Source organism: Dipodomys merriami, unplaced genomic scaffold (assembly GCF_024711535.1).
Source record: "Dipodomys merriami isolate MVZ:Mamm:240054 unplaced genomic scaffold, mDipMer1.0.p SCAF_15, whole genome shotgun sequence".
Taxonomy (NCBI): domain Eukaryota; kingdom Metazoa; phylum Chordata; class Mammalia; order Rodentia; family Heteromyidae; genus Dipodomys; species Dipodomys merriami.
In genome coordinates, this window is record NW_027202826.1 from 12,327,408 (window position 1) to 12,559,813 (window position 232,406).

At 42.5% G+C, this 232,406-nt stretch overlaps 2 protein-coding genes across 7 annotated transcripts; one reads left to right on the top strand and one right to left on the bottom strand.

The window, feature by feature from the left end:
- Positions 1-6,441: 6,441 nt before the first annotated feature.
- Positions 6,442-197,604, bottom strand: Fam13a (family with sequence similarity 13 member A). 5 transcript variants are annotated; one of them, XM_070022269.1, is made up of 23 exons: positions 197,518-197,604; positions 195,423-195,477; positions 182,142-182,357; positions 167,931-168,108; positions 144,272-144,428; positions 128,602-128,676; positions 107,754-107,917; positions 63,134-63,175; positions 60,771-60,950; positions 56,659-56,845; positions 48,633-48,709; positions 47,670-47,712; positions 37,994-38,147; positions 28,847-29,060; positions 27,421-27,559; positions 26,274-26,355; positions 25,261-25,481; positions 24,607-24,690; positions 18,102-18,197; positions 16,457-16,540; positions 11,179-11,375; positions 10,622-10,723; positions 6,442-9,121 (listed from the first exon to the last, which is right to left on the bottom strand). In XM_070022269.1, exons 1-23 carry the CDS (start codon positions 197,587-197,589, stop codon positions 8,995-8,997), a joined length of 2,946 nt encoding a protein of 981 aa, XP_069878370.1. In that variant the 5' UTR covers positions 197,590-197,604; the 3' UTR covers positions 6,442-8,994. The 5 variants fall into 5 exon arrangements, with proteins under 5 accessions (XP_069878370.1, XP_069878372.1, XP_069878371.1 ...); XM_070022271.1 differs by lacking the exons at positions 195,423-195,477; positions 197,518-197,604 and adding an exon at positions 187,675-187,742; XM_070022270.1 differs by lacking the exons at positions 195,423-195,477; positions 197,518-197,604 and adding an exon at positions 186,914-187,068.
- An 8,388-nt stretch (positions 197,605-205,992) lies between these two features.
- Tigd2 (tigger transposable element derived 2) lies at positions 205,993-209,396 on the top strand. 2 transcript variants are annotated; one of them, XM_070022274.1, is made up of 2 exons: positions 205,993-206,070; positions 206,448-209,396. In XM_070022274.1, exon 2 carries the CDS (start codon positions 207,485-207,487, stop codon positions 209,060-209,062), a length of 1,578 nt encoding a protein of 525 aa, XP_069878375.1. In that variant the 5' UTR covers positions 205,993-206,070; positions 206,448-207,484; the 3' UTR covers positions 209,063-209,396. The 2 variants fall into 2 exon arrangements, with proteins under 2 accessions (XP_069878375.1, XP_069878376.1); XM_070022275.1 differs by lacking the exon at positions 205,993-206,070 and adding an exon at positions 206,214-206,305.
- The last annotated feature ends 23,010 nt before the right edge of the window (positions 209,397-232,406 follow it).

Below are 232,406 nucleotides of genomic sequence, written 5' to 3' on the forward strand. Positions count from 1 at the left end.
GACCCGGCAGCGTTGTCTCCTGAGGACTTATTCTGTGGTCACTGAATAGTCATCCAAGTGAATTTTTATAATAACCTAACTACTTAGTTACTGTGATTATTCCCTTTTTTCCCCACATAAATAGCAGCCAGCTGCAGTGGTTCACTCCTATAATTCTAACTTGGGAGATGGAGATCAGAAGGATTGGGGTTTAGGGTCTCAAGACCTCATCTCAACCAAAAAAAGCTGGATATGGTGGTGCACACCTGTGATTCCAGGTACATGGGGATCATGAATAGGAGAATTACCATCATGGGCAGCCCAGGCATAAATACGAGAGTCTGTTTTTTAAACAATAACTAAAAAAGCCTAGTGCTGATGGCTCACACCTGTAATCCTAGCTACTCAGGAGGCTGAGGCCTGAGGATGGCAGTTCAAAGCCAGCCCAGGCAGAAAAGTCTGTGAGACTTATCTCCAATAAACCACTCAGAAAACTGGAAGTAGCACTGTGGCTCAAGGGGTAGAGCACGTGCCTTGAGCTGAAGAGCTAAAGGACAGCACCTAGGCCCAGAGTTCAAGCCTGCAACCGACAAAAAAGAAAAAGAAAAAAAGGACTGAGGATGTGGCTGAAATAGCAGAGTGCCTACCTAGTAAGTGAAAGGCTCTGAGTTCAAATTCTAGTATTGCCTAGTATTGCTGGGTAGAGGTAGGCCACGTGTGCAGTGTGGCCGTCACCCATCAAGAAGCTCCCAGCCTGTGGGTGGCTCGTGTGCTGGTTAATATAAGGTGTTGGATTGATCAGGGGAAGTAGTCATTTCCTCCCCCAGGATGGGATGTAGTCTGGCCCCTTGTTAAGGTGAGGTTTTCGGTCAAGCATCATGGCCACCTGTACCCCAGCACCCAGATATTCATATCATATCCTGCTCACAGCTCTCCAAGACCCTCCCTGGTTCCCTTCCCTCCCCAGTGATTTGTTGTTGTTTTTAATGCCACTAGTAGGGTTAAACTCAGGACCTGGATGCTGTCCCCGATTATTTTTGCTCAAAGCCAGCACTCTACCACTTGAGCCACAGCTCCACTGCTGGGCTTTTGCTGGACTAATTGGAGATAAGAGTCGCACAGATACTTCTGCCTGGGCTGGCTTTGAACCACAAACCTCAGATCTCAGCCTCCTGCCTGTAGCTAGGATTATATATGTGAGCCACCGGGGCCTGGCTTCCTTGGATTAATCTTGTACAGTAATTTGAAGTTCTTTGGCAGTCACAGTTATAGAGGAATCACAAGGTCCCAAAATACACTGAGAAATTAACTTCAAACCTCTGAAAGAGGATGAGCTCAGAATGCATCAAACGTATACTCCATGCACAGAGGCCTCACCGGGGCCGGTGTGGTCTGAGGCTTGGTTCTCGCGGGTTTTCACTGGGCTGTGTTCCCTGGACAGCTGCAGTGCAGTGGGAGCCACCCTGTGGTATGACAGAGCCTTGTTGCTGGGAAGGACAGCGAGCCAAGCTGTCAACAACCCTACCTCCCGCCAAACCACGCGGCTGCCTGCCAGCCAGGACGCTGAAAGTGCATTTGGGAATTGTGACTGGGCCCTTCCTGACTCGCAGTCTACTGCGTGTAGTAGTCGTGTGGAGCTAACTCAGCGCACGGAGAGCTCCCCTGCATTCCTTTTTGTTTTTGTTTTTGTTTTGTTTGTCAGTCCAAGGGCTTGAATTCAGGGCCTGGGTGCTGTCCCTGAACTGCTTTTGCTCGAGGCTAGCACTCTACCACTTGAGCCACAGCCCCACTTCCGGCCTTTTCTGTGTATGTGGTGCTGAGGAATCGAACCCAGGGCTTCATGCATGCTAGGTGAGCACTCTACCACTGAGCCACCTTCCCAGCCTGTGTTTTGTTTTTCATGTTTTCAGGACTGGGGATTGAGCGCTGGTCCTCGAGCATGCTGGGCAAATGTGCTGCCACTTAAGCCACACTCACAGCTTTTCTCTTTCTTTGTCTTTTTTCTTGTTGCTTGTGGGTTTGAACTCAGGGCCTGGGTACTGTCCCTGAGCTTTCATGCTCCAGGGCTAGTGCTCTACCTCTTTATACCACAGTGCTACTTTGGGTTTTCTGGTGATTAATTGGAGATTAGAGTCTCTCAAACTTTCCTGTCTGGGCTGACTTCCAACCAGGATCTTCAGGTCTCAGCCTCCTGAGTGGCGAGGATTACAGGCAAGAGCCAGAGGATCCCAGCTTTTTGTTTGTATTTGATAGGATTTTCTGCTTTGCCTGTGTTACCTTGAACTAGTATACTCTTCTCTGTCTCTTGAGTATCTTGAACTACAGGTGTGACCCTCCATGCCTGGCCCTTAATTCAATTTTGCATTTCTAGAAGAAGTAATGATCTGGCCACTGTAAGAGAAACAGACTGGCAAGGGTAGTACCATGTTGGAGTCTGATCAGACTGGCACCAGGCCATAGAACCCAAGGTGGGGAAGAGGGGGCACTTGGTCCTGTATAAATTTCTGGTCCCTTAAAGAGACAGTATTGCTGGGCATGAGTGGCTCATTTCTCTCTTTCTTTTTTTTTGTTTGGTCAGTTGTGGGTCTTGAACTCTGGGCCTGGGTGCTGTCCCTGAGCTCTTCAGCTCAAGGCGAGTGCTCTACCACTTGAGCCACTGTGCCACTTCTGGTTTTCTGGTGGTTAATTGGAGATAGGAGTCTTATGAACTTTCCTAACTGGCTCTGAACCATGATCCTCAGATCTCAGCCTCCTGAGTAGCTAGGATTACAGGTGTGAGCCTTTGGCACCTGGCCAAATGGCTCATGTCTGTAATCCTTAGGAGGCTGAGATCTGAGGATCATGGTTCAAAGCCAGGCAGGTAAGTCTGTGATACCCTTATTCCCAATGAACAACCAAAATGCCAGAAATGGAGCTATAGTAAAGTGCTAGCCTTGACCAAATAAGTGTAGGGACAGTACCCAGACCCTGAGTTCAAGTCCCAGGACAGGGACACATAGAAAAAAAAGACATCAAAATGTTGGAGGCTGGAGAAAGGTTATTAAATAAAGCTTGTCCCTTCTGCCAAATTGATTATACTGGGGATCAAGTGACACAAAGCTTCAGTAGTAGGATTGTGGCATTAACTAGCATCTATGTTAGCTGTGCTGTGTCTTTGCAGTGTGAAGTCAGACTGGCTTTGGTGTGAATCCTGGTTTTACCACTACAGCAAAGTCATTACTCTGAGCCTTTACGTTTTTCCCAGTCACTTGGAGTGTGTGTAGAACAAGCAGGTTGAAGGACTGATTTTCGCCTCATCATTGTGCACTGTGTCCCCCAGTCAGCGGGCTCTGAGCTGCTGAGGCCTTTCCAGGAAGCCTGGGCACCTGGCAGGTCCTTAGCTCTGCACCTGGTCTATGACAGGCAAACACCCAGGGCCAGGGGCTCACGTCAACAACTGACCTGTGCCTCCTCCAGCCTGTTTTCTGGTGGCTTCACTAGTTTCAGAACTGCAAATGCCTCATGTATTTATCTAGAGCACTTTTTTTTTTTCATTTACACATTTTTGTTTTTGGTGCAGGTACTGGGACTTGAACGCCAGGCCCTTGAGCTCTTGCTAGGCATGATCACTCAAGGCTGGCACTCTACCACCTGAGCCACACCTCCACCATTGGCATTTTGCTAGTGTATGTCTTCCCCAGGGTTGGATTTGAACCTCAATACTCAGATCTCAGCCTCCTGAGTAACTAGGATTACAGGTGTGAGTCATGGAGCCTAGCTCTCACAGATGTGATGAGTACTTTTTTTTCAAAGCATCAATGTCTTTGTCTCTGGACCCCTTCAGCCCTTCTAGCCCTTTTGTGAATTAAAAGCAGCTAAACCTGACCTGTTTTGCTACAACATGGTCCTGTTTGCTTCAACTTCCCAAACTGGAGACTGAAGAAATTGATCCTCATGCTTCCTTTGAGCTGCTGCCGGAAGCTAGCATGGGATTCCTTAAAGAAGAGAGAGGCGAGACCCACAGGCAGTTTATTCCATAGTGACACAGTTTGTACAACTTCATTACAAATATTTTATTTATACAAAATACCGTCATGTACAAAAAATGTGGATAATATACTTCATCCTAATTACGTTTTTTTTTTTTTTAAAAAAGGACATGGGTAATTTCGCATGCTTTCTGCTTTCATGTCATGTAAACATTGTTCTGGGTTCTACATTACTCGGGGGCATTTTATCCATTCTCATCCATTTTCGTGACTTTCTGTGGACGCACTTTCTGATGCAGAAGGCGCGCTGTCACCAAACTGAATTGTTTTCTGTCAGAACAAAAAAGAACTCTGCACCTCTCTTTGATGGGATTTCTCTTCACTCATGGCTGGAACTCTACCACTCAACCCACACCCCCACTTCCAGCTTTCTGCTGGTTACCTGAACAGGTGAGTCTCGTAGACCTGTCTGCCTGCATTGGCTTCAAACCATGATCCTCAGATTTCAGCTCGTATTATAGGCATGAACCACCAGCGTTAGCCCAAAATGATTTCTTGAGCTGTAGCCAGGACAGTGCAAAATACGATTCTCTGAAGACACAACTGCTACTCCCTAATAAGATGAAGTCGTAAATGACATACTTTCATACTGCATACACCTCTGTGCACTCCTGTGGTTTTGAGCTCAGTGAATTCCTACAGCTGCCGAGGAGGATCATGGCGGAGGTGTGCAGATGCCCAAGAGGGCACAATCTCTAGCCAGGAAGTGGCAATGACACAGGCAATGCCCAATGTGAATTTACAGCTCCTGGCTGGATTACGCCAGGCTGGTTTCCATTTATACCGGCTCTATGTGCACAAAGTAAATACACAGCAACCGGAAAATAGGTTGACCAGTTTTGTTTTGTTTTGACAAAATGTTCTCTTTAGTATATTTTGAGGCTCAGGTGGGGGGAAATTGAAAAGAGAATGAAGGAAAGACCATTCTGCTTCTCTCTCTCTGTCTCTCTCTCTCTGTCTCTGTCTCTCTGTCTCTCTCTCTCACACACACACACACCCACACACACCTCAGAAGAGACCTGTTCAAATTTTAGGATGCAGTTTTGTCCCTCCCGGCTGCTCTGAGCAGGTGTGTCCTGGAAAACGATGTCACCAGGGTGTTGACTGCCTCCATTTGCCTCCATTTGAGAAAAAGAACCCAGGAAGGGTCAGGAAGAATCATCTGGAAAGCAAAACAATTTAGACTACAAGCAGCTTTCCACGGAGCAGTTAGCAGTTTATGGTGTTCAACTCTAACTACGCCATCGACGGAACAGAGGGCATCTTCATCTCTGATTTCATCTCTGATGTCTTGAAAATGAAGAAACTTAAGCAAATGCTTTGTCTTTGAAAAATCTGTGACCAATTCTGGCTTGCTAGGCCCAATTCTGTCTTCAACAGTAGGCTGCACCCCTTTCCCCCCCTGTACGGAGCCAAACTCATTGGTGTCATGGTTATTCCTTTATTTTGATCATCAAGCTCGGCCCATGTGCCACCCCTCAGCCAGCTCTGAGGGATCCCAGACTGCAGGCCTCAGGACAGCTTTGGGCAGCATTTATGACAGAAGCACAGTCGGGCTATTGAGTGGTGTCACACCTGGGCACAGACACATCCTGCGAGAGTTCCTTCCCCGCCACGCAAGCGTTGCATCAGAATGAGACAAGGCGAAAACTACATAGCTGCTTCACAGACAGACACATCGCTGATCCCTGCATGGGCAATAAATAATCATCTTTGGACTTCAAACCAAGGGGAAGAAATCTAACAACTTATAATGCAGCCAGCTTAGCAATTTAGGAAAGGAATGAATCCTCCAGTTTGAAATCTGCTTTGGTCTTTCAGTGGACATTCTCCCTGATTTGGGAGATCACTGATGATGCTAGTTTTTCTAGCAGCAAAGAATAAACTTCTACTGTCTTTAAAATAGCTCTGAATCAGTCCGTTATCCTAAATATTTTACCTCCACGACGTAGGATGTGAAACTCCAAACCAAAGAAATGCAGTAGGATGTCATCCTTAGCAGAAACATCTCGTTCAACAGACCCAATACAATCAAAGCAAGTGCTTGTGAAAATTATAGGCCTTTGCCATCACTAATTCTTATGAGCATATAATCAAGTTTATTTTTTACTTATCAATGTTATTAAATAGTCCTTGACATTTATTTTCTTGGCAGATGCTCATAAACACACACATTCCCAAGACTGCAAAGGAAAAACACCAGCCCAGAGCTTTCTGGCTGTGTGAAGCCAATTAAGGCACTGTCTCTAGTGCCTGGAGATGCCAGGCTGCAGCAACGGTTGCCATGGAAACCAATTTGCCTGGGCATTTCTGGGCAGAGCCAGAAACCACTGACTAACAGGCCTTCCGCAAGGATCTGGCGTAAACATCGCTCCCCTACTTCACTGGGGTCCAAACGATGAGGAATATAGATTAGAAATTACAAAGGAAAATGTGACATTTCATACACGATTTATTTTACTATTACTTGGTGTTTTCTTTTATTGAATCATACAAATTTGAATGAGGATTCCTCAAGAAATCTTTTAGCTAATTCACCTTTGGCAGAAACAACAGATTTTTCAAAACAGCTAGTAGCTTATATGTAGCTTAAAAAAACCAGCTCTATAGCATATGTTCTTCAAAACAATACTCTTAAAACAGATGTGCTTTCAAAGTTAACTGGTAATGATTCCATTTATAGCATAGCTTATTTAAGAGAACAATTACTGTAAAAGGACAGACATGTGTTTCTTTTAAAAATACAATTTTTGGTCATGTGAATGATTCATGTTCCGATTTCAAAAATAGAAAATGTCCTAAAGTGCATCGTTTTATTTACAATATAACTCCATGAAATTATAGTGATCTGCAATGTAAACAGTAGAGCAAAACTATACCTTCACATACATTTTAAATTTATAGGATTAGGTACCGTCTTGAAGTGTGTGGATTAAAACCAGAGTACTTCCAACATGTAGCTCAGGCTCATATACAAGTAATTCAGACAGCGAACTGGAAAGGTGCTCTTGCCTGCAACCCTGGCTGAGTTTTCAGCTGACACCGGAGAGACACCTCAGACCCGTTTTTAACACTACAACTGCTCAGTCAGTACAGCCTGCCTGCCTTTCTTTCTTTCCTTCCTTCTTTCATTCCTTCCTTCCTTCCCTTCTTTCTTCCTTCCTTTCTTTTTTTCTTTCCTTTTCTTTCTCTTCCTTTTTTCTTTAATTTCTCCTGCTTTCTTATGCTTTTTTTCCCTTCCTCCTATCTTTCTTTTCCTTTTTTCTTTTTGTATGAGTACTGGGGCTTGAACTCAGGGTCTAGGCACTATTCCTTGGCTTTTTCTGCTCAAGGCTGGCATTTTGTTATGTGAACCATGCCCCTACTTCAGGCTTTTTGCTGGCTAATTGGAAGTAAGAGTCTCACAGCCTTGGCTGGCTTTGAATGAAGATCATCAGATTTTAACCTCCTGAGTAGCTCGGGTTACAGAAAGGAGTCACTGATGCCTGGCTAAGAACTTACTTTTTTTTTTTTTTTTCTTGGTGTCAGTATTGGGGTTTAACTCAGGGCCTTGGGCTCTTGACTTTTTCCCCTCAGGTCTGGCACTCTACCACTTGAACCATGCCTCCACTTCCTCTTTTTCTTTTTGTATTAAAACAAAACTGTCCTCTTTTGGAAGGCAACTATCTGGCTAGCTGGCCTGCCTGATATACTGTCTTCCGTCTTCTAGAGACAGAGCTTGCTGACACACGGCTGGTGCAGGCCAGGTGGACAGACATCTGTGCTCTGAGACAGGACACCTAAAGGCGGACCCTGAACCCCCAGGGGCAAATCACAAGGTGACTTCAAACACATGGAAGAGATGAAATGATCTGATGTCTTAAAAGTCCCTCCAAATGTCTAATATAGACAGCTTTGTGACACAGTCTTTAAAAAAATACAATCAAAATTGGCCACACAGAGAAGTGTTTGTTTTTTTCCATTCTTGCTATACAGGAACTTGAAAATAGGGTCATTTAGCTCCTGCCTGGAGCTGAGCTCTAAGGGCTACATTTACCCGTCTGGTTGGGGACTTTAGTGCAGATTTACTTTTATTCTTTTTAGAAAAATTCAACTCTGCTAAGAAGCTGAAAACAGAGTCTCCTCCTCTCTCATAATCCTCTACATTGCGGCTAATAAGTGAGCAAGATCCGTTAGGTTTGGTGGTACCACACAGGTTTCAGAGGCATGCTGGCCTTGCCCACTCAGGGTGTGAGGTTAGCATGGGAGCAAGGAAGAGCAGGAAACAGGCTCAGGATCTTGGCCTGTCCCCTGGTTTTAAAAACAGCATCCATCAGGGACTACAAGCCCTCACTTGTCTACAGTCATTAAGATCTAGTGAGGGGTTGAAATGCTTTGTTGGCCGAGGGAAGCGTGGACAGCCAGCTGTGGGCAGATGCGGCCTGCAGCTACCTGAGAGCCCTGGCGGAAGTCAGTTCACATGAGTGGGACAGGGGCAGCTCTGGGGAGACGTCACCAGAATGGCCAAGGCAGCAAATAGGGCTCCAATATACGGTCATGGAACTGGGTCCTGGGAGAACACGGCCTCCGCAGCGAGTTTGCTCTAGAGAGTCGAGTCCTGAGCTTGTTTGGATCACAGTTAAGATAGCGCACAGCCCCGCGTTTCTCAGTCAGCCTGGAAAGAACAGCGTCTGCTCTCCGTCCATGGGTGTGTCTGGTGTGAGGGTCCCGTGACAACGTGTGCAAGCACGCCTTGCGACAGGCATGTTTATGTGGAGGAACCTTGGTTTGAACCTTACAGAACGTCTTCGGTCGGCCACACGGTCTTCTTCCATCCACGTGGGTTTTCTAAGGCAGGCAATGGAAATGGAGCGGATGCCGGTGACCTGGAGGCAGAAGGGGCTGCATGCAGGTCCCGCTCTAGGGCTGTCATCCACAGCTGCTCTTCACGGGAGCAGAACACGGAGTGTCCTGCTCCCCAGCCCCCCGGGCCGGCCTGCGCTGGCGCTTACATGGCCTTGGAGTCTGTGTCTCTCTTGCTGATGAGCACCTCCAACAGCCTGAGCTTCGCCTTGATATGCTTGTATTCGGTATAGTCTTCGGCCATTGGAGTGCGGTCTTCCTTCTGGACGTTTCTAAAGGAAGCAAGGGAGAAGGAGGCTGAGGTTTCGTTTCCCATTCGCTCACCAGGCAAACTGCCATACGGCGCCTGCAGTGAGTCAATCCATGCACAGAGGGGCGGCCGGTGGGTTTAGACAAGCTGGGAAAGGCAGGTTTTTCCCAAGGCACCAGGCCTCCCCTGTCTCTTGTTAATCTGGCATCTTGGATTATGCTGGGAAGGATTAAGTGATGCTCAAATTCTCTCTCCTGGATGCTAAGTAGAAGTTTCCATAAGCGGAAATCCTCCATTCGTAATGAACGTATTTCTTTCATCTAGTGATCTATCAAATTTCTACTCAGCAATGGATACACCTGCCATTTATAGCTTTTCCCCACACTAGATAGTTAATACTTCCACTTAGAAAATCGCTTTGGAATTCAACAGTTGAACCTTACATACTAGTAAGTATTCATTTTAACTTTCTTGCTGCTTAATTAAGCCTCACAGACTTTTCTGCCTGGTCTGGCTTTGAACTGCAATCTTCAGATGTTAGTTTTTTTTTTGTTGTTGTTGGTCATGAGGCTTGAACTCTGGGCCTGGGTGCTGTCCCTGTGCTCTTCAGCTCAAGGCGAGCGCTCTATCGCTTGAGCCACAGCACCACTTCTGGTTTTCTAGTGGTTTATTGGAGTCTCACAGGCTTTCCTGCCCAGGCTGGCTTTGAACCGAGAGCCTCAGATCTCAGCCTCCTGAGTAGCTAGGATTACAGGTGTGAGCCGCTGGTGCCCAGTACCTTTTTCTTTTCTTTTTTTCTTTGGTGCCAGTCCTGGGGCTTGAACTCAAGTCCTGAGCATTTTTTTCCTCAAGGCTAGCACTCTACCACTTGAGCCACTGCTCCACTAGTAGCTTTTGGAAGTTTATTGGAGATAAGAGTCTCACAAACCTCCCTGCCTGGGCTGGTTTCAAACTGAGATCCTCAGATCACAGCCTCCTGAGTATCTAGGATTGCAGGTGCGAGCCAGTGGTGCCTGGCTCAGCTTTTTTATTTCAACTCAGAAACTATCATCTTTGGGGTTTTTGTTTCGTTTATTTTGTTAGTAATGCTAAGCACTCAACTCTGTGCTATAGGGAACCCCAGCCCAGTATTTGCTTTGAAAATGAACATAAAAAAAATCAGATAATATTTGGAGCCCCCTGACCCTTTCTTCTCCCTCTAGTTTCTTAAGGGGGAAAAAAAAACCCTAGTGTTATCATCTTGAAATTCCGTTCCCAACTCCATTCCCAATGCTATTGGGAATGACAGGCTAGTTTCAGGCATGGTATATGGCTCTATACCCGTGGTGGATAATACCCAAGGAACGGGTTCCTCGGAGGTACACAGAAGCCTTGACAGCTCCTCACTGCCGATCTCTCCCTGGGGCCCAGCCCCCAAAAGCAACCTGGGAGGGATTCTACCACTCTGTCAGAAACAAAGCATGCTGGGAAGCGTGCGGTGAAGGGGGGCGGGAGGAGGCCAGGAGGGGAGGCATAGACATACCTCCCGTTTTGTCTGAAAAAATTGTCTTCAAAATCACGAAGTTTCTTTCGAATCTTTTTCTTCTCTTCTCTCATTTCCTGAAGGTGTTCCAGGAGCTCAGAGCTAAGGGAGTGAGTGGGACATTTCAAGAGCATTAACATGAAATGCAAATAGCAACCAGTGGGCAACTCCACAGAGTTTGTGGAGAAAGAGAAAAGGCAGTCGGTGCACAAGCCATGGTTGCTGCCGAGAGGCATCCGACATGAACGCTTTCTCTCTCAAATGCCCAAACCCGGCCACACAGCACCCTGCCGCCTGTGGTCGGTGTGTGCACCGTGTTGTACAAAGCCACAGAATGACATGGACTGAGACCTTCTGATTGTTTAAGCCAGATCTCAAATAATATGGGATGAAGCATAAAAAGATATTGAGCCAGAATTTAAAAAAAAAATACATGGTTTTCTCCACAGAGATACAGCCTGGCTAAGTTCCTTGTGTTCTATTAGGCAAAGGATTTAAATACAAAGGCTGAGATAGTATTTGTGGAAGTTATTTGCTCCTCATTTTAAATGACATACATGGAAGCCGCATGGAGATTGGAGAGCCCCGTGTCCTGGCTGCCTCTGGATGGTATTTTGTCATCCATTGGGGAAATGAACCCATCAGGATCATCTTCAAACGGATCCAGAAAACAAGGTGCACTGAACTCTGTCTTCAGGGTGACTGTGAAGTCTGGCTTCATATTGCTGTCCTCTTCTGACCCCTCATCTTCTTCCTGGAGATACATGACAACCTCAATTAAAAAAAAAATCTGGTCATGTTTGGGGATGCACTTTTACTATAAGCATCACTGTAAACATCATTCAAAATCATGGAAGTATCCAGATTCCATGTTTTCTCTATTTCTCCATTTCTTCTCTAGTGATTTTTCTTTCTCCCCTGATACTATAACTTGAACTCAGGGCCTTGGCTCATTTGCTCACAGCTAATGCTATACCAATGGAGCCACACCTTCAAGTGTTTTTGTTGTTGTTGTTGGGTAACTGGAGATCAGGTCTATCTGGATTCAAGCTATGATCCTCAGCTCTGAGCCTCCTGAGTAGCTAGGATTACAAAGTGGGCCACCGGTGCTCAGTTCTACTGATTTAACTGAGGAGGACAAAAACCAGGTGAAAGTTCTGGATTATCTCAGCTGTACCTTTGGGGGTTGGGGGTGGGGTGGGCCTGGCCTTTCAATTTCTTCATGTGGTCCACAGAAGTAAATGTCTCAAAAATACATTTTCTTTTATTTTCTTTTTTCTTTTTTTTCTTTTTTTTTTTTTTGCCAGTTCTGGGCTTGAACTCAGGGCCTGGGTGGCATTCCTGATAGCCTGGAGCCTTCCCAATTGCAGGCTCCTCCATTTCTGGGATGATAGACGTGTACCACCATACCTAGCTATTGGTCGAAAAGGGATCTCATGTCTATGCCCAGCTTGGTCTGGAACCATGATCCTCCTGTCTTCAGCCACCCAAAGTAGCTACAATTGCAGGTGTGAGCCACTGGTACTGGGCTTAATTCTGGTGTTTTCTTTTAGATGAACCTAACACAACTACTCCTAGTTCTTGTGGGAAAGAAGTTCTTATGGGAAAGAAGGCACAGCAAAAATAGAAGTTGAGGTGAGACAGTAGTCTCACAATCTATTGAGCAGATTCTGGAAGGAATGAATACACAATAAGATCAGCTCATGCCACTTGCTCCTTAAGAGCAAATCGTGATAATGTATCATTTTTCTTTCTTTCTTTCTTTCTTTTTTTTGCTGGTGCAGGCGCTTGCACTCAGGGCTTGGCACTGTCCCTGAGCCTCTTTGTGCACAAGGCTAGCACTCTACTACTTGAGCTACAGCACCACTTCCAGCTGTTTTTGAGTCATTTATTGGAGATAAGAGTCTCAGAGACTGTCCTGCTTGGGCTGGCTGGCTTCAAACCTCAGATCTCAGCCTCCTAACATTTTTCCCTTTTAGACAGGACTGGTGTAATATCTGGATTCCAGTAAAGAATCAAGTGGCAGACCCTCCAACAGGAAAGCTGGTTGCCCAGATATCAGCAATGGTAATGCACTAGCAATATGGATGGGAAGGGCAAGGTCTGTGGAGCTCCTAACCTGACGCTGCCTTACTCAACGTTTATCAGTCACCTGGACAAAGACATAAAAGGCTTGTTTCCCAAATGCATTGGCCACTCAAAGGAGCCAGGGATATCTGGCACGTTGACATACAGACTCTATATTTAATCTGACTCCTAAGGTTGGAATATTAGTATACAAAGAATCTGGACAAGTTCAAGGTCCTATAATTAAGTAGGTTAGGAAAGAGCCAAGCTGGATACACAGTGGCTAAGCCATCCAGACAAAGGATCTGCGATTGCGCAAGTGTGTCCTTAGTCCAATGTGTGTCAACAGCAAGGCAGGGCCATGAGCACTGAGGCTCAACAGTGACTTTGTTCCTCAGGCGACATCTGGCAGTATCTGCAGATACGTGTAGTAGGGGGCAGGGTGGGGTGATATCTAGTGGGGGGGGGCCAGGGACACTGGCTAAGCACTTTATAGCTGAGTTATCTCATCTTGATGTCAATGTCCTGGGAAAGACAGAAAGGAATGCTCACCTGGTTGGCAGACAAGCTAACAAGGGCTTGGGGAACCGAAAGGCCACAGTCAGGTTCTTGGTGCACTGGCCGGGTGAAACCATAGTTTGGATGTGTTTAGTTCTGGGCATCAGTTAAAGAGGGCCATGGAGAGCGTGGTGTGTGAAGCAGAGCCAAGAGGCTGGGCTTCCTCTGGGATCCATATTGCAGGAGGAGTAAGAGCTAGGAGGAGAGATTTCCTGAGGGTTTGGGGTGCGTGGGAGCAGGCGATGGTGAATGTGAGAAAGGTTCTCTGGGAAGAAGCTCTTGTACAGGGGCACAGAAATGGAGGGACGCAGGGTGAACAAATGTACTCACTAGGCACTATGTGGAAAATGAACTATACAATTTGTAGATGAGGACGGGAGGGAAACACTGGGAAAGAATGAGAGAAGGGGTGACATTATCTAAAAAGAAATATACTTATTACCTGACCTATGTATTTATAATCCCTCTAGACATCACCTTTATAATAATAAAAAATTAAAATTTAAAAAAGAAGCTCTTGTGTAAATTCTCTACTGCTCCAGAGGGTAAAGCCATGCCTACCAGACAGAGCATCATGATTTATTCTAACTAGGCATACGATCGTTTTCAATGACTTCATTGTGACATTCAGCATTCATCAAACTTATAAAATATAATGACAGGTGGGCACTGGTGGCTCATGCTTGTAATCCCAGTGACCCATGAAGCTGAGATTTCAGAATCATGGTTTGAAGCCAGGCAGAGCATGAAAGTCTGTGAGACTCCTACTCCAATTACCCACTAAAAAGACAGAAGTAGAGCTGTGGCTCAAGTGGTAGAATGACAGTCTTGAGTGTAAAAGCTAAGGGACAGTGCCCAGGGCCTGAGTTCAAGACCCAGTACTGCCACTAATAATTTTAGAATGTATAATTTAATTATAAAACATGTTTGTAGAGATTATTGATTGTTATGTATCCTCCCCACAGCCCTAAGAGTTGGGAGTCTGATGATGGAATTTCCTTCCAGGGAAGCATCTCTGAGCATCTATGGGCTTTTTGTCTGCTTGTTTGTTTGTTTTTGTGCCAGTACTGGGGCTTGAACTCAAGGACTACGCACTGTCCCTTAGCTTCTTTTTTTTTTAACTCAAGGATGGTGCTCTATACTTGAGCCATGGCTCTACTTCTGGCTTTTTGGTGGCTAACTGGAGATAAGAGTCTTATGGACTTGGTTGCCAGGCTGGCTTTGAAGCTCTATCTTCAGATCTCAGCCTCCTGAATAGTTAGGATGGCAGGCATGGGCCACCAGCGCCCAGCAGCTGTCTAAGAGGTTTTAGGAGGGATTCCCATTGTGGATGGAAGGATTGACCAGGTGTCTTGGTGGATTGGGACATCTTCAGAAGCTTCAGAATTTGGGCTGGCTCTGTTTCACACACAAGCCAATTCCATCCATAAGCAATGAAAACCCAGGATGGGTTTTTCAAGAAACCACTTAAGGCACAATCTCCTATGTGCACACATGCCCAATGTTCAATTGTATCACAAGTGCCAAGAAATTAGCACAGTTCAAATAAATGTTAATAAGCCTGGCCAACTGAAACAAGATGAACCCAAAGACAGCACTATTTACACAAGTAATGAAGTCACTAGCTAGCTAAAGTTTTGACCCTCATGTGGGCCAGTCGGCAATACGCCACAGGCAAAAATATTCTTGTGGAAAAATAATTTTTTTTTAAAAAAGGATAAGAATGGGAAGAATGTTCTCTCTTGAAAAAAAAATACAGTCCCAGCAACACTAGGGTAACTTCCATTCATCTAATGAGGCAGTTATTAAATGCCATATTTTGGATGTATTCAAGAACATGTTTTTATCTTGTAACAGCCTTTATTATGTGCTGCTATGAAGGACATACTAATTTTCATATATACAATTGGCCCAATTTTTTCAATTACAGTGGTTTCATTCTTGTTCAAAACTACCAGCTAGACAAAATTTGTGGTCTTTCATCAACATCAGGGCTTATTGTAAGAAAATAGCTCTAATTTTTAAGACATAATATAGCAGGCTGGCCCAGAGTTCGCAGTGCCATGTTTAAAGCATTTTCTGAACACAAGTTCGATTTGATAATATAAATAGTGAACATGGTAATTACCTGTAATAAGTTAAAGTTAGGCATATGGACAATTTAAGAACTTTACAAGGTGAGAAAAAGAATATGACAAATAAAACTGAAGACTGTAGTTTATGGTACCTTATCTCAAACAAGAAAATGAAGTTGCCGATTTGTGTTCTCTATAGGAAAGATTATTCTGAAATAATAATGTCTAACTACAGTAAATATGATCACTCCAACTTGGAGTATCCTGGAAATATGACAGATGAAACTTTTCTAACTCATGTCTGCTTTGAGCTTAATTTTCTCTTTGGATCTAAACAACTACTAAAAAAAATCATGATGTCAAAAAATTGCCTTTGGTTCTTATCTCTAGAGTCCTATGTAAGGCAGCGCAATCTATCCAGTTGTCTAGAAACAAAAGCATAAAGAGTCTGATCCTAACACAGGCCAATTAAGGTCCCATGGGGACCCACTGACACCTGGGCAGAAATTATACCTTCCCTTCTAGAGAAGACAGCCAGGGCTGACAAAGACCAGCCACACAAAACCCACAACTGTTCTTACAGGAAAATCCAAAACACTGCTGGTCCTTTGCCACAGATGAAGATCAGATCATAAAGATGTTGCAACTTTATAATAATAAATGGGCCAAGGAAAGGAATCATGGGCAAAATTACACTAGCAAACTTGTCAAAATCAACTCTAACACTTGCCTATAAAATGATCATCTTCATTATATGTGGTCTCTATTGCCTTCGTTCATTTTGATTTTCTCCACATTCAGTATATAAAAGTTAAAAAAAAAAGGTGGTACCATAAACTAGTTTAAGATTTTGGTATGCAAAAAAAAAGTCCATTTTCCCATGGGGAAAACAAAGTAAAACAACAAACAAAAGAATTCTCCAAAGCAAGGTAAAAACAAAACCAATGAAGCAACAAATGGGAAGGAAAGAAAATGAAAAGCAGCCAAGGAAATTGGATAAGCTATGATATACATAAAAGGAGAGTTTGAGGGGGGTTATGTGCAGTTACTGATTGGTGAGGAGCATGACAAAAGCCACCACCCAAGGGACAATCACCCCCCCTTGCCCGAGGGATCAGGGGAATGACGTCTTCACCTTTGTCTCCTTGAAGAAGGAAGCAGTTTCACCTTCGATTATGGGCTGCAGTAAAGGGCTTCTCCTCTTGCTGGAGGGGGACCCCTGAGACAGGAGTTAACAAGCAGGTTACATTAAGAACCTTTTGCTTTCCCGTCCGGCTCTCAGCCTTCTCTGACCATACTGGCATTTATTACTGTCTTTTAGTCATATTTCTTAAGCCCCTTCCCACCGAGTCTTCCCATCACTTCCCTTCAGAGTTCACACATATCAACTGGAGAGGACTAGGCGAGGACACAGGACTGATATCCAAACAAAACACTCAGGGAAATTCTAAACACTCCCCCCCCCCACCCCCTTGTTCCTTCCCAACTCTAGTAACGACCAGAACACCTCATGGCAATTAGCTAAGGAGAGTAAGGCAAACTCAAAAAGCAACACAAAGGTTATCTGAGCTTTGGTGTACCTTCACCCTATTTCAGGGACTTTAAGGGCTCTCCTAACTAGAGGAGAAAAACGCTTTTTTTTTTTTTTTTTCAGATATCATCCTTTTATTTATGACTTTATTCTGCAGGATGTTTCTAGAAGAGTAGCCTGCTTGAGGTCTCTGGGTGTTCCCTCATTGATTTAAAAAAAAAAAAAAAGGTGCCTGGAGCCGGTGGCTCATGTCTGTAATCCTAGCTACTCAGGAGGCTGAGATCTGAGGATCACGGTTCAAAGCCAGCCCGGGCAGGAAAGTCCGTGAAACTCTTATCTCCAATAAACATTCAGAAAACCGGAAGTGGTGCTGTAGATCAAGTGGTAGAACGCTCACCTTGAGCTTAAGAGCTGAGGGACAGCGCCCAGGCCCAGAGTTCAAGACCCACAACCAACAAAAAAAAAAGGCACACTGTTCAAAGAAATTTAGAATACATCTCAGGTCAAGCAATGAACATGGAGATTTCAGGAAGGGCTAGGTAAGAGCTGCAGCTAAAATGAGTAAGGATGTCAGCAGGGACATCAAAGCAAGGTTGTGAAGCAAGACTCAGTGTGTTGGGAGTTGGGAGGCTGGCTTAGGGAGGGGGAAAATGGGCCAAAGTGAAGAGGCTTCCCATAGCTGGGGGCAAACTGCTACTCTGTACCCTTGACAAGATCAAATCCAGGGATGACAGGCCATGAAGTAAATCCCAGGATGGTGGCCAGGGAGGAGGGTTCAGAACTGTTATCCTCTCTTCCTTTCCTTCTACTGTCCACAGCCTTCACTGGGGGATTATCACTGGATTACCTTAGAGGAGTCTCCTTAGATCTGACTTCCAACATCTCTCCTAGATAGGGAAAGACTGTCAAGAGAAGGACTTTGGGACCAAAAAGATACTCTGTGAAGACTTTGGAGAAGGTACAGTGCCTTAGTCTCTTGTGCTAATAAAGGGGTCGGGGAGTTGGCCTAGAGTACACAGAAGGAGATGTATGGCCAAAGCAAGTTCTGTTTTTGGCGCAAGTAGCTTCAGAAGTCTTTGATAATGTCTTCACTTCCTCATGCTTTGTAGACTGTGGATACCAATGGCTTGTTGGACTATCGAAGTCTGCTCATTAATGGGAAAGCAAGTTGGGACCCTATTAATACAGCCAAGGCTCATTCAACCAGAAAGTGAGTGAAACAATGAGAGGAAGGCAATATACTACTCACAATGATGGGGATGGAGTTGGCCCGGGACAGGATCTGTTTGACCAGTCGGTACCTGTCGTAGAGTGGCTTCATAACCTGACGCTCATTCTTTGTCACCTGAAAAGCAAGAACAAGGTTAATGAGAGGCCAGTTCCAGGAGATCAAACCACCAGCTGTCCAGCACACTTGAGGCTCTCGTGACTCAAGAGAAAATACATATGATGCAATTCGAGTCTCTAACCATTCCCATAACATTTACTTAAACTGATGTATTGAATCAATACGTATTTAAAATACTTACACTAGCTACAGATCAGTGGAAATGACTCCATTAGTACTACTTTTCTTTTTCTAAAGCTATTATAATTTAAAAAATAGTACTGGGGATTGAACCCAGGGTCTCACATCAGCTATGCAAGCCCTTCACCCCTGCATCTACCTGCAGCCCTTCTGGATCATTCTTAGATCACTGTATCTCAAGGTGCAAAGTTCCAGATGATTTCTTATTTGGGGGGAGGGAGTGTCCAGAGAAGAAAATAGCATGCATTTCTATTACAATGTTTATCAGGTTGGTTCATAATCAATTTATTTCCCTGCCTTTCACCCCTAAGATATTATCTTGTTTTTCAAAACAGCATTTGGGCAAGCAGTAGTTATTCAAGGAACATTTGCTGGCAGAATAGGTGGATGAGTCATCCTGTTTCCCTAAAATCTGGCACAGGGCTCAAAGATGTTTAAAGAACAGAATCTCTGTGTACAGGTCCAACTCCCGGGTAGAATCTTCTCAATCCCTGCTGCTTCTCCTTTCCCCATCCTACCTCCACAGCTCCAGAAATAAACGAGGTCAACTTAGACCTCCTGGTCTATTTCCCTCTGCTCTGAAATGGCTTCCTCCCTGCTCCTGTTTGGCAAGTTCCCCACCAGGAGCTAGGTCTGTGCAGCTCTCTTCTACCTTCCCCTGCCTACCTCACCATTCTGGGAGACACAGTGTCTTCCACATCATCACCCTATCCCGTGCATACTTTGTTTGTGCACAGACACTGATACACAGTTCCTATCACAATTCCTCACACAGGGGTCTCCTCCTTCGGACTGTAGCCTCTTGAGAATGGTTGTTGATGTTTTTGTATCCCTAGTAACTATTTCAGTTCCTGACTTACTGGAAATACTGTATAAACATTTGCAAAATAGGTGAGTGAATAATTTAAATCTAAACAGCTATATACCAATCCAGAGGTATACCTGTATCTCCTTTGATTACTTCCATGGTTAATGAGATGAAATGTCTTTGTTTTAAGTCAGCTGTTTGGCTTTTGTATTCCATTAATGAGGCAAGTATGTTAGAAGTAGGGAAGGACAACTAATATTCACTTTATTTTTTCTTTCTAAATAAAAATATATTTATTTATCTATTTGGTGCTGGGATGGAATCCAGGGTCTTGCGTATGCTAGGGAAGTGCTCTGCCAATGAGCTGTCTCACTAGTCCTGGTTTTGGCTTGGATCATTTTTCTCTTATGGGTCTTTGTTTTGTTTGTTTGTTTGTTTTGTCTGAGATTAGGACTTGAATGCCACATCTGACACTTGGTTTCCCTCACTGGCGGATGCTCTGTAACCTGAGCCACATCTCTAATCACTCTCTTATGGATATTTTTGGGTGGTCAACTTCAGTGATAACTCTGTATTATGCATCAAGGATTAGCCTTTATTGCCTTCTGTATTTGCCTTTCTCTATGTGATCAATAGTAAGCGCACCTTGAATAAACTTTAGAAGCCATTATAAGATAGTCCCATCATGAGAAAAGCTTGTGGATTTTCTATCATTACCAATAATCATAATAACCCGCTCTGATTATAGTATAGGATAATTAGCATCTTCATGCTTCTACGATCTAGCATCTGAAATGAACTTTGAATTGCTTATTTCATTGAGAATCAAGATCCTGTGAGGGAATGAAGAAGTTATTTTATACGAAAACGACAAGAAGTAAAACACAAATATTCTGGCCAGATGCCAATCATAACGACTTCCATGAAAAGACAGCATCAAGTGAGGGTGAGCAGGCTGAAGAGCTGGCACTCTCCTGGAATGCAGGTAAGGGCACAGCATTCTGGACAATTATTTGTCAGTATCTCCAAGGGCTGGCTATAGGTCTGATCAGTTCTAGTCTGGAGCGAATGCCAAATGAATGTGGCATTCATTCACTGAGGTACCCTGCACCTCATTTTCCTGACTTCAACATTCAGATGAAAAAAGCTTTGATGATGCACAATTGTTTGAAAATAACTTTAAAGCCAAAGCTTCAAAATCCTTTCATTCCTCTTTCAAACTTTAGTTGGTTTTCATTTAAGAGGTAGTGCTGAATGGTTTTCTGATGTGTGAAAACTGAGTTATTAAACAACTAAACAACACAAAAAGACAGGAAGATCTAGGGGGAGAAGGCAGCGCTTCCACTCTGTCTTTGCTTAGGATTCAAAGACTTTTCTTCTCACTGACTACTCTGGTTTTGGTTAATCTGTAAGAATGAGATAATAATTAAAAACACCAAAGGGATCATGAGTCAATAATGACCCACATTTATGAGTGTCTAGTCTTAAATAGAGATCATAATGCTCTGATAAACAAATAGCTGCATTTGCTTGCTTTATCTTTTGTGGTGGTTTTCCTTAGCGTCAAATACCATCATCATGGTGGAAGTTACCTGGAGAAGTCCGTAGAAGTGAATGGGAACATATTTACTTGACTGACAACATGGAATCTTAGATGCTAAAACTGGAGATGATAGTGAGATTGCCCCCTGCCCCCATAAGACAACAGAGCTGGGGCAAGACCTCACTCTACTGACACTTAATTCAGTTTTCTTTTCACAACTAAGTCAGATATGAGTGAACCAGGGTCTTAACAGCATGATGATGTAGCATTACTCTACCAAAGGGTTTGAGCAAGCTCTTCTCTTAATAAAAATTTACCTTCTAAACTGAGAGCTCTGTGTATGTTGAATTTACCAAGGTTTCTGCTTATGAATAGTGGCATACAAGTGGAACTAGGTGAGGAATTATTTAAAGATAGACAAGAAACTACACTGTCTCAAAGTCATTTGAGTGTTTTGTGTGTGTGTATGTGTGTGTGTGTGTGTGTGTGTACATGTGCACGCATATATCTCTGAGTCATAAAGCTCCTAAGAGACAAGATGAGGTAAGTTCTTATAACTGTTAAACTTTTGGCCCATTAGTTTGGGTAAACCCTCTCTTCTTTATGATAGAGTAATAATAGTAGGTCATCTCTGTAAAGCTCAGGAAAATCCAAACCACATCTAACCAAATGATAGTATTTACATACAGCTCTATTTAAATGCAAAGCTGGATCTGTTCATTGTTGGGTCAGTCCCCATGGTTTTGAAACACAGAATTATATTATGCTAATGAGGAAAAGACTCAAAAAGAACCCAGCAGTTCTAGTCAACTGACCTGTTCTCTCTTCCTCCACGCTTACTATCAAAATGTAATGTACACTGAAATAACATGCTGAGCTATAGTTATTAGTTGTATTTCTCTGTAACATAGTCTTTTGGTGACACCCTTAAGTGTTGAAAAGTACACTTTAATAATAACCGGTAAGGAATGATATGCATGTATTTCACATGTGTCCATCTACAGTGCATGAACAGCACATAATGTTTTGGCCTGTAATTCTGATGGCTAATACCTTTTAAACCAGAATCTGTAGATTGGCACAATCCATGAGGGACTTGTATGTGCATATATTTTTATCTACAAAGAGTATTATCCAAATGATATTTATAGTCTAGGGTTTACAGCAATACCACAGATCTAAGAATGAAAGGCTCCCTTTGCTTTGCAGCCTGGCCAGGGATCAAGTGAACTCTGCTTTTCCCAAGGTGGTTACAGAATCATGGTTCAGACACAGGCAGAGTCTGGCCTGGGCGCAGCAATGAATGTTCAGCTCTCTTATTTCCTCAAGCATCTGTTCCCTGCCCTGTGAGATGTTACAATCACCAGGCTCAGCTCAAAGGGTACAAGGCAGGAAGAAGAATGAACATCTCATAGTCCCAAGGATAAGAGAGTAAAAGGGCACAGTTTTGGTCCCAATGTAGTAATTTAATCAGAACGAGGCTGCAGAGAGTAAAACTTATAATTGCAACAGAAGTCAAAACTATCAATTACTGTGCAAGCCTCAAAGCCACGTGGCCCCACTTCTGCAGTACCAGACATCCTACAGGTAAACATACAAGTGAATGTCTGTGTGTGTGTGTCTGTAATATCTTAATTTCCATGACAACTCACAACAGCCATCTACTCTATAAACAAAGCCCCTGAGGGTCCTAGAGGTTCCAAGAACTCTAAAGCCACAAAGCTGGCCCCATTCTAGGCCTGTGACTCCAAGGCTCAGTGTCTGCACGTGGCCTTGGTCCAAGTGGAAGGAGAGAATCTGTCCAGCCTGGAGTAACTACTACAACAGAATACAAGCTGAGCTCAAATCAATCCAGAAGGCAGCTGGGGAGCCCTTGGAAGCTGTAGGCAGGAAGCTCTTCAAAGAGTATATCAATGTCATAGCTGGGATCCACGCAGAGAAAAGAAGAACATACAAGGAGGAAAATACCAGGTGTCAGGGTGACTCATGACTGTCATCCTAGTTACTCAGGGAGGTTGAGATCTAAGGATCATGGTTCGAAGCTAGCCTGGGCAGGAAAGTTTGTGAGACTCTTATCTCCCCAATTAACTGAGCTGTGGTTCAACTGGTTGAGCGCCAGCTGTGAGTGAAAAAGCTAAATGATGGCACCCAGGCCCTGAGTTCAAGCCCCAGTACTGGCAAAAACAAAACAAAACAACAAAAACTAAGGTATCACTGAACTCTGCCTTATGGCTACAAGCTCCATACTTAGCATCCTGAGCCTGCGGTGGCAAACGAGTTCCCCTGTGTTTACGGAGTTCAGTTCTACTGGAGTTCAGTTCTGCTGCAGTATTCTCTGAATGTTCCCTGAATACTCGAGCAGAGAAGGATCAGATTTCACCACGTATCTGAGCTCTCCATCATCTAACTATTTGCTTCAATGCCTTTCAAAAATCCGAAACAAAATTTGGCTGAAACATGACCATTATCCCAGAGAGCCAGTATTTTTCCACTGCAAGGACAGGCCCGCAAAATCAATCATCGTCAGTTCCAGCATTTTCTAAAAAAAAGAAAACAGTTTAAACCTGATGTATTCAGCAGCGAAGTGCAGTGGCGGATCCGGTCTGCAGATAGTCGCTGCATCTGGGCTGCGTGACAGGGCTTGCCCTAGATATGACGATTAGATTCACCTTTAGGTGGACAATACCCAGAATCCATTGCCTTCACAGGCCTTCATCCTAGCACCTGGGGGTGGAGCTCAGTGGTGGCATACTGGCCTAGCAGTTAAAGTGCGAGGTTCAGCTGGGTATAAGTGGATCACACTTGTAATGCTAGCGACTCAAGAGGCTGAGATCTGAGGATCACAGTTTGAAACCAGGCTAAGTAGGGAAGTCTGTGAGATTCTTATCTCCAGTTAACCACTAAACAACCAGAAGTGGAACTGTGGATCAAATGATAGAACTGTAGCCTTGAACAAAATAGCTCAGGGACAGCATCCAGGCCCTGAGGATTCACACCCACACACCCACACACAAAGACCCTGGGTGAAATCCTCAGTCCTAGTAAATCATTCTGGAGGTTTTTTTTTTTTTATACAAAAGAGTATATTTTAGATTAAAAAGTCTACATCTACTTCAGAGTTTTGAGGCTGGAGAAGAATACTGTGCTTTTTTTGGTTCTATTAAAATCTTATCTGTGAATCTGTGAACTTGAACGTCCTTGCTGCTTCGAAGGGCTGTGCTTTGTTGTGCTCTTGACAACATTCTGAAGGGAGGGCTGCGGAGAGTAACCCGCAGGAAGAATGCAAGAATGTCTGGTCAGAGGTCCTCAAAGAAGACAGTGGAGGCCTATCTCGTTCCCCTGTCCCTGGGAGCTTACACCAAATGCTTACAGAGTAACAAACCCCCTCACATGCTCACTGCCTTATTGAAAAGGCAGAGCCATGTTGTGGACACTTCACACTGTTCATTCTGAGCGCACCTGAAAACCTTTCATAAACAAACAGGGCCTGCACCTGCCTTTCAAAGAGACTGAGTTCATTGGCCAACATGAGCCATCCACAACTTTTGGGGCAGACCTGGGACAGGGAAGTCTTCCTACTGTGCATTCTATACTCTCCCCTTCACTTCTTCTGGTCCCCTCAATAAGATACCAGTGACTTAATTTTAGGTAAAATTTCCACTAATTTAATTGCAGTTTAGTGTCTACTAGCTAACAGAACCCTCTCATGGTTGAAGCCTTCCAAAAGTGTAGATAGAGTGTAAATACAAACTAAGCCTTCTTTATTTTACATACAAAGAAAGCAAACACTAGGGAGTCCCATCTACTGGATACTGAATGTCGCAAATCCATTTCTAAATCTGTTTCCCAATCAGAAAATCCAGGGCATCACGTACCGGCCGTCCATGGATGCTTTCGTAATACAGCAGCGCTTTCTGCAGAGCCACTTTCTCATTAGCAATCTGGTCTTTGGTCATATCCTGTATAAACATGAGGATGAGTCGTGAAAGACGTGTGAAACATTTGTGAACATTCCGACTTATTTTTGCGTTAAACAACCCCACTAAGCCGATGTTGAAAAGCGTCTGAGCTCTCCCTGGCTCTTTCGAAAGCTCACTTAGGAGTGAGCACCTCCTGACCTCCTGCTAGTACATGGCCAATGCAGCAGTCAGAACCACACGCCTGCAACTCCCCTGTGGTAGCCAAGGCCAAGGCATGCTGCAAAGACTCAGGAAATCAGGCTTTCAAGATACAAGGGGCAGCGCTGAACAGCCCCAGAAATGGCTAGAGTTAGAACTTCCAGGGCCCTGCAGCAGATTTGTCTCTAACCTTCGCCAGGTTAACACCATCTATGATTAACCTCAGGGAGTTCATTGTGCAGTTTGTCCCCTAGAACTGTCTGCTTTCCATCTGTAGACAACAACAGAACACCTCTAGATGAGCGGGAGGTTTAAGAAAGCATCATGTATCCAGGGGGATTTGTGTGGCACCCCTGTCCTGTGTTTCTAGGACCAGGAGGTCTCCAGGGACCTTCAAGAGAATCCTCACACCTTAATGTCCTCAGGACGGCTGCTTTCTGCTCGCTTTTCCTGTAGCTTCCGCTGAATACACTCTAGCGTGACTTCCACACTGGGTTTGAGGGCTTTATCCACCAGCTCCTGCTTCTTCTCGTCTTCTTTTTCCAGTTGGGAGCCGAAACTCTTGGGGAGCGTGTTGCTTCGTTGCCGCATCTTGGGGGTGAGGTCCTCCTCCGAGATCTTTAGTTTTGAATCTAGGGGAGGTGATTTGGGGGGGGTAGAGAGATATGAGAACTGATTCCTGATGAGCCCAAATTGCTTTTCTGTGATGCCAATAACTGCTTAGCCATATCTTTTTTTTCTTCTTCAGAGAGTATCTAATTATAATATCAGTGGAAATCCTTGAGTCATTATGTAAAACCCAAAATAATGGTAATGTTTTCCTGGATGATCTGGACCGTTTCCCAAACCCTAATTCCTGAGAAAGCGTTAGCTCCTTCACACCTGTGCTGTGGCTCCCTCAGCCTTGGATGATGTTCTCCGCCTGGGTAGATTCTTTCCCATCGCTTACTTCCTTACGCACGGAGGTATGTGATGAGCTCATCTATAACTGGGCGAGTTTTCCTGGATGACGCACATCATTTTGAAATGTTTTCACTTTATATACTATCTAGTTGTTGGTAAGATTCTCTTTTACATGACACAAGCTATTTGAGGGACAGAGGTCAAACTTTTCACAGATTTGTCTCTGGGTCTACATGTCTGCTGAGGACACAGCTTTAGAATAAACAGGTGCTTCAGGAATGATGACCTGAGCCACCAGCCTCTTCCTGAGCGGAGGGGATGGAGGAATGCTGTGGAATTGGGATCACAGCAGATTCAGCTGTCCTGTGACCCAGACACTAAGGAGGTCCAGGAGGAGGTCCTGATGAAAGGGGTCCCTGCAAGACCCCATCAGTGGTACTCAGTGAGACCCGAGGCTGCGGGTCGAGCGCCCGGCTGGCTGCGCGGAGGCTACGTCACAGAGCTGGAGCGTGGGTGCTTACCTTTGAGTTGTTTCCGGAATTTGGCAAGGTCATTCGTCCACTTGAGAACCTCGGGATTGGCTGCTTTGTCACTGTGGGAAGGCTGAAAAGGGAGAGTCAATGCTTTCAGAGGAAGGTAGGGTGATGATCTGGTTTTTGTTTCTTTGCTTTTTTTAATTAATCAGGAAGTCAAAGTGGAGTCCATTCAGACTAAGAAATTCATCAAGATTCAGCAGAGTAAACTTTGTTTTTCGTCATTCTTCATTATGGCGCATTATAGTTGATGAATTGGAAGGATTCCTTAGAGGAAAAATACTGGATCTTTCTGAGTATGGATGGACATCTATGAAGAACATAATCCTCTTTCCATCTGTTTGTTTGGTGCTGGTCCCAGGGCTTGAACTCAGGGCCTCGGTGCTGTCTCTGAGCGTTTTTGCTCAAGTCTAGTGCTCTACCATTTAAGCCAACTTTTTTTTTTTTTTGGTGGTTAATTGGAGATAAGAGTCTCACTGACTTAAATGGTTCAAAGGCTGGCTTTGAACCATGATCCTTCTGATCTCAGTCTCCTGAGTAGCTAGTATTATAAGCATGAACCACCAGTACCCAGCTCTTGCTATTTTTTTTCTTTTTCTTTTTTTTTTTTTTGGTGGGAAATCTACAAAAGCCTGTCTGGCTAATGTAGCAGAAAATACTGAAACCATGAAACATGACTTCTAGCCCCCCTAGTGGAAAGCGCTAGAATAGAGCTGAAAGTACAATGAGATCAGCACTAAGGAAAGTTTAGAAGATGATCTTGAACTAAATTTGAGCCAAAACAAAGATTTCATCCACTGCTTTTTCCCATTCCTGCTCACATTTACAACACGCAGGTGCCACTTAGGTGTGAACTCAAGGCTGCTGCTATACACTTGAGCCATACCTCTATTTCCAGCTTTTTGCTGGTTAATTCAGAATAAGTCTCACGGGCCTTCCTGCCTGGGCTGGCTTCTTTGAACCTTGATCCTTAGATCTCAGCCTCCTGAGAAGCTAGGATTACATTAGTGTCTGGGTTGTCTTTTGTTTTGAGATTCCCTCAAAGTGTCCCTTAACTCTGGTCACTTCTCTGAGTCACTGACATGCTGGCATGCCAGGAGCCAGGAGGAACAGGGGGTTCAGTGGGGACACTTACTCTGTATTTCCTCTCTTCTTCAAATCGGTCCTCAAACTTGCGGATCTTCTTTTTTAGGCTCTGAATCCTTCGGGTGAGCTGGGCGGGTGTCAGGTCTTCCTGCTCATCATCGTAGGACCCCAGGGAGGAGCTTCTTCGCCTGTGAGGGGCACAACCTAGGTCAGCTCCTCCCATAAACAATCCCTGGTGTCTGGGAGACGCTTTGGGGAGTGGACGCAGGATGTGATGCGCGACCAGGGGAAGAGCATCAACATGGCTCCCGACCATCCTCCCAAAGAAAAGGAGCGACTTTGAGCTCTGTCTGTCCCACCTGCAAAGTGCCCCTAGCCTTTCTGTACTCACATTTACAATTAACAAAGACAGGCCTAATGTAAAAGATCTAAGGAACTCAGGAAAGCAATGGGAATGGGAATCTGAGCACAGTGTTGCAGTTGGGCTGTGGTTCACCTGGAAAGCCACAAAAAGAGCCTACTAGGACGGAAAATTTCAGCGGTGTTCCTGCATAGACTCCAATTTAAATGTTGGGTTTTTTTTTTTTGAATGACATTTTTTTTTATTGTGAAAATACTGTACAGAGGGGTTACAATTACATGGGCAAGATAATGAGCATATTTCTTATCAAACATTGTAGCCTCTCCTTTGTTTCCCCTTCCCATCCCTTCCCATCCTCCCCCCACCTCCCCACCCAATCCTCCCTGCCCCCTCTTCCCCCGCCCCAAAGTTGTAAAATTCGTTTTCGACATAACGACTTGTACATCTCATTGTTGCAATGGGCCCACCTGTATCCCTATTTAAATGATTTGTTTTTCTCCTTCCCCTCCACAAATTATACCAATATCAAATACAGTGAAAGCAGGGGTTATACTGTGGGGGAGGGACATACAAAGCAACAAAGAAATAATCTTATAAATGTCTTAGAAACAATCACATGAAAGAAAAAAAAACATTTGAATACATATCTTAGGGTTCATTTCCCTAACATCAACTTATCTGACCTTTTCTGCTTGACTCAGACATATACTAGATATTGCAAATAAGGGAAACCATGGGACCTATGTTTCTTTGGGCCTGGCTTACTTCACTTAAAATAATTTTTTCCAAGCCTTTCCATTTCCTAACAAATAGGCAATGTCATTCATTCTGATGGAGGCATAGAATTCCATTGTGTATATATACCACATTTTCTTGATCCATTCATCTACTGAGGGCATCTGGGTTGGTTCCATATCTTAGCTATGGTAAATAATGCTGCAATAAACATAGTTGTGCTGGTAGCTTTGGTGTGGTCTTGTTTGTAAACATTTGGGTAAATGTTGTTTTTTTTTGTTTTGTTTTTACAAAGTCCCCAGCTATCAGCACCATCTCTATTTTCTCCTCAGTTCGTGGGCATGACTCATTTGCTTACTAACAGCCCATATCCACCTACCTCATGAAAGAGTGGGAATTGGGGGGAGATGGAGGCACTTCTGTGTCATCCAGGTATTGCCTGCTCTGCCCATAGGCGTAGAAGCGAGGGGAGAGCATGGGGTCACTGTCTTCGTCTAGAAGTTGGTGAATCAGGCGTCCAGCCTGGGGGGAGAGGCGGGCTTCGTCAGAGTCCACGTGCTCCCGCTGCCACGAGGAAAAGGTAGGGACAGGCTCTGGGAAAAAAATGGCAAAAAGAGATCAACATTGTTCACATTGTTATTATCTTTTTGTGTTTGCGTGTGTAGGTCCTGGGGCTTCAGCTCAGGGCCTGGGTGATGTCCCTGAGCTGGCACTCTACCTCTTGAGACACAGCTCTACTTCCAGCTTTTTGGTGGATAATCATAGATAAAGTCTCACAGGCTTTCCTGCCCCAGTTGGCTTTAAGCTCCTTAGCTCTCAGCCTCTTGAGTAGCTAGGATTACAGGTGTGAGGCACTGGTGTCTGGCTTTATTATTATCTTTAAGTACAAAGGGGTTTTAATTCAACAAATCAATTGATAAGTAAAACATATCTCAATCAGTGGCAACACCGGTTTGGGAATTACTGTTCCCGAATGCTTTTAGAAGTTGTATACCGAATGGATCTGCATTTTAGATACCAGGGACAGATTAAAATGATCACATTGTATACATTCTCTACATTTTATCTCTATTCTTACTTGCTCTCAAAAAAGAATTTGCTATGAGCTGGGCGCTGGTGGCTCATGCCTGTAATCCCAGCTATCCAGATATGAGGATCATGACTCAAAGCCAGGAAAGTCTGTGAGAATCCTATTTCCAATTAGCCACCAGAAAAACCGGAAGTGGTGCTGTGGCTCAAGCGGTAGAGCGCTAGCCTTGAGCTGAAGAGCTGAGGGACAGCGCCCAGGCCCAGAGTTCAAGCCCCACGACAGACAAAACAAAAACAAAACCAAAAAAAATTGCTATGAATGCTCTGATGAATGGGTTGGAAGGAGCAGGGCCAGCAGGTCAGTGATGAAAACTTTTACACATTAGCTATTGCTGAAAAGAAAAGAGAGGCATTTGGTACCATGGCTGGCATTAAAATGACTTAGCCATCACATTTGCTTTGTGAGAGCCAATTGAGGGTTCACAACTTGCACTTCAGTCCTTCACTAAGCTGTTTCCTGTGCTTGTGCTTAGTGATTGGGATTAGCCCTGGTTCTGATTCATTGTTTTGCACTTGGAATTGCAGCAGTGCCTTAGGAATACAGTTAGGGAGAGAACATAGTAAGTCCAAAGAGAAGGGGAACAAAAAACAACATGCTCCAGAGGCCCAGGCTGGATAAGAGATTTTCAACAGGGCTGGGAAGGTGGCTCAGGGGTAGAGCGCTTGCCTTGCATGCCTGAGGCCCTGGGTTCAATTCCTCAGCACCACATAAGCATAAAGGAAAAAAGCCGGAAGTGGCGCTGTGGCTCACGTGGTAGAGCGCTAGCCTTGAGCTGAAGAGCTGAGGGACAGGGCCCAGGCCCAGAGTTCAAGGCCCCACGACCGGACACCTCCCCGCCAAAAAAAAAGAGATTTTCAACAATCCCGACCTGTCATTTGGGAGGGAGAAGGGTAATGTTCATTCAATTAACTGTCAGGCCCTCCTTGATATTTATTTCTAAGTCCCTCCACCTTATTAAAAAAATCACTGAAAAGAATTTAAAGGTAAGTCTCAAGGATGTACAGTATTCTATTTAGAATACTCTGCATTGAAAAAAAGTTAAGCTTTAAATGTACTTGTGGGTTAGTCAGTTACATAAGGCTGAAATTTGCCTATTGTTTTTCAATTCTGGGATTTTAATATTCTGAATCATGAAACTGTCAGCTGCTCCTTCAGCCATGAAACTATAAAATGTATAAACTTACCTTAAATGAGTTTATTATTTCTTACATAGGCTTTTTATCTAGGAAGACCTGGTTCTCTTTTTATCTAGAGATCTGGCTCTTTTTTAAAAATCTAGAGCTAGGAGTAGCCTCATTCATAATCCACGATTTCTCTCATTATAGTCTCACAGGGAAACACCCATACTCAGCTCTACTCCACCCAGGTGAGCAGGATGTTTAGTGAAGGTCCGGCTGTGCCTGGCTGACAGACACAGAGACACACAACCCCACACGTAAAAGCTTTCCAGGTGATCTGGAGTGTAGGTGGGCCTGAGAACCAGGGGATCCCCTAGCAGATGACAGCAAAAGTTAATCCATAGCAAGTGCTAGCTCTGAAACGTGGTCCCTTGCCTCCAGATCAGTGCTTCCATTTTGCAAGTGCTGGGTCTTTCATGAAAACTGTGAAGAAACCACAGCAAAATAGAGAAGAGAGGCACATTAAAAAAAATTGCTTCATGTGAAAGGAGGTTCAGTATGTAAAAGAACCCAAGTTATCTGGGAACACAGATAACTTTTCAATACTTTGAAAAGTGCAAGTGTGTTCCAGACATGATTCGTGTGTGTTGAAGCTCAGGAAGTTGAGGAGAGGACGTGAGGAGAATCATGTGACATCTCAGCGCTTGCACCAAATGCCATCCATCTTCTGCTAAGTGGGAGGGCTTAGATCTGAACAGCTCAGCTTTGCCAACATAAAAAGAGGGAGAAATGGACTGAGAGGTTAGGAGAGGGTGAGTGGAAAGTAATCCCTGAACAAAAGTAAAAATACAGTTGCCAAAAATGGAAGTGCTGAGCTGATCAGATTTCATCTTCCATTTCTTAAGACAGCAGTCGCTTTCTGTAAGGACAAAACTCAGCCTGGACAGAAGAGGAGACAGAGGAAGGCTCCGGCTGGGTCCAACAGCCATGCAGCCAGTAATAACCTTACAGCAAAACAACTAGGGGGAAGGGCAAGAAATTTTATGGGGACAGAGGGCTTTGGCAAAACAAAGTCTCATGTTGATATTGGCATGAGGGTGTCCTGGCTAGTTTGACATTTCTACTCATTAAGAAAAGAAACGATCTGAGAACCTTAAATCCTCAGCCCTTTGGTGTATCTGAATCTAGCAGAATATCTCCTTCACAATGTTATCATTAATCTTTACCATTTTTAAGCATGTGGCCAAGAGAGGGATGTCACCAATCAACTGTGAGTTTGAGTTCATTATAAAATGCCAATCACGGAACTCAGTTATGATTGGACCTTGGTGGCCATCTATCAATTTTCTTGTTTGTTAACACAGCTCCATTCTGTAGCTTCCTTTTGGACCCAACACCTCAAGGACACGAGGAACAAATACACTCTTTTCCCAGTGTCACCACCAGAGGCATACAGTGCCTAGGTGCAAAAATCCCAGCCCCAGAAGTGACATTTTCCTAATTAAATCATCAAGGTGGGCAAAAGAATTTTCTTTTCTTCTTCTTCCTCCTCCTATTCCCCCTCTTTCCTCCTCCCCCTCCTTCCTCCTCCTGCTTCTCCTTGTCCTCCTCCTTCTCCTCTTCATCTTCCTCTTCTTCCTCCTTCTCCTCTTCCTTTTTTTTTTGGTGCTGATACTGGGATTTGAACTCAAGGTCCTGTGCTCTTGCCTGACTTCAAAGCTCAAGGCTGGTGCTGCTCTACCACTTGAGCCACAGCTCCACTCCTAGCTTTTTGTTGTTAATTGAAAATAAAAGTCTCATAGATTTGTCAGATCTCTGCTTCCAAAGTAGCTTGGATTACAGGCATGAGACTCCCAGCAAGACTTCATTTTCATATTCATTTTATGTGGTATGTAAAACCACTATGAGTTGCAACTTTGAAGACAATAAGAAAGAATATTTCATTATTAGTCATCAGGACGAACAGGAGTAAAATAGTTCGTGCTTCTGCAATATGAAATACTTATGATTTCTCTCCTCCCTGTTACTTTCCTGTTACTCTCTTATAATTTAAAAATCCTATTCAACAAAGTTATAGAGACAGAACTTCATTCAATATAACTAAAGAACCATTACCTCTACATTTTAGTTTGAAATGATCTAAGAATATAAGGTTAGCTTATATATGAATAGTTGATTCACACCTAAAAAATTGAGTAAGATTTGCATAGGGCAACGTGGTAAATAATGTCCAATTGTTTGACATCTTAATCAGTAACTCTAGGGCAATAAAACAAAGATATTACAAGAAAATTACTTAAAGCAAAAACAAAAAATATCTGAGGTTTCAAATGGATTGCTCTGCTGAAGTTCCATTTAAGTGTACTTTCCTATTGAGACCAGAGTTCCTTGGGTCAGTGATTTTGCTTTTTGTCAACTCTAGACTAGAATTCCTTGGTAGTGGCATGCCTTGTCATGATGAACTACAAACATAATTATGACATATTTCTCGATTAAAAATTAATCTATCCAGGCAGGTCAGCTGACATCACAGCAGGTCAGAAATAACACAGATAAAAGCTATATTCCTGCTATCTAAGTGATAAAAAAATAGGTCCTGGGGGAGTTCTTATATAGATACTTTAGTACCCAGGGAAACAAAGGAAACGCACTGTAGCAAGAGGAACCACATCTCTCAGTAATGGCAGTGTAGTCATTGAGATATGGACACAGTGCTTAGAGGAAATGCTGGAACCATGTACCATAGAAAAGAAGACTGTGATTGAGCTGACTTATTTCTAAGAACTCTGCATGGAATTAAGGGAGCTGAGGTTTTCCATGCTGCACTTCTGCTATGTTATTTGCACCCATAACTGCCTGGCAAGATGCCTGTCCATCTCCCTTCCCAGAGACTCTGTTGAGGTCTGGCTCCTTTCTTAGAGGAATTTTTTTTTTGGTCTTTTCTTTTTTGGTACTTGGGATCGAACCCAGGACATTTTGCCACTGAGCTACATCCCAGCCCTTGTAGGATCTCCTATAATTTTATTTATTTATTTAATTTTTATTTTCTAGTGTTCCAAAGTTGAACCTTAGAACAACAGTAGTGCTATTTAAGTTGTTCAAACAGTCTTGGAAAGTTACCAGATTTAGAATGAACTCTAGTAGCCAGCTTTATCAGACCTAAATATAATCCTTGCTTCATCTATTGGCTTTGCCCAATCTGCAAATTTAGTAGCAGATTCTGGAGAGCTTGACTGAAATCACTGGCAAGTGTGTGTAAGTGAACAGGGCTGAGGACTTTAACCAATGAGAGAACATCTCCACCAGAGCTGACCTTGATCCATGAATGTGCACATTTTGAGGTAGTTGCTTAATTCGTTACTAATTCACTACCTTACCTGTCTTCTAGCCCTTGTATATTTAGGACAAAGGTATGAAGAAGGCCTGACCCAGGCCCAGCATTCTCAGCCCTGAGTCTAACACACCGTCAGAGTCAGGGGGGTAGTGTGGGTGGTATACCCTAGGAATAGCCATGGAGGGCTGGGTCGTTACTAAGTCATCTTCGGTGTTTGGACCATCCATGGTCATTACACAGAATGGGCTCAAGTTCAAGAGAAGCTGATTTTTCCTCAAACTCTAGGTATTTGTGGAAGGCAATGACAATCATAGAAGTGCTTACCATGCAGCCACACTGTGTGCAACAGTTGGCACATTTTAACATTGAATTCCCACAAGTATTCCTTAGCAAGCAAGCTAGTACCATGATCTACCTGTTCTTGTTATACTTCCTTAAAGGTGCAGAAGACTGGTGAAGTGGCAAGGCAAGCACTGGAACCCAGGAGTCTGGCTCTGAACCACTTGGATCTACCGCTGCCTGGATGCCTAAACCTCATTACTCTGGAGCTTCATTCAGCTAGAAATCAGGAAACTCTACTTTAAATCCTCATTTTACCTCCATGAGGCTCATATTTGACAGAAGAGTTCAACCGAAGGAACTTGTGCAATCCTTTTCTTCTTATGGTTTGTTAGAAGAATTTCTTTTCCAAAGTAATTATCTAGATACAGCCAATGATGACTGAGATGTTAAGTATTTTTATGACTTTTAACTGGGCATCGTGATGTATATTTATAATCCCAGTACCTGGGAGACTGAAGCAGGAGGATCAAGAGTTTGAGGTCAGACTGGGCTACAAGGCAAGACCTCCTCTTAGATAAATAAATAAATGAATCGATAATAAATAGCATTTAAAACTTTCACAAAGAAAGAAGAGGTGAATGTTTATTAACTCCAGTACTTTCAGAAATAACACCTCCCCCAAATCAATACAAATTGGCTTCTTCATTGGGCTGGGAATGTGGCTTAGTGACAGAATGCTTGCCTAGCATGCACGAAGCCCTGGGTGGTTTGATTCCTCAGCACCACATAAACAGAAAAATCCAGAAGTGGTGCTGTGGCTCAAGTGGTAGAATGTTAGCATTGAGCAAAAGCTCAGGAACAGTGTCTATGTCCTGAGTTCAAGCCCCAGGACTGGCAAAAAAAAAAAAAGGCTTCTTGAGGTTATTCTCATTCTGCAACTACACAGAACTTCCCACCACAGAGTTGCACATGTGATTTGTATATTCATTTAGCTTTGCAAAGTGAAAATCCTAGGAATAACAATGACAGTCATGTCCTGTAGACATAACATACCCTAAAAAATAGCTACAGATTATGAACTATTACAGAAAGCATACATTCAGTATATGATTTATATGTTAAATTATATGTTAAATATATCATGTATTAGATGCATATGCATGCACACAACACACACACACACACACACACACACACACACACACACACACACACGTTTTCTTGACATTGACCCCAGAAGGCAGACAGCATGGTTTCCATCCTCTGGGATCTCACCCCCAGGCAGCTCACCACATTCTAACTCAGTTGATAGATAATCTGTGATTCCACATCACTGCAAGTCTGAGCCATGATATGGGGACAGGGAAGAGCAGGGGGCAGGGAACAGAGGGCTTCCTCAAACAGTGGCTTCCAGCAGGTCATTGGTTTATAAGGTTTGGGTAATTATTACCTTCATTTATATGTTTTGTTGCCCTGGCTTCACATGCACAGCTTAAATTAGGGCCACATTTATTTCTTATTGGAGAGCCATCATTTTGTTTGTTACTAAGCTGTAAAAGGAACAATCTTTTAGTGACCAAACACTGCTTTCATTTTCAGAAATTCCTTTTATGTAGAACATACCTACAGATATACTGCTGCCATATTGCCATTTGAAAGGTTAAAAAAGAAAGCAAATGGTTAAGATGGCCTTGAAATCCATGCAGATTTTTAAGATAGACACGTTTAACAACGAATTCAGTTAACTGACAATAAAAAGTCAGAGAATTCATAAATTATATGGATAACAAAATTCATATTCCCACAGTCTATTTAGAATGGAACATATTTTGCCACTAATAATGTTTCTGAAAACATTCTATCTGGATTTCCAAAATAACAGGCCAGCTTGTTTACCTTATTATTATTTATCTGGGAGAGAAAGTTATAAAATTGTGTTTAGAAAACTAAAAATTGGCTTTTAGCCATGCTGGAGAGAATTTTCAGCTTTCTATTTGCTTCTCTGAATGTGCTGGGAAACACTGTAAATTCATAATTAAGTGACATAACAATGACCAAACAGTCTATGTGTGTGGGGGGGAGGGGGGCAGGAGGCAAATGTGCTTGCTTTGATTTCAGACTCCAAATCTTAATTTTTATCTCAAGCTTTCTTGCACACTTGCAGACCCTATCACTAAAACTCAAATACAGCATTAATTTCCATTACTGTTCTTTTTTTAATTATTATTTTTCCTTCTTAACTTTCATCTGGGCAGCAGTGATTACATGAAACACTTTCTTTTGGCCCCTTACCAAGCAGGATACTTTTAAGATATGGATTAAAAACACATATGATTATTTTAAAGTATGCAAAGATGAAAAAAAGAACCAAGCCATTCCCAGAAATATATCAAGAACCAAACAATTCCCAATAATATATTAGTTAAATTAACAAAAAAAGCAAGGTATGTTGAGTTGAGACCCCTTTTACATGTATTTAAAGACAATAAATGTATATATATATAAACAAAACAAAAAAGCAAGACAAACATGTTTCCCCCTACTTCAATACATGCACTGTGAGCTGGATTAATCTGATAAAAACAAATCTCAGAACCACTGTCTAATTATATGAAAAGAACCAGAACAGGTTCCTTAGAGGAGAAAGAGCTGGAATAAAACCAGTCTGTTCTCACTAAGGATCTGTATGCCCAAGAGTTTAACAGGGTTACTTCTTCATCTGAAGGACTTTGCAGGCACCTTTGGATCCTTCATCTAAGTTAGTATAAAGAGTACAACTCCCGTTAAAATAGAAAAGAAAAAAAAAGAGGAGAAGGGAGGGACGGAAGACAGTGAAAACAACTGAGATTTTCAGAGTTGTGGTACTCTGCTAAGTCATTGTGCAAAGTCGCCCTATTATACTAAAATCAGAAATCCAGCTTCTCTGTGGTTGGCACCCCCTGGGTTTATTGTTTTATTCACCCGCACAGGTTCAGAGTCTTGGTGCCCCCACACAGAGGTGAGGTAATGAAAGAGAGCAAGTATTGATCAAACTCTTGCCCCATTCCCCTGAGACCACGGGGCCCAGGCACCCTCTTCTTCCTCAAAGTCTCCAGGGAAAACAACAACGAACCAATGCCCAGCCTTGAGTGACAGGTTTTGGGTAGAAAGCCTTGATATTCAATATTTGCTAAGCAGACCCCTCAAGTTTGTTACCTTGAGTTCTAAACGCGAAAGGGTTCCATAGGAAGAATCCCACAGACAAAGCCGACCCCAAACCTCTTTATGGGGGGGGGGGGAGCGAAACAAAATCAGAAGGTTGAATGACGGTGGTGGGTGGCAGGCTTTGAAGAGCCTTGGGCAGAGGAGGAGGCCCAGGGGCAAAGAGGAAGAGCCTCTCTGCCCCTTGCCCCCTGTCCTATGCTGAGCTCCAGGTGAGTCACAGAACACAAAAAGACTGCGAGGTAACACAGGACACACACGTTTTTTTCCTGTCCCCAACTACCCCTCACTCCCAGCAGCATTTAAAGTGACACATTCCTGTATTCCTGTGCCAGGTGGAGGGATGGGGGGGGGTCCCCCCCGGAAAGCAGTTACTTCTGCATGCATGGATCTCACTCGCAGCCCCACGGGCACACAATTCCACGCTCCATCTGTGCTTCCTTCCATCTGCCTTCTCCCCCACCCCACTCCATGGTGGTGGCGGCGGCGGCGATCGCCTACCTTCCCAGCTCTTCTGGTCACACAGCGCGGGCAGGTCCAGCGGGGGAACCTCGGAGACAAAGCTCTCCTGCGGGGGGCCGTCGGCGTCGGTGGCCGTCCTCGGCTGCTTCGAGTCCGGGATACTGGGATGCTCCTGGATCTTCATGCTGGCGCTCTGCAGGAAGAGACACAAGGTTCCCCCAACAGCAAAACGTTCACCACAGCCCCAGCAGGACGGCAGCGCCTCCGCGCCTTCTGCAGGAGGAAACCTTCCCGGCCACGGCCGCCTCTGCCCCCGGCTCAGTCACAACCCCGGCTCCATGCCCTGGGGACACGGATACTAGCTGGCCGCTCTGCTGCGAAAGGCCACTGTCCATCTGCGTGCCTTTAACTGAGAGAGAGAGAGAGAGAGAGAGAGAGAGAGAGAGAGAGAGAGAGAGAGAGAGAGAGAGAGAGAGAGAGAGAGAGAGAGAGAGAGAGAGAGAGAGGATTTCTTGGGCTGTTCCTGAGAGCTGCAGGCAGCTGTCTGTCCCCTTGATTACTGACTGGGCCCAGGAAGGAGGGAGAGGAGTTTGTGTTCCCTTAAAGGAGCATAGCTCCTTAGACTGTAAACAACAACAAAACCCGGGCTGCCTCTGTTGCTAGGGCTGGGGCCAGCAGCCTGGTGTCTTTTCCCTGCAGGCTTCTGTGCCCCTTAGGTAAACAGTCCTGCAAGGCAGGGAGGGACAGAGGCCACCTGGAGGACATTTCCCGCCCCCCCCATAGATCAATTAAGAAGGGGTCTACCTGCACATTCCCCGATTTCCTGTGGCTATTTTCTCTATTTTTGGAGAAGCTGGGAGGAGGTGTGTGTATTAAAGCAGTGTTGTTGTGCAAATTCAAACAGCACGGGTGTATGTGTGTGTGTGTGTGGGGGGGTTGGCATCTCAGCCAGAAGTAAGTAACATACATTCTGGGAATGAGGCAAAATTACACAGAGAGTGAAGGTTTTTTTTTCTTTTTTTCTTTTTTCTTTCTTTCTTTCTTTCTTTCTTTCTTTCTTTCTTTCTTTCTTTCTTTCTTTCTTTCTTTCTTTCTCTCTCTTCTCTTTCTTTCTTTCTTTTTCTTTCTTTCTTTTTTTTGAGTAAAAAACCAAGAGCTGGCAAGTCAGTGATACATAATTTATTATATCCTACAAATACACAACTGTCACTTATTTCCACCCCCCTCCCTCTTCATTCTACTCTGAATACTAAATACTCAGCTACATTTGTTTTTGCTCACTAGTGGCACCTACATTTGACAAAGGGAGAGCTCTCCCCAAAGGCTAATATTCTAGCTGTGTGTGCAAGTGTGTGCGCATGTGTGTGTGTGCACGCACGTGTGTGCGGAAACAGCACTGATATTCAGATTTTGGCACAGAAATTGTCTTTTTACTGTCCCACTCTTGTAAACTATGCTATTGACACTCTTCTTGCTCTTATAAAATTACAAGCAAATGTCTTTCTTAAAAAAGTGTTTATTCACAAATGTATTTCTCAAGTGGCACAGATCTGGATGTGAGATTTTCTTTGCAAGCAAATAGAAATTTATTTTTAGCAAATGTACTCTCATTAATTATAAAAGAAACGAAGAACATCTGGAAGTTATAAGTGAATTTGTAAATGCAGAAGCAATGTTCTGATGCTTAAAATAAAGTGCTATTTAAGACTTCCAGCTACTTTGAATAGCTATCCAACCCACTTTGAAATCACCAGGGAATAGACAGCGCTTTTACTATTATATTTCCCTGAAATGATCCTACAGAACTGGTTTCTTTCTTTCTTTTTTTTTTCTACACTGGGGACCAAAAGGAAGCATCAATCAGGCCATGATGATGTACAAAACTGTGAAGTAAATCTGGGGTTTTAAGACACTCTAAAAATGAGGTCTATTTAAGAAAATCATCATCATCATCATCATCATCAACAACAACAACAACAACAACAACAACAACAACACACACACACACACACACACACACACACACACAATGCATTTATGTCACAAAGAAGCACTTGCCCCTTAAACTGAATCCAAAGTGTACATGGGCTAAATGCCCAAATCTGATATTTAGCTTTTTAAAAGTTACAGGGTCAACCAGTCACCAATGTGTGTGTGTGTGTGTGTGTGTGTGAGAGAGAGAGAGAGAGAGAGAGACAGACAGACAGACAGACAGACAGACAGACAGACAGACAAGGTCAGAGACAGAGACAGAGAAAAGGAAAAGAAAAAGAGGAAGAGGAGAAGCAGGGGAAAGAGGGAGGAAGGGAGAAGGGAGGAAGAAAGGAGAGAGGAGGGGAGTAAATAAATAGTTCGCAACAAAAGTTTATTAAGTCTTATTACATTCAGAAACATCAAAATAGGGAAGAATAGAAACCGTGTGATTTTTTGTTTGTTTGTTTGTTTTTTGGGTCTGGTCGTGGGGCCTGAACTCTGGGCCTGGGCACTGTTCCTCAGCTCTTCAGCTCAAGGCGAGTGCTCTACCACTTGAGCCACAGCACCACTTCCGGCTTTTTTCTTTTCGCTTATGTGGTGCTGAGGAATCGAACCCAGGACCTCAGGCATGCAAGGCGAGCACTCTACCACTGAGCCACCTTCCCAGCCCCAGAACCCGTGTGATTTTATTTTTAAACTCGGGTATTTTCTGCACGAGTTGCATCAATACCAGGTCACTGTAACTGCGATGCCTTGGGAAGGACCTGGGGATGCGGGTGCTGTTGACAGGCAGACGGGCTTGAAGATTGCCCGAGCTGTTTCCCTTCCCGGAAGCTCTATCAACTCATCTCTCAAATGTCATGGGGTGATAGCAATCTTGGAAAGGTTCTTGTGGAGATACGAGAAGGGGAGCAAAGCCTCTGGCCTGGTGCCTGGAGCACAGGACACAAACGGAAGCCATGGGTCTCTCTGCTGTGAGGTGACACCACATGAAGATGAATGAGCAAGCCACTGCCAGGCTTCAAACCTGCCAGCCCGAGGAGCGCGAGATAGGAAGGCTGGCTGGAATTACAGGTAGAAGGAGCTAAAGAACCACAGCGTGGCTCAGAGTTTTAGATACATCATGGAAACCTATCAACAAACAGAGACATGCAAAGGAATCTGCAATAAGGAGAGCCTGTAATTGATCAGTAGGAGCAATTTTGACTTGAGGGCAGCCGGCATGGGTGGGAAGAGCTATGGATGAGAAGGAAGCGGAGAGGCAAAGGTGAGGATAGGCAGGGGGGCCTGACACCTATCCTGACTATAGAGAGAGAAGGGTTTAGTGTGGCTATGCCCTTAAGATGAGAAGGGAAGATGGCAGATGAAGGTGACAAGGATGTCAGAGAGCAGATCCACGGCTCTGACAGCTCTCATACTGGGCTAAGAATTCTGTATTCTTTACTATATCAATCTGCTATATGGAATAGTGCTGCTCCTGGGTACCGGTGGCTCACATCTGTAATCCTAGCTTCCCAGGAGTCCGAGATTCACAGATCCTGGTTTGAAACCAGCCCAAGCAGGCAAACCCAATACTCATCTGTACCTAACAAGCAAAAAAAACTGGAAGTAGAGCTGTGGCTCAAGTGGTAGAGCACCAGCTTTAAGTGAAAAAGCCAAGTGTGAGTGGGAGGTCCCAAGTTCAAGCCCCAGTATCAGTGTGTGTGCATGCGTGCGTATGTCACACACACACACACACACACACACACACACACACACACACAGTGCACTGCCTCTTATATGTCAGAGACTAGAGACACAAAGACAAAATGTACCCATTAATTCAAAGGATTTTTCTTTTTTAGTAACTAACACATGCCTGAAAGTTTTTTTTTTTTTTTTTTTTTTGTTAAGACCCTGGGGGAATTTCAGTGGATAAAATAATAATGTGCCCCAATGAGTCATACACGAACAGGACAGTTAATAAAGAAATATGGAGAAGCATAGAATAAGGGAAGGTGGATGTGGGTGCCTGGGGTCCTGGTGTCTTGGTTTACACTGAGTGGCCAGGGCAGATCTTCCTGATAAAGTGAAGTAAGTGAGAAAGGAAGCCCTTGGCAGGAGGAACACGCAGAACACAGCAGCCTTATTCAACGACGGAGGGTTTCAGAACTGCAACTGTCCAGTCAAGGCTAAGCCACTGTAAGCAGGTGGTGGTGGTGGTGCACCATACCGGACCTCGCGAGGATCCGTTTTCATGTGGACCTAAGTTGACTTGCAGCTGTGCCTGTAGGCACACTGGGTCCTGACTAGTTGGCCCTGACAAGCAACCCTGAGGTTGCTTGAAAACGTGCTGTTTCTAGAATCTAGAGACCCAAGTTCTAGCCTGCTTGGTCATGCCATCATTTCTTGGCTGGGGTTACAGGAGGGTCATGTGGGCTCAGGTGTGGGGTCACAAGCCAAAACCTTGTCAAGAATGGTAACCCTCAAAACTAGGAGAAAGCAATGGAAGGGGTGACATTGTCTAAAAAGAAATGTACTCATTACCTGACTTAGGAAATGGTAAGCCCTCTGTACACTACCTTTATAGTAACAATTTTTAGTATTTAATTAAAAAAGAATAGCACCCATATATAGATACACTAAATGTTGGTGTGTTGAAATATACCTTTTGGCTTTTAGAGAGATCATCATAATGGTAGGCAGGGAAGGAGGGATTTGGAAGGTAGAGATGAATTAATCCCAGCTTTCCAAGCTCCAGGACTTCTAGTCTTGCTTTGAGTATAGAAACAAGTCTTGGTTTGTGAGGCTCAAATTGGGGGGGGGGAAGAGAAATGAAGCCCCCAAACATATAGCCTTGAGTAATAACAAAAGAAATGCTATATATATTTCTACTTTTCCTCATTTTTCTGTTCACATATTTATTTGACAAATGCTCATTGGATATTCACTAAGTTCTAGGTGCCAGAATTCAGAATCAACCAAGATACGGGGTTCAGTGTGGAATTCAGACATTGAACATATGGGTGCCAGCATGGCGTGAGTTAGAAGAACAACACGGACAGCTCAGCTAATCCAGAGCTCAGGCCAGATTCCACCTGCAGGTCAAGAAGCCCTCAGCTGGTCGTCGCTCAGTATGTTCTCTGCCAAGACGAGTCCCTGTCCAGCTGTCCTATCATGAGACTTTGTTCATCTAGCCCTTTCCCTGACTTCAGGGAGTTGGTGAATATTTGTTCCATTCCCTTTTCTCACTTTCTGAACAGGATATATGGACGAGTGGCTTGCATGTTTTTTAGAGCCAGAGAGGCAAGAAGAAGACTATTCCAGAAAATACAGTTTGTACAGAGGAAAGTCACTGCTAACTGAAGAACCTTCATGGAACCATAAACATTTGCTGTTTGGCCTGACAATAAAGGAAAATGGACAGAACAAGTTTCCAAAAGCCATGTGAACTACAAAGCCCTCTGGTGTTTTGGTGATTATTGATGGCACTGTTTCAGAAATCTCAGAGCAAATAAAAGCTTGCAGTTGAGTCTTGTCATAGCTAATTTAATTCTCAGTCTTGATTGAAAGGTGCTGCTTTTTAGAGCAGAATAAGAAAAGGGAAATGGTCTTCTGCTTATGATGAATGTCTTGTTTGTTATCAAAGGTATGCTTCTAAGCTTCTAAGCAGTGGGCTTAGAAAGCATGAAGAACGTAAAAATATCCTCAAAGAATTTAACACTTCATTGACCTTATAATTCGGACATAAAAAATGATCTCTCAGATAATGTTATATCCGCCCATGTTGCTGTATTTGCTTTGCTTCCTTGACAAAGAGATTCATTGTAAGGCTGTTGTTGGAGAACTTTGGATTTTATATGAGGCATAAAGCATTTCCACAATAGAAAATTACTTATCAGAAGGAATTAAATTGGGAGCAGGAGACATAAATCTTGTTGGAAGCAGAACAAGATGTATTTTCAATGGTATCTTTTAGAATGCACAGTATGTCATGTGTGGTAGCACATGATCCCAGCTTGAGACAAAGTCAAAACTAGCCTGGGCTATGTAGTAAGACCTTATCTTTGGGGGGGGGAGGAAGAGAGAGAGAGAGAGACAGAGACAGAGAGTCAGAGAGAATGTATATTGATGTATATTGTTGGTTGTAGGGTTGACTGTTCTTTTGGATACATGAAGTCATTAAGAATTTAAAAATGAAAGCACAGCCATTCGATGGGGTTCACGCCTGTCATCCTACATCAGGAAGATTTTTGTTCAGAGGCAGCTTGGGCAAAAAAAATTAGCAGGAACCTGTTTCAACAAACAAATCATGCAGAGTGGTGAATGGTGGTGAATGCTTGTCATCCCAACCAAGTGGGAAATATAAACAGGAGGAAAGCTGCCGGGCGCTGGTGGCTCATACCTGTAATCCTAGCTTTCTTTCTTTTTTTGGGGGGGGGAACCTCCTGTCGTGGGTCTGAACTCTGGGCCTGGGCGCTGTCCCTCAGCTCTTCAGCTCAAGGCTAGCGCTCTACCACTTGAGCCACAGCGCCACTTCTGGCTTTTTTCTTTTTGCTTATGTGGTGCTGGGGAATCGAACCCAGGGCCTCAGGCATGCAAGGCAAGTGCTCTACCACTGAGCCACCTTCCCAGCCCCATCATACCTGTAATCCTAGCTACTCAAGAGATCTGCTGAGATCTGAAGATCATGGTTCAAGGCCAACTCAGGCAGGAAAAGTCTGTGAAATTCTTGATCTCTAATTAACCATCAGAAAACTGGAAGTGAAGCCGTGGCTCAAAGAGGTAGGGTGCTAGCCTTAAGTGAAAACGCTCAGGGACAGTGCCCAGCCCCTGAGTTCAAGTTCAATGGCTGATTCTTTTTTTTTTTTTTTAAAGGATAGCAGCTTAGAGTAGCTGGGCATAATCATGAGACCTTAACCCCCAAATAACTCAAAGACAAAAAAGTTCCAGTGTAAGCCCCTGAATTAAACCCCCAGTACTGTAAAGAAAACAAAAATCAAACAACAACAATAACAAAATCTGAGAGCACAACAGCAGTCTAAGAATGCCCAAGTCTGCATGCACAGGAAACGTGCGCTGGGCAATTCCTTATTTTACCTCATTTCCTACAACCCAGATGGAACAGCTCACCACAATATCCATCCTTCCAAAACCCATCCAAAGACTCCGGGCTTTCCTTTGTGCTATTGTGAAGTGACTGTTAACTTGTTTTTTATTTGTTGTGGTTTGGCCCTGAACATATTTTAATTAGAACCATACAATAAAGAGGAATGGGTGGGTGGGGATGCGCAAGGCCGCGAAGGATTCCACAGGCTGTGGATGAGATTAGTTACATAGCTAAACAGCCAGGAGAGAAGGTCATAGTCTATTTCCACACATGTCTTCAGACAAAATACAAAATACATAGATTGTTTAACAAATAAAGTCAGTGTTGTGCCTGCCTTTGCCTCCCAACTCTACTCAACCCAACCTTCTGCCTTTCTGCCCATGTGAGGGAGCAGACCTCTAAGAGGACTTGCAGGGAGAAAGCAGACACCGGGCTTTCTCTGTGGTTGCCATTTGCTGTCATCTTAGGAGTCTGAAAGTTTACAAGAGGAAAAAACAAAACACAAAAACTTGAAGGACAATGTTAGTGAGAATAAAATTTCTCTCAGTTATAAAATGAAATCAGAGAAATTATTTTAGCTGGTCACAGTGGACATGGCAATTCTGCCATCTGAACCTAATGCGGTAAGAAACTCGAAAACGAAGCAAGTGTTAGCTAAAACCAATTCCTGAATTCTACAGTGCAGCATATTTTTTTCTTGTTTAATCTCCGAAATTTTGAGATCATTTCTGCATTACTGGGAAGCGAGATTTCAATGTGGGTGGTGCACAGAGGTTTAGAAAGTGCTACCGATATGGAAAGGTACGACACAGAGAAACAGTAAGATTAAAAAGAAAAAGTAAGAAATGAAGATACCCGGAAACAACGCAAAGAACTTTAAAAACAACATACAGATCTTTCACGGATAACAGTCACATATATTTAGTGAAACAAACACATGTCTTCACCTTGGAAATAATTCCAATCTCGTGAAGTGATATCTTTTTTTCCTCTCCTCAGGGCTTAGTCTACATTGACCTCACCTCTAATTTTATCCTCTGATGGACACGATCGTGACTATGAATAGTGGACACTCCAGGAGGGCCAGCTGTGGGCTGGGCAGGGACTGGTGTCTGTATTTGGATTGGACATTGGAGAATTGGACGTTACACGTGGGAGAAGGATGTAAGATTCCTTCCCAGCGATTCACCCACTGCTACAGAACCTGTCCACCAGAGAGTTAGGCAAGCTGAGCCCAGCATGAATGTAGCTCGGATGCCACTGGAAATTCTGAGTTACTATCATGACGTTCTCCCACAAAGGTCTTTCTATTTCCTTGGATGGCATAAGAGATAACAAGCATCAAAGGAGCTAACTGAGGAGAGCGCTCCAGGAGGCTGGCAAAGTGGCCTTCCTTAAAATAATGTCCAGTGGCATGAGGAGGAGGTGCTTGCTGTGAGCAGAGGAAGTCGAGGAGAAGATGAAGCCAGAAAAAATAACAGTGATCACGAGGAAACGCAATCTTGTTAAAAGGTTCCCAGCTGGGTGCGGTGCTCATGCCTGTAATCCTAGCTACTCAGGAGGCTGAGATCTGAGGACTGCAGTTTTGCACCAGCGCAGGCAGAAAAGTCCATGAGACCCTTGTCTCCAATTAGCTAACAAACAGCTGGAACTGGAGGTGTGGCTCAAATGGTTAGAGCAACCAGCCTTGAGTAGAAAAAGCTAAGCGAGAGTACCCATTCAGGAAAGCTTATCAGCTTGTTCCTGGGTCCCAGAAAAGGAAAGAAGGAAATAAACAAGAATAGGAAATAAGATGTGGAAGAATTGACTCAGAGACTGTGAAGTCAAAAAGAGGAAGCCCTCTCCCCTTCTCTCAGCTCTGTTGTGGTTAATAGAATACACAGGACAAGGCCTGAACACGTTCTTCTTTGAGAGTCCTGGAGATTGAAGCCAGGGCCTCACTTGTGAGCCAAGTGAGTGCTGCACAAACAAAAGTACCCCCCTAACCGCAGCTCACACATTCTCTTTTGAACTCTTAGGCTTGAACTCAAGGCCTGGGCGTTGTCCCTCAGCTATTTCTCTCAAACTTGGAGCTCTACCACTTGAGCCACAGCTCCACCTCTAGCTTTTTTGCTGGTTAACTGGAGATAAGTCTCTTCAGATTTGTCTGCCTCAGCTGGCTTCAAACCTCACTCTTCACAATCTCAGCTTCCTGGGGAACTGGAATTTCAGCAGTGAGCCACTGGCACCAGCCACATTTTTCTTGATTGTTTACAAAATGCAGAAAATAAGTTGGATTAAGGAACCCCAACTGAATATATGTTAATTGGAAAATTATTTAAAATCCACACGTGGTATATCCGTCAGTTAAAAAAATACATTAAACTATGGGAGAATCAAATCAGGAGCTTTGCCTTTTTATATTATTTTATGGAAAAATCTAAAGGGAAATCCCCATGCTCCTAAAAGTTTACCTTTACAACAACCAAATAAAGTAATTTAAAAAGCAAATTTCTAAACGAATCTTCAAGTTTTGGTGTTTACCTTTTTTATCTGACTATATTCCTATCACTAATCTGCTTGCTTCTTTTTGACAGGCTAGTAACATTCCACATTCACACACAACAATGTAGGAGCAGTCCCATCCCTGGAATAGTTTTGTGAGCTACTTACCACACCATGCTGGGTATCTTTGCCATCTTTCTCATTGTCTTTGCTGTAAACAACAACAACAACAATAAAAAGCCATAAGTGTCCATTTGTTTTATATTAATTCATATTATGATTTCATTTATTTTGAAAGTGGGTTGACTAGCTCTACCTAAACCAAAAATTCTTACAGATTGAAACAAAAAACAAACTAGAAAATAAAAATTAACAACCCCCCCCAAAAAAAAACCCAAACCAAAACAAAACAAACTAGAGGTTGAAACAAGCACATAAGTAAGTTTTCTGTGTGTGTATGCTGGTCCTAGGACTTGAACTCAGGGCCTGGGTGCTGTTCCTGACCTTCTTTGGCTCAAGGATAGTTTCTACCACTTGAGCCACAGTGCCACTTCCAGCTTTTTTTTTTTTTTGAATGGTTTAGGGAGATAAAAGAGTCTTATAGACTTTCCTGCCCAGGCTGGCTTCAAACCTCAATTCTCAGATCTCAGCCTCCTGAGTAGCTAGAATAACAGGTGTGAGACTCTGGTGACCAGTTCAGGCCTGTGTTTTTAATGGTACTAGTCCTTCCCCTCCCTTTCCAACCCTTCTTTTTACTTTTTTTTTTGGATAGTACTCAGGGCCTTACATTCTCTCAAGGCTGGCTCTAACCACGTAAGCCATACCTCTATACCCCCCTGACTGCCCCCCCCACCACGCCCCACTATTTATTCAGAGACAAGTGTCTCAGATTTGCCTGCTCTGTCTGGCTCTGAACCAGATCTCAGCCTCCTGTGTAGCTCAGATTACAGGCATGAGCCACTGGTGTCCAGCTACAGTAGATTTTTCTATTCAAGAAGTTTCCCTGTAATAAAATATTGTTGGTTCACATATTGATCCTTTGCTTCTGTTCTTCTACCTCACATTGCACTGAATGGGAAACAATCTTATCATACCCTCAAAAACAATGAAAGAAGAAGATTCTAACGTTACCTTTTGTTGGCCATGAGTTCAGGACCATCAGACCCAGGGGGCTCAGGTGATCGAGGGGAAGCCACGTTTTCCATCTCCTGCAAGAGAACCAACGTAGTTTGTCAATAACAATGGTAAGAAATATGCCACAGCAGACTCCCTATGCTTTGATGAAGATGGAAAAAAACAAAACAAAACATCAGACAGTTATGTAGATGTAAACTAATTCTAATCTTCCCACTTCAACTTTGCTAACATGAATGAAGTTATGAAAGTTTCTGTTTGCACAAGATTGTACATAGGGTTTTATTGTGCCTGTGACAGTGTCATGGAACTGTTACTACCTTTTAGGTAGCAATCTACATTGTTTGTGTGTGAGCCAGTACCAGGGCTTGAACTCAAGGTCTTGCGTCCTTGCTCAGCTTTCTTGCTCACTGCTGGCACTCACCACTTGGACACTCTAACCAGCACTTTGCTGGTTTAGAGATGGAGTCTTGCAGACTCTTCTGCTCTAGCTGGCTTTAAATGCAGAGGCTCTTGACTTCAGGTTCTCAAGTAGCTAGGATTCTAGGCATGCATCACCGGTGCCTAGCCTTATCTACTTTTTATTGCCAGAAAATCAGGGTGGCTTAGAACTCAAGATCTAAGAATTCCAGGAGCTAATCTTGAACCTAATCATAAGTTAATCACTGTTTGTTGATTATTTTTGTGTAATATATTATTAATATAATCTGGGCTTATATGTATCTTATATCCAGATTCCTAAACATCTATGAAAGGAAATAGAGTCGATGTAAAACCCTTTTTTCTTTTAATATTTAATGTTACCCTTGCTTAGCTAAGGTAAACAAATATATAAATAGAAAACTCAATTTTGAATGGTACATATTTCAGGTTGACTAAGGGGGTCTTATGTTTATCAGGAGGTATATTTGTAATATATATTATTCATTACTGCATTTATAAATATGGTCCATGCTTGTTTTCTATTATTTCTTTGTATTTTTGGAGCCAAGGTTGATTTTAAATCTGCACCCTTCCTGCTCTCAAGTGCTTGGCTAACAACTATGTACTGCCACACCTGGTGATACAGTTAGTGCTTTTTTTAAAGTAGAGTATAAAATAAGTTATCTCCATGAAGGAAGAGTAAATGTGTGCTCTTATTTGCTTGTTTGTAAATTCAGTAGCCTCAAAGAACAGCTGCCTAAGAAATTTGGACCTGAATTTTATTTTTGAACTCAGGAATTCACATCTGTATCAAAAGGATATTAGGCAAAGTTCATTTATTTTGTAACGTGAAAAGAAATAAAAAGCATGAATTAAAACAGCCTGTGTTTAGCTACGTACTAATAAACCTACCATGACAAAAAAAGCCCCTTAAAGTGGAAAGTAAATCTGATTTGAGGTTCACAGCAATCCCCCCAAATCATATAAAGAGCCAAGTGCAGGGGGCTCACATCTGTAATCCCAGCTACTAAGGAGCCTGAGATCTGAAGATTGTGGTTCCAAGCCAACCTAGACTGGAAAGTCTGTGAGACTTTTATTTCCAGTATACTACTCAGGAAAAGCTGGAAGTGGTGCTGTGGCTTAAGTTGTAAAGAGCTAACCTTGGACAAAAGAAGCTCAAGGCTAGCGCCCAGGCCCTGAGTTCAAGCTCCGGGATCGGGACGTGTACATACATACACACATACACACATATACATACATACACACACACACATACACACAAATTGTATAAAGATCTCCATAAACTAAACGTAGAAAAGGATGATTCTTTTCCATTTACACTGGCTTAGCCAATTTGTGTAGAATTCTCAGTTTGGGCTCACTAAAGGACAGGCACAGAGGAGATGGCACGTGTCAGTTTGGGTGGTAGCTCATCAACTGTCACTACAGGACTGTACCCAAGCCTTCAGTTCCTTGTCTGGAACAGATAGATACAGAATGCCATGAGAACACATGAGCCTTCATGATAATTTAACAGAACAACACACCTAAAGCACTATGGTAACACCTGCAGTCGTTAGTGAATATTAGCTATTATTATTTCCAAAGCTATGTAATCTCCAAAGACTGGTGCCCCAGGAACATACAGCATTTGTGTCAGCCGTGAGAACATTAAGAATCAATGTATTGGCTTAGATAATTTACAGCTGGAGAATTTTAGAATGGATCTGAGAAATTCTGAAAAACTGTAGCAGTGTTTCATTCTATGTATATCTTAGAGGTCTGTGTTAGAGAAGAACTCTACAAAATGCTTTCATTACCTCTGTGTGACCTTTCTGATAGCGAGGAATAGATCTGTGACAAAGCCTCTTTGTTCTCCTTGGTAATCTCCCATGGATTAGCGAAATCTTTAATGTAAGATCTAGTGTAATAGTATTAGGTTTTCCTACAGCTCTGAAACATGAATTCCTCGGGAAAGCAGTCCTCAATCTCTGTCTCTCACTGAGGGCCAATAAAAGAATCCACTTAACATTAGATGCAAAAGAGTATTTCAAAAGAAATAAATGCCTTCAGATGAAATATTCAGGAAAGAGAGACTAAGGAATATTCAGGGAGGAGAAAGGACAGTAACCAAACCATAAATGCATTGTAAAAATTTAGACATATACAAGATTCAGGAAAAAAAAGTGTGTGTGTGTGTGTTTACAATGCTAGGGGATTGAACCTAGGGCCTTGCTAGGCAAGTGATCTACCACTGAGCTACCTCTCCAGTCTTTAGAAAACTTGTCTTTTTTTCCCCCTAAACATAAAGAATCATAATACAATTGATGTACATTTTAAGCATTATCACAAGCAGTTAGGTTCAATAATAGCTTTGCAGAAAACAGTTTTAAGATGTGAGGAAGTTTAGCCAATCTCTTAATTTCTTTAATTTTCTCCCTTCCACTTTTGATGCTTAATAGCTCCCCCCTGTTCCTCCCCTTTTATCCTCCCTCTCCCAGTCCCTGTCTTTCTGTCTCTCTACCTCTCCATGTTACTATGTTGGATTTTGTACACATCTGAGGCTGTTGAATATTCATGAGCTAGCATCACCACAACAATATACAAGTTACATAATGTTCCCATATGATAGTGGTTGGATTTGCACCTATACCTTCTGGGAACAAAGACCATTGAAAGAATAGGTTAAAGGTAGTAAGTTGCTTTTAAAAAATAGCAAAGAATATATCAGACTTTAAGTGTAAGTTATTACAAAAAAAAAGGCTTGAGGTTCTTTTGGCATTGGTCATTCTTTTTCTTAACCAGCTGGAGCCTAATTTATCATCTATCAAATTCTGACTCATGTAAGTCCAGATCCACTATGACATAATTCATTTAGATAATTTTTTAGGTGTCAGAAGGAAATGAATTTTAAAAACCACCCTCCTCATTTATGAATACAACCTTTAAATCTAAAAGAACCAAGGTTTGGCTAAAGCTAGTTTCAGACTGTGGGATTTATTTCCCATTTTTTCCCCCTCCTCTCTCTCTGGCTCTCTCTGAGAGCCAGACTCAGAAACCTGTTTGACCACTGACTGAAGCCCTTAAAAACACTTGGGGCCAAAACAAATTTGTCTTCTAAACCTGCAGAATGCTGACAAAGCCTTTGTAGAGGTCATGAAAAAAACTGCTTTCTCTCCATAGACAAATATGTCACATGAAGGTCATGGTAGTGTAGCTAGTCAAAACAGGCTCATTAGTCTAACCTTGAGCCGGAAGGCAAGGTAAGTTAACAGAGTCTCATTAATAAGGGACCAATGGCAGATTTTAATTCCTTTTTAGGCCCGCTTGTCCATTTGAGGTTTCCTTGATTGAAACTCTTGCAGCAAATCCATTTCAAAAAGAATCCTGGCATCTCCAGGAGGTGCTGGCCGAGGTGGCCAGATGTCCTTCTAAACGCATCTACTTTGCTTCAGTTATGGCGCAGCCCAGTGCTCAGCACCAGGCAGGTCCTGGCCCCTCTTCTTACTAGATGACTTCTCTCTGGTGACATGTGAGAGGTGTGACTTCCAGACCTGGCAGCAGGGACATCCTTGGCTGCACGGAATCCCCTCTCTTTCTGAGAGCTGCAATATGGATAGAAACTACCAGAACATTCTGGAAGCTTCTTGCTGAAGATGGCAGACTTACAGCTGGCCTGGGTCCCTTGAAATACTGCAAGGAACATGCCCCTGCCCTGAAGGCCTGCTGTCACGTGAGATAGAACTTGTACTGTCTTTGGGACATTGAGTTTGTGGTCCTTCTGTGCTGTATGTTATCCCAGACAACATGGAACCGTTCAGACCCTTATAAGGTTTTTTTCCTAGCACATACTCACTGAGTGCTGAAGCATGCTGGGCACTGGGGGGTCGTGATGAATAGTGAACCAGACAGATGTCTGGTCATACCATCCTCACTTCTGCTCCAACTACAGAGTGTGACACTTCACATTAAGTTTCATTTCTCTCATGATTCTGTGTGAATGGGAAGGCTTGCCATGAACCACCAAAATATAGAATTCAGAAGCCAAAGAGGCCAACATATTCTAAGTATCACTATACCCTTGAGAGGCAAAAGAACCAAGTATATGGGGACCCCCTCTCCCCACTCCTGCAGTCTCCAATGGGGCGGAGATACTAAGTCTGTAAGATGCTTGTTGAGGTCTATGTGACCTCTTGTTTGGCCCGAAGGTCACTGTGAAGTTATTGCTCACAGCTTCTCCCATTTTCTCTTAAGAATGGCTTTTGCTCTCATCTCTCTACCAGCATTAGTGATCACTAGAGAGCTCTACTTTGAGAATTCCAGCGGTCAAACTCAGGGTGAGCTACTGGCCCCATCCTGTCTGCTGGCCTCCCTTTCCCTTTGAGATACCTGGCGACTTGTCTTCTAAAACACCATCATTACTCATTTGCTTCTACTTTCTAGCTGTTCTTCTTCAATCTTCCCCTGTTGGTTTGTCATCTCTCCAGCCTCTACATGTTGCTATTGCCTTTTCTACCCATGCCCACCTCGATGGTTATCTCTTTCAATATTCTGGCATTCGGTAAACATCTATGATGATGATCGTAATGATGATGACAGTGATGATGATCATGATGATGGTGGCCACATCTGCATCTCTAGGTAAGACACCAGCCCATTCATTTACCCCTTAGATATTTCCTCTAGATATCTAACAGGGACGCTCAATCTTGACATGTCTAAAACCAAACCTATGATATTATTTCTATGCCTTCCATGCGGCCAGTCTCATCAACTGGCCACACCAATCTTCTGTAAAGCCACTGAGAGGGCTGCCCCCTCTGCCTATAGCTCAAACCATCAACCCTAAACTAATTACTGCAAGACATTCCTATCAGGTTTCTCTGCTTCTGCCACTCCCTCTTACTGACACATTTAACTACAGTCTCCCTAGAACATTCCCCGGCTTCTCACGTCACCCAGAGTGCAGGAGGAGTCCTTCCACTGACTGAGAGGACCCATTTGATCTGTCGCCTTTCCTCCATCACTCTTTCACTCTGCCCTCTCGTCCCACTACAACTGTGTCCATGGCTCCTTAGAAATTCCAGATAATTTTGGGAAGGTGGCTCATGGTAGAGCGCTTGCCTTGCACGCATGAGGCCCTGGGTTCGATTCCTCAGCACCACATAAGCAGAAAAAGCCGGAAATGGCGCTGTGGCTCAAGTGGTAGAGCACTAGCCTTGAGCTGAGGAACCGAGGGACAGTGCCCATGCCCAGAGTGCAGGCCTCACAACCGGCAAAAAAAAAAAGAAAAGAAAAGAAAAAAAGAAATTCCAGATAAGTAATTGTGTGTGTGTGTGTGTGTGTGTGTGTGTGTGTGTGTATGTGTGTGTGTGAGATTGGGGGGAGGGTCCTTTGGACCTATAGTCCCATCTATAGTGCTGCTTTTTATACTCAAGTGTCAAATTTTGGGGGTGATCTTCTTTAACCCTTCGATTATAACAGCATCCCCTGGCCCTCACAACTCCTATCTCTATGTTACTTGTCTTCACACCAGTAGTAATCAGTTTCCCATATACTTTATATGCTTGTCTTGGTTCTCTTGATGATTGTTTCTCTGAGTAGCATGGATGTGCCAAGAAAGCAGACATCTTCACTTACTTTTCTCACTATTTGTTTCCCTAGAATCTAAAATACCTTCTGGCACAAAACAGGCATCTAATTATATGCAATTTCTTTTCTCTCTTTCTTTTTTTTTTTTCTTTTTTTTTTGGGGGGGTCCAGTCATGGGGCCTGAACTCTGGGTCTGGGCACTGTCCCTCAGCTCTTCAGCTCAAGGCTAGCGCTCTACCACTTGAGCCACAGTGCCACTTCCGGCTTTTTTCTTTTTGCTTATGTAGTGCTGAGGAATCGAACCCAGGGCCTCATGAATGCAAGGCAAGCGCTCTACCACTGAGCCACCTTCTCTCTTTCTTTATCCTTTTACTTTTCTTTTTTTCTGGCTACAGGCACAAATGTTTGGTTCTAGTGTGCTGGTGTTGAAATGGAATGGGGAAAGGTTTTGGAGGACAGCCGTGGAAAGTAGAATTAGAAGGTCAAAAATAAGTAAGAAGTTGAGGTGTCCAACTTTCAGAATGTTGCCTAATACCAGTCATTGTTATGTTCCTTTGCTTTCTTTGCCTTGTGGTGAGCTACGAAGACTAGATTTGGAAACACATGGAATTGGAGAATTAGGAAAGAGGTTATGAGAATATCCTCAATTTACTGAGCAGGAAGTTTTCCTGCTAAGTTGTGTTGGCATGGTTGAAGTTTATTCACTCTAACAAAGACAAGGCCCACTGAGCTCACCAATGTCCACACGTGACAAGCACAATCCTGGAATGCGGAAATTATTGGAGGGCCATACAGATCCTTTCACAGCAAACTGAAGCAGATCTCTCATCCAAACACTTTTAAACAAAGTTCAGGCACACATTCTAACGAATAAATGTACTTGATTCCTAGTGGAAAAAGTTATTAATGGGTTAAGCTTATTAAGGGATTGAAACTAAGATGTACATTATTTTCAAACCATAAAACCAAGCTTCAGACTTTTGCCACATAAATCTCTTTGGCAAATAAACACATCATAGGCCAAATAAGGAATTAATGAGATGGGTATCTGTGGCTCATGCCATAATCCCAGTTACTCAGGAGGCTGAGATCTGAGGATCATGATTCAAAGCCAGCCTGGGCAGAACAATCTGTGAGACAATTATCTACAATTAGCTACTAAAATGTTGGAAGTAGAGCCATAACCCAAGTGGCTGAGCGTCAACCTTGAACAAAATAGTTAAGGACAGCATCCAGGCCCTGAGTTCAAGCTCTAGTAACTGACATACACAGACACACATACACACACACATGTGTACATACAAACACAGAATACATGAAGAACAGATACTATTAACATTTATTCTTTTGAATATTTATTCTCTGGGATAAAGGTGAAGTTCAGGGGCAGCACAAACGCTTAGCACAAGTTTGATTCCCCAGCACCACAAAACAATTACTTTTCCTCTCAAAAGAGGAATTAAATAATCAGTTTTCAAGTAAGTATAATGACTCTAATGCTTACATTTGAGACTTGTATTAGACCTACTTCTGAGAAAAGTATTTGTGTCCATCTGTTCAAGACCAGTTTATTTCTAGAAATTAATGTCAAAACATTTTTTTGGAGGTAACCTAAATAGATTTTCTCCTAGACTAGTATTTATGTATATTTTACATAGTGAAAAATTGAGAATCTTTCCAGAGCACAGAGGAGCTGACAGAGGCTGCGAGGTGGGCGAATGAATGGGAAATGACATTGAACTTCCTGTCGCCGCAGCTAAAGTAGACCAGAGACTGCGCACCAAGCATGAGAATGGAGAGTTCCTTCGTAATTATATGCCAAATTCTAGTTCTGTTCTGTTAGCGAGTATCTCACCATTGTGAATTTTATTTTAAATCTAAAAGGAGTTAGAAGAGAGATTTTTGATTCTAATTTTCAGAGAAAGTGGAGCATAAATGAAGGAAATGAGTATTATTAAAAAGTTGTGCTAACTACAAGTAAAATAAAATTATCAATGTATGTTTTTACCTTGAGACCATCTTGATTTTCATTGAGCTCTGAAAGTTTGGAACTGGATTTCTGACGTTTAGGTCTGCTTCTTTCTCCAATACAATCAGAAGGATATTCATGCAACTTTTCTGCCTCTTGAGTGTTCAAGATACACTCGTCAAAGCTGTTGAAGGCGGAAGGGATATTTTCTTTGTTGATGAGGCCCCTTGAATTGAAAGGGGGAAAAAGAGCTTAGTTTTATTTCAAAGGGTGAAAGGGATGTTTGTTAATACTGCTGCTGTACCTTAGAGGACACATCTGAAGAAAGACCCAGAAATTCCAGTTTGCTTCTTAGATGAGAATCTCAGTAGAGTATCCTTGTTGAGGCTGCCTGGGACCAAATGAATCCCTTAAAAAGGCAAATTGTTCTTAGTGGCAAATTGTCAGGGGCCATGTTTCTACCAGGGAGCAGCTTTTGTCATTTTCCAAAAGTAATTCATATTCAGATTGGGAGAAAGGTATACATGCATAATGAAATTGCCCACTGTGCATGGGAAAATATATATGCTGCAGTGCTGGGGATGGTTACGTTAGACCACTGAGCGACATCCACAGGCTCATCGTCAAATGTAACTTTCAGTTTCATAAATTCATACAGTTTATAAAGAAAAAAAGCCTCATCAGAAAAAGGTATCTTTTCTAGAATGTGAATATTGATTTTCCCCCATGATAAAGGGATTTTAGTAGAGGAAAAATGCATTCATATTTTAAAAATCTCACGGAGGTAGATAATCTTGGTTAATGAAATCTACAGAATACCAAACAACTGAACTGAAATATGGATTTGTTAGGGGGTTTTATCATGTAAGCCTATGAGAAACAGAAATGTCATAATTATGGTATTTAATCTATTGAATTAAGACAACACTATGTATTTTAAATATTCCTGCAAGAGGTTTGAACAAATTTATATTGCTTACAAACTTTTTTTTTCTAAGCGTATCATGGAGCAAATTAAATTGTCAGCATAGCAACATAGCTTGGTGAGACGGAAATGACGGGGTTTTGGGGTTTCTCCCTGTGCATTAAAGCCCCTCCCGAACCCCTAAGGCTGTGTCTTGAAATAAATGACTTTGAAAAAGTAAAAATAGATACCATATTTTACTGTCAGTTCAACCATCTCCCCAAATGAGATAGCATTAAATATTAATTCTGCAATCTAAATTCCTATCTTTAGGCTAGAATGGAGACAAAAATTATACATTAAACACTATCATAATATTTTCCGAGTGATATTACATTTGGTCATTTTTTAAAAAAAATATAGCTCTGCTCTTATTTTCTACAACTTTGAATGTGGAAAGTATCTAGTGTGAATTAAACATATAAAAGGCTTCATGCACATGTATAAGGAATACCCGGAATACAGCTTAACTGCAGACGGAAGAGAAAGCGACCCCCCCCTCCCACAGCCCCCCACTCTGTCCCTCACAGCCACAAATCCCACACAGGCAGACACCTCTCCTCCACACCCCCAGAGCCACCTTCCAAGGATGGCCGAGGGACCTTGCCTTAAGCTCAAAATTCCCTGTTTTACTAATTCAGTTCAGTCTTCTTGTCAGTCTAGGTATTTTTCCTGCCTACTGGAGTATGTGTCCAATTACGATTTGTAATTGAGGGCCTCTTAGGCATGAAAGCTATTATGGGCCGTGTCTCCGCACAGTTTCTGTGTTGAAGCACGAACACCCAAAGTGACTGTGTTGAGAGACAAGAGATTTCAGAAGGTGACTAAGGTTAAGCAAGCTCATTACGCTGTATCTCATCCACCCCGAGAGCCATCCTTAAGACAGAGAAGGCAAAAAAGCCTGAACACAGAAGAAAGGCTATCACCAAAGCCAAGGAGAGAGGTCTGGCTAGAAACCAGGCCTGTGGCAGCTTAGCCTTGAACTTCCAGCCCCTGACTGTGAGAAAATGAGCTTCTGTCTTTTGAGCAACCCAGTTGACATATTTTGTTGTAGGAGCCCAAGTACACTAATACAAAAGCTAAAGTCTGTTGTTAAATATCAAGAGGAAAACTGAGCATGCTGGTACATCCTGTAATCCCAGCTAACACAGGAAATGGAAGAGGGAGGCTCGAAAGGCCAGTGTGGGCAAGGTTAGTGACTAGACCCTAATCTCAAAAGAAACAATAACAACAAACACAAAAGGGTTGGAGGCACAATTCAAGAGGTAGAGGGCCTGCCTGGCATGGCTGAGGGCCTGGTTCGATCTACTTCACAACGTTTTGGAATCGTGAATGAATGCTACAATAAACCTTAGCAAAATGAATACCACGGAACTGTGTCTGTGTGGAAGGAAAAGCTGCTTCCTGTTTGCATTCGTGGACCTCAGCCACGGTGTGTGTATCACTTGTGGAACAAATGTCAGCTATTCTTCCTCTAATATTGTCAGGATTCAATCATACTTGTTGTAATTTAATTCGCCTTGAACTTAGACCTCTCGGCCTCTCCTTGTTAATTACCAAGATCTTTTTTGTTTTTCAATTCCCCTTTCCTTTTTTTTCTTTTGCAGAACTGATATTTGAACTCAGGGCCTGATGCTTGCTACGGAGATGCTTTGCCACTCAAGCCCTAATCCTAACCCTTTTTGCTTTGGTTATTTCTTTTCAGATAGGGTCTGATGATTTTAGCTGTGCAAACCTGAGAAAACAGTGCTCAAAATCTCTGACTCTTGAGTAGCTGGGATTATAGGTGTGTGCCACAAACCCACACCCATTACCAGGAACTTATTTTCATGGGATTTTTTCCCTCCTTAAGGCTACCACCTCACTCCTACATATATCTACATTTAATATCCTAATAATAAGAACTTTATTATCCTTCCAATGTAACCTGCTTTCTCTTTCAATTTGCAGTAGGAATTTAATATAATATTTATATAACAAAGAAACATTTGGGTCAACGATCTAGTTCATTTTGTTTTAGAAAATTCAAACCACCTTGACTTAAAAAATATTATTAAACCTGATGTGTTCATGTCTTCGCTACTTGGGAGGTTGAGATCGGGAAGGATCTCAGTTGAAGGCTAGTCTGGCAAAGAAAAACAACAACAACAAAAAACAAAAAATGAACAAGATTCCCTCTCTCAACCAATAAGAAGCTGGGTTTATCCTAGCTACATATGAAGCATAAATAGGCTTGAGCAAACAGTGAGACTCTATACTAAAGAAAATTAACAACCAAAAAACCAGGCACTCGTGGCTCATGCTTGTAATCTTAGCTACTCTGGAGGCTGAGATCTGAGGATCATGGTTTGAAGCCAGCCCTGGAAGGAAACTGTGAGATTCTTATCTTCAATAAACTATTCAAAAAAGTCCAAAGTGGGGCAGTGGCTCAAGTGGTAGAGCACTCACCTTGAACAAAAGAAGCTCAGGGACAATGCCCAGGTCCAGAGTTCAAGCCCCAGAACTGGCAAAGAAAACACACACACACACACACACACACACACACACGAGAGAGAGAGAGAGAGAGAGAGAGAGAGAGAGAGAGACAGAGACAGAGACAGAGACAGAGACAGAGACAGAGACAGAGACATAGAGACAGAGATAGAGAGACAGAGACAGAGACAGAGACAGAGACAGAGAACAATGGAGCTGGGGACATGGCTCAGGTTCATAGAAAGGGGAAATCTGCTGGTTAAAAAAAACTATTTTAGGGCTGGGAAGGTGGCTCAGTGGTAGAGCGCTAGCCTTGAGCTGAAGAGCTGAGGGACAGCGCCCAGGCCCAGAGCTCAGGCCCATGACTAGACCCAATAAAACCCAAAAACTATTCTACTAGTCAATTGCCTCTAAACAGACACATGTCAATCTCCTCTTGCCATGCTTAAGCTCTCTCTACAAAGATTCAGAAGGAAGCCTGAGCTACATCCAGTCAGTAGTGGCTTCTTACAACACAGCAGACAACCAAATGACATGGAGGCATTCTTTTAATCACCTCTGGCTCTCCAATGTGAGCTAAACGTTTGGAATGGTCAACATGAAACACTGAAAGGGACAAGAGAGGCGGGACTATAACACAGTGACTGCCTTAAGTGTGTATTTTAAATGAAAAAGAGAAAAACTCAAGCAAGAAGGAGAGAGGATGATGACTTACTTTTCTCTACCATGTCGAACTTCATCCGGCTCCTTTGGCTGGCGTCTCCATTGTCTGGAGGATGTGGAGGAAGGTACTGATGATATTCCAGACTCTGAGTCCTCTGAACTTTGACCTCCAGAGCTATTCACATCAAAAAGATGCTGCTCTACGGCGGACCGGATGGTTCTTTCCAAAAGTCTGGTTTAAAAAAATAATAACCAAGAGTCTATTCAAGCCATCAGATTTATCAAAGATTTACATTAGAAGCAAATAATGCTTATGATTTTGGAAATACTTCTATTTCCAATGGAAAACCATTTGTGTTTCAGGAGTAAAGACAGAATAGCGACACATTTATCTAACCTTTTGGTATCATGAATTAAAGAAAAACAACCAATAGCACCCACCAATTTGTCAGCTGTGTTTCTCGCCTTTTTGAGTCTAGAATTGCTGAAATGCTCCCAGAAGTCCAGCCACTACTAGGAAGCATTCAGGAAGTAAGGGCCATTTCATTTAAGCAGAATGAGAAAAGACATTTTTCTTCGCAGAATGATACCATACTTACTTTAGAAAGCTAAGGTTTCTTCCAGATTTTGTACTAGCTCTGCAGCTCCACAGCATGATTTACAAAGCAAATTGGCAGAAGGATCTTAGGATTCCTACTATACATTTAGAATCCCTTTAAGATAAAATATATAGGAAATACTACATTGAAAAAAATGCAGCTCATCAGAACAATTAAATAGCATAATAGCATTGTATGATCTTTTCCAGCTTCTAGTCCATTAAACTGTGAATGTGGAAGACGAAAGTTGGATTCATGTAAACATCCAAAATGTATTTTTCAAGTTGTTCAGGTAAGTACATAGGCTGGAGAGGATGTACAGTAAGATAAAACAGGTGTTTTTAGATCTCTAGAACCTATTGGCGCATCTAGACCTTTTCTTTTTATCGCCACACTATTTAATTCTAAGTATGTTGTCATGGCAACTCTTTCATTTATATTGATCAAAGCATGCTTTTCTTCATTTGAAAAGGAATAACATGTTTTCTAAATGCTTAGACAGACAAGTACCATTCTCTTAAATAACATGGGTTTTGAGAACTTAAAAACAAGTCAAGATTTCCCAAATGGAGTTTTAGAGGAAACTCTTCATTCAAGTTGTATTGAAAATACTTTTAAGACAATGAACATAATGAGAGAGGTGGATATGATGGAGAAATGCATACAGCAGGAATGATTCATCAGTCATTTGAAAAATACTTGGCTGGGGCCTAACACATGGCAGCTACCGCTCTTGGTGCTGGGAGACAGCACTAAGCATGGCAGACCAGGACCTGTGTTTAAGGAGCTGGCATTCTCTGGGGGCAAGGCGGAATGCACATGTCCAGTAATGTACCAGACAGTGGGACATCCTCTGAACCATCTGGCAAAGGCCGGAGCGTGAGTACGGTCATGGTTAGGGACTGATTCTCAGAAGGGATCAGATCTGAACAAGAAGCAAATGATGAGAGAGTCCCGGTCATGCTGAAGAAGAGCCTCGGCCAGCACATAGTATAATGAGCAATGTGGCTAAAGAGGCAGCGAAGGGCAAAACCTGGAGTTTGGATTTCATCTAAGTGGAAGCCTGAAGGAGGAGCGACAAGTGTCAGGCCTAATCAACAGGGCACCCTCACTGCCCCGAGGGGAAAGGACTTGCTGCCATTGCTGATTTGCTTTCTCTTCTGCAGCCAAGACTGGAAACCCTGAAGGACAGAGCTGAAAGCTCATTTGCTATTCCTCATCAGATTTCCATGCTTGGCACGTTATAGGCAGTCAGAAAGTATAGGGTCAACCAAATGGACTAAGTAGGGAGAAAAGACATGGTCAGTACTTTAACCTTTAATTCCATGCCCAGTACAAGATTTCTCCCAGAGTTCATTGACTATTAATACAATGGATATTATTAATTCACATCATTAATAACAGACATAATGATATCTTTTTGTAATGAAGAAAAAAAAATCCTGACCATGACAGGCATGGTGGTACATGTGTGTAATCTTAGCACATAGGAGGCTAAGGCAGGAGGATTGTAAATTCAAGGCCTGGACTATAAAGTGAGTTTAAGGCCAGCCTGGGCTACATAGTAAAACCTTGTCTTCAAGCAAGACAGAATAAAGCAAAGCTGCTAGTTTCAAATAGTGGGGGTGTCTGTAGTCCTATGCAAGCAGGAATATTTTCTTGTTCTCCCCTGTATATACAAGTAGCCTGAAAAAAAATCACTCATCATCTTGATCTTTTAAGACTATAAACCATTAGATTGCTTCGACTCTGTTTAACAAGTGGGAAAAGGCATTAAAAACTCTCCAAGCCCCCAAATGCAATTGAAATAACTTACTCTCCAGTGGTGGAAATATTGCTGACCTGGGAAACATGAGCACTGTGAAAAAGAAACAAAGAGAAAGAATGTGGGGTTAGATGAAGGACCCGAGATGGAGGAAGCCAGTGCCTCACGGGGCCCCAGGCTGGAAGAACTAGCCAGGGCCTCAGTGACCCTCCCATGCTCCTTAGCCAGCCACTGCGGGATGCTCTGCGCCTCTCATTTCAGGAAACAGAGGCAGCCCAGTTGCTTCTTCCTGCACAGTGGCCACAGAAAATCATCTTTCAGCTCTCACCCATATCCTACAAGTGCTGCGGCCTGCCTTCCTGCCATCTATTTGGATTTTCCCATTCTCCCCTGCCCAAATCCATCACCCCCTCTACTTTCACCCAACAGGCCAACAGAAGTATATTTCTAGAATCCTGTCCTAACGTGAAGGACAGGAGCCACAAAGGGTAATAATTTCCATCATGGAAATCTTCTCAAGCTCCATAATGGTATCCTTTCTGCTGCTGAGACATACACACTTCATTTAATTTCCCTTAGAGATACAGCTCTGTCATGACCAGACAGGAAAGACACACAAAATCATGCTATTGTGTAAAGGGAAACTCATTTGAAAGATCAATAAACCAGTGAATGAGTAGACATCCTGCCTGGGGTAGACTTTCTATAGATTTTCTCACTGTTCACTCTGGCCCTGGGAGGTGAGCACTACTGTTTTCAGATGGAGGTGAGAGCCGGAGTGACATGTTTTCAGCCAGCGAGCTAAGGCAGAGAAGAGCTGGGATCTGAACCAAGAGAGACTTTGCTCTAATCTTGAGCTGTTTATTTTTAACTTGTCAGTTCTGGTACTTGAACTCAGGGCCTGAGCATTGCCCCCTGAGCTTCTTTTGCTCCAGGTTAGTGCTCTACCACCTGAGCCATAGTTTGGGCTTTTTTAGTAGTTTAGAGATAAGAATCTCATGGACTTTCTTGCCCTGACTGGCCTTGAACTGCGATCCTTAGACCTCAGCCTCCTGAATAGCTAGAATTACAGGAAAAGCCACTGGTGCCCAACTCAATCCTGAGTTCTTAATAGCCACATGGTACTGTCCCTCAACCCCTCCCTCCCTGGATGCATCTCTGTAGACAGACACCTGGGTTTAGTACTTTACTCTGCTTTTAATTACAATCCCTTCCCCTCTACTTCAGGATGCCTGTTATTTACCATGGTCCCCAGCCATAATTCCTCCACTATTCCTTGTCCTTAATGGGAACAGGCAGTCCCTGCTTCTGATGCCTTGTGGCTCACCCTTCCTCTCTGTAAATCCAACACTGTGTAATTAACTCCTATACTCCACTTCTCAACTCCATTATGCAATCTTAGTTTGGGAAACAAGGGACCGATGGGGATAATGGCTGGGGGGGGGGGGAACCAAGAATGGGGACAGGGAACAGATCTGCAGCTGCTGAGAAACACTCAAAGTGAAATCCGGAGCCAGTCAATCCCCAGGCGAAGACATATAATTCTTCTCCCCCTTTAAATACTTTTCATCTATTTTTCTTTGTGCCTATTAAAGCAGAATGATATATTTGTTTGTTTGTTTGTTTTTCTAGAACAAATGGCCTCCATGTACTGAGAAAGTTCCCTACCACTGAGCCGCAGCCCAAGCCCTAGTCTGACATTTTTATGTCTTTTTTTTCCCTTCTTTTTTTTTAAAATCTCCTGTGTGGGAAGAGGCAAAGGAAAGGAAGGAAGAGACAAGAAATGGCAATAAACAACCAGGACTTCAGATTTTCTATCAAAGTGCTTTTCAAACCTCAGCGTGCAAGAAATCACCTAGAAACTTGGTGATAGTCATTCAGAAGGCACAGAAAAAGATTCCCCTCTTTTTCTTTTCTTTCAGTGCTGGGGATTAGACCCAGGGCCTCATAAATGCAAATCAGGTACCTTACTATAATGAGTTATAGGCTCAGAAGGAATCATATATAGTAATATATTATTATATTATTATATACTATATAATATTATATTGTTATATACATTAGTATTTAGAGCTTTGTACTTGCTAGGCAGGAATTCTGTGAGCCATACTTTCCTCTCTTTTTGCTTATTTCAGATAGGTTGTTGTAGTTTTGTCTGGAACTCAGACTACAATTCTTCTACCTATTCCCCTATGTCCCTCCTAGTTGGAATTTTTTGTTAAGAAGGCTGGGAAGGTGGCTCAGTGGTAGAGTGCTTGCCTTGCATGCATGAGGCCCTGAGTTTGATTCCTCAGCATCAAATAGCAGAAAAAGCCGGAAGTGGCACTGTGGCTCAAGTGTAGACTACTAGCCTTGAGCTGAAGCACTGAGGGACAGCACCCAAGCCCAGAGTTCAGGCCCATGACTGACCAAAAAAAAAAAAAGATGGGGGGAGCTTTATAAATTTTGCCTCAGGCCATCCTTGAACTATAATTCTTCCAATCTCTACCTTCCAAGTAGCTGGTATTATAGCTACCATGCCGGGATTCTACATTTTTAATAAATTCAATTGCTCTGGTAATCTTGTTGGTTTAAAGAATTTACTTTGAGTAACAAGTCTCTTTCCTAATACTTAGAACTAAAATTCTTTAAAACTTCTATAACTTAGATATCCCAATAGTTACCTAAACATATCCTCAATAATGACAGTATAATATGAAAAATTTCATGCTAACTTTACTGAATATAAGTCAGTACATTAAATTTTGTTTCACTGCTTAAAAGAAAACTGTCTGGAGCCATCTATAGCAGCCAAAAATCCTTCCTTAGAATGTAAAAGTATATCATCTGTGTGCTGGTGGCTCACTCCTATAATCCTAGCTACTGAGAAAGCTGAGATCTGAGGATTACAGTTCAAAGTCAGGCCAAGTATAAAATCTCAGGAGACTCTTATGTCCAGTTAACCAGCAAAAATAGCTAGGTGGAAGTGTAGCTCAAGTGGTAGAGTGCCAGCCATGAACAGAAAAGCTAAGCAAGAGCAAAATCCTCTAAATTCAAGCTCTAGTACCAGTACACACACAGATATATACACATTATTAAAAAATTGATAATAAAATCAAATGGACTATATCCATTCTTGCTAGTATACTGGTTTCAGTTCAGATTTAAGATAAATTCATATTTTCATGTTTTTACTAGTACTGCGGAATGTGTAGCTTATGTAACTTCTCCATAATTTCATGGTTTCTGCTTAAAAACAAAACAAAACTATTTTTCATTGGGAATCAGAAAAGAGGCGGTTCTGGCCACAGGCAGGTTGCTGGCTTGCTTAGGCTGCTCAGGGTTAGTTTCTTCCTACAGAAAATGAAAGGCTTAGCTAGGGATCTCTGTGGTTTTCATTTAGCTTTAAAAGTTTATGACACTCAGACCCAAATTTATTGCCCGAAAGTTTAAATCATTACAAAAGGCTATAACTGCTTCTTTACTTTTATGATATTAGATCAGTCAAACTCATGGTTCATTAGACACCCAAATGGTTTTGGTTAGGTGAACAAATCTTCTCCATGATTTTGTGGGATGTGTTCAACAATTCACCAATAAGAAGAAAATTTCCTACAGTACTAAAGACTACGGTTCTCACAGTTCTCATGGCTACAAGTCTCTGACTCAGAGAGAAAATTCTAAGACACTGAAACAATGATAGTCTTCTTCATCTATGTATAGTTTGTTTCTTTATCTTTGATGATACATTTTTGTCAGAGCCTTTTGATTGACTAGCTAAGAAAATGCTTATGAATTATACACAAACATGAGGGGGAATCTCTTTCTAATGCTGATACAGCAAGTACTGAAACCAAGTGACTTCAGTTTCTGGGCTAACCCCAGTGTTATGGTCAATACCATCTCTCCAACCTACTGTTCAGCCATCTTTAGTTTGTCTTTATATCCATTAGCAAAACCTGAACTACATTTCCTTAAGCCAATTATGCTCAGCAGTATTAGTCTGTAAAATTTGCATGTGATAAGATGCACAGATGCCTGTTGACAAGTGATTCTTTAATTAGATCTCTTGATTTGAACTAAAGCATACATCTGAAAAGAAAGAGAAGTTTCAAGCCTATTTAAAAAAAAAAAGACATCTTGCAAAAGCATGCATTCTGGGTTCTCTTATTTCAGTACATTTTCTGTGGCTTGTCTATTCCTGCCTGTAAAATATTACTGTGTTAATCAAAACCATGAGGCCTAACAGATTACCAGTTCTCTCCAGTATATAACATTTACATATGCTTATTTATTTTTCTTAATAATGATTAAGGATTGAAAGGACAATTATATGGTGTTTGTTTAAGCCTAAGGATGAAGATCACAAAACTAATAATCAAAAAAGCATTTAACATTCCCTAGTGTTTTTGTGTCTCATCGTAATACCGAGAGTTGATAGGTAGTGTCAACCATGGAGGAAGGTGACCGAAGCATTATTAACTTGCAACTGTATCATAGCTCTCTGAAAGCTTAATATTTTAGTTCACTTTTTCAGAGTGTCATACACTAAAACGAATTCACCCACTCTTCAATATTCCTTTTGACTTAACTTGTAGTTTTGCTTATCTTAAGCAGGGGGTTAATGGAGCACTTCTAGGTATTTAAACTTGTGGTTGGTATTAGAAATTTTTTGGATCTATTTTGGCTTCAATATACTAGAATATAAATTAAAAATAATATAAACACTCTATGGATATTACTAAGCAAGAGGAAAATAATCTACTTTCTCTAAATTCACGTCTTGTTCTTTTACATATTAGGCCTGATGTGAAAGAGAAAAATTACTCTTTATGGATATGATCTTAATATTAAATTTTAATATTAAAAATGTTCTTCCAGGGCTGGGAATGTGGCATAGTGGTAGAGTGTTTGCCTAGCATGCATGAAGCCATGGGTTTGATTTCTCAGTGCCATATAAAAAGCCAGAAGTAGTGCTGTGGCTCAAGTGGTAAAGTGCTAGCCTTGAACAAACAAAGCTCAGGGACAGTGCCCAGAGTTCAAGCCTCAGGACTAGCAAAAAAAATGTTCTTTTAATAAATAAAAGACAGCCCAGTATAACATAAGCATACTCATCCCTCATACTACTTCTTTTACAACTTTATTACAGTTTTGAGTTTTACATATTTAGCATGTACTTTTGCATAAAAAGGAATTTAGAGAGTTTTTTGTTTTAATAGTAGGTTTATTAAGCAAAATTATGAAAAATAATGGATACTTCTTAAGGACACTGTACCCATTTTACAGATAGGAATTTGTGGTTCAGAGTTCAATAGCCCACTTGAGTATACAAATGACTGCTTCTATGTAGTCCCTCAGTTCCTGGTTGGCCACAGAATGAGCAATAGAACAATCTATAAAGGTGCACTTGTTTGGTTCAATGTATTGACTAAGCTGGAGATCAGAGGGAAAAAACACAACAATTGTAGTTGTTTTTGAACACTTGAAAGCACACATTAAATCCAATAATCTCCCTGTTTTTTTGGCTCTTTCTCCAATGTTTTTGTTAGATGATCCCAAAAAGGATCCTCTCTCCCCACCATTCTTCCGCATTCTAGTCCTCAGGATAATGAAATAAGGAAGCTGATGGGGGCAGAGAGGTGAAAAGATCCACAGCTCAGCTCTGGATGGTTCAGATCAGATTCTATTCAGCTTCAGGAATTTCACTTGCTCCTCCTGGTCGGTTAGTGCAGGAGACAAAGGAAAGAATGAAAAGTTGTTTATTTTTCCCCTCTCTTTCCCTTTGGGATCCTCATTGGCACCCATTTATATTGCTTCGACGGTAAAACATGAAATCAGCAAGGTAGAAATACATTTCTCAATGTGGAGCCTTAGATATGACTTTCTTTCTTATTGCTGTAGAGCTGGTCCTAGGTGATTTATTTATTATTGGGGTTTGAACTCAGGGCTCCGTACTAGCTAGGCTAATGAGATCCACAAAGCCATCCCTTCATTGCTGGGATCACAAGCAAATGCCACTGTATCCAGCTACGTTCTTTCTTTCTTTCTTTTGCAAATGCCACCATATGCAGCTACTTCCTTCCTTCCTTCCTTCCTTCCTTCCTTCCTTCCTTCCTTCCTTCCTTCCTTCCCTCCTTCATTCCTTCCTTCCTTCCTTCCTTCTTTCCTTCCTTCCTTCCTTCCTTCCTTCTTTCCTTCCTTCCTTCCTTCCTTCCTTCCTTCTTTCCTTCTTTCCTTCCTTTCTCTCTGTCTCTCTCTGTCTCTCTCTCTGTCTCTGTCTCTCTCTTTCTTTTTTCTTTTTGCCAAGACTGGCCTGGCATCCTGATCCTCCATTTTCAGCCTCCTACATCCTTTGTGTGATAGGTACACAATGCTGTGCCCAGCTCTGGGCCAGAAAGGGGGTTTCCTGAACTTTTCTGTGTGGGCTTGTCTCAAACAATAATCCTTCCATTTCAGCCTCCCATGTAGCTAGGATTTCAAGCACAAGCTAGCTTTTTGGCTTTTATAGCACTGTTGCAATTTCAATGGGAATCTGAGAGTAATTTTACTAGGCAAAGGTGACATGAAATCTCTAAGAATGTCCACATACCTAGTTGTTTCTTTATCATGGTGAAAAATCAAGTAGCTACTTAATAAATTGCCTGCTTGTTTGTTCTACTCATTAGCAGCCTTGCATACTAAACTCCCATATTTTTTCCTACTACATAATAATGAGTAGCTTTTACTTCAAGAAGTTGTTTTGGAAAACAGACCTTTTTAAAGGACAAACCCAACTTATTTCAAATTAATATTAATGAAATCATGATATAATTGTAAACATAAACCTTGGCATAAGTTGTGTGGAAACATACTTTCCCTCACAAAGCTATCAAATGATGCTTTCAAAAGTTTTCTACATATCAAGACAAGAGTGGTATGATATAGTTTTCAGTTCTCCATTTAGCATTAGGGGTGTGTGTGTGTGCGTGCATGTGTGTGCGTGTGCATGCGTGTGCATGCGTGTGCGTGTGCGTGTGTGTGTGTGGTATGGTTCTCAGGATTGTACTCAGGGCCAGTGCAACCTAGGCAAATATTGTATCATAGCTCTTTACCAAGAGCCACAGGTAGCTGTTTAATTTGAATTCATCTAAAGCTAAAACTTGAACTCAACATAAACTCTATAGTTAAGAGACTTTTGTAAGGCTGATGAATCCTGTGTGCTAGCAATTACAAATGGACAAAATCCTAAGGAATGATTTGGTATATCAAAAAGCTAACTTGGAAATGAGTCGGGAATATTATTAGAAAGCAGATGAAATATTGAACCTGACCCTAAGTAATTCCAGATCAGCTAGAGTAGTAATTTAGTTTTATTTGTGCCATATTTAAACTTGGGGAAAGTTTAAAGTAGACTGTCAACTCCAGGGCTGTGTTGGAGCATCAGGTGAGAACACAGACTCAAGGAAGTCCAGTGTCCTTGTCAGAGGACCTATCATGAACGAGCCCGTGAGAGCCACATGAGTAAGACTGGTTGCCTGTATATAGCCCTTGATGAACATCTTTAGGCTCTTGATAGCACAGGCAGACATAGCTAGATGAGCTAGAGGTACAACCCAGGGATATGTAGAGAGGGAGTTCAAGGGTTGAAAGGGGGACAGGATAAGACAGGGCAGGCTCTAGCTTTTGCCACAGCAGCTTGAAGATTAGTATAGGTGAGAAAGACAGGAGTAGGCAGAGATGAGATAAACAGACAGTGGAGATGAAGCATCCCTGAAACCCAGGCCCAGGTTTGTAGACACTGAAGACTCAGACACATGGAAGTAGAGCCAGCAACAGAACCCAGACAGACCTGTCCAGATGCCAGACAGCAACAGGCCAAGTGTGCCTGGAAGAGCACCCAGAGCAAGATGCTTTGATGCTGACTGGAGCCACTGGGGTGGGGTCTCCTGTTCCTGGCTTCCAGCCTAGAACATGAAAGAGCCCAGGATATAGACATCACTGCCAAGAACGCCCTTCACCTGAAGTGTGCAGGTGCAGGTATGTTTTTGCTCCAGTATCACCAAAGAGTTGACCCAAGCAAGTCCCTTTCCCTTCATTTCCCCAGCGATTTCCACAGGACTGGCCAAGCCCTTCCCAACAATGTGGAAAATAATGACACCTACTGTTTGAGTTACGGTACCTGTGGCTGTGACACACTTGACAGGCTGTTGGCACGTGTTAATGAGCAGTTACTATTTCCTTCCTATTCACAGAAAGACAAACGGCTCTCTGTTGAGTTAGGTTAGATTAGAGAAGCATGCAATTAGAAATGACAGACTTGTTATCACAGAAGATCGTTGATTTAGAGTAAAAATGTAGGTAGGTCCTGATCTACAAAACTCTAGCTTGTTCCAGGACTGAAGGCCACTTAGATACACAGGAGATAAACCTGTCATTGAGACATGACTGTTATGAGAATATCAAGCTCCAGAAATGGAAATTCTACCAAAAATGGAGATAGCTGGACAGATAGATTAGATAGATAGATAGATAATTTGTGCTGGTCATCGGGCTTGAACTCAAGGTCTGAGCACTATCCCTGAGCTTTGTTTTACTCAAGACTGGCCCCTTTCTGCTTGAGCTTTTTAATGGTTAGTTGGAAATAAGTATCTCACAGACTTTCTTGCCCTAGCTGGCTTTGTACTGAGATCCTCAGATCTCAGCCTCCTGAGCAGCTAAGAGTACAGGTATGAGCCACGGCTGGAAATTCTATTTTATTGTAATGGTTAAGAGAACATCGAGTTACAGATAGGAAAATTCTATCTAAACCCTGTAAGAGGAACAAACGTAAGGAATGGAGTAGCCTCTTTTGGTCCCTGCTCCTGTGTGTCTACCTAACTAGTCACAACAAAGACCCCGGACCTTCACTGGAGTGAAGCCTCTTCACAGCCTACCTGGCATGGTAACTCTCCTGACTCTCCTTCCATGGCTCATCTCGGGCAGGTTTACTTTTGTGGACCACTTACTCTCCTTCCTGGGGACTGGAGGCTGCTTTGTTCTATCTTCTTTCATCTGTTCTGATCTTGTTTCCCTAAGTACTGACCACTTACTGGCCTGTAGCCACCAAACCAAACCCCCCAACTACTGACCAGCATTTATGCGTGGCCCGCTGCCCATCCGCTCTGTACAGCTGCCTAGGTGTGGACCTACTTCTGGTGAACGCCCAGCTTAGCAGATGTGTCTCATGTCTCGACTAAAAACTGACCAATCGACACTTTCCAAATACAACAGATAATAGTCTACATCCAGGATTCCTAGTCAGCAGAGAACAGCTTTCAATGGGCCATTTCTTTTCGCTCTCAAAAATATATTAGTAATATCTGGAGTTTAAAAGGGCCAGTGTAATGTTCTTTATCATGTTAATAAATCACTAAGGAATGCATGGGGTATGTAATAGCCCCCTTTCTGAGCACTTGCATTAATGAAAAAGTACCCCTTAGTTCAAATATCCAGCATCTGAAAAGAATACCTCCTGGCAAATTCGCCTTGCCCTATTGTAAATGTGGGCTAGAATTCAAATTCATTCTTTTTTTTTCTCTTAATTTCATAACATTTTAGTTTTTATGACTCAACACTGAAAAGGTCAAATAGCTTCTATTGAAGCTTCAGTAAATATTAATTTTGTTTCACTCTTTATTTTGCTTTCATTCTACAAGTACAGAATTTCTTTCCTAAAGACTACATTATTAGTTAAGTGTTACAGTTTAGATAACCCCAAAAACTTTTGCACTATAAAACACCATGATGTGACTCTGAAGACAAACGGACTTTTCCCCAGCCACCTTAAAGGTGATGAAAGGATGTAAAACACAGATAGATGCTACTGCCTAAAGGAAATCGGCAAGTCAGAGAAAGGGCCCTGATTGCCACAATTCAGGACTAATAGTTTCCTGTGCTGTTAAAACTTAATTTCTACCATTAAGCTATAAGCATGGGTGTGGTAGTTACGTAGTGAATGCCAGAGTCACTGTGGGTCAACACAACAGCTCCATGTGTTCACTGTAATTGCAGAGCTGATATAGCCTAGGAACCAGAATATGCTGACTTGGTTGGCAGGATATCAGAACTTAAGAAAAACAGACCACCATGTTGTCTCAAACTGAAACCTCAAATGTTCTCGTTCTTCCCACAAAATGATTATGCAACAGGCATTGTCGCCAAAGGGCACAGCATACTGAAAATCCCTTCCTCGGCTCAGCCTGGCACCCTACGACACATCTCTGAGCTATTGTGATGGGATTGCAGTTGAAATCAAACTTGAGGACTACTGTAACAAATCAGATGCAAAGTGAGTAAATAAACAAAGTATGTATCACACACACCCTGACATTTCCTTTAAAAAAAAGCAGACCTCAAAATGGGAGGACACAGAAGAGAAATGTCAACATCTTTAACTTACATGGTTGTATGACTTTCCCATATGTTTTCTGAGGCTTTGAAGGGGATAGGGAGTTCGGGAATAAATGCATCAGGGAAAACTGAGTTCTAAGTTTGCTCTCAATCAGACAGTTCATAGAATAGAATGACATTAGTATTGTACTCATTTGGTCATTGGAGAGAAGTGATCTTTAACATCTGCTTCTGTTAGCTTGTCTGTTTTAATAGCTGTTATTCTGATCTCATACACTTTAGAAAATAATCCTGAAACTCCATAAACTTGCTGAATACTTTGTTCATTATTTAGCTACTATATGGAAAATAAGCTAACATAACCACAGTCTTCTTCAAATTATTGGTTCTTGAGTTTATACTGCTCTTTCTCCATATATATATATATTCATATATGTATATAGAGAGTAGATTGTGGGTGTATGTGTGTGTATTTACACATGTACAGGGCCTTGGGCATGCTATGCTAATGCTCTATCACCACCTCTAGCCAGACTTTTAAATTTAGGTTTAATTTAATTCAAGTTTTTAATCAGTTTTTAAAATTAAAATGTACACCTTGACATTTCTGAACTGAAAACAAAGCATCTAGTTCATTTTTTAAAACTATAGTAAACATCACACATGGTTTCTCAAATCAAATGGGGTAAATAATGGTAAGTATTCCAACAAGCCTTCTCTGGCTACACATAGAACATCCTATAGAACAGTATTGAAACAGGCAAGAAAAAAAAAGAATCCCAAAGATGCCTCAGTCTTCCTCCTACCTGCAGTAAGCCATCAAAAATGCAAATAAATACCTCAAATAGAAAAGTGAGAAAAGACTTCCATCTTCCTGTGAACTAAAAAGAAAATAAATTTTGGATTAATATAATTTCTGTTAATAGACCGTGCTAATTGCAGTAAACTTCTGTCACAAGTTTACAAATTTTGCTGATTCATCCTCATCCTATTAGCTCATGATGGATTCAAGTTAACAAAACACTGCGTGTGTGTGTGTGTGTGTGTGTGTGTGTGTGTGTGTGTGTGTGTGTGTGTGTGTGTGTGTGTGTGTGTGTGTGTGTGTGTGTGTGTGTGTGTGTGTGTGTGTGTGTGTGTGTGTGTGTGTGTGTGTGTGTATGCAGGTCCTGAGGCTTGAACTCAGGCCTGGGCACTGTCCCTGAGCATAGATCTAGGCTAGCACTCTACTACTTGAACCACAAACCACAGCTCCACATCCGTTTTTATTTGTTTTTATTTTTTTGGTGGTTAGTGGGAGGTCTGAGTCTCAGGGACTTTCCCATGGGGCCAGCTCCAAACTGTGATGCTCAGGTCTCAGCTTCCTGAGATTACAGGCATAAGCCACAGGCACCACCTGGCTAAAAAACTATTTCTTTAAGGAGACCATCAACGGAGGTTTTCTGTATTTTTTTTTGCAAATGAGCCTGACAAGTCAGTCAGCAGAGGAAGGTGTTTCTTACCTTAATCTACAAGCCCAATTCAAGCACTCATTTATTATACGTAAACTCTTAAAATGATTACTGCCACAATTATCCCAACCAAGTTAATTGCAGCTCATTTACATGCTGATGAAATATTTCTGTTAAGTGCGAACCACTTCAGAATCTTTCCCCAGCAATGGAGACAAGCACATCAGTAAAAGAACATTCTTGCCTTTCCTTCTTCTGTAGCTACTCTACTATGTATTTTCTAGTGTGAATAACATGAAAGAACAAAAAATTACAAATATAATTTAAGTTCCTCAAACAATACAGAAACAATAGAAAGCTAAATATAAAGATATTTGTTTTTTTAAATGTAGAATGAATGCTGTAATTATTTTCTTTTCTTCTTTTTTGGGGACTGACAGTACTTAGATTTGAGGTTTGAATTCAGGGCCTTGAGCTTGCTTGGCTGATGCTCTTACTGCTGAACCATACTCTGATCCAGTTTTTTGCTGGTTATTTTTAAGATAGCATCTCATTTCTGTCCAGATGCAGGTCTGGGTATGATCTGTCTATGTTAGGCATTAAGATATCAGGTATTAGGGGCTGGGAAGGTGGCTTAGTGGTAGAGTGCTTGCCTCGCATGCATGAGGCCCTGGGTTTGATTGCTTAGCACCACATAAACAGAAAAAGCTGGACGTGGTGCTGTGGCTCAAGTGGTAGACTGCTAGTCTTGAGCTGAAGAGATCAGCGACAGTGCCCAGGCCCAGAATTCAAGCCCCACAACCAACCAAACAAACAAACAAAAAAAGATATCTAGTATTGCTGGGCATGGTTGGCTACAATCCTAGCTACTTAGGTGGCTGAGAGCTGAGGACTGCTTTGAAGCCAGCCAGAGCAGGAAAGTCGGTGAGATTCTTATCTCCAATTAACCACCAGGAAACAGGAAGTGGATCTGTGGTTCAAGTGGTAGAGCACTAGCCTTGAGTGAAAAAGCTCAGGGATAGCATCCAGGCCCTGAGTTCCATCCCTATGACCAAAGGAGGAAAAAAGACTCTATTAGGTAGGGCCAGTGTGTTCAGCCCTCTGTTAAGAAGATGGTCTTAAAAACTTATCTGTCCAGGCTGGCCTCAAACCTCAATCCTCCCAAATTTAGTCTCTTAAGTAGCTAGTATTACAAGGCACAAGCCACCAGTACTTGGCTTATTTTTCTTTTCTATGACATAAGTTTTGTTTCTTCTAATAAAAGACCTCAAAGCAAAGACTGAGTCAGTCTCCTGCATATTTATTTTCTTATGTATTACTGATTGAACGACAAATGCTTGCTTCAGCTGGCAATATTAAGCTGGCAGGCAACAAAATCATACTCCAAAGTTAGAGTGTAATACATAAATGTGCATGCATGCACACACACGTGCGCACACACACACGTATGCACACATACACACACACACATGGACACACACACACACACATTTGCCCCAGGAGTGGAAAAGATTTAACACTCTAGCTTGGAATATGGCACATAAAATCTGGCATATTATTTTTCATTGTCCCATGATCTGAGTTTACAATCTCAGTCTTGCTCAACTCTTCCAACACCCATCTTGCCATAGATATTATTGCTAATAATGCACGAGAGGGTAAGGGATGGGCAGCCTTGGTATGGGCTCATAATGTAGGGGCTGAGGGCAGAGTTTGAACTGAGAGGTTGTGGAGATTCAGCATGGGAGGTAGCTACATTTGGGGAATGTCCTGGTGTCCTGAGATGAAGCCAGAGAGGCTGCAGTATTTACCGGAAGTGATGACACCAACCTGCCACAGCCGCTCACAGCAGCTTGAAGTTAACTTCAAGACCATTTCCTGAAGACAATTTTACAAGTCTAATTATCAAAATATCTTGTGACGTGTGTTTCCCAAACACAAAAAAACTACATTAAAAAGCACTCAGCATGGCCAACACACTATGCCAAAAAGCTACCATGAAAAAAACTCATCATGATTTTATGTCACTATAGGAAAAGAATGTCTCCAGGTATATTACTTTCTTTGCTCAGAACAGAATATCAATGCTCACAGATTAAAAAATTTAGCATGAAAAATGAGCGTCCTTACAATAGCACACTTGGTTGCACATTCAATTAGTAATATTTGTATTTTGCTAAGAATGCCCCTGGGAGATGATTTTAGACAGCATGTGGCTCTGCGTATGTTCTTTAGTTGATTTGTTTGTATATGTGGCACGTGTGAGCGTGAGCAGGTGTGTTCCATCCTTACCCCCTCTATACGGTCACTCACACGGTATTCATTAGGATTGAGGGCCAGATAGCCACATTAATCACTACATTTAGACCTTCTGGAAATACAGATTTACTTCCTTGTGCTTCCTCCCTCATTCCTTTTATTCAACTGATGAACAAGAAAGTTCATCCAGGTGATATAGCTAGGGATATATCAATGTTTATAGAGCATCGTGGCCAGTCTGCATGCCACTAGCCCTTAACAAGATCACGTGGATTTCATAAGCAACTCGTACCTCCTTCAGCACTCAAAGTCCATTATCAATGCATTATGCCTGATAACATGCTAAGGTGATTATTAAAATGAATGAGCAGGATGTCAGGAATGCTTCTGGATAGAAACTCAGCTTGCTTGCTCAACTGGCACTCTACTGCTTGAGCCACACCTCCAGCCCTACTTTTGGCTGGTTAATTGGCGATGGAGTCTAACCAACTTTTCTGTCCCAGTTGGTTTCAAAATGAAATCCTCTGGATTTCAGCCTTCTGAGTAACTAGGATTGCAGGTGTGAAGCACTGGATCACTGCCAATGCATTTGTTTTAAATGGAATAACTCTTAATTTTTAAATCAATTTACTGGATTATAACTGAAGGCAATTTTAAGGCGAAATGATCAATGATAATTCTGCTCAACAGGACAAAATAAACTTTTGCACAAAATTTATAAATCAGAATGCAAAACAGATACTATGCTTTTATTACAACCCTCAAGCATCTGCTTACATAAGTTTATATCTGTTCCCAGTTTTCTGTCAAACTCAGTCATCATGATGTCATAAATGCTTTTTGTATCCAAATTCTAAATTGAGCACAACTTGTCATCTTTTAAATTTTAAATTTAGAATGCAGACTGACTTTTAATTCTTAAAAATAAGCCCACGTATTAGGAAAATAAAATGGGAATGTGTTATGAAACTGCACCAATGACAAACTGTAACAATTTGGAATTCATTCCATTTTCTTCTTGGTTGCCTGTATCAACCCCATGTTTCAATTTTTTTTTTCCTATTTGCTGACTCCAAATAACAGCTAATTAATTTGCCTTAAAAAAAGTCAAATACAACCCTGAGACATTTGGACCATCATTTCACTCACATTATCTAGTCCAGGGCTTGTTATCTTCAGCTATGTGGAATCTGGTTCTACTAGAACTGCCTGCCTGCAGGAGGAATATTTATCAATGAGATCCTACAACAGTGTACACTAAGATACTACAGCTGAAAGTGATCTAGATCAGACTGAGAATAAGATTCCTATGTAAGTAGAAACCTACGTAACTTTTTATACTTCTCAAACCTGGTAAATGCATATAAATAAATGATGCCCAGTCTAATTTCTAAACCGATGCCACAGAATGCTATGCTTATCATTTTAATTAGACAGCAAGCTAACTGAAGAATCTTGAAAAGCACAGTGTTTTACATGTCTAAGAAAAACCAAATACTGTTGGGATAATTCCCAGAGTGAGGTATTCAGAATGGATTTTCCATTATTAGATCAAATCACCACTCTATTCAATTTCCTTTGCAATTGTCTGCATAATTGGTCCAATTAGTTCAACTTTCTAATTGGTCAAAATGGCTGTGTACCAAAAAAATTAACATAATTTGCATACTTAGCTACACTCTTTAAATACATTTCCACTGATTCTGAGGTAGAACATTTACCTATTTTTTTCCTACACTCTTCAATATTTTTGTGTGTGTGTGTCCTATATTGAAAAGTATAGGATACACATACACACAAATGCTAAGGATTGAGTTTCGTGCACTGAAGAAAGCAGGAAAGCATTGGATGGAGACTTGAATGACAAGAAGTAAGAAGAGAGAGGAAGTAAGGGACCATGAAAGAACAGAGTTAAGCAAACTTCATTTTCTGGCTCTCAGCATTTTCCTGTGGGCTACACAATGTGCTAAGGAGAGGAATTTTCTTAGAAGACCGTGAGGAAAGTGAAGTTCACACATTTTCCTTCCTTCCTTCCTTCCGTCCTTTCTCTCCAAACATAAAGTACTACACGAGATGGAGTCTTTCCAGTTTGGCTACAGTCTGGAGTATCTAGCATGTTCCATGCCAGCTGGGCACTGAGATTTCTTTCTGTTGCCTAGGATTCAGTGTGCCCCCTCACAAAAAAATTCCAGTGAAAAACACCACCATAAAACACCACACACAACCCCTGCTCTTTTTGGAAAGCAAATGTTAAAGTTTCAGATCAACTCAATGCTAAATGTTTGAGGCTGAATTTGGGGGGGGGAGGGTGGGTGGGTGATATTTTACAATTCCTTTGTCTAAGCCCAGGCAGTTTTATTTTCATGCTTTGTTACTGAGAAAGGAACCCAAACAAAATGAGTACCTTTGCAAGAAGAAATAGATTTTCCTGACTGAAGGATAAACACAAAGAATGTCAGCTGTTAATATTCACAGGAAGTTGTTGTTTTTTCCTCCCAGGACTGGAATTGAACTCATGGATTTACATCATGTGAAGAAGGCAACTGCTCTCTGGAACCAGCAGTCTTCAATTCCTTGTCCCCAGGTCCAAAATCCACATCTTTCTTTTGCATGTGACCTTTCCATGACATTGGGTTTAGAGAGGGTAAACGCAAACCTGCACCTCTTTTAGGATCTAGGCCTTCCCCCTGTCCTGGGAGAAAACTTCAGTGGTAACGCCGGGTTCCTGGTGCTCAACCTCGGGGCACTGTGCCTCTGTCCACCTTCACTGCACTGCCGGAACCTGCCTCTGCCAATACCTTGCTCCTGGTATTGTCCATGCTTCCTCCACTGCTCTGCCTAGGGAATTCTGCACCTTTCATCTCAAGGGCCATCTCATCTGGAAAGCCACGACGAGCATGCTGGAGAGAGCTTCTTTGTGCTGCGGGCTGCAGGCTCACAGCTATGTAGGCACAGGAGGGTGGAATTCACCGATGGTGGAATTCACCGATGGTGGAATTCACCAGTGCAGATCTGCTTTTCTCTGCACTGCCAGCACCTGGCTAGGGACCTGTATCACTAAACAGAATCAGCATCATCAAGACTTTTCTGAGTGTTTACAGTACTGGATTAAATATTTGGAAAACACACACTGTTGGTAATTTTCAAAACTAATTATGACAATTAGAAGCACTCCTGGGTATGTATTTTGATGATTTAAAATGATCTCATTTTTTTTCTTAAGAACTTAGCAGGACTGCACCTGGGTTGTGGATTTCCCCTACCCCTTTCTTCTCTCCCTCTCTCCCTCTTCCCTCCCTCTTTTCCTTCCTCTTTCTTCCTCCCCCACCTCTCTGTCTTTCTTTCTCTTTCTGCCAGTAGCAAGCTTGAACCCAAAGCCTCTTGCTCTTGCTTGGCTCTTTTGCTCAAGGCTAGCATTCTATGACTTAAGCCCTACCTCCACTTCTGGCTCTTTGTTGGTTAATGGGAGACAAGAGTCTCAAGGACTTTAGTGCCCGGGCTGGCTTTGAACTGTGATTCTCAGATCTCAGCCTCCTAAGTAACGAGGATTACAGGCGTGAGCCTGTTGCTTGTCTTCCATCTTTTCTTAAGGAAAGAAAAATAATGTCTTTGTTTCAATGACACAGTTAGAAGCAGGAGTCCTGTCATTATGCCCGTAACATAAACACTGCGAGCAGTGTGGAGCAGGAAAGGATACGTTCAGGCAAGGGAATATTTGAACACAGTCTTGCCACACTCTATATTTGTTTGTTCTGGCTTCTGAGCAGGGAAAGAAAATTATTTCACTCCACTGCAAACTCAAAGGTTGTTTGGAGCTGGGAAAAAAACAAAACAATGTTTGGTTTTGTCTCAAAATTATTTTCACAGACAGCTGGAAGCTTTCGTTTGTCTTTGAGCTCTTGTTCAGAAAGGCGATGGTTATCATTAATTTAGAGGAGAGTGCTTTAGGGGAGGTAGTTATTTAGAGTATAAAATATAGTAGCAACTTTCTTTTGGGGAGGGTATAACTGAGTAGATAAGAAAATACATTTAGACCATTAGTAAATAAGTGAATGCGTTTCCAACTCCAGTCACTGAAACATCAAAATAATACATAGATACCTGCAGAAGGGGCGACAGAAACAGTATTTTTGCTAATGTCTTTCAACATTTGCTGTTATTACAAATTTCTTTCACTTCTTTTGGTGGCATTTGGGTTCAATTTGGGTTCAATCTCAGAGCATCAAGCTAGGGTGGTGCTTTACCACTTAAACAAAACCTACAGCCTAGATTTTTACCAGTTACATTTAAGATAGGGTCTTAATTCCCATCTGCTTCAAGCTGGGACCACAAGAGAATCCCACGGCATCCAGCTCCCTTGCATGGAAATGAAGTCTCAGAACTTCTCTGCCTGGGATGGCCTAGAACCACAGTCCTCTGAGTTTCAACCTCCCATGTGACTCGGGGTGACAGCTGTGTTACTGTCTAGTTATCTCAAGAACTTTGTCTGCCCAGGCTAAACTTGAACTATTATCTCAGCCTCCCAAGTAGCTAGGATTACAGGCATAAGCCAACATGCTCACCTCTGCAGTTTTGTTAAGCATCTATTTGTTATTAGAACCATGGACAGGTACTGTAGATACACACACACCAGCCAAGAAGATACAGTCCTAAGCCTCACAGAATCCCCAGGAGAGCTGAGAACTGAAACCACAAGTGTGAGGATTCTTAGAGAAGAAGAGACAGACAGCTTCTACTGACTGAGATCTTACTCTAATCAGCCTGGCTTTTAAGATGCTGTTCATTTGTAGTCATCGTCCCAGCAGGTGGCTCTTTCCTGCAATTGTAGCTACTCAAGAGGTTGAGATCTGAGGATCTTGGTTCAAAGCCAGACCAGGCAGGAAAGCCAATGAGACTCTTATATCCAATGCACTACCAAAAAAATCTGGAAGTAGATCTGTGGCTCAAGTGGTAGAGTGCTAGCTTTGAGCACAAAAGCTCAGGGATTGTGCCCAGGCCCAGAATTCAAGACCCAGAACCAATACAGAAAACAACAACAACAACAAAACCCACACAAAATCTCATTGTCCCATTCAATCCTCAAAGACAGCCTAAGAGGAAGGTATTACTAACTCGATTTTTAGATAATTGAGGAAGGAAGTTGAACTGTAGAAGGCCCCAGAGGCTGACAGGGCTGAGATTTCAGTCCAGTCTCTCTGAAGCCAGCAGCCCACCGCTTCATCTGGAGCATAATGCAGTCTGGCAGGTTAGGTGAGGCTGCACAGGACCAAGGCCTAGAGGGAGGGAACTTCAAGGGTCATGTAGGCATGTAGGGAGAAAGATAACGGACAGCAAGAGAACACACAGAGACAAGAGAATGTGCCTCAAAGGTATTGGAGATGAGCACGTCACCTGTCACACAGGGCCAATGGACGCCACTGGAGATAAAGGGGGGAGGGGTGGTCCTGAGGGTTGGTTAGGTCCAGGAGTTGAAAGAGAAGGCAAGTCACATATAAGAATACCACCCATATCTGGGTGCTGGTAGCTCACGCCTATAGTTCTAGCCACCCAGGAGGCCAAGATCTGAGGACCACAGTTGGAAGTCAGCCCAAGCCAGAAAGCCTGTGAGACTTGTCTTGTTTATTAGAACTCCATGCTTTTGGATAACAACAGACTCTTCTTTAGTAAGCTTATACTAGGAGGAAATTGCTTTGCTTCCCAAATACATACCAGAATGGACTTCACACACCAGTGGTTATTGTTTAGACATCCCCCTCGAGTGTTTCCCACTGTTTCTTTGCACATGACTGAGAGTGATTTGGTTCTGGGGGTTGAGCTTAACTATCTGGAAAATGGAGATGGTTTTTGATGATCTCCAAGGATCCATTTGGCTCTTAAGTGGAGTCTATTTTTTTATAACCCCCCAAAGCTATTTACCCATCTATTTATGGCAGCATTACTCACAATGGTCAGCAGTTGGGAACAGCACAAATGTCCAACTGAGGAAATGTGGAGCAACATTTGATCTATTTGTAGATCAGAATATTAGTCACTCATAAAAAAGGGATTAAGTACTGATACCTGTTACAACACAGATGAACTTTGAAACACATCATACTAAGGGAAAGTACTTCACAAAACCTCACAGATAATAGCCGCCATGAAAAACCCAGAGTAGGCAAATCTATAGAAACAAAACAGACTAGGGGCAGCCTGCTGAGATGAGGGTTGATAGCTCAACAATAATTTCTTTATAGATGATGAAAATGGTCTAAAAACAGTGCTGTGTGCTGGTGGCTCACACCTGTAATCCTAGCTACTCAGGAGGCTGTGATTTGAAGATTGAGGTTCAAACCCAGCCAGGGTAAGAAAGTCCGTAAGACTCATCTCCAATTAACCACCAGAAAACCGGAAGTGGAGCTATGGCTCAAAGTGGTAGAGAGAAAGAACTCAGGGACAGTGCCCTGGCCTTGTGTTCAAAAAAGACTGCTGCACAACTCTGTATATATATTAAAAGCTATTCAATCAGACACGTTAAATAAATATATAGTATACTAATGATAGATTAAAAAAACTGTCTAAAGTTATTTTTATGTCTTAAGGGAAGGATCAATAAAAGTGCATTAAGAAGCTTTCATAGAGTACAAACTATTTCTGTGACAACTGATTCTGAGTAGCACATACAGAAAAAGCAGCGTGAACAGCTTTGAGAGTTTTAAGACATCTAAATTTGCTCCTGTTTTCAGTGGCTTTTCCCAGAAACCACTATGGGGAGCACTTCCTAATCAGACAATGCAGAGACAGAGGGCCGCCAGGTTCTGTTATCAACACTCATATTCGTGGAGAATAGTAAGACTGAAAAACCCAAAGAAAGGTAAATAAAGAATGAAAAAGAAAGGAAAAGGAGCCAGTAGAGAGATTTGAACTCAGGGCCTCATGCTGGCTGGGCAGTATACTCTACTGCTTAAGCTGCTCACTCAACCTTTTTTTGTGTGTGTGTGAGAATACTATACAGAGGGGTTACAATTACATGGGCAAGATAATGAGTACATTTCTTATCAAGCATTGTAGCCTCCTCCTTTGTTTCCCCTTCCCATCCCTTCCCATCCTCCCCCCAACCCCCACCACTGAATCCAACCCCCCCCCCAATTGTAAAGTTCGTTTTTCGACATAACAATTTGTACATCTCATTGTTGCAATGGGTCCACCTGTATCCCTATTTAAACAATTTGTTTTTTCCCTTCCCCTCCACAAATTATACCAATATCAAATACAGTGAAAGCAGGTCACCCAACTTTTTGGCTTTAGTTTTTGTAATTGTTGTTTTGTTTTTTAGATAAAGTATTTTATTTTTGCCCAAGGCCAGACTCAGACTGTAATTTTCCTACCCATATCTCCCACTACATAGCTGGGATTTCTGAGCTGAACTATTATGCCTGGCTTGTGTATGGAGATGAGTTTCCCTATCTTTTTGCCTGGGCTGGCCTCAGATCATGATCCTCTCAGTCTCTGCCTCCTGAGCGGGTAGGATGACAGGTATGAGCCATTACATCTTGCTAGCACATTATTCTTCTGATCTGGTAGTTTTATTATCTACAAAACAAACAAAAAACCCCTCTCATACCCAGTAACTGTCAGAACCTCCCCCATAAAATAAGTTCCCCGATGGTATTGCTTTATTGTCTAGATTACGAACATGACCAGTAAGTGGTCAGGGTCTGGATGCACGTGCACTTCCTTTCCTTCCATTTGTCCCACTGCACACGCTGAACGCCTAACACGGCCACTTTCCAATGCAACAGGCAGAGTGATCTTACAACTTGAAAACATCCCCTCTGCACTCCAGATTATCATTTTTATTTGGTGCAATTGGCAAATATTTGGGCTGCACAGATAATGGCACCACCATGCTGGGACACTGGGCTGCACAGATAATGGGGCCACTATGCTGGACCAGGGCCTGCCAAGAACTTGTGTGTTCCCAATGACTTTGTGTTTCTACCAAATATAGGTCGTTTGGGTGATGAAGGGCAAATTCAGATACCCAACCTCACCCAGGGTTTATCCAGATGAGCTGTGACTTACTACCCTGGGTACTGATGGGGAAGAAGGACTCCCAGGGAGGTGAGGAAGGAGGTTGAAGGTAACTTTGCCATAAGCACCAAAATCTCTCTCTTGACCACCACACAGAAGTCTCACATACCAGACCCTCCTTCCCTGGCCGGTTCCAGGTGAACTCCTGTATCATTTCCACATAGTCAAAAGAATCCTCTACAACAGCCATGCTTAGAAAGACCCGATAAATTCCACCGGCAAGAAGCTGCAGTGAAATCTTTGAATATTGGTTAGCTAATACATGCTAATTTGTCTGTAAGTCTTCTTTGAAGAGCCACTACAAGTTGGAATTATACAGCATAGTTTTCCAGATGAAGTAAAAACACAAAACAGGCAATGTCCTTGACATGACCAATTTCAGCTATTGACTTGGGTGCACAGATCTAGGACTGAGCTAGATGTTTTCACAAAGATGTCGAAGCACTGAAACCGAAGGCAGTGAAGTTGGTGATTAGTGCTCAAAGCTTCATCTTTTACTGTTCTCCTCTGTGGGTATGGATTAAGTGAGGGGCTATTGGAAAGTTAATAGAGCCAATCAGAATGCTGCTATGAAAACTGAGTTTTGTCATGGACTTAAGACTTAGAGGTGAGCCTCTGCTTCTTAGCCTGGTCAAGTCTTCCTATGTGCTACCGGATGCAGATCCTCATCTACACATCCACTCTGCAGAGGAAAAGCCACAATGGGTTGTGACTCATGCAAAGAACCTCAGGTCTAAGCTAACCTAGGTTCTGATAAAATGGACTATCTCATTAGGGACCCGAGCTTAGCTGAGTCACCTCAGCCAAGTTTTATTTCAATTCTTAACTGTTTCTCTCCCTTTAGTTTGGTTATTATTTTACTTCTTTAAAGGACTTAACTTTTTCCCAGAAGAGGAGAATATTTATGTAAGGTTATGCTGTGTGCTGAATCTTATCATTAGTTATAAGAAGTAGCATGTAAATATTTTAGGATTTAGAGTGGTAAAATTTATGTCAGATCTTTAGTAAAATCCTACCTTTATGTTATTTGCAGTGAACTGTAAGAAATGGGTGCTTTTACACAGAGAGAATTTTCACTATTTCGCTTTGACAGAAAATCATGAGTTTCTAAATAGTCAAGTCCATCCTGGAAACTCTGCAAATCACATTACACAGTTAGCATGAATCATGACGGGAGCAAAGGGCTTTATTTCACTCTCTTTATTAAGCCCCTTTGTTATTCTTATCTTAGTTATACATTAGCAGCAACAAAACCTTTACATGCTTTTATAGTATGTGAAGAAAGACCATTTATGGACATTAGAAGCTAAGGAGACATGACAGAGAAAACGTGCCTTTGAATATGATCAAACCCTCCTATGAGGTTAAATAAAATACAGGGTAACATTGCCCATTGGGACACACCTCTATTATTACACTAATTATATCACGTATTACCGTAGTTACCACATGATATTGCAATTGACTGGTAATGTGTGTACAACCCTTGGTAGTCAGCAGCAAGGCTTAACTTGTGACTACATGACCTTAGGATGGAGCACTGTTGCCTGAGAGAAATTATTTAACAGTATGGAGAGAGAATGTGTAACAATATTCTAAGTTATTTATTTATTTTTTGTCAGGTGGTGGGGCTTGAACTCTGGGCTTGGGCACTGTGCCTGAGCCCTTCAGCTCAAGGTGAGCACTCTACCACTTGAGCCACAGCGCCCCTTCCTGTTTTCTGGTGGTTAATTGGAGATAAGATTCTCATGAACTTTCCTGCCCCGGCTAGCTTTGAACTGTGAACCTCAGGTCTCAGTCTCCTGAGTAGCCAAGATTACAGGTGTGAGCCACCAGCATCTGGCATACTCTAAGTTTTAACACGCAGAACTGATGATCTAGTAAAGAAAACACCAGTTATGAAAAGAACTCACATAAGGTCACATGAAATCCGCCTCTTGGAGATGCTGAGTGAGATGGAGTTAGATTCCACCACAGACCAGCTGTCAATGGCTTTGTACAAACTCTAATCATTAACCAGGACTCCCAGCTGGGTTTCTCTTAAGGGTGGAAGATCTGTAGGAGAGCAGGTTTAGGGGGGCTTGTGAAGACAGACTTTCCTTGCCTGTCCCTAGATTGGGATTCTCTCAATATAGGAAAGGCTGGGTACAGGAAAGGATTGCTTTTAAAAGCAAAATTGCCAGGTAACTCTTAGGTACCCAGAGTAGGAGAAACAGATCTCTCTGCTTCAGTAGAGGGAGCATACATTGCTTTACTTGTGTTCAAAGCTCTTCTTTTATACTTGTACTTCTAATTCAGTTTGGTGCACAGGAGCAGAATGATTCAGCAGACATACTGTCCTAGCTTGGCAAGCGTCCTTGAAGCAGGTGGGCTGGGAGGGTGGGGGTGGGGGTGGGCATGGGCAGTCAGTGACCCTTATGCCCATGACAAGCATAGGGGACCAGCAAACAGCAAAGACTAAAGGAACTGAGATCCGAAGATGCAATTCTATAGGGGCAGGAATGTATTTTGCATAAATGCTTAAATGTACAAGGGATCCTTCATGAAGAGACATAGACACACACACTTGGTCCTTGCATTCAGCAAGTTTATGATCAAAGGTGGCAAAGCCAGACATCCAGAACTTGGGAACAGTGTTTCCCCTTGACCTGGACAGGAACCGGGGATGTGCAAAGAAACAAAAGTGATGATGCAGCATTCTTGAATGCCAATTCAAATCCTTGCTAGATTTATTTCTACTCTGGTTACTGATAATGATTAGCCATGCAAACTAATTTTCAGAAATTATACTGGCTTTCTCGTTAGCTGTCATCAACCTAATTGTGTAAACAATATTTTGGCAGTGGAATGACTCGTTTTTTAAAGAGTTATTACATTATCAAGTAGCCATGGCTGACTTTAATAATAGCCAATACTCCTATCTAGAATACAGCCTACTAAAGACTCTTAAGATCCCACATTATTTTGAAGGGGGAAAAAAGACCCCAACGACCAGCTGGAAATCAATTCAAGACTCCAGAAATTATACCTGAATTTGCTTCCTTATGTCTAGACTGTAACACCTAATTAATTAGAAACATTTAAAGCACTTTCTCCTGCCTTAAATCATGAAAAGAGATTCTCTGAACACCACATCAGATTCCCATCCCCATGAATCCATCTGTCCGTGTACAAAAAGCAGGTTTACCTCAGACTCAGTGTATCTGCGGGAACCATCTCGCAAATTAAAAAAAGGTACTTCGAGATCTTATTTGTATTATTAAGACATAAATGGTAAGGGAAATCTGTACAGCATAGTTTTTGTTTTTGTCTAACATTTTGTTGAGACATCGTATTTCCTGTTTTGTCCTTTATCATCTCCCAAATCCAAGCCTGCACAGGAAGCATGCGGAGGGAATGAACACCACTACACGCCAGCCACATGATGATCGGACTGGTAAAAGCAGATCTTCAAATCACAAGATTCCACCCTGGACTTCTCAGAGACTGTGAACATGCCTCCGTTTTCTGATTGTGAAACTGGAAGGCTGGCTGGATGCAGTCATCCCCGAGGTGGCTTCCAGCTCCCCATCCCGGACACATTATTTACTTATCCTTTGCTATCTTCTAACCAGCACCTTCCTCTCCTTTACCTGTCTCTGCTTTAGTCTCCCTCCTGGACCCCAGCTCCCACCTTCTGTCCATCCCAGTTATTATAAGCATGAATAAGCCAAACTGGAATCCTCTGCCCTGCTATTCTTCACATTGGCAGTTTTAAGACAAGTGCCTGCCATGTAAGCAATACATCTCCTACAATTATTGAAGGGGAAATAGTATCCTTAACATCTGTCTTCACTGATTGTAAGGCACGTATAGGTAGCCGATCCTCGCCTACAAATGGGCCCATCCTGAGACCTTTCCGCCTTCTGACATCTCTCAATCTGGAGTTGCCCTGGACCTGCTCAATAGATCCCTGGGTCTGTGTTCCCCCAGGCTGCAGAGATCCTAGCTCCAGAACTGCTTCCATTCACCCAGGGATCTAATCAATAATCAATACAGCAGCCCAGCGAGACAGAGCAGAAACTTGGGGTTCAAGAAAGAAAATTCGGTGAAAGAACAGCCTCACACTGAAGTGTTTCTGGTTCCAGGCGCAGGGGCTTCAACTCCACACTTGTAGTGCCTTCCTGCAAGACGCCAAGTCTGACCAAGTTAAACGGCTTTGCCCGGCTCGGAGCACAGCTCGCCGAGCGGGGAACTTCCTTTTTCTTTCCTTTTCCTTTTTTAAAAGCAAGCAGAGGAGGGCAAGGGCACTACCTTTGCAGAGGCATGATTTCACACGCCATCCTCGCGGGGACCCTTGCGAGGGGGAGTCCCCGGGGCTGTCGGGTCTGGTCTGGCGGTCCGGACGGTGCCCGTCCCCTCCCGGGGTGGAGCTGGCCGGCGTGCGCCCCGCGCGCCCCGTGCGTCCCCGCGCGTCCCCGCGCGCTCAGCCTCCGAGCTGCGGGCTCCGGGCTCGGGGCTGCGGGGCGGGCGCTGCTATTTATCCGCCGCCTCCCTGCGTGTGCACCGCAGTCCACTTTGACCTTTTGTTCCAGGGAAGCAGCTGGAGCCCCAGCCAATCAGCGGAGCGGCTGCCGCGGTGCGGAGGGGCGGCCGCTGCTCCCTGCCCCTCCTCCCTCCCCCTCCCTCCTCCTCCCTCCCCCTCCCTCCCGCTCCCTCCCGCTCCCTCCTTTCCTCCTCCTCCTCCTCCTCCTCCTCCTCCTCCTCCTCCTCCTCCTCCTCCTCCTCCTCCTCCTCCTCCTCCTCCTCCTCCTCCTCCCCCCCCCTCCCTCCCTCCCTCCCCTGGTAACTTGAAACTTTGAGCCTTTCCACAGGCTTGTCAAGTCCTGGGAAGGCAACCAATAAACTACAGCAAGAAGGAGGAGGAGGAGGAGGAAGAGGAGGAAGGGGAGGGGGCGCCGCGCCGCGCTCCAGCCCCGGCAGGACCTGCACCTCCCCGGGAGACACCGACACCTGTGGGCCAGGACGCTGCACGCTTCGCTTTCTTGACATTAAGAAAATAAAAGTCGGCCAACTTGGGCGAGCGGGAGCCCGGCGCCCCCACCCCCGCCCTCCCCACGCTGGCGTCCCGCTGGTGCGCCCCCCCCCGCCCCCCTGCCCTCCCCACGCTGGCGTCCCGCTGGTGCGCCCCCCCGCCCCCCCTGCCCTCCCCACGCTGGCGTCCCGCTGGTGCGCCCCCACCCCTGCCCTCCCCACGCTGGCGTCCCGCTGGTGCGCCCCCCCCGCCCCCCCTGCCCTCCCCACGCTGGAGTGCGCCCGGCGGTGCTGGCGGGCCCGAGGACTGCGCCCCGCGAGGCGGGGAGGCCCACTTCAGAAAACTCTAGTTACATTCTTATCTGAAGAGTATCAATAATCACATCCCTCCTCCCCCCTCCTCCCCCTCCCCCTCCTACTCCCCCCTCCTACTCCTCCCCTCCTCCCCCTCCTCCTTCCCCTCCTCCCCCTCCTCATTTAGAACATGTTACTACGAATATAGTTGCTAATCCACAGGTACAAGCATGGCAAAGAATACTACTAGAAAGACGCTTCGGTGATATTTAATTCTTTCATATTACCAAACTTGAAAGCATTACAAGACAGCTCAGACCACTTCCACTAGTTAAAATATATATATATATATATATATAGAGAGAGAGAGAGAGAGAGAGAGAGAGAGAGAGAGAGAGAGCGCCAGTGACTCACACCTGTAACTACTTACTCAGGAGGCTGAGATCTGAATAGTTCAAAGCCAGCCAGGGCAGAAAAATCCTTGAGACTCTTCTTTATCTCCAATTAACCAGCAAAAAGCCATAAGTGGAGGTTTGACTTAAGTGGTAGAGAGCTATCCTTGAGTGAAAAAGTCAAACAAGGTCACTTGGCCCTCACACACATACACAAAAGATAAAATACATCAGAATAATGTTGGAAAGGTTATAAATGCTCAATAATGATTAGTGTAGCATCCCAGTCAACAATGTAAAAAACTCCTATTATCTGATTTCCATCTTCTCCTCTTGGCGACCTTTCTTAGTAGTCTCTCTATGAATCAGACTCCAACCATGAGTCATCTCTACTCCCCTTAGCCAAATCTATTGATTGCAAAGCCTTCCCTGTCTGATCAGTCTGCCTAGGCCAACTGTAGTAGTAGGATAATCTCCCTGACTTCATTTACCATGTCCCCAGTGCTGTCCCCAGAGCTCACATTTCACGATCACAGTGAATTTCCCACTCTGGTTCAAACCTGCTCAGTCAGCCTTTCTGCCCCACACTTGAATAGCTCCCAGTGGTCACCACCCTTTTAATGAGAAATTTAGGACTCTCCCTGGTTAAATTGTTTCTCTCTCCAGTTTGGCTTCTCAAACAAATGAAGGATTTATTCCAGATATACTTGGATCACTAATATCAAATCTGCTCTGAACTTTTCTTTTCTTTTTTGGGGGGGTCCGGTCATGGTGCCTGAACTCTGGGCCTGGGCGCTGTCCCTCAGCTCTTCAGCTCAAGGCTAGCGCTCTACCACTTGAGCCACAGTGCCACTTCTGGCTTTTTTCTTTTTGCTTATGTGGTGCTGAGGAATGGAACCCAGAGCCTCCTGCACGCAAGGCAAGTGCTCTACTACTGAGCCACCTTCACAGCCCTCTCTGAACTTTTCTGTTGAGACATTTTCTCATGCTATCCCCTAGGAGTGGAATATTTTCCCATTTTTGTTCCCTCTGGGCAAATTTCTGTTCATACTTCAACCCTATTCAAGTTGGAATAAATCTCTTAACCTGTTTGAACTCACATAGGACTTGGCATCCATTATGATATTTATAATTCCTCTCCAACAGCTTTATTATTCCTTGAATCAATCTATCTACCTATCTATCTATCTATTAATTTCTTTTTGGGGGTTCATTGCTAGAGAAAGAACTATGCCTTTTCTGTAATCCTTATCCAGAGAAAACACTCAATAAATGATGAATAAATTAATGGGCAAATAACTCTTGAGGTTCTAATGCCTAGCTCCTTTGTTTACATTTAAGTTGATCAATATTTCCAGCAATATTTCCCACTGCAGGGTTCCAGTTAAGAAAAGCTAAATGCCTTAAGATAATAGCAATCAAAATTGACTTAAGAAATAAACCAGCTGGGCTATACATTAAGTATGATTACAGAAACATCTTTAAGCTTTCTCCATTACTCAATCTCTCCTCAATCTATTTGCTTTTTCACACTATGGTTTGCAGATTTCTGATTTTCTTACATAATTCTTCAGCACATTCCAAGGGTTTGGTAATATCTGTGTTTGCCCTTGTGTTATCAAGAGCTATCATTGCTCCAACAACAATGTGGCTATATTTGCTTTAATTTCAACACCAATGAAAAACAACCAAGGAATCAAGAACATTTCTTGACCAAGTTCACTTGTTTTCAGATACCCTTTTAGAATCAGATTTGTTTTTAAAGACATTGGCTTCCTAAGACCTAATGGCATATGAAAATAGATTCTTTCTTGGAAGTTTGGTAACAAGGTGCTTCTTGGGAAATTAGTTTCCCCTCAAATGTACTTTGTAAACTAGCCTTTGAACAATGCAGCATAAGCAATGCTTCACAAGACACTCACATATATATGCAAATTGAAAGGCCTAAATCTGATATGAGTTTGTTCTGATTATCATAATCATGAAGCCAAGATTTTTTTGGTTGTGGGGCTTGAACTCTGGGCCTGGGCGCTATCCCTTGGCTCTTCAGCTCAAGGCGAGCGCTCTACAACTTGAGCCACAGCGCTACTTCCAGTTTTCTGAGTGGTTTATTGGAGATATGAATCTCTTGGAGTTTCCTGCCAGGGCTGGCTTTGAACTGAAATCCTCAGCTCTCACCCTCCTGAGTAGCTAGGATTACAGGCTTGAGCCACCAATGGCAGTTGAAGCCAAGATTTTTAAGACACACAAAATTTAGATACTCCAGCATTGCTGTACCGAACTCTTAAAACTAGTTCTCTAACAGTCTGAATTAGAGCAATAGTGAATTTCTTGGCTTAATATAGGCCAATATCGTTGTCAACATTATCACATCCACAAAATGTCAAAAAAAGTGGATGAGTATATACCATGCTCAATGCAATAGGTATGGAAATGAAGAAGGTAATATGAGCTATCACTCATCAACTGAAGCCAATAACAAATACCAGTGTCCACAGCTCTTCACCATTCAACAATTCAATAGCCCTTCAACATAGTAAAGTATTAAACTTACACACACATACATACACATAGATGTCCTTTCCTCTTACATATATAAAATACAGAACATATTATCTTATAATAGCTACCCTAACACCATGGCTCTATAGGGACTGTAAAATCTCTTACAGTTAGTGAGTCAACATTGTGTTTGTGTGTGTGTTTGTGTGTGTATCCGGGTGTTAGTTTACAAGCCAGTTATGTTTGCAATGAGAGGAGTAAGAGGAGAGAGAAGAGTCTTAGGGGAAAGAGGAAGATAGGAAAAAGTGGAAAATCAAGTATTAAATTTTATTCTTTGTGTATTTCTTTTATAAACAATTAATACTTGGAAGTAGACTACAAGTCCTTTTACATAAAGAAACTGGAGTATTTCTTTTTCTCCCTTTTCCATGTGGAAGTAGGGTTCGAATGAGGATCTTGTACTTGGTACGTGGGTGCTCCAGCTCTGAACTCTAGCTCCAGCTGCTTCAATTTGGGATATTTCTAAAACTATTTATAAAATCTTATAAAAAATCTTTAGAAAGCCAAACAATGACACTAAGCTCATGCTAACAGGAATAAGGAACGTCTAGTTAGGTAAATTATGTTCTTCAGTAACAACAAAATAAATATGCCTATTTTACTCAATGTCAAACTATTAAAATAGTAATCAACCTAATTAAAATGTATTTTCTCATTTATTAATTAGACTTATCTCTTCTATTAGGAGTTTGCTTTTAAAAAAATTCCCACAGTGGGCTGGGAAGGTGGCTTAGTGATAGAGTGCTTGCCTTGCAGGCAGGAGGCCCTGGGTTTGATTCCTCAGCACCACATAAGCAGAAAAAGCCGGAAGTGGTGCTGTGGCTCAAGTGGTAGGGTGCTAGCCTTGAGCTGAAGAGCTGAGAAACAGTACCTAGGCCCAGAGATCAGGCCCCATGGCTAAAAAAAAAAAAAGGAAAAAAAATCCCACAGGGATAGAAATTATGGACTTGTTTTTCCAAAGACTTACCCTTGAATTCTAATGGTGTATCTTGCTTTGGAGATGGTGTATGGGTGATGACGCTACCATGTGTTTTAGGCTTGCTGGACTCTTAAGTGGCCCACAAGGCTCGTTTCTGAGACTCTAAAGTCCTCAGGAGCTGCAGGGTGGGGACTGGGGCTAGGAAGAGGAGAAATGATTGACAGAGAGACCAGCTTTAGAAGCCTGGACAACTGGGGGGTGCTGGCTCAGAGCTCTCTGCTTTGCCAGGTTAATGGGCCCCATTATTTTCAGGATAGAAATCAAGCCCCAGTGAAGCCATTGATGGAAAGCCAAGGACACACGGTGATCACTCATGGTACATAAAGTAGTAGTTACACAGAAATTCACACTGAAGCTTTTCCTATGAAAAAGAAGTGAAGCCTGCACATCTCTAACTACTCAGGAGGCTGAGATCTGAGGATCAAGATTCGAAGCCAGCCAACACGGACAAATCGGAGAGCCTCTCTTATTATTATTATTATTATTACCAAATTAAACAAGGGGGGGTTTCAATTCAACATGTCACTTTCTGAGTACAATGCATCTAGAACAATGTCCATGCAGTCATCATGTTTAATGTACCTATGTGAAAATGGAACCAGGTGACTTGTACAGATAGGAGTTGGCAGGGGGGGGGGGTGGTGGTGGTGAGTTGGTAATAGGGCGACATTGATCAGAGAGACTCTTATTATCTTTAGTTAATTATCTCCAGAAAGCCAGAGCTATCGCATGGCTCAGGTGGTAGAACACCAGCCATGAGTGGGAAAAGCTAAATGTGAATGTGAGGCTCTGAGTTCAAGTCCCAGTATATACAGACACAGACACATACACACAGATACACACACACACACACACACACACACACACACACACACACACACACACACACACACACATTAATATAAGAACTTAGGGACTGCAGCTTCTGCATTTAAAAAAAAGTGGATAAAAATAAATTTTTTGAGATGACTTACATAATTGTTCCCCAGCTCCTCTGAGGACAGGGAAAACTCCACAGTTTTGCCAGATGGAATCTCAGTGAGTGGTCATTGCCAATAAATAAGTGCTCTGAGCACATTTTCCTGGAATGAGATTCCCCGGGCCTGGCTTTCTCCAGGCTTCCACTGGGAGTCCAGATAATACTGTTTCTGTTCTCACAAAATAAGTTATGTCCCACACCACAGCTGCTGCTACACCTGAGATCAGCTGCCTCAAATTACCCCAGTGACTTGTCACCCTGCGAAAGGATATTTCCTGACAGAGAAGCAAAGCAGTACGGCTTCCGTAGAGACATGTCAAAACTGCTCAGCATGATATGGTAATTGACTGGCTGAGCCTATCCATACAGCATCAGATAAATCCTTCCTATTTCTAAGACATGAATTATTGAGCAGAAGCATAAAAATCTCTGAATCTCAATGCACTGGCTGGGTCACATTGATTTACTTATTAACCTAATGTAGGATGCTTTGCTATGAGCCATCCCAACAAATGAATAAGCAGAAATAGGATTTAAAAGAAAAAAATAAGAGGAAGTGGTGATTGTTCGCTATTCTTAGTAAAGAATCTATCACATTGAGGGAAAAATGAAAAGTCATGGTATCAGTCTTAAAGTGTCAGTCTATGGTGCATTTGAAATAATTTCATGTTTAAACATCTTTTTTAAAGTAAGCTGGTTTGAAAATTAGACAAGGCCCTGAGTTCAAGTTCAAGTACTGCCCTCCCCAGAGGTGTTTGATTTTGACCCTGACCTTCTAACTAAAATACAGTCAGATAGTTTCTAGTAATCTATATGCCAGAAAGAATCAGAAAGTATAAGAATAGATTTGCCATGCATACTGCAAACAGAATTAGAAAAAATATTATTTAAACTTAAATTTAAAGCCCAGAGAAACGTCAAGGTTTGAATCATTAGAGTAATTGTGTCAAGGGGCAGATTTGGACACATACTGACTGAAATATCAGAGACCTTCATTTTAAACAGAAATTGCAGTAGATACTTGGTTCCTATGGAATAGTTTAGAAACTTGGGCTAGCCATGTCATAGAAGCAGATACCGTTAGTATTTTCCCATCAAGTCCACGAACTCTTTTCAAACCTACTTTGCATACTTTGGTTAAGCAGGTCCAAGGGTGAGCATAGCTCAGAAAATGGTGGCTGGACCTCACCGCCTGCAATTCCCGCTTAGTCAGAACAACAACCAGGACACCTGACCACTTTTCAAATTGTATTCTACAGGATAGTCTTTGGAACCTCAGAGCTAAGAGTCCTAATTTCATCTTGGCTTCCCTAGACAGTGCACAAATATCAAAAACTTGGCTCCAAGCAGCAGACAGTGAAACACAGTAGGAAACAAACACAAGCTCAGGAAGTAATTAGAGTGCCTGGATGAAGTACAAACACGGAGTGGTTATGGTAGGACTTCAGAAATGAAGGGAGCCCTGGTCAATAGCAGGAGCGAACAGATTAGATAACTTGAAGGGCAAAGGGTACAGTTAATGTTGACTATTAATTGATTATGAAGCCTGTCAGGATCACAATTTGTATGAAGTGCAAGGCTGTAATATTTTACTATACCATGAAGTAGCCTTTGCCTGGGAAATGTCACAAATTTTTTTGCCACAAGTACAGAGAATTACAAAGAGGAAAAACGCACAGATTCCTCCTATTAAATAAGCAGCAGGTGATGGGTGAAAATACAATGGAATAACACAGATTTACAGGGAGAAAGCACAGTTGTTTAAACTCTCTCTCTCTCTCTCTCTCTTTTGGTGAAAGGTCTATACTGGGGCTTGAACTCAAAGCTCTGTTCTTTTTTTTTCTACTAGAGGTTGGTGCTCTACCACTTGAGCCACCTCTACGTCTTGACATTTTTTTTTCTGGTTAGTTGAAGATAAGAGTTACATGGATTTTCCTCCCCAGTTTGGTTTTGAACACTGTTCACCAGATCTCAACTTCCTGAGTAGCTAGGATACAGGTGTGAGCCACCAGCTCCCAGCTCTATATCTTCAAAGGAGCTGAGAACACAAGATTTCCATGGGTTAGTACTTTCTAACAACTACAAGAGAGACAACTGACATGTAGCTTTCTATTATTGGAATTTTTACTAAGAGCTAGAGACAAATGTGAGAATGATTTGAGTGGAGGAGATAAATCTTCAGGGTAGGTGAAGTTCTACTATTGGAGTTCCTACAGCCAGAGCTTTGGATTCAGAGGACTTAGAACATACAGGCCCTCTCCTTCAGAAACTCACAATCATGGTGGAGAAAAAGTATAAACACACAAAAGGTTCAAGTAACCTGAGAGAAGATTGGCAGGGAAAAACTGTAAAATAATCAGAAGACCTGTATTTAATCTCAGCCTGTCAATTAAGTACAGGCATCCTAAATAACTCACCTAATTCAAAAAACACTCTGAAATGTGGTTTCCTCATCCAAGGTCACCCTTTAGACATGATTTTATTTTTTTTTCAAATGAAGCTACTTGATAAATTAGTGGTAAAGCCAGGAAAAAGTAATGGTAATTTTTATGGTAAAAATTTATGGTAATTTTTGGAGCAAATATCAAGATAAAATCTGACACATGATTTGATCTGGAAGAAAATATGTGGAACAAACATAGTCCTAGAATGTATGGGTTATGGGATGGCTGCAGGTATGAAAGGAAGTCAAGCATCATGCTAGAGATTGATTGACTCTTGAATGTCCCCTAAAGGATGATGCATTCAAGGCCTGGGCATAAATCAGTGACAGTACTGAAAAATGGTGGGACTGTTCATATTTGTGTGCTAGTGAAGGGAAGTTAGGTCACTGGGGATGTCTTCTTCATTTTTGCCAGTTCTAGGACTTGAACTCAGGGCCTGGGTGCTGTCCCTGAGACTCTGTGTGCTCAAGGCTCAAGCTCTCTATCACTTGAACTATAGCACCACTTCCAGCTTTTTCTGAGTAGTTTATTGGTGATAAGAGCTTCACGGACTTTCCTGCCTGGGCTGGCTTAGCGATCCTCAGATCTCAGCCTACTGAGTAGCAAGAGATCGTGAGCCACCAGCGCCCAGCTGGGAATGTCTTCTTGAAGGAGATGTTGGGTCTTGGCACCTCCACTCCCTTTTGATTCCCAAATACCATGAATGAAGCAGGCTTCATCTGGCACATTCTCTCCACCATAATATACCGTGTTACCACAGGCCCAAACCATAGCACATAACAAGACCGTGAGTCAAAGTGAACGTTTTCTGCCTTTAAGTTGGTGATCTCCAGTGTTTTGTCACAGCAATAGAAAACTGACACCCTAATGGAAGAAAAGAAGGCTGGAAAGGAAGGTGAAACAAGGATTTTCTGGTAGATCATCACCAAACAAGCCACAAAACAGTTCTGAGCAGGAGTGAGACATGTCTAAACTTCAGTATCTGCCCAGGTGGAGAGGGGAGGGGGTGTTGGTAAAGTAGGGATGCTGGATCTGGCCGGTGCCATCGTGGCCACTGGTGGTGGATGACAGGATCTTGGGTTTAACTGGTGCTGTCTTGTCTTAATGGTGGAGGGCAAGGAAGTCCCACCTCCCAGGTGATAGGTGTGCCTAAATTGCAAAGGCAGAGGTGGGGACTTGGACAATAGATTACTGGACCTGCCAGTCTTGGGTAGAGAACACTCAAAGTCCTTGTGTTCCCTGACCTGACCTTAGTTAGGACCGGACCAGCTCAGATGCTGTTACTGCTATGCCATGCCTCCTGTTGCCATGTTCATGTCTCCTTGTCTCCTGGCACTCCTCCCAGTCAACATGGCTTCCACTTCAGCTCCCCATTGGGGCTGATCTGGCATGCTGGTATTGTCTTTCTGCTCTTTCTTTCCTCTCTGGCTCTCATGGCTCAGTTTTCTAACAGTGTTAAGTATATTCGCTGGGCTGCAGATCTTTGTGCAGATCTGCAGACCACCGGCACTTCAACAGAGGCTCCAAATTCAACCTCTCAAAATGCAGCTTCTCTGTTTTCTCATGGTACAACAAAATGGGACCAAATAAAGAGTATGAGATTGTCAGAGAGCATTCTGGTATTGGCTGGCTTACAGATAGTGGTGGGGTGAGGGAGGTGGGTTATTTGAAGGACTTACTGGTCAGAGTACAGCTCAGGAGAGAAGCCTGGCAGGAAACAGAGCCAGGTGCCATTATTTATAGTTAGGAACTAGAGACAGAGATAGAAAAATAATTTGAGTGGAGATAAGTCTTTCAGGCAGGTGGAGAAAAGACTGAAGTGATCTAACTGCAGAGCGGTGGAGGCCTCAGGGTAGAACTCATGGGAAATTGAGGAAAGGGAGGTTGGAGACACCGAAGAGAAATTTTACTAACAGGATTTGCTGACTGATCACAGAGTCTGGTATCTGGGAGAATGAAATACATGGCCAATTTGAAAAGGAAAAATGAGGACCTGAGTTCCATTGGGGCACAGTTCGATGCCAACCTGGTCAAACACATCTGAGAGTCTTAACTCCAATCAACCAGCAAAAAGCCAGAAGTGGTGATGTGGCTCAAGTGGTAGAGCACCAACCTTGAGTGGAAAACTAAAGTGAGGGCTAGAGGCCTGGTCAGGACCAGCACAAAAAAAATTTAAAGAAACAGTGAGCCATTACCATATATCCAGTATGATGAAATATGCTTCTTTTAAAGAGAAAAAGAATGAAATGCATTCTTATATAAATACACAGAAACAAAAGTAGGAAGACATACAGCTAAACCTATCATCGCCACAGCCCTGGGGAAGAGGCTAGAGAAGGATTGTGGAGGGCAAGAGTCATTGGGAATTTCAATCCTATTAGTGATGTTTCAAAATGTTCTAAAAGGAATGTAGGGGCAAATGCAGTCAAGAATCGCATGTCTATCCTACAACAGTAAGAAGAGTAAGGGAAGGGGTAGGAAGGGGAGAGGTGGGTGAGAATGTTAAAAGGGTGACATGGATCAAGATATATTGTATTCATAAACTGCTTTGTTAAATGGAAATTCCTTTGTACAACCACTTAAAGAAAGTAACAAAAAGAAAAAACCCTTCTGAACTCTGAAGAAGTAGTACTTAAAAATAATTTAAAAAATTATAAAAGCTAATATATATTCTAAGTAGCTAATTTGTATTGAGAAAAAGGGATAAATAGGGGCTGGGAAGGTATCTTAGTGGTAGAGTGCTTGTCTTGCATGAATGAGGCCCTGGGTTCAATTCCTCAGCACCACATAAACAGAAAAGGCCCGAAGTGGCACTATGGCTCAAGTGGTAGAGCGCTAGCCTTGAACTGAAGAGCTCAGGGACAGCACCCAGGCCTAGAGTTCAAGCCCCATGACCACCACCACCACCAACAAAAAGGAATAAATAAGTCATAAAGTGTGTTTATACTAGAACATACTGTCCCAGGGAAAGCTTTGTTTGGGACACACACACTGAAAAGGGCAATTTAGCATCATCTCCCTTATAACTATCAAATTAAAAGCACATCTACCAAGACAAGTGAGAATATTTTTCTTCAACTATGTTCCTCAGCATATTTATATAAATATTTGTCATCGATGGCTAGGGATGTAGCTCAGAGGTAGGTTCTGTGTCTGGTTTACAGAGCCCTGGGTTCAATCCCCACTAACAACTGGCATTGTGATGGCTGTTTATTTATTCCCATTACAGAAAACGTAAGCATGTTAATCATTCTTTATCACATAATACTTTTCTTTAAGAGCCAGGCACAAAACTTCCATTAATTGTCCAAATGTCTCTAGGCATCTGACCTTGAATGAAGACCTTGAGTTTGTGTTGACATCAAACCTAAAGACACTTTTGCTAAGTCTCAAACTTACCTTAATCCTGATGGTACACCAGCCAAATCTTCTGCTTGTGACTAATAGGCCTAGGAGGGAGTGTGTGTGTGTGTGTGTGTGTGTGTGTGTGTGTGTGTGTGTGTGTGTGTGTGTGTGTGTGTGACTGTGTTGTAGCTTTTAATCTTTCTGTTTTTTTTCTGTCTCCTTAGAACACCAAACACTTGAATAACTTTTGATTAGGGTCCAGGAAACTACAGCCAAAATCCTTCCAGGATGAGCAAACAAATAGTGCTTCCTTTCCCTCTCTCTCCTCCTCATCACCTTGCAAAAGGTCTTGACTTTTGATTTTGCAACTGAGCTCTGCTGTCTTAGAACAAAAGTATGAAGGAAAAGAGAAGAAACTCTTATGAAAATGCAGCTAACACAACTCAGGACAATGTTATATTTAGCAGTGTGCAGCCAAGTAACTTTCTTGTTATACCACATTCAGTTTTCTCGGTCTTGGTTTGGCTTTGGCGCGAGGGCTTGCACCAGGGCCCTGACATTTCTTTGTACTCTACCAGTGAGCCTTACCCAAGCCCAACCCGGGCCTATGCTTGCCTATTTCAAACAGTGTTACAGAGTTACGCTTTATACAAGTCTTACCTGTTTCAGATGTGTACAACTCAATGATCTTTAGTAAACTTGACAAACTACAAATTACTTTCAGTGCATTTCCCTCCCTCCCTCCCTTTCTTTCTCCCTCCCTTCCCCTTTTGTTTCTCTCTTTTCCAGGTCTTCCATCATTTCTTTCATTGACATTTTCTACTTATATAGTCTAGACGGTCCCTCCTGCTTCTGCCTCCTGAATGCTGAGATTAGACACATGCATGACTATGCCTGGCTCCAGAATTTTTTTTCCAGAGTCTCTTTCCTAACATACTACTTGTCAACTGCAGTTGGCTTATTTAATTATGTGCTAGTACTCAGGGCCTGGGTGCTGTTCTATGTGTTTTCCTTTCCTTTCCTTTCCTTTCCTTCCTTCCTTCCTTCCTTCCTTCCTTCCTTCCTTCCTTCCTTCCTTCCTTCCTTCCTTCCTTCCTTCCTTCCTTCCTTCCTTCTTTCCTTCCTTCCTTCCTTCCTTCCTTCCTTCCTTCCTTCTTTTCTTTTTGTTCAAGACTAGCACTGTACCACTTGAGCCATAGCTTCACTTCCAGCTTTTTGGAGATTAAAGAGTCTCATGAACTTTTCTGTTCTGGTTGGCTATGAACCATGAGCCTCAGATCTCAGTTCCCTGAATATGTAGGATTACAGGTGTGAGTCACCAGCACCTGGCTACAATTTGGTTATTGTGATAATTCTCCCAATGGAGGATTTTTTCAAGGAATAAGAGTATCTTGGTTAGGGAAGGATGAAGGAGACACAGCTACCTTCCGTTCTCCAGTTGTCCTGTACTTCTGACCTCATTTGGCTGTCCATAGAGCTAGGGAAGATCAGGCACACGCATCTTCAGAACAAGTGTATTGCGTTAGAGTGACACTGTCCCGTCTTCTGTGAATTACAGTAGCATGCACACCTACTTCTATTATATTAAAAAAATCCTTCACTGTATTTTAGGAATCACTGCTGTTAGCTTTAGTGATTTCATTAGATTTAGCTGGCGTTTTTATTGAATAAAATGAACATTCCCCTAAACACTTTTGTCTGTGGCTATGAATTCAGAACAAATGATACCATTTAGTGATGTCTAACATAATGAAAAACTATTTCTGCCTAAGTTTTTTTCTTCAAATCACTCTCATTGCCAGGGAAAAACTCCAAGAGGACTTGGAATCTTCATTGTTCATACAACTATATCTCTGAATAGCTAATTTGAAGCATTTAAAGAAGCATAGAAAAATGTCATTCACCACATCATGTTCTAAGACAGAAAGTAGCTACAAAAATAATCAGTGTTATCCTAGTCTTCTTTGGACACTCAAAATGTTACATTTTAAAATGTCTTAACTCCTTTTGCGCCTTTACTTTTGACAGTCACCAAATGTAGAGCAGAAAAATAAGAAACATTCATATTTTCATTCTGTCAAGAACAAATGAGGTTTAAATCTATCTGGACCAAAAGGATAACTCAATGAGCCACTCTGACACAGTCAAAATGAATATAAATACAGTCTAGATCAACAACAAACAACTAGGGATCAATGGACTATGAAAATCAAACAAGGAACAGAGGACCAGAAATTAAGAGGTGTAAGAAAAATTAGGAGAGGGCTGGGAAGGTGGCTCAGTGGTAGAGCACTTGCCTTGCATGCATGAAGCTCTGGGTTCGATTCCTCAGCACCACATAAGCAAAAAAAAAAAAAAGCCGGAAGTGGCACTGTGGTTCAAGTGATAGAGTGCTAGCCTTGAGCTGAAGAGCTGAGGGATAGCGCCCAGGCCCAGAGTTCAGGCCCCACGACCGGACCCCCCCCCCCAAAAAAAAAAGAAAGAAAAAGAAAAATTAGGAGAAATAAGATTAGAAGAATGTAGGGGGAAAAAAGGAAGAAAAGGAAGATAACTGAGACTTAAATTCAGAGATAAGAAAAAGAAAATAAAAGAAAAAATATGTATAAAAATAAAGATATAAGTGAAAAAGAAATGAACTGTACAACCTGGGGGGATTGGGGGAGGGAAAGTGGGAGAAAAATGAGGGAAGGGGTAACAAGTTCCACAAAAATGTACTCACTGCCTTATGCATGTAACTGTAACTCCTCTGCACACCACCTTGACAATAAAATTAAATTTTAAAAGAAGAACAAATGAGACTATGTATAAGATTTGAAACAAAGAAGAAAAAGAAGCTGAGCACCAATGGCTCACACCTGTAATCCTAGCTCAGGAGGCTGAGAGCTGAGGAGTCTGGTTTAAACCAACTTGGACAAGAAATCCTGTGAGACTCTTACCTCCAATTAACTATGAAAAAACCAGAAGTGGTGCTGTGGCTCAAAGTGGTAGAATGCTAGCCTTGAGCAAAATTGCTCAGGATAGTGTCCAGACCCCCAAGGACTGACAAGAAAGAAAGAAAGAAAGAGAAAAAGAGACAAAGAAAGAAAGGAAGAAAGGAAGAAAAAAAGAAAGAAAGAAAGAAAGAAAGAAAGAAAGAAAGAAAGAAAGAAAGAAAGAAAGAGAAAGAAAGAAAGAAAGAAAGAGAAAGAAAGAAAAAAGAAATAAACTATGTCAATCTGGACCAAAGAGAAATTCCTACAACAAAGTTTCATATATTTCAAAGTTATCCAAAGTAGTCTATTAACTAAAATATCACTCCTTAAACATCCTGGAAATCATCCTTTACTCATTGTTGAACAATCACAGACCGTAATAATTGTAAAATACATCAGATTTGCTACATATATACTTCATAAGAACAGATATCACTGATTTTTTTAATTTAGGGTAATATACCCATATTGTTTTTATTGCTAAATGGTATTCCATTGTATGGAACATCATTTTTGCCCCCTCAAAGAGCAGCTTAAGAACTCAATATTAGGAATATAGGAATACTTCTTTGAAAATTCCTTGAAAAAGAGTTGGTAAGCCAAAACCCCACCCAGTGTACTCCTAACACACTACCAACTTCAGGACCAGCCCAATTAACAGACTATTGCAGAGAAAGGTAGAGGGATTTAGAGGAACCCCTGATGCAGATGAATTTTCATACACACAAAATCACTTTTATCATTTTTTTAAAATATAAAAGATATGGACTAGTCAATAACTTGTTTTGGCAACTAATAACTACAAATGGAACAAAATGAGCGCTCACAGCTTGGGCACTGTCCTTGAGCTTTTATGGGCAAGGCTAGTACTCTTTCACATGACCCATAGGTCCACTTCTGGCTTTACTGAGGGTACTTAATTGGAGATAAGAGTTTCAAAGACTTCCTGCCTGGGCTGGCTTTGAACCACAGTCCTCAGATCTTAGTCTTCTGAATAGCTGGGATTAAAGGTCTGAGCCATCAGTGCCCAACTTTGTAAATTTATTTTTTGAGAAATAAAAATTGGCATACCCATTTCCTTACTGTCAAGCTGTATCAATAATTTAAATTTAACTTTAGTTAAATTGGTTTTAATGATCCTCAACTGTCTTTTGATAGTGGCTGTAACAATTTACCCCAGGAACAAGTAAATAAAAACTAAAACTCTGCTGAAAGTGGAAGGTTTATGCCTATAATCCCAGCTATTCAAGATCCTGAGATCAGAAGAATAGTTTCAAGCAAGCTCAGGCAGAAAAATCCTTGAGATTTTTAGCTCCAATTAATCAGCAAAAATACAGACCAGAGCCATGGCTCAAGTGGTAAAGCACTAGTTGTAAACAAAAAAGCTGAGCAAGGTTATGAGGCCCTGTGTTCAAGCCCCAGTACTGACAGAAAAATAAACAACAAAACAAAAAGCTAAAAGTCTACCTGTAGATACAATAGCTCTATTGGACAGACAGAAGTTGGATGAATTTCTGCATGATAGGTTATAATATACAGACAATGTGGTTCTAAGTAAGATTGCCTGGCTGCACTTAGAGAAGTTGGAAGGTGTATAAGAACTTCCTAAATACAAATAAGGCATTTGTTTTAACCCAGTAAGCAGAGGACTAGGCCTGGGCTAAGGCAATGATTAGTTGGCTTTCCTTCTATAATCTCATTTCTTGGTTTGTTTATTAGAAATATAAATTCATTCTCTAAAGTTTGTACTTGCTGTATTTAAAGTAGAAATCTCTATTTTTCATTTATGATCAGATGAATATAAATGGTATATACAAAAAAATTTTATTTTCACGGTTTCACATACCTCAACAGGCTTTGTGTTCTCCAGATGATGAAGCTGATCTCTCCTGCCTCTCTTCTCTTGCATTTGCAGAAGCTCTTTCTTTCATCTCTCCGTCTGTCTGTCTGTCTGTCTGTCTACCTATCTGTCTGTCTGTCTGTCTGTCTACCATCTATATTTCTTTCTTTCTCTTTCTTTCTTTCTTTCTTTCTTTCTTTCTCTTTCTTTCTTTCTTTCTTTCTTTCTTTCTTTCTTTCTTTCTTTCTTTCTTTCTTTCTTTCTTTCTTTTCCCTCCCTCCCTCCCTCCCTCCCTCCCTCCCTCCCTTCCTTCCTTCCTTCCTTCCTTCCTTCCTTCCTTCCTTCCTTCCTTCCTTCCTTCCTTCCTTCCCCCCTTCCTTCCTTTTCTTTTCTCTCCTCCTCTTTCTTCTTCTCTTCCATTTCCTTTTCCTCCTCCTCCCCTTCTCTCCCTCCTCCTCCTCCTCCTCATTATCATTGTCTTCTTAGCCCAGGCCTTCTCTGACTTTGATTCAGACTATTATATTATCCTGTGGTAGCCTCTTAATACTCTTAGAGCTAAAATCCTCTTCCTCTTGGGCCTTTTCATACTGTATATCTTTATTGCCTTCCTCATTAGATGTTGGGCTTATAAACATGGCGCTTGACTGGCTTTGTTTTGTGAGGTAGCTCCTGTTTAACACAATTCCTGGACCCAGAGGTGACTGCCCAGTATCATCAGTTCAATGAAAGATGGGGTGCGCAAATCCTACAGCCTGCAATCAGGTCCTCAGGCCTCCCTCCACCTTCCCAGCTTTGTCTCCAGTGGACTGCTTTTTAACAACCAACCTCATTATGATTCCTGATTGGGTCTAGCTATATTCTCTGGTCTTCTTCTTCTCCTACCCAAATTATCATCATTTTCTAAGATCCATCTCAAATTCCATCTCTTTTATAATGTAAAGATAGCAAGCTTTGTAAGAGTTCATATAGAATAGTTTAAAATTCCCTTGAGTCTCTCTAATATTTAAACATTTTAGAAATAGGTTATAAGCTATCATATTTGCTATGAGAAAATAAAACTCAGGCTCCAGTTTACATCTTCTTTACTGTGGAGCATATCACAGAAGTTTGCTTTCAGGTATTAGTAGGCAACATCAAAATTAGTTTGTAGGATCTGATTCTAGCAACAGCTGTGATTTCTACCTAAACTTACAGATCACATTTTCCTCTGAACATTCAATGAAGATAGCTAAAAAGTACATCTTCCACTTGAACTGGGATTTCAGCTTACTCCTATTAGTTAAGTCATGTGTTTGAATCCAGAGAAAAAAAGAGACATTTCTCATCTCCTCTGTGATAAGAATTAGTCTGGATCCTAGCTATTCAGGAAGATCCGATCTGAGGATCATGGTTCAATGCCAGCCTAGGCAGGAAAGTCTGTGAGACTTATCCCTAATTAACCATCAAAAAGCTGGGGCTCAAGTGTAGAGTGTTAGCCTTGAGCAATAAAATTCAGGGATAGCACCTAGGACCTGAGTTCAAGCCCCAGAGCTTGGCACGTACACATAACAAAAAGAACAGTCAGAAAATTCTAACGCCTTAGAATGGATCTAAATATTTGCTGATCTAGGTCAGTCCCTGGTGGTCCCTGTAGGAGATACAGGCAGATGCATCTCCGTATGTGGGACCGTAGGTCAGGGCAGGTGATGTCATTTGTGTCAGGAAGATAAAGGAAACTTGCCAACCTGTGTACCCACTTGATACCATCAGCATCTTCTGCTGAATTCTCGCCATCCAAGCTGGGCTTTCTACCACTGAGTGGCAGGCTGATCTGAGGAACGCCATCAGACAGCTCTGGGCGTGGTATCCTGTGGCCCTCAATACATCCTGCACTCCTGGACTTTGGTATCTAAAAGATTAAAAAAAAAAAAAGAGTAAGGGGAAGTAGAAAAAGAGAAATAAAAAGCTTTAAAAATTATAAGTGGGATTTTGGAGACTCATGCTTATAAACTAGCTACTGAGGAGGCTGAGTTCTAGAGGACTGAAGCCAGCCAACAAAGAACAATTTGTTCCATCCTCAAAATAACCAGCCAAAAATCTGGGCTAGAGGTATGGCTTAAGTGATAGAATGCCAGTTGAGTAAGTACAAGGCCCTTTGTTCTAATCTCCATACTGGCCCCCTCAGTTAAGTTATTAAAGATAGATCATGCATTGTAATTTATTGGTAAAGCTATTGAGATAGGTATAGAATTTGAAATACTTACAAGGTAATTCCCTAGCAAAGGGTATAAGAAGGGGAGATAACCAAGGGGTAATTTCAAGCCACACATGGCCCATATTACTTTCTGTGATTTTGACACAAATCCTCTCCTTCTAGCCTTCTTTAGGATAATCACATTATATAAAGAGAGGTGGCAGTGTGTTTTCCAGAGTGGAGGGAAGAAGAAAGAGTTGGAAAGCAGTGGTGTGTGGGGGGGGTTGTCTATGGTTTGGATTTGGGGTATCTCTGGTGGTGCATGTCCTCTCTCTTTTTGCTTCCAGTCACAAGTGAACACGCACGCCACCAAGACATTCTCACTGAAGTCTGCAAAGCAATGGACCACTTGACCATAGATTGAACGCTCCAGCCAAAGAAAACTTCTCGTCTCTTTGAAGTTGATTATCTCAGGCATTTTGTTATAGTGAACACTGATGGACATAGGCCAGGAACCATTGGAACAAAGGAAGTCAGTTTAGAAAAGTGTCTGGAAACATGCACTGGGAAAAATGTGCAGGAGTTTACTGATAGTTTCTATTGCATCTTTTTTCTTTTTATTTGAGACAAGGGCTTGTGATGTTTCCTGAACTGGCCTCAAAGTCCCAGGTTCGAGGAATTCTTCTAGGTTGGGCTCCTGCTTATCTGAGGCGACAAGTGCCCAGTGCCCACCCTGTAATCCTCTCCTGTGTGGCAAACATGATGTAACAGACATGGAAGTGAATAACTGAGCAAACCACAGCCTTTTAGTTCTCTCCTGTCTGTAAAACAGAGCAGTGTGGGGCTCACACCAGTCAGATTGACTTTTAGACTACCTAAAGTTTGTGTTACCTGCAACTCAGAAACACCCTCCTGCTCTCCAAATGAAAATATGCAAGATATATGTGTACAACCCAAATTCTTTTCCCCAACTGTGTGAAAAGCACATCACATATTACCCTCTCACTTTAGTCTCTTCCTTATTTTTCTCTCTTTAAGTCATTCAGCAACTTATGAATGTGCAGGCCAAAGTTATATAATCCTGTAAGTCACTTATGAAAACAAAATCCTTTGCTCATAGGGATTCAGCCATTGGCTGTAGGAGGCGGCCTCTAGGTGTGTGCTGTGTGATTTACAGCTACAACTCAGACACCAGCCATTCCAGGAATTTATAAAAGGAGGACATTCCACGCATGTCTTTGCAGGTACAGGAACTCTAATTGTAGCAATTCTGAGTTTACTTTAGAATTTAAGGTGCACACCGGAACAAACAGAGATGTCCTTCCTTCAAGAGTATAAAATGAGAAGCCATTCTGCTCAATGCTTGTGTCACTGTTATTGCAAATGAGCATGGAGGCTGTGCCAAGTGCAAGAATTCTCCATACTTGCCCACTTCTTTCTTACACCTGCTCAAGGAGGCAGGAATTATGATCACCACTTCCAAGCTCTCCGGGGTGATCATTGCCTGGATCCCCAAGAAGTCCTGAAGTCCTTCGGAGGGTAGAACAGGACAGGACACTACCTCCCAGAGTCAAATTAGACAGAAGGGAGGAGTCCAGGTGAATTGTCACGTTGACACCTGGATAAGTTTTCCCTGGACGTCCTCCTCATCCTCTTCATCAACCTATTCAGCCCCTGCAACTCCTATGCAGGAGAGCAAGATCAGTGCTCCCTTCCCCGTGACCACTACTCAGCTCCAGGGAGAAGTTGAAAAGCACTGGGAAAGAGATGCAGATTCTTCTCTTTTGGCAGATTACTTTTTGTGGGGGGAAATTATTAACATGTACTAGGGAGAATTTGGTACATGCAGGGTACCAGGACAGACTTCTTAAGCATGTCTTCTTTCCCACCCTCCTTCCCTTCTTCCTTCCTTCCCTCTTTCCCTCCCTCCCTCTCTTCCTTCCTTCCTTCCTTCCTTTCCTTCTTTCTCTCTTTCTTTTTTATACTAAAATGGGTCAATGTTTTAAAAAGTCATAAATAATTTAAAAATCATCTTGATCTAATTTTAGGACAACTCTGTACTTAAAATCTATAATAATAATAATAATAATAGAACATAAGCTCAATTTCACTTCATTTGTCAGAAAAAATGACTCCTGTGAAATGACAGTTTGTGATTCTTGTTAGCAGAGCTTGTCTTGACATGCAAACCTCATGAATTATAGCTTCACAGTGTGGCCCAAGCAAGCAGCAACCACTCAGGGAGACAACTTGGCTTTCTCCGACCTGTCCCTTTCTCCCCCATTCCCCCCGTCTCCCCCATCCTCCCCCCATTCTTCTTTGCAAAACAGAACATCCTAGTAGAAAATTTTGTTTTGTTAACTGCTGCAGCCCAGCCCAGCCTTTTAGAACAGCACCAAGCAAACAGCAGTGGCCATTAAATATTTGTCTGGGATGACAAATGAGATGAATGAGTGAATCACCTGAGAAATCAGGTGATTTCTCCTCCCCTCTCCCTTCCTCCCAGAGGACTGACTAGTTCACAGGCCAATCCTGCCTCAAAGCATACACTCTGCTGTCAAATAAACTTTACTTTCATCTTAGAAGTTTTGCTTATACTCAGCTCGAAATCTGTTAAAGAATTAGCGATTGGTAGGCAGGTGGGATGCAGGTGAATTTCTAGCGCGTGAGGTTTATTACTGCAGGCCGGGGAAAGGAAAGCTGAGTACTATATCTACTGGCTCAGCTGCGGGGGACTTGGGGTTCTGGCGTCTATACTGTTCTCAGGGCTGCATAGGTAAATCTGCACCTGCACCACCCATCAATACAGACACAGGCTTATTTGCAATTGTATCAAGTTTTTTGTTTTTGTCTTTTTTGTCAGTCACGGAGCTTGAACTCTGGGCCTGGGAGCTGTCCCTGAGCTCTTCAGCTCAAGATGAGCACTCTACCACTTGAGCCACAGTGCCACTTCCGGTTTTCTAGTGGTTTATTGGAGATAAGAGTCTCACAGACTTTCCTGACCGGGCTGGCTTTGAACTGCGATCCTCAGCTCTCAGCCTCCTGAGTAGCTAGGATTACAGGGATGAGCCACTGGTGCCTGGCTTATTGAGTTTTTTTTTTTTTTAAGACTTCGGATCTTTTATCAGGGAAACAAAGCAACTGTTTGAGCAGTTTAAGAGTTCAGAGAGAAGAGTTTCATTCTGTTAGGAATACAAAATTTTCCCTTATAACTTTTCATCTTTTTTTTTCCTTTCATATTTTGGAGTCATTCTTGAACTCAGAGGGGCTTGAGCTCAGAGTCTGGGTGCTGTCCCTGAGCATTTTTACTCAAGTTGGTGCTCTACTACTTGAGTCACAGCTCTTTTCACAGCTCTTTGATATTTTATTAGCTAAGAATCCCCACAGACTTGTGGGCCCAGGTTGGCTTTGAACTAGCTAGGATTACAGGCATGAGCCATGACCTGACATATAAGTTTGTATCATCTAAATCTGTCATCTCATCTTATTCCTTTAGCCTCAAATTCTCACCAGTTTCGAGGATAGCATTAGGCAGGAAGATGAAACCTTAAAACAAAATATTCTCTGGAAGCTTGTGAAAGTGAAGCCACTGAAGTAGCCTTACTAAACAGTCAGTGATTTGTTACTGTAAGTGTACATCACACCATACCTTAAGAGGTTTAAAAATTCCCCTGGCCTAAAACCATTCACTATTTTATTTCTCTGTCTCAGGTAATAGATCTGAGAAGTAAACAAACAAACAAACAAACTTACAATAGTGTCCCTCTAGTTCAAAGTGTTAAAACATGTCAGAGAGAAAGCATTTTTTTTCCTTTGAAGTTTCTAAAAGTGTTAAGACCAAAAAACAAAGTTAACATCAAATAACCAAGTTGCTTGAGAGGGAAGGGAGAGAGAGGAGAAGGGAGGAGGGGGAGGGAGGAGGGGGTGGCATGCGGGGGAGGTCAGGGGGGACTGGATCTCTCCTGTGGAGAGGTCATTAGAAGGAAGGGCAGGGTGTAGAGCAGCCTGGGGGGCATTGTGAGGGCTACAGCCAGTGCAAACTTCTCTCCTGATGTTGTCAGAGAAGCCAAAAGCTAGGTCATCCTCTGAGCATGGAGGTGTGAAGGAGGAGACCATAGGGACAAGGAGATGGTATAGTAGAGCTGTTCACAAATGAAGAATGAGGGGCTGGAGAAGCAGGGGCCTCCTGTGGCCTGAGGCTGTCAACCAGCCCAGTGGGACTTCAGCTTAGTGATGTGGGTCTCCCAGCTGTGCTCAGCTGCTAGGGCAGGCCAGCTGCAGGAGGGCTGGCTTTAGATGGTGGTGGAATCTCAAGGCAAAGAGATATTAGCTTCTTTATTCTCAAACTATCAAATGACGTCTTTACATATTGTTTTGTATCTCCGTCTCTCTCTCTCTCTCCAGTACTGGGGTTTGAACTTAAGGCTTGCTAACCAGGTGCTCTAGTACTTGAGCCACAACCTAAGGTGTTCTGGGATCCCTCACTTTTTCCCCAGGCCAGGTAGAACTACAATCCTCCTACTTGTACCTCCTGCTGTGTCTGGGATGACAGGTGTGCGTCACCATGCCCTGAGATCTTGTCCTTGTTAGAATGAGTGGTCTCCTGGTGAATCTTTCTCATCATTATCTCTCCCACCTTTAAGGCTCTGACCTACAGAGGCCATTAATGAATATTCAATATATTTTTCTTACAAAAATGTATTAATTTCTTTGTTGGTTATTCTTTCCCCCCACTGCGTTAAATGTATAGCTGATGACTCAGACCAGTCTGCTTACAAATTATATGTTATAAAACCATAATCATTTCTTCCTTTAATAGACACAAAATAATATGGCCAAAAAGTAATTACATTCCCTTTTCTTGAGCGTTCATTAAAGGAGTTCACCACAGTACCAATCAAACATGAAAACATCTTTTGCTAATGTCACCTAGGTGTTTAAAAAATATTATCTCATTCTTCTTGGTGTCAATATGGGAGGAAAATAGATTAACTTTTTCCGGGAGATGAAATGACTTCCCAAAGCAAGCTAGGGAGGCTGAGGGCTCTGTGTATCACAGCCTCTCACTCCGCTTAGCTGTAGCTGAGCTGCTTCCTCTGAGAAGCTTCAAGAAATGACTAGAAATCACTTTTTTTTTCCATCTATGATCATATAGAGTAACTGCTATCATTATCTGGTCGTCTTATAATCTGTCTGCATTTCTAGGATCAACCCACAAGGGAAGGTATTTAGGGGGGCATAGGCCCCGCACATTCTACTAATAACCAGAAAGTGATACTGCACCTGAAGCACAATCTTTTCTTTGTTGTTGTTGTTATTATTTTTGTCCTAGGATTTGAACTCAGAGCCTCAACTCTTGCTTAGCTTTTTCACTCCAGGTCGATATTCTATCACTTGAACGACTCCTCCATTTCTGGCTTTTTGCTGGCTAATTGGAGATAAGAGTCTCACAAACTTTTCTGCCTGGACTGGCTTTGAATAGCGATTCTCAGATCTTGGCCTCCTGAGTAGCTCAGATGCCAGGCGTGAACCACTGTGCCCGACTTGTAGCACAGTGGAGGAGCAGGATGCTGTGTACTGAGCAGGATGGCCAACAAGAGATAGAAGAGGTAAAACATAGCCCTTAAGAATCCACACTTAGAATCCACACTTCCTTATATATAAGTTTAACTGTAAACAGGGAGAATGCATGGAATATCTTGTAGTCCTTTTGCAAGACACTGACGCTAATGAACGCCGCGTACAGAGCACACTGGACATGGTAGGCCGGGAGTCAGGAGATCTCCAAGGTGGCAGCCTCCACAGGGTGCTGCTGTATGTGAGGAAGCAGTGATTCGGGACTTCATCACTGATTTTGTACAATGCACATTCCCAGTGGCTGAGAAGGCGTTTCTGTTGTCATAAAGATGAGAATGCTTTCTTTGACGATGTACTCATTTACAGGGAAGAAACTGGCTTTGACTCCCTTGCTCCCTCGTGCTAGCTCCATGGCTTGGGGAAGTCTTTTAACTTCTCTGAGGCTCATGTGCTGTGCCTGTATCATTAAAAACCAAATCCATACAGGTTGTTATGAAAATTAATGAGCTCATTCATGGATCCTAAGAGCCTGTCACTGGGTACATAATAAATGACAGAAGTGAGAGCTATTAATTTCAATAATTAACAAAAAAAAGAATAAGGGGCTGCCATGTCAAGATGATCTAAGTATCCTGAGGATGGTTTCATCTTAAATGGAATTCCTTGGCTTTGAAAGTAGTTTCATAAGTTATACTAAATCAGTATAATAGGCTGGGCTTTGGGCTAAGCTTGATCTCACAAATAGGGAGGTAGCTGGTGGGTTAAGGACACAAACTTATGGACTTCTGACTGTAAGAGTAAACATTCTTATAGTAATAGCTAACTGCAGAGTGCTCACTATACAGTAGATTTAATAAACACTACACACACACACACACACACACACACACACATACACACACACACACACACATGCACACACATATATTCTCATTGTCAATTCAAAACAGTCCTATGAAATAGGTACTGTTATATACAAGAGCACATAGATGAAGGGAATTTGAGGGGCATATACAAGCTCCTCCAGAACAGGATGTGGGTTGTGGCCTTCTCATTTTAGAGGCCATACTCTTAACCACTACGCCATACAGCTTCCTAGGTTTTTAAAAACATCCAAAAGCAGCAGGTAGTTACCAAGCACTTCCCAGCTATGAGTCACTAAGCATACAACAGGAGAATAAATGAGACCTGATTTCTGCTTTCTGGGGCTCGTAATCTAGAAGGGAAGAGCAATGTTAATCACATAATTACAGAACATAAACCTACGAGCTATGATCAGTGGTAGGGAAAAAAATTACAGGTGTTCAGTAAGGAATGTATAACGTATACAACGTTATTTGAGAACATACACGAGGCACAGCAATAATTCTGCCTTAGGTAGATGGAAATGAGGTTTGGAGAAAGCATGTCTGCACGCGGGAACAGGGGAAGAGGAAGAGAAGGTACAGAACAAACAAGCTGCAGGGACAGGGTGGGAATGGAGAGCCGTTGGTAGCAGCTTTGGCCTGCAGGCTGGGTTGGAGTCAGATTGTTAATGACTATGTACACTGTGATAAACTTTTGATCTTTTGGGCAACGAAACATTTTATAATAGTTCTGCGATGGTGTGAAAGAAACACAAGTGTGAATGTCCTACATTTTTCTGATGGAAAGAATTCCAAACATCTTTGTTGACAACAGAACAATCCTTTTCTTTAAAAACCTTCCACCTTTGATACTCAGTAAGTGGGAACTTTTCTCTTGCTTTTTTTCCGACAATGGGGGGCAGTTATGATTGCTTTCCTTCCCATTGCCCATTGCCCTCCTTTTCTCCCCTGATGCCGTGAATTTGCAGTTTCATGAAGTTTCCAAGAATATGACTCCTTTGGTAGACCTAGAGGTGAATTGAGTGGCCTACATCAACCCAGAAAGCATACTGTCTCTGAGCCATAGTAATTTGTTCAGGAAAATGCATCTCAGGATTGCTCCTGGGAATGCTAAGCAAGAGGTTCTATCTTATTCATTTCATTTGTGACATTAGCTAGTGCTTGATGAGCAGATGTGGGCAGTGGAGGTTCAAATATATTCCCTTTATTCCTTATCTAACATGCCTTTCCTTGGGATTTGTTAAGTCATGATAATAATAAATATTTCCTTGCCTTTCTGATGTTCTAGCAAGCAATTATCCATATTTATGTGGTGATTGATTTCCTTTATAAGAACATGTGCTATTTTTAATGTGCTTTTCTTGAAAAGAAAAAAAATAACAGATGAAATGCTGTTTTCTCCATCTTACATAGCTCTCAAGTAAGCAAATGGAAAGCAAGTGGAAAGACTAGTATACTATAATTTGGCAAGACTATAAACAAAAAACCCTAAAAGAACATCAACACCCAAATTCCTATCTATGTGAGAATAAGTAGTATATTTCTCCAAATGTCTCTATTTAATAACTCAAAAATACCATAAAATACTTCAAAAACAGAGCCAATTTTTTTTTTTTGATAAAGAAGCTGGGTGCTGGTGGCTCATGTCTGTTATCTTAGCTACTCAGGAGGCTGAGATCTGAAGATCACAGTTTGAAGCTCAAGTGGTAGAGGTTCAGTCTTGGGCAAAAAAGCTCATGGACAGCTCCCAGGTCCTGAGTTCAAGCCCTAGGACTGGCACTAACACTAACACATACACGCACACACACACACGCACACACACACACGCACACACACACACACACACACACACACACACACATTTTTATAAAGAATGTGAGCATATTTATGAACAGAAAATAGAAGATAACTTAAGAGAACATAAAATATCTATAGAAAAAAATAATCTTAGATTAGACAAATATAAGACAAAAACAACAATAGAGAAGGGATACTCATCAAAATACAGTAATTTTTGAAAGTGTACTTTCCCTAACCACATGTGTCTTATTATTTGTTTTAGCCTGCTTCTCAGTCGAAGCTTTTCCTGAGAAACACCTCACTGAAAGTGACTGATCGCTTTCACACCGGAGGGCCCGGTGTGAGTCATTAATTACAGGAGTAGTGCTGTTCTGCTAGGAAAACTATAAGAAAAGAAAAAAAAATCCTAAACAAGGAATAATATGATTGTCAAGCAAAAATAATGAACTCATCCGTCTGCTTGGAGCTAGTAAGTGATTTATACCTTGCATCATTAGCTCATTATGTAAGTTTTACAGTGGAAATAGTTAGGCCCAATGGAATGTAAAACAAAAAAAATTCAGCCATACACATTCAGAGTTTCACTATCTGCTATGATAACAACAAATGAAGCAGGGTAGGAAGGACAATCTAGGCGTTCATATTATCTATGGAAATTACGAACCTACATTAGGAGCTGGGGAACTTTTTCTGTAAGGAGCCAGCTAATGAACACATAGACTCTATGAGATATATGATCTTTTCTGTAACTATTCAGCCCAGACACTGTGGTGTAAAAGTAGCCACACATAATATAGAAACAAACGACCACAGCCGTGTTCCAATTAAATCAGCTTACCAAAACACATGCCAGACTGGATTTGGTCCATGCACCATAATGTACTAACTCATGTCCTACATCATTCCTTCCTTTTTCCCTTTTCCTTTGTCCCCCTTTTTAGTATCTACATAGTGATCAAAGGGCCTACTTGATGCATAACGTTTGATATTGAATTATTCAGTATTATCTTGTTTAATTTGACACATTTTTATGTTATTAATCTTTAAAACATAATTCTGACTAAATTCATAATGTGTCTGGGATATAGGAACACCTCTCCATTCCCACCAGAAAACAGGACAATAGCCTTCTGCATCTAATTACAAAAATACCAATTCTGATCTACAATCCCGCTCAACACTTTAGCCTGACACTTCCCTGTGTTGATAAAGCAAGTAGAACTCCCACATCCTATTGCTGAAGCTCCAATTAGCAGAACTAGTTTTCAAAGCAATGTGGCAACAACTAATCTTATACAAACGTGTAGACACCTTAACTAATATTTCAGTCCTATCTATATGTCCTGATAGAATATATTAATATAACAATGTTATAACATTGTTATAATTAGTAGGACTATTCTAGAAAGCAATATGGCAACAACGAATGGAGATGTGTAGGCACCTTAATTAATATTTCAGTCCTATCTACATACCCCGATAGAATATATTAATATAAGAAGGCTATAGCATTTTCATAACTAAAAAGTTAAAAGTGAAAGCCTAAATATGGACAAAGGATGAATACCATGCAATAGCCATACAACATAATGCCAAAGAGCAGCAAAATAGATATGTCATTATTCGTGGTAGATATGTTCTATAATGTTGCCATGGATACTGAAGTAGTGAGGACTGAGACACTCCTCCCAGAGGAACTGCAGGGCAAGGTCCTATGACTCTCTGCTCACGTTTTGCCTGGTCATCAGTATATAACTTTGTCTTCTGTCTGTTTCTACTTCAAGGCACCTTGTCTGACACATACACACACACACAAATGCTTCTTGTACTTAGGGACTTAGAGAAATTAGATACCCAGTATTATAATGAGGGTTATCTTAAACAGTGACAGTATATATACACAAAGCACAGAAGGGGAAAGCTCATGCTACCTAGCCCACAAAATGCTGTTATTTCCAGGATAAAAGCAGAGCTGGAAGGCAGGCCATCTCCTTGCTTGACAGCAGGAGTGAAGACACACCTAAGAGACTCATGCACTCATCTGTGCATGCTCACAGACGACTGCAAAAACATCCCGAGTGTTGACTGATCCTATAAACCAAGGCTTTTCCAAGTCTGTAAACAGTACATTCTGTCCCTGGCCGCCCTCCCTTGTACACATTGTTCCATCTGCCATATAGCCTTTTACAACACCTCGATTCCATGTTGGCTGAGTGTGAGGGCAGGTTCACAACTACAGAATCCATAAACAGCCGGGACCAGGGGTCTATACTGACATACCTCAATCTACATCTATCTGAAAAAAAAAACGGGGAAGAAGCAATTTGGAAAGGGATATGTACACTATAAATGCTTTAAATATATTTATCCATAATTTTAGGGATATATGTCTATGTTATAAATGTATAAATGCATTCAATGGAATGATATAGACCAAGTTTAGCAAAAGCTACCAACAGTATCAGTTCATGGAAAAGAAAGCTAATGGCTCACAGGGCAACATAGAATGGAGAGTTTCTTGAATGCTGTACTTGTCTTTCAGAACTTCAAGGAATGTAATTATATTCTATTGCATCCAAAACCAGGTGTACAGTTTGCAAACACACAAAGTAAGATTAATTTTTACCAAGAATCCTCAAATTACTGGTACAAAACTGGTTAGTCTCTCTGTCTCTGTCTGTCTGTCTGTCTGTCTGTCTGTCTGTCTGTCTGTCTGTCCTGTCTGTCTGTCATGACAGTCATGGGTCTGGAATTTAGGACCTCACACTCTCCTTTGGCTTTTTTGTTCAAATTCATTGCTCTGCCACTTGAGCCACAGCTTCACTTCCAGCTTTTTGGTGATTAATTGGAGATAAGAGTTTCATGGACTTTTCCTGGCTGGGCTGGCTTCAAACTGCAATCCTCATATCTCAGCTTCCTGAGTACCTAGGATGACAGGCGTGAGCCACCAGCATTTGGCTTTTGTCTTTGTTTCCTGCTGTTGAAACTAGAATGATGCATGTCAGCCTTTCATTTTGCTCATGTTTAATGAATAAACATGTTGCTGTGCTTTTTATCATCTTTTCAATATCTGAAATGAACGCTTCATCAGAAGATTTTTTTAACTTGGTCTTAGCATCTGCGAGTAATACTTCTACATTGTCTTGAGAGTATCCCAGACTCATGCCCCAAGCAAAGTCAATCTCTTTCAGTCCTCCAATATGTGACTTCTGTCCTAGTTCTTTTCCTTGATCAAAGCAAGAACCATCTACCCACCTAACTCCATGTTTTCTTGCCATTTACTAAGTCCTAAGGCCTTTCTTCCTTCCTTCCTTCCTTCCTTCCTTCCTTCCTTCCTTCCTTCCTTCCATCCTTTCTTTCTTCCTTCCTTCCTTCCTTCCTTCCTTCCTTCCATCCTTTCTTTCTTTCTTTCTTTCTTTCTTTCTTTCTTTCTTTCTTTCTTTCTTTCTTTCTTTCTTTCTTTCTTTCTTTCTTTCTTTCTTTCTTTCTTTCTTTCCCTTCCCTATGTGTCACTTTATTTAGGTTTCCCCCTTTTCACCCATTCTCTGTTGGTCTGGTCTGATCCTATCCCCTGATTCAAACTGCTCACTAGTCTTCATTTCCTATGGCCTATAGTCCAAAATAGTTGGAAATGAATAAAGGCAACAGAAAATTCCTCCAGGCTCTCTGCCTGCCATTTCCCCAGGCACACTCTGAGCCCTATTGTCTAGACCAAGTCTACCAATGGCGCATTCTCTCCTTGCCTGACTCTTCTCCCCTTTGCAGGTCCTATTATCATATACCCTTTTAAGACACCTAGATTCCATCTGGACTGCTCAGAACTTACGTAACTTCTCATGACTTCAACCCCGGCAGAGCAGTAATTACCTGTTTTCTTCTTTGTGTGCTCATAATACAGAGGCAATTATGACGCTTCATTTATGCACTAAATTCCATTGACAGCTAGAATGTCCCTGACCCAAAGTGCTTGGAGCCATGAGTGTTTCCAATTTTGGATTCTTTCAGATTTCTTGCAATACTCCTTACATATGGTGAGATGCCTGAAGGAAAGGGTTCAAGTCTAAACATTATGTTCATTCATGTCTCATAATAGACACAGAGACTGAAGGTGATTTATACAATCATTTCCATGTACCTACATTTGTTCACATGATGGAATTTTCCACATGTACTGTCACATTAACACTTAGAAAATTTCAGATTTTTCAGATCAAGGATAATCAACCTATACATATTAGTGATTTTTTTCTCTTTTGTTACTATCTTCAAATACTTATATAAGGGGATTTCAATTTTACATGTCCATTTCAATCAAAGTCTCCCCTTCCATCAAACCTTTGTACCTATTCTGTCCCCACCCATCTCCTCCAGTTTCCTACTTTACCAATGGTTCTTTCTTTCTTCCTTTCTTCCTTCCTTCCTTCCTTCCTTCCTTCCTTCCTTCCTTCCTTCCTTCCTTCCTTCCTTCCTTCCTGCCTTCCTTCCTTCCTTCCTTCCTTTCTTTCTTTCTTTCTTTATTTCTGGGCGCTGTCCTTCAGTTCTTCAGCTCAAAGCTAGCACTCTACCACTTGAGCCATAGCTCCACTTCCAGCTTTTTCTGCTTAAGTGGTGCTGAGGAATCGAACCCAGGACCTCATGCATGAAAGGCAAGCACTCTACCACTGAGCCACCTTCCCAGCCCCCAATGGTTCTTAAATTTATGTGCTGCCTTTCAGACCTATATGTAACCATACTGAAGAGCATGGTTAGATATATGTTTGGAATCTAAAGCACAGAGAAGGTACGAGAGTTCAGCAAGGGTAGGACTCAAATCTTCAGACCTATCCAACCACCTAGTTCCATCACTAGGAAGCTGAGAAGTTTCTTCACCTAAAACAAGTCTATCTCTCTCAATCTCTTCCTTCTTTCCTTCATCTCTCCCTCTATCCCTCCTTGCTTGCTTTCCTCTTTGTTTCTCTTCCTTCTCAGTCTTTTTCTTCTTTTTACAGATCTAGGGTTTGAACTTGGGGCCTTGTGATTGCTATGTAGGTGTTCTACCACCACTTGAGCCCTTTTGTTATCCTAGCCCTTTTGTTTTAGTTGCTTTTCAGATAAGGTCTCCCTTTTCTTTCTTGGGCTGGCCTGGACTGTGATCCTTATATTTCTGTTTCCTATGTAGCTGGGCCTACAGGCCTGCTCAATTATGCTCACCTATAGGCTTTCTTAAATTATTGCCTAAAGAGCTGCTATCACTTTCTAATGGTTTTTCCTACTTCTTTGCCTTTTTCCCCATGTATATCACCATATGTGAGCTAGAGATATATAGTTTATAAACATCAATTTAACTATAGTTGTCCTTATTTAAAATTTATCAGGGATTACTTGTTTCATTTGGAAGAAATCGCCCCCCCCCTTTTTTGTGACACTGGGTTTGAACTCAAGCCCTCACACTTGCCAGGAAAGCCTGCTGTGAGCCATACCCTCAGCCTTTTTAGCTTCAGTTATTTTTCAGATAGTGTCTTGTACTTTTTGCCCAAGCCAGCCTTGAATTCTGATCCTCCTCCTATTGATTCTTCCTGCATAGCTAGGATTGCAGGTGTGCACCACCCTACCTCGATATTTTTAATAGTTTACCTGGCCCTTCACAGGTGTTGTGAGATACACTCTCTGGGCTGCAACCTCAAGGTGAAGTTATTTAGTCCTGGAGTTGAAATACTTCTCCTGTTCCTCTTCTTTGGTGTCAAAAGAAATTCATTTTCAGCTTCAGTGAGGAACATGGCCAACCCTGTATACGCACTCCACGCAGCGCAGAGTTCAGTGTGAGTCTACCTTCCCGACTAGTCAGAAACTGTCACATTTCCATGTATTGAACAAAGGCATCCCACAATTTCTGCAGGGATTGTGGTATAAAACAAGTCTATAAAAGTAGTCCTAAGTGAAGGTAATGATTTAGGATTGCCATAATTCAGGCAACTTTAAGTGACTGGGTTTAAGAGTAAGATAAGAATCTTATCTAGCATTTACATAGGCTACTTTATGCCTATAAATTCAGAGAACTAGAACCTTCAGTGGATTTTCGCCTCTGCACTTCAAAGTATAGGGCATTGAATATGCATTTGTTACCACTATGAGAAAAAAAAAGCCTATTTAGGGAGCCTCATGGTATGAAACCTAATATGTGATTTCCACAAGAATAACCACACTGCAGGTACCATGTTAGAGTCTAGGCTACACCACTAAGATCTATTGAGCTACTACATTGTGAGTTTTATAGGCTGGCCCGATGAAGTCCTGTATTCTCAGTAGCACAGATGACATGTGACATGGTTCATTACTGGGAGTGTGGGAAGTAATTACTGGGACTGTGAGGTTGTGCTCAGATGCCTTTGCATACAACATCTGTGTCATGCTGGTCCCACTACCAAGAGCTGGGGTCCTGGTAGGGAAAAGCAGAGTCACCACAGAACTGGGTTAGGGAATTTGCACTTAAGAAAGGTCCTGCGTCATTTACTTGAAGCAAAATAAGACAGAGAGAAAAAGATAACTTTTATTAAGTACCATAGGCTTGCTTACTATTTCCCAGGCAGTACATCAGTTATTAAAATTTTATATTTAACATTTAAATGTGGTGGCTCATGTCCGTAATTAGCTACTTAGAAGATAGAAATTGAGAGGCTCAAAGTTTGCGACTGGATCAGACAAAAAGTGAGCTAGATCCTAATTAATAAACAAGTTGGACATGGTAGTGCATACCTGTCATCCTAGCTCCCTAGGAGGTATGGGTACGAGACTCATATCCAGAGGCCAGATTCAGTTTAAAAACAAAAACAAGCATGAGACTCTGCCTGAAAAATAACCTAAAGCAAAAAGGGCTGTAGGCTTGGTTCAAGTGGTAGAGTGAAACACCAGTACTATATGCACACACGTACACACACACACACACACACACACACACACACACACACACACACACACACACACACACACACACACTGTCTACAACTTTGCAAAGCTATGGTTAGGAGAAGTAATATGAGTGTAAAATCTCTAGCTTTTGGATCATATATATATGATATTCATTTATTAATAATATAACCATGGAGAAATTCATGTCTGCTTACTTATAAACAAAAAAGGGAATGTCACTCTTTTTATAACCAAATCTTCCTCCAAGCACATACTGGGCTTTGCTTACTGCTCCATGGTGACTGGATGGCGGACCATTTTCATTGGTTCTGGATGTTGAGCTCTGAACAGAATGGATAGAGTTACTTTGGAGCCACAACGTTTAATTGTCAGTCCAACATCCCATACAACTTCCTTTATCTATCCCCTGATTCAGTACCTGCTCATAGTTGCTGGGGATGGCGCTGTCAGCTTGGATCCCTGGGTGACAAGTAAAAGCAGAGAAGCCCCTCCCCCAGTCAGTCCAAACCAGCTGTACAGCATGAGCAAGAAATAGGCTGTCTTAAGCTATTAAGATACTGGGAATGAGGATTACTGACATATAATCAAAGCTATACAGTCTGACCGAGGACACTTCTGTAGGTGTGAGGATTTAATGGATGATTTGAGGGTTTTTTTTCAGTGTCTAGTGTACAGAAAGTATTTAGTAATGTCTCCTGCCTACATTATTGTAATAAATGATTACCTTCTTGAGTAAATTAGCATACTGAGATAAAAAAAAAAAACTACTGGATCCACAGACACATTGCTAGTAGCTGATACCTTTGCTTCTGTCTGGCTCCAAGGCCAAACATTTTTTCATAAATGCCTCTCTAGTCATCTGACTCAGAAAACAAAACCAAATCTAATAGTTATTATCCTTTTGTTCACATTGTGCCTTAACATTTGTCAGTCTTTATGGAAGATTTAACCACCAGACCCTGTATAATTTGGCCGTGGCCTATCGTTCAGAATATAGCTCCTCATACCATTCGTCCTAAGTTTTCTGTCAATGCTAGTCTGGTCCAAAAATGGATCCAAAAAAATCCCCACACATTAGTCCAACCAAGATCCTTCTTCTATCCTGTTTCTAGTTCTTCTTCTTTCATTTGAGACAGGATCTCACTATACGGCCAGGGCTGTTTTTAAACTCACAATCCTCTTCATCTTTGCCTCCTGAAAAGCCAGGATTACAGGCAGGTACTACCATATACACCTTTCAAATTTTCTGATTAAAAATCTAAACTAAGTAGCCAGGTGAAGTGGCCTACACTTGAAATCCCAGTTACTCAAGAACCTAAAGAAAGGAGGATTGAGTTTCGAGAACAACCAGCACAGCCACCTCAGCAGAAAAAGATAGGCGTGGCAACACACACTTGTTAACCAAGCCTCAAAGGAAGAGTAAATAGGAGAATCTTGGTCTAAGACATGCCCAGGCAAAAAGTAAGACTCTGTCTAAAGAATAACAGAAGCAAAAAGGGTATAAATTCATATGGTTCTGTGTCGTAGCTTTGTATCACAGAACACAATGCTTGGAAACTGAATTTTCCTGAATCCCCTGCAAAAATGGGTATGATTCATTTCTCCCTGTGAGAGAATTCTCGAGCGCCCACAAGGCAGAGGGCAAGAGCGCCGCCTTGGTTATCACAGCTGGCACTCGGAGGGCCTGAAAGCAGGGATTAGAGGTGGATTATGTTTTTACGTCTTTGAGGGAATCTACCAGCAACCTCCCTCAAAACCACAAACCAACCAATCAACCACCCAACCAACCCCCACACTACCACTGGCAAAAAACAATAGCCCAGGCTAAACAAGCCTTTGCTCTGCAAGACTTAAAACAATCCCTGACTCACCCAACTTTCAGGAGCAGGAAGCAGTCAACAGGGCAGAACGAAGACCTACGCATCCTCTGCCCACTTCCCAGAAGGACAAGACTCAGAGGGTGAGGGAAGTGGCCATAGAAAGAGGCAACATTCCTCGCAGAAAGGAGAATCTAGGTCTAATTTAAGTCTCCATGTGCTGTGTGTGTGTGTGTGTGTGTGTGTGTGTGTGTGTGTGTGTGTGTGCGCGCGCGTGTGTGTGTGTGTGTGTGTGTGTGTGTATGTGTGTGTGTTGGAGTGTGAATGGATTGTTTAGTGTGGTTCCATGGTCCCTTTATGGAAGAAGTGGTAGTAAGTGGAAGTAGGAATAGACAATTTGGTGTGTCTGTGGGGGACGGGGTGGGTGTGTTTGTGCGTGTGCGCATGCAGTCATACATCAGTACTGGGGCTTGAACTTGGGACCTCATGCTCTCCTTTAGCTTTTTTGTTCAAGGCTGGTGCTTTACCTCCTGAGTCCCAGCTCATCTTCTACCTTTTTGCTGGTTAATTAATCAGAAATAAGATTTTCATAGACTTGTCTGCCTGGGCTGACTTTGAACCAACATACTCAGATCTCAGCTCTCCTGAGTAGCTAGGATTACAGGCATGAGCCACCAGCGCCTGGCCAGTCCACCTATTTGTGTGCATACATGGTGAACACAGTATTGGGCACCACACAGTATCGGAGCGTGCCCTTCAGCTTGTGGCTCTGAGGGTCAATACGCATCCAGGAAGTGTCCTGGTACTTTTTTTTTTTTTTTCTCATCTTGGTATCAAGTGAAGAAATGGCTTCCCTCCCTAAGGAAGAGAAATATAATCCTTCCTGTTGCCCAAGAGCAAAGATAGAAGCTGGCAGAAGGAAGAAGCACGGGCAGATGGCTCGGAATGCAGAGGCATGCCTAGAGCAAGTGGACATTGGCCACTGCCGGATTACTGCTCTGTATCCCTAGCCCACATGGGGGTCAGGAATCCTGAGGCAGTACAGGCAAACAGAGCTATAACTAGAGGTGTCTGAGACAAACAGGGGCATATTAACACCAGCAATCAACATCTTTCTCCTCACTCAGAAAGTCACTCAAGGGAGACGACACTACCCAGATTTGGAAGTGTTCTCAGCTTTTCCTTTCAAAGATCAACGCGAGGCAAATCCTGGCGACAGAACTACTGCCCGAATAGTCTCTTGTCGCTCAGTCATTCAGGCTCATTTCTGGGATTGGAAATGACAAGGACTGTAGTCTAAGTGGGGATTCATTTGCTCATGTAACTAAAACTTGCTCATGGAAGGTCACGAAGAAACTCGAGTCACAAACCTTTGGAGTCATTTCTCTATTGAATTAGTTGAGTCAGAAGTCAGAAACCACGGCAGACAGAAAGGATTAAGAAGTGCACAGTGATTACTGATTCTGTACGTGCTTACAACGTTACAAATGGGATTAATTTCCTGAGAGCAATAGAATCGCATCACAGAGTGTTTATGAGCAATTTCAAGAACATCTTTCATTCTGGATCACCTAAGATTTCATTACATCAAAGTAATTATACCAAAATAAATGGAGTTTAATAAGCAAATGTTACCTAAAAGTGTCTCTTGAGCCTCACATTATTTTTTTTTCAGTGAATTCATTTATTTGCTTGCATGCATTTTTGGAGACTCAGTTCTCGTTAATTGAAAAATAATATTTCTACTGGATGTGTGAATTCATTGTATGTTAGTTTATACACACAAATATTTCAGTGGGAATGCACAAGAGGTAGCTTGCATCTAGAAAGGAAAGCATTATAGATAATTGAAATTGTTTTCCAGAAAAAAATCATCGACATGGATTAAGATTTATAGGGACTGAATATTTGTTTCTTTTAAAAATAAGCCATGAGGGCTGAGAAGTTGGCTCAGTGGTAGAGTGTTTGCCTTGCATGCATGAAGCCCTGGCTTCGATTCCTCAGCACCATATAAGCAGAAAAAACCAGAAGTGGTGCTGTGGTTCAAGTGGTAGAGCTCTAGCCTTGAGCTGAAGAGCTGAGGGACAGCTCCTAAGCCCAGAGTTCAGGCACCATGATCAAAAAAAAAAAAAAAAAAGGCATGAACTCTTACCATAAATAAAACACTAAACAATAGCTCCCTATTTTGCTTGGCTTCCACTTGAAAAATCAAGCCACAATTACTTTTATATCAATATGTGATTAACATGAAGAAAAAGAATTCTTTTTGATTTTGCCTATAATAGACTCAAGCAAGTTTGGAGAACATTCTGTCTACAAATGTCACAGTGGTTAGTTAGGAATGTCACATGTACTCAATAGGTAGAACTTCAAGTCATAAGAAAAGCATAAAGATTTATAGGCCCTTATTTAGGGATCCATAAAATTAAATATAATCACAGTTCTAGGTACATAAACAGATGGTCAGATTCCCATGATATATTTTTGGGTTAAAGGATGTTTTTTCTGTATTGGCAGAGCAATATTTTGTATTTCTCTTAATTTTTATGTAAACACACTTTGTTCACATAATCTTTGTTCGGTCATGTATATGATAGTTCATATTTTTCTTGTTAAAATTAAAATATTTCCTTTATGTTACATTTATGGCTATGAAATATCAATAAGGATATTTCTATTTTTGAAAGGAAAACTTACAGTTAGGCATTTTACTTTCCATCAAGGAGGAAAAAATACATCTCATATATTCATATCATGCTTAGCAGCACCCAGGAAAAGGTCTCTGTACTGGTCTTTGACCATTTCCTATATTGGGGGCTGGAAATGACTTTGAACAGAAGTTAAAATCATCCATTAAACTTACAAATATCCATTAAATAATAGTATCATCCTAAATATTTTGGATGAATAGAATATTAATTAAATAAAGTGTTGTGGGGGGGGTTGGTGTATGTGTCTGTGTACATGTGTGAATACTGGTATCAGGGCTTGAATGGGGGGTTCCTTAGCTTTTTTACTCAAGGCTAGCACTCTATCACTAGCACACTTCCACTTCTGACTTTTTACTGGTTAATTGGAGATAGGAATCTCATGGATTTTCTTGCTCAGGATAACTTTGAACTGTGATCTTCAGTGCTCAGCCTTCTGAGTAGCTGGGATGATAGTCATGAGCCACCAGTAAAAGGTGTTTTTTGTGTTCTGTTTTATTTTTTAAAAAACATGACCAGGTTTCTATACACCTCTACATCTACTCAATCACCTTCCAGAACATGCACACACACACACACACACACACACACACACACACACACACACACACACACACTCAGAAGTTTTAAAGATGAACAAACACTAGAGAGCAGAGACAAGAAAGCAAGGACAGCCATGCTGAAGGCATGTCAGGATGGCTGGCTGAAGAGTAGCAGTCACTCACCTTGGCTTTGGGAGATGGCTTTGGCATTTCTAAGTCTTGGGTGAAAAAGGGTTGAGTATCCTGATAACTGGCCTCCTATGAAAGAAGTATAAAAGATATATTAGAAGCCAGGTGCTGATGGCTCACGTTTGTAATCCTAACTACTCAGGAGGCTGAGATCGATCTGAGGATCACCATTCAAAGCCAGCCCCAGCAGAAAAGTCAGACTCTTATCTCTAACCAGAAAAGGCTGGAAGTGGAGACTGTGGCTCAACTGGTGGGGTATCAACCTTGAATGCAAAAGTCAAGTAAGAGAACAAGGTCCTGAGTTCAAGCCCTAGTATTGGCTAAATAAATAAATACTGGTACTTAAGGTGTATCAGGAACTATGCTAAAGGCATATTGCATTCGTCATCGCCTTTCCAACAGCTCTGTCAGGAGCTTCTCCTCTTATCAGACCCTTTTTAAGGGAAACACAATGAAGGCTTGCCAAATTAAATAAACTTGCAGTAAACTTTGTAACACAAGACCCAAGGGAGGTTCTGCATTAACTTTAAGGCCCGAATTCTTAAACTTTTACATATTACTTACTACTCCAGAATCTTGGACCACTAAGTTGTGAAGCCATAGCATCTTAATGCTAAGAATTTCTCTCTCTCTTTCTCTCTCTCTCTCTGGGCTAGTCTTGGGGCTTAAACTCCACTTCTGGCTTTTTGATGGCTAACTGGCGTTGAGAGTCTCACAGACTTTGCTGCCCAGGATGGGTTGGAACTGCAGTCCTCAGCTCTCGGCCTGCTGGATGACTAAGATTATAGGCATGAGCCACCAGTGCCCAGCTGAGAGCTTCTTTTAAAAATCAACTAGTCTACTCCTCTAATTTTAGAGATGAAGGACTTGATCACGAGCTGATACACCCAGGATCACATAGAAAGACAGGTGCCTGGCCCACAGGGCTGCACCCTGGCACCTGTTCTTGTGTTTGTGCTAGGGAGCAACATTCTCAGACTCAGAGAGGATTAGATGTTGGGGATGCCGCCAACTCTCACAGTTGCCTGTGGCTACATGCACAGCCTATGCCAGGCCCGAGGACACATTTCTGAAATGTACATTCTGGTCCTGCCTGTTCCTACCAGTCCCAGCACCTGCTGGTGGTTAAGACGCTTACTGGAAATAGGGAATGAGCCCATTCCCACTCCTGACTCACTGTGAGTGGACAGACTATAGCCAGCACTGCCATCGGGAGGGCCATGGGACTCTAACTGCACAATCCATTGCGTACCTGGATTATACTTGATACAATTATTGTAATGAATCCTCTTACCACTCTTTTAAGATGACGATATATAAATGCCAGACTATGAAGAGAAGGACCAAGGCTAACCATTAAAGGAAGTTATTAGGAGTGGTTATCCTTTGTTGACGACTCTTTCAATATTTACAAATGCCTATGAGTCCAGAAATGACAGCACTTCTTTATGAATCCTACTTTCCTTTCCTGAGTCTGTGAATTAAAGAACACGAGGCTCACAGTCACCGTAAGACGAAGCTTGTGGAAGCATTTTCTCTAAGCTGCATCTGAAAACATTACCTACATGATTTTTTTAAATCTTGTTTTTGTTGTTGTTGTTGTTGTTGTTGTTGTTTTGGTCAGTCTTGGGTCTTGAACTCAAGGGCCTGGGAACTGTCCCTGAGCTCTTTTGCTCAAGGCTAACACTCTACCAGTTTGAGCCACAGCACCACTTCCAGCTTTCTGATGGTTAATTGGAGATGAGTTTTATGACCTTTCTTTCCCCAGGCTGGTCTCAGACCATGATCCTCAGATCTCAGCCCCATGATGTTCTTTGTTTTATAATATTAAATGTGAACTTCGGGAGATGAGCACTGAAGTAGGAATACAGAGATCTTGCTTCTTACTCCAGTTCTCTCTGTAATCCTCTGTAGTTGCTTGGGCAACCATTTCAACTACAGACCTCCTTTACCTTAGTAAAGACCTATGGAATAAAGAGGTTGGAGTACATGAGCTCCCAGAATCCTTATAGTTCCAACTCTCAAGATTTTATGATTCTTCTAGGAAAAAAAAATTTCAGGGCAAAAAGACAAGCTATTTGCAATTGTATTCTCCACACAGAATCTCCCCTTATGTCATGCAACCAAGCTGATAAAGAGCCACAAGACATAGGAGTGGGGGTAAGGGGAAAGGGGACAGCAGGTTCCTGAAAGACCCATGTTACTTACTCATATTTCTGGAGAAAAGTGAAATCACTCAACTAGCTTAATGCATTCATTTAAAACATATCATAAAGTGTGAAATATTTTCAAGATACAATGCTTTCGAAATCGGACCTTTTACCTAGGCCATTTACATGCCTAGGTATTTATTTAAGTGAATTAGAAAACTGAAGTTCATACCAAAAAAATGTGTCCCAATGCACACAGTTGTATTCATTATTTATAAAAGCCTAAAAAATGGAAACCATCTAAATGTCCATGAATAATAAAATGTGCCACAGATACTCCATGGAATCGTCTTCAGTTCTAAAAAAGGAACTGAATTCAGGTATCTCCTGTCACATGGACGAATCCTGAAAACATTACACTAAGTGAAAAAGCCAGACATGAAAGGACACACATGGAGAGATCTCTTACAAGAATGGCCAAATACATAGTGACAAGAACAGATTAGAGGGGCCACCAGTAAGTCTGCCCTGTGTGAGTTTTCTTTCTGGGATGATAAAAGTATTCTGGAATTGGATAATGGTGATGGTTGCTCAATTCATGTTTTACTTTTTTGCTGGTCCTGGGGCTTGAACTCAGGGCTTGGGTGCTGTCCTTGAGCCTCTTTGTGCTGAAGGCTAGTTCTCTACCACTTGAGCCATAGTACTACTTCTGGATTTTTCAGAGTAGTTTTTTGAGGGTAAGAGTCTCATAGGGACTTTCCTGCCCTGGTTGGTTTTGAATTGCGATCCTCAGCCTCATGAGTAGCTAGGACTAGAGGCTTGGGCCACTGGCACCCGGCTATGGTCGCTCAATTCTGAACATTCTAAAGCCATTGGGCTTTATATACTTTACAAGGTGAATTTGTTGTGTGTGAATTACATCTAGGTAATATAGGTATGTGTGTGTGAGTGTGTATGTTTAACAAATTGATTTAAAGTAAGCCCGTACATTCCTAGAGTAAAATGAAGAGAATCTCGATCTTGAGTATGTGCTCCAATTCTTCCCTTGAAAGACTTCTTTGGGAAGGTTTGAAAGGAGATAATTTGTATATTTGATCACGGAACTCTACATGGGCATAAAAATTCACTCCACACACACAAACATTCACTCCACAGTGAATGAGGCCTGGAGAATACAGTGACAAATTGAATGTGAGCCTGTGGTATGGGGTGCATTTATAGTTATTGAAACAAATGGTCTACTTCAATGAGGCTTCTGACTGAACTCCCTTCCACTCTAATGATGTTTGTGCAACTGCTGGCTTCAGTCCACTCTGTCACAGTCCCAGGTAAACACCATTGAAAAACACAATGGGGAGAAGAAAAATACGCCTTGTTTATCATGACTTGGTTGGCCTCACTGCAACCCCACAGCACTGAAAAACAACTGCACCCACTATTCCCAGCACCCACGTCACCTCACAGCTCATCCTCGATTGCTCCCTCCCTCCCTCCAGGCTCCATTCAGTGTTACTGGGGAGATGGGGGGTGGTCTCTGCCCAGGATCACTGGGCATACATCAGACCACTGTCTGAGGACCACTGCTCTGTGTCACCATTTCTACCCCTTCCCTCTGTTCCTTGACCCTATCTGCCTTCAAAGTCCCCTTACTGGTTTTAATTCTGTATTGTCTACCTCAGCTTAATCTGGTCCATGATCCACAGGACCTAGAAGAAGGTTTGGCTTTGTGGTTGATTAAATGAATAAATGGAATGAATCAATAAAATCACTTTTCTATCATTCACATCTAATCTCTGTATTCCTCCAGCTTTTAATCCTCCCTCACCCTTAATTAACTTACATTTAATGTTCTTTCCCATACAATTGTTTGTGTGTGTGTGTGTGTGTGTGTGTGTGTGTGTGTGTGTGTGTGTGTGTGTGTGCTTGAACTGGAGCTTGAACTCTGGATGGTGTGCTCACTTCTTGACTTTTTTAGTCATGACTGATGTTCTACCATTTGAACCACTTGCAGTTCTGGTTTTTTGTTAACTAGAGGCTCAAAAAGACCTTTCTGCCTGAACTGATTTTGAAGTACAATCCTCTGGATCTCAGCCTCTTGCACAGCTAGGAAAACAGGTATGAACCACCAGCACCTAGCATTAAAATCCTTAAATGTTCACTTGTTCCCTAGTCTTTAAGAAGTTCCAATAGCCTGGAGTTCCACATCTTTCTTGTACAAACCACAACCATCCCACACCTCATTTCTATAGAGTGAAAGCACACGCCCTCTAATCACCCTGGAGTCTTTCTAAAGGTCTCAGTTGAGATTTTGAGGGAGAGAAAGGCTTTGTGAATCCTGTATCATTTCCTGATGTTTTCCTTTTGGGTGTCAGGAGGTTCCGGGCTCACTTCCGGTTAATTTGGCATCACATGAATGGATTTGCTCAGTGTAATGTGTACAGAATTGTCATAAACCACTTACAAGATTGGACATAGAAACAGTTCACAGGACTCTCATTTCCCTCGCTCTCTGTGCGGTGAAGCAATCTTGGAGAAAGGCTGATACAAGATGGGGGTACCCTGCTCAGCCCGCCAGACTGCTAAGAGAGGGTGAAGTAAACTCTAAGTGTGTTACACACCAGGATGCCAGTCTGTTACAGAAGCCTGCATTTGTTACTCTGCCCTTTCTTTTCTCTAAATTGTTTTTGTTATCATGAAGGTGATATATGGAGGGGTGATAGCTACATAAGTCAGGCAAAGAATCCATTTCTTGTTTGGACAATGCCATCCTACACTGCCTTTTCTTAGAAATAGGAATATTTCTGTGTTCACATTGCAGTTGTGGAGCTAAATTGTGTGAATATCATAAAAAGAAAGTCTCTGGCACAAAAAGAAACTATGCTGGTTGGGTATCCCATAAAAACTGATAAGGAGTAGGTGGGTAAGGGAGGAGCCTGGTAGTCACAAGCATGCAGAGTTCCCATAGACACGTACATCTTACAATGTGTCTGTTCTGTGGCTAGAACAGAGGCTGGGTAATTGATAAATGACAGAATTTTCCTTGTCTTGTGGTTCTGCATGGTTCTGAAAACCACAAGAACATGGTACCAGCGTTGGGTGATGACCTTCATCTTGGATCACTGCAATGCAGCGGCCACAACAGAGAGTCTGGAAATCAGGCTGACCCTCCACCTGTCACCAGGAACCCACTCCCGTGATCGTTCACTCCTGAGATGAGGGCCATCTGGACAGGTAGAGGAATCTGTCACAAAGGTAGACATCTTACAACCTGATCGCTGCTCAAGAGTCTCCCTCCCCCTCCATCACCATGATGTGAGTTTTCAAGGAGAATTCAAACAGTGAAAGGGAATCTGGCAAGTCACGTAGAGATTGGCTAAGCAAACTCGACTCCACATGCCAGAAATGCACAAGCTCAGTGTGGTCTCTGTGACTTTCCTGAAGGGAACTGGGTTGGTTTTCATGTAGCCAATGATGGCACAATTTACTGGACATTTTGGGTAAGCATAAAGAACTAGAATATGTCTTTTAGAGCATACAGAGTGTATGAGTTGCTCCACGACTTTTAGAGAGAAGTCATGGGTTAAATATGAGCTCTTCTGCTTGCCCTTAAACTTACGATGCAATGTAAGAGAACAGAGCAACTCGCCTAAGCCTGAATATGAGACTTGTTGTAAGAGAAGCGGAGAGAAAATCCCATAAGACAATGAAGGAGGTTGGGGTGGTAGTGCTATGGCTCATGCCTGTAATCCTAGCTACTCAGAAGCCATAGAGATGATTGCACTTTGTAGCCAGCCTAACCTAGATGTTAGTGAGACTCTCATCTCAACCAACAAGCCAAGTGTGGTGGTACACAATGCTGATCTCAGCTACTCAGGAGGCAGATGTAAGAGGATCCAAGTACAAGGCCGGCCCTAGGCAAAAATGTACTGAAAATTAACACAAGCAAGAAAAAGGGTCAGGGCGTGGCTCGAGTAGTAGAGCAGCTGCCTAGCAAGCTTGAGGCCCTGAGTTCAGATCCCAGTACTGCTGAACTACAAGAGAAATGACAACAAAGGAGAAGGAACGAGAGAAATTCACTGAGGGAACAGAAATCTCCATATCTTAGTTGGATCACAATGGTTATGGCCGGAAGCAGGTCTCATCCCAAAGATGAGATGGCAAAAACATTGATTTAGGAGGTTCAAGCAGAGGATTGGGGTGATATTAGGAAGAAACAGGGAGTCAGAAAGACTATCAGTATTAAGCTCTTTAAGAGTTCTAAAGCTTCAGTTTAGGGAAAAGCTGTGGGACACACACACACACACACACACACACACACACACACACACACACACACACACACACACACACACACACACACACACACACTACAGTGAGACTCAAATCCAGGAGTGCAGAAGCTGAGACTTCCTCATGCTCTTCAGCCACTCTTAAGGGCGGACCTGGGGGGCATTGTTTCTATGCACTCCAGACCCACAAAAATAAGACGTCTATCACTTGGAGGTCAAGTGAAGAAAGTATCAGAAATTGAGTTCTACCAGGAATTAAACCTCATAGAGGTTCCCTGTCTACGGAGTGTCTGTTTCCCAAATATAGGTGGCTTCTGAAAGGTCAGTTCTGGGTTGCACTTTCTCACTGTGAAGCGTGTAGGGTTATGCTGTATAATGGTGCAGTTTCGCCCATGTTCTATTCAATACTCCTCAGAACAGGTCAGCTAAGTCCAATCTATTCCAACAATCCCTCAGCAGACACCATTTATCTGTAATCACTATGTACAGCAAAATATCTGGAGAGATGAAATTGATGGCAATGAAAATATGTAACTGTGATCTAAAACTTAGACCTGTGAAAGCACTCCAAGCCAAGCAATAACTTAATTCCATGCTTATTAATGTTTTACTCCTTGTTGGGCTACTTGTTTTCCGATACTAGAAACTTCCCATTTGAGTTATGCAAGCAAAAGACATTCAATCATGTTATTTTATCATTGTTTTCCCTAAACATTATTTCATATTTTTTGACCTTTAAACTCAGAATCTATGTTAAACTTTGAGCTCAGTATCCAAAGAGGAAGAAATGAATGAAGGATTGCAATTTAGTCTGATCTTTGAGTTCCCAGGTGCTCAAAAATGATAACGTACAGCTTTTGTTGGTACAAGTTAGTCATTCTTTATTTTTGTGTCAGTAGTGGGGCTTGAACTCAGGACCTTGAGCTCTTGCTTGGCTTTGCACTCAGGGCTGGCACTCTATAACTTGAGCCATATCTCTATCTCTGACTTTTTGATTGTTAATTGGAGATAAGTCCCATATATTTTTTCTGCCTGGGCTGGCTTTGAACTGAGATTCTCAGAGCTCAGCCTCCTACGTAGCTAGGATTCTTACTATGTAGCTACAATCTTATTACGTACAAAAGGAAAAGACAATGCAAACAAACCATAAACAACAATAACAAAACCCTCCAAAAACTTTTCATTTCCTATTGATTCTTCCACAGCCTCTAAGTTTGGAGTATTATTTGGGGGTTTCAGAGGGGGCTAGGGTGTAGCAAGGGCATATAGAAACTACAGTCAAAGCAATTTCTAGAAATAAGTTGCTAAAATGCATAAAATGAATAAATGTTTAAATGCTCATAACACTGTGGTCCCAGTGAAAACTCATTTTGGCTGAGTGTGGGATCGAACACCAGCAACCACAGTTTGCTCAGGAGGCAGACACAGGAGACCTGGGCCTAAAAGACCAAAACTCTCAAAAATAATCTAAAAGCTGGGCTGGGAAGGTGGCTCAGTGATAGAGTGCTTGCTTGCACACATGAGGCTGGGTTCAATTCCTCAGCACCACATAAGCAGAAAAAGCCAGAAGTGGTGCTGTGGCTTAAGTGGTAAGAGTTGAGGGACAGCACCCAGGCCCAGAGTTCAAGCCCCATGACCGGCATAAAAAAAAAAATCTAAAAGCCAAAAGGGCTAGAGATGTAGGATAAGTTGGACAGCACTTGGTAAATCTTGAGTTCAAACTCCACTACCATGAAAGAGGGAAAGAAGGAAGGAAAGAAGGAAGGAAGGAAAGCAAAAGACATTAAAAAAATCAACTCAAAGATTTTCATTATTTCTTTTCTTGGCCTCTAATCAGCACTTTCCTGTTTTCCAAAGTCATACTCAGTCATATGTTTTGTGTGGAGTAGTTTTACATTAAACAAGGAAAACAATTGATTGTGCTCAGCCTCTGACCTTAAACAAAGATGGAGACACATGCAATGATTTTGAGTATGAGAAAAACATGGGCAATGGGTTAGGATATTTACATGATATGTAGCTTATGGGGTGGAGTGACATGAATAAAACTGAACTCTGCAATCAGTGTTGTCATAGCCTGAATGAATAAGTGAGCACTTCCTTCAAATGAACCAATACAGAAGACCATTCTGGTGCTGTACTGCAAGCTGAACCTCAAGTGTTTTCTGCACTGGTTATCTTGAGATAGACTCACACTTTTTCCTCCAGGCTGATGACTTTACTGCAATTTACCTATCATAGCTGTGATGACAGGCACAGGCCACCATGCCCAGCTACTGGTTGAGATGAGTCTTTTATATAAATCCTGACTAGCCTCAAATTATAATCCTCCCAATCTCTGTCTCCTTGAGTAGCTAGGATTACAGGTGTGAGCCACTGACACGTGGCTTGCTCAGGGCATTTTAAAATGACTGAGAGTTGTTGTACGAGTCACATAAGAAAATCTGTGTAATTATTTTATAGTCAGACATCAATTTTAGATCCCAAAGTTAATATTTAATCACCACTCCCCAAACCTAGTGATCTGCTGTAGCTCAAAATGATTATTGCCTATTTTTCAGGACCAAATAAGGCAATCTACAAGAGTACAAGTATTCTTTTTCCAGTCGCAGACATAAAAGCAAATATATAAATTACACATGTTCTGAAGACAATTTCAAAACTCCCAAAGATACAGTGAGCAATAGGACACTGTCCAATAAAAATAATTCCCCCTTGGGCTGGGAAGGTGGCTCAGTGGTAGAGTGCTTACCTCGTATGCATGAGGCCCTGGGTTCGATTCCTCAGCACCACATAAGCAGAAAAAGCCGAAAGTGGCGCTGAGACTCAAGTGGTAGAGCGCTAGCCTTGAGCTAAAGAGCTGACGGACAGCGCCTAGGCCCAGAGTTCAGGCCCCACAACCACCACCACCACCAACAACAAAATAATAATAATTCCCCAGATGTTTATTTGAAATAGCATTTTATTCCTCTAGGCATTTCTAGAGAGGTATTTAGTAGCCTCTTACCTTATGTAATTATATAATATATGAATATAAGATTTCACATGAATTATAGTCATACACATATCATTCAGGCTTAACATAGCCTGCAGACAAGCTTGTAGCTTTCCAGTCCAACTAGGTATGTGCTATCCTCCTAGATAAATTCAGGATTATTTGATATCTATATCTTTCTTCATGTCTCATCCATCTCATTTCCTAATTGTCTCCTCTCCTCCACGTTAGTCATTTATCTCATATACACTATCTCATACACACAATCTCTCCAGACACCTCTAGCTCCATAATCACTAATGCCAGCATGCAATTGCCTGCTCGCTGTCCACAGCTCCTAATGTTTTTGTTTCACTTTGTTTTTTGCTGGTACCGGAGTTTCAACTCAGTTTGCTTGTGCTTGCTCAGCTTGCTTGGCTGGAGTTCGTCCAGGTGGACAAGCCATGCTCCCAGCCCTGTTTCTTGTTGGTTATTTGGATATTGAGTCTCACAGACGTTTCTGCTCACAGTCTCCATGTTTCCTAGCTTGCTTGTCTCCTAAAACCAAGACATTGTTCTGCCTACTCTCACCAGGCTGCTTTTCTGTGTCCTCATCACTCCCCACTTTTCCCACCATCTCAAGCCCATCATTCTGGCTCAAGCCACTGCCATTTCCTCTTGGAATCCTGTGAAACATTTCCCAGGGGTCTCTCCACTTTTGCCCATCTACTTCAGCAGCCCAGCAGTGAGAGCGACATCATTAATACATGAGTCAGATCACAGTGCCCTGTAGTCCAGACTGTCTGTCGGCTAACCTCACACTCAAAATTCAAAGTCCTTGCCATGATCCGTAAGCACGGGTCCCTGCTGCCATGGGGGCTTTATTTCCTTCACCTCCCCTTTCACTTCCTTCAAGACTCAGCTCTGAGCTTTCCCATCAATGTGGCATTTGGAGCCCCTTGTTTAAATGTGCAAATAGGGCTCCCCTCCCTGACAGGTGCTGGTGCTGACTGCTACTCTGTTTTTCTCCACAGACTTCTCAGTAGTGGACACACTGCATATCCTCTTTTTATTTTATTTTTTCCTTTTATTATCCTTAAGTAATTGTACCAAGGGGTTTCAGTCCAACATGTCATCTGTGAGTACGATGTATCTTGACTGATGTCACCCCTGGCAGCCTTCTCCCCCATCTTTCCCAATCCTATCCATCCCTCAATTTATCTAGCTCTACCTTCACATGTATAGATGGAATACATTGCATGAGTCCCCATTTCCTCTCTCCATTTGTCTGCCCCTCTCCCCTTGTCCTCACCCCTTTTGACAATACATGTGCCAGCTTCTTCATATTCAATTTGTTAAAACTTAAATTATTCAAGAGAATTATATTACTGGAGTCCTCCCTTGCATAGACCACTCTTTAGATGACATGCTTGTGTATATTTGCATATGACCCTGTATCAGATAGATGTAGTTGCTGTATCTTTATTTGCAAGGAGCAAATATATGTTCACGGCTATCTTCCCTGTGCCTACAGCAATGATTTGTTCATAAGGACGCAGAATATTTACTTGGATTTGATTGATTCAGCTGAGGATCTATAATGCATTATCTCTACTCTGCTTTTGCTGCTCAGTTCTGTGGGCTTCAGCACATCTGGGAGATAAAGTTAATTCTTGAGTGGACAAGAAGAAAAACTACTATGTCAGTCTGGATTTACATCATCTTCTAAAGAGAAATATCTAGACTTAGCTAGAGAAATCAAATGATAGCTACTTGAAAGATGTATTTCTCCTAACACAGTTATTCGGAAAGACAGCCACAACTCTCCAGCTTGGTGAAACAAAAATTTCTACCTATACTCATTCCTTGAAACTTAAAACAACCTGAAAAAAATAATAGCAGGAAGAAAAGAACGTTCCATCTTAACTGAAACAGCGGTAGACCACCAAGTATGACGCCAGTTGCCAAGTTCTGCAAAATGTTGACCCAAGAGCTAGCACCATTTCCCAGACCTCCTCTGCACACCACAGATCTCTCCCAGTGCAACAACAGCACTACAAGATCTGCCCCAGACTGCTTTAATTGGCATAATCAGATTCAATGGAAGAAACCACTGGAATCTGGAAAACCATGGTATGGACTAAGACACATTTCCAAAGAATGGCAGGGAAATGGAGTTGAAGGTGTACTGGAGATAAGGTTTTCTTTGCTCTTGTTCTGGTCTCTTGGAAGAGGAATCTTGTCTGGAGGAAAGGCTGATGGATGTGCTGTGGAAGCCATGATGAGTTTTGTAGGTACTGACAAGACACAGACAACCAGAACTCAACATCAGGGGATCCCTAGACATCAAGGGACCTCCTAGACATCAGAGCACCCCACTGGCAGCGTGTGACCAAAACTCTTCCACTGAAAATCACATCAACCTCCTGCTTGTACCCAAAGGGTAGCCTCTAAAACCCAATCCCAGTTCATCTATCCTGTGCTTTATTACTCTAGCCATTGACTTGTTCCTGTTCTATTTCTTGCATTTGTCCTGCCTTGTATTGTGGTTAGAACAATCAACAGGAGCTCTGCCCTCGTACATTTTACAAAGAACAATGTCATATTGTGAACTGCAGGCAGGGTGGTGGAACCGATCTCTAGAACGTATTTATCTGGCTTGGCTAAAAGTGTGCACTTACTGACTAGCAATTCTCCACCTCCTGCCTCCCATTCTCTGGCACCAGTCTTATACTCTCCACTTACATCAGTTTGACTATGTTAGATTCCTCCTGGGGGTTTCCTGTGAATTAACACGTGTTTTATCCTCCTTATCTGACTTAGTTCATTCAGTATATTTCTCTCCAGGGTTCATACTGGTTTCTGTTGTTAACAATATGGATTTAAGATATTTCCTTGAGTCGTCATAGCTTGCAAGCTTGTTTAGGGTTTTTATCACTACTATTCCATTGGCTAGATATACCATTATTTGTGTATTCACTCATCCATTGAAGCACATCCCGGTTAATTCCAGTTTAGGACAATTATGAGTAAGGCTTCTAGGAAAGAAAAGGAGGAGACATGGGTTCTCTTCTCTCTCTTTCTCTCTCTCATAGAAGTATCTATGATCATTTGAACTAAAACACAATCTGACTCTTAAGCATTGTTCAGGTTTACACATCTAACAGTGGTCTGCATGCTCTCCTCTTACTCTTTATAAACTCTAAAATAACATTAGCATACCCTTTAAAATGTTTCCATGATTTCTATTTTATCTTTATTGGTTATAAATAAATGCAGACTCAGTGGTGAATGAGTGAGCTGAATGGCTCACACCTATAATCCCAGCTACTCAGGAGACTGAGATCTGGGAATCTGAGATTCAAAGCAGCCCCAGCAGACCAATCCAAAGGATTCTTATCTCCAATTAATCACCAAAACGCCAGAAGTGGGGATGTGGTTCAAGTGACAGGGCACCAACCTTGAGTGCAAAGCTAAACAGGAAAGCTAGGCCCTGAGTTCAATCCCCATTCCCTTATTCCATTCACTACCAGAGAAACTACCATACCAGAGAGATCTGCTTAAAAAAAAAAAAAGTACACGTGCCAGGTGTTGGTGGTTTACGCCTGTAATCCTAGCTACTCAGGAGGCTGAGATCTGAGGATCACGGTTCACAGCCAGCCCAGGCAGGAAAGTCTGTGAGACTCTTATCTCCAATAAACCACTAGAAAACCAGAAGTGGTGCTGTGGCTCAAGTGGTAGAGTGCTGGCCTTGAGCTGAAGAGCTTGAGGGACAGTACTCAGACCCACGACCAAAAACAACAACAACAAAAAGTACATGTGAAAATTCTGCTGTAGTGGAGGGGGTACAGACAGAGAGTTTCTAAGTATATTTCCCTGCTCTAGGCCAGATCTGAAAGTTCTGTTAGGAGAGCAATCAAGGCCTTCATCACTCTGAGATGCCTATGTTTGGTTTCCAGGACACTATCTGTTTATGTGGCTTACTTATACTCTCGTCCTGTGATCTCCACCAGGCTGGAACTCACCCACTGCAGGGCATCCTGGAAGGGTACTCTTCCTCGCAGCTCAGTGTCCACTGCCATATTCCAGTGCTAAACTGTATTTAAAATCATATTTGTCTATTTAAGTTAGACGTCGGTAAACCTAAAGCCTTATCATCTTATGGGCCCCAATAAAGAATGCTGAGCAGATTTAGCTGAAACAAAGTCAATCACCTTGAAATGCTTAAAACGAGATTCATGTCGGGTACCAGCGGCTCATGCCTATAATCCTAGCTACTCAGGAGGCTGAGATCTGAAGATTGTGGTTCGAAGCCAGCTGGGGCAGGAAAGACCGGGAGACTCTTATCTCCAATAAACTACTCAGAAAAAGCTGCAAATGGTGCTGTAGCTCAAGTGGAAGAATGCTGGCCTGGAGGAAATGAAACTCAAGAACTGAGTTCAGGTCCCAGGACTAGTGCGACACCCACACCCACACACACACACACACACACACACACACACACAAGATTCCTTGCAAAGTGCTATAAGCACCAGATGGGCAAATTTAAAAGTTGACATTTAAAAAATAACAATTTATTGCCAGGCACTGGTGGCTCACACCTGTAATCCTAGCTTAGGACGCTGAGATCTGAGGATTGCAGTTTGAAGCCAGTTGCAACAAAAAGTCTGTAAGACTCTCATCTTCAATTAACAATCAACATGTTGGAAGTGGCTCTGTAGTTCAAGTGGAAGAGCACTAGCTTTGTGCAAAAAAAAAGCTCAAGGACCATGCCCATGTCCTGAGTTCAAGCCCCAAGACAGGCACAGAAGAATTTTTTTTTTTAAACAAAACAAAACAAATATTTCCCTGATTTTCCCCTGTGAGTCAATGGCACAGCTCTTTCAGCTACTGTTTTAGTTGTAACTTAGGTTATACCAGTGATCTTATTCAGTATTTTACCTGAGCATTATTCTTTCCACACCTCAAGTATTAGTTTTAAGTTCTCCCTTTCAAGTTGGCAAAACGCCTGCTGAGTGCATGGCTCTCAGTCCTCAGATGTTCTCTCTACCTCCTGGTGAGTGTGCTGTGTTAACAGTGTAAACTCAAGAGTTATGAACCTAGCTTAGTCCTTCTCCCCTTACCCTCTCATTGGTAGGTTGCTAATTGATACACGTTACTTTTTCCCCCTATTTCAAAGTCATGGCCTCAATTTTAAGTAGAGATTAAAATACCCCTTGAAAAGCCTAGAGCAAATGGCTCTGGTTTTCTCATTCATTGCATAGGAACCACCAGGGTACAGTGTAATCTGTAAAATCTGAGAGGTCTCAGGAGCTTTCTTGAGAACACGCCTCTTCAAGATTCACCTCAACATAAATGAGCAAGAAAGAAACAAGATGTTTTCCTTCCTTTCCCATTGCAGAAAGATTTGGATGTTCACCTCTGATGTTCAAAGGTAGGTTTTTAGAGATTGACCTGTATATACACAATGTGTAAAAGATAGATTAGAAATCAGCAGTCATGGGCTGGCAGTCATGGTGGCTCAGTGGTAGAATGCAAGCATGAGGCCCTGGGTTCAATTCCTCAGCACCACATAAGCAGAAAAAGCCGGAAATGGTGCTATGGCTCAAGTGGTAAAGCACTAGCCTTGAGCTGAAGAGCTGAGGGACAGTGCCCAGGCCCAGAGTTCAGGCCCCATGACCAACTAACTAACTAAATAAATAAATAAGAAATTAGCAGTCATTATATCACAACGATAGATAGCATTGTGAAGGATTTCTTCATAGGTCTTGGAAATATCGTCTTTTGCTGATAATAGTTACCATGGACTAATCTAGGGTCTTAGCTTAAAATCTAAGGTTGAGTTTGAAAGTGTGACAGACACAAGAGACACAATAAAATTGAGTAATTTGTCCTCAGGAATTTGGAACCTGGAGCCAAGCTAGCACGTCCGTGCACAGCCTTATGCATGCTGCCCATTGTAGCATTGGACAGGGCAGCGTGACCAACCGACCACAGAGCACTTGCTTCTAAACGTGTTTTTGAGATGGATTGATAGCTACGTGCCTGGGCATACACATAACCATCATCAGTCTTGATCTTAGGAGAATATATACCAGCTTAATTAACATTTGAGTTGATGTTTAAGAGAAGCGCTGAACAACGATAACAAGGAACTCAACACACATAGGAATTATAGCCCAAACAATTTAAGTAAAAATGCTCTATCAAAATTGTAGCAATGCTGAAAATTAAATACCAGACTTACTTACTTTTACTAAGATATGCCTAGCCAGGTTTTCACAGTGCTGACTAGCATCATTTTCTGTATACTCTACTTCAAACAGGGTCTGATAATTTTCTAGGATTTCAGCCATTATTTTGTTGCAAAGGTCTTGTTCTTTCATGCCTTCAGTCCCAATTGGCACTCTAGAAATAATAATAATAAAAAAAGGTGAGAGGGATTACTTAGTGAAAACAACACTGACAGTGTATCTGACTCAGACTCTTATTTTGACATCTTCTGAATGAATAACCTTACAAGGATACATAGGCTTTTCCAACAAGCTCTATGGTAACATGCATATGTTGTTGGGACAACTGGTTCCCAAGATTGGAATCAATAGCTTATGCTGACTAGGGAAAAACCTGGCTCCAAGAGAGAATAACACTAATGCTGCAGATGCTCTGAATACATGAAACATGGTTACACAAAGGATAATATTTACATCAAAGAATGAATGTTATTCTGGAAGAAATCTCCAGCACACAAATAATCTCAATGCACTCTTTACTGAAGGATTTCTAGATCATGCATAAAAATACAAACCTTAAGGGAAGACGTGACTACTTCAGGGGGAAAAAGGAATCTCAGTCATTGTTGGAGCTGAGCAGCAATACATAGAAGATATGCTATGCTATTTATTCTTTCTCCATTTGTGTGTGTTAAACAATTTCCATAATAAAAAGAAATTTAATACAAGTTTGAATGTAGAAGACATCAACCAGGTAAAAAGATAAGGCACAGATTGAAAAGAATAAGGGTTTTCTTCAGGAACATGTACATCTGATAGAGAATTTGTTCTTAGGCTACATAAAGAGAATTTACTAATCTAAGTAAGGGAATACGTTCAAAGGAATAAAAGACAAAAGGCATGAGTTAGAAAAAAAATGGCAGGAAAAACCACTCGAATTGTGAGTAAGAATATGAAAGAATTCTTTGTCTCAATGAGTAACCAGTGAAAGGCATGTAAAAAGTAACACTAAGAACAAGGAAGTTCCCTTCTGTGTAACTATAAACTAAGTGTTTTCAAGAAAACACTTAGGCATCATTTAGTAATGTCTCTGTTAGCTTCTTGTAGAGGTTGTAAAGTAAGAGAGAAAAGTAGTCTGCCTGCTCTAAAGGTCCAAAGAGCAAAATCAGTATCATTAGGCCAAAACCAAGACATCAGCTGGGTGATCCCTTCTCCTGTCATTTTGGTTGGTATCTCATTGATCAAGGCCAAGGCTCTCAAACCCTTTTCTTTCTTTCTTTTTTTCTTTCTTTCTTTCTTTTTTTTTTTTGGTCAGTCGTGGGGCTTGAACTCTGGGCCTGGGCCCTGTCCCTCAGCTCTTCAGCTCAAGGTGAGCACTCTACTACTTGAGCCACAGAGCCACTTCCTGTTTTCTAGTGGTTTATTGGAGATAAGAATCTCTTGGTCTTTCCTGCCTGGGCTGGCTTTGAACTGAAATCCTCAGATCTCAGCCTCCTGAGTAGCTAGGATTACAGGTGTAAGCCACCTTCGCTGGGCTCCTCAAACTCTTTTCTATGCTGCTGTCATTACGTGGCCTTCCCTGTCTCTGTCTCTTTGATATATGAGATATAGGTGATTACACTTTAGTGCTTACTCAGATAATCCAGGATAATCCTCTTATCTCAAATCCCTATCTTAATCACCTCTGCAAAGACTCTTTTCCAAATATGGAAACATTCACAAATTCCATCACTAAGAGTGAGATGTGTATGACATTCCTTTGGTGTTAAAATTTAATGGGAATGGAGGATGAGTAGAAAAAAGAAAGTCCAAAAGGATATTCAGGAAAAAAAATATGGAAGCTGGAGACAAGTTGAAAACGGAGAGTGTTCTACTTCTAAGTCATTAATAATAATGCATAATAAATAGATTAAAAAGTGATGAGATACTTTATTTGTACCTCCTTTTCAAGGTGTCATCATTTTATTATATTATGAGAATATAATTAATTGCCCAGGTGTGAATGCACCTAACCACCTTATTATCTGATGAAAGTGCCTAGTCTTGACACATGATCTCCATACAGATATTCTGTTCTCAATGCTTGGCGATTAAAAAATGCTGACATGTTGAGATATTTCTCTCTATGTGGCTCCTTGCTAAAAAGAAAGATTTGTTTTTTTGGTTCAGTCCTAGGGCTTGAACTCAGGACGCTGTCTCTGAGCTCTTTTGCTTGAGACTAGGGCTATACCACTTGAGCCACAGTGCCACTTGCAGTTTTCTGGTGGTTAAATGTAGATAAGAATCTCACAGACTTTCCTGCCCAGGCTGGCTTTGAACTTCGATCCTCATATCAAAGCCTCCTTAATAGCTAGAATTACAGGTGTGAGTCACCAGAGAATGAGCACCAGGCTAAGATTAAAATCACTTGGAAAGGTACAAAAGGTTGGAAATGTGCACTGCCCTGTCTCGGAATCTACCGTGGCTGGCCTATATCCATTTGTATGTTATAGATGAAAAGCTAGACAATTTGTTTATGGATGGAAACATTCATCATGTTTCTTAGTATTTAGGTGAGGCTATAGAAACTAAAGTTTTCAGAATTGTTTTTGTATCTGGCCACACCCTTGGCAATGTTCACTTGGTTAAGAAATACTAGTGTTGTTCCTAGGAGCTTGATTTATAGGTTGCATATATCTAATATGAGAATTTTGTAAACTACTTATTCATCCAAGTTACCAGTCTTTCTTTCTTAAGGCAGTAACAGCACACATATCTTCATAAATGAAAGTTCTAGACTACCAATTACACAATCATGTCTGAATAATAATAATCTTACATAAATTAGGGAAAAATTGTAATTCTTAGGTACTTTGAAATTTCTAGATATTTGACAGTAAAAAAAACCACAATCACTTCAATGTTAAATCGTATTTTAAGATAAATTTCTAGTTAACTGAGTGTGTCTCAATGTATTTGACGCTCATAGGTTCAACCACAACACTGAAAAGAGGTCGTAGCTGATAATTATTGAGGATAATTATGATTCAACAATAAAATCATAGGCAATTTAACTGATATGTAAAAGAACACAAAAATTGGGATATCATTATTTCATTTTCAAGATTTCTTGAATTCTTATAACAATGCCAGATGAGATGACAATAAAATGTCTCCTGTGTCCTATAGGAAAGCTGTCGACTGACATATGATGGAGGTGAGGAGACCAGGGAGGTAAGAAGTAGGTGGGTTTTAAGAAACCACATGCAGAATTAGTGGCAGAGACAGGCTGTGGAAGATGTAGACTGCTGCTGATCTGAAGGGGTCTCTAACAAGCTGCTGTTAGATCAGCAGATTGAGGGAGAAAAAAACCGAGTGCGCCATCAGCTCCTGTTAAATCACAAGCCCTAGAAGCAATAGGGGTCATGTGCAGTTTGAAGCACATTGCTTTCAAGGACAGCTAGCACAGGACAAAGAAAACCTCATACGGAACACCAGGCTCTGGTGTGAGGGGGTGAGGCCCTTTCCTTTGCTCTGCTGTAGACTGGGAGGAACAACAGGCACAGAGCCAGAGCACTCGCTCCTGGGCTGCATCTTCTCTATCTCACTAGGCTCCTTACCTGCCTGTGAAGGTCATGTCCTTGTGACTGGACAGCCTGTATTTTTAAGGCTGAAAAACAATGCATTGCACATATGTATCATTTTGTTTAGCAATCTATCATACACTGATGAGCATTCTTTCACTTCCACCTCTTAGTTTTGTGCCTCGTCTTTTCTTATATTGACGTGTTAAATAGCAATCAAGTATTTGGATACCAGGAAGAGAAAGAATGGAATAAGGACACAGCATAACATTTACAGCCAGCCTTGACTCCAGCTAAAAGAGCCAAAATGCTTGGCAATGAAAGAGAAACATTTAGTGAGATTGTTCCCTTCTTTAAAATAAAAAAAGTATAAAATGCTAGACTCCCTGAAGTCTGAGTTCAGCTAAATCAAAATAGTCCTGAGAGAATTTAAAATCAGACAATTCAGTTTGGAAACATATAGTATCACCGTAGGAGCTATATATTGTCGAGTTTTTAAGCCAAAGAACATTGTGTCCATTTCACACATGGCTGTGTGACCGCCAACACACTCTGTTCTTTAGAGCAGTCCAAATATATATAGAACAAAGCTCCCAAAGACGAACGGGGAAACTTCCTAAGAACTAGTCTTAGAAAGTCTTCTAAGGGTGTGTATGTAGCTCAGTAGTAGATGCTTACCTACCATGTTCTAGGCCCTACGTTCAATCACTTATGCTGCAAACAAATATATACTAAGCCATCATCTGTCTACCCATTCATCCATCCAACCATTCACGAAGCAACCAAACTGCTGGGGGCCAGGAAAGTTCCTGTCACTTCTGAAGTGCATAGATCAGATTCTTGCATGAGGAAAAACATGTTCAAAATTCTATAAAAAGCTGAAAGAACAGTGATTGTTATATAAACCTCCAACTCCTGAGCCTCCACGCCCTCCCCCTACCCTGTCCTCCAACCACATACAAAACACCCATGTTTCCCTCTTCCTTAACTCTCATCTTTCTAATCCATCAGAAGATCACTCTATTAGGTCAAACAAGGGCAAAATATGCCACAGAGCGACATTAGCGATTCGCAATTGTATGACACTCATAAGGATCTTTCTGAAGAATAAGGTGCCCAGAAGAGCTTGAATTAATTACATGACACTTTAAATATATTTTCTTACAATTAGAATCCTATGTTTGCAGTGCAGAATTAGATATGAGAATACATAGAACTAACTAGCTTTCCATTTCTCTTCAGGTTTGTTGACAGTAGATCATCTGGAGAAGATCCCGTTTCACTCCAAAGGAAATTCAGAACACAAATACAATCTGCCTGAATTCAGGGAGCCCCAAGGCATGAAGGAGAATATAGGCTCCAAACGTTTACACTGTATGGTAGTCATCTGGGATACAGAACACACTCTCTTATGGGAAAGAAAATATAGTGTTAATGTCAACCCTCTCCAATCTATTCAAATTACAGTTCAGTACATTGATATTATAGCACCAACCACAATAATGGCGTATTATATTGTGAGTTAAAATGTTTTCACTGGTCAGAGGGGAGCCTTGCTAACATTTTATGTATGTGTATGTGAACTGGTGGTACTAACTCTAGGCCTTTGGGCGTGCCAGACAAGTTTTCTACCACTGAATTACACCCTTAATCCTCAGAACTCCTACACACTGTTTATGGCTAAAGAAACGATGGAGAACTGTATGGAGGTTCCTCAAACAATTAGAAATAAATCAACTATATGACCTAGACATCTGACTTGTAGGTGTCTATGCAAACAAAATGAAGTCAGCATATGAAAGAGATATGTAGACACCCACGTTTGACTGTGGCACTATTCCCAACAGGTAAGATATAGACTGAGCCTGCATGCCCATCCACAGGCGAATGGATGAAGAAAGTGCAGCACAAGTACACAGTGGGATCTTCTTCCACCATGAGGAATGAGCTTCTGTTATTTGCAGTAATGTGGATAGACCTGGAGGATATAGTGCTAAGTAAGGTGAACCGGACAGGACATAAAAAGACAAATACTTCATGTTCTCATCTGAAATTCAACTTGGGATCATGAGGCATTTGGAGGTGGGAGGGAAGAAAAAAGGGTCTGGATTTGATCAGGGTGCACTCTATGTAAGGAAAACATCAAACTGAATGCTATGAGTATGTACCATTAATACACGTTAACTTAATAATGGAAAAATAAATAGAAGAACAGGCTAGATATTTCATGGCTTCTTACTTATATGTTGAAGTGATCAGTCTATTTCTTCACGCTAAAAAATAATACAGCCAGATGCCTATATCATTTGCCACAATATACTGTATCACATTAGAAGTGTTTCAAGCTGGGTAGGTGATACATGTCTGTAATCTCAGCATTAGGGAGGGGGAGGAGGGAGAATTCAAAACTGGTTTTGGCTATGTAGATAGACCATTGATGGAGAGATGGTTAGTGAAACCCTGTCTCAAAAAACTAAAAACCAAAAAACAACCCCCAAACCAAAAAGCAACCACAAGGGGAAAATATGTCTTTGAAGCTAGCAGCTTTGCACTTTTCCTAACAGGTGCAAGGGGAAAGGAGTCATTGATGGGTGTGGCCCCAAGACAGGAAGCCTCAGGGTGAAGTGTCACCTGCACAGCACGCTCTGGGGCAGGTCCTAGTGAACAATAGGGCCACTGGAAATGAGAAGCCATACACAACTGCCCGAGGGCCAAAAAACTCACCAAGTCTGACTTCCACTCAACACAAACAAAAACTTCCTCAACAGTCAACAAAATGAATGGAAGTACTTGCAGCCAGGCTGGTTATGTTAGGCAACAGGCATGAGGGACGCTCAGGGAGAATAGACTTGTACATCTACACGAGATGGCTGACAACCACTAAAGCAGCTCACTGTATGGAAATGCAAACAGTGGGCTCAGTTCAATCCAGCAAATATTTATCAGATACCCACTGCCAATGCCAAGGAAAGGACAGGTGGGCAGGGGGTGGAAGAGAAGGAAGACAAGGACAACTCGCCCCTCCTCCCCTGTAGATGATGTCACTTGATCTTACTGGGAGTTTGTTCTACCTATTCCCCCAGCCCCTCCTGGAATCACCTCTCTAAGAAGCTCTGAGTGGAAGGATGGACTGAGGGACTGAGGCCCTGGAGGTATGTTTATTTTCTCTAATCACAGTCCACTGTCAAACTTACTTTCTTTCCTGTTTGTTCCCTGCCATGATGGCCAGGATCCAGCCAGGCTTATCAACTTATCAAAGTTCTGTTGACTGAAGGTGGACACCTCGGAAAAGCCTACAGGTCCAGTGACCAGGAAGAGAAGATAATGAAAAAAAAAAGACTATTTGTATTATCTCTGACACACAGCACCAGCATGAGGGCCTCAAATACTTCAGTTATTAAAACTGCTTTCAGTCAGCGCCACCTCTGCCTCTTGCAAACAAAGGTCATTGTGTGGTTAAGACATTCCTTTTCTCATGTTGGCTCACACAGAATACCTTTCTAAAGGTTCATCTTTGCCACACATTCTGAACAACTGAGAGGATGTATAGAGACAGGAATAGGAGTCAGGCATGGGTAGGGTTAGGACAGCCACTGTTTCCCAATGTAGCACATATAAAAACAGAGATCGGTGCCAGGTCAAATTGCAGCTAGCTTTGAAATGATCTTGGCCCTGACCTAGACTCAAGCTGAGATGGAGGGAGGGAGAACAGAATAATTACTTCCTCCATTTTGAACCTCTTGTTTTGCTAGTAGTTCTTTCTTTCTGCCCTTGGAGCTTGTTCTTACTTAATGTTGGAAAGGGCACATCCAAGAGGGAATTCTAGTGCACTGTTGGGAAGAATGTAAGCTTGTTAAACCACCCTAAAAGGCAGCATGGAGTTTCCTTAAAAACCTAAACATAAAAGTACCCTATGACCTAGCAATCCCACCCATGGGCGTTTACCCAATAGAACACAAATAAGGTGACAGTAAAGCCATCAACACAACCATGCTCACTGCAGCACTATTCACCATAGCCAAGCTATGGAATCAGCCCAGATGCCACTCAATGGATGAATGGATCAAGAGAATGTGATATATATATATATATATATATATATATATATATATATATATATACATATATATATATAATACACACAAACACACACACACACACACACACACACACACACACACACACACACACAATGGAATAATATTGTACCATCCATGAGGACATGGAAAGACTTGGAAAAAATTAAGTAAAGTAAGCCAGACCCAGAGAAACAAAGGTTACATGGTTTCCCTCATTTGTGGTAGCTAGAATGTGCCTAAATCTGTAAGTAAACACACTGGGTAGGATGCAAGTGGTTACACATGAATTAAGTGAATTACAATAGACTCTAAGGAAGGCTCAAATAGCATAATCTTTTTAGCAAGACTAAATCCAAGCCCAACAAAATAAACACCAGAAAATGGGTACATCCAAGATGTGGGTGAGGCCCAAAGGGAGAGAAGCAGATGAGTGAAGGGGGAAAGAGGAGGAGAATGCAGTCAAGAGTTCATTGTACATAGCATAAAATTAAGAAAAGTAAAGACAAGGGTAGGTTGAAGAGGGAGTGAGAATGTTGAAGGAGTGACACTGATCAAGCTGCATTATATTCATAAACTGCTTTGTTATATGGCACCTCCTTTGTACAATTATGTAAGGATAATTTAAAAAATAAATAAGATATTGAAAAAGCAGCTGAGTCAGCAACTGACGCTAAGCACATACAGATCTCATAAAGAAGGCCTGAGACATAATAAAGCTTGCTATTCCCACATAGAAGCCACAACTGATGAGCTAAAAGTACAGTGTAATAGATAGCAATGTGTGAAGTGTTCTCTTGAGATGAAACATGATCTCCAGAAAGACACACCAGAGTAGAATTTAGAAAGTATTCTACTTGTAGATTTATAGGCACATTCTACTTACCATACCCAAGCAACCTTTATGTCTTTAGGTCTGAGTTACTTTGCTTAATGTCATTTTTTTCCAAGTCTTTTCTTTCCTTATGAACCATACAGTGGCACATAAATTATACAGGTCTCTAGGCATTCACCCAGAGTGAGCCTAAAGAAGGATATTCTTAGGAGAGGATCACATAGGCACAATAACTATGTGCATCTGAACATATAAAATAATATAGTATTTATCAAAATGAACTACGGGAGGTGGAAACGAGGTGTTTTTCTTTGTCGCTGTATTTGTTTTCATTTCCTTTTGTCTTGCTTATTTATCTGTCTTTGAGAGGGTTAGGGGGGCACAGAAATGGTGGGACATAGGATGGATAAATGTAGGAGTGATACTTACTAGACACTGTTGAAAATAAATTATACAACTTGTGGGTGGGAATGGGAGGAAAAAACTGGGAGAAAGCAAGGGAAGGGGGTGATATTGTCCAAAAAGAAATGCCCTCTTTATCTGACTTATGTAACCATAACCCCTCTGTACATCATCTTTAACAATAAATAAATGAACGAACAAAATTAAAAAGAAAGCATTCTATGGCTTCCTTCCTGCCAACCAGAGAGGCCCCTTCCATAACTCATCACCAGTTGATGTACATTTCCCATCCCTCTCCTGGGAACAGCTTGGTTTAGCAATACAACATCCTATAGAAGATCTGTTCTTCACCCTCCTTGTGTGGCTAACATGTAGAACTTTGAAAGCATGTTTGAAGGGAAACATGTAATTTCATTAGAAAAAAAAAAGCATTAGTAGAGCAGGGCTGATATATTTTGGTTGAGTAACTCTTTAACAGATAGCTGACTTAAAGGGTCTTGAATTTATGCTGGAGTATTTATTTCTCCAAATGATCGCCAACTGCCAAACAGACGCTGTTGCCTAATCGTGCATTCCCACAGAGACTGAAGGATTCAAGGATAAAAGGATAAGAAACTTTTGACTCTGGATCCAGTCAGCAGGGTTAGACTGTTAAGCCTGGTTATTCTCTAAACAGGTATACTCCTGAATAGGGGTCCCATACATTCCTACATCAACAGATGGGGCAAAATACCTGCAAAATATCTATTTCACCTTCTCTCCCACCAGGACAGACAACAAATTTACTGAGCTAACATTACTGGGGGTGGGAAGTAGAGGAAATATCAGGGGTGAACAATCACAGCTTCTGCCAGTATAACACTGTAAACTCTTTCATGTAAGAAAAATTGAAATTACAATGTATATTTTTGATACAACTTGGTTGCTACCTCTTTAGACAAAATTTTCCTTTATCTAGTCTTCCTTTCCACAATTTCAGCTACCTATGCCTAAATGTAGTTCAGAGATACTAAATGGAAAATTCTAGCCATCATCAATTCATAAGTTTATTGCACATCATTCTGAGAAGCCCTAGGAATTTCACATTGTGCTCCATCCTGCCCAGGATGTGAATCACTCCTTTGCCCAGTGTATTTATGCTATATATGCTACCCACCCCGCTAGACATCTTAGATTGACAGTCAAGCTTATGTTCAAGTAACCCTTGCTTTTCTTAGTAAAGATCTTGATAAGTGCAGATTTCATTATAGTATATTGCTGTAGGCGTTCTATTTTATTACTAGTTTCTGTTCTTAATCTCTCAATGATTGTTAAATTTATAAACTTGATCATAGTTGTGTGTGTATAGGAAAAAGTTTAATGTGTGTAGGGTAGTTTAATCTGTCAGTTGGGGAGTATTGTCCAAGAACTGAAGACTACAGAAGCCATTGATTTGTTAACCAACCATCTTGGTTGTGTAAGGGGCCCATTTTAGCATTGGGTTCCTCTTGAGTAAGCCCATGGTTAAAAGGTGTCTTTCAGATCACTGCTGTTTTAAAAAGATACCTTAAAGCAAGTTTACCCTTCACACAGAGTTTTGTGGAGAAAGACTGTGTAGCATCCATACAAAATTGTGAATCTCATAGTCCTAAGGGGGGAAAAAATGGATGCTTCACAGATAATCTGTGGAATCATATTTGCTAAAGACATTTAATTTCTTATGTGATACAAATTCATATTCTTAGTTAAACTAAAGAATGGTAGGATTGAACTTAGAATAGGCCAGTTTATTTGAAATTACAATACTTGGTCATTTTAAACTAGAAAAATGGTAGTTTTGTACGGTTCAACTTTCATCCAATTCACTAAGGAACAATGAAAATATGGGAATATTTCTACACAATTTTTCTCTAAAACAAAAATCAACAAAATTTTCTCTTGCTTGGTCCTAAATTTCAACTGGAACAGGCTAAAACCAATTATATAAATGCTATTCTGACTCTGTGATCCTAACATATAACAGTAGGCACTTCAGTTTTATAATCTATCAAGGCCTTTACCACAATTATGCCTATCGATTCATTATGAAGGCTAGATGAGTGAAATCTAGTTTGTGAACGCTAATGTTTTGGTAAACCCTTTGTACAACTACTTCAAGATAAACTAAGAGAAAAAAGTTCTGGTTGCAAGCAAGAATAATGTAACCTATAATCTGTAAGTAATATGGGAAACCCTTATAATTTAATGATTTATAAAATCCTACTTTTTTGTGGTATGGGGAAGGTATGAATACTTTGGACCTTGTGCCCCCATTCATTTTGTTTTAAAACAGGGTCTTAGATTCTTCCCAGGGCTAGCTTGAAATATGATCCTCCTACCTAAGACCTCTCCACACAGCTGGGTCGACAGGCATATGAAACCACTCCCAGTTCATTGACATAGTATCTTGCTAACGTTGTACCTGCGCTGTTCCCCAAATGTCTCCACCTGTCATGTAACTGAGATTACAGGATTGAGTCCAGCCAAGATCATTTAAAAGATATACATATTTGAGCTCCATGTCAGAATTAAATGGAGTAACACTTTAGTTATAACTAAGTAATAAGATTTGTATGCTTTTTTTTTTTTTGGACAGTAAACCCTTATTATTAATGGTTTTAAGGCTCCAAGGAGCTTACTATGGAGGAAACACTGCGCATGCTCAGGATGCCGTGTCCTCAGGACTGAGCATGCGTGACTCACCCACTTCCTCCCCCCCCCCCCACTATCCCCACAACACACCCAGCTCCCATTATAGACATACTATCTCTCAATTAATCTAAAACTTTCACATAATCACCTCAGTCACACACACTAACATTTACCTCGCTTTGGGGGTACCATTTGCTTTTCAAAAAAGCGTAGTTTTACAAAACAATGGACAGAGAAACTGCAGATCAGCAGGGAAACTGCAGATCACACAATGATTTAAACACACATTGACAATAACGAAGGTTTGACAGGATTTCTCTGGGCTGCATAGTGTGCATGCAGGAACTTAACACTATTTTTGAAATTTCTTTTTAATTTTCTTAAATTTTATTTTATGGTAAAGATTTTATTTTATTGTAAAGAGGGGTTACAGTGACATGAGTAAGGCAATGAGTACATTTCTTGTGGAGCATTGTTACCCCTTCCCTTGTTGTTTTCCCACTATCCCTTCCCTCTCAATTTATTTATTTTTACTGCACTTAGTTAAAGCTATGTGCTATAAATCTGTGAATAAATCTGTGGTTTTTACTGTTACACCACACTTTTATGTGTTCTTTTTCTGAGACAGAGTACATGCTAATGTTTAAAGCAACAAAAATTTGTAAATAAAACTAATACACCTAATGGGGGGATGTCATTTTATTAGGTGAAAGATTCAGATATTGAAGATTTGTAATCGTAATGAAAGCCAAACTTCCACAAGACTAATAAAATCTAGAGGATGTCTGTGTTCTTCTGAAAGAAGGTATGCACATAATTATGCAAGAAAACTCTGAGCCATGAAGAATAAAGATGAACATATCCTGATGTCCTGCATGAAGAAAAAAAATGTACCTAAGAACTTAATATAATGATAAAAGTGACATTTGAATCATTTGATAAAAGTATGAATTAATGTTTAGATGTTGTTTAGTTAGCAAGCTAATAATTATTGGACAAACTAAATCATTCATTCATTTCCTCTAGATTTCTCCAAAAGAAATATCACTAGAATTAAGGATCTAAACACTTCAAAAATTCCAAGAAATACAAGTGAATATGTTTAATAACTTTTAGATTTCTAAAACATAACCTCCAAAAAAAGAATTTCTGCATCTGTTCAAGATTTTAAAATTAAAAAATTAAACCACATAGAAGAAGGTATAAATGAGTATCTCATATTGGAATATGAGATTAAGAAATGTTCAAAGCTTCCTCATGGCCCAAAGAAATAATACTAATGTACAAACATACATTATCAACGGGTAGAAACATTTCTAATCTTCATGAGATCGACAGTTCAATTGCAAAAGGGCCTCAGCACTCAGCAACGAAGCTGAGCACTAGCTCAGGAAAACAAAAAGAGAAAATGAGAAGACATTTTACAAATGAAGAATTCAATGGGAAAACAAGACTTTTTTAAACTAGCCAGTCCCAAAAGAATAAATTGAGAAAAAAAAGTTTCCTTTCCTGAACACCAGATTGCATCACATGCATCTTCTCTGACCAGGCCAATCTTGTAAGATGACAGTCAAAGAAAATGATTGGTTCAGTGTGAAAAGAAAATGTTCTCTCAGGAACAGTCCTGCCATGCTGTGGATGGGGATAGAGGAAAGCATCGATTAAGAGCTTGGGCATGAGCTGCCGAGCTGTCTGGATTCAGAATCCTAACTCTCACCTCTTGTCAGACACATGACTTAGGCAAGTTCAACTTTCTGAGGTGCAGAGCCCTCTTGTGCAAGGTACAGGTAAATAATAGCACCTGCCTCATGGGGTCTGAGGGCTAAAGTAAGCAAACATTTACAGAAATACTTAACAGACTGCCAGGAACTTAGTCACTCTTCAGTAACTCTGAAACAAATATTTATTTATTGTTACGGCTCTCCAGAAATCTTAAGATGGCATTTATAAAATGGATGACAGAATATTGATCAAGAGATTCTAATGCTATACTGTTATTAAAAATGATGATGTACAGTTATATTTATAAGCATGGAAGATTGCCAGGACAGGTGATGCTAAAATTTTTCCTGGTTATGCCAGGTGCACATGCACGCCTCTGGTGGCTCATGTTTCTGATCCTAGCGACTGAGGACGTGGAGCTATAAGGATGGTGGTTCAAAGCTAGACCTGACAGGATAGTCCGTGACAACTTTCCTTCCCAATTAACCAGCAAAAAGCCAGAATGGAGCTGTGGCTCAAGTTGTAGCATGCCAGTCTTGAGTGAAAAAGCTAAGGGACAGTGGCCAGGCCTTGAGTTCAAGTCCTAGTCACTGACACAAAGTCACAAAAATAGTATGGGTTATAAAGCAGTCAAATAGGAGTAGATATGTAAGCCTACAGAGAAAAAACTATGAAAGTGTATCATCAAACACGAACAGTGACTTGGTGTCTGCTTAGAATTAAGGACAATTGTTTATCTTTAGGCCATGGAATCTTTTTGGTCTAAAAAGCATTTATTTACCAGGACCATGTTTTTTTTTATAGTAAAAAGGTAAGTTTATATCTACTTTTTTTTTAAGGGGAGGACACAAATAGACATCAATTTATCACAATGCAGGGAGGAGAGTGACAGGCAATGAAGTTAATTGCTGGACAGAAACAGAAAACAAAATCACCTTTTCAGGATTTCAAGACATGTTTCTGGGGGATGGAAGTGCAGATGCTAAAGATTAAGTGGATAATTTTGTATTTTATAACTAGGATAATAGGTTATAAATATAGGAGACCAGAGCTTAGGCTGTATTTAAATATTTTTCAGCTATTTTTACTTTCAAATCCAAATAACCAATATCTGAAAAGTAACATTTGGATGACAAAACAAATAAAGCTGCCTAGCAGGGTCCAGCAGCCATGGAGACAGGAGCATGAGAGGCTTATCTGAATACACATCCGGTTTATGTATGTAAATTTTGTCCAAATACCTAATTACACGTAAGCAGAGCGTGCGACTACTGGTTATGAGTTCGTGATTTGGTTTTACTAACACAGGGTGGTGTTTCGCTTTGAGATTTGAAGGCCAGGATGGTTTTAAACCATTTTGAGCCAGGTGTGGTGGCACATGCCTGAAATTCTACTACTTGGGAGGCTGAGGTAGGAGGATGGCAAGTTGGAGGCTGGCCCAAGCTATACAGCCCCAGACCTTGTCACAAAACGAAACAGAGCAAAACAAAGTAAAAACGAGACAACCAAACACATTTGGTCACTGTACAACATTTACAAGCTTTAACAGATGAGGAAGACTTTCTTATGTACTATTTTAGGTAAGAAATATTTGATCACTTGGCCTCCAGAATACTGGGGAATATTACTGACTAGCATTCGGTCTCAAGGGCAGGATTCTTTTATTGATCCATAGGCAAAAGAAATTAAAAAAACAAACAAGGATATGGAGCATAATTGGGTGAAAAATGACTCATCAGGCAAATATACTTTAATTACTACAGATTAAGAGTATCTACAGTATTCAATCATGGAAACTAATTAAATGGGCACAATAGTTTTATTACAATGAGCCAAGAATATGAACAAACATTAAAAAAACAAAAACAAAACCTAAGCTGAAGATCATTACAAGTGACCTTCTAATGATCTTCTAACTATCAATTAACAAGTAGATGGGCAAATGAACTGGAATCAACAGTAAGCACAACCAGCCACCTGCATAGATGATTCACAATTTCTAGGGTGGGTACTTTAAAGGTAAAGATGGCTTGTGTTTGGAAATTTTATTGGGCAACAAAACTTTTTAAGTATGATAAAACACATTCAGTACTGCAGAAATGTGCTCTGAATCTAAGAAGAATTTGAAAGCTATCCCAACTGAGATCATGGAAAAGTCACGAACTTCATCTCATGTTTCTAAGGAGCCAGTTCATTAATTGGTATGATGGACAGTCTACCAAACCCTGACCTTTCCCTTAATACTACTTGAAATGTTTGCAGTTAAATGCATGTTTAGTTCATCTGGGTATTGTCACGCATGCCTGTAATTCCAGGTCCCTAAGAAAATAAAACAAAAAGCCATGTTTTTCAACACAACTCTGTTAATTTCCTCCTGTGGGCCAAACCTTTTCTCTAAAACCTCTTAGCTCACTGTTGAATAGAGATCTCCATACCTGGAAACAACTCCATGTTCATTGGAACACTTAATAGTGCTAAAACTGCAATATTCCCCAAACTGGTCAACAGTTAACAGAATCCTTATCAAAATGCCAGTTGGCTTTGGGTTTTTTTTTTTAACAGAAACGTACAAATTGATCATAAATTCATATGGAGTAAAAATAGCCCAGTTTTGAAAAGAACAATGTTGGAGGGCCGATGCTTCCTGGTTTCAACATTGCCTAGAAGAAACTACAGTAAATCAGTCCACTATGGGCCAGAGGACGGACACACAGATCAATGTATCAGATAAACCCTAGCAACTGTAGTCAACGGATTTTCAACAAGGGTGCTAGGACAATTCAGTGGGGCAAAGTGCTATGGAGAAACCTTCTAGAGCAACTGGATGTTCACACCCAAAGGAATGAAGATGGTCTCTCATACCACACACTACATTTAACTCTCATTAACTTCACAGACCTCAAGTCAAAACCATAAAGCACTTAAAAGAAAACCTCTAATTCTTCCCGGCCTTGGGTTGGGTGAAATCTTAGATGTAACACCAAAAGTATAAGGGACAAAAGAAAAAGAAAAGATAATGTTTTCCATCAGAATTAAAAACTTGGGGGCTAGAGATGTAATTATAATGGCTAGAGATGTAATGGTAGAATGTGGGCTTAACAAATACAAGGCCCTGGGTTTGACCCTTAGCACACAAAATAAACAAACTTGTGCTTGAAATGACACAATCCACAAGATGAAAATGCATCTCGTCGAATGAAAGAAATTACCTGTAAATCTTATATCTGCTGTGGAATATTTATGCAAAGTATATAAACACCTCTGACAAATGAATCAAAACGCTCAACTTAGAAAAAAAAATTAAGCAAGCGATCTAAAGGCATTTCTTCAAAGATATACAAATGAGGGGGGCTGGGAAGGTGGCTCAGTGGTAGAGTGCTTGCCTTGCATGCATGAGGCCCTGGGTCTGATTCCTCAGCACCACATAAGCAAAAAAAGCTGGAAGTGGCGCTGTGGCTCAAGCGGTAAAGCGCTAGCTGTGAGCTGAAGAGCTGATGGACAGTGCCCAGGCCCAGAGTCCAGGCCCCATGGCCGGAAAAAAAAAAAAAAAGAAAGATATACAAATGGCCAAGAAGCTCATGGAAAAGGTATTCTGTCATTAGTCTCTTGGGCAATGTAAAACAGAACCACAATGGAATAACACTCCAATCCCATTGGGACTCCTTTCAAAGAGACAGACAATAACAAGGGTGGGCCAGGATGTCGAAAAACTGGTTCCCTGACTGTATTGTTGATAGAAACATAAATTGGTACAGCCACACTACTAAGTTACCTTGTGAGTCTGCTCTGCGTTACAGACAAGAGAGAGGAAAACCTAAGTCCCTGGCATTATTATTAACCTACGTCAGTGGCATTATTCAGAGTTATTGAAGGAATAACTTTCTGAAACAGGCCATACCATGAAAAGAACAGTGAAAATATTGTGCTTAAGGAAAGACTTCAATAACAACCTAAGCCCTCCTATTATCTGCTTGCATTTGCATAAAATTTACATAAGATATCCACAGCAGGCAGACCACAGAAAGCAGGTGACTTGTTATCTAGGAATGGGCCAGCTGAGCTTAGGAGGAGACTGGAAGTAAGTGCCCAGGGAAACATGGGAGATGGTGAGAGTGTCCTGAAATGGATTGTGGCGATGGTTATACAATATACTAAAACCCCTCAAATTATAATACTGTAGTCTAAATGATGGATTCCACAGTGTATAAATTAGATTGAAATAACAGTGTTAAATATATCTATACCACCAGACCACATCCAATCTATTAGACTGACAGCATCTGCAAAATTTTTTTTAAATGCTCTGCTCCATGCTGCCAGGGATGGCGCACTGGTGCCAAGTGTCCCTCCTGGCAGAGGGGATGTTGGGGACATTTCATGATGGGGACATTTCATGATATCATAGATTTATTTATTCCATGACCAAGAAGAATCATATTTGGATGACCCATGTGTACAAGTTCCCTCGCTAGGAGATCTAAGCTCACAGCAAGATGGCAAACAAAGTGATTATCAGGAAAGTACTGTTGAATAAAGCATAGTTCATTGAAGCAGTGACCATAGAAGCACACACATGAAAGAAAGAAAGAGAAAGAAAGAAAGAAAGAAAGAAGGAAAGAAGGAAGGAAGGAAGGAAGGAAGGAAGGAAGGAAGGAAGGAAGGAAGGAAGGAAGGAAGGAAAAAAGAAAGAAATCGAGTAGGGTATGATTCCCAAAATTTTCAGATGAAAAGCAAAGTGGGAAACAGAATAAGGAAGATGGCGGAACCAGACACCAAATGCACATGCATGATGAGCATCTGTCTGCACTGGGGCTTACACCCGAGGCCTCATCCTCTTGCCTCCACTTCCTCCCTGGGAGAAGAGCTACTGTTCTACCATCTGAGCCACATTCCACTCTGGCCTTTTACGAGTTAATTGAATACAAGAGTCTAGTGAAATTGTCTGTTCTATGCTGGCTTCAAATCTCGATTCTCAGATCTCAGCCTCCTGAGTAGTTAGGCTCATATGCCTGAGTCACCTGCACCTGGTTCCTACCAAAGGAATGACTAGATTGGTAAGCTAGAAATGAATGCAAAGGTTTCCTGAAGACAGAAAGCAGGTAAGCACATTTGAGAGTAGAGATAAAAGTAAAACGTCTTAGTATAGTATCTTACAGAATTTTTACTTTTTTATTGGTCCTGGGACTTGAACTCTGGGCCGAGGCAGTGCCCCTGGGCTCCTTTTGCTCAAGGTTGACACTCTACCACTTGAGCCACAGTGTCACTTCCAGCTTTTTCTGTGATTAATTGGAGATAAGAGTCTCAAGGACCTTCCTGCCCGGGCTGGCTTTGAACTATGATCCTTAGATCTCAGCTTCTTGACTAGCTAGGATTACAGGTGTGAGCCACCAGCAGCAGGACATAATTTTTACTTTTAAACCATGCATTTCCCCCAAATTTTAAGTAAAATTACACTAAGTAAGCAAAGCATCTCCAAACTAACTGAAACAAGTGAATTGAACTCTATGGAACTCACAAGAGAAACTTCCAGAACTTAGACTACATGCCAGCAGTCAGTCATACATTAAGTGAGGACAGTAAGGACTTCACTGACGTCTTCAACCTGACCCAACAGTTTCATTGATGACATGACATTTTACTTATATCTGCACATAAAATATTCATTTTATCTAGGCAGTGGAGGAAAGTGAATCTATAATTATGCATATATTTTTAAGAAGCAAGGTTTTTTTTATTGCCAGAGATGGAGATACAAATATAAAAATCAAAGCAGTCTATGTCATGTAAATCTTATAATGCTAAAATTAAAGGCAGAATATCAATATAACCCCATTATTTCTTTTATATGGTCAGTCATTCAATAATTCATTTATTACTTCCTGGCACTAGAAGTCATTAGGCTTAGAAACAATCAACTTAGCACACAGAACTTGGCTTCTAAAAGCCATTCTAAAAAAGAAAAGAAAGAAAGAAAGGCTTCCAGAAGAAATGGCTAATCCCATCTTGAGAAATCATTTTTAAGTCAGAAAGACAGGAAAGATTATTTTAGGTCAGTTCTAACGAACACAGAAGACAGCCTTAACAGACCTTTCACAACTTGCCCAACTTGGGGTAATACCTATGAAATATAATGTTACTTGTTTCCCATTGAGGAGGGAAAGGGCTTCTTGATAAATGAATAGCTCTTAAAGGAAAAAGAAATGTTTAATAGAATTAGAATACTGTAACCTGATAAGAAAGAACTGATTCAAACTAGGAAGATCCATAGATGAACAAACCATTAGTGTGGGAAGTTTGGATGGGTATGACACTTATGCAAACAATCAGTCATCAGATTACTTGCAAGGCAGAAATAACTTACAGTAGAGGAATCTGAAATTGGTGACCTTGACTAAGAGAACAGCTAGGCATGAGTACACGGGGTGTACCGCAAAGCATGCGTATCACTCATGAAGCTGTTTTCCAAAAACATCTGACCTGATTCTAACCAAGATTCATATCCATCTGCCTTTTAGGTTTCAGCAAACACAAAGGACATTGGAAGAAAAAAAAAAGATGTACACGTTCTATGATGAGGAGCACAGACAAATTCAGAATATACATTATTCAACAAAACAATGTCTGGTGTCCTCAATGTCAATGTGGCTGGGAAAAAAATTCAGTGTGGTTAAAGGAAAACAAACTGTGGGCCTGTTTTGTTTTTTTTTTTTTAAATTAAAACCTACTGCAGAAAAGCCGGGCATGGATGGCTCACGCTGGTAACCCTGGCTACTCAGGAGGCTGAGATCTGAGGATCACGGTTCAAAGCCAGCTGGGGCAGGAAAGTCTGTGAGACTCCTATCTCCAATAAACCACCAGAAAACCAGAAGTGGCGCTGTGGCTCAAGTGCTAGCCTTGAGCTGAAGAGCTGAGGAACAGCTCCCAAGACCAGAGTTCAAGCCCCAAGACTGACAAAAAAAAAAAAAAAGACATACTGCGGAGACCTAACAAACAGAATGCACGAACGATTGGGCTCTATTTTGATAAAAGCTGCATTAAAAGATGCTGTTAGGACAAACTGAGGATATCTGAATACAGTATGGTCTACTGCTGTGTTGGGGAAGTAGCCCTCCCACCCTATGCCAGGAAGTTGTCAACACCCTAGTCCAGGAAGCTGTCAATTGGCCCCTCCCAGCCTAGGTCTAGGAAGCTGTCAATCAGCCTCCCTGGAATATCTACAAGGGTCCTTGGAAAGTGACTAGATGGCCTTGTCAAAAATAAAAACAGGAGTGAAAGAAGGAGTAACTTTGTTCAAAAGGAAATGTACTCATTACCTGGCTTATGTAACTATAACCTCTCTGTACATCATCTTTATAATAACAATTTAAAAAAAGAACCTCAACCCAAAACCAAAAACAAAACAAGAAGAACCCCACAACAAAAAACAACAACAAAACAAATCACTACAAATCTCTAGTAACCAAAACAGTGAGTACTGGGGTAAATACAGACACATAGACCAAAGGAACAGAAAAGAGGATCCAGAAACAAACCTGCTTACTTCCAAAGAAATAGCCCAACAATGGTTGGGCCGCTAATTTAGGATTTACAGAAATCAACCCAAGATGGAGCTAACACTTGCCTCTAAGACCTGAAACTTAATAAAAGAAAACCTACTGATAGAAAAGACAGAGGACTGCTTTGCTTTAGGACATAATTCTAGGCAAAGATTTTTAGATATGACATGAAAAGCTGACAAATGTGATTGCATGCAACTTAAAAACTTCTGCACAGCAAAGGAAACAGAGCAAAGAGAACCACAATTTCCACTCTGAAACAGGTTACTATCCAGAATACCTCATGCATTCAAATAACTGAAAAAAAAAACTGAAAATTCAGTGGATACCTAAATAGATATTTGTCAAAAAAAAATTTAAGCAAGGCTAACAAGTACTTGAGAAAATGTTTGAAATCACTAACCACCAGGAAAATGCAAATGAAAATCTCAAACATATTATTTCATCCCAATTCAAAGAACTAATATCAAAGAGACAAAATAATAAAGGCTGGCAGGGCTGTAAGAGAGGGAATCATTCTCCACTCATGGTGGGAGAGTATGCTAGTACAGTCATTATAGAAAGAAGATGGAGACTCTCAAAAAATACAGTAAGGCCTGCCACACGATCCAGTGATCCTACTTCTGGATAAACATCTAAAGGATACGTCAGTATGTCAAAAATACCTCCACACTCCACATGATTATTGCAATACTATTTCCAGTAACTAAGATATGAAATCAACGTTGATAGCCAATGATGGATAAATGAATACAGAAAATGTGGTATGGAACACAGTGAAATCTTATTTAGCCATTAACAAAAACGAAAAAGAGAAAAATACTGCTATTTGCTGTAACATGGGTAAATTGTGTTAAGTCAAAATAAGTTAGACACTTGATTAATTTCAGCAGGTTACCCAAAATTCTAGCTCCAGCCCAACTATAAGTCAGTAGTGATGTGTGGATCTGTGTTTAATGTGCCGCTTAGTTTTAAACTTATTTTAATCTCTTCTATAACCTAGGTTTTCAAAATTATTGAATAGCTTTCTGCATAAACTTTCATTTCTCATATGTTTGAATAACTTTCTGTGCACACTTTTATTTCTCACCTGCTGTCCATCAAAGGTTGTACTGGGCAGAGTGGACGGAAAAAAACACACGAAGATTTTTTGGTTTCACAGAACTCCTGAATCAGACATTAGTAGAGCTTGTGTTTGAGATCATTATTCCCAGGACCCTAACATAGCCTATGCCATAACATTATTTAAAAATTAACAAACATGAGCTGGGCACTGGTGGCTCTTGCCTATAATCCTAGCTCTTCAGGAGGCTGAGATCACAGTTCAAAGTTAGCCAGGCAGTAGAATCTTATCTTCAATAAACTACTCAGAAAAAGCCAGAACTAGCTCTGTGGCTCAAGTGGTAGAGAGCTAGCATTGAGCACAATGAGGTTCAGCAACAGTGCCCAGGCCCTGAGTTCAAGCCCCAAGACCTGTCAAAAAAAAATATTAACAAACATCTTGGCTAGGCATGGTGACTTGAGCCTGTAATCCTAGCTACTTGGAGGCAGAGATGAAGAAATCATAGCTTGAGGCTAGCCCAGGCATAAACGTTCTTGAGACTCCCTCTTACTGATTGGCTCAGCAAGGTGACACACACCTGCTATCCCAGCTTTTGGGGAAGCACAATGGCTGGTCGCATTTGTCATCACCAGCGATGCAAGGGTGGAGCACAAATATGCAGCTCTCAGGCTGGGTTAGCACGGGCCTAAAATGAGACACGGGCTTGAGGTGTGACTCCAGTGGAAGAATGCCTGCCTAGCAAGCATGAAGCCCTACATTCAACCCCAAATACCACAAACACACAAGAGCATCTTTAAAAGTCACCAACAGGACAGTTGCAAACACAGACATTCTCTACAGATGAGGCAGTAGATAGACCTGCTTCATGCTGTAAGCCACGGTCTCTATTTCGACATTCGGAGGCTTGTGTTAGTCCCAGCTCTGGCCAGCCAAATGAGCCAGACAGTGAATGAGGCAAAGAAGAGGATACACTTGCTGAGATTTCCCAAGTGGAGCAGGTGTGATGTCAGTGGAGATTAATAAGAGAGCAAAGGCAAAGCCTTTGGATTGCAGTGATCATGTTTCATCTATTGCCAATTAAAAAGCTTTGAGAAATAACAAGGAAAATAAAAGTTCTAAAAAAGTTCTCGTGGCTAGCAACATAGCACTTCCCACTACTCAAAACTTAGAAAAGCAATGAAGTTCAAATTTGATTTCCCCATCATTAACACAATTCTGCTCCCAATTCTTCACCTTAGAGCAATAATCTGAATTTTATCATGCTTTAAAAAAATTGCTTGGGCTGGGAATGAGGCTTAATGGTAGAGTGCTTACCTAGCATGCTTGAAACCCTGGGTTTGATTCCTCAGTACCCCATAAAGAGAAAAAGCTGGAAGTGGTGCTGTGGCTCAAGTGGTAGAGTGCCAGAGCGAAAAAGAAGCTCAGGCATGGACAGTGACCAGGCCCTAAGTTCAAAAATTGCTGTCTCCTCCTTGCTTTCTTCCTGCTAAAAGCATGTCAGATTACCAATGTTTAAATACTCCATTTCATGAAAAGAAAACATGTCTACAATTTTAAAGAAGGTACTTTGGATTACTGCAAATGATAGTTTCAGAAGAAGGCTTATTTGCACTCTTTAAGCTTGAAATTGAAACAAGGCTTATGTGTTCCCAAATCAAAATGGAGCTCGCCCAACCCAGACTGCAGGATTCCTCAGATGAAGTTCGGATTTGGCATCCCTGGTCATTTCAGATAGCAGTAAGTAGAAAGGCAGACATGATGATCTTAACAGCAAAATCCCACTAACTTACTGAAAGAAGTTTGGCCCAAATATGGTGGCGAGGTTGTGAATGTCCATTCGATTGTACACGTGGTTGGCAGCGACTTGTGTCAAGAACCCGCAAAGGTACTTGAGCAGGCTGTAGTGGCTATCTGGGAGCTCTTTCAGTAAGTCTCTTAAGCTAGTCTCCTGCACACCATTGCTGCGATCTGGAAGAAAAACATAATATAAAAATGTTCTCAGGCATATTCCACAGACAACAATGAAAGCACACGGAGGAAAAAACAACGCAACTCTCTCCTTCAGAAAAACAAAATTCCTTAGAGAGTCAGCAAGGTCTTGAAACATTTCATTATTTTTTTTTTCAAGGAAGAATTACTGATTCAAGAAATCCCCAAATTTCCATGATTTTTATGCAGTACATAAAATAGGCTGGTATTTCGGTTTTTGTGTGTTCTTTCACCGAGTTAAAACAATAGTTAGGCTTTGATTTTGCAAAAAAAATAACAAAAAAACCCACCAAATTTCTAGTTTGAATAAAACTCGAGACAAGAGACTTCCTGATTCCCAGAACAATCAAAGTACTGGACCCAGAGAAAAGTAAAAGAAATTTCTTTATAACTTTAGAATCTCAACAAAGATTCTCTCCTTGATCAAACTGAAGTAAGGAGGTCAGGTCTGGCCAGCGCCATATTGGCCCCATGGTGGATGGTAGGGTCTGCCATCTTGTCTTCATGCTGGGGAAGGGAAACACCCATCACCTGCTTACTTCCGGCTTTGAAAAAAGTAATGTGGAAAGACACCAGATCAACCAAAACAAACATTCCAAATAGTTATGAATTTATGACACTGTCTTTGAAAAAGAACTTAAGACATTCACCGTGTATTTCTAGTCTTTTTATTTCCAAGAAATAAAACTAACAATTATGGGGAAGAAGACAGGTAAGAACAAAATAACATGAAACCCTTTGCTTGACTAGAAGAATCACTAAGTGTGTTCTCCACAGACAAGTCACTGAGGGGTTGGGTGTGGTGGCTCACACCTGTAATCTCAGCATGCAGTAAGTAGGCTGCGGTGGGAGGAAGGTGAGTTAAGAGGTCAGCCTGGGCTACATGGTGAGATCCTGTCTCCAAGAAACCAAATCCAAACAACAATCTAGTAACTCAGAATTATCACACACCTGCCTTATTCTCCCCCCGAGCATGTCCATTTGTTGTAACAGAAGACACATTGTGGGATGAAGATGTGTGCCTGGTGACTCTGACATAAGTACATGTATGCCCAACTGTAAATATTTATAATGCACAACTCCTGGAATCTAGGTTTCCATGATTTGGCAGTTTATAGACTTTTATTATTATCACAGCCTTTCTCTTCCCCTCATTTAGTGCAGATTAATTATGTGCTAACTTACTGTGACTCCAAAATGTGTACTGTTTCTAGAAAGATGTGATAAATACCAGCATCACTGTCAGCCTGCAGGGCAAGATCTTGTAAGTGTGAGATTCCTCGTTGCTCAATACTGTACGGACTCGGCTTATAGAGGACTGAATGGGGGCATGGTGGTACCAATAACAAGATGACTTCTCTTGCTTGCAATCCTGGGTACTATTTGCTTTAGTTATAAAAAAAATGTTTGTTTTATATATGGAAAACACAGGGAGGAGATTATTTCTTCCACCCTCCTGCAAGTACGGAGTGGCTACACTATACCAACTGCTCTTCTGCTGCGTGAAATTCATCAGTAAGTAAAATAAACAGAAATCCCTATCCTCACAGCGTGTTTATTCTAGCCAAGGAGAGATGAAACAGTAAATGTGGTGCCAGGGTTGGTGGAACCCTGGGCTGGGTAAGGAGGGGTGACTGGAGTTAGAAATAAGACTTAGGAAGTGTGACGGAGAGGGTGTTTGATGTCTGTTGGTAAAGTTCAAGATAGCTTTCAGAGGTGGAAGTTGAGTTTCAATCATTTCTTAAATCCTCTCATACCTAGCTTACAAAAAGTGATGGACAAATCATTTTATGATGGAGAGAGGACATATGGGTGAACACAGTCATAATACTCAATGGACACATGTAAACTGGACCAGGTAACTTGATGGGTGGTTGGGAGAGCTGGAGGAGAACAATGGAAGGCGTGACATTGATCAAGATGCATGTACTCATAAAATGGACCTGTTGAATGGAAACCCCTTTGCATAACTACTGAAAGGTAATTTTTAAAAATGAGTGGTTTTAGGCCTGGGAAGGTGGTTTAGTGGTAAAATGCTTGCCTTGCATACATGAGGCCCTGGGTTCGATTCCTCAGCACCACATAAGTAGAAAAAGCCGGAAGTGGTGCTATGCCTGAAGTGGTAGAGTGCTAGCCTTGAGCTGGAGAGCTGAGGGACAGTGCCCAGGCGCAGAGTTCAGGCCCCACAACCACCACCACCACCACCACCAACAACAACAGCAAAAAAGAGTGGTTTGAACAGAGTGATACACAATTTTAAGGCACGGGAAGATGAACTAGCATAGACAAAGTGACACTGACATTTATCCCTCACATCTATTCTAAAGGAATGTGGAACAATTAGTTTATTTATAGAACTCTCGGTTAGAATATTATGTGGGAAATAGATTACACTAAGTTTTTCAATAATAAGAAACAATTCATTTGAAGCTGGGCTTGTGGGTCCCATCTCTAGTCTTGGATATTCAGGAGACTGAGCCAGGAGAATCCTTTGAACTTGTGGAGTCCAAGGCCACTCTGAGCAATATAATATAGAAAGACTAGACTCAAAAAAAAAAAAAAAAGAAAAAGAGCTTACTTTGTGGTCAGATATCCATGGAATTCCTAAGAAGGGCCCCTCAACAGAGACATTAACATATTCTGATGTTACAAACTTGCCATTACCCTTAACATTAAACTGGAAGAAAAATCAGAATAGTATAATTCAGAAGTCTAAAGGTTTTTTTAAAAAATATTTTTCTTGTAAAGATATTGTACAGAGTGGTTACTGTTACCTGAGTAAGGTAATGAGAACATTTTTTGTCAAACATCCTTGGTTTTTCCCCTACGATCCCTTCTGTCCCCAAGTCCAAAAGTTTTAAGAGTACACTGAAAAATCTACAGAACTTGAACACCACACATTCGCTGAAAAATCTATACAGCAATGGAAGACCATAAACTCTTGTGCTCCAGGCTAAGTAGCAGATACTGAACCATGTCACAAGCATTTGCTCTCATTAAAGAGAGATTATGATCTTAATCAGCAATGCTGAGTTTATATCTGGGCGTGCATCACGAGACAGAACCCAGGTCTAACCCTGACCTTTGTCTAGTATTTCTCACGTGCCTTCACTTGTCCATGAACATGAAATGATACTTATAATCCTAGCTTTGGGAGAAATAAAGGAGCAAATACAGGGATACAGTCTCCACCATTACTCCTTGCAGCAAAGAGTTCAGCCACTGAAACAGAGTTTATCTCCCACAGTACCGTATTTATCCAAGTAGTTTTCCCTTGCTTCATTCAGCCCTCCCACCCCCAACAAAAAAAAGTGCTTATGAAAACCTGCCAATCTATTAGCTTGCATGCCCAACTACCACAGATCTGAGCATGCGGACAGTCTCTAGAAGTCTAGAAGCAACGTCCTCACCCCTACGCACTACACAAACTACCTATAACCCAAATGGGTCAGGAATAGATTTGCACGCCAGAAAAAGCTCAGGCTGACTGTGAACTTGACTTTAACCTTGTGAGACCAGAAGTAGAGAAAGCAGCTGAGCCCACTCACTTCTCACCTGCAGGGCAGTAGCTAATACATTTACACTGTTTTAAGGCAGCAAGTTTGTGGTCCTCTATTATGGCAGCAGCAGCAATCCAGCAGATGCCCAGTTGTAGACAAGTTGACTCTAACAGCAGCACCCAGCATCCATACTCACCAGCCACACAGCAACTGGGCTGCCATTTGCTTTAAGCAGCCTGGGCCTAGACTCTGATCACATTTTCTGCAATCAGCTGCTATCATCATTGCTGCTACAGGGTTCTCAACTTGGGGTCTCCCATATATAAGTATATAATAAATGTTTCCTGAATGAACAAATAAGCAATCCAAATTGTGGGGTGCTTGGGATGGGATTCTGAATTTGGTGATGATAAACTGCAGGTTTATAGGTTGATTGGGGGGAGCAGGAAGCAATGGCATCTTCATACAAGTCTACCAGTTTGTCTGGGCCCAGAATGTTTTTTAAGTGCCTAAGAACTGACAAAAGGTGAATGGTATTGCTCTGTAGAGATGCATTCACAGAAGAATGAGCTGGGGTCAATCTGAGGCAGGTGCCCATGGATGAGGCTGGGTTTTCCCTCTGTGTTTACCCACGAGGGGGTGGGGGGGGTGGACTCACTTCTCTGAAAGGCAGGGAAGCTGGTGGAGAAAACCCAAATGCAACTTAAGGTGAAGGAGACCCATGTTTCCCTACACAGAAGGGACATTCTTTTGCAACTCAATCTGTGACAAGGTTCACAGAGGCCTCACGTGGATCTTTCAAAGGGCAAGATGATAATAACAATTATTGCATTACCATCTACCCTTAAACACAATTAATGAAAGTGCCCATCTTAATCATGCTGATTCACTTCTGCATGGTGCAAGCCTGTGTTTTTATTTATCTAGTTTGTAGTGCTGAGGATCAAACCCATGGCCTTGTACATGGCAGGCTACTCTACCACTTCAACGTGGAGGTAATTTGCCGTCAAATCACCTGATACTTGTTTATTCCAGAAAGAACTTTCATGTCTGTAAGAACCAAGACCCCCAACAAGAATTGAAACATATCCAGGCCCTGATGCTCATACCTGCAATCTTAGATACTCAGGTGTATACTTTTAAAATAATTAATTCATTTTCTGGCTATTTGTCTTCTCTTTCAACCTAACTCAAATAGGCTATTCCCTCCTATAGAAGCTTTAGGGGAAAATAAGGAATTTATTAAAGACCTTACCCATTTGATAATAATTTATTCCTAAATCTCTAATGGACAGAAACTTCTTGGTAGCTGGGTCTCCCTTTTTAATTTAATTTTAATTTTACCCTCAAGTCCATACTCTTCCCACTATTACAAAGTTCTACACCTATACCCAAAGGATGGCTAAAATAAAAAAGACAGGCATTGGCAAGAATATGGAGAAATCAAAACCCTTCATTCAGCTGGGTACCATGGCTCATGCCTGTAATCCTAGCTACTCAGGAGGGTGAGATCTAAGGATCACAGTTCAAAGCCTGTATGAGTAGGAAAAGTCCATGAGACTCTTACTTCCAATTAACTACCTTAAGACTCTTATTTTCAATTAATAACCAAAAAGATGGACGTGAAGCTGTAGCCTTGATAGAAAAAGCTAAGGGACAGAGCCCAAGCCCTGAGTTCAAGTCTCAGTACTGGTACAAATCAACACCAACAAACCTTTCATTGGTTACTGACGAGAATGTCAAATAATACAGACTCTGGGAAAAGAGCTTCTCAAGGTGTAAAATGTGTCCAAGTTATCACATGATAAAACTCTACTCCTAAGCACCAATCAAATGTATGTCCATATAAAAACTTGAGCAAAAATGTTAATAACTATATTTTACCAGTAGTTACAAAACAGAAACGGGCTGGGGATGGTAGCCCAGGTTGTAATCCCAGCTGCTCAGGAGGCAGAGACCAGGAGGATCCTGGCTGGAGATCAACCTGGGCAAGATGTTAGCAAGATCCTATCTCAACCAACAAGCTGGATGTGGTGATATGCAGATATAGTCCAGGCAACACTACCGAGTTAAGAGTGATCTAGTCTGGGGCTGATCCCAGGCAAAAAATGTGGGTTACAATCTGAAAACAAAACCAAAAAACAAAACACACACACACACACCTGAAAACTGAAAAGCAACAGTGGGCTGGGTTGTCGCTCAAGAAACAGACCATCTGCCCAGCAAAGATAGGGCCTTGAGTTCAAACTTTCCTACAGCCCTAAAATAGCACAGACAACCCAAATATCTGTCAACAGATTCCTGGATACATAAAAAGCTTTACACTCCTAGAATGAAGTACTAAGCAGTCATAAAAAGGACTTGAAGTTCCTTTAATCTTGAAGCATTATCATGCAAGGTCAAGAAAATGAGTCACAAAAGATCACACCTTGCGCCATGTTTCAAGGTTGAAATGCCCACGGGCAGCAAATGACTATAAAGTATCTTCCTGTCTTCTCAGAGATGGGCCGAGGGCAGGAAGGAGCAGAGCACAAAATGGGCACAGTATTTCTTTTTGAGGTCATATAAGTGTTCTAAAATTAGATAGTGATGATGGGTATACTTTGTAAAAATACCAACAACCCCTGATTTGTCCACTTGAAGAGGGCTGATTTAAGTTGGGTGATTTCCATTTTGAAGTTGTCAAACAGACTTGAAAAAGAAGCCTGGGAAAAAGCAAGTGGGAGGATGTTTTATAGCTGGGTGCTGGTGGCTCACGCCTGTAAATCCTAGCTACTCAGGAGACTGAAATCTAAAGATTAGGGTTCAAAGCCAGGCCAGGTGGACAAACCTGAGAGACCTTTATCTTCAATCGCCCAGCAAACATCCAGAAGTGCAGCTGTGGCTCAAATGGTACAGCACCAGCTATGAGTAAAAAAGTCAAATGAGAGACAGAAGTCCGTATGTTCAAACCCTAGTATTGGCATGTGTATGAATGCATGCACACATGCACAGACACACACACACATTCACACACAATCATGCACTTGCTCACAATCCTTAAGACCAGCTGTCCTTCTGTGAAACAATCTCACTCTCCTAGTTTTTCTTTGCAAGCTTGAGTACTCTTACTCCCTACTCGATACTACCTCACAGTCAAAGGCTGCTACTATTACCAGGAAAGTCCAGCTGGCTATGCACACTCAGCTAAGAACACATCGTGCTTATCAAGGTCTATAACGGGGGTCAGCCCTCATCAATACAATGTTTTTTTTTCCTGTCATGTGAGTCTGGTGGAAGCCAGCCAGCTGGCATGCCGCCAGTGTGTGTGTGTGTGTGCGCGTGTGTGTGTGTGTGTGTGTGTGTGTGTGTGTGTGTGTGTGTGTGTGTGTGTGTGTGTGCTACGTGGAAAGTTAGCTTCCCCTGTACTGCAGTGTTCCCGACCCCTGCCAGCCCTGCCATGCCGCTCCAGTCTTTGCTTAGGAAAAAATAAATTGCCTACCTATTTGATCTTGGTGACAGAAAGCCTAAAAGACACAGAGAAAAAACAGGAAAGAGTAGCACTTAGAGTTTGATAATGACTGTTTTATAGGAAGAGACTTTTTGGAGGGCTGAACAATTTTGAAAGGTGAGCAATGCAGGACTCGGCACTCACAGCGAGACCAGACGAGGAGACTCTTAGGGGAGGAGCACAAAAGCACAATGCCTATGTGCTTCTGATCACATAATATTGATCGGAAAGAACTCCAGGAAATGGAAACAACAGTTTTTTTCTTTGTTTTCTTTTCTTTTTGTCTTGTTTGTTCATTTATCTGTCTTTGGGAGGGCAAGAGAGGTGCACAGAAATGGAGGGACACAGGGTGAACAAATGCAGTAGTAGTACTCACTGGACGCTATGTAGAAAATGAACTAAACAACTTGTAGGTGGAGATAAGGGGGAAAGTAGGAGACAGTGAGGGAAGGGGTAACATTGTCCAAAAAGAAATGTTCCTTTTACCTGACTTATGCACCTTTGATCCCTCTGAACATCACTTAGATAATAACAATTATTTTTTTTTAAAGGTAAGCAAGCCAGGTGCTGGAGGCTCATGCCTATAATCCTAGCTGCTCAGGAGGCTGAGGATAGAGGTTCAGAGCCAGCCCAGGCAGGAAAGTCTGCGAGACTCTTATCTCCAATAAACCACCAGAAACCGGAAGTGGTGCTGTGGCTTAAGTGGTAGAGCACTCAACTTGAGCAGAAGAGCTGAGAGACAGTGCCCAGGCCCAGAGTTCAAGCCCCAAGACCCCTATAACCAACCAAAAAAAAAAAGAAAAAGAAATTAAAAGACCAATAGAAAAGGTAAAACAGATTTCAGAGAACTCTACAAGTAGGTACAAGTGATTAAAATTAGATCACTTCTGAGGAAGGTGCTGGTGGCTCATGCCTAGCTACTTAAGAGGCTGAGATCTGAGGCTCACAGTTCAAAGCAGCCTGGGAAGGAAAGTCTGTGAGACTCTGATCTCCTATTATCCACCAAAAAGACTGACGTGGAGCTGTGGCTCTGGTGGTAGAACACCAGCCTTGAGCCAAAAGAGCTCAGGACAGCATCCAGGCCAAGTTCAAGCCCCAGGACCAGCATAAAAAAAAATCGTTTTGAAGTCTATAAGGCCTAGGGAGCCCTCTGCTACTCCAGACTGGCGCTAACGGGCAGAGCTGGCAAGGCCAGATAATAGGAAATAGAAAAGGATTCTTGGACATTTTAAATAGAGGGGACCCTACCAGAAGCCCCTCTACTGTCCCTTTATCATGGACCTCTGGTCCTAGAGCAGAAAATCGCATGTCTGTATGTGAGATGCAGGCCTGTGGCATTCTGTTTTGGGGAGCCCTGGCTGGGTCACTTACTCACTACAGTGGGGAAGTGTGGGCTGGGCTGGAAGTCACAGTGTGGATTCTAGCTGCTGGCTCCGTGGCGCGTGGCTGGCCACGCAACCTTCCCTCTCCTCGGGTGTGAAGAAGGCCTTGTGGGGAGGAGGTTTCAGCAGCCAGGCTGCCACCTAGCGGCCATCCAGTGGTGACCTTGTGGCAATTCGGCTGTGGCCTTGTGGCCATCCAGACACGACCTTGAAGCAACTAGGTGCTAACCTTGTGGCAATATGGCAGTGACCTTGCAGCAACCAGTTGGGACCTGGCGGCAATCTGGCCGTGACCTTGCAGCAAGCCAGCAGTGACCTTGCTACAACTCTTGTTTCCACCCAATGATGACCCATTGGCAACACAGCCAAGAGCCAGGCCACCCGGACACTCATAGGCTGCCAAACACAGGGCCTCCAGGCAAAATCCTTGCAGGTACTTCATGTTCAAGGAAAGCGATGCAAATTAGCTTGTTGTTATTTACCTATAGTTTCAGCATTGTCCAACCATAATTGGTACCCAGAATGGAAAGGAGCCCATGTGTCTATACAGGAGGCTGGGATAGACTCTCATCCTCACAATCTTCGGCCCAAGCACAAACCTTCCTCATCCATTTAAAGTGAGCCCCTCATCATGGCCTCCTGCCCTGGAATCTTTTTTTTTCTTCCTTTTGGTCTGTCAGGGGACTTGAACTCAGGGCCTGGGTACTGTCCCTGAGCTTTTTCACTCAAAGCTAGTGCCCTACCCCTTTGAGCCACAGCTCCACATCTGTTTTTATTTTTTTTCTGGTGTGCATGGACCTTCTTGCTCAGGCTGGCTTCAAACTAAGATCCTTAGATCTCAGCCTCCTGAGTAGCAAGGATTATAAGCGTGAAACACCAGTGCTTGGCTTTTTTTTTCCTTCTCATTGTTGTTTTCTTTTCATGTTTGAAAATTGTCATTTATTGTTACTGTTTTCTGAGACAGGGTTTCACTATATAGTCCAAACTGGTTCACAAACTACTACATCCTGTATATCCCCCACAATCTTCTCTCTCTCTCTTTTTTTCAGTCACGGGCCTTGAACTCAGGGCCTGGGCTCTGTCCCTGAGCTCTTTTGTTCAAAGCTAGTGCTCTACCGTTTTGAGCAACAGTCCCACTTTTTTTTTCTGATGGTTTATTGAAGATTAGAGTCTCATAGACTTTCCTGCTTGAGCTGGCTTCAGATCAAGATCCTCAGATTTCAGCCTCCTGAGTAGCTAGTGTTACAGGCATGAGCTACTGGTGCCCAGCTCAATCTTCTGCCCTCTTGACTTCCATCCTTTTCAATGAAGGGATCCCTGGTAAAGATGCCACATCAAGACTCTCCTCTTTCTTCAGTGAAAATAACTGTATCTCTGACACAGACAATAAAGTCCCCACAAGAAAAGAATCAGATATCACCAAGTTGGGAAGCACATTGGGCTTCTAGGTTAAGTTCTAATTTGCTGGGTAAAGGGTCGGCATCTTAGTCATCCATAGAAAGTTCCTAGAAAGTAGAAGACATCTCTGACTTTCAGGACAAAAGAGCAGGTCTGACAGGCTGGATTACTTTGCCATTCCTATCAATGGCTCTACCCTAGGTACAGACAGAAAATATCTGAATGGCTTCCAGTATTGTCAAAGCACAAAATTCGCTGGGAGTTCTCCCCACTGCTACCAAAACTGCCTCAAAATTCCCTTTCCAGCTTATTGGTGCCTACTCATGGTCTAACACATCACCTTCTGCCACTAGGGACCTCCTGGCTGTGTGGGCCGTGCCAAAGATAGAGATTCCACATTGCTGCTTTCTGTGTAAGTCACCAGGGTGCAAAAACCTCAGGCTTATCTCTGAGTTCTCTCTTTCCCGCCATATCTAACTTAGCCATGTCCTGTTCACAGTCTTTCTCCCATCTCTGGAGGCCTTCTTTTTCAACTCCATTACAACCTTTTCTGTGGAATGATGAACCGTTTTGGAAATAGACAGTGGCTATAATTGTTCCATGCTGCAAATGTTCTTCACGCCACTGAATTAGACATGTAAGCATGGTTCCAATAGTAAACTTTAGACCATGTATATTTTGCTACAATAAGAAAAAGCCCCCACTGGTAACCATTTATGTGATGCACATTCTTAAGGACCATGGCCTGGACTTCTGCTGGTCTTTGAGATGATCTCCCAGAAGCCAGCATCATCACATCCCACTGTTTTACACGGCACAGCCTATCATCTTCCATCACGAGACTTCTATCTTCAACAAATTACTTTTTGTAGACACAGACTAGTTCCGTAGCTGAATACGTTTGCTCATTGCTGTGACACAATGCTGGCAGACACGATCTGAGGATTGATTTTGGCTCATGGTTTAGCAGTTCCGGCACACCATCTTTGCCTACATTTATTTTGAGCCTACAGTGAGGCAGAACATCATGGCAGAACAAGAGCTTTTGGGGGAGGCTGATGACCTCATGGTGGACAGGAAGTAGATAAACTCAGGACCAGGCATGACCTGCAAACACATGTCTCCAGTGACCTACCTCTGAAACTTTCCAGAGCCTTCCAAAACAGTGCTACCTTCTGGGGACCAAGCCTTACACACACGAGCCTGCAAAATCATTTCCTATTTTAACCACTACTCATCCTATGTTAGACCTTTCACCATGTATTATCGACCACATTTAAATTTTATCTTTTGCTAAACTGCTTTCCCTGATGGATGTTGGCTGGACAGTTTGGATTTGGCTTTAATATCAAAAAGATGTTGTGTATATTCAAGTATAAAGCCACTTGCTCTTTTTAATTTTGGTGGTCCTGGTATGGAACCAGGGGGGCTTGTGCAAGCAACCCCACCAGTGCACGTCCAGACAACCCCACAGTGTATGTCCAGACAACCCCACAGTGCACATCCAGACAACCCCACAGCGTACATCCAGACAACCCCACAGTGTACGTCCAGACAACCCCACAGTGTACGTCCAGACAACCCCACAGTGCACGTCCAGACAACACCACAGTGCACGTCCAGACAACCCCACAGTGCACGTCCAGACAACCCCACAGTGCACGTCCAGACAACACCACAGTGCACGTCCAGACAACCCCCCCAGTGCACGTCCAGACAATCCCACAGTGCATGTCCAGACAACCCCACAGTGTACATCCAGACAACCCCACAGTGTACGTCCAGACAACCCCACAGTGCATATCCAGACAACCCCACCAGTGCACATCCAGACAACCCCACAGTGCACATCCAGACAACCCCACAGTGCACGTCCAGACAACCCCACAGTGCACGTCCAGACAACCCCATAGTGCACGTCCAGACAACCCCACAGTGCACGTCCAGACAACCCCACAGTGTACGTCCAGACAACCCCACAGTGTACATCCAGACAACCCCACAGTGCACGTCCAGACAACCCCACAGTGCACATCCAGACAACCCCACAGTGTACGTCCAGACAACCCGACCAGTACACATCCAGACAACCCCAAAGTGCACGTCCAGACCACCCCACAGTGCACATCCAGACAACCCCACAGTGTACATCCAGACAACCCCACAGTGCACATCCAGACAACCCCACAGTGCACGTCCAGACAACCCCACAGTGCACGTCCAGACAACCCCACAGTGTACATCCAGACAACCCCACAGTGTACATACAGACAACCCCACAGTGTATGTCCAGACAACCCCACAGTGTACATCCAGACAACCCCACAGTGTACGTCCAGACAACCCCACAGTGCATATCCAGACAACCCCACCAGTGCACATCCAGACAACCCCACAGTGCACGTCCAGACAACCCCACAGTGCACGTCCAGACAACCCCACAGTGCACGTCCAGACAACCCCATAGTGTACGTCCAGACAACCCCACAGTGTACATCCAGACAACCCCACAGTGCACGTCCAGACAACCCCACAGTGCACATCCAGACAACCCCACAGTGTACGTCCAGACAACCCCACCAGTACACATCCAGACAACCCCAAAGTGCACGTCCAGACCACCCCACAGTGCACATCCAGACAACCCCACAGTGTACATCCAGACAACCCCACAGTGCACATCCAGACAACCCCACAGTGTACATCCAGACAACCCCACAGTGTACATACAGACAACCCCACAGTGTATGTCCAGACAACCCCACAGTGCACGTCCAGACAACACCACCAGTACACATCCAGACAACCCCACAGTGCACGTCCAGACAACCCCACCAGTACACATCCAGACAACCCCACAGTGTACGTCCAGACAACCCCACAGTGCACATCCAGACAACCCCACAGTGCAGGTCCAGACAACCCCACAGTGCACGTCCAGACAACTCCACAGTGCACGTCCAGACAACCCCACAGTGCACGTCCAGACAACCCCACAGTGCACATCCAGACAACCCCACCAGTACACATCCAGACAACCCCACAGTGTATGTCCAGACAACCCCACAGTGCAGGTCCAGACAACCCCATAGTGCACGTCCAGACAACCCCACAGTGCACATCCAGACAACCCCACAGTGTACGTCCAGACAACCCCACAGTGTACGTCCAGACAACCCCACAGTGTACGTCCAGACAACCCCACAGTGTACGTCCAGACAACCCCACAGTGTACATCCAGACAACCCCACAGTGTACGTCCAGACAACCCCACCAGTACACATCCAGACAACCCCACAGTGTACGTCCAGACAACCCCACAGTGTACATCCAGACAACCCCACAGTGTACGTCCAGACAACCCCACAGTGCACGTCCAGACAACCCCACAGTGCAGGTCCAGACAACCCCACAGTGTACGTCCAGACAACCCCACAGTGCATCCAGACAACCCCACAGTGTACGTCCAGACAACCCCACAGTGTATGTCCAGCCAACCCCACCAGTGCACGTCCAGACAACCCCACAGTGTATGTCCAGACAACCCCACAGTGCACATCCAGACAACCCCACAGTGTACGTCCAGACAACCCCACAGTGTACGTCCAGACAACCCCACAGTGTACGTCCAGACAACCCCACAGTGCACGTCCAGGCTCACAGGTCAATCCTCAGCTATCATCCCATCTGTCCCCATAGAGTGTTCCCTGTCAGGGAAGCTTCTTCCTCCCCAAGGTGTCAGGTTTTAATGTTTTTACCTGTCTATGGTTTCAGAAACTCCATTTGATCATGAGGATTTCATCATCAGTTTGGGATTATTTTAGGTAGGAGAGAAGAGTTGGTGGGAAATGGCAGGTAGTTATTGCAGAAATTACAAACCTCTGAAGGTGTATATTATTTGCTCTTTTTTTTCTTTAGTGCAGGAACCAGGACTTGAACTCAGGGCCTGAATGCTGACCCTGAGCTTTATTTGTTCAGTTAGTGCTCTACCACTTGAATCACAGCTCCACTTCCTTTTTTTTTTTGAAGGTTAATTGGAATTAGGAGTCTTAAACAATTTTCTACCCTGGCTGACCTTGAACCATAATCCTAAGATCTCAGCCTCCTGAGTACCAGCTACATTATAAGCATGAGCTTCCGATGCCTGTCTCTGTTGCTTAATTTGCCCGGCTCATTTTGCAGCACAGCTTTAACCAGAAACCTCGGGTTGTTTGTAGGCCCCGGGGCATTTGCAGCACTAACCTTGCAGGAGCTGGAGGAAGCGGGGCTGCAGCGAGGCGGGGATCACACGCTCTGGCAGCAGGCGCAGGAAGAGCTTCAGCAGGCTGGCGGCTGCACGCACCTGCTCCTCCCCCTGTGCCCCTAGCTGCAGATGCACCCCATTTTCCATCTGCATCCGCAGGTGCTCCACCACCTTCATGTTCCCATTCACCCTGAACAAGCCTTCCTGGGTGAGCCCTGAAACACCAAGGGGGGGACAGAATATAATTCCTCATCATCCTCTATCAACAAACATGAATCTTCAAATAAAAACCCACAACTGAAATGCATCAATCTCAGCCTAGGAATCTGAGAATATGATTATGGGGAGATTTTCATACTTTACAAAAGAAAGTTTTCTTAGAATAATGAGTGTTTGCCAGACACTGGTGGGTGGGTCACACCTGTAATACTCGCTACTCAAGAGGCTGACATCTGAGGATCGCAGTTAGAGGCTGGCCTAGGCAGCCAAGTCCTCAAGACTTATATCTCTAAGGAGCCAGCAAAATGTTGGACGTGAAAGGGTGGCTCAAGTGGCAGAGTGCCAACCTGAAGAGAAAAAGCTAAACAAGAGCGAGTTCAAGCCCCAGTACCACCGTGCGCACACACACACACACACACACACACACACACTTACACAAATGTTTTGACATCTACTAACCATGAACTAAAGAGAACGTACATGAATATTAGAAAAAACAAGTAAAAATCAGGCGATACAATATTCAGAGAACACGTAGTGTTATTTAAAGATGTTTTAATGGTGTAATCTTACATGGTACTCACATTCCAGGAATGTGCGGAAGTAAGTGATGTGGAAGAAGCTTCTGAATTCTATCTGCGATTATTATGAGCTGGGGTACAAGGGCCCCAGCTCTAGGAGTCGCTCTACACTGAGCTTAGCCAGTGGTCCCAATATACCAACTAGAAATGGATGGTAATAGGACCCAAAACAGCTGGTCCCTAGAGACTGTGATAAAACAGAGCAGAAGAGATGGAAAGAAGCTAAATGATGGACACCAAAATAGACAGGAGGGGTTATTTCTAGCTTCCCTGTAGCAAATAGGGTAGCTCTTGCTTAAAGAATTTGGTGATTTCTATTTCACTGTGCTAGAGATCAAAGAAAGGGCCTTACACCTGCTAGGAAAGCCCTCTACAGAAACCAAAACAAAGGTTGCTGGATTTGAAAATAACTGGAAAAGAATATAAAATGTCCAATACGAAGATGTTTGAAGAGACAGAAATTTCACTATCGTGTATTGTACATATGTATCAACACCCTAAGGTATCCCATGAAGATGGACAAATGTTATGTCTCTATTTAAAAAAAATGTCTATTTCGCCAGGATAGTGTACACCTGTACTTTCTGTACCTAGCAAGGTGAGGAAGACATGTCACTTGAATTCAGGAGTTCAAGACAAGCCTGACCACAAAGCAGGACTGTCTCTTCCTGTACCTCTAACCCCCTCCCGGGCCCTCTCTCCAGGGTGTGCAGAGTGTATGTGGCAGGCGCTGCTTCTCCCTGATCCCTGCACCTCTTGATATCATACACAACGCTGCAGTGGACGGAGGGCTGCGCCGTGTCCGGCTTCTCACAGAATACAGCAAATGCGATTTGATGTCACATCTGAGATTCAATTATAAACAACTCTGGCAATCCCGCTCACTTGCTTTCGACTCCCAACTCCCACTCATGGCAAAGCAGCTGCTATGTATTTCATCTATGGAAAGAGCGATGGGCAAGCTGCTATTGGTAGTCTCTGGCCAATGATCAGTACCTGAGACCCTGGTGCTAACAACCCACAGCATGGTGCATGGGACCAGAGAGGACTACTACTTCGGCCTCATGTCACTCACCATCACAGCCTTGGGAGGGACTCTGGGGAAACTGCTAGGCTCTGTCCATATTCATGACCCACAGAAGTTTTGAGATAACATGTTATTGCTTTAATCCACATTTGAGGTCATTTGTTAGGCAGCAATTGATCATTTATATGCTACCCCATTGTCAGCTGCTACTAGAAGCGTTCAAAGCCTTCCTGGTCTGTTTACTCTTGCTCTATCAAGGTTTACCTTTAACTTCAGAAAGGTATCCGGATATCAAACATCTGGAACACACAAAGAGGAGTATCTCCTTCCATTCCAGGTCAAAGTGCAAATCCTGAAAATCTAGACATTTCTGTGTCCCACCCCTGTGTCTGCTCAGTTTCTAAGCCTACTTTGCCTTCTATTCTTTGCTCAGCAAATGCCCTTTTCATCTGATTCTACCTTTTCTTAGCTTTGATCTTCGACTTTTTCTTCCTACAAGGTTGGGTTTTTTTTAACCTTCCTTCAAATAAAAATACTTCTAATAATTTCAAAACAACTGTCCAGATTCAAGGGCTGCCTGTGATCTTCAAAGCTCCTGACGGCACTGGACCATTCTTGCAGGGAGATAAGGTCTAAATGGAACTCATTGAAGTCAACCTCTCCCAACCTTCTTCCCACCTCATGCTATTCATGTGCATTGTTCTCTTTGCTCAAGAACTTTTCTCATCCAAACCAACTCTTGTGGTCTTGGTGATTTTTCAAGCTGGGAAGTTTCCCCACCAAGATATTATCTAGGAAATAGAATCTATACAAGTATTTTTTAAAGCTCCCTGGAAGCTATATGTTATCTGCAAAGCCCATATAATGTTAACTGAATTGTAAGTCCTGCTATATAAGTTTTAAATTTTTTCCTCCTCTAAAGCTTCAGGAAGTTATGACCATAAGAGAAATGTTGACAAGGACAGAATTCAGACATCTCATGAAGCTGAGTTCCTCCCGTACCTTTCAGAGATGCTGTTACATTTGATTCCAGAAGATAAGGGTTAATCATTCTGAAACAGTGACTTAACAATGGCTTAGACATGAAAGAACAATGACATTTGTTAACATCTGCACCACTACTTCTTTATACAGTTGGAATGGTGACTATGACATGAATATGATGCCGGAAACCAGAATTGGCTTTTCAGCTAGCTCCCTTAGACCCAGGATACACTGGCACAATACCCAAGTGCATGCTGACCTCTAGTGGCAGGTACAAAGTCCTACATGATCTTAAATTCTGAAAAGACACCACCACAGATTGTCTCATATTTTAATCATCAAAAATGACTGGGACAAACTAGTAAAATAATTCAATGCTCACCAGGAGAGAATTTCTCTAAGGATGATATCTACACACTGTGGGACAGCAGAGAAGAATTCAAATTGAGTAAAACTCTTTATGAAGTATAATTTTGAAATTAAGTGATTTTTTTAAAAAAAAAATGGGCTAGAAGAAATTCTACCAGGTCACAGAGGCTCACCTTTGCAATCCTAGCTACTTGGGAGGTTGAGATTAGGAGGACCGTGATTCGAGGCTAGCTTGGGCAGAATTCATGAGATCCCCACCTCAACCCATAGCACGGTTCCAGGGCATACACCTGCCACCCTAAGCTATGTGGGAGGCTGGGATTAGGAGGACTGTGGTTCCAGAGCAGCCTGGACAGAAAAGTCAAGGAGACTGTCTCCCCAGAGGGCAGCCAGACATGGTGACAGGCGCCTGTGATCCCAAACAGACCAGATGACTACAGTAGGCAGAGCTTGACTCAAGTGCATACCCAGGAGGGAGCCGGGCACTGGTGGCTCATGCCTGTAATCCTAGCTACTCAGGAGGCTGAGATCTGAAGATCGTGGTTCAAAGCCAGCCTGGACAGACTCCAACAAACCACCAGAAAACCAGAAGTGGTGCTGTGGCTCAAGAGGTAGAGTGATAGTCTTGAGCTGAAGAGCTGAGGGACAGCGCCCAGGCCCAGAGTTCAAGACCCACAACCGACAAAAAAACAAAACAAAACAAAACAGTGAAAACAAGGTTGGAGTTGTGGATTAAGTGGTAGAGCATCAGCCCAGCAAATAAGAGGCCCTAGGTTCAACCACTAGGAACACTAAAGGAGAAAAAAAACCCATAAAGGGCGTATTTGTTGGTATATCCAGACTGTCTGCTGTGGTATTGGTTCTAGGACCCCTGTGGATACCTATATCATAGATGCTCAAGTCTATTTTAAAATGGCATATTAACCTATCCACGTCCTCTAATGTCGACTGATTTTACTTCTGCTCCACAGTAGGGCCATGTTGTATGTAGCTCAGAAGTGACAATACTGCCCAGCTTATCCCTCAGAATCCTCTTCCCGAGTCTTTGAGAGTTCACTGAGATTGGTTACTGAGTGTGGCGCTCTCCTCCGCAGTCCAGGAGGTATCCATTCTCTCACTCATCCAGGTTGAAGTCTTACTTTACATGAAGGCTGGAAGGTCTGTGGGCTACCTTGCTGTTAATGACCAAAAGATGGGCTGGAGATGGGCTGGGGGTGCAGCTCAGCAGAAGAGAACTGCTCTGTATGCTGCAGGCCTAGGGTTCACGCTCCAGCACCCCAAACAACAACAATGGCGACAGTAATAATAAGAGCTTCCAAATGGTGCTATATATTATATTTTTGTCCAAATGTTTCACGTGCTTAAGTTAAATCACTCTAGAAATGAGACCCCTTCCCATCCTGTTGAAGACACAAAGGTAGTTAAGACAGAATAAAGAATTGACATCAGCTCAGTGAGATACCCCAGGAGTGATTACATTAAAAAAAGGATCTTAAAACACACACGCACACACACACACACACACACACACACACACACACACACACACACACACACACACCTCCTTACGATTAAACCATTAAGAACCTACTATTGGTATCAGAACAGCAGATTGTTTGAAGTGTACTTTAGCTCTTGAAACTAGGACACATTCTCAACCAGAAACCAGAATGATTACAAGGATTTGTTTAATGTGATGCACTGAAGCAGTACTGTAAAAAACAAAAACAAAAAAAGTCACACAATTCCTTCCTCTCCCTCCCCCCCCTCCTGCTCTCTCCCTGCCTCCCTCCCTCCCCTGCCCCCCTTCCCCCTCTCCTGCTTTCTCCCTCCCTCTCTCTATTCCACTTGCCCCCCTGCCTCTCCCTCCGTCTGTCTGTCTGTCTGTCTCTCCTGTTTCTCCCCCTCTCCCCCCCTTGTCTGCCTTGGATCAAGCAGTTCCAGTACACGCTAGGCAAGCTCTGCACCCCCAATCCCCGCCTTCCCCTCCCCCAGGCAAGCTCTGCACCCCCAGATCCCCGCCTTCCCCTCCCCCAGGCAAGCTCTGCACCCCCAGATCCCCGCAGGAACCCCCTTTCTCAAGGGAAGAGTGTACCCTGCACTAACTTCCTGTCCCAACATTCTCATCGCACACCCTGAAATCACGCGCCCCCCCCCCGCCCTCGTGCCCCCCGCGCCCCCCCGTGACCCCCGCCCCCCCGGGGCCCCCGCGCCCCCCCCGTGCCCCCCGCACCCCCCGTGACCCCCGCCCCCCCGGGGCCCCCGCGCCCCCCCCGTGCCCCCCGCACCCCCCGTGCCCCCCCCGTGCCCCCGCGCCCCCCCGTGCCCCCCGCGCCCCGGCCCCCCGCTCACCGTGCCGGGCGAGGTACTCCACGACGCCCCTCACCGCGGTGGGCACCCCGTTCTCGGCCAGTCCCCGCTGCTGGAGCTCCTGGAGGCTGACCCCGAACAGCCGGGGCTCGCCGGGCCGCGACCCCGCGCGCCGCCCCGCCGCGGCGGCCCCCGCCGCCCTCGCTCTCGCTCTCCGCGGCTTCCAGGGACATAAGAAGAGCGCGCAGTCGGCCAGGCTGACCACCGGCGGGGGCATGGCTGCAGGCCCGACGGTCCCAGGCCCCCGCCTCGCCCAGCCCAGGCCGCCTCGGGGTCGCGCGGGGACCGAGGTGTGGCAGCAACAGCGTATCCAAGAGACAAGAGACAGCCCGACGCACCGGGCCGCGGGAGGGCCGCCCCGCACGGCGCACCCCAGCACCCGGCCGCGGGAGGGCCGCCCCGCACGGCGCACCCCAGCACCCGGCCGCGGGAGGGCCGCCCCGCACAGCGCACCCCAGCACCCCGCTGCGGGGAGGGCCGCCCCGCACAGCGCACCCCAGCACCCGGCCGCGGGAGGGCCGCCCCGCACACCAGCACCCCAGCCCCCCGCTGCGGGGAGGGCCGCCCCGCACAGCGCACCCCGCCGCTCTGTGGAGGGTGATGGACAGGTGTGAAAGATTCGCACCAACCTATTTCTTTCTTTTAACGGACATTTATGGTGTAAGGTTGGGCGCAGTGGCTCACACCTGTAATCCCACCTAATAGGGAGTTAGAGCTGGTACAGAAAGTCAGCAAGACTCCAAGTCAACAACCAAGCGGGGTGTGGTTGCACAGGCTTGCCATCCAAATTATGCAGGACCCATAGGAGGAGGGCCAAGGTCTAGGCCAGCGTCAGCAAAAAGACACGAGGCCCTCCCTGAAAAATAACTGAAGGAAAGGAGGCTGGGAAGTGGCTCAGTGGTAGAGTACTGCTTGGCAAGCAAAGGCCCTGGGTTCAAATCCTAGAACCACCCAAAAAAGAAAAGAAATGTACGTTTCAAGAAAGGATCTGAAAAGCATCTGCCTATGAAGATGTTGCACAGGTAAGGAAAGCCAAACAATGAGGAGCAAGATAAAAAAAATAAACAATATTATTGGGAGATAGAGGTAGTGGAATTAGAGCACACTTTCCATTTCTAGAACAGATATCACAGCTGGGCACTGGTGGCTCATGCCTATAACTCTAGCTACTAGGAGGCTGAGACCTGAGGATCACAGTTCAAAGTCAGCCTGAGCAGGAAGGTCCATGAGACTCTTATCTCCAATTTAATAACCCAAAACACTGGAAGTGGAGTTGTAGCTGAAGTGGTAGAGTGTTAGCATTGAGCAAAAAAGCTCAAGGACAACATCCAGGCCCTGAGTTCAAGCACCAGGAGTGTTGTGTGCGCGCGCACACACACATGAATATATACAGCAAAGCTGGGTGTGTTGGTGGACCGGTAATCCCAGTGAAGCACTTCTTAGATATCTTATTAGTTACTGTCACACAAACATATCATTGCTGGGATTGTCTAAGTGCACTAGAAATTTAAGTCACAGATTCTTTTTAAATATGGTTTTTATTGTGAAAATACTGTACAGAGGGGTTACAGTTACATGAGTAAGGTAATGAGTACATTTTTTATCAAGCATTGTTGCCTCCTCCTTTGTTTTTCCCATACCATCCCTTCCTTCCCCACCTTCCCAACTACCCCCTAACCCCCACCAAAGTTGTAAAGTTTGTTTTCAACATAGTGTCTTGTACATCTTGTTGTTACAATGGGTCCACCTGTATCCCCATTTAAGCATTTTGTTTTTATCCTTCCCCTCCCTAAATTAGAAAAATGTATATACAAGATGCAGGGAGAAAAGACAAAAGCTATGTACATATGACCATATAAGATGATGTTAGGAAGAAATGAAGCCCAAGATAGACACATGAATGGTTTTTTTCTTCCTTGCTATTGTTTTTTTTAAAACATATTTATAAGGTATTATGTGATTTTTTGTTGTTTCTTTGGTATAACCCCTGTTTTCACTGTATAAGTCAGAGATTCTTAACCTGAAATCCATAAATCATTTAACATTAAAGGTACATCATAGTTCTAGAAACAAGATTTTCACAACAATCTAGGAACTGAAAATATAAGAGCCAATCATCTTTAAATCTTCATAAAATTTGTTGGTTTCACTGAGAGATTTGAAAAAAACAAATCTCTTGTGTGTGTGTATGTGCAAGCACTCTACCACCTAACCCCACCTCTACTTCTGATTTTTTTTTTTGCTGGTCAATTGTTGATAAGAGTCTCATTTCCTACCCAGGCTGGCCTTGAACCATGATTCTCAGAACTCAGCCTACTGAGTAGCTAGAATCATAGGCTCAAGTCACTTGCATCAGGCTCTTTTTATTTTTCATGTTTATCTTGCATATATATATATATGTGTGTGTGTATATATATATATATATATTATATGTATATATATATAATATGTATATATAGGATATTACAATGCAACCCGGACAGGCCTTGAACTCAGGTCCTCTTGTCTCAGCCTCCCAAGTGACTGGATGACAAGCTGTTTTCCAGTATTCCTGGCTCATTTTTTCCCCTCCAAATAAACAATTTTAAACTAACTTGTATTACCTCATATTTCCTTTATAATAAAGTCCAACTACTTTCTACAACTTGTACTTTCAAAGTCCCTAAAAAAGAAAAGTCTTTGTTTTATTATTATTGAAACATTTAAGAAACCATTTTATTATTATTATTATTTTTTGTCAGTCATGGGGCTTGAACTCTGGGCCTGGGCGCTGTCCCTCAGCTCTTCAGCTCAAGGTGAGCGCTCTACTGCTTGAGCCACAGCGCCACTTCCGGTTTTCTAGTGGTTTATTGGAGATAGGAGTCTCACAGACTTTCCTGCTTGGGCTGGCTTTGAACCGTGATCCTCAGATCTCAGTCTCCTGAGTAGCTAGGATTACTGGCATGAACCACCAGCGCCCGGCTTAAGAAACTATTAAAAACAAATCTGATCTTTTAAAAAAAATGTGCATTTTATAACTTCTCTGAAACTAGACAGATTAAGAAGAGCACATGGGTTGGTGTGGTGGTGCACACCTGTAATCCCAGCACTTGAGGCTAAAACAAGATGGCTGATAGTTGAGGCTACATATACCCTATTTTGAAACAACAACAACAGAAATCTTTTTAAAGAGGAAAGTGTACAGAAAGTAATAGAAAAGAGGAAAGTGGCAAATTAGAATTCGCAAATGAAGGTGGAGATGGGGGCAGAAAGTTTATTCCAGACATCACCCCAGTCTTGTTGGGAGTCTGGAAAGCAGTGGCGGGTCCCACAAATACTCATTACTCTAAGGGAGTTGAACAAGGCTCAACTGCTTGAAGGAAGTAGGAAAGGCGCAGGCAGTACCACTAATCACCACAAGGTGGCAGATGCCAGGACACCGCTGGAACAGACACTAACAGGGAGAGACTGGCAGGCGGCCTCCGGTAGTGGGAGGCAGAGGAGAATGGACAGTGTCTCTGAGCTGTGAAATCTGCACCCTGTAGGAACTCTGGATCCTGATTCCACCGTCTTCAAAGATGCACCCGGCCCTCCTCTACACAAAGACAGTGTTCTTAAGAGGACCAAGGATCCTCACAGTTTGCCTGAAATCACTGATCACAAGATGGTACCAAGAGCTGATGGAAATCATAATCTAGCATTAAAAAACAAAAAAGTTAGCAACACCCTGACACCAGCAACACAGGCAACAACAACAGAAAGATGACCCCCAGTACGTCAGACACTGTAGAGCATGCGTCAGAAGACACACCGACCGAACCCAAGGAATGAAGACACTACCTGCCATTGTGTGTCTGATAAAGGATGAAGTACCTTGATATGCAAACCACTCCACAACAGACATCCCAATGCACTTCAAAACTGGGCAAGTTTTAAACAGACATTTGTTCAAAACATATCAATTGGCTAATAAGCACATGCAAGAGATATTCAGTCACTAGTCAGAGAAATATAAATTATATGCAGTATCACTTCACATTCATGAGGACCAAACTAAACCAAAACACACACATACACAAAAACAACAACAAAAGAAAACCCACAGAAAATAAGTGTTGGTGACAACGTAGAAAAACTGTTTCTCTTGAACACCGTGGGGGAGAATGTAAAACATCGTGTAGTTGCAAAAACATGATCCAGCATTTCCTTTGAGCAGGGACTAAACAGATACTTGGACACCAAAGCTCATAGCAGCATTGAAGTCTGAAGGTGGAAAACAAGCCAAATATCTGTCCACAGGTGAATGGATAAATAAGACTGTGATAGACACGAACAACAGAATATTTTTCAGCCCTAAAGTGGAAAAAGGTTCTGATACATATTACAGAGTGCAAGAACTTGGAAATACTATCCAAAGGAGAGAGGGGCAGTACAAAGGCAAAGACAAGTCATATGACGCCATTTACATGAGATATCTAGGCTGGGCCACATCAGAGAGACAGAGAGAGAGAGAGAGAGAGAGAGAGAGAGAGAGAGAGAGAGAGAGAGAGAGAGAGAGAGAGAGAGAGAGAGAGAGAGAGAGAGGAGGGAGGAGGGAGGAGGAGGGATGGAAAGAGATTGGGAACTGCTGGCTTTGTGGGGGACAGAGTTTATGTGGGGGAAGTGAACAGTTCTGGGTAGACATGGCTGCCTTCCATTGTGAGCGTACTGAATACCCTGACATTCCCTAAACATGCTTAAAATAGTCAATTTTGTGTTGTGTATATTTTACCCACAATAAAATAGTGAAGGCAGTGAGCACAAGGATAAAGGGAGACACACGCAATGGTAGGGGAAGCCATGATCGGACAGGAGAGCATGTGCACGGAAGACGAGCGGAACCCCAAATTCTAGCCATCTCCATACAGCAGCAGCTCCAAGGCTGCACCCATTCTTTGATACTGCAGCATCGCCATTTCTCAGGACCAGCCCGTGTTTAGGATGTTCAGGAAATCCCTCATCTCACATTGCTGGTGAGTGGAAAATGTGTAAGACACAGGCGCTGACCGTTTTGCTGCCTGGTCACTGCTGTGACCTCACAAGTTAAAGAGCGGAGTTCTCATCAATTCTGCCCTTTGCGGGGCTGCTAAGTGCTACTGCGAGAGCTCCACCACCACAACTAATCGTGCCAAAAGTTTCCACTTCATCAACCACCATTACATGGGACCTGGCTGTCAGCATCTAGAATGAGGAGAGGGATTCACACAAGCATGTCGTATGGTAGACACAAAGATATAGACAAGTTAGTTAGGACTCAGTGAGTACCCAGCATTTCTAAGGTACCAAGTGTTTGCCTCTTAAGTGAATCACCTAATAATCACACTTACTTGGGTCTCATGCATTCTTCGTTTGAGATATGTCTTCAGATAGCTGTTCAGCAGTGCATACCAACGTACCACTGTCCCTAAGCCTTCCTGTCCATGATGATTGACTCATGGGTTCTTAGGGCTCTAGACACATCCCATGCACTCACACTTAATGCTGGCCCACAAACACTCCATGATTACCAAAAGCTGGGGCTCAGTCAGGTGTAGAAGATGGAGGAAAGTATACCATTGGACCTGGACAATATCAAGAGAACTGACCGACAAATTCGCCAGTCACATATCTGGTCTCTGAGCTCATTCATGAACTGCAGCATCCAGAGTATACGAATCTATACACGAGTGCTCTAACTCTTTTCTTTCTCCATGTGGAAGTATACACAAACCACCATTCATTCGCTGTCCACTGCCCTTCAAGCACCCACAGGCCAGCGTGCACAGGGCCACAGGAAGGGTAGGAAATCTACAGCTCAGGGTTCAATGAAGAGAGCCAGAGTCACCCCCAAAATGACATCACAAACAAGAAAAGTGCAAGATAAAGTTTATTGGCAAGTGGAATTGTCCCATGTTGCCAAAGGGTAGGTGGTTTACTGAGGAAAAACAGATTTGTCACAGTAAGAAGCCTACATTTTTTTTTACATATGTGGATAATCATGCAAATAAGTTTATTGGTGAGCTCCTAGCAGGACTGATAGCAACAAAACCATTTCATACAAGCCACATGAGAAAGCAGTGCACGGAAGGATTGAGAAAGAGAAAGCAGATTAATCGAGGCACACACAAGTGTCCCACAGAGAGTCCGTAACACACGCACATGCACCCACACAAAGTCATGCATACTGCATTATTTTGTCAGAAGACAAAAATATGACTGCATGTGATATGTCTATGCAGAAAAGTCCAAACTAAGAAACAGTGAATCAGCTCCTAATGAGGGATTTCGCTCTACTTTGATTATTAAAGCAAAAAGACAAACAAAACAAACAAAGCCCAGAGTTTGGGACTTCAAAAACTATCACAGTCCAGACAAGCTATGTAAATCGCCTGAAAAAATGAAAAGTATTTCCTCTGCTGGTAAAGTTGGGATACCACACAATCAAAGCAAACCCTCGGTGTTGTCCATTAGTGATCCTAACTCATCTGCCACAGTGATTTGTTTAATGTCAGCTCCACGTGGAATTTTGCCCAGGCATTGTGTATAAATTGAGGGGACGCATGGAGTTTCATTCATGGTCAGTCTCTGCTTGGTCGAAGCAGAGATGAATGGATTGGAGGCCACACCCAAATAGTCTTTAATCACCAGAGGTGACAATCAAGTGATAATAAATGTGTTGTCTGTTGTCTCTTTCTCTATATGTCAAGTCTTAAGTATTTCTTTCATAAGTTGGAATAGTGGAAGATACAGCTCTATAGTAAAAATTGAAGCCAATATTTTACCCGTAGAGAAGTCAGATTTTGGAAGGAACTTTTTGGAATAAGAGATAGGCAGGGGATGTGTACAGCTACAAACACGGAGGCTGGAGGGGGGGAATATCACAGGATGCGCTCAAGGCCGAGAAGAGGCAGCATCCACTAAGAAAAGCTTAGCTGTGGGGTTGTCCCAACACCTCATGACCATTCTGGGACTGTGAGTCACAACTGACCAGATGTTTCTACATAGTCAGTAAAGCATCACCAACCTATGTATGACAGCTTTCCGCTCTTCTTAAAACTGAAAAATTTAAAAAATCTGACTTGATTTGGATTAAGTAAAAAAAAAATAAGCAAGTGAACAGTTAATGTGATAAAAAGAATATATTATTTTTTATTTAGTATCTGTAGGAACAAATATAAAACGATCTCTTAGACAATAATATGAACTTAAACTAGAACTATGATGCATATAAATATGCGTTTTCTATAAATTGAAGTGAAAGCTTACATTCTGTAGGCTGTGTCACTGACAATTACTCAATGACAGCAGAAAGTTTGGAGTAAACACCAGTGGCATTATTTATTCGTCTCAGAAATATGCACGGCTCCCAGGCATTCTGAATACTATATTAAGATCAGTGTACATTTCTGAAGTTGGGAAAGGGTTTGTGAACACCAAATCAATCAGCCCTGCCTGCCTACCATCGCAGTGAGCATCCATGCTAAAACTGAACTCCCAGAATTACAGAAGGAACACGTGACTGCGCCATAGAAAAACGTCATTCACATACTCAAGAGGTGGTGTACTGATGGCTGTTTTAGTTCCTTCTCAAGCTGGCCACAGTACGACCCATGTTTCTTTAAGAGCAATGAAGCCCTAAATACTGAGGCTGCTCTAGCCTCTCTCCTAGTCCCCCACGCCCCTCCCCCCCACCCCTTCACAGCACCTAGTGCACGTAGAAGTCAAGTACTCACGACACGGATGGACAGTGTTCCAGCCCCCATTCTCTCTGGAAAGGTCTGGAAGAATCTGGAAGAACAGGAAAACATGAAAGGGATAGCAAAATCCTAAACTTTCACTCCATGGATATAAGCTTTGATTGGGGGCTGGGGAATAAGCTCCCAATCCAAAGATCCAAGACAGGTGAAGCGTTGGGCACACGTTAAGAAGGGTAATTTTGCAGCTGGCTGGACAAAACCCATGTGTCTGGGTGGCTGGAGTTGAAATTCAATGCCGAGCCTCAGTGTGGGCCAGCAGTGGGGTCACGTGACTGGGTTTGCAGCCAGCCTCCCCTGCAGCTTGATTGGCTGGATCCACACAGGGGCTCCTAGAAGCTGCTGGGCCTGGGGCCCAGTGTGGATTCTCACAGCCCAGACTGCAGTAAGCAGGCTCAGGTGGCTTCCTGGTCCTTCTTCATTGCCCAGGAAAACGGGCTGAGTCCCATACTGGTTTACATCTGCAGATTGCCTGCAGAAGTTTTCTATTGTTTGCGGTCTTTAAAGTTCCTAATTATTGGTAACAACAATACACATTTCAAGGAAGAAAACAGCATCACTGTCTCCTCTGTTTCATATATATATATATATATATATCACTTATGTAATATAAATATGTATGTGTGTGTATGTATATATATTTATCTCTGACACACTAAAAGAATGCTATTCATATGTGAGGCTTCATTTGACTCTGCTTTAAAAGATTTAGTGTGCGAATAACATAAACATTACATATTATCTTAAGGGGAAAGGTGAGAGGAAAGGGGAAAACAAAAATCAGCCCCCATTGGAATCCTTCTTCCAAATCTCACTTTTCTTACCAACCCAGCCAGCATTAATTACCCACATTAATTACCCAAAGCCAACCACAGGACACTATGGAGTTCGAGAGTCTATTTGTGCATCAATCACACTGTGCGGACTCTACTTCCGCAGGGCAGAGTAATGCAGTGTAGAACCCACAAACAGAAATGGCCTTGGAAGAACAGGCAAAATCTTCTCCAGTATATAAGAGAAAAAACCCATGGCTTTCCTGTGACTCTACATTGTACCCATGGCTTTCCTGTGACTCTACATTGTAATACACACACACACACAGAGGCTTTTTTTCCAGCTAATATGTGTTTTACCTGATTTTCCCCCTTCTTCTCCTATATCCCCTTCTAACACTTTAATTAAACAGTATCTTCATAATTCACTTCCATATCTGATAAAAATATCCCTGCCTCATCATCCATCTTTTTCAACATTTTATTGCTCTTCTTCCTAACCAATTACTTACAGTGATTTAAAAAAAAATTAGTAATGTTAGCACAAGCTAGACTGAATCACAGTGGGAATTAGTAAGATGTATATACCTAGTATTAGTTCTGAATTTCTTGCTCAGAGATTGTAATTTCCTATGGACTGGGGAAACAGGAGCATCTTTTGTTCTAATAGTCGGTCTTCATTCTTTTTTTGGGGGGGGGGTCCGGTTGTGGGGCCTGAACTCTGGGCCTGGGCGCTGTCCCTCAGCTCTTCAGCTCAAGGCTAGTGCTCTACCACTTGAGCCATAGTGCCACTTCTGGCTTTTTTCTTTTTGCTTATGTGGTGCTGGGGAATCGAACCCAGGGCCTCAGGCATGCAAGGCAAGCACTCTACCACTGAGCCACCTTCCCAGCCCTCGGTCTTCATTCTTAAAACCTTTGGGATGTGTGGAGTGGTTGTAGTATCTTCTTATATTATTAATACAATGCCTGGTGCCTGGAGCTGCAGATAGTTTTCATGATGGAGATTTATCTGGATGGTTAGAGGACAATATGGAGTTGTGATTAAGAGACTCACTTGCAATCCTTCTCTGGCCTGGGGAGGGGAAGAGGGCTTTAGACTAAGTTAATCACCAATAGCCTCTGATTTAATTAATCACACCTATGAACCTTTAATAAACCCCCTAGAATAGGTTTTGAGGTCTTCCTAGGTAAGTGAACATGGCAGATGATAAGAGATGAAATGTTCAAAGGGAGCATGCAAGTTCTACATCCCACCCCATTTACCTTACCCCAAGTACCTCCTCCATTTGCCTCTTTATTACCGAGCAGTAGTGACGGTGAACTCCTGAGTGATGGAAGCTGAAATAGCAGACGACCCCAAGTACCTCTTCCATTTGCCTCTATTACCGAGCAGTAGTGACGGTGAACTCCTGAGTGATGGAAGCTGAAATAGCAGACGATCGCTCCACAGACAGGCTCAGAGAAACTACCAATGCAGAGCTGGCTGTCCAGGAGCCGAGGAGGCCTAGGGCGTGTGATTGGCGTCTGAAGTTGGAGCCGTCTTATGGGACTGAACCCCTGGCTTGTAGGATCTGATACAAACTCTAGACAGATGATGTCAGAATTGAATCTTAGGACCTTGCTGGTGTTGAGTGATGGAAAATGACTTGAACTGCAAGCACTCACCTTTCCCGACAGCCAGATCTTAGAACTTTCCTTGCTGCCCACAGCCTCACCCTCTCCCCTACCCTGCTCCCAAAGAGGATGCATGCAGTGGTCTTGGAAGGAAGCCTGAGACCAAGGTCCTGACTGATGCTAACGCCCTCTGGTGGACACAGAGGCTATTGAGACTTGGTTTCTCCTCAGTCTGTAGCTCACCCACCTGGCTCCACCTCACCTGGCTTCCATCTACCCCACCTGACTTCACTCTTTCTGCCTCACATTTAAAGAGATCCTAGTTGTAAGGTGGAGGGGAGGCATGTTTCCCCTTCAGCCAGGCTGAAGGAGACTTGGTTGCTCTTCTCAGGCGTTCCTCTCAAATAGAGCCTATTGATCTGAGTTTGCTCTTTCAGCTTTCTCTTTTCTTACACCGAGGAGCTGGCTGCCATAGAAGAACTGGTGGTGGTGGGGAACCCCCATACTCTTGGCATCAGAAGTATTCTTCTAACAGATCCTAGATAGGACAAAAAAAAAATGACATGTCTTGAACTGTCATTTTTCTAATAGGACACTTGAATAGAAAATTCATGATTAACCATCTACAGGCCAAGAGTGGACAACGGAAGATATTTCAACCTGTCTTCAAACCTGTATTTTCACACATGCAATAAATTGCTATCACTAAACCACTCTCTTTGAGTGGTTTCTAATTATGACGGGGTAAAGGGTAGTCATGTATTATGAACATCATTGCCAACTGCAATTGGAGACCAACTACCAAAACTATTAAATAAAAATATACTAGCAGCAGTAGAAGAGTCTTTACATTTGTTTGCTTACTGATCAATTGATTGTGCTGGTACTGAGACTTGAACTCAGGGTTTTGGGTTTTCACTCAGCTTTTCTGCTTAATGTTGGTGCTCTACTACTTGAGCCACCCCTCTAGTTTCAGCTTCTTGCTAGATAACTGGAGAGAAGAGTCTCAGATTTGTTTGCCAGGGTTGGCTTCAAATCACTATCCAGATACCAGCCTCCTGAGAAGGATTATAGATGTGGGTCACTGACACCCAGTAAGAGCTCATTTTTTTTAACCATACATTTTTGTGGGAAAAGTTACTTAGTAATTAGTACTACAATATTAAGTACTAACTACTTAGAATTATTTTATTATCTCATTTAATCAATATAAAAAACTACGCTATTAAGACCATTGTTCCATTTGATAAAAAAAATTAGAAAGTCTCAGGAATCCGATTAGTTGCTCAGTCACACAGCTGCGAAGAAGCATACCCAGAACAGAAAAGATACTCAAGACTTCTCTCATTTATTTATCTAGTTTGTCAGTCATGGGGCTTGAACTAGGGCCTGGGTGCTGTCCTTGAGCTCTTTTGCTCAAGGCTAGCACTCCACTACTTTGAGCCATAGCTCCACTTCCAGTTTTCTGGAGGTTAATTGGAGATAAGAGTCTCAAGGACTTTCCTGCCTAAGCTGGCTCTGAACTGTGATCCTCAGATCACAGTGAGACTCAGACTCCTGAGTAGTTAGGATTTGGCATGTGAATCACCAGGACCAGATCTCTTATTTTCTTAATAAGCAAGGATAAGCACAGAGAATTCCAGTGAATCTTTATGAATATACACAAATAATCCTCTCAACCTTAAAACTCATATGGATTATAGGATGGGAGGCTTCCAAGATCTGTTCAGGAAGATGGAGGATGCATGCCACAGGATTCCTGTGTGTTCAAGTGGTTGACTATTTAATAACAACATTTCCCAAGGCTGTAGCTATAACAGCTTAATTAGTATTTACAGATGTGAATTGCTGCAAAATCTTTATAATGTCACAATGTTTGTTCCCCTTCATCAGGGTGCAGCAAAAGGAAAGAATACACCACAATTAGCCACCTTCACTTATGATAAATCCATTTCTTACTCATTTATATCAACAAGTCTCCAACTGTGCAAAAGGGAGAGAATCCTTCAGCTTAAAAAAAAATAAAAGAAGGCTGGGTATCAGCTGTTCACACCTGTAATCGTAGCTACTCAGGAGGCTGAGAGCTGAGGATTATAGTTTGAAGACAACCCAAGTAATAAAGTCTGTGAGATTCTATCTCCAATTAGCCACCCAAAAGACAGAAGTAGAGCTGTGACTCTTATTAAAGATCTATTAGAAAAAAAAAACTATTTAAAATGCCCTCTTGTTACAGTGGCAGTAATAAATTAACTAAGATGACCTGCTGGTTAAAAGACAAAACTTTTGAATTCAACAGTGATTCTCACTAGACACTATGTTAGAAATGAACGTTACAGCTGGTGGGCGAGAGAGGGGGTGGGGAGAAAATGAGGAAGGGATAACACTGTTCAAAAAGAAATGTACTTATTACCTGACATATGTAACTATAACCCTCTGTACATCATTTTTACAATACACTTAAATGTATTTATAAAACCCACAAAAAATAAAACTTAAAAATAAACAAGGTCAGGGCAAATTTAACTTCTATGCTAAATATTATTATTGGTGTTTATGTAAGTAAGCTTGTTTACTTCTTAACATGCCTGGGAGCAAAGCCACCAATCAAAATGAGAAAAAAATATACTGTGCACATAGCTTCAAAATGATGGATTTAATAATTCCAGAAACTATTTCTAACAACTACAGCAAGCAAGTAATCAGTTTTCAGTACTGTTGACAGGGACTTTCCAAACTGATAATTCTCCTATTACATCCCAAAGAAAAAGAACACCATGTACAAGATAAGAGAGGGAGGGAAAAATCCCCAGAAATTAGTCACTAATTCAACCCAACAAGAGCAGAGGAAAACAGTACATGTGCTTCATTAAGCAAAAGAAAGAAAATAGGAAGATTCAGGAAATCATAGGCCATTGCTAACACCTCTGACCATTTTTCTGCATTGAAGTAATATGGCTTAGATGACTGGCAGACACAAAAATACAAGTGACAAGAAGGGCAAACCTAGACTGTTCTCACAACATTTGCAATTTAAAAACTTAAATAGTAGAACAAAGATCATGTGGTACATTTCAAGATCATGTGGTACATTTCAAGATCATGTGGTATATTTCAAGCCTGTTTCCAGAAGGGTATTTGAAGATTGTCAACTGTATCACACCTACATTTTGTATTTTTATCATATCCTTCAGATAACATTAGTTCAATATCTCCTACAGCACAGTATATATAATATGCCATGATTCTGAAATAAAACACAGGAAGAAAATATGTACCTTTTCTGGATGAATGAAGCTGTGAATCCCCTGATAGTTAAAATCACATATATAAAATAATCTTACATTTATTCTACATTATCATTGTGTGCGTGCAAATTATCTGGTTTTCCAGATAATTTGGAATTGCTTTTTAGCCAATATCCGTTCAAAACCTCTATTTCTTAGGTGATGAGAAGAGTTTGAATATTTCCTTCGAGACAAGGAATAAAAAGTGAATATACTCTGGGCCAGTAACATACCTTCAGCTGCTTTTCTAGAGAACATTTAACTGGGCTCTAAAGTGGATCACACATGTAAGCTAGCTATGCAGGAGACTGAGATGTGAGGATTGTTGTTCAAAGCCAGCCCAGGAAGGAAAGTCTGTGAGACTTTTATCTCCAATTAACTTGCAAAGAGCTGTGGATCCAGTGAAGAGCTCCAGCCTTGAGTGAAAAGCTAAGGGACAGCACCCAGCGCGAGTTCAAGCTCCAGTATCTGCAAGAAACCAACAACCTCACCACTTTCGACTGCAAAGCCAGCAAGTTTGCAAACTAGAATGCCTAAAACCAGCAGGGTTTGAAATCACCACAGACTCTTCGCTAAAGCTGAAACGCAACTGATGGGTGACGAAAATGGGATAAAAAGCTGGGGACCCCTGTCTTCGCTTTGTGTCTGTCCTGTTGCTGTCTCAGCCTTTGCAGATACAGAACTTTTGTATAATCATTCCAAGGTCCCATGGCTGAGATTGTTTCTAGGACGCATAAGACTTCTCCTTAACATGAACTGCCCGTTGAGCTTCTGATGCTATCTATGGTTTACCCTAGGCTTCTGAACAATGGTTGAGAAATTTATTTTAAAAGCAAATTAACATCAATATATAAAGTGGAATCACATTGTATATATACCCTTTCACTAATCGATGGCACTGGGGTTGATTTCCACTGTTTGGCTTTGAAATGCTTTCATTGGACATGTTTTCATTTCTCTTGAACACAAAACTGGGACTGAATTTGCTGAATTATATGATAACTCTATTGTAAGCTATCGAGAGCCTGCTCATGATATACTTACTCTGTCAGTTTATATAAAGGTTTATATGCTAAGTGCTGGCCATATTTAATGAGAAAAAATATTTCCTGATGAAATATTCCTGACTGTATTTTATGTGACACAAGAGCTAGATGTGTCCATTGTATCACTGACCTGTACAAATCGATGAGCTTGCTTTTCTTGTTGTAATTAATTTGTTCTGAATTACTGCCTGGTAAGATGATCATAAATATTGATTATGTACTGTATCTCTCAGGATGCTAGCAGGATGAATTTTGAATGTTTTCACTATAATGACATGGTAGAGGTGGGGTTATGCCAACATGCCGGGGCCCCTGGGTTTGGTTTCTAGCAAACAGCACCCCTTCTTCCACACGCAGACTGTTCCTGCACCAAAGATAAGTTTAACAGCCTTTAAAAAGAGCTAAAGAAATCCTTATCTCCCAATATAATTTACCAACTTTCAAACAAAAATCTCTGGGATTTTCCAATGACTAATGGGTCCTTTCATCTGCATCCAGAAATGATCAAATGGAAAAGCATTCCAAACTTTAGCTGCTTCGAAGGGACTTTTTTTATATGAAAAGTGAATAATTTGGGCTGAAGTCTACCACACAAAATAGTTCAGAAGTGAAAGAGCTTTCACACTGGCTTTTATTTTACTGATAGAAATTGGTTCACCCTCTCCTTGCCTGAATACAAACACATTCCAAATGCAAGTTGTATTTAAGCTGGAAATATGCTCTCAGTAGTGGTATGTCCCTGAAAGCAGAAGACAGCAACTGGTTTTGGTTCATGCTATTTTCAGTTGGAATTATTTTTAAACTATGGATACATATGATATGATATGATAGGGTTACTATGCATAGTAATATTGTAATAAAATTATATTCTCACCTTAAGTTATTAAGAAAGCAATTCAGTATTAGGAAACAAATATCTCCATGGAAAGGTCAAGGACATAGAAAATGGAAACAGAAGATCAGAACCTCAGAATGAAAAATTTACTCTGACCAGAGATAGGTTGTTCTCTTATGGAATTGTTACAAATTGATACCACACATAATGCGCTCATGTAGCATACATGTATTCATACCATCTCAGCAGACTTCTTAGCTTAGAGCTTATGATGACAAATAAGCTCCTTTTAGGTGATATGGACTAGTGCTCAAAATACCTTGTGTATGTGTATGTGTGTGTGTGTGTGTAATGACATGCCATTATAATGCAGTCCATAGTTTCCATTAAGTGTCCTTTGGTTGTTGATGGTGGTGGTTGTGGGGCTAGAACTCAGGGCTTGGGCGCTGTCCCTGAGCTCTTTCATTCAAGACTAGTGCTCTACCACTCTGAGCCATGCTCGACTTCCTGTTTCTTGTAGTTAATTGGAGATAAAGAGTCTGACAGACTTTTCTACCTGGGCTGGTTCTGAACTACCCCCCTCAGATGTCAGCCTCCTGAGTAGCTAGGATGACAGGTGTGAGCCCCTGGAGCCCAGGTTAAGTTTTAATTTTGAATGGTGTGCATTCCATGTGCTTGGGCAGACATATGCCAACATACTTCCATGATTACAGGATTATACAGAGCAGTGTCACCAAGAGATGGTCCTGATATTAGTAAAGTACCTCCATCAGCTGCCAGTAACTCTTCCCCTTACCAAAAAACAAAACAAAAAACCCCCCACAGAAGTATAACAGATAAAAACTAGATTGTGAAGACACAGATGGCTTGGATAAAGTCTTAGTAAGAGTTTGCTGAGAAGAACTTCCTTGACTGGAGTGGTGGTTGGCGGAAGTTAAGACCTGTGGCTGCATCTGAACTTGAACTTAATATGAGGTGATGGAAGGGGGAACAGCTTTAAGATACAAGGCACCAGTAAGGTAGAGAACTAAGTGAGACTTGTACACACTGACAGCGTGTGTTTGTGTATGTGTGGAGGGGGGGAAGGGAGATAAGAGGTATTTTTTTCTTATGCCTGTATGGAGTTTGGACTCAGGACCTAAGTGCTCGCTCGGCTGGTCCTCTGCCACTTAAGCCATGCCTCCAGCCCAGCTTTTTGCTGGATGTTTTGGAAGCAAGAACCTTACCAACTTTTTCTCCCCAGGCTGGCTTCAAACCATGATCCTCCGAGTCTCAGGGTCCCGAGTGGTTAAAATGACAGGCATGAATCACTGGTGCTCTGGGAATCATTTTTAAACGTTATCTGTCATAGGACCGGGGGAACCATCTATTAGAAAACGCTTTACGGTTCACAGGAAGGCTGAGCCCGGGCGGATGGGATCTGGCTGGGGGGAACCGACCTGGCAGGGCATTTCCGCCGCGCTGAGGCTGAGGCCCTCATTGGCGGGAAGGTGATCGCGAGGGTAATTACGTCCAAGGCCTGGGTTCAACAATCTCTCGGTCTCGGGGCTCCGCACTAGGGACGCACCTGTCAGGTAAACGGCACGACGAGCCGCCACGCCGCACCCAGGAGGCTACGGCCCCGCGCTCCGGAGGTCGGGCGTCTTCCACTTCTCCCAGGGTTAGGCCGAGATCGAGCGCGCCTGGAGAGGGTCGGGTGTCTGTCTGTCTGTCTGCCAGGCAGGCGAGCCGCGTTTCCTGTGTGTGACAGGTGCAGGACGGAGGTGCCGCCCATCCCCGACCCCGCGGACACCGCCCCGGGGACACCGCGCCATTTCCTACGGGAAGGAGGAAAGCCGCGCCCGCGTCCCCCCGACCCCCCGCCGGGTACGGCCGGCTCCGCGAAGGGTCCGCACGGACCGCAGCCCGCAGCCTCGGCGCCGGGCCGGGCCCCCGCACGGCCTGGAGCGCGTCCGCGCGGCCCACCCACCGCGAGTGCGGAGGGGCGCGGGGCCGCCCGGCTTCTCCCCGCCGAGCCGCAGCCGCTGCGGGCGGTAAACACGCCGCACGTGCGCTCGCCCGGCCCGGCTGCTTTCCCGCCGCTTCCCCGCCCGCCCGCGGAGGGTGCGGTTTTTATTCCGGTGAGTGTGCGTGCGTGTGAGCGCTTGGCGGGGAGATGGAAGAAGCCGCTCCCGCCCGCGGAACCCGCCCGCCGGGAGATGTGCCGAGCGGGTACCGCGCCCCGCTGGCCCGGGAAGGCGATCTACAGCCCGAAGCTCCCGAGACCCCGGCAGAACCGCAGCCGGGACAAGCCCCGCCCCTCTCGCGTGGACGCCCACTCCCCTAGGGGAGACTCCGCCCCTCCGCCGGCTCGCTCCCAATCCCGCGGAAGCTCCTCGCGGAGACCCCACCCCTCGCGCGCAGGTCCGCCCATTCTCTTCCCCCGAAGTCCCGCCCCTTCTCCTGCTTCCTCTCCCGCGTAGGCCCCGCCCCTCTCGCCCACCGCCCGCTGGGTTCTCCTCAGAGGCTCCGCCCTCCAGCGCTCCCCCTCTTTCGCTTGGTCTCTTTCTGAGGGAGCCCCGCCCCCTCCGCTCACTGGCTCGCTCTGTTCCTCGTGGAGGTCCGCCCCGCCCCCTACTTTCTCCCTTGTGAAAGCCGCCCCCAACCAGCTCCGCCCCTCAGCTGAGGTTCCGCCCCTTGCTCCGAGTCCCCGCTCCTAGTCTCAGCCCCTTTCCTCGCGGAGGCCCCGCCCTTCCCGCTCCACTCCCTTCCAGAGGCCCCGCCCCCACCCCGCTCTCTCCACCCTCCCTTCCAGAGGCCCCGCCCCCACCCCGCTCTCCCCCCACTCCCTTCCAGAGGCCCCGCCCCCACCCCGCTCTCCCGTCCAGCGGCCCCGCCCTCATCCCCGCTCCCCTCCTCGGGAGGCCACGCCTCCGGCCGCGCGCCTGGCAGCCCCGCCCCCCGGCGCCACAACGTCCTGCGGGGGCGCGCGCGCTCCTAATCCCCCGCCTTCCGGCTCCGGCCGCGTCGCCTGCCCCGCGCGGTGGTGCCGCGCCTCCCGTGTCCACCTCGGTCCGGAGACTGCGTTCGCCCTCGGTGCGATCGGGCCCCCGTGCGGGCGGGCGGGCAGGGGAGGGCGATGCCCGCGGCAGGAGCACCCGCGTCCCCTGCGGCTCGCGGCCGGCGGCGGCGGTGACCCCCCCCCCCCCCGGCGGCGGGCGTCCGGCGGATCCGGGCGCCGTCCGCGGGAGGAGGAGGTCCCGCGCCGCGGAGCCCGCCCGCGGAGGGAGGCCTGGCTAGCTCGGCTGCTGTCCGACCTAGATTTCCGGAGGTAGGCTGTCCCGAGGCCGGGCGCCGCGTGCGGGTCGCCGTGGGGGAGGCGACCGCTCCCCTCCACGCAGTTGCCCCGCAGGTGCGGGCGACGCCGCGCGCGGCCTCGGCCCTGAGGGGGAAATGTCCGGTGTTTCCCGCAGGTCTCCGAGGCTCCGGTACCTGTCCGTTCCGCGGGACGTCCCGGCGGTGGCGCACGGAGGAGCTGCCCCGGCCCTGATCACCGGACAGCCGGCCGGTCCCCCCCCCCCCGCGGGGGCCCCCCCGCACCGTAGCCCCGTGTTCTTGCCTTACCCTAATCATGTGACAGCACCGCCTTGCCCTCCTGTCTTCCATCCAGTCGAGTTAGTGTTGCGGTAAGGGCCTGAGTTTCCTGCCTGTCCGCTCGCCCCGCACCCGGCCTGCGGTGGTGACTGCCACATGCCACACCTGTGTCCCCCGGGAGGCGGCCCCCATGCGCCCCCCCACCCCCGTGTGTGTTCTGTGTGACAAGTTTGTCAGTCCTCTCTTAAAACTATTCTTTCTTTTTTTCTTGCACATTTCCCCAAATACTCCCAATTCGAGTCTGGGCTGCTTTTTGCACAGAACCTAACAGGAAATATTAAGTACCATAAGATGATTTTAGAGACCTTGGTAGTGCCACACAGGTTCAGCTTCTAACTCCAGGGAAGACTGCAGTTCATGAAAAGACCCTGTACTAAGTCAGAAGGAAGAGTGGGAGAAGCCAAGGTTATTTGGAGTTTTCTTTTTCTGTGTGGGTACTGGGGCTTGAACCAAGACCCTTGCTCAGTCCCTGATTGTCTTCTCCCTCCAGGCTAGTGCGCTATCACTCGAGTCACAGGTCCATTTCTGTCTTTTGGCTGGTTGATTAAAGAGTCTTACCTTCTTTGCTGGGCTAGCTTTGAACCACCATCCTCAGATCTTAGTTTCCTGAATAACTGGGATTACAGGTATGAAGCACTAGTACCCCGCTATTTGGCACTGTGTGTATAGGAACTTTGTCAGTTTTAGAACTCATGTGAAGAGATTTGCATAGATCATGTTTGAACATTGACTATCTCACTAGATCCTTAGGGACTGGAGGAGGGATCTTCATACCCCATTTGTCATCCCTTTGTGTTCAAATCTAAGTTGTTAATTATCTTGTCTTAGTAATTGCCTAAAACTTTAGACACTTAAAATGTTGGGGAAACGTAAGCGTGTAGTGTTGACAATTAAGGACAAGCTTGACATTATTAAGAAACTTGAGGAAGGCATCTCTTTCAAGAAACTTTCCGTGGTGTATGGGATTGGTGAATCCACAGTTCGTGATATCAAAAAGAACAAAGAAAGGATCATAAACTACGCCAACAGTTCGCATCCTACAAGTGGGATATCCAAACGTAAGTCTATGAAGTCATCAACCTATGAGGAGCTTGACAGAGTTATGATAGAGTGGTTTCACCAACAGCAAATGGATGGGGTTCCTGTGTCTGGAACTATTTGTGCAAAACAAGCCAGGTTCTTTTTTGATGCTTTGGGGATGGAAGGTGATTTTAATGCATCATCTGGCTGGCTAACTCGATTTAAGCAGCGCCACGGCATTCCCAAGGCTGCTGGCAAAGGAACAAAGTTAAAAGGGGATGAGACTGCTGCCAGGGAGTTTTGTGGTAACTTTCAGGAATTTGTGGAGAGAGAGAATCTGCTACCCGAACAAATCTATGGTGCTGATCAAACGGGGTTGTTCTGGAAATGCCTCCCTACACGGACACGTGGTTTTGACATGGAGCAAAGTACTTCTGAGTGTAGGTCAAGCAGGGAGAGAATCATTATTATGTGTTGTGCAAATGCCACGGGTCTGCACAAACTTAATCTTTGCGTCGTGGGGAAAGCGAAAAGACCCCGGGCATTCAAAGGAACAGACCTTGCAAACCTTCCTGTCACTTATTTCAGTCAAAAAGGTGCGTGGATCCAGCAGTCTGTGTTCAGACAGTGGTTTGACAAGTGCTTTGTGCCCCAAGTACAGAAGCATTTGAAATCTGTGGGACTTCTAGAAAAAGCAGTGCTTCTTTTAGATTTTCCCCCAGCCCATCCTAATGAGGAACTGTTGAGTTCAGACGATGGTAGAATAATTGTGAAGTATTTGCCACCAAATGTCACGAGTCTCCTTCAGCCTATGAGCCAGGGAGTTTTAGCTACCATCAAAAGATACTACCGAGCAGGACTTCTCCAAAAATACATGGAGGAAGGGATTGATCCAAAAGTGTTTTGGAAGAACTTGACTGTGTTAGATGCAATTTATGAAGTTTCAAGGGCTTGGAACATGATCAAATCAAGCACTATAACCAAAGCATGGAAAAAACTTTTCCCTGGTAATGAAGAACATTCAGGCATGAACATTGATGAAGGGGCCATTTTAGCAGCTAACTTAGCAACAGTTTTACAGAATACAGAAGACTGTGAACACGTGGATATTGAGAGTATCAATCAGTGGTTTGATTCTCGGAGTAATGACTTGAGCTGCCAGGTCCTTACTCACGGTGATGTTCCTCAGGGCCAAGCCAAGACTACTGAGCAAAGGCTTTCTCATAAAACTCGAAAAGCAGACCTGAATCCAGAGAAGCACATTAGCCATAAAGCTGCACTGGAGTGGACTGAGAACTTGCTGAATTATCTAGAACAACAAGATGACATGCTGCTGTCGGATAAGTTGGTATTACGGAGGCTGCGGACCATAATAAGAAGAAAACAGAAGATCCAAAATAAATGTCATTTGTAGTGCTTTTAAGTGTTGCAGTTGTATTTCCATCTTTGGGACTGTCTGCAGTAGAACTTACCTGGGTTAAAATGCTATATGGATCCCAAAGCCCAATGCATTTTATAAATGATTTGAAAGTTAGATGCCATTTTAGATTCCTTAAATTACAGTTCTTGAATGTGGACTCTAGGAATTGAGTGTTGACATGTACCTTGTCTATCTGCTGTTTCTCCTCTGTACTATACTAACTAGATCAGAAGATAACTGAGGTCAGGGAACCTGTGTCTGTTCTGTGCCTGAATTTCAGTGAGTCTAATAAAGGGCCATGCACACGATAGGCACTCAATAAATCTTATTTAAATGAAATTCTTATGACTCTGAATTTCAGTCTCTAAATTGGCTTATTTTAGAATCAGTTTCCATTTCTGCTACTGAAAATGGAAGAGCTTTGTGAAGATTGTACATTGGAGGGGCAGTAGTGAAAAGCCTTTCTGTAGCATTTCTAGACTAGCGGACCTCAAGCAGCTATTCGGATTTTCCACTTAAAATGTCATCTGAAAGTCAGGTCAAAATGGCCCCAGGGAATGGGTGTCCACTTCCATTGCACCTAGCAGGGAGAGTTCCTGCACCATTGTGGAAAGGATGCCAGCCTTGCACCAGGAAAATAAAGTCCAGTTTCTAAACCACTGTGATTGGAAGAGGTAAGGGTTAAACCTTATTGTCTGTCACGTTGAGTCTTCACAGGTGCTTAGGTTTTCTTCTTTAGTGCTGTGTTCAACATTAACATGTGGAGGCTTGCATAGTGGGTCACCATTGAACTTGGGGGAGCAGCATGTGAGCAGGGGACCCACTCTAGGCGGATCATGAGAGGCGCCAGAAGATCCAAGGCCGCTGTGTGACCATGGCAAGCTAGCAAGGACCCGTTTTGAAATAGGAATAATTCCTACCCGAGGGCATGTGAGGAATAAATGACTTCATGCACAAATCTTAAGTAATAAGGATCTTGGTACAGAATCACTGTGAGTGCTAGCTCCTGGCACTGGTACTGCATGAGGAAACTACTTCCTCAGGAATTGAGATAGAGAAATAGAAATAATTTGTTTCAGTTAAAATGGAATACTTTTTTTTCAGTGAAAACTGAAAAGTCGAGTTTATAAACTATTTGTTGATCATCTGATGGTAGGAGCAATGAGTTGCGTAGGCACGTATAAAACATGGTTAATTATAATAGGAAAGAAAATGGGAATGGAATAATAATTTCATTGCTGCAGGCTGTTAGTACATTGCTAATAGAATAGTTAGCTTTGTTCATAGAAAAAATGCTATATGAGTATTGGCATAGCCCATTGAAACAATATGATTCCATCAAAGTAGATTATAGGACACTTGGGATGTTTTTGCCAAACTACAGTAACACAATTAGAGCAAAAGAAATGTCACAGAGACTGGTTGTATACTAATTAGGCCCAGCCATTGGTAGCTGAGCCTAAGCCATTGTGGGCTTGATGTGTCACAGTTCTTTCTTTCATGAGGCTACCATGAACTTAGAATTCTGACTTTCAGTGTGAGGGTTTGGGATCGGAATGTCTTCTACAAAACTAGGGATTCATTTTCTTTGGGAGAAGTCATACATCATTAACACACCTTCCTCAAACTACAGTTTCATCTGCTAGACAGACTTGTGGAGATGTGAGTGCACAGGTAAGTCTTGAGGCTCATTGATTTTTCTCTTGGAGACCAAGAAAGGCTGAAGCCTGTCTTTGAATCCTGTTTTGTATTTTTCAGTGTTTTTTTTAATTAATGAAAGCTACTCAGACTTCTTCAATTGGGACATTAAAATGGTTTAGTCTTGTCTTATTCATAGACACTACCATAAACAGTGTGTCCTAATTCCATAATTCATTGCGGTACCAACACATCCACCTTCCAGAAATGAATAAATCTGGAAAAACAATACTGTGTGAAGTAGGCCAGGCCCAGAAAGACAAAGGGCACATGTGGATGTTACACCTAAAATATAAAAGTATGTAATCGCACGCAAGGCCATGTGCATATAGTTGTATATGTGTGTGTATATATTCATATATGTATGTATATATGAATATATACACACACATCCATATACACATATGACCAAAATCAATGAAGTATATGCAGGAGTGAGTCCATGGTGTAAACCTTTGAACAGTGAACAGTTTTGGGAAGCTGAAATGTCTTGACTAGTTTGGTGGGAGTTAAAGGAAGGGAGAAAGACAAATGGAGAGAAGAAAAGTGGGCAGATGCAGTCACTCAGGGTACATGCATGAAAATGTAACTAGGAGACAAGGCGATAGGGAAGGAAAGAGATGGGATGTACAGGCAAAGGATGCACAGGGAGGCTGATTAAGGTACTTTGTTCATAATAGGTGCTAACTGAAACTACTTTGTGCAACTACTTCAAAATAATAGTAAAAAAACTTCCCTTTTAGATAATGTATTACATTGGATGGTCTAGAAAGACATAGTTATTTTGGTAAACAGGAATAGGTACACTTTATTTTGCCCACTTTAAAGAAAATGTACAAATTTGACTCTTCCTGAAAGTGCATATTTTTTAGGAGACTTGAAAGATAAAACCTAGGCAAATCAAAAATGCTTAGCTCTTAACAGCTTTTCATTGTAAATTGGATTGTGGGAATATTTACTGTTGTATAATTCAATCTCACAGTAATGCAGTGGTTGATTGGAAAAGTTTGGATGCTCAAGAAATATAATCAAATGGGCTGGGCCCAGATTGGTAAGGACAATCAATTCAAGTAGAATTAGAGGATTGTAATAGTTATTGTCCTGAAGACTATAATGATGATTGTTTTGTAATTCCTCTTGCTTTCAGTCTACTTCAGGCTCAGCTGTGCAGTCTGCTGAATGTTCAACCTACACCCCATTCCTTATGTGTTTGGGGTTTTATGGAGAGTCCATCTTGTAGATAGGACTGGTTAAATCATTGGCCATTGGTCAATAGCTCAGTCTCCAGCCCCTGCCTCCTCCCTGGAGGTTGGGAAGTTGGGCTGAAAGTTCTAAGTTTCTAATCACCAAGGCTTAGTCTTTCATGAGCAGGTAAACCCCTACTTCCTGTGATTGCAAAGACTTCCTCTTTTGGTACTTGTGAGAGAAGTCAGTTCCACTTCTGATCCTTAGCTCTCCAAACTTGATTCCTCTTTCTGCATCAGTGGATCTGTCAACCATTTCAAAGAGGATGAAGAGTATTTCCCCTTCATTCCAGTTAATTCACCCGATCCTGGGTTGAGAAATGCAGTGGTCACTGTAGTCACCACATCAGAGCAGGGACTCCTTCAAGGAAGTAGATGTGGCATGATCTGGCTCTCCCAGATCTGACTACTAGCTTGTTCTCATCACAGATCCTGTTCGAAACTCTGAAAATAGATTTGGTTCTTAAACATCTTGTTTAGTCTAGAATGTTCTTGTTAGCCAATAGGAATTCTCCCTCACGGTCCTTCTGCTGCTGTTTTAACCTTCCCCTCTTCTGTGTTTCCAGTTTTTTCTTCTGTTATCTTTCATTGGGTCCTTTGTTCCTTTTAGCTGCTACTTAAAGACCTACAGTCTATCCAACAAATTTGAACTTGAAAACAGAAGTTCTGTATCCAACCACTGATCACACACATAAGCACATTAAATAAATACTGAGTATCTGAAAGGAACAGTACCATATTAAGTGCAATGTACACGATTAAGATAAAAGTTTTATCTTCAAGGATTTTACAAAAAGGAATGGAAGACAAGCCTCTGCACAAATAATTACAATGAAAAGCTACAAACCATTATTTAATAAAAGTCAGAGATGGGAGAAAAAAAAAATCTAGAAAGATATCACAGAAATCAGGGGGGAAAATGCCCTTCAAGGAAAACAAAAATTGGATACACAAGCAGGAACAAACCTGAAATGAGTCAGTTGTGTTTGGCAATAAAAAGTCACTGAGCCCCCAGGATGGGTTAGATTCCCCACATGGCTGAGAATAATTCAAAATAATTCAAAATAATTCAAAATCAAAATCTAAGGAAACCCTGTCTTTTCAATGCATTTCCCCCAAACTGCGCAGATAAAAAGAATGACAAGGGAGCTTACTTGCAGCTTACATAAAACAGAAGCAGACCCTGTGCTCCCTGTTGCCCGCACAGGAGGCTGGGGAGATTCCCTTTCCATAAATAGAATTTGTGAAAAAAAATTCAGCAAGCTTTCGCATATACTTGGGATATTTGCACATCTCTGCCATTTCTTTCAATAAAACTTTGTCTGCATTTAAAACAACCATCAAATCAAATGAGAACCATGGCTTTTGCATGGAAGGTACCTACTGGATTCTGGCATGGTCAGATTCCAGTTTGCTGTTTGAGGAGGAACAGGATCTCAGGTGAGTCCTATAGAAAATCCTCAAAGTTGGGAGCTTGGAAGACAGACTGTAGGTGAAAGGGAATTGGAAGGAATTCCCAGCAGTCCAGGAGGGCTGATAAGAAGCCATTCTTGTCTTGGTCTTGGCTTCTATGGAGAGAAATCAAAACATCTTTCTTGGGAAACCTGCCCCTCACATGGACTTGCCACGTGATTTTAGTCTCTGCGTTGTCCCAGATGATCCAGCTGAAAGCTGCCTTCTAAGCAGTTGTGCTTGCAGGAGGCTGTTAGGAGTAAACACAAATCTTCACTGAAGGAACACAGCTTCAGCACGGGCCTTCAGGAATTTCCATGGACAAGTCCCAAAGAACCAGAGTGCACAGACGCAGCAGAAGGCAGTGTCTCACCCTCTTCAGTGAATGTGAAAACAGCCAAGTTCAAGGAAGAGCCACTTGGCGATATGAGCAAGGGGTAAGAGACTTGGAAAACAAACAATCATGATCATGCACATTTTGTATATTATTCATTGTATTTTATTGGAAAATAAGGTTTTATGCTTGGAGGACATCTTGAATCTATCTTAGGTAAGATGAAACATAGGATAGTGAATGGTACTGTGACCTCCTAGAGCGTAGGGTCAGTCAGTAAAAGGTCATGCTTTTCACCGGGTGCTGGAGACAGATCTGAGGTTCATGGTTCAAAGCCAGCCCAGGCAGGAAAGTCCATGAAACTATCTCCAATAAATTACCAAAAAAGCTGGAAATGGAACAGTGGCTCAAGTGGTAGACTGCTAGCCTTGAGCCAGAGGAGCTCAGGGATAGCGCTCAGGCCAGGCAAAAACAAAATAAAAAAAGGTCATTCTTTTCTATGTGAGCATAATATTCTGCAATTTGTAAATATTAAGTATGGACTAGAGGGTGTGATTCAGTGGGGGAGCACCTGCTGGACAAGCATGAGGCTTGGCGTCAGTCTCTGCAATGAATAATAATAACAATAATATATCAATACCAGAAAGCGGGAATGCTCAGTAGAAGATGATGGAAACAGAAGAATGTTAGGTGCAGGCTACATCTAGAAGCTTTTTGTGGTGACAAGACTCAGTGATTCATTCTTTCATCATTGTAGTGTTGGACTCCTGGATACCAATTCTGTTTTTCTCTCTGACTAAAAGGAAACAGATGGAGAGGAAGGATGATAATGGAGCAAAAGAGAGCAGGAATCAGAACAAGGTTGGGGTTGAAGAAGAGAGAGGGTACACCCACTGCCTATACTAAGCTGCCCATCTCTATATGGGACATTTATAGCAGTCAAAAGATAAAATGAGCTGGGCGCTGGTGGCTCATCCTCTAATCCTAGCTACTCAGGAGGCTGAGATCTGAGGATCACAGTTCAAACCAAACCCAGGCAGGGAAGACTGAGATTCTTATCTCCAATAAACCACCAGAAAACCGGAAGGGGCGCTGTGGCTCAAGTGGTAGAGTGCTCGCCTTGAGCTGAAGAGCTGAGGGACAGTGCCCAGGCCCAATGACTGACAAAGAAATAAATAAAATGAGTAAAATGATGAGGAACATGTGATGTATATTTCAGAGTTAACATTGTACTATCATCTAATTTTTTTCCACTGTGAATCATAAATTCGATTTAAAAAAAAATTAATGCTGCTGGGCACCAGTGGCTCATGCCTGTAATCCTAGCTGAGATCTGAGGATCATGGTTCAAAGCCAGCCTAGGCAGAAAAGTTCATGAAACTCTTATCTCCAGTTAACCACCAGAAAACCAGAAGTAGAGCTGTGGTTCAAAGTGGTAAAGCGCTAGCCTTGAGTGAAAAAGCTCAAGGACAGTGCCCAGGCCCTGAAATTCAAGCTCCATGCCCTAAAAAACAAAAAACCAAAAAACAGTAACAAGTAGGATCTGAACCTAACCAAGAACGACAAAATTCCATTCTTCCAACCTTAAAAACGTTGCCATCTCTTAAAAGAAAATGGTCTAAAGTAGGACATTCAACTGTCATCTTGAATTACTTTTCTTTCTTTTTCAGTAAACATCGTTTAGGCCTCTGTCCCTTCCTTCCTTAGAAAAATGTGATGACGAGGTTGATGACCTGCACTCATTCTAGTTCCTAAAATAACAACTAAGAGTGCCTATTGCAAGCTTTTCCTTTCTGCCATTGGTGGTAAAGGAGTTAAGGATGGGCCTCTTGGATGGCTGAGTTGGGATGTCTGTTTTTTATTGTCATCATATGAAGAACTAGAACCTCTGAAAGGACCATTTATCCTGTATTTGCCTACTCACAGAAAGCCATAAAGGTTCCTTACATACCAAGACTGGGAACCAGCCCTGACCACCTGGGACAGGTAATTGGGGCCATAACAAACCCACATTAACAAACTCAAGTATTCTTTTTCTTCCAGTAGAAAAATGTACCTCCCCTCCACCAATCTCTCTTACATACCTGGAATTTATTACATTAGTTCACACATGCATTTGTCATTATTGCTTCACTAACGTATTAGTGTCTAAAGAAGTATTTCAGTGTCACACTTTGATTATTTCCTTGAACTTTATTCTTGTGATAATTTCCCCCTGTCTGTGTAGTAAAATTAATACAGCTCCTATGGTTTGCTGATGCATTATGTACGAAAGAGTCATGAAGCCATCTATAGACTTAATTATAGGAAAATAGTATCACTAATGCATTTGGGATTCTTGGTTCAATCGGGGATTTAACCTTTATGTTAGCTAAAAAAATTAATGTGGTAGACATCAGTACCAAGGTTTTTAATGTCTTAGTGTATGTAGATAGGTGTGTGTGTACAATGTATATATATATATATGTAGTATATATAATATATATGTGTGTATATACACACATACACATATCATATACATGTGTATGTATATACGTACATGTGTGTATATGTTTATACATTCACATATATAGTTTATATTGGCCAAATTGGAAGCTATTTTGGGGGAAGGAGGGCACTGTGGTTTGAACTCAGCGCCTTGTGCTTGCTTAGGCAGGTCAGGTGCTCTTCCACTGAACTGTTCTTCCACTATGGTTTTTTTTTTGTTGTTGTTGTCTTGTTTTTGCACTGGTTATTTTTAAGATAGGGTCCTGCTTTCTGCCTGATCCATTCATACATATCTGAATCTTAATTTATTTTAGGCTTCTTGTAGCTGGGACAATTAGTAAATACTACCATGCCCAGTTTCTTCTGTTGAGATGGAGTAATGTGGACTTTTCTGCCTAGGCTGGCCTTGAACTTCAGACCTCCTGATACGAGCCTCCCACAGAGCTAGGATTACAGGTACCAGCTACCACACCCAACCCAACTGGAGATTTTAAGCTCAGCCATAGCTTAGCCGGATCCTACCTTACATCTTCAGATTACTTACATTAGCCTGTAGTTGGCAAAACCTTTAACACTGAGTTGAATGTCTCATGGGATTCATTAAATAATGTATTAAAAGTATAAACTGGAAGGACTTCATGGGTACTTAGTGTTAACCTGGTTGATGAACATTACTCTGGTTAGTGTACATTGTAGTTCTTACTGAATACATGCAGCTTCCATGCCATCACAAAGCCAGAAATTATGGTGAACCATTGTAACTTGGGGCCATCTGTGTTTTGTTACTGTGCCTCTAAAAAACTAACAGTTTTCATAGACCTGTCCACTTTCTGATACTCTTCTTCACCTCTAACTACAGAGGAGGCTCAAGTGAATCAGTCCATTTCTCTTCTTCCTTGAGAATTATATGCTCAGGATTTGAAGTTCCTAATTTGTAGGTAAAAGGAAATGAAGTTAATTTTTGATCAGTGAGTGAGAAACTGACTGGTAAATGAATTACCAATGTCACAACCATGTGGTTGGTCCTGGATTTTGTCTATCTTGTTTGTTTGTTTGTATACTGGGGCTTAAACTCAGGGTCTCGGTGTTGCCCCTGAGCCTTTTCAGTTCAAGGTTGGCCTTTTGTTACTTAAGCCAAAGCTCTACTTTTGTCTTTTTTTTTTTTTTTTTTTGCTGGCTAACTGGAGATGAAGCATCTTACAGGCTTTTCAGTCGGGCTGGCTTTGAACGGTGGTCTTCAGATGTCAACTCCCTGAGCAGCTAGGATTACAGGCCTGAGCCACCAGCACCTGACGTGGAGTTTCAGAATTTTATCTCTGTGTGTATGCTTTTCAATGATTGTTAATACCCTAAAAAATAAAGACCATGCTCTCCTCCAAAACAATCTATGTCTTTAATTCCTACAGAGCCCACAGACATGGTTGATTGAGAATTCTAGACAGCACCAGGAGTTCAGCTGTATTATTTCTCAGAAGAGGAAACTGAGGTCAAGCGAGTTGACATCAGGACCACTTTAGGCTGAAGATGGCGCTGGTGGAGGCCTGCCCGCCCCTCAGGACGAGGGACCGAGACATATTCTAAATCACACCTGAAAGATCAGTCTCGATGGATCGTTTGTACATCCTCAGAGCCTGCAGCAGCACAGGAGCCTTCGGAAGATCACTGATAACGTGCAGTTTCTTTGGGGAGAATGCTTGCTTAGTAGGAAAGAGAAAGGTGGTGGAGGCAGGCAGGCTTTCCTGCTAAGGCCACATGTCGAGTGGACCCGGCCTTCCTCTGGCCTCCGTCGTCCTTCTGGGGGCGGGGTGTTAAGTCACGAGGGATGTTTCTAAATCAAGCATAAGCAGAGGTCAGTCCTGAGTTTCAGAAGGACGAGGACGGTTTTATTACATCCTGGAATCCTACGATAGCCCACTTCAGAAGGGCAGAGTGCGAGGGTCATGAGAAAGGCCAACGCACCAAAATAAAGCCGTCTCAAAATAACCAGCAAGATGTTTTTCAAAGATAAAAGGCATAAATATCTGCAATAAGTGGCCTGGGTGGAGTCTGTTAGCCTAGCATCGCTTGCAGAGTCAACACAGTAGTTAATAGTTTAATTAAAAATCCATTTAGGGATTTCCATCTCCAAATAATATTTGCTTCAAGTCATAATGTTAAATTTATGAAGAGGAAAATGTTTTTCAAAGGGTCCAAAGTCCCAGAGAGAGGGAGTTAACTTTTGAGATTTATTGTAAAATGTATTTACTAATGCAATGTAATGCACTCAGAGAGTGGATTTAAAGTGTTAATACCATAAAAAGGGGATACAAGCTGTTTGGGGGTAATGGATATCTTTGGTTTATTCATTCAAATGCAATACATATAATAAAATATCAAAATATTACATTGTGTTCTGGAACTATGTACCAGTCTTATTTGCCCACTTAAAAACTTACTCTCTTCTACAAATCATGATAAACACTTCACAACGTGGTCTTTATTTATTTGTGACAGTACTAGGGTTTGAACCCAGAGCCTTGAACTTGCTAGGCAAAGCATGCTATTACTTGAGCTATGGCGCTAACCTATTTTACATTCGTTATGTTTGAGTTTCTGTCAGGGCGGCCATGATCCTTGATTTACACTTCTCATGTGGCTGGCATGTCAGTCTTGTACCACTACCACATGCTCGGCTTTCGTATCAGCTGACTTAAGGGACTCACTAGTTTTTGCTTGGGCTGGGCCTGCCCCTCAATTCACCTGATCTTAGCAGCTGGGCCTACAGGGGTGAGTCACAATGTTGTCTTCGTAATGCCATAAAACTAGAAGAAATTACAATTTACACCCTGATTATTGTACATCAAATGAAAATAAAGCTTAGAGAGTTTACTAACCTGCCTAATGTTTGCTAGCAAATTGTTAGCCCAAGATTTAGAGTTGATCCGTGTCACTTTGGTGAGAGTTACCATTCCTAATATCATCATGGGGCTGATGGAATTCCTGGCTGGACGCTGTGGGCTAAGCCTCTGGCTCACTTTTATCTGGGACCCTAGGGATTTGGCCCGCTCATTTCTATTCTTCCAGCGTGCCCCCCAGGGCTTGTGCCCTGGAACTGCTCTGCTAGAATTCTGGGGTTTGATTTCATTTCCTATCCATTCCTCCTTTGCCTATTTCTGGCTAAACAACAAAACACACTCCAGATGTTCAATGAGGCTCTCGCTAACAACGTCCAGCTATAGTATAATACTTATTGTGCAGGTCTCCTGCGTCTGTGGCTTGTAATCCTGCCTACTCAGGAGGCTGAGATCGAGGATCATGGTTCAAAGCCAGCCCAGCCAGAAAAGGCTGTGGAACAATATTAATCATTATTTCCTTTTCGCACACGAGCCAAATCAAGCCCATCATGGTCTTAATCACAGAAAATCCTAGTGTTAGGTCATCAACCTAGAGGATCAGAAATGGCCGAGAGCATTTGAATTATTAGATTCTCAGGCATCATCTGTCTATCCAGTACCATAGAAAAGGATAGTGGGTCATTTTCCCCCCCAAAGACAATACATTTAAAGAAAATAAATAATCCACCAAAGTTTGATAAAACTTATCACACGCTAGACCAGCAATGGTGAGAAAAGTGGGATTTCTGACAACGAGAGCTGTCCAGTCTTATGGATGAGCAGGTGTCACGCGAGCACCTCACACCTGGACCTCACTGATGGATGTGAAGCAGCAGCCGCCAGACCAGCCCCGCCCACCCCCAGGATCCTTCCTCAGCCACTGCAGCTCAGGGGTGGGGCTCTGTCACCACCGGCCACAGCTTCTGCAGATCCCTGGAGCCTTTACACGCAGAACTGACATGGTTTCAGTCTATGCTTCTGAGGCCCACCCCAAGCGTGTGAATTCTAGCCTGTTCTCTTCTTGCCCTCTAGCTGCTGCCTTGTGGCCTTTAAACTCCTGCCACAGCCAGGAGGATTGCTTCCCCTTCCCCACCCAGTTGCCTAACACCAAATCCCTGCAACGAAGCTCTGGTGTTACAAACCATCTAATGAGGCGCCTTCTTCCAGAGAAGTCTGGTGCAAAGAGGACTAGGAACTGAAAGGGCCCAGGGTCTTAACTGACCGTGGCTGGAAGTTCTCACTTCTGCAACTAGAAAAAAATCATTTTAAATGATTGTCTAGGCTTCTTGAGGGGATGGGCAGTGATAGACTAGATGCATAGTCACTACATGGGATTCACATAATATTTACAGGAGGGAAATTTATGCTTAGTTATTCAAAGATACACTACTCAAAGAACATTTCTGTGGATTCATAGGGTCTTCATGAGGATGTGGTTTGGAAAACTTACACACACACACACACACACACACACACATTTTCCAGGAGTGGTCAATTTGCAGTGTAGATCTCAGAGGTTCAAAGATAGAACTCAAGTGGCGCATGAAGAAGGGAATGACAGTTTTCCTCCTAACCTCTAGCTGTGATTTATCATTTCCTCCAATTAGTCAACAAGCCGCATAGTATTGCAACATGACATCCATTTTTCATAGTATTGCTATTGTAGATGTCTAGAGGAAGCTTACACTATTTACTAGTTCAAAATCATTGTAGTTATTAGACTAACCATTAGATTTTGTTACCTATGTATTAAATATATATCTTACACACATACTTGACACACATTGGATAACTGGATTTCAATTTTCTTTCTAACCTTAGTATTTTATTTTGTGCATCTGAAAACAATAAAAGAGGTCCATCAGTTGCCAAAGAGTACCAACAGCACAAAAAGATAAAGACACCCCACCTTCTGCAAGGACAAAATGTCTCCCTTCTTTGCATTGTTTTCTGATTAGTATTCTAGAGGTAAATAATGGAAAATAAATAGTGCATACAAGCCATGTCCACAAGGTGGCAGCACTTCATTGTTTAATTTGCAAACATCAACTTCATTCCCAGTTACATCTGAATCCAATGTAAACAGGAAGCTATACAATGCAACACACTTTCCGGAAAATAGATTGTGATACTTGCCTTCTAAGTTGGTAGTAAAAGGCTCTTTTTCTGAGTGTGAGAGAGAAAAAGAAGAGGAAGAGGAAGAGGAAGAAGGGGAGGATGGGTGTCAGGGGCTAGGACCAAGAACTAAGCTCCAAGAGTACTCCCAAGGCCTTACTCTCTCATCCATGAGGTCCTGCACACTGTTTCCATCACCTCCCAATAACCCATCAAATTATGAACTCATCAATCTTATAGCTGAGAGCTGAGTCTTCACTTCCCCAAACAGACCTTTGGGAGTCATTCCAATTAGAAACCACACTCAATGACATTTTTATGCAGCATTATTTGTAAGGTAGGTAACAATCACAAATATTTATTTCTAGCTATGTACAAACTAATGTATCTGTGACCTAGCACTCTACTGCACCATTACTTTGGCATAACTGATGTTACTTAAGTGTTTCTAGCTACTTAATAAATCTAGTTTAGACTTTAGGTATAAGAAGTCAGGGTGGAATAAAGAAATTGGGTTGGGATGGATTTACAAAGTGCTCCCGCTATTAATTCTACTCAAAGGGTGGCAGAACAACTTGATGATGGTTAATTCTCCTGAAATTGGCTCCATGATTTGTGTGAATTTATTGGGTAATAGAAAAGCGAGGAAATATTCTCTGATCAAGTGCCAGGATGTATGGGTTTGTATTCTTCTTTCCCTCTATGCCTTATCATCTTGAGTAAGTTATTTCCATGCTCATGGTCATTTTACTGATTCATTAAACTAAAGAAGACTACAAGTTCCTTAGAAGAAAGACTAAAACATACCCAGCTGTTCATGCGATTTATTGTCAGCCTCTAGAGGACAGCATAGTGCAATTAGCAGCTCAGCATGCCCAGTTTGATTTCTAAACTTATGCTGGAGACAAATAAATCTTAAATCCTCATACGTTAACAGCAAGAGTAAACCATTGTTCTTGGCTACGTAAGAAACAAACAAACTGCCTTATGCCAAGTCTTTCTAAATAAATTCCAACCTAGTCACATAAGCCACCCACTCAGATGACATAAAAAAAGAGTCTTTATATTTAGACATACCCTCAATTCACCAAACACCTAGAAAAATCTGTTTTGAGAAACGCCCAAGTTTATTCAAGGACAAGTGACAGTAATCCTTTCCTTCATTTCCCCCATCTTTTCTTTCCTCCTATTTATACCTAGGTTTTTTGTTTTGTTTTGTTGGTTATGGGGCTAGAACTCAGGGTCTGAGTGCTGCCCCTAAGCTCTTTTGCTCAAGGCTAGCACTCTATCCCTTTGAGCTACAGCTCCACTTCTGGATTTTGGGTGGTTAGTTGGAGATAAGAGTCTCCTGAGGACTTTTCTGCTTGGGCTGGCTTTGAACCACAATCCTCAGATCTCAGCCTCCTGAGTAGCTAGGATTATAGGAGTGAGCCTCCCACTTGTATAAAGGAGTTTTGAGAACATATTTACTGTGGCGGCTCCCTGGAAGCATGGAACAAGGATGGGGGGACTTTCATGGTGCTCCTTCTGTATAATGGAATCAGAAAGCCTAATGTTCCCCAGTCATAGCTACAGAGAATTGAGTGAGATGGTAGCAACAATATGAATCGAACCACAAAATTCAGGATTCCCACAGACATTCGGTTTCACAGGGTTGTTTCCTAGCTTCAGAAGGCAAGCTCTTTGATTATAAAACAACAACAACAACAAAGCCCCTAACAGAGGCTTAAACAAATGAAACTGAAGCCAGGCATGGTGACACATCCCTGCAGTCCTGGGGTGGATCATAGTTTGAGGCCAGCTCAGGCAAAAAGTTCAAGAGATCCTTCTGCACTGTGTTTGTCACCCCAGTTTCAAAGGAGGCTGAAATGGACAGTGGTTCCAGGACATCTCAGGGCATGAAAGTTCACAAGACTAAGCTAATGGAGGAAGCAGGGCAGGAGGGAAGCGTGCCTGCCATCAGCCCCTCTCAGGGGAGTATGAAGTAGGATTGCAGTTGAGGTGCACACCTTGGTAAAAAGCAAGTCCCTAGCCGGGTGCTGGTGGCTCACGCCCGGAATCCTAGCTACTGTTCAAAGCCAGCCCAGACAGGAAAGTCTGTGAGACTCTTATCTCCAATTAATGGCAGAAAAAGTCTGAGGTAGAGCTATGGCTCAAGTGGTAGAGTTGTAGTCTTGAGCAAAAGGAGAGTAGGGGTGGTGCCCAAGCCCAGAGTTCAAGGAAGACCCTGACTCAGTCAGTGCCCAAAAGGGCTGGAGCGGGGCTGGGAATGAGGAATGATTTGATCTGATTTGATTTCTCAGTACTACACTAAAAAAAACCCCCAAAACTAAACACCCCCAAATCTTCCCTTCAAAAAGGGCTGGAGGTGTGCTTCACTGGTAGAGCACCTACCTAGCAAGAATGAGGCCTTGGGTGCCAGCCTCAGTACTGCCCAAATCCGAAGCAAACAACACCTCCCAAACTGAGATACCCATATTCCCTGGAAGGCAGACAAAGAAAAGACATCAGAGGCGTGGGTGTCACGTGCTGTAACATCAGAGGCCATGAGCAGAACTTCTACCTGAGAATTTACCAGGTGCGAGGATTCACTCGGTCCTTAGGCCTTCTCCCTTTCCACATTTACTATGAAATCCACACGGAATACAGCACAGGCGGGTTCAAAAGAAGAACCCTAGAAACAGCGAAATTGCTTCCTTTCATAACAGAACACAGACGACAACAACAACAGCAACAAAATGGTTACCTTTTGTTACCTCTGAGAACACCTGGTGACCGCTTTGCAATGACACAGTAACACAAAGTGCTTTCCATTTCCTAACTCTGTCTTTTGTCTGGTTTAGAAGTTAGTCCAGGAGGAACGCTTTCATACAAGAAGTTCACCCCCAAACAGAGGGCTTCAAATTGGTGTTTTTCTTTTGTTCTTTAAAACGGGCAATTATTTTGTCATTGTATGCTTGAAGCTTCGATAGGAATGAAGACATGTTTCAGTTACTGGTAAGCCAGTAAGAGTGGAGATTTCTATTGCTTAGATCTCAAGGTTATCATCAAAAGCAGTTTCTTCTTCTTCTTCTTCCTCTTCCTCTTCCTCTTCCTCTTCCTCTTCCTCTTCCTCTTCCTCTTCTTCTTCCTTCTTCCTTCTTCTTCTTCTTCTTCTTCTTCTTCTTCTTCTTCTTCTTCTTCTTCTTCTTCTTCTTCTTCTTCTTCTTCTTCTTCTTCTTCTTCTTCTTCTTCTTCTTCTATCAGCAAATGGTTTATCAATGTGGTCAGCACTCCAACATCAAGAGCTTGGTTTATAATAACATATTTGGTAATGTTTCAAGTTGGGTTTCTCAGTGCCAAGCTTAAAGTATTATGTTCCTGACTCAAACTATGCAATTAAAGCATTAAGTAGGGTCTCTAAAGCTTCAATAGCAAGGCATTTTATTAGAAAACACGGTAATGATTTCATTTAATTAATGAGGTATGACCTCTCCATATATTCTGACAACCTGCACTAAAATCTTAGATTGTTCATTTAATAAACTAGCAGAGAATATGAGGTTTGAATGCCAGTTCTGCCGTTAAGAAGCTGCTTGGTTTCCCTGTCATGTCATTTCTTCAACTTCAAGATAAAAGGTAACATCACTTGGCTCATGGAATTGATGTTTCAGTTTGGAAGAAGAGGAGAGAAGAGAGATAAGAAAGCAATACGGAGGGGGGGAAGAGGGGGAAGTTAATTAAGGCATTTTATTTACATGTGTAGAAGTATCACAATGAAGTCTCTTTGTACAACTAATACACACTACTTTTTTTTTGTGTTCAAAAAGAAAGAATATAGGGAACTCCAGTGGTGAGGATACGGGAGAGACTAATAAATCATACCTATCCTCTCTCACACAGACGCCATTAGAAGCTAAAGGATTTGTCAAAAGGAACAGGGATGCTCTTATACTAGGTGGAGCAGGACTCTTTATTTCAGCTTCTGTGTTTTCTTCATGACCAAATTTAACAGAGTTAAAACAGAGAAAGTATTGAACAGAAAAGCAGCAAATCAAAGCATTCTGATCTAGCTATATAATACCAAGAAGAGAATGAACCTCCAAGCTTACTTAATTTAATTTCTTTCTATTTTATTTGAAGGCCCCACCTTTCCACTCAGCATGCTTGCTTATACCACTTGAGCCCTGTCTCTGGTCTGGCTTTTGAGATAGCGATTTCAGGACTTTTCTGTCATGGCTGGTCTCACACTGTGATCCTCATGTCTCCGCTTTCTTTGTAGCTAGGCTTACAGATGTGAACTGCTGGTGCTTGGCAGTTCGTACATTTTTAGTTCAATCCACAGTGGGATCTTGCCAAATCATATTTTCATTTCTCTCCTCTAAAAGAAGGCGTTGCTCTGTGAGGAAAGAATACATTTTACTACTGAAATCCGTTTTTGTAATCCTAATTGGTTATTTAATTACACTCTCGAGGAGACAGAATCATGTGATTTGCAGTTAAAAAGCTTTAGTCAGAGTTGTAGATTTGAATCTTGCCCAATCTCTGATATCTGTGTAACCAGCACTATGAGCAAAAGACAGTCTGTGAACCCTAGTTTTCCATTTATAAAGTAGCTGCCTGCCTCTGGCTATGAGAATCTAATGAGAGTATTGATGTTAAACTCTCATCGCAATTGACATTGATACAGTGGTACCCAAGGCAGGGAGATATTGCTATCCTAAAGCATTGTGGGTATTCATTTTCATCTAAGCTGTCAGTTATTCCGTCGGGCAGCAAGAAAGTCACTTAGTGACTGTTGTGTGTCAGTTGTGAGCTTTCACAAAGCAAGGTGCAGGGGAAATGCTCCACCCTGCGGATGGGTTGTTGCAAGGTGCAGTGTGAATGCTGTCGATTGGACCAGCACTTAACCACCGGCTTATCTAAGCAGAAACAAAACAATTCAATTTTTAGACCATCCCAAGGTCAAGTTCAGAAAGTCAGCAGTGGGAGGCTGAGGTTGGAAGCTACATGTGCACATCAAGAATAGATCGACTGCACGTACCTTCCTGCAAGAGAAGAGAGAAAAAGCACAAGAGGCCTTTGTTAATGAGACAGGAAAATCATAGCTTGGAAATGCTGACAATGACATTTCAAAAGGCTTCATCCCTTAGCAAGAGGCAAGATCAAGCGAAGAGGGAGAGAAAAAAAATCCCTGAAGTTTTAAAAAAGAAATGATCAAATATTATCTGTTACCAGTATGAGCTTAATCTTGCAAGGTTACTTGAGTTCACATTTCTCAAACAGGTATCTCTCTGCAGAGTGGATCTGGGGCTCCTCTCCTGAGACATGCTGCTGTTACCTGTGACCCTAAAAAGATGCCATCTGATTAGGGCCTGGCCTGTTTCCCTTTGCACAGCAGCACCTCAAAATCAGCCACCCAAAGCCAAGCTCACTCACAAAATGACGACAGGACCAGCAATACTCAGGCCTTGCTGTTGCTCCTCCCTCTCTTCTCTCAGGAGAGACATGTTCCCTGAGGGGAGACTTTTAGGGGCCAGCCAAACTTCCAGGTGTACCCCAGACATCGACTCAGGAATAACACCTTCATGTTCATAGGTCCATAGAAAGAGCTGATATTCTCTTTCTTCACTTTGTTCCTTCTTGAGGAAATCATGCTTCCCTTTCTTTTCCATCTTTAATCATGTATCCTACAAAACTTCTGAAAAGATCAGTGGCCATATTACTTGACTTGAAAAGTTCCTCCTGTTTCTCTTCTTGCATGCTGGCCATCCCCTTACCTCCTTCTAGGATCTGAGACGGTTTGCCTTCGAGGAATATATTTTTTTTTTTTGGGTCCAGTCATGGGGCCTGAACTCTGGACCTGGGTGCTGTCCCTCAGCTCTTCAGCTCAAGGCTAGCGCTCTACCACTTGAGCCACAGCGCCACTTCCAGCTTTTTGCTTATGTGGTGCTGAGGAATCGAACCCAGGGCGTCAGGCATGCAAGGCAAGTGCTCTACCACTGAGCCAACTTCCCAGCCTTCGAGGAATGTAAATGGGATGCAGCGTGCGATAGTGCATAGACTGTAGTACAGGGTATGATTTCTGCCAAGCTGTAAACACAAACTCCGTTGTTAACATTCGTGAAGGTGGCACTGGTCCATAAAGCTGAGGAAACTGAGCACGTGGACACGCAGGGGAGCTGGGAGAATTGTCTCTTCTCCTGATCATTGCGACAGACTGACTGTTGTTACTGTTTATGATTAAAGAAAGAGAGGAAAGGAGCCGGCTGTTTCCACACCTACCTAAGCGAGAATGCTGGCTCAGGTATGGAAGGGCATGCAGGAACGAGAAGACAATTACCTGCGTAGGATCTGCACAGGAAGCAGAGGCTCCAGGGGGATGCTGGGCAATGGCTCAGTAACGGACGTAGGCCACAAGATGACTAGGAAAGCGGTAACTGTTCCAAGCAAAAACCAAACCAAACTGAAACAACAAAAACCCAAACCTCTCCCTTTAGTTGAATTGAAAATAAGGCATCAAGGATTCATAGGTCTTCATTCCAGGGTCCTATGCTTTTGAACATAAAAGAATACCTTTAAAGAGGAATAAGATTGCAAATATGATTTAAAAAAAGAAAGTAAGGAAAGAGTATACACACGGATATTGAAATTGGTTCAGTAATCGTAGATAGAATGACCTTCAAGCAAGCATGATGCCACCAAGGATCATTTCAGCCCAGCAGGGCAAGAGGGTTTCCAAGCATAACAAAATTACCACGGATACATTTGCATCCAATTATAATACCAACTGCTATATGAAGTAGAATGTAACATCTAAAACAATAATCCCCAAAGATGTCATGGCGTTTGGGGACAAAACTCTAGCCAGAAGCCGTCCTGGATGTGCAGCATTGCCTTTCAGAGACTTATTAAACCTCATCAGTAAGGGGAAGTGGCTGGTGTTAGGTCAGGAGGGGTCGGCCTACTTTACCATTATTTTCAAGTCAAGACTTGCAGAGAGAGTAGCATAAAAGCAACACAAAAGCCTAACATTTGGCCATTTGTTCCATTCTTTCATATCTCTTCAAAGGGTTTCTGGGTTCCTTCCACAGCAATTAGGAGCAACGTTCTTTCCCAAGCCGTTCATGACACCTTGGGCTTTGCAGGCAGCCAAACTCAGGATCCGTGTCAACCCTGTCACCCAGCTGTGTCCTGTGAGCAAAGGACTGTGTCTCCCTGAGCCCTTTTCCTTCTCAGGGAGATGCCTGAGCTTGATGGGAGTAAACTGGCATCTCTCACCCAGACAAGAGCATATAGCACTTGTCACACGTTAAATGAGATATTATAAACAGCATCTTGCATTTGTTATATGAAAGTGCATTTTGTTGCATGGTCTAGGATCTGGGACACACACCTCTGTTCTCTCATAGCTATGTGGCCTCGATGAGTTACTGACACATCCTCTCAGCGGCTCGGGTTCTTCATTTGTAAGCCAGGGATCCTGATAATACCATTTATCTATTTGGAAGGCCATGCGATATAGATGGATGAATATTAAAGCTGCTGGGGAAGCAAAAGACCAGAACATATTAGAAAAAATTAAATGAGTATCCCCACATGTTTCCATGTCATTACACTCAGACTTTTCCTGCTTAAATCCTTCCAGGCCAGTGTGTGTATTCTAGAATATTCTCTGAATGTCCCTGGCCTGGGCTGTGGGGTGGTAAAAACTCCTTAGCAAGTGTTTCCTTTATTGAGTCAGAGGAGACAGGCTCTTAACTCCTGGCTGGCAAAAAAATTATCTGATTAATATGCATCTTTTCCAACCTGTCATTAGAAACCATGAGATAAAATTAGCTGCCTTTGTGTTCCTGAAATAAGTCAAATACTATACAAATGAACGGTGTGATATTCCACAGCTTGTCTTTGGGCTCTGGGCTTATTCACTTTGTAAAAATTCAGAGTGGTCTTGACCAGATTCAAACTGCCAGATAGCGAAAGCTGCATAAATTAGTCCATGCGTATTTTAATTATTATGAAAGCACAGTGCTTGGCATTGAGTAGATGCGTGATGAGCACTATATGAATGAGAAAATTAAGGTTTTATCAACTTAGGAATGATTTGGGAGTGAGAGAGGGAAAAAATTGAAATGGCCAGAAGTGCCATTTGACACACTTTAGCAGGAGGAATGACCACTCTGTAAGGTAATCTTTAAAAGAAGAGGCTACAGTGAATGCATACCTTAATTCTGTGTAAGTGTCAAAGATGAAAAAAAGTCGAAGATAATATTGCGTTTTCTTTACAGAGAAAAGGAAGCATTTTCTATTACTTTTTTGTCTTTCATGTACATGTCCTTCAAGTCAGTGGTTTTTTTAATGAAAAGAAACAAATCAGATGTATCTATAAGGATCACTTTGATTTTGCACTCGCTTGAAATGTGAATGACATTATGCTTTTGAAGGACTCAAGATGTAGGTAGCCTATGCTGCTGTCTGCTCAACAGAGGGTGAAATTTTAGAAATACTTTGACTTCCTGGGCTGGGAAGGTGGCTCAGTGGTAGAGCGCTTGCCTTGCATGCATGAGGCCCTGGGTTCGATTCCTCAGCACCACATAAGCAAAAAGAAAAAAGCCAGAAGTGGCGCTGTGGCTCAAGTGGTAGAGTGCTAGCCTTGAGCTGAAGAGCTGAGGGACAGCGCCCAGGCCCTGAGTTCAGGCCCCACGACCGGACCCAACAAAAAAAAAAAAAAAAAAAAAAAGAAATACTTTGACTTCCTTTCTGTACATCAGCTAGAATGAGTCTACATGGACCATCATTATTGCCCAACATTCATAACTTACATAAGAGTTTACTCACAGTGTTATATACTATATGGATTTTGACATTTGGTCTGATGACATGTATCAATCCCTTTAATGGCATACAAAATGGCTCTATCATCCTCAAAATTATCTGTGCATTACCCTTTATCCTCCTCTCTCCGAAATTCTTGTCAATCACCAATCTCTTATATTTGCATAGTTTTGCTATTCTCAAAATGTCATACAGCCAAAATAACATTGTTAAACCTTTTTCTTTTTCTGGTGCCTGTTCTGGGACTTGAACTCAGGGCTAGGCTGCTGTCCTTGAACAATTTTGTTCAGGGCTAGCACTCTCCTACTTAAGCCAGAGCTCTATGGTAGTTCATTGGAGATAAAAGTCTTATGAACTTTTTCCTGGTCTGGCTTTGAACTGTGATCCTCACTTCTCAGCCTTCTGAGTAGCTAAGATTACAGGCATGAGCCATTGATGCCTGGCTAAGAGAACATTTTTGAGCTTAAAGCTCTAAGGCAATGCCATGTATAGGTTTTCTATCTTCTCAGTGACCACTTTTATCAGTAGGATATTTAGCCCTATGTGTAAAGTTTTGTCTAGATCATTATCTTTCCATTGCATTGGTGAGTGGGTGTTGTTTTCTAGGAATGTTGTATTTCCTTGTTTTCCCCTATTTCTTGTATTTCTGTGATGGGTTTTAACCATTTGAAGACCATTTTGGTAGTGCCTTTTAGATGTCTGAGATCTTCCCAGTGGATGGTTTTCTGCCTTCTCAGTTGACCAAGCTAATGATGTTTTGATGCAGTATGTCTCTAGGTGTGGTGTGAGTCAGCTTTGGTAACTCATCCCAATCTAGAATGTGTGAAATCTAACATAACAGTATGGCACCTTTGTTCACGTTTTTCTGGTCTCCCAGTCTCGATAAATGTTCATTGGATTGGAGTTCTTCTACTTGTTTAAGGCCAGGTGAAAAGCAGACCCTAAACCTCTGTTCCTGTTAGCCTGGAACCTAGCTGGGAGCAGGCCTCTGGCTGCCCGCTGTGACCCGGAGAGCTCTCTGTGGTTGGTCACTGCCCTTGGGCCCTGTCCCTGTGTGTGTGGTGCTGGGTGGCGTGCTGGGAGCCTGTGCTTCACTCAGCTCTTAGGCTCAGGTCAGGGGCAAAACTCTGAAATTGGAGCTCTTTGGTCCCTGGTCCTATTTGTGAAGAGCTCCACTGGAGGCCAGCCCAGTCTTCTCAGAAGAGGAAGTAAATGTGGTTAATAGACACAGGAAGAAATGCTCAACATCTCTGATCATAAAGGAAAAGCAAATGGAAACAACACTGAGATTCCACCTCACCCCAGTTAGAATGGCCATCATCAAGAAAAGTAATAATAATAGATGCTGGTGAGGATGTGGCCAAATGGGAATGCTACTACACTGTTGGTGGGAATGTAAACTTGTTCAATCACTCTGGAAAGCAGTGTGTAGGTTCCTCATAAAAAAGTAAACCTAGAACTACCCTTGGACCCAACAGTTCCATTCCTGAGCATTTATCCAAAAGATTACAAACTAGGATACAGAAGTCACCAGCACAACCATGTTCACTGCAGCATAGTCAAGGTATAGAGTCAGCCGGATGCCCCTCAATGGATGAATGGATGGAGAAAATGTGGCATGCATACACAATGGAATTTTACTCATTCATCAGAAAGAATGATATTATACCATTTATAAAGAGGAAAGAACTGGAAAAAAATATATGAAGTAAGTCAAGCCCAGAGAGACAGAGGATACATATTTTTCCTTATCTGTGAAAGCTAGGTTTAGCTTATAAACTTACAAGTAAATATGTTGGGTGGTAGGTAAGCATATACAAATGTATTAACTGAACTATGGTAGATTCAAGGGAGAGCTCAAATAGTGTAATTCCTTAGAAAGGCAAAGTCAAAGTAAAGCAAAATAAAATACCAGGAAGTGGGTACTTGAAAGGAGTGAGGTGGGGTCAGGGGGCAAGGGGTGAACAAATGAAGAGAAGAAGATGGGGAGAATGCAGTCAAGAATCCAATGTAGATTGGGAAGGTGGCTGAGTGGTAGAGTGCTTACCTAACATGCATGAAGCCCTGGGTTCCATTCCTCAGTACCACACAAACAGAAAAAGCTGGAAATGGCACTGTGGCTCAAGTGGTAGAATGCTAGTCTTGAGCCAAAGAAGCTCAGGGACAGTATGTAGGCCACAAATTCAAGCCCCAGGACTGGCAATAAAAAAACAAGAATCCAATGTATATCCTACAAAATGAAGAAGAGGGAGGGGAGGAGGGGGTGGGGAGGACTGGGGGAGGATGTTGAAAGGGGTGATATTGATCATGGCGTATTGTAT

What these genes read in the sequence shown, in the direction of transcription:
- Tigd2 (XM_070022274.1), top strand. Translation starts at nt 207,485, where the DNA reads ATGTTGGGGAAACGTAAGCGTGTAGTGTTGACAATTAAGGACAAGCTT.
- Fam13a (XM_070022269.1), bottom strand. Translation starts at nt 197,589, where the DNA reads ATGGAAGAGGTACTTGGGGTCGTCTGCTATTTCAGCTTCCATCACTCA. An exon ending in ATTCCGGAAACAACTCAAAG is followed by an intron (nt 25,482 to 26,273) that starts GTAAGCACCCAC and finishes CACCTCCCCTAG; the next exon opens with ATTCAAAACTAAAGATCTCG. An exon ending in CCAACTCCATCCCCATCATT is followed by an intron (nt 16,541 to 18,101) that starts GTGAGTAGTATA and finishes CTCCTGTCTCAG; the next exon opens with GGGTCCCCCTCCAGCAAGAG.